General features: G+C 37.1%; 4 protein-coding genes across 10 annotated transcripts; 2 read left to right on the forward strand and 2 right to left on the reverse strand.

The window, feature by feature from the left end:
- Positions 1–30,005: 30,005 nt before the first annotated feature.
- On the forward strand, positions 30,006–61,665 carry AK3 (adenylate kinase 3). The gene is made up of 5 exons (XM_001365118.4): positions 30,006–30,560; positions 51,019–51,138; positions 53,152–53,324; positions 55,944–56,062; positions 57,918–61,665. Exons 1-5 carry the CDS (start codon positions 30,407–30,409, stop codon positions 58,036–58,038), a joined length of 687 nt encoding a protein of 228 aa, XP_001365155.1. The 5' UTR covers positions 30,006–30,406; the 3' UTR covers positions 58,039–61,665.
- Positions 61,666–69,718: 8,053 nt separating this feature from the next.
- Positions 69,719–109,293, reverse strand: CDC37L1 (cell division cycle 37 like 1, HSP90 cochaperone). Of its 2 annotated transcripts, none has more exons than XM_001365047.5 (7): positions 96,674–96,997; positions 91,977–92,258; positions 87,426–87,519; positions 77,622–77,737; positions 76,989–77,111; positions 72,393–72,557; positions 69,719–71,403 (listed from the first exon to the last, which is right to left on the reverse strand). In XM_001365047.5, exons 1-7 carry the CDS (start codon positions 96,803–96,805, stop codon positions 71,302–71,304), a joined length of 1,014 nt encoding a protein of 337 aa, XP_001365084.1. In that variant the 5' UTR covers positions 96,806–96,997; the 3' UTR covers positions 69,719–71,301. The 2 variants fall into 2 exon arrangements, with proteins under 2 accessions (XP_001365084.1, XP_007499594.1); XM_007499532.2 differs by lacking the exon at positions 96,674–96,997 and adding an exon at positions 109,183–109,293 and having other exon boundaries at positions 70,756–71,403.
- Positions 109,294–109,303: 10 nt separating this feature from the next.
- On the forward strand, positions 109,304–212,600 carry SPATA6L (spermatogenesis associated 6 like). Of its 6 annotated transcripts, XR_470384.3 has the most exons (14): positions 109,333–109,508; positions 118,918–119,055; positions 124,006–124,054; positions 129,506–129,547; positions 159,816–159,940; positions 167,185–167,259; positions 170,319–170,573; positions 184,809–184,914; positions 192,421–192,455; positions 195,463–195,653; positions 197,200–197,293; positions 200,827–200,944; positions 208,681–208,865; positions 212,425–212,600. XR_470384.3 is itself a non-coding variant. In XM_007499537.3 (13 exons), exons 1-12 carry the CDS (start codon positions 109,470–109,472, stop codon positions 200,923–200,925), a joined length of 1,200 nt encoding a protein of 399 aa, XP_007499599.2. In that variant the 5' UTR covers positions 109,304–109,469; the 3' UTR covers positions 200,926–200,944; positions 208,681–208,907. The 6 variants fall into 6 exon arrangements, 5 of the variants coding, with proteins under 5 accessions (XP_007499599.2, XP_007499597.2, XP_007499598.2 ...); XM_007499537.3 differs by lacking the exon at positions 212,425–212,600 and having other exon boundaries at positions 109,304–109,508; positions 197,200–197,245; positions 208,681–208,907; XM_007499535.3 differs by lacking the exon at positions 212,425–212,600 and having other exon boundaries at positions 109,319–109,508; positions 208,681–208,907.
- On the reverse strand, positions 110,662–117,482 carry PLPP6 (phospholipid phosphatase 6). Its single transcript, XM_007499534.3, has 2 exons — positions 117,373–117,482; positions 110,662–114,227 (listed from the first exon to the last, which is right to left on the reverse strand). Exons 1-2 carry the CDS (start codon positions 117,480–117,482, stop codon positions 113,147–113,149), a joined length of 1,191 nt encoding a protein of 396 aa, XP_007499596.2. The 3' UTR covers positions 110,662–113,146.
- Positions 212,601–214,950: the final 2,350 nt, after the last annotated feature.

Below are 214,950 nucleotides of genomic sequence, written 5' to 3' on the forward strand. Positions count from 1 at the left end.
AACTCTTCAGCTCATTTTACTTCCAACAGAATGATATCTATATTTCTTGATGATGTTCAAAACCCAAAATAAGTTTTACTTTGTTTAAAAATATGTTTACCAAGGTTGAAAGATTTGCTATGATTGTAAAAATTGTGACAAATATCCATCATTTCATAGGCTTTAAAAATGCCATACAGCAACTTGTGTAAAAATGATAGTGTGTTTGTTTGTTATTGTAATTAATTGGGCTATTGAGAATTTGGGGGATATTGATAACTACATATTTGTACTACTGTTCAATTCATTTGCTTGTACTCACAATGGATCATGGCCAGATATGAAGAGGAAATGGATCTCATTTTTGGTGAGAAAGTCTTGTATTCTATATTTTCTTAGTGGACACAGTGTGTCAATGATTATAAGCTACATTTTTGAATTTTTAAAACTCTTTTATTATATTTTTCTTGCATGTGCAATATACTATTTCAGGCTTTTATTTTTTCTCTCCCTTTTTATATTTGAAGCACATGTCACCAGTATTAAGATTTTCTTTAACCTTTTGATTTTGCAGTAATATAAGTTTAAAATACATATGCTAATGCATGCCCCAAAGCTTAAGACTATAAAAATGATACCACTAATTGTTTAAAAAAATTATGGGACTTTGCTTAATGATTCTGTCTGATTTCAGGACAAGATGTACACAAAAGAGCCATTGCATAGGGCCAAAGATAAACCAATCCAGGACGGATTGATGCACTTGTAAGCCAATACAAAGGACTTGAACCTTGTGTGAAGTCTCAAGGTTGCGATGCTTAACATATGTTAAGACATAGGCCTTCCTTGTATCCACACTCACTCTGAAAATACTTACAGATGAATATCCCTAACTTGGCTCCTACTTGGCTTCTATAATCTAGTCCCTTTTCTGTCTTTCATAGTGTGGCAAACTTTCTGTAGTCCTGACTACTGACTGGGTAAATGCATTATTGCTTGGATCATTTTAATTGGGCCCTGATTCAAGGACCTGTTATAGATTTACTTTTCCTTTACTTAGAATTTTTACACATAAGACTTTGATAGTCTATATTTTCATCCAGAAATTTTCTTTTTTATTTGGATTTTTCTGATGTCTTTAATTTCTCTTGCAAATTGATTCATATACTTCATAACTCAGCCATGCATCCCTAAATGATCCTGTGTTTTTCAATCACCCTCTTCATGGGGAAATATAAAAATATTATTATTTTAAATTGCAAAGTTTAAATTCCTTTTGAGAAGAATTTTAGGTTAAGAAACATGCTACCTCTCCAAATCCAGAAACTGAACTGTTTGGAGAAGACACAATGAAGATGCCTCCAAACCACAAGCTGCATGAGAAGATCAAGAATGAACTTTGGGTGTGGTTGATTGAACATCTATTTGTATGTTTACTTTCATGCCAAAGGGGACTTCCTCCTAACTGGTTTTTTGTCAATGTGTCTAGCAATTATTGGTTTTGTTCTTTTTTCCTCTTCTCCTCAAATTATTGTAATCTTTAAGTTGATTATGTTTTCATGATCCTTTTGGGGAAAACTTTTTCCCAAATGATCAAATGAAGAATTGTAAAAATGGAGATTTGAACCCCGGACTTCAATCCCCAGAAGTCTTTGGCAGTTCCCAGAATCCCACCTTGGTCGAGAACAGAAATTGTATTTAAGGTGACTCTCCGCCTACATGGGCTCTCTCTCTGTGCTTCTGCTTCTAGGGACATGCGGCTCTCTACCTAGCCAGCAAAATGTAGGTTGCACGTGCTTTCTTATTTTATATTTTCTTTATTTCTTAATCTTTAATAAACCTCTAAAAAATATAATACTTTTAGCAGAGAAACTAATTTTTAATCTTAACACAAGATTGCCTTGACCGAGTCCAGAGCTGGCAAACTTGCTTTTTGAAGGCCTACAAGGAAAGTGGCCAAAATTTTGCTAGTCTAAAGCAAGCTGTTCTTTAATTTCAATAAATGTTACTGAGAACTTCACATCTGATGAAAGGTAACAAAGAATGAAAATCTTTATTTATATTTCTTTAAAAACCTAGTACTGCTGTCTTACTTGTCTCTGTTATTGTCCCCTTTCAATGATTGTATCAATTTTATCAGTTGAATCATTCAATGACATGAGGAGGAAATAAATTGATCAGCAGTATCTTAATCAACAGCCTTCCTCCACTCCTCTCCCATATAAAGTGTACTTTTGTAGCTTCTTCTCTAAGAAAATCTAGTCACAACCCCTCTAATTTCAGTCAGATTTTGTGAGGGAAAGTTTTGTTGCCAGTTGTTTTTGAAAGTCATTTCCCTTTAATCCAAAGCACACTACCACTACTATGTAACAAAGAAAAACATTGTTGTAGTGGATTGGTTCCCTGGTATTGATCAGAATTCTTCATCTTTCTAAGACGATTGTCTTTGAAGTATCATTTTTGTTATACAAATTGTTCTCCTGAATCTACTGACTTCACTTTGGATAGGTTCATACCAGTCTACCCATGTTTTTCTAGAACCATCCTCATCATCATTTTTTACTTCACAATAGTATTCCACCACATACATAAACCATAAGTTGATAGTCATTCCCCACTTGATGGATACCCCTTTCAGGTTCCAGTTCTTTGTCAATATGAAAAGAGTTGCTTTAAATATATATATATATATAATATAAATATATATATATAATAAATATATTATATATATAATATATATATAATAAATATATATATAATAAAAAAACATATATATATATATATATAATTTGTGTATGAGGATCTTTTTCCTCTTTCTTTGACCTCTAGGGCATAGACCTAGTCATGGTATTATTGGGTCAAAGAACATGCATGAGGTAATAGTTTTTGTGACACAGTTCCAAATTGTTTTCTAGAATGACTATACTAGTTCACAGCTCCATACAGTGTGAGATTTTTAATAAAAACTTATCTAGTGTGAGTAAATGTCACAGTTTTTTAAAATCCTATGTAAGTCCATTTAGATATATTTTTTAAAAATATACTACGTATTTAGTGACACCTACTGACCAAAAAAAGTCTGATAACTGTTCCACATACTTATTTCCTCATTTAATACATTCACCAAATTTCCTACTCATATACTTCTTTTATATGTATATTTACCAGAAAAACATCTCCAGACTTTCAGCTTACTATTGAATAGGATCTCAAAACACTTGACTTCTTTCTTCTGATTTCAAGCATCATCATACCTATTTATAAAGTGTCATTTTTAGTCTGATAGAAAAATATAGAGATTAAGAAGGAAACTTCATGTTAAAAATTAGACAGCTACTCTCTAAATGACCCAGTATTACCACTCTAGATGGACCTGTTTTCTTCTTGAACTGGGATTGCTACATGGAAGCCACAAGAAATACTGAATACTCTGGAATCAATCACTAAGTTTTAGGTGACTATAGAGTTATATGCCCTTCAAAGATATGCTAAGTGACTTGACGAATCAATCACTAAGTTTTAGGTGACTATAGAGTTATATGCCCTTCAAAGATATGCTAAGTGACTTGACATGTACTTGTCTACTGTGAAGGTAGTGGCTCATGTTTCTCTTCTTTTTTGACCATCATTCCTTTTGAAGAAGGGCAGTGGGAAGACTTCAGTTATCTTTAACAATAGTCTGCCAACAGTATGACCACTTGACAAGAATTTTATAAAGGGGGATGCTTCCTAAGGTATGAGTTGAACTGGATGGTCTTTAAGATCCTTTTCAACTCTGAGATTTTGTGAACTATGTGAAGGAATAAGAATATTGGTTTCCAAAGAGGGGCCCTGAGGCTACCTGGTGGGCCAAGGTTTGAACTCAAGGAGATTGATGAATTCAACCCATGGAAGGGTGAGAAGATAGGAGACCTCCTTGTTGGGTCTGTCTCCAAAATAGCAATTTTTTTTCTTATCCTCCAACATTCCCCTACTCAGTGCCATCCTCTGCTGGGCAAACTCTCAATTGGCCTACTTTTGAAGATACTGATTTCTGAGAAGTTATAATTTAACCTCTACCTAGGCAATCACTGCAACAGCTTTGCAGGTGCCATTGGGGAAATTCTTTGCACTTACATCAAAGCGTACCCTCTCCCTATCTCCCAGATCAATTCATGGCTGGGGCATTACCCCTCAGAAAGTGGGCTTTGTGTTCTTGGGCAGTGAATTAGAGCCCTCTCCCTCCTCTCTTTTCATTTTAAGTCAGCTAGCGTTTTCTAGGTTGAACAATTAGGAATCCAGATGAAACACTTAGATCTGCATTGCAGATCTCATCATGTTATCTTTCTACTCAAACCCACAATTCTCCTAAACTTCTCTATTATTAAAGAAGGCACAATCACCTTTCTAGCCTTGGTTCAAAACCTTGGTGTCATTCTCAACTCCTTACTCTCTTTCACTCAACTTATTCAAATACTTGTCAAATCTTGCTGCTTCTATCTTCACAACATTTGGCGCATCTGTTCCCTTCTCTTAATTCACACAATCACCACTCTTCTTTAGACTCTCATTATTTCTCACTTGGACTATTACCCTTGAATTGCCTGGTTGGACTATAACCTCTGAATCAAGGTCTCAAGTCCCTCCCCTCTCCAATCCATTCTCCAAAGAGCTGTAAAGTGATTTTCCTAAAGAATAAGTCTAATCATATTATCCTCCTCCTCCTCAATAAACTCTCAGGACTCCCTGTTGACTCCAGTATCGATTATTATTTTGTCTTTACCTTTTTAATTTCTGTTTTTGGTAAATTTATAAAATAGATACAATTACTAGTACAACAATCTATAATTTACAAATGTTACTGAGGATACCTATTCAAAATTATTTACAGAAAGATATATGCAATCAAAAAAAGTTTGGAGAACAATGGATTAGACTTGTTTTGCTTGGCTCCAGAAAGAAGCACTGGATTTGGAAAAAAGAAAGTCTGTGTTCAAATACTGACCTCTCTGGGTGACTGGATAAATGATTAAACCTTTCTAGGCCCCAGTTTTTCATTTGTAAAAGGTGGGGGCTGGTATGTATATGTGCACATGTGACACATATATGTAGTAGTAGTCTCTCGATAACCGAGGATGATGATTGTCTTTGTGCGCTTTCATCTGTGATGTAGATGAGTGTGCACAAAGACACTTGTGCGTGAAGGAGATTTAAGTGGAAAAGTCAATGCACAGAGACAGTCCCACTCTCTCGGCGTTGGAAGCCTGGGTCCAGTGGTATGAAAAGTCGTTACACCTGGAGACTTCCTCAGCTGCATTGGGTGGCCGTGTTGTCCTTTGTGCTCCAACATGCCTTGCCGCATGCTAGCAGCTACTGGGAGCCACAAGTGAGAGCTGGGTGTCAGGTGGGGGTCAGAGGCTGGAGAGCTGCCCTAAAAGGGTACGACAAGCCCTCCATACCAGAGATACTACCCCTCCCTGAGCACCCCATATACCCCGACACATATATTTATAAAAATATATATACACACAGAGATATATGTATACATATTCTCTTCCTCTCTGTAGTTGTGGAATATATAGATTAAATCTGCTATATAGAACACTATGGTAGGCACTGAAGGAACTATAAAAAGGTAGAAAAAGACATTGTTTCTGTTCTCCAGAAACTTGTAATGGGGGGGAAGTGCCCACCAATTGGCAAATGGCTAAACAGATTATTAATGTAATGGAGTACGATTGTAACATAAGAAACATTGAAGGGGATAGTTTCAGAGAAATGTGGAAAGACTTGTATCAATGAATACAGAGTGAAGTGAGCAAAACCAAGAGAAATGTTTATATAGTAACAGCAAACTATAAAAATGAAGAACTTTTGAAAGACTTAAGAACTTTGATCAACATAAAGATAAAAAAATGATTCAGAGAATCAATAGTGAAGAATACTACCTGCCTTCTGACATGACAGAGAGGTAATGATCTGAATAAATACATAGATACATTTTTTGGATATGGTTAATACTGAGGATTTATTTTGCTTTATTATACATATTTGTTACAATAATTTTGCTTTTCTTTCCCCTCCCCCAGGCAAAGGGGGTAGCTGGAAAGAAAGGGAAATAAATCAATAAATGCTAATTAAAATAAAATTTAAAAGTGGAGTAAGTGAATAAATATTTTATATTGTCTTAAAAAAAGATAAAAGAGGGGAAGTTTCATACCGGAGGGAAGTTTGTACCCCAATGTGTTACTGACAAAAGAGTGGTTGCCATAAACTGTGACCGCGAAAATATGGGTTTAAGACTTTGAATTGCCAAAACTGCAAAGATAAAATTTTAGTGTCTTGATTTTATATTAAAAATAAAGTGGTTGCCATGGGAAAAATTCCCAAATATGAAATGCCCAAGTCAGCTGGGTTTTATGGAGATTTTAATTAATACAAATTAAGGAATTAAGGAAAGGGGGGGGAGAGAGAGAGAGAGAGAGAGAGAGAGAGAGAGAGAGAGAGAGAGAGAGAGAGAGAGAGAGAGAGAGAGAGAGAGAGAGAGAGAAAGTAAAGGAAATAGGGCCTAGGCCAATGGCCTAGGCCTTTCTCCTTTAGAGAGAAAACTAAATCAGTCTTTAATCACTCACCACAAGATCCTTCCAAGCAAAACTCTAGTGTTCAGAGAGACCCTCCAGTTCAGCTTCTGAGTTCAACTAAGTTCAGCCACCGAGAGAGAGCCAATTTAGCTTCCTAACCTGTACTCAGTCCAGAAGCCTCTGACCTCCTTTTAAACAGAATTTTCTCCTATATCACCTCTCCTAAATTTTCACATCTACAATCACAATAGACGTTTTCCAAAGGACTGATCATTCTTAATTCACATCTTGTTATCACCTTCTTAATTCACATCTTGTTATCACCTTCTCTGGGTAGACTAAAACTTCTGAGTATTTCATACCTCTTGGCTAAGGTTGTCCCTTGCAAGTTCTGACCTTTTAGTGATTAATTTGACCTTCATAGGTACTTAGCACCCTTTTGTATTGTGAGATTTAAAATGGTTGAGGTCTTAAACTGTAGTGAGTTAAAATGGTGGAAGATATAAATTGTGATAGATATAAGAGAGGGTAAGTAAATTTGACTGCAGAAATATGTTTCATTACAGTGTCTTGGGTTTTTAAATCAAATATAAGGTGGTCGCCAGGGAAATATTCCCAACTATTCAAATACCCAAGTCAATTAGGTTTTATAGAGATTTTAATTAACAATACAATGAGTAATCAAAGAAAGAGAGAGAGAGTAAGAAAGGAATAAGTATGAAGGGCCTCAAGCCAATATGGCCTAGACCTGAGTCTTAAGAGAGAAATCAGTCAGTTTTTTAACACTCACCACAAGGTCTGATTAAACAAGGATTCTAGTGACATCAGGCCAGCTCCATCTCAGCAGTCCTCATCAGAGATCCTCCAAAAGGATCTATCCAAAAGGCTGTCCATCAAGAGATTCTGCTTTTTCTTATATAGGGGTTTTTCTCCCATGTCATCTCCCCTAAGTCCCTACATCTACCAATCACTGTAGATGCTTCCCAAAGGACTGCCCATCTGAATTCCTGCTAAGTCGACCAAGATCCTCAGTAAGTCTGAATGAGAGAAAACACAGCTGAGTCAACTAATCTCATCAAGAGAAAACTTGCCCGACACTTTTAGGTACCTAGCATCCCATTGTATCAATTCTAAAAACAGGCCTGGCTCAAAGAACTCCTTGCCCTACCATAAGTATGGATCCAAGTACTTTCTTTGTTTAGCAATGAGTTTTCTCCCCTAAAGCAGTCTTAAGTACGGGTGGAGTAGAGGTCCTCCCATTTCTGATCCTGGTGAGTTCTCACATCAAAATGGGGAATGTTTCTCAGTAGGGAATTTGTTCCAATTAAGAATTCCCCGATGGGGAAATTTTTAACATTCACAAGTCTGAGAGATTTTAAGGTTCACAGATTTAGATTTAAAAATAGACCTAGCTTAAGGGAGTTTGGCCTCACTATAAGTATGAGTTAAGTATTTTTTCATTGTTCAGTAAGGAGTTTTACAACTTTATCTTCCCTTAAAGTATGCCTAAGTATGGGTGGAGTAGTGTTAGAAGTCCCCACATTCCTGATCAAGTACCTTCATTGTTTAAAATGGGGAATAGCCATAACCAAATGTTTTAAGGTAGAGTTTGAGAAATTTTGAGATTCACAAATGTATGAAGAGGGGGAAAAAGAGGAGAACCCCCTTCTCAAAGCAGGGTTCAGGGGAAGCAGCAGATGTAATGGGTTGGCTCAGAGAGAGGAGAGGGGGTTTGAAGATTTTTCCCCTTCTCCTTCCCTCCTTAGTTAACCCGTTATGTGGATGATCTGCTTCTGGCATCCCCTAATGCAAAAACATGCCTAGAAGACTCAAAGAGGCTGCTAATTGAATTGTACAAAAGAGGGCATAAGGTCTCAAAAACAAAGTTGCAATGAGTTCTCCCAAAATTTGAGTACTTAGGTTTTATCCTGGAAAAGGGCACCAGGAAAATATCCAATAAGAGAATAGTGGATATACAGAAACTAGGTATTCCATGTTCAAAAAGACAACTTAGGGCATTCCTGGGCACTACTGGGTTCTTACATTATTTTATCTCAGGATATTCACATATTTCCAAGTGTCTCACAGATCTGACAGAAGATGAGATTGAGGAGCCATTGAAGCTCACAAAAGAATATATACATGCTCTGTCCACTTTAAAACAAGCTATCCTAACAGGTCCAGCCCTTAGCATTGCAAATTATAATAAAGATTTTCATCTATATGTCCATGAGGCTAAGGGTATAGCTAGCCCAATATCTAGGATTGACTTTAAGACCTATTGCATATTACAGTGCAATTTTGGACCCGGTGGCAAAAGACTTGGTGCATTGTCTGCACAGCATTGCTGCCACTGCCCTCATGGTTAAAAAAGCTAATGAATTAGTGCTGGGATGCAAGCTCCATGTTTACTCTGCACACCAGCTAGAAAAATTGATCACGCCAAAAGACAACTTAATGGAAGCCCAAGAATCCATTCAAACACAGACACCCCAAGAACAACCCTTAATAAATAAACATAGAACCCATGAATCCAACAAAATCACCCAAGAAGAAATAGGGATACTGAACAGAGACAGTGAAACCAAAATAGAATAATGCCCAAGACAGATAGTATAATTTTGGGTTAGTTAGATCAAGGAGGATTAGTGTAGCCTGTGAAACACAGGAGAAGTGGTTCCTTGTGGGACCTGGGAGTTTATTTGGGTGGATGTAGAATCCCTTAGAATTATTAAATCTATATATGAATTTCAATCTCAAGCCTAGACTAAAATATCATTAACCTCTACAATCAACCACATAGGAATAGAATAATCCCCTTACAATCACACATTAAGAAAAATGGAGGGGGAACAAGAGGGACAAGAGCGAATTGGGGAGAGCAGCTTTAGCTAAGGAGGGAATGCAGAAGGGGGAAAATCTCAAACCCTCTCTCCTCTCTCTGACAGTCACATTCATTACATAAAAAAAAAAAAATCTCACTTGTACACATGAGGATGGAACAAACATCCTGTATGAAATTTCACTCATATGCATCAAAATATCCACTCTTACATGCACATAGATGTTAGTCTTACACACACACATGATCCTGTAGTTCCAGATACCTGAGATCATCTTTCAAGGTGAGACAACAGGCAAGTATGTATCCTGTAAAGGAGAAGGCACCCTGGACCTGTGACAAACTTCAAGCAATACCAAAGGATGGAAGATACATGGACAACTGGAAAGAACTTTGAATCAAAGAAGAATGCACTTCAGGAAAATGGGTCATATAAGATAATCATATTAACTTCACATATAGGGAAGTACATCCACATATTCATTGGAATAAATATGCCTCCACCATGACATATCTAGAACATGAACAAATTTCACATTGACATTAGGGGCTGTGCCATAAATAAGGACAACCCATAAATTATATATCTGTAAATAAATCTCTACTACCAGAGGATACATATTTAAATACATATGTATTTATATGTATGTATGTATGTATGTATGTATTTAAATACATATATGTGTATTTAAATAACATGTGACATATTATGAACATAGAGGCATGGAGAGAGAGAGAGGACTTGTAACCCAAGATGCAAGAAACAAGCTGGGTACCTAACCTGCCTGTCAATCAAGAGGAAGGTTCCAAATGGAATGTTCCCAGGAGTGTAAGTTGGGGGTTTCTGGCCACAGAGAGGAGAAGAAGCAGAAAGTTGGCTTTTGAGTTGGTTGTCTCTTTTGAGAGTTCAGCTGGCCAGGAGAAACTGAAAGACTTTGGACTCTGTTTTCTCTCTGGGGTTAAGCTGAGAGACCTTGCTGACTGTGAAGAAGAAGAAAGAAGATTTTAAACAGCTGTTGTCCTCCATCTCTCTAACTGTCTTAGAGTCACAGTTTATGACTGGACTTCTTTCTCAAACCCTCAAATTCTCCCTCATTTATATTAGGAACATCCCCATCCCTCTTACATCAGTTTCCTATCCTGTTATCCCAATAAACCCCTTGATTTGAAAAAGGAAAAGAGTATCTTTATAGTTTACTCAAGTGGGGAGGGAAGAAGCCAAAGGCTTCAAGAAGAACTGGGAGGAGGGAGGAGAGGGTTAGAGAAGGGAGGGAGTGAAAGGGAAGAGGAAGTTAGAAAGATATATTGATCCATCAGCCATCAGTAGGAATCAATAGGCAAACCCCAGAGCAGTTCCCTTGTGTAGCAGTTTCCCTGTGTGGCAGCATCCCTGTACTATTTCTCATTCCTACCTCCTCAGCATTTCTCATTCCTACCTCCATTACAAATAAGCAGTTTCAGATTCCCTTAGCCGCTCTCTCTAGTCACAAGCCAGAGTACAGCAGTCATTGCAAAAGAAACAGTTTCCTCAGTTTACATATTCTATTTCAATTGGCACCCCAGATGGGACATAAACATTTTGACAAATCAAAATAATAAAATCTAGTAGTTCTAAAATAAATACTAAAGATACTTTTGTACTTACAGAATTGTCATTTCTGAAAAACAGAAAATAAAAAAACCTTTCAGTTCACTCTAATAATAATAGCAGCATTTACAAAGAGTTAAGATTTAGTTTGTGTAAACACTCATGTCCACTATATCCAGTGGACATGCTGAGCTGCCCTTTAGAATCCTTTATTCATCCTTCCAATCCAGGACTGGCTTACAGGTCCTCTTTCTCTCTCCATGCCTCTACCACAATATGTAAATGTAAATGTGTACAAATAGAAGACATGTATATATATATATGTATATATATATATATATATATATATATATATTTATATTATAATGATCTAATCCAGTAATATAGATAGAAAGGAGAGGTAAAATACTAACTGTTAATAGGTAGGGACAGAGTAATTTAGGGTGGAAAAGGGAATATTGTAACTAGAGAGGTAACATAGGGACAGAATAAATCAGATTTCATTAGATACAAGTTAAAATGTATACATATATATAAATGTTATGAATTGTTACATTGGAATTAGCATTATATAAGGCATAGGATAGTTCAATTTTACTTCAGATTTAAATTTTATATTGATTGAAGTAGGAATGATTTTTGTATTAAGAAATTGTTATATTGTCAAAATTTTGTTGACACATAATCCTATTCATCTTTCCACAACTCAGTCTTAGCATAAGATAGAAACTTAGATTAGCAAATAGACATATTAGGATAAGATTTATTATTTTGTGAGGGGAGAGATTAGCTGGGAACAATGAGTAGCATAGATAGATTAGAATAGACATAGAAGATAAGTAACTGGCATGGGCCAGAGTGGCACCACACGAACAACAGGAAATGGAGGATTTGTGACAGAGGCTGGCACTAGAGAAAAAGTGCCAGACTGAAGAGTATGTGAAATTGATCACCTCAATGGGGGAGGGGCCCCAGGAGGGGAATCCTGAGGAGAGAAGACTCTGGCTGGGAGAGAAGTTTGTGGTCTCTTGATCTTGAGGAGCTGAAGAGAGAAGGTGGGGAAAAGACTTTCTCCTGAGGGTTACCCATTTTCCCTGGTGGTGACTGGAAATCTTTCCCCCCAACACTTCCCAATTGAAGGGACTTCTGAAGAGAAACCTGAGCTGACTTTACCTCAGCTCCTGTTGCCCGGGGGTGAGTCAACCTGACTTTCTCTCAGGGGGCTCAGGCTGCCAAGGCCTGAGTTCCCCCCAACTCAAGGAGAGAGGGGAAAGGGTTTAGATAGAGATAGGGACCCCCTTTCCCCACTTTACTTTTCCCATTCTTCCCTGCCCATTATTTCCTTTTGTATTATCTGATTGAGTTAATATTAAAAGTTATCTGTTCCCCAAGCTGAGTGTGAGTGAACAGATCAAGGGCAGACCTTTTGGTCTCAAGTAGTGGAGGGGGGACAAGAGGGACAAGAGCGAATTGAGGAGAGCAACTTTAGCTAAGGAGGGAAGGCAGAAGGGGGAAAATCTTCAAACCCCCTCTCCTCTCTCTGAGCCAACCCATTACATCTGCTATCTCCCCTGAACCCTGCTTTGAGAAGGGGGTTCTCCTCTCTTTCCCCTCTCCATACCAAAAGTTCAAACTTCTCTTGGGTACAAAACTTCCCTTTCTTTATCTTTTTTTAAGACAATATTTCCCTTAGTTCTCCACTGGTTATTGTCCTTTTTACTCGAAGATGACCAAAATGACATTACTATGTTAGGGTCAATGTACAATGTTTGTCCAACTGTCGCTGATCAGAACAATATAAGCTCAAAGACTCTAGCACATGTTGGGCACAAATAGTCCATATAAACATTTGGAATGGGAAATGTCTTTAAATTCATGCACCATATATATATATATATTTTTTTTTTTTGGAGCTACTGTTATTCTGCTTTGCTCATAGAGAGCAATTCCATATGTAGTAGGTAGTAATCTCTTTCTTTGTAAGTCTTCAGTAAGAGGTCAGATGATTCCTTAACTAGATATATTATAAAGTTGAGTTGGACTAGAAGACCTCTGAGATTCCTCCCACCTGTCCAGTTTCCAGGATTCTGTGACACTTTACTCACAATAACTTAACACAGTTCTCTTATAAGAGAATGTGAGGAGTCTTCTAGTCTAGCTTCACCTCTTCCCTTCTCCTGTAGGCAGGAACTCTTTTAAATTCCAGATTCCTAAAACCTCTTTCTTAGTCATTTGAATATTTGCAGTTCTTATGAGAAAGATTTATAATTCAACTCTTAATATCAGTAAATATTTTCTTTTATGCTATCTAATTTAAATTAAATGATGGAAAGAGGAGTGGATCTGGAGTCAGTAAATCGTCAAATCCCTCCTCTGACATTTATCTAGAATCCCTTATAATCTTTGAGCCTCAGTTTCCCATCTGTGAAATGGAGAATGATAATAATGCATCTTAAGAGCTTTGTGAACTTTAAAGTGATATGGGAATGCCAGTTAAGTTTATTTTTATTGTTTTAAATATTTTATTATATTATTACTTTTTAAATAATTTTCTTTTATTTCCCCAAATTACCTGCAAGACCAGTTTCCAACATTTTTCAAAGAACATTGTGTCTTGAATTCTCTCCCTTCTCATTGAGATGGTAGACGATCTCATATAGATTTTACATGTACAATCATGCAAAACAATTTCCCATGTTAATCCTTTTGTGGAAGGAAACTCAAATAGAAAATAAATTAAGAAAGTGAAAAAAAGTTCACTTTGGTCCAGATTTAGACTTTTATGACAAATCCTTTGGGATTGTTTTGAATCATTGTGTTGCTGAGAATAGCTGTTATTCACAGTTGTTCATTTTAAAGTGTTCCTGCCACTGTACAATGTTCTGCCCATTTCAAATTTTTTTTCTGTTTAAGAGGAAATACAAAACAGTTAGCTACTATTATTTTGGTTAGAGTCCTATGTTTACTTAGGGACTTGTTAAATTACCCCTGGCCCCTGGGTCTTATCTTCTCCCGAAGTAATAAACCTTCTTTCTTTCCAAATCCTTTAACTGCTCTTATGTTTCTTTTTTGAAATATCTCCAAAATCTCTACATTTCTTTTGAGTTTTGGAAACTCAAACCAGTCTGACCAGAGCTTTGTATAACTGAAAGATTATTCTCAGGGTAGCACTCAGAATCTGCCTTGAGCAAGAGGCTGTGTTTAAGCAGTCAGATTTCTCTGACTGAAGAATTAGCATTCTTTCCCCAGTACCAGGCTAACCTATGGGGTTATTGTATTGGATGTTTTTGCTTAATTGTTTTTCTTGGTCACAAGAGAGGGTTCCTTGGGAGGACAAATATAAAGGCAAAAGTTATCAATAAAATATATATTGTTTGGAAAAGATTGTATTTTCTCTTATGGGAACTGGTTGTGTCCTTAGATCACTGCTTCATTTGGGAGTGTCTACGTTAGGCTTATAGATGTTGTACAATTGAAAATCTGTTACCCTAAAAGAGAACTACATATCCTGAGAGCCCACTGACTTCCTGTCATTATGTACTTCCTATAGACAGAGGATAAAGGGGTGAGTTTTGAGGCTCCTCCTCTCTTATGTAGAATCAGCAGTGATGGTGGTGAGTGGGGATTTTTTAAATGGCTAGTCAGCCATGGGCACATGGTTTTAATTTTGTACCCTCTTTATTCCTTGATTTCTAATGATCTTTAACAAACCTCCGTAAAATATATTTCTATTATTAGAAATTTAATTTTACAGTTGGCAACCATGAAAAGATGAGAAACTCTCATTTTTTTAAGCTACCCTAAATAATTTTTTAAAGCCATGTTTCTCCTGCCAAGGCTTTTTGCCCACCCCACCCACCATCACAAACTCCAATTCTCTTTGGAGCTGCTGCATTTTTCTTTTCCTACTTTTTGCCCAGTTGCTTACTCTCCCTACTGGCCAGGCTATTTTTAGCTGGAGGACTCTTGGTGAAGAAGAGATAAACCACTTCTCTCACCCAACTACTTGAGTCCTTCATTCAACATTCCTTGCTGCTGACTCTGGCATTACTGATACTTCTTCCTCCAACCCCTGACCCCAATCGCTCATCTGGCTCCCAGTTCCAGGCCCCCAGCAACTCTGCTCCTAAAATCGGTCTCCAACCGGACCCTGACCCCTACTGCTATTGCTGATTGCTGCCACCAAGAAGCTAGGAGTCAGGGCAGATGGTAAAAAAAACTGGGGCATTCTTTCCTTAGGCAACAATTAGCCTCCACGTGGCAGGGTACCTCAGGGTGGAGGGGAACGAGGAGAAGGAAGAGACTCCTCCAAACAGGAAGTTGATTACAAGCATGTAGTATTCTATGAAAGAGCAGTGCATTGCCTATTTCAAACAGCTTCTACTATTCATGAGTGCACTGATCCTTTCACTTATCTTGCCTGAGATTCAGGGGAGAAATTCATTTCCCTGCAACTCTTTGCCATTTGGGCCTCCCTGGTTTGAGATTCCTAAAACCCATGTTCTCCCTCGATATGGGAGATCCAACAGTGCTGACAATAGGGATCTGAATTTTAGAAAAAGGAACTTTAAAGGGTCTGGAGTTGAAATTTTAAACCTTTGCAGACTCCAATTTTTAAATGAAAGTCTCTGTATCTTATTGTATTTACTGATTGCTTTAAGGTTTAATTTTTTTAAGTTTATCTGTTTTAATTTAATCAATATCTTTCTGTTATACTGAATCATTTTAAGCTACTATGTTTTGTCTATATTAATCTCTAATTTGTACCTTTACCTCTGCTGAAAAACAAAACATCACTGTATAAGCCCATTAACGTCTTGCCTAAAATCCTTGTCACTAGATCCTTTGGAGATCACATGTTGCCTTTGTTAATTGTCACATAGATGATGATGGATGGCTTTCAACAAAACTGGTTAAATTGTGTGCAACCTTTGGAGAATTTAATGAACTAAGAATTTAAATGGTAATTCTAAGGGGTGTTCAGAAATAATTTTAGAAGCTAGTAGTTCTGAATGGATGATTTAAAAAATATATATATACACATATATATTATAAAGAATGTTGCATTAAAGATAAACAAAGAAATGTTCCTATCAAAGTGTTTCTATGAATCAGGAAGCCAAAAAAAAAGAGCTCTTGCAAAACTCTTCAGTTTAATTTACTTCCAGCAGAACAATCTAGATTTCTTGGTGATGTTCTAGACCCAAATAAATTTTACTTTGTTTAAAAACATATTTGCCAAGGTTGAAAGATTTGCTATGTCTGTAAAAATTGTGACAAATATCCATCAGTTCATAGGTTTTTTAGGTCATACAGCAACTTATATGAAATATGATAGTGGATTTGTTTGCTATTGTAATTAACTGGGCTATTGTTAATTTTGGGGACTTTGATACTTTTTGAATGTTCATTACATGCTGTACTACTGTTCTTTATTAAAAAAAAAACTGTTACTTTATGAAAATCATTTGCTTTGTACTCATAGTGGATCATGGCCAGGTTTGAAGAGGAAATGAATCTCATATTTTGGTGAGAAACCTTTGTATTCTACATTTCCTTAACTGACACAGTGTGTCAATGATTATAAGCTATATTTTTTATTTTTAAAACTTTTTAATTATTGTTTTTGCTTGCATGTGCAATACACTATTTCAGTTTTATTTTTTCTTTCCTTTTTGTATTTGAAGCACATGTCACCAGTATTGAGATTTTCTTTAACTTTTTTTGATTTTGCAGTAATATAAATTTAAAATAGATTTGCTATAATGTCAATGCATACCCAAAAAGCTTGAGACTATAAAAATGATGCCACTGATTGTTTAAAAAAATATGGGACTTTGCTTAATGATTCTGTCTGATTCCAGGACAAGAGAATACAAAAGAACCATTGCACAGTACCAAAGAAGCATAAAGCTAAACTTCATAGTGCCAGTCAAACACAAGGTCAAAGAGACCAACCAATCATGATGGGATTGATGAAAATTTCGAGCCAAGACAAGAGGACTTGAACTTGTTTGGGGTTAGAAGTTGCGGCTATTTAACATGTATTAAAGGCAGGTCTTCCTTGTCCCACATTCTACCAAGCATCTCAAATTTGGCTCCTACCTGGCTCCTATATTCTAGTCCCTTTTATGTCTTTCATGATGTGGCAAACTTTCTATAATCCTGATTACTGATTGGGTAAATGCATAATTGCTTAAATCACTTTAATTGGTCCCTGATTCAAGGACCTTTTATAGGTTTATTTTCCTTTACTTAGAAATTTTTACACAAGATTTTGATAGTCTATATTTTATTCACAAATTATTTTTCTCTTTTATTTGGATTGTTTTTTGATGTTTTGATTTCTCTGCCAATTGATTCATATACCTTATAACTCAGTCATGTATCCCTAAGTGATCCCTGTGTTTTTCAATCACCTTCTTCAGGGGGTTAATTATTATTTTAATTGTATAATTATTATTATTTTAAATTGCAAAGTTTACATTCTTTTTGAGAGTAATTTTAGGTTAATAAACATGCTACCTCTCAAAATTCAGAAAATGAATTGTTTGGAGAAGGCCCCGTTAAGATGCCTGCACAGACCACACACTGCACCAGAAGATGCAGAGTGAACTTTGGGATGTGGTGATTTGAACTGTGTGGGGTTGCATGCATTTGTTTTGTATGTATATCCTTAAGCAGAAGGGAATTGCCTCTAACTGGCTTTTTGTAAATGTGCCTAGCAATCATTGGTTTTGTTGTCTTTTCCTCTTCTCCTCAAATTACTGTAATTTCAAAGTTGGTGTGTTTACAAGACTCATCGGAGTGACTAGTCTTCCTCAGCTCTTGGGGGGGGGGGATGTATAATTGAAAATCTGTTACCCTAAAAAGGAACTACATATCCTGAGAGCCCACTGACTTCCTGTTATTATATATTTCCTATAGACAGAGGATAAAGGGAGTGGGCTTTGAGGCTCCTCCTCTCTGATGTAGAATCAGCAGTGATGGTGATGAGTGGGGATTTTAAAAATGGCTAACCAGCCATGGGAACATGGTTTTAATTTTGTACCCTCTTTATTCCTTGACTTCTAATGATCTTTAATAAACCTGTGTAAAATATAATATTTCTATTATTAGAAATTTAATTTTTACAATATGTATCAGTTCTTTATAAATTCTAAGTATCAGACTTTTTTTTAACCCTTACCTTTCATCTTAGAGTCAATACTGTGTATTGGTTCCCAGCCAGAAGAGTGGTAAGGGACAGGCAACGGGGGTTTAGTGACTTAGCCAGGGTCACATAGCTAGGAAATGTCTGAGGTCAGATTTGAACCTAGGAACTTCCTTTGATAGACTTGGCTCTCAATCCACTAAACCACCCAGCTGCCCCCAGATGTCAGATCTTTATACGGTATAGTCATTGCCAAGATTTTGATCCTAATACAATTCTTTAACTGAGTAGTATGCAGTATGGTACCTGTAGAACAACATCTAATTTAGAGGCAGTCATGTTCAAATCCCAGCTTTGCCACTTACTATTGAAATAGAAAGGTGATCTGTGGAAACTATTTCTGGTTGCAATGACTGAATGCTCTGGCTTACTAGAGAGAGCTGCTACTAAGTATGGGGACACACCTGCCTAATTGCAATGGAGGAGAGATGAGAGACACTGTTGGTACAGGGGAATGCTCTGGGGTTTGCCTACTGATCCCTACTGATGGCTGATGGATCAATCTATTTCCTAACCTCCTCCTCCCCCTTCCTCCCTCACTCTCTCCCTTAACTGCCCACTTCTGGAAGCCTTTTGGCTTCCTCCCTCTCCCCTGAGTGGACTATAAAATACTCTAGTTTTCTTTCTCAGGTAAGGGGTTTATTGTGATAACAGGATGGGAAACTGCGGTAAGAGGGATGAGGGTGTCCCTAATCTAAAATGAAGATTATGAGGGCTTGAGAAGTCACAACTGTGACAGAGGGACATTCAGAGATGGAGGACCACAGTTAAAATTTTCTTTCTTCTTCACAAAGTCAGCAAGGTCTCTCAGCTTAACCCCATAAGCCCCCCTCAAGGGTCCTTCAGTTTGTGACAGAAGTTGATAAGATCAGTTCAGCTGCTTCCCCCAACAGTCAGCCACCAAGAAAAGTATCTCCTTCAGCTTGGCTTTCCTCCAACTCTTGGTCAGTCAAATCTCAGAGAGAGCAGAGGTTTCTCCCTTGGTCAGAGAGCCTCAAAAAAAAAAAAAAAAAAACCAAGCCAGCCCCACAAGGGTCCTCAGCCAGCCTCAACTTCCAGAGAGAGAGAGTGACTCCAAGTCCCCTCTCCTTGGTCATCTCAACTGTCAACTCCTGGGAACATTCCATTTAGAAACTACTTCTTCTTGATTGACAGCCTTGGTTCTTACATCTTGGCTTGTCCTGCAAAACCTCTCTCTCTTCATGTCTCTACTATACTATCTGTATGATCCTGAATATGTCATGACATCTTTTCTAGTCTTCACTTTCCTTATCTGTCAAATGAGAGAACCAGGTAACCTCTAAGGTATGTTAGACTTGAAATATGTTATTTATCTTCATTTTAAGTTTTTTTTTTTATTGTGCACAAATTTCTTATATGTTCAATATCAAATTCATTGATTTTGTTAAATAATTTTTTGTTTGGTTGATAAAACATCCTTCCTTCCTATAATTCACACAAATATAGTACTGTATCCCTTTTTCTTCCAGACATTTATAAGTCATTCCATTTGACTTTGTTTCACCACTTTTATCTACAATCATACTTTCTTCTTGTTTCTGTTTTTAACAAAAATTTCACAAAAATGATCTAAATTTAATTCAATTTGTCAAGTATTTATTAAGTGTCCACTAGGTACTGGCAAAAGGTAGCAGAGTGACTTATGAGCTATCCAAAACATTAGAAAGACCTGGATTCCAATCATAACTGTGACATCTACTGATTGACTCCTGATGAAAAACTAAATTGTAATTGTTGTTTTGTTTAAGTCATGCCTAACTCTTCATGACCCCATGAAGGGTTTTCTTGGCAAAAACATTGGAGTGGCTTGCCATTTCCATCTCTAGATCATTTTGCAGATGAGGAAACTGAGACAAGCAGGATGAAATTACTTGCTCAGGGGTGTAAAAAATAGACTTGAACTCTGGACTTCAATCCCCAGAAGTCCTTGCTCCACTTCCCCAGAATGCTTTGAATTCTCACGTGGGCCAAGATCAAGAAGGTATTTAACCTGATTGCAAGAGCTTTTGGGTCTCTTTTGGACTTCCATTTTGGAACAGACGCGTCTCTTCCATGATGTGAGGTTATCTTGTCTAGGCCTCTGGCCTAGGCATGTGTTTTTTCTTATTCTGTATTTTCTTTAATCTTTAACCTTTAATAAACCTCTAAAAATATAATACTCCTTGCAGAGAGAAACTAATTTCTACCTGCCTCAGTCTCCCCTAAATTTTAATCTTTACAGGGGTAGTGAGTAAGTGGGTAGCTCAGACACAGCTAGAATGTGCCTGAGGCCAGATTTGAACTCATGAAGATGTCTTCTTGATTCTAAGCCTGGTGTGCTATCCATTGCACCATCTACCTACCTAAAATCTTAAAGCATGTATCAAATGTATTGGTAGAGGGAACTTCCTTATGATAGTTCCTAATACCATTGAAGTTGAAGGTCTATTTTTTTATGCTAAAGGCTAGGTGTTGGGGCAAAGGCAACAATGGAACACTCTCTCTCTTTAAGGAGCTTACTTTCTACTAGACCAGAGAGATTCACCTTGTACACATGCTAGCAAACAGAATAATATTAATAAATATGTAAATGTATTTAATTTGAATTTTTCACTTATCAAGATAGAAAATTTATTTGAATGAATAAAAAAGCAAGACAGTTCCTGACCTTAAGGAGCTTCCATTCTAATTTTGTTATTCATTCATTTCAGTCATGTCTGACTCTTCATGTGACCCCATTTGGGATTTTCTTGGCAAAGATACTGGAGTGGTTTGCCAATTCCTTCTCTAGATCATTTCACAAATGAGGAAACTGAGGCCAACAAGGTTAAATGATATGCCCAGGGTCATGCACCTAGTAAATGTCTGAGGCTATATTTGAACTCAGGAAGAGGGGTTGACTGCAGGCCTGGCATTCTATCCACTGTGCCACCTTGCTGCCTCTATTCTAATAGGGAAGACAAAATATAAGAGGCCTCTGGAGTTGGAAAGATAGGATGGTGAAGAAGCATGGCTTGGAAATTGCCAGGAAGTGACTCAGTGATTCATTGGCTTGGTGCTAGGCATGAAAAGATTAAAGCTCACCTATTAGAGCTCAAGGTACCAGGCACAGAAACTGAGTTCTGGTGGGAAAAGCAAGAAATCCAAAGTGACTTCTTTCTTTCCTCTCAGAGTTTCTCTTCTTTCCCCTCTGTTTTTCTGGAATGACCTGAAATATTTGTTGATTTTTTAAGTGCAAAGCTCTATGGGCTCTCATGCCATGTAATTAGAATTTGAGAATTGTGAATTAAACTTAAAAATTTTAGTTATGAGGCTTGAATGTTGATGAATGAATGCAAATCAATATACATAGGGTCAACTGAGATAATATCTGTAAGGCAGTTTAGAATAGTGCACCATCCCCAGTAAATACTTAAGAAATGCTTATTCCCTTATCTGTAAAGCTCTTTGTCTATGTATTGGTTCCAAGGCAGAAGAGCAGTAAGGGCTAGACAATGGGTGTTAAGTGACTTGACCAGGGTCACACAGCTAGGAAGTGTCTGAGGCTAGATTTGAACCTAGGACCTCCCATCTCTAGGCCTGGCTCTTAGTCCATTTAGCTACCCAGCTACCCAGCTACCCCTAATTGTCTTTTGAATATCTGACTCTTGTTAGGACAACACAATGGGTTTTAGTATGGTCAGGCCCATCATCTCCCTTCATTACTCACCATTATGAGCTATATACAGGCTCCTTCATGAAAGTCCACTGATAATTGAGCTCATTGGAGTACAGAGATAATCCTGGGTCCTCAGATCCAATCAGAAAAGAGCAGAAACTGATTAATCATACTTGGTTACTGGGACAGAATCTTTGGAATTTAAGAAACAATTTGGAAAAAACTGTGGTGTATTATTAACAACTAAATAAGTGGGGAGTATTTCCTTGTGTATCCGTTACCTGAGGGAAAAGGACATAAAGAAATGTCGCAGAACCATGGAAGAGTTTGGAAGGGTCTTAGACAGCCACCTAGGCAGCTCATTCTATTTTGGGACAGCTATAATTTTGGGGAAGTTTGCCCTTGATGTCAGACCTAAATTGTTCTCCTTGCAATTCCACTCACTGCTCTTGTTTCCACTGGGGCTAAATAGAACAAGCACAATCCCAATTCCACATAACCCTTCAAACAGGGCTATCTACATTATAGATGTATGTATATATGTATGTATGTATGGGTATATATGGTGGTTAAGTGGCTCAGTGGATAGAACACTGAGGCTGGAGTCAGGAAGATCTGAAGTCAAATATGGGTTCAGGCACTAACTAGCCCTATGTCCCTGGGCAAATCATTTAAGCCCAGTTGTCTAAACTGTAATTGCCTTTCTGCCTTGGAACTGATATTTATTATCAATTTTAGGACAGAAGGCAAGGGTTAAAAAAAATAGCTAACCAATTTTTTTTTTTAAGTTCACAGACCACAGAATAAGAATCCCTACTCTATATAAACTTTGAGAGTTGTCCATTGAAGGGTGTCCTTTAGCAATGGTAGAATGACAGAGTAACACAGTAAATAACAGATAAAATCAAGCAATCAATTCTCAACCTCTCCCTGTCTTCTGTATATGAAAGGGCGTATTTCTCTTCTAGGCTATCTGGGAATCTCATACTGGTGACCACTCCTTTGCCTTGGTTTAAATAAATATTTGTTAGTTGATTGAAATTCTTTGAAAAGGGCTCATATATTTGGTTTATGTAAATGTTTAATTCACTTCCCTGGACTTATGTGGAAAGGGAAGGATCACCTGCTCCTATCACAGTCACCAATGGTAGGTTCCAGTGGATTTAGAATTTGGATGATTGGATTCCAAGAATGATTGCTAGTAGTTGGATAACATGCTAGACATTTTTTAGAAATTTTTTAAAACACAGCAAGAAGACTGTAAGAAATAAGGATGATTTCAGAAAGCACTAAAAAGAGCTGAAAGAACCAATGCAGAATGAAATAAACAGAACCAGAAGAACATTATACACAGGAATAGTAATACTGTGGGATGGTCAGTTGTGAAAAATTCAGCTACTCTTGGCAATATAATGATCCAGGACAATTCTGAAGGATTTGTGACAAAGAATGCTATCCATTTCCAGAGAAAGAACTGTTGGAATTAGAATGCAGATCAAGGCATACTATTTTTCACCTAAGTTTATTTGGGTTTTTATTTTGGGGTTTTGATTGTGTATGAGTATTCTCTTTCAACAATGAACACTATGAAAATAAATTTTGCTTGATAATACATGTGTAACTCAGATCAAATTGTGTTTCATCATTTAATTTCCAGCAGATGGGCTAATTCAGGTTGAGGATAACTGACAGGCTACCCTTTCCCACTGCTGCAGAATGGTCAGATAACAATTTGTTCCAGCAGCCATAAAGGTGTTTAACGCAGATGCTATGGAGTGCTTAGAGCTTGGGCAGACCTTGAAGATGCCAAGGTCATCTGCAACAACCCTAGCTACCACCAGTCATCTTGACTTTTATCCTGCCACTGGACTTCAATAACTCTGGAAGAGAGAGTGAGGCTGAGGACTTTGTATAACTCTGCCTCACTTAAATCCAATTCATGAGCAAGCCAAGACATCATCCAATGATATCATTGGACCTCTGAAATTAATGTATGAACAACAATATTGATTGATTGACTAATCATTGTTTCCTATACCATTCTCTTAATGTATTCTGTTGAATCTATGGAAATATTCCTTTTTGTGTGTATTTAAGTTCAAAACAATTTTTTGAAAACTACTCTTTCCTTGTTTTTCTATCCTCTGACTGCTCCTTCTCAGGCTTTGCCTATTAATCAACCATATTATTCCACTGAAGTATGGATGTTTCCCAGAGCTTTGTTGCTTTGTTCTGGCTTTCTTCTCTCAAAGAAATAAGGACTAATCTTTCCTCCAAATATACCAGGGGATCAGAAAGTTTCTGTCTCCCTGGCTTTTCCCATGCAACTCCTTAAGCCAGCAATTACTTTATTCTTTTATGTCATCAAATTCTACCCAGCCTTTTCCAGGTCCTCCAGGAAATTTTCCCTGATTCTTTTTGCTGGTAATGACCTCCACCAGCACTCAAATTGTTTTGTTTGCTTTTCTCTTATCAATCATTCATCCTACAGATATATATTTTAAAATTTTATTTTTATTATCATGCAAAACATCCTTCCATATTGGTCTTTGTTATGAGAGCACACTCACACATAACGGAAAACCCCCAAATAAAATCGTACATACCCTGATGTGAAAGATAGTATTCTCTGATCCACATCCATCTGACTCCAACAGTTCTTTCTCTGCAGGTGGAGAGCATTCCCAGTTATAAACCTTTCAGGATTGTCCCAGATCATTGCATTGCTGAGAGTCAAGTTTTCAGAGTTGATCATTATATAATATTACAGCTACTGTGTACAATGTTCTGCCAGTTCTGCTAATTTCACTCTGCATTGGTTCCTGTAGATCTTTCCAGCTTTTTCTGAAATCATCTTACTTAAAATTTCTTACAGCACAGTAGTATTCCATCACCAATACATACCACAATTTGTTCAGCCATTCCTCAATTGATGGACTTCCCCTCAATTTCCAATACTTTGCTGTTACAGAAAGTGCTGTTTTCCCCTTTATTATTGTTTTCTTGGGATACAGACCTAGAGTGGTATTACAGGATCAAAGGGTATGCATAGTTTTATAGTCCTTTGGGCATAGTTACAAATTGTCCTCTAGCACAGTTGGATCAATTCACAATTCTACCAACAATTCATATGTCTCATTTTGCCCCATCCCCTCCAACATTTATCACTTTCCTTTACTGCCATATTGGCCAATCTGATATGTCCCACAGATATTTTTATTAAGCATCTACCATGTGCCAGACACTGTGCTAGATGTTGAGGATAAAAATACAAAGAATAAAATAATGTCTTTTCTTAAGGCAGAGAATTATACCAAGGAAACAATAAGTAAATATGTAAACATGTACATGATAAAGATAAAGAGGTTAAATCCAAGAAAAATTAGTAGCATTGGGGGGGATTATAAAAGACTTTATGAAGTAGAGGTGAACAGAGCACCTTCTGGGCATATATGACAATCATCGCAAAAGCCTGGTGGCTGGAGATGAAGTTTCCTGTGTGATGAACAAAGAGAAATATTTGACTGGATAATACAGTGTAGGAAGGGGAGTAATGTGCAGTGAGAATGGAAATATAGATTTTTAGGTTCATCTGTGAAGGTCTTTACAAGATTTTAAAGAAAATCTATCCTCAAAGCAATAGGAAATCAAAGATATTTATTGATCAGAGAGGGGAGTAACATGGTCAGATCTGTACTTAAGGAAAATCTATTTGGTAGCTATGTAGAGGATAAACAGGAGTAGTGAGATAAGGCAGAGAGACCAATTAGGAGGCCACTGTAATAATCCGGGTAAAAGGTGAAGCACAGCAGTGGCCTTGTGGTTAGACAGAAGATAGGAGATGTACAAGATGACCTGGAGGTAGAAATAACAAAATTTAACAACTAATTCTATATGTGGGGTGAAGGAGAGAGAAAAAATCAAGGATAATGTTAAGGTTACAATCCTGTGAGATTGGAAGAATGCTGGTGCCTTTGATAGAAATAGGGATCTTTGGCAGAAGGGGCAGTTGGAGGAGAAAAATAATGAGTCCTGATTCAGACATGTTGAGTTTGAGATGTCTCTAGATCATTCAGTTGGGCAGTTGCCTATTCCAGACTAAAACTTGAGAGAAAGATAGGCTGGATATATAGGACACAAGACAAACAAGAAGTGCAACAAAAGATTAAAGGGATGCAAAATAAGCAGCAAGGAGTGACCAAAAAATAGGCAAGGGATGCTAGAGAAGCAAGAAGACATGCAACACTGGATGCAATGGTGCTGACAAGACATACAAGAGAAATTGAGCAAAAAATGGAAAACTTACCTAGAGAATTGAGCAGGGAGATATATAAGAAGTACACGAAGACAGTGTGATACATTTAAGTACTAAAGCAAAAGATACAAGAACTACAGTGAGAGAAATGAGAGATGAATGTAATTCAACAAAAGGTGAACCAAGAAAGAGAAAATATGAAACAATGTATGCAAGAGATGAAAGAGAAGCACCCAAACAAGCTACAATATATACAAGAGATTAAAAAGAAGCAACACATATAGAGAAATTTTAAAAAGAAACAGCTGTCTGGGTTTAGCAGTGAGAACTCCCATTCCAGAGGTGCTGACATACCAGAGGTTTGTGTTTTTATCCTCTGCACCTAACAAGCACAGTGCCTGACACATAACAGATACTTAATAAAATATCTATAGGATGAATGATTGATGAGAGAGACACACACACAAAAAAACAACCAAAACTCCACTCTGGGTGGTGGTATGAGAGGTCATTACCAGTAAAGAGAATCAGGGAAGGCTTGCTGGAGTACCTTGAAAAGGCTGGGTAGGATTTGATGACATAAAAGAGTTGAGAAAAGCAATTCCAGGCTTAGGGAGTTCCATGGGAAAATCCAGGGAAACGGGAACTTTCTGATTCCCTAGTATATTTGTAGGAAAAATTAGTCCTTATTCATTTATTCATTTTTTAACACATGGAGAGGAGACGTATGAGAAATCTGGAAAGTCGAGGTGGCAACATATTGTGGAGGCTTTTATTGTTGTATTATGAGAATTGAACTTGACATGAAATGGCATCGCATGATTTAGGTCTGACTAGGAAAGATTAGTCAGAAGTAAATTAGAAATAGAGAGACAGAGTCTTATTAAACTGTTACTCATTAAACTGTTCAGGACTGTACTACTGAATTGGTAGTAATAGAACAGTGTAGGTGGGAACAGAAAAGAGAGACATTGCAAGACATTGCAAGAGACATTGCAGAAATAGAAGCCATGGAGCTTGGCCACTGTTTCAGTCAGAAATTTATGACTTAAAAGGAGAAGGTGCCAAACTCATTCGTAGAGCTTTTCTTGCTTCTCTTGGCTTATAGCTAAAGAAATCAGGGGGAATGTAAACCCAGAGCACACCAACTTCACCTTGATATGCTGACACTTATTTCCTACTTGCAAGAAGACAAACTTCAGATGAAAAGATTCAGAGAGGAGGGAAACAAGCATTTATTAAGGACCTGGAATGTTCCAGGTATTATGAGAAATGCTCCTTTGAGCCTCACAAAAATCCTGGGAGATAGGTCCTATTATTATCCCTAAACTGAGGGAAAACAGTGGTTAAATGACTTCCCTGGGTCACACAGTTGGTCTAAGGTCAAATTTAAACTCAGGTTTTTCTGCTTTCAAGGCCAATACTCTACCACTGCACCACCCTAGCTGCCTATGCCTTCTCTTTATTAAAAGAAGGATAAACAAAGCAGAAACTCTTGAGTGAGCAGCTACTAGTCTCAAAGATATATGTAAATTTTCTGGCACAGCCCTGAATCTGACAATTTCTCTAATGGAGGAATCCCTATCTCTTTATCTAGGTTTTGCCTATTTTTTCTTTACTTGTTAAAGGTTGGGCATGGGTTTGCTTCCTCCTCTCACCTTTCTTTTTTTTCTTTTTCTCCCCCCCCCCAATTACCTGTTACAATTTTTGATAATCATTTTCTAACATTCTTTGAGCCAAGTTCTCTTCCTCCCTTCTATCCTCCCTCTCCCACCATTCCCCCTCCAAGAGAGAAGATAATATGATATAGGTTGTACATATGTTATTGCACATATTTCCATGCTCCCCTCTCTTTTCTCCTCTCCCATTTCCCTTCTAGATTCACCCAGGTCTGAGCAGCTTTCTGAATGCAAATGAAACTTTTGAGGTTTCAGAGTGAGGGCAAGTGTATATTAGTGGCAGTAGAACTCTTTCTCCTTTCCCTACTATACACTGTCTACTGCCCATAATCATATCTATAATCTTGGCAGTTATGAGTAGATCATCACTGGGTTGTGCAACTCAGTTCTTACTTCTCAACTTCTTCACAATATTTGGTCAGGGTGCTGACATCCAGTAAGTTCCTTCCCTTTCCTGGAATTCAATTTCCTTTTTGTAAAATAAAGGGGTCACGAAAAGGCAGAACTTGGTCTGACTTTGGAATCAGAAGGTCTTTATTCAAATCCTTCTCTGCCACTTACTAGCTATGTGACAGTGAGCAAATTTCTTAAGGTTTGTGGATCTCAGTTTCCTTATCCAAAAAAAATGAGAGGGTTGGACAAGATGACCTCTAAGACTTTTCTAACTTCAAATCAATGATCCTGTTATTAAATATTCTCTAAGGGCCCTTTCATGTCTGACATTCTGAGTTTGTGTTTGAGAAGAGGTTAAAATGGAGAAAAAAGAGAAAGGAAATAATATTTTTAAAAGAGTAGGTTAAAAAGACCAACAGAGAAATGCATAATGGGTAGAAGTAGACTGAAAAGAGTGCATTGTGTCATAAAAATATCATCCAAGAAATGTGTTTTTGTTACAAAGCAAGAGCACAGGGTTACACAGCCCAGGTGCTACACAAATACTTTGTAATGTTAAAACACATAGAGGAGGGAGAGCTAGGTGACAGTGGATAAAATGCAGGTCCCAGTTCAGGAGGACCTGGATTCAAATTTGACCTTAGATACTTCCTCCTTGTATGACTCTGGGCAAGTCACTTCATCCCATTTGCTTAGCTTTTGCCCTTCTTTCTGTCTTAGAGTTGTTACTAAGACAGAAAGTAAGGATTAAAAAAAAAAAAGAAAAGACACAGAGGAATGTGTTTCTCCTGTTGGATGGTCCACTGGTGGAACCATTTTTATGGAAGGTCATGAACAATAGTTCTATAGGATAAAACAGCATAGATAGGTTGCAGTCTGCACAATTAGAACAAGCATCCAAGTTTATAAATTTATTGAAGATTGGATTTATTGAAGACAATGGAAAAGAATCAGAGAATCACTTCATTTTCAGAGTTGGAAGGGACTGTAAAGGTAGTCTTAATAAATACTACTCCAACAATGAGATCTCTATAACATACACAAGAAGTGGATTTCAGGACTTTGCTTGAAAACCTCCATGGCTTTCTCCATTATCTCCAAAGGAGATAACATGTAAAAACCTCCAGTAAAGAGAACTCACTACCCTTTTAGGGAGTCCATTCTACTTCAGGATACCTCTGTTAAGAAGTTTTCTTTATTCCACCCCTCAGCAATTTTTGTTGGAATGTCCACCCTTTACTCCTCTTCATTCAGTCCTACTAGACCAAGAATAACAAGTCAATTCCTCTTCTAAATGATGTAGCCCTGGGGCAGCTAGGTGACTCAAATGGTTGAGAACCAGGCTTAAAAACTGGAGGTCCTATTTTCAAATCTTGCATCAGACACTTCCAACGAATTGACCCTGGGCAAGGCATTTAATCTCCATTATGTAGTTCTTATCACTCTTCTGCCTTGGAACCTATACACAGCATTAATTCTAAAATGGAAAGTAAGGGTTTTTAAGAAGCCCAATAGAGAAAGACACCAAGAAGAGGAAAGAAAGGAATCTGCCCTTCCCAAATTATGATTGATAATGAGTAGAGGAAAGGAAGTCTTTGGGCCCATTCTTACTCCAACAGTTTGGAAGTAGAAAGAGAATTAGATTTGGAGACTGAGGATCTGAGTTAGAATCCAGCCTCTGCTGCTCACTATCTGTTTGACAATGGACAAGTCAGCCCTCACCCGGGCTTAGTTTCCTCCCGTGTAAAACGAGAGAGGGGATTGGCTTTACTGAGTTTTAAAGTCCTTTTCAGGTTCTGAATCCTGGAAGTGTTTATACCTATTCATGGGGGAGGGGAGAAGAAAAGAAAGAATTAAGGGAAAGGCCATGATTAGGAGGATCTCAGTAATCAGAATGAAAACAGGCCATTTTTTGTTGGCAAATCCACAGCTGGAGTTGTAGTGGGGAAGGCGGGCAGCTGAGTGGGGCGGGCACTTGGCGGTGCGGTCTGCTCACTTCCGGGAGGCGGCCTCCTTAGCTTCGGAGCCGGACGAACTTCAGCTCGGCCTTGTTGCTGCCGCCGGCATTTTTCCTTTGCACCCTTGCCCTGCTAGAATCCCCTCTGCAGCCCTCCACTATACGCGATGCACGGGAGGGGCTGTTGAGCTAAGGGGACCCACGCACGGGCTGGCCGAAGAGACGTATCTAGTTCCTACTGGATTTAAGCTGAGGGTTCGGCGCGCAGGCTGGCTGACTGAGATGGGGTCGGCGGGGCGCGTTCTTCTGCGGGCGGTAATCATGGGGCCCCCAGGCTCTGGCAAGGGAACCGTGTCATCTCGCATCATCAAACACTTCGACTTGAAGCATCTCTCCAGCGGCGACCTTCTCCGAGACAACATGAATAAGGGAACAGGTGGGAGCCCCAGGAGGAGCAGATCCTCACCATTTCTACTACCCTCCCCAATTCCTGCCCCTTTGTTCACTGGGCCCCCTTCCCCAGCTTCCCAGGGAGAGAACTCCAACTGCAGCAGCCACACCTCGAGCCTGGAGGCTGGGGCTGGGGCATGAATCTGACCTGCTGTACTCTGGACCGAGTCCTCACTTCTCCTCTCCCTTGGAGAGGGATGACATATTGTTTTCTTCTCTGTTAAGTCACTTAGCTGTACTACAACATCACCCGGTATCTCTGTTTACACCTTATCTTTCCAATAGACTGCAAATTCTTTGAGGACAAAGACCAGTTCTTAATCTGAACCCCATTTCCCTTGCTATTCCGTTGCACCTAGCTTCAGGCTCAGAACTGAGTTGACTTGACTCTGGGCAATCACTTAACTCCACCAGTCTCGTTTCTTCCTCTTTAAAATGGACTAAGAAATCTCTAAGGTCAGCTCAAGTTCAAAATCTTTGGGTCGGAGGGCACACAGTCCCTTTGTTTAACATCCTGAAGATGAACGAACAACGGAGCTCTTTGAAGCAGAGACCGATTATGTCCCTTAGTCATTTATGCTGCCTTCCTGGGATGAGGATTGGCCCCCCAGGTAAAGGAGGACAGGGTGCAAAGCAGCTCTTTGCTTTCTTTTGAACCCATGGCTGGCCATTGCATCATGGAAATGGTTCTTTTTTATTCCCTTCGACTTCCATCGGCAAAACTCCCATTCCCTATATATTTGGGAAGGAGAGAAAGAAGTGGAAGGAAGAAATCTTTTGGAGTTCTAGAAGATGCTTTGTGCTCTCTGCAATACCTTCGAAACCATTTCCTTGCAGTCTTTTGAGAAAGTTGTTCAGCCATGATCACCACTCCAGAAGTGGTTAATCTTCCTTGTGCCCTCATTCCTGGAAATCCGGGTTATAAAAACATGCTAAACATGTTTTGTAGATATGTACAGACACCACACCCTCGTTCCCTCCCCCTTTTCATTTTTTTCCATTTATGTCCCTGGGAGAGAACTGGCCTGAATTTCCCTTGATTTTAGGATTGGGTGTTTTTGTTTGGGTTCACTTGGCTGTGGTTGGGTTTTGCCCCCCTCCAACTTGGTCTTTGCAGTTACAAACTTGCCTCTGGATTTCCTGGAGGCTTTTGATCAAGGGAAGATATTTTACTTGATGGTCTTCCAAAAAAATTGTTTTGTTCCTGTGGCCAAAATTATACAAACAGCTGAAAGTTGCTCTAAATGAGTTTTAACTGAGTGAGAACTGTAGTCCAAGATTTTTCAGCAGGGTTGCCACTTAAAGGCAGAATCAGATCAACTGGGTTTCAATTCCACTTTTGACACATTATCTTTACTGCCAGGATGTGGCTCAGTGGATAGGGTGCTGGGCCTGGAGTAAAAAAAATACCTGAGTTCAAATCCAGCCTCAGACATTGATGGATAGTTCCATGGTACCACATGAAACTGATGGAGGTGTTTATCTTGTTACTGAAGCTGGATATCACACTAGCATCTGGGAAAAGGGTCAGTCTTGGAAATTCTCATTCCCTAGGGTCACAAGGAATAAGATGTCTCAACAACATCAGAGGATAAGAATGTTGGATCTGGGAGTCAAGAAGATCTAGATTTAAATCCCATCTTCTATGCTAGCTGTGTAGTCCAAGTAAAGAAGTTAGTTGAGTTCTTTGTTCTTCTGACTATACCTAAGACTTAATCTCCTAAAATATAAATAAGATTTGTGTTTGTAGAGACTGTGCCCCACTCTGAAGCAATCTCAACTGAACAGAGAAAAGGACCAGCTTTCTTGATCTAATTGGTGTGCTCATGAGAGTATTCTGGCCAGTGACATATTGATATTCAATACATCAGAATTTTCAAAGCATTTCCTTTAAAAACTTTTTTTAATTGAAAACTTTTTGGTTTTTTATATCACCAAAATTTCTCCCAGCCCCTTGCAGAAAGTCATTTCATATAACAAATAACTTTTAAAAGAAAAAAATTTAAAAAAAGAGGAAGAGAAAAAACTCAGCAAAGCAGCTAATTAATACAATGAAAAAGTCTGGAAATACATTTAATGTACCATACCTATGGAATAGCTAGGTGACTCAGTGGATAGAGTACTGGGCTTGGAGTCAGGGAGTCCTGACTTCAAATCCAGCCTCAGACACATTAATTTTGTGATCCTGGGCAAGTCACTTAACCTGTTTGCTTTAATCTGCTAGAGAAGGAAATGGCAAGCCATTTCAGTATCTTTGCCAAGAAAATCTCATGGATGGTATTGGCTTGCTATGGTCCACAGGGTCACAGAGAGTTGGACATGACTCAAAAACAAAAACTATGCCTCTGGATGCCTGGTTTCTGTAAAGGAGTGGGGCAAGATATTGTCTCTATTTTTAATTTGAAGCTATACTTGTTCTTTGTAATTTTGCAACCTTCTCCTTTGGTTGTTTTGAGGTTGTCCTTCTCTAAAAATTGATGTTGTTGTCATCATGTATTATTGCTTTTTGTCTCTCCTTCAGTACATCAAAATCTGCATCAGATTATGTAAAATCTTCCCTTGCTACTCTGTATTCATCTTTTTCATAATTTCTTATGACATAGTAATATTCCATTCCATTCTTGTATCATAATTTGTTTCAAAGTATTTTCACATTTCCTGTCAGGCACTGGTGTTCTTTGACTTATCTGGCCTTTTATTTCTCCTTCTACAGAGTCCCAAAAGACTTAGTGCAGTTTTAAGCCAATAAAGCTTGAAATTGAGGTAAGAGTTTTGGGACATCTGTATTTTGCTTAAAAAAAAAAAGACTTCTGTTGTAGGGATTGGTTACTTTTTCAATTGTTAAGTCTGTTAACTGAAACTAACTCCTCAGAAAAATTTCCAATTAGTTGGGTGATTGGTTAGTAATGTTCCTTGCTTAATTTTTTAAAAATGTAATGATTTCAAATAGTTAAGTAACTGTTTAGCATACTCACTCCAATGAGCTGACATTGTGCTATAAAGAGCAGAGAAAGAGAGCAGAAAGGAAAGCTCTGAGGTGATTGGGGATATGTTGTTGTTGGGTTATATCCAACTCTTTGTGCCTCCATTTGGGGGTATTTGTGGTTATGTCTGACTCTTTTTGACCTTATTTGGGTTTTCTTGGCAAAGATAACTGGAATGGTTTGCCATTTCCTTTTCCAGCTTATTTTACAAATGAAGAAACTGAGTTATCCAGGTTTAAGGACTTTCCAAGGGTCACATAGTTCATAAGAGTCTGAGGCCAAATTTGAACTTAGAAAGGTGAGTCTCTTTGACTTCAGGCCCAGTGTTTGATCCACTGAGCCACTGTCTTGTCCTTTGGGGTTTTCTTGGCAAAGATACTAGAGTGGTTTGCCATTTCTGTCTAGCCCATTTTACAGATGAGGAAACTTAGGCAAACAGAGTTAGGAGATGTTTATCTTGTTACTGATGCTTAAAATCACACTGGGAAAGGAGTTAGTCTTGGAAATGTTCAAGCCATACCATGGATTTTAAATATTAGCCAACCTTGAAATAGCACCAAAGTAACTGAAGAGCAATTCCTTCCATTTGTTTTCCTCCTCGTGCTCTTTACTCTTTGGTTATATTTATTTGGTTATATTTATGTATGTTAAAATGTATATTTATATTTCCAGGTTACATTTATGCTTAGTTTATACTAACTAGACCATCTTAGCTTTTCTGAATTCTTATTTCTGAATCTATAAGGATGGTAATATTTGTCCTGCCTGCTTCATAGAGTTGATTTGATTCTGTCCTTTATAAATCCCAGGTTACCTTAGAAATATGAAGTGGCAAGTATTATTTATTCTATTCTTCCTCATTTCTTGCTTCTCTTTCTGCCCCAACCCTTTTTTTTCCCTTAGTCTCTGCTTTGCTTCAAAATTAACTAAGGGTAAGGTATGTGGCCTGCATTTTTCATGTGTAAATATATACTTGCAACATGGGCACTTATACATAACATAACAAACATTATTGAGTTCTTATGTAATGGGTACATAAAGTGGCTACTCCTATTGGTAGCATTTTATACCTTTGACCTGATCACATGGACAACTATTTACTCTTTGGGCTGGCTCAGTCATTTCAACTTATGCTCCCACTAGTAGGTCTGGGTTCCAAAAGAAGGACCACCATCAAATTGCTACACTCAAATTCACTCAAATTTCTAGGGGTAATCTTGTTGAAGGGATCTATATTTCTACCCAAACACTACCCATGAGCCCCTACTCATGAATTTCTTTTTATGTAACCAATAACTCAAAATAATGACAATTAGAGATTTTAAGTATAACTACTTAAAAATAAGACAAAATAACTGACAATATCACAAACTCACACATTCAAGCAGTGCATAATTATTATATACTTCACAATCTTCACATAGATCTGAATCTCCCTCTCCTACCAATGCAGTCAGTATCTGTGGGAATATATCGGCATGAACATATAGAAACCTGCCAAGGAAGTTAATGGGAAAACTCATGTACTCAGAGTAATCCACAACTCTGCTCACTCAAGTGTACTTGTTCTGTCTTGGGAACTTTCTGTAATAATACCTTGATAAATAACAGCTTCTGGGCTGAACAAGTGCTTCTACCTCTAAGATGAATCGCTCCACAATGTTTAGCTGTCTGACATTTGACTTGGTCTAATGCTTTGGCCAGAATAACTGATCCACTGAGTGACTGCTCTCATTCTCTGTTCCTCTGCTTAGGTAGATATATTCCTCACAGCAATTCTAGCAGCTATCACTCCAACTTCATATTTAGCTGGTACAATTCTGAAATCTGTCTTTTTCACCTTTATTATCTTTGAAAGTACCTCAAATGATCCATCTTAGCTCATGAATAATGATCAAATGTCTGTATTTCTAACTGGGTGTCCTTATAGACATTTCAAATATACTCAAAACAGATCTTAACGTCCTTCCCAATTAAACAACCACTCATATAAACTTCCCTTTTTCTGTCAAGGGCACCATCATTCTTCCAGTCATCCAAATTCACAAGTTTGGAACCTTCCTCAATTTTCCTTATATTCCATATCTCAAGTCTCGGAAGCATAGGTCTGATTATGTCACTCCAATATTCAGTAAAGGCCAGTGGCTTCTTATTGACTCTCAGACACAGTATAAACAGCTCTGTTTGGTTTATAAAGCCCTTTGCATCCTAGCTCCATTCTACCTTTCCAGTCTTATGTCTTGGATAGTCTTTTTTCTTCAGTAGTAAGGACCTTCTTTTGATTTTTATTGGCTGATGTCTGGTTTGAGGTACTGCTGAGGTAGGATTTCTCTTTTTGGAAATGAGGATAGATGATGGACCTGCTCTGTATTATTGTTGTTATCATTGTTATTATTATTGAATATAATTGGAAGAGGAAATTTTTAATATGGCTTTGTATCATCATTTTAAACTTTTCACCCTGTTCTTTGAAAGCATTGCTCTTTTAATGTTGTTTGGCAAAAATCATAACCAGTTTCCCTTTCTTCCAACTCTGCAAAAGATTTTCTTCACTTCTTTCCCTTTCTAAAATAACAATAACTCCTATTAGAATCATTCTTATGTACTTATTAGTATCCATACTGAGGAAACTAACTATCACCTCTTAATTGCATTGACTGTATACATCATCTTGAGATTTATTAGGGGAACCAATCCATCATTGTTTTCTACTCAGACAATGGGCACCTACATCTGAGGCTATTGAATTTCAGAGACTGTGATATGGAAAGGTCTACTAGCTCAGGCAAGTACCGCCTTGCTAATTAATACTTATAAGTCTTTAAGAACGCTTAAAGGTCAATTCAGAAGTGGAGACTTTAATTATACAAGCAGGAGTAATCCAGCCTCAGGTTACATTGCTTGTGAAGACATCATTTAACTATCATGCCAATATGAGTGCTCATATCAGTTTGGAGGAGACTGGCATGGGGCCATTAGAAAAACTCCCAAGCACAGGGGAAGGTATTCTTCTGGAAGTACCCAAGGGGGATGAAAGCAACATTCATACTTCAAGCATTCATTATCCACTTTATATTTGTCTGACTAGAATTCCTCTTTCAAGTTTCTTCTCTCCTTTAATAAATCTCACCAGAATTTGAGTTGGATTTTGCTTTTACCTCATAGTGCTTTGGTCTACATATGTCACATAGCTATTCATTCATTCATTTATTGGTTTTAAAACTTTTTTTTTCAAGCTTTGGAAATTTTTATTTAATTAATTTAGAATATTTTTCCATGGTTATAAGATTCATGTTCTTTCCCTCCCCTCCTCCCAACCCCTTCCTGTAGCTGATACACAATTCCATGGGGTTTTACATGTGTCATTAATCAAGCATCAAGACCTATCTCCATATTATTAACATTTGCTATACAGCTATCTATTAGAGAAGGTTTGTTGTTCAGTTGTATCTGACTCTGTGACCTTGTGGATCATACTGCCCATGGGGTTTTTTTGGCAAAGATACTGGAGTGGTTTACATTTCCTTCTCTGCTGGATTAGGGCAAACAGAGGTCAAATGAATTGTCCAGAGTCACCTTGCTGGGAAGTGTCTGAGGCTGGATTTGAACTCAAGTCTTCTTGACTCCAGGCCTAGTACTGTATCTACTGAGCACACCTACTTGCCTCTGGGAAATGGGTAGCAGACCCTTTTATCACTTCTCTGACTCTTGGAAATAGACCAAAGCCTTAGAATACTTTATAAGACATTAATCCCTTACTCTGTGATTAAACCTAATTGACCTTCCTACTCTTTCTCACACATAATAAATACTCTGTCTCCCAATTCCATGCACTCTGTCTTAACCTCTGCTACTTTAAATTCTCTAACTTCTCTCAAAGTTCAGTTTACATGATATTACTTTAATTTAGGGAGTTAAATGATCAAATTTAGCAAATCTAATCACCACATTTAGGGAGCCAGATTAAGGACTCCAAAATTAGGAAGCCCATTGTCAAATTCAAGGAGTCAAATTGTGTAATATAGGAGCCAAATGGGGTCCCTCATACTCTCATTGGGGAACTAGAGAGAGAGGTGTGAAGGAGCTAGAGAAATGGAGAGAGGGAAGAGATTGATCCTTCCCTATCCTCCCCTTGGGGAATGTATCGCAAACTGGCTTCCAGACGGACAGAATATGTCTCCTCAGAGATTGACTATGAAGGTTAAGGACTGAAGGAGAATGAATAAACCAGATGCCTCCCCTTTTGATCTTAGCTGTTATAGGAGAGCAAAATAATTCTCCTGTCCCAGGATTTCCTGATCTCCCAACTGCCCCCCTTTCTCCTTTTAGACTTGTGTCACTCTACATCTTGATTTGGAGCTAATTCTCCTTCTTGGGGAGAAAGGTGAGATTTTCCCCCAAAGCCTCAGTTTCTTTCAAGGATGTTAAGAAGCAGACCTGATCTAAAAAGTTAACTATTTATTCTAGGGGACACACAAGGCAGGGAGAATGGGGTTGTTGGATGAGGAAAGTGGGAAGTGGGAATCCCTATGATCTAACAACTGACCTCCCTCCAAATCCTGAGGGTTCAGGCTGTTTTGCCTGACCCTCTTTTGGTCAGTTGTAGGGGTTGTCCTTCCTCCTGATCTAATCTAGTTGTAAAGTGAAGCTCAAGGACAATTTTTTTGGGGGGATAGAGAGGATCTTCTTTAGTAGATGGCTTTTCCCAAAAGTTCCAATCTAATTTTATTGTCTTCAGCAAGAACCAGAGGAATTTGGGGTTCACTGGAAGGTGATCAATGTTCAGAGAAGCTCTCCGTCTCAGAGGCTTCCTCTCAGACCATCCACTCCAGGAGGACTCCCAAGAAGAAGTAAAGTAACTGTTTTTGAATCCTCACAGCTCATCCATTCTTTTTCCTGGAATCTTGGGTCTTCCTTGCCTTTCCCCTGCTTGGGTTGCTCCTTTCCTTGGTCATGCTGGATCTGATTTCCTCTCTTACAATTGTCCAATTCTAGGGAGCCAAATTGAGGGAGTTGTTTGTTTGTTTTTCTCATTTGAGATAGGTTAGCAGTGGAAGGACAGAGAAAAAATACTACTTAAAAAAATAAAATAAAATAAAACAAAACAAAACATTAAGATGTCCAGGCAGTGACTTATTAGAAGAGGTCAGGGTATGTGTATGATCCCGTCGTATTTGTTATACTTTTATGCTATGATGAGGCATTGCGAAAAGACTTCAGTAGAGAATAATTTCGATACAGAAGCATTTGTTAAATGTTAGAAGTCTAGTAGATTTTAAGAATCAATTTGAATTCAAAGGTTACAACCCCTAATATGATTGTTCTCATTCTAGTGAGTCACAGGCCAGATTGCCTGTCTTCTTATCATGGTTATTTGCTAGGAATCACATTTCCTAGTTCAGATAGGATTGCTCTGTAGGTTAGGGGTGAGATAGGAGGTTTAATTTCAGCTATAAGGGGTATAATAGGAGAGTGATTAAAAAGTCAAAAATATTTTGTGGTATTCAACTATTTCTTCTCTCCTTTTTTCTTGTAGCTATCATTCAAGGTCTGACCATGTCACTTCTGGGCAAAACTAGTGGCTCCCTATTGCCTATGGGATAAAAGGCAAATTCCTCAGCCTGGCATTGAAGATCTTTTATAATCTGGCTCCAATCTAACTTTCCAGTCTTTTCTCACTTAACTTTTTTTTCATATATTCTATGTTCTGGTCAAATGCAAAACCCTGGCTAGTCCCTAATCTCATCCTATCTTTGCCCATTCCCATACATGGCATAATGTTTTTGTCCGTAGGCATGTAATAAATTTATACTGAACTGAAATGAACTCTGAGCTCTGGGCCTTCTGGAACTATTGATAAGAATCAGGAAGGTGAGTTATATGAGGAGAAAATGAAAGATAATGGTCAGGGAGCTGAAAGGCAAAAACATTTCAGAGATTTATGCTTTTATCCTAGAAATTTGCATGGCAGCTAGGTGGAATTGTGGATAGAATATTGGATCTAGAGTTAATGAAGAATCGAGTTCAAATTTGACCTCAGATACTTACTAAATGTTTGACTTTGAACAAGTTACATAACCTATCTCTGCCTCAGTTTCCCCATCTGTAAAATGGTGATAATAATAGCACCTACTTCCCATGATTCTCTTAAGGTTAAAGTGAGGCAACATTTGTAAAGAATTTTGCAACCTTAAAGCCATATATAAATACTAACTATAATTATTAAAATAATTGTAGGTCTATATATGTATGTATGAGTATATTTGATGAATAGAATAAAATTTTAAAGAATTACTCGTCATTGAATAATTTTTGCATAGAGCCTGGAAGGAGATTTATGACCCTTCCTCAATTAAGGGTATGTATTTTAAAACATTCTTAAAAGTTTTTTTAATTTTTAATTTTTTATTATATATTTAGTAACCACCACCACAAAACATTTAATTAAACAAATGCATAAAAAGACTATGTATAAAACCACAAACTCCACATTGTTTGCAATGTGTTTAAAGATATGTAAATTATATGTATGCTAATATTCATATCCTCTGCTTTTGAGTTTCCTTTGGATTTGTCTTACTTGAATTTTTTTGTCATGATTTTGTGGCTGTTATTTTTTTAATATAATTATGGTATGAATTATTCTTATTCTCTTTTCTTTTTTTTCATTTCTTCATGTAGTTCCCTAATTTTCTTTATATTTCTGATATTCCATTATATCCATTTTAGCCCTGCCTCTGTCAGAGGTCAAAACTGCTACCCCTGTCTTCTCTGGATCCGCTGACTTACAGTCTGGCCCCTTACCTTCACTCTATGTTTGCCTCCATTTTCAGGGTTTCTTATAAACAACACATTGTCAGGTCCCGTTTTTTTATCCTTTCTGTTATACATTTTCTTCCCATATGTGAATTCATCTCATTACACTCAGTGTCATAGTTCCATCTACTCCATTCCACCTCACTGTCTCTTCCTTTCTTTCTGTCCTAAAACTTCTCAGATATCCAATTTCCTTTGACCAATACCTGCCAATTCATATCCCTTCCCAAAGATCCTCCTTTATCACCTTCTTAGTTCCAAATTGTCCCACCTTCTCAAAGGTTCCCATTACTTTTCAATTCTTATTCTATTCACCTTTCCCAAAATCCCTTCCTTATCCCCAAGCTGTGCCTTCCTATTTCTTGATTATCTTATCACCTAACCTTACTCTCATGTGTCTCCACCCTTTCTTCTCTTATTCCCTCAGTTTCCCAAGGAGACTCCTATTCCCTCTCTAACCCATTTCCCTCCTGTTTCTCTGTATGTCGAGGAAAATTTTACCCTTCTAATTGTTTGTATCTTTCTTTCTTTATCCCTGGTCTGATAACAATTGGTTCTAGTACTCTCAGCCCTCTACCCCCTTGTCTCCTTCTCCATGGCAGTTTCTCTATGCATTCCTTCTCCATATGAGATAGCCATTACACCCTGCCTTTTCCTGGTCTATTCCACTACCATTTCAACTCATTCCATTATATTTCTTTGACCTAGAGTCTTCCATCCATATATGCCCCCTTAAAATACCTAGGCAATGATGCCAAGCATCATGGCCATAGATGACATTTTCCCATACCAGAATCAAATAATTTGGCCTTTTGGGTTGCTCATGATTAGTCTTTCATTACCTTTGTATGTTTCTTATAGATCAAATTTACCGCTGAATTTGGGGTTTTTCTCCAGGAATAGTTGAAACTTCTTTAGTTCATTAAATATCTATTTTTTTATAATTATGCTCATTATTGCTGGATATGTTATTTTTGTTTAAGCCCAGTTTTTGCTGTGTTTCATGTTTGGTGTTCTTTTAGTATTGTGGCTGATAAATCTTTTGTTATTCTGATTGTAGCTCCACAATATTAAACAATTTTTTTTCTTATTGCTCATCATATTTTCTTCTTAACCTTGGGGGCTGTAGGACTTAGCAGTGATGTTCCTGTGCATTTTTATCTTTAGGTCTCTTTAAAGTGGTGATCAGTGGATTCTTTCAATTTCTATTTTACCCTCTTATTCTAAAAATTCTGGGCAGTTTTCCTTGGACACTTTTCCTTTTGACACCATAGTGTCTAACCTTTTTTTTATTGTAACTTTCTGGGAATCCAACTATTCTTATGTTGTCTCTCCTTGATATATTTTCCAGTTTGTGATAAAATGTTCCAAATTTTTTTCTTTTGAGTTTGCTTTATTATTTCTTGTTGGCTTAGGAGAGTTTTAACTTTTCTTGTCTAATTCTATTATTTATTTATTTAAAAACCTTTACCTTCCATCTTGGAATTAATACTGTGTGTTGGTTCCAAGGCAGAAGAGTGGTAAGGGCTAGCAATGGTGGTCAAGTAATTTGCCCAGGGTCACACATCTAGGAAATTTCTTAGGTCATATTTGAACCCAGGACTTCCCATCTCTAGGTCTGGCTATCAATCCACTGAGCTACCTAGCTGCCACCAAATTCTATTTTTTAATACATTATTTCCTTCCAAGAGTTTCTGGATCTCTTTTTCCATTTGAGTAATTTTTCTTTAATATTTTTTTTTAATTTTCTTGCATTGCTCTTCCCTCCCCCCCTAATTTTTCTTCAACCTTTCCCATTTGTTTTTTGAGATCTTTTAAAAGCTTTCCCCAAAGCTCTTTTGGTGCTTGTGGCCATTTATTGTATTTCTTTACTGTTTCTGAAGTAAGTGTTTTTACTTTATTGTCCTCTGAGTTTGAGCCAAGGTTTTTTCAGTCCCCATAATAGCTATCAATAGTTGGGTTCTTTCTCCTTTGCTTGATCATTTTTGTTTATTTATTTTCTAAATTTAGTGGCCAGACCACTAGACTTAATTACTGGCTTTTTTTCTGGCATCCCAGGGTTTCTATTTTGTTGATATATATTATCTCAGGTTTCAGGATTTTGTGTGTGTATTTGGTTTTTTCCATGATCTTATTTAGTTATTGCAGTTTTTATAGTCAACAGTCAGATGTCAGATTCTTGCTTTCCTCTCAAGCCCCAGGCTGTTACTCTCAGCCCTCCACCTCTTCATCCCCTTCTCTGTGGCAGTTTCTCTATTCATTCCTCCTCAATGTGAAATAGTCACTCCACCCTGCCTCCTCCTAGCCCAACTAACATTTCAGCTCATTCCATTCCATTTCCTCAATCTCAAGTCTTCCAAACATACACACCCCTTCAAAATACCCAGGCAATGAAGCCATTTCCAGGGGCCATAGACATCCCCCCTCCCAGTGATCGCAGGTGGTCCAACTGGAGACTGAGGGCCGCTCTGCTACTACTATTTCAAGTAGCCAGTCTGCCTTTCCTTGGAGCAACCACCTGGGACTCTACTCTCTTGGGAGTGACAGTAGCTGACAGGACCCCAAACCTTCAGCAAATAAACTCACTGGTGTGATGGTCCTTCCTCACTCCTACTCTCCCACTCCAGCGTCTCTGAAACAGAGTAGGTATCCAGGCTGTGTTCCTCGGGCCTCCAAATTCCCTTACCAGCTAGCAATGAAGTTTGAGTTCTTGCCTTTAGGGTCTGGTGGTAGCCATGGGCCAGTGGAGTCTCCTGAGCCAGGCTGTAGCAGACACAACTGCTCCCAGGACCCTCAGCCTGCCTTTTCTTTGATCACAGTGGTCTGGCTAGGGAGGGTAAGCTACCCAGCCTCCTTCAACTTGGTGAGGTTGCTAATCCTGCCCTCTGGAGCTGCTTTGTGGATTCTCTCCGTTTGGTCTCTTCCTGCCTCCAGGGCCTCTGGTGGGGGACTAAGGCCAAAGAAGTCAAGAACCTTCCTCCACCTTTGTCCTGGGGACTTGTGTAATTTCTAACCACAGAACACAAATGATAAACAAAGACTGAGAGGGCCTCCCAATAAAGCCGTATTTCTGGTCAAGACCAAAAGGCCCTGTGCACTGTGAGAGACCTTCCTTTATACCTCAAAGAATATCGCAACTTATGTACCAGAACAGAAATAATTGAAGACAGTGCTAAAAATAGAGAGATGTGGATTGGTTGAAGTAATCAGGAAATACTTCTCATTGGTAGAAGAAGTCACTTGAGAGACAAGGGGAGAGAGGGAGAGCCTGAACCCTACTTTCTAAGCCTGATTATATCAAGGATGATGTATACTGAGATGACCAGGGTAAGGAGGAGGTGTCTGGCCTTAAAGTGGGGCAAAAGCTTGATAATGTATAAGGGGTATAGTAGTAGTAGTAGTGGTAGTCTCTCGGTGATCAAGAATGACTATTGTCTTTGTGCAGTTTCATCTACGGTGTATCCTCATGTGGCTTTGGAGTCCAAAGGCTGAGGCACAAAGTTTGTGGCACATGGGGCATGGAACGCCAGTTGTTATGAGAGGTGCGGTTGTGGCCTGGTGTCGGCGTTCACACACAGTGGCAAGACGTCGACGTCGCTCATCTTCAAAGGTGGCGGCGGCATGGTTAATGTGGGTACACCAGCTGCTTCTGTCAGAGGCAGCGAGTTCTAGTTGCTTTGGTGTAATGCCAGCCCACTTCAAGTTGGACTTTAGCTGATCCTTGAATCTTTTCTTCGGCCGGCCTTGTTTCCTGAGTCCAGCTGACAGTTCGCCATAGAATCCCTGTCTTGGTATTCGCTGTGGGTCCATGCGGATGGCGTGTCCAGACCATCGTAGCTGGGCTTTGAGGACCAGGACTTCGATGCTGGTGGAGTTGGCTCTGTCGAGGACTTCCTGGTTGGTGATTCGGTCCTGCCATCAGATCCTCATGATTGACCGGAGGGAGCGTTGGAGGAATTGCTCCACCGGTTTCATGTGCTTCCGGTACAGTGTCCATGTCTCACAACCATACAGGAGCGACCTGAGGACCACTGTGTTGTACACTTTGAGCTTCGTCGTAGTGCTTCCACCTCTGTGTTGGAGGACTTTGCAGCGCAGCCGCCCAAGTGCCTGGCTGGCCTTTTGGATCCTGGCATTAATCTCGTGGTCTAGGGACCCGTCATTGGCGATAGTGCTGCCCAGGTACTTGAAAGTGTTGATGTTAGAAAGCTGCGTGCCGTCGATTGTAATATACGGCTGGTTCGTTGGCCTCCTGGTGCAGGTTGGAACAGCACCTCTGTTTTGCTGAGGCTGATAGTCAGGCCAAACAGTTTTGTTGCGGTGGAGAACCTGTCCACAATGGTTTGGAGATGATTTTCTTGGTGGGCCATGAGAGCACAGTCATCTGCAAAGAGAGCTTCCAGGATGAGTCTCTCTGTTGTCTTTGTTTTTGCAGTCAGGCGGCGAAGGTCGAAAAGTGAGCCATCCAGTCGGTATTTGATGTAGATGCCCAGGTCTAGATCCATCACAGCATGTCGTAATACTTGGGTGAAAAATAGGTTGAATAGTACTGGAGCGAGGACACAGCCTTGTTTCACGCCATTGGAGATGTTGAAGCGATCAGAAGTCTCTCCACCAGATAGGACTTCCCTTGTCATGTCGACATGAAAGAGCTGGATCAGTTTGACGAATTTTGCTGGGCAACCAAGCTTGCTGAGGATCACCCACAATGAGTCCCTGTTCACTGTGGCAAACGCCTTTGTCAGGTCTATGAAGACAATGTAGAGACTCAGGTTCTGCTCAAGGCATTTTTCCTCCATTTGCCTCACTGTGAAGACCATGTTGATAGTGCTGTGATCTGGTCGGAAGCCACATTGTGATTCAGGCAGGTTCTGCTCTGAAACAGATGACAGGAGTCTGTTGAGTATAACATGGGCAAGGATCTTTCCAGCAGTGGAGAGTAGTGAGATGCCTCTGTAGTTGTCACAGGCTGCTCATGAGCCTTTGTTCTTGTATAGGGCTACGATGGAGGCATCTCTGAGTTCTGGGGGCATGTCTTCCTCTTCCCATATGCTGGTCAGCACTATGTGGAATGCCTGGAGCGCCTTTCCATTTAAGGCCTTGTACACCTCGGTTGGGATCCTGTCTTTACCGGGTGCCTTGCCTGCACTCATTTGTTTAATGGCTTTTTGGACTTCCTCTATTGAAGGAGGGATGTCAAGTTGTTCAATGGTGTGGTTTTGGGGGATCTGGTCAAGGGCACTTTGGTCGACTGAAGAGGGTTGGTTGAGAAGCTGACTGAAGTGTTCTTTCCACCTATTGCTGATGCCTTTTTTATCTTTTATGAGAGTGTCACCGTCAGAGGATAGCAAGGGAGTGGTGGTGGGTTTTAATGGCCCATAGACAGTCTTGAGGGCACTGAAAAATTGTTTGTAGTTTTTCGTATCAGCAAAGTGCTGGATTTCTTCTGCCTTTTTTTCCCACCATCGATCTTGCATCTTCCTGATCTCACACTGTGCCGTGGCTTGGAGAGACTTGAATCTGTCCTTTTTAGGAGCAGAGTTTGGGTTATTTTGCCACTCCATAAAGGCTTTGTTCTTCTTGCTCAATAGGTCTTCAATAGCAGTGTTGTTCTCGTCAAACCAGTCCTGGTGGTTGTGTTGTTTGGGGCCTAGGACTGCCTTTGATGTTTCCTTCACTGCATCTCTGAATTGGTTCCATTTCTCAGTTGAGCTTCTAGTGAGTGGTCCCTTGGCAGACAGCTTGTTGTCCAGGCAGGACTGGAATGTTTGCAAATAAGATGGATCTCTAAGACGACTCACGTTGTAAAATGTGCGAACTGTCTGGGCACGTTTTGGATGTCAAGGCGCAATGAGCATTTGAAGAATCACTCTAACCAATTGGTGGTCTGTCCAGCATTCAGCTCCTCTCATGGCTCTGGTGATCTGTACATCCTAGATGTCTCGCCAGAGTACAATGATGTAGTCAATGAGATGCCACTGTTTTGATCTTGGGTGTATCCACGTTGTTTTATATTTGTTTGCCATTCTGAACACAGTGTTCGTGATGGTGAGTTCAAACTCTGAGCATTTGCTGAGTAGCAGTAGGCCATTGTTGTTCATTTTGCTCACACCGTGTTTGCCGAGCACTCCTTTCCATCTTTCATGGTCCTGGCCAATGCGGGCGTTGAAGTCTCCCAGTAGTATCAGCTTGTCATTTGTGGGCACTGAGTGCAGGATGGCACTCAGGTCAGAGTAGAACTGCTCGATGGTCTCCTCTGTGCTGGTCAGTGTTGGGGCATATGTGCTGATGATTGTGGCATACCGGTCTTTGCTGAGAGGCAAACGGATCTTCATGAGCCTCTCGCTGATGCCCACAGGCAAGTCTGGCAGCTGTTTGATCAAACTGGTCTTGATGGCCAGTCCAACACCGTGGATTCTGTCTTCATTTGAGGCTCTACCTTTCCAGAAGAAGGTGTATCCAGTGGTGGGTTTGCTGAGTGATCCCTCTTCTGGTAAGCGTGTTTCACTTAGGGCTGCGATGTCGATGTTATATCGCGCCAGTTCTTTACCGATTAGAGCTGTTCTTCTCTCAGGTCTTGGGGTATTCTCTCTATCAAGTAATGCCCTGATGTTCCATGCTCCTAGTAGGAGTTTCTTTGTATTTTTTCTTTTATTTTGACCGCTTAAAGGGGATGACCCGCCAGCCGCGGTATGCTGACCGGGTGTTTGTAGGGCAGGCAATGTTTGGGACACCTTTTCTAGTCCCCTCCCTTGATTAGGGTGAGCAGTGATGTCCTAGAGAGGGCTGCTCAGTTACCCAGGATGCTGCCAAACATCCCTGCTGCCCACAGGGCCGAGCAACCACTGGTCCGTGGGCCGCCTATGTGCAGGATCATGACTACAAGTGCCAGTGGTCACCTCCACCTGTTGCGTCGCCACTCCCCCATCGCCACAGGTCTTGAAGAGGATGGACGGGGTTAGGATAGATGAGTGTGCACAAAGATACTTGTGCGTGAAAGAGATTTAAGTGGAAAAGTCAATGCACAGAGACAGTCCCACTCTCTTGGCGTTGGAAGCCTGGGTCCAGTGGTACGAAAAGTCATTACACCTGGAGACTTCCTCAGCTGCATTGGATGGCCATGTTGTCTTTTGTGCTCCAACACGCCCTAAGCACTCCACAGTGCTTTGCTGCGTTGCCCTCTTTCTAGCCGTTGAACCTTCTTATTGGTTTCTTCCGTCTGTTCAGCCGAAGCAGTCTTCACATGCTGGGTGAGCAAAGCTCTGGTTCACCAGGGGTCAATGACCCGATGGCTACCCTCACAAGGTTTAGCCAGCCTGTCAAAGCCATTGCCTCGGGTGTGGCCGCTGCCGCATGCTAGCAGCTACTGGGAGCCACAAGTGAGAGCTGGGTGTCAGGTGGGGGTCAGAGGCTGGAGAGCTGCCCTAGGAGGGCACGACAAGCCCTCCATACCAGAGATACTCCCCCTCCCTGAGCACCCCATATACAAAGGTGAAGTAGTGTCAGCAGGCTTCTAACTGAGGCAAAAGCCTCTCTGCTAATGAAGAACCAGTCACAAGTTCAAGACCATGATTACTGAGGATGGATGATATAGCAATTTTGAAGGCTAAGGCTAAAACTGAAGCCTATGCTAACAATGATTAACTATACTCAAGCAGCTATCATACTTTAAAACTTATACTAAAATAATCATAAAAGACCTCCTAAAATCATATAACTTAATACAGTTACTAACATTAAAATCTAATCCTTGTATAAGGGAGTAGGGGATTTTTTATCTACAGGACTCATATGCTTTTGCTGCTTTTAATGTTGTTTTTATAGTTATTTTAGGTTGTTTGTGGAGGTTTAAGGAAGACAAGAGAGTTTCATGCCCTATTCTGCCATCTGCTCACAATGTTTCTCCCTTAAAAGGAATTTTTAAGCAAGTTAGCCCCAAACTTCCCAACTCCCCAGAGCAAGGTTAACAAACCACTATTTAAATGAGTGGGAGATTTTCTCAAGCAAAGTTTTCCATATTTGTAAATATGAAGGAAAACAACCAAAATGAAATATTGTATCTTTTTTTTTAAATTGCTTGATTATATACCCTGACATCTGAACGAATCCCTTGAAGCCCTAGCTGTAAAGGAAGAGGTGATGATGATGGTGTCTCTTTAAACTCATTTCAAAAAATTATCAAGGATCATAATATTTGGCTAATTAAAAACTTACTGTCATTTGGATACCAGCATATATATGCTTTTTCAGAATATCCTTCCATTCATCAGTGGAGCCCTCCTCCCACTGACAGAAATTACAATACCTTTTGTGCCTTGGTTTTATAAATTACCATGGCCATGTCATGATACAAATTTTGAGAGAAAAAGTTCCAAACCTGATCCATTTATTTGTAAGACTAGCAATTACCAATAAATGGGGTGAATGGCCTTTCTCAATGACCAAAGACCTTGAGTGAGGGCTTACAGTAAATGCTGTAAAAACAGCATTTAGCAAGATGATAGCAACATCTTCAGTTACACAAATATTTCTTCTTACTTACTGAACAACAATAGTTACTGATGACAGTCAGAATTGAGATTATACCATTTGGATCTTTCCTTATAAAATAACCAGAGTGATAGGATTACTCTACAAATAATGGGAGTTACTACAAATTGATGAGATTTGACCTTTTAAGTTAATAAATGTCCCAGTCATGTGTGGGAGTCTGGTGATGAGTGACTGGATATAAGGGCCATTGTGGCCAAGGAGAGTGAGAGTGAGAGCCAGCTTGCCAGGGAGACTAGCAACTAGAGAAAGAGAGTGAGATAAGAAGGACAGGAATGATTGGGGCCAGCCAGCATGCCCGAGAAGGACCAAGAGGAAGAATCATGGCATCATGACTGGGAGCTATGATCTTCGTTTATTATGACAAAGAGAAAGACTTATAGAGAGTGAAATATTAAGCATTACAACATTGGGGGGGATGTTACTTTCCCATAGGATAATGTTTATGAAAATTATTTCACACATGAATGTAACCAGAGTTGCTATTATAGACGTAAGCAAGTTGAGAAACAGTGATTGCTAATCTGCTCTTGGGGAAAGTCAGGTTTGGTGCTTTCAGTCATGATGTTACAAGAACTTCTTTGCTCTTCAGAGTGAGAGTTTAAACTCAGGGTTTAATGATGACCTTTGGCTGAGAGCAGCAGCGCCTTTGCGTGAGAAATTGGGACCTTGCCAGCAATCTCAGGCAAGCATGGCTACTTTCCTTAGTGGGCCTCACAAATTAAGTTTCTCTGAAAAGTGGGTGATAAGAGCCACTACTACCTCCAACAGAGATTAAATGACTTCTCCAAGGTGACACAGCTAAGCATCTGAGCCTGGGCCTGAGTTCATTTCCTATTGCTGACATATTCTGGATCTGTGATCCTAGACCTCTTGGATACTTCTTAGCTATATGATCCTGATCAAGTCACTTTACCCTGGTTGCCTAGCCTTTACCCTTTTGCCTTAGAATTGTTACTAGACTAAAGGTAAGGGTTTAAGAAAAAACTGGGTAAAACAAAAGCTTGACTTTTAGGCAAGTCTCTCGGATGTAGATGGTGGGTAAAGAGGGGGAATGAATTACTAACAAAGGAATATTAAATCTACCTTCATTAAATCTTTGCAAAATAGAATTGAAATCAATTTTCAATTTTACAACCAACAATGGAAGTCTTCATCTGGGGGCCAATCTTTCTGCTCCTTAACAAACTTAGTTCTCCTGATACCTTCATGACTGACCCATAGTCTGATTGCCCAGTTCATCTTTTAGAGCTTGGCTAGACCTTCCTGAGCTTTCATTATCATTTCACCAATTCTATATGCCACCTGGAAGCTTTGGAGGAAGATGTTCATGGACAACGGGATGATTACTAGTTACTCTGAAGTATATTATAGAAACTTGCATTTAGTGCTCTATGTGTATTGTGGACAGTAGTGTTTCTCTTTATCTGTTCCCTCCCTCTCAGAGACCTGTCAAGCTTTGGTTCCTGATTCCCCTCTAGTACAGTATAAAGCACTTTAGAAACATTATCTCATTTCATCTGTGTAACAATCTTGTGAAATAGATAGTATGAGTATCATTTATTTTTTTTTAAAAACCCTTACCTTCCGTCTTGGAGTCAATACTGTGTATTGGCTCCAAGGCAGAAGAGTGGTAAGGGCTAGGCAATGGGGGTCAAGTGACTTGCCCAGGGTCACACAGCTGGGAAGTGTCTGAGGCCAGATTTGAACCTAGGACCTCCCATCTCCAGACCTGGCTCTCAATCCACTGAGCTACCCAGCTGCCCCCTATGAGTATCATTTTAATTTTTTACAGATGAAGAAACTGAGACTCAGAAAAATCAGATACCTTGCTCAAGGAATCCCACTAGGATGTTGTGAACTCTGGTTTTCTGATTCTAGATTAAGTGTTCTTTCAGCTTTAGCAGGGATACTTCTTTCATTAGAGGGCTAGAATATCCTATACACATATTAAGTAGCACTGATTGCCAATTAGAAACAAGATTAGGACTGAAATTATTCTAACAAACTGAATCTTGTGGAGGTTGACAAAATTAGGCTTTCTGTCACGTTTGATGAATTTTAAACTTATTCTCTGGTTCTTTTCTCCTATAGAAATTGGTGTGCTTGCCAAGACCTTCATTGATCAGGGAAAACTCATACCAGATGATGTCATGACTCGGTTGGCCCTCCATGAACTGAAAAATCTAGCTCAGTATAGTTGGTTATTGGATGGTAAGCAAACTATTGACTAAATTTCACAGTTTCTGGTCAAGCTCAGATTTTGAAAGAATAAATTTTTCTGAGCAGGCTGTTTTGATGCCAATTTTTTTTTCATTTTTCCTGTTTCAGTGGGGAGATGCAGATGAATTGAGAGGGAGGAGGAAAGGCCCAGAAGAATCAAATTTGCTCATCTAAATGGGTTCCTACTGGAGTTAGTCAGCATTTTCATAGGTCCATGGCATGTTAGAGCTGGAAGGAATCTTAAGAGATGCTTTTCTCCAATTATTTTATTTTGGAGATGAGAAAAATCAAGGTCCAGAGAAATGAAAGGACTCATATAAGGATATACAATGAATTAGTCCTTTGTTCCATGTTGCTCCAGCCATTGAGTTAGTCAGTATTTAGGTACTGAAGAACATTGTGCCAGGCCCTGAGGGATATAGAGTTTAGACAAGACATAGTTCATGCCTTGATGTAACATGGGCACAAACACAGATATCTATAATATATAATATTGCCCGATAAATGCATGAATTGTATAAAGCAAATTATTGTGTAAAATGAGTCCCGTTCAGGATAGTCAAGCAGTTTTCCAAAGCAGGAAGCTACATGAGAACAACAGAGAAGCATGGAACCTATTTTCAAGAAGTTTCAAGGGAAGAGAAAATTTTGAAGTGATCAGCAGGGAGAGCGCCATGTTTATATATATTTAAAACCCTTACCTTCTGTCTTGGAACCAATTCCAAGGCAGAATAATGGTAAGGTCTAGGCAATGGGGGTCAAGTGACTTGCCTAGGGTTACACAGCTAGGAAGTATCTGAGGCCAGATTTGAACCCAGGACCTCCCATTTCTGGCTCTCAATCCACTGAGCTACCCAGCTGCCCCCCCATGTTTATATTTTATATATTATATTATATATAAATAATATTTATATTAAAGCCAAGTAATGCCCATACATGTACAAAATGTAAGTCAATCTCTAAAGTATAAGAGGTGAAAAGATTGGAGATATTCTTCTTTCTCTAACTCGTCAGGGACAATAAAGTATTCCAAAAAAAGAATGGGGGGACATACTTCAATAGGGAAACAAAGAAATGGAAGAGACTGAGGGATAGCTGATAAATTTTGAGACAGTAATCCATAAGAAATTTGAGGATTTTTCTCTATAATATTACAATTTCCATAAAAAGAATGAGTAGAAGGGCAATTAGGTGGCTCAGTGGATTGATTGGCTGGAGGTCCTGGGCTCAAATATGACCTCAGAAACTTCATAGCTATGACCCTGGGCAAGTCACTTAACCCCAGTTGCCCTTATTGCTCTTTGCCTTGGAACTGACACTTCGTATTAATTCAAAGACAGAAGGCAAGGGTTCCACAAAATAATATTCTTTCAGACTCATGGGGAAAGCTCTAAGGAAGAAGAAAGGGAGATAGAAGAATGATAGTCCTACATTATGATATAGTGGAAAGAAGGATGTATTTGTAATTAGGAGAGGATTCCAAATCCAACATTTGATAAGCTACAGTACTTATCAGCTATGTGACTGAGCAAATTAATCCCATGTTCTTTCTGATATACTTTGTTTATATACTAAATCAATAGCATACAAAGCCAGATTGCCTTTGTAGCTGATAATTAAGTAGGGATGAGTTCAGGGAAAATAGTGAGAACCTTTCCCATGAATGTATTATAATTTTTCAGTGTCATTGATCAGCATAATGATAAATAATCATTTATTGTGACTCATAGGATCATAGTTCTTCTAGCACTGAAAGTAACCTTGGAGGCAATCTGGGGGTCTACTGGCCCTCCCTCCATCTAAAGATGAGGAAAAGGAGTCTTAGAGGTAAGTGACTTGTTTATTATTGCACAGCTAAAAGTAGGAGAGGCAGGATTATGGGCCTTAGAGAAATCATCCAAAAACCTGTGGATAGCTTAAGTAGATTTCATTCAGTAGATTAATTTTTGGCAAAGAAAGTCTAATTCTTTTTCCTCTCCTTTACTTAAAAAATATTTTTTAAAGGTTTTCCCAGGACTGTCCCACAAGCTGAAGCTTTGGACAAAGTTCACCAGATAGATACAGTGATTGATCTGAATGTACCCTTTGAGATTATTAAGCAACGTCTTACCTCTCGCTGGATTCATCCAAGTTCTGGTCGAGTTTACAACACAGAATTCAACCCTCCCAAAAAAATTGTGAGTGCTTTTCTGTGGTAACTACCTGGTGTGGGTATGCTATTTGATGTTTCTGCCTTAAAGACATTTAACCTCCTACTATCTTTCTGGTTAGTATTTAGATGAGAAATTTCTTAGGAATATTGGATTTTATAGACCTTCCTTTTAAGTCTTATTTTAACGATGCCGATCATTAAAAAAAAAAAACCCTTACCTTCTGTCTTAGAATTGAAACTAAGTATTGGTTCCAAGGCAGAAGAATGGTAAGGACTATGCAATGGGGGTTAAGTGACTTGCCCAGGGTCACACAGCTAGGAAGTGTCTGAAGATCTCCCATCTCAAGACCTTTCTCTCTCTATCCATAGAGCCATTTAGTTACCCCCCTATCATTTTTTATCTTTTATTTTTTCTTTATTTTATTTCAATAACAAATTTACACATAGGTTTTCTAAAGTTACATGATTCTTGTTGTCTCCTTTCTCTCTTCCCTCAGAGTTGACAGGCAATTCCACTAGGTTATACATATATTCTCACTCAAAACATATTTCCATATTATTCATTTTTTTGTAAGTGAATAATCTTATAAAATCCAAACCTCTAAAACATATGCCCAGATAAAAAAAAGTGATAAATCATATGTGTTCTTCTGCATTTCTACTCCCACGGTTCTTTCTCTAGTTGTGGATAGCTTTTTTTCTTGTAAGTCCCTCAGAATTGTCCTGGATCATTGCTTTGCTATTAGTAGCAAAGTGTATTATGTTTGATCATCTGATAGCCTTCCCTTGCCACTAAGAAAAAGTTGATCAAAATCAACCTGTACAGAGAAAGGTTTGTCAGTGATCATAGCATTCAGGACTTATAGTCTGCTACCTCTCTACCCAGAGGAGGTACATGTATTTTATCATCTGTCCTTTGGAACCATTATTGGCCTTTAATTTAATTTACTTTTACATTTTTTATTTACATAATTTCAGTTACCATGAATTTTAGGTGGTATATCAGATCAAGGGCTGAAGTTAGGATGACCTGAGTTCAAATCCTGCCTCACATTTATTTGGTATCATTTAGCCTCTATTTGTCTCATTCCCTTATCTGTAAAATGGGAATAATAATAGCATCTAACCAGGATTGTTGTGAGGAACAAATGAGATCTTTATAAAAATACCATATAAATATTAGCATTAGGTATTATCCTGAGTGCTAGGGATACAAATGGAAGTAAAGAGCAACCAGGTGGCTCAGCAAAGAGCCAGGTTTGGATTAAAATCCAGCCATGGTTACTTCCTAGATGTGTGACTCTGGGCGAGTCATTTAGCCCCAATTGCCTAGCTCTATACTCTTCCTCTTTGGGACAGATATTTAGTACTGATTCTAAGACAGAAGGGTATAAAGGCTTAAAAAAAAGAGGGGGGAAGCTGAGTGACTCAGTAGATTGAGAGCCAGGTCTAGAGATGGGAGGTCCTGGGTTCAAATGTGGCCTCAGAAACTTCCTAGATGTTTGAGCCTGGGCATGTCACTTGACCCCCATTGCCTAGCCCTTACCACTCTTCTGCCTAGGAACATTGATTCTAAGATGGAAGGTAGGGGTTAAAAAAGAAAAGGCAAAAAATATTTCCTGCCCTCAAAGAACTTACATTCTAATGGTAAAAGACAATTTGTAATAATTAGAAATATGTAGGATGTAGACAGAGAAGATGGAAATCAGTCTGAGAGGGTAAGGCATTAGCACCTAGGGCAAGGGTGGGATTTGAGCTGAATCTTGAAGGAAGCCAGAGAAACTAGGAGCTGGAGGGGCAGAGCTTTACAGCTTAGGAAAGGGACCAGTATAAAAGATCAGAATGAAATATGGCGTGGCATGTGTGAGAAACAGCATATAGAGCAGGGCAACAGGAACATAGAAAGAAGGGGAATATTAGACGATTGTAAAGGCCTGAAGAGGCCAGATTATATAGAAAATTAAGTGCCCAACACAAAAGTTCATAATTGATTCTGGAGATAAAAGAGGGAAGGCCCTGGAGCATCTGAGTGGGGTTGGATATGGCCATACCTGTGCTTTCTAAAAATGCTGGCAACTGAATGAAGATGGCTTGGAGTAGGGAGAAACTTGAGGAAAGGAGTCTCATAGAAGGATATGGACCAGGTGATGGGTGATGAAGGCTTCAACTAGGGTGGTCATTGGATGAATACCCAAAAGGGTCATTGGTTTACCCTGCTTGTACTTTCAGAAGTTCCCTCTGGAGGCCAAGGGGTTCAATAGGGCATAGAGTTAGTATCAAAGGAGAAGAGTAATGTGCTTGTCTGGAAGGCAAGGTTCTCAGCCTTTAATTGAAACTGTCCCAACAGGGAGTCAAATGAGTAAGGTAGTTACTTAGACAGTTTTCCACCAGAACTATTATCTGCAATAAACTCTCTAAGGATTCAGATTTCTTTCTTTTACAATCACATCGGGCTTCTAGCGCCCTAATTCTCTCTTGTTGGGTCAATTCTGTTGTGAAGTGGTGGGTTTTTGTTTTCTTTTTGGCTCTAGTTTAAAATGCGTGGCATGTTTAACAGCTAAGAGCTTTACGTGTCAGGCTGATGAACAATAATTGTCTTTTTTAAAAGGTGATGGATCTTTTCCCTTCCTAACCCTCCTTTTAGGGCATTGATGATATTACTGGAGAGCCTCTTATACAGCGTGAAGATGATAAACCAGAAACTGTTACCAAGAGACTAAAGGCTTATGAAGCCCAAACAAAACCTGTGCTGGAGTATTACCGGTAAATTATTTATCCACGTGCCCCTTTGTTTAATTCAAGTATATTCACAATGAGTACAAGTATTGAGTTTTCATCTGTGTGCACAGATGAGAAGCTTGGCACAGGAAGTACAAAATGGCATTCATTAAACCCCACTCATTTGACTCTGGAATTAATTTTTTTTAATATGGAAAATTCCAATAATCTAATTGCTTATATTTGAACATAAGCATGTTTGGTGTTCTGAAAATTCATAATACTTTATACCAACACAAAATGAAGCAACACAGCTAACATTTGCTTTGGGAGGCTAGAAAGTTCTAGGCCTTTTCCATCTGCTCTTGTCTAATTTTTCAAGGCATGAATAGCATTACTTCTCAGTGCAATGCTGAGGCCCAACCTCAGGGACTTTCTGTATCCTTTAAATTCTCTCTTAGGTTTTTTGTCTTTAGGGTTTTGATTTTTAAAAAGGCTTGTGGATGCCTTTTGTCTGTTAAAAAAGAACATTGTAACAAATGATACAAATAATATAGCAACATTCTGACCTTGTCTTGCCCCCCACTCTTGCAGTGAATCTTTCTTTTCCTTGTAATAAAGAGAAAGCAAAACAAATGGATACATCAACCATGTCTGATAGCATGTGAAACATTGTACATTTGTAGTATCCCTCCTCTCAAGTGAGAGGAAGAAAATGTATTTGAGGCAAGAGGGAGCCAGTTGAGTTTGAGTTTGGGAGTGGTGTAGGCAGGTCTTCAGTCCACCAGAGTCAATACTGGCCTCATATTACTCTAAGTTCCAATTTCTTTTGGTGTTATCTTCATTTACAGTTCATTCAAGTTTCCTTATATTTCTTTGACTTTGACATTTGGTATCCAGCAATAATATCACTGGGGCAGCTTAAACAGGCACAGTGGATAGAATGCTGGGTCTGAGTCAAGAAGACTTCCTGAGTTCAAATCTAACCTCAGACATTTACTAGCTGCGTGATCCTGGGCAAGTCACTTAATCAAGCTTGTCTCAGTTTCTTCATCTATAAAATTAGCTGGAGAAGAACATGGCAAGCTACTCCAGTGTCTTTGCCAAGAAAACCCCAGCTGTGGTTAAGAAAAGTTGGACATATCAGAAAAATGACTGAACAACTGAATGTGGATTTAATGCACTGTTATTGCACCCCCAGAAGCAAGTATTATGAAGAATTCGGGGAAAATGGGAAGATTTATATGAAGCAATGCAGAGTAAAGTGATTAGAGTCAGGAGAACAATTTATACATTGACTACAATAATGTAAAGGAAATTATTGAAAGACTTGAGAACTCTGACAAATGATGACTACAAAAGATGATGGTGAGGCATGTTTCTCATCTCTCAGTGGAGAGATGGGCCATAACATGGCACTGTGTAGGAGTTGAAGTCAAGAACACCAGCGTTCAAATCCAGAATCAGACACATATTGCATGTGGGACTCTCGGTAAAATCACTTAACCTCTACTTAGTTCAGTTTCTGTATCTGTAAAATAAGGATGATAATAGCACCTACTTCCTATGTAATTTTGAGGATCAAATGAGATATTTATAACATGTTTTTCAAACCTGAAAGACTATGTGAATGCTAGTTGCTATTATTATATCATCATAGATGAGGAATGAGGCATGCATTGTCTGATGTAGTTAGTATACTGGTTCATTTTGCTTAACTGTATTAGTTTGTTCTAAGGGAAGGTTCTATTGGGTGAGAGCATCATTTGGAAGTGATGAAGATGTTTTAAAAAAATCAATAAAGCATTAAAAAAACCCAAATATAATAAAAACCAAGTTGGACTAACTGAATAGGAGAAATTGAAAAATGTTTGTTTATTGTCTTCTTTTGTCCTTTTAGGAACAAAGGTGTATTGGAAACTTTTTCTGGAACAGAAACCAATAAGATCTGGCCCCAAGTATATGCTTTCCTCCAAACAAAATTGCCAGATATAAGTGAGAAAGAAGCATCGACTCCATGAAGAATAATATATCATCAGAAGAGGAGCAGGAAACTGGTTTGCATTGTCAAGGAGCTTCTGAATGATGGTTTCCTGATATGTATATGAATTCTCCTAAGATCATGATCTACTCTCATTTTTGCTATTTTTCCTGGACACTAAGCAATGGTTTAAAGATGTTAGTTTCTTAAATTCTTATTGTCGTGACCTGGTTTTCATCTCCTGGTGGTTTATGTAGTTTTTTAAAAATCCTATTTATGGATCTAATCATACTTCATTTTGTAAAATGGCAAAGCCAAAAGGATAACTAGTCATTTAAAAAACAATACAATGTACTTTTAGTAAGTGAGTAGCTTTTAGTGTTTCTCTCTTTTTCAGAAAAAGAATCAATGTTTACATAGCACTAACTGAGGTAAAATGCATCATTCAGAGGCATTCTCTTCCCCTTTACCTTTTTAGATTAAAGCCATGACAAAATGCCTTCTTCTGACTTTCACTCAGAAGTTTCCAGGACTGTGTTCTTTAGCCACCTGGCGGATCTGTCTTAGAGAATCACTAATACAGTGTCACATTTAACTATGCCTTGAATAAGGCATGTATGAGTCAGCCTTAAGAGGCAGCTATGGCTAAGTGATTAAAAAGCACTAGTGCTCGTCATGAAGTTCTGATTTCAAATCCAGTCTTAGATACTTCCTTGCAGTATGACCCTGGGCAAGTCACTTAACCTCTGATTTCTAGGTAAAAGATTCTAGTGCAGAAGAAAATGGCAAGTCACTCCAGTATCCTTACCAAGAAAATTCATTGAATAGCTATGGTCCATGGGGTCATAAAGAGCCAGGCACACATGAACAACAAGAACAAATGAGTCAGCCTTATTAGATGACTAGACTGTGCTTATTTTATTGGTCAGGATCCTCTCTTTTAATTCTGCCTGTTCAAAAGTAACACAGGCAAACTATCAAGCAGAATGCTGGCTTTAGAGTCAAGAAACTTGAGTTCTAATCCTGACTCCTGCTACTTGATAATCTTGGGAAAGATCATTTAACTTCTCTAGGTTTCACAGTGACCTCATTTCTTAAAATAAGGAGATTGAACTAGATGACCCAGTAAAGTTTCCTCCCTTTCTAAATCAATTATGATGACATAAACTATTAGAAAATGCAGTGCTCATTAGCAAAACAGTCAGTCTTTCATTTGCAAAGGACTTTAGGGAGTACTATTATGTATATAATCTTATTTGATTGTGACAACAAATGTGTAAAAGAGATGCTAAAGAAATGAATAATTATTCTCATTTTGTGTTTAGTTGTGTCCCACTCTTCGTGACCCTATGGACCATCACACCTCCATTTTCTCCCAAGAAGCCTGTCCAAGCTCATGCTCATTGCCTCCATGATACTATCCGTCCATCTCATCCTTTGCCATTCCCTTTTACTTTTGCCTTCAGATTTCCCAACACCAGGCTCTTTTGCAATGATTCCTGTCGTCTCATTATATGGCCAAAGTATTTTGTCTTCAGTATTTGTCTTCTAATGAATAGTCTTGGAAGGTGAGACTCAGAAGTATTATCTTGTTCTAAGCCTCAAAACCACTTAGTGCCACTTTCTACAGATAACTTGGTCATCATGTCCATTGATCTTTTTTCTTTTGAAAGTATTTGCTTTCACTGGGGTATATGATACACCAGAGATTGACATAATGAATTTCCTTGATAATCAATGCAGGGGTATAATTTTCCTCCCAAATGGAAAGTTCTCAATTAGGATATTATAATCTCATTCTTTTCTAGTCAAGAAATATGGGCTTTAGGATATAATTTATGGGTTTCCCTCCCTTGTTCTTACTTATATTTCTGTCGGCAATCTATCCTTATGGATTCCATGCTAACATCCGAGAAAGAAGCAAAAGGTAATCTATGGTACTCTGCGGAGTAAATGTGTTTCCTGAAGTAAGCATGGGGCCTTGCATAGAATAGGCTCGGAATCATTAGTAATGGTGGTTGTTAGTTTTCTACTCCCTAATTTTTGGGCATCTTGATAGCAGTCGCTTTACTGTAGAAGTAGCAGGTAGAATAATGTGTAGCAAGGGTTGCCATTCCATATGAAGAAACAGACTTAGAAGGAGCAGACGATTGTATAGTTTGGGGAAGAATGTTATTATTTAAAAAAAAATTCTGACAAAAGAATGATACTGACCCCCTTATCTTAATTTTTGGAAAGGAAACATCCAGAATGTATGGGTGGTTATTAAGTCACTTCATGTCTCTGGGTCTCGGTTTCTTCATCCCCAAGATGGGGACAATAGTACCTACCTCAAAGGGTTAGTGTGAGGATCAAAGTAATGCATGTAATGTGCTTTGTGAACCTTAAAGTGCTTTACAAATGTGAATGATTATGAAATATTTTTAGTAGAGTAGGATAGCAGTAGTAGTCAAGGCTTACATTTCCATTGCATTTTCCTCATAACCCTATGAGAATCCATAGGTAGGATGAGTATTTGTCCTCCCACCCCAATCTGATAGATGAAATTGACTTGCCTAGGTCACACATCCAATAAGTGTCAGAGATAGGATTTAAACTCCAATTTCCTGATTCCTGGGTTTTTTTGCTTCACTTATTGTGGCCAGTTGAGAATACTGGTACAGCATAAATAGAATACTAGGCTTAGTTTAGCAATACCTGAGTTCAAATCTTGTCTCAGACACTTATTGTGTGATCTAGGCAAATCACTTTTCTTCTCTCAAGCCTCAGTTTCCTCATATGAAAAATGAGAGGGTTGAACTTTTGATGGCCTTCTAGTCCCTTCCAGCTCAAAATCTATATTCGTATGAATTGAAATTGTGCCATCAGAGTGGAACAAGAAATTGTCATGGTTTGGGTGACTTACCTGCCTTTCCTTCTCCACAGATTATATTTTGATAGCAGATCACTTAAGTGCTATATAAAGTTTGCCATTGTCTTTGAAAACTTGTTTTGTTGTTATTGTTCAGTTTGAGTCATGTCTGACTCATGAGCCCATTTGGGATTTTCTTGGCAAAGATAACTGGAGTTGTTTGCCATTTCTTTCTCCAGCTCATTTTACAGATGAGGAAACTGAGGCAAACAGCATTAAACTTGGCCTGCTTCCTTTCCTGAGATTTTCTTCCAGGCATAGTTAAGCATATGGAAGGGGGGCGGAAGCATTTCCTCCCCTACTTAGCACTTCTCACTCTCATACAGTTGTTCTTTTTCAAGAAAAATGGAATAGGGGCAGCTGGGTGTCTCAGTGGATTGAAAGTCAGGCCTAGAAACTAGAGTTCTAGGTTCAAATCTGACTTCAGACACTTCCTAACTATGTGGGCAAATCACTTAACCCCCATTGCCTAGCCCTTACCACTCTTCTGACTTAGAACCAATATACAGCATTGATTCTAAGATGGAAGGTAAAAGTTAAAAAAAAAAGGATGGAATGAATCATTTTGAAAGGATTACCACTATTACTTCCCTTTTTGATACATTTTTCTTTCACTTTGTATAAGACTTTCTGTAATGCCTTATGTGAGTATCACAGAATACCCATTTCTTACAAAATAATTGTGGAATATTAGACTGATGCAAAATAGCATTAGATTATAAAGCATGCTTTATAATAAAATCAATTATGTCAAAACCAATGTTCCCTTTTCCTTGGCACATGAGACTGCATATGGTAGACTGTTCCCTACATTGCTTTCCAAATCACATCCTACATTGACCATATCAATTATGTTGATGCACTGTTCTCTTGGTACTTACAACGGCCTCTGAATGAAATCCAAATTCTTAATTTGCTTGGTATCTTCTAGTTTACAAAATGCGTTTACTTGTATTATTTCATTTGTTCTTTCTTAGAATCAATGACAGACTCAAAAAGAATGAAAGGATGAAAGATTTCCCAATAATTAGCCTTCCCTATCTCCTGAAATGATTTTGTATTACTTTGTATATCACTTGTATTTACTTGGGAGCTTATTGTATCTCACCAAGCAGCAGGGAGTTTTTTACTTTTGTCTTTGTATTTCACTGTGCCTATGCTCGTGTGTGGCACATAGTAGTCTGTCAAATTGAATTCAGGGAGGTTGCCCCACAATACATAGTGAGGAAACTGGTAGGTAAAGATAATGTGTTGGATGACACTCAGCATCCAAAGAACTAATGAGAATCGTAGTTGGAGACATCAGTGGGATAGCAGAGTCATTTGATCCCACCGTTGCTTGAAGAAAGAACCCATTATTTCCTAAAGCAGCCCATGCCACTTTTGGATAACTAATCATTGTTTTTTTCCTTCTGTGCTAATACATTCCTACTACTGCTTTCTGGTGCAAAGTAGAACAAATCAAAACTGCTCTTCTCTATGATAGCCTGTCAAATACATGAAGACAATTATTATATCCATCTTTGTCTTCTCTTCCTAATAAACCATTTCCCTAACCCTCCAGCTCATTTAATCAGTTCTTATATGGTGTGGCCTCCAGTTCCCTTATCATCTTGGTTCAACTTTGGATCCATTTCTTTTTATTTTTTTCTTTCTTAGTTTTGACTCATTAAAGCCATAGAAATTTTGTTTTTAAATTAAAAAACAAATTTCCCCCAGATTATGTTGGTACAATTTTCGATAATTGTTTTCTGACATCCTGTACTCCATGTTTTCTTCTCTCCCACTCCTCCCTCCTCCCCAAGAAGGTCGACAACATGAGTTAGGTGGTACATGTGTATCATACAACATCCATCTCCATGTTCATTACATTGTAAAACAAGACATGCATTGCTTTACACTTTTTTCTCATAAATGCCTTAGAATTTTCTTAGACCCATGACTTGTTGATAATAGTAAGTTCATTCCCAGTTGGAACATCGTGCACTATTATTATTACTGTGTACAATGTTCTGGTTCTGCTCACTTCATTTTACATCACTTCATATGTCTTTCGAGTTTTTTGTGACCAACTTGTTTGTCATTTCTTATGGCACAATTGTTTCCATTACAATCATATACCATTTACCAACTGATGAGTATCCCTTCAGTTTCCAGTTCTTTGCTACCATAAAAAGAGCTGTTATAAATATTTTTGTACAAGTAGGTCCTTTCCCCCTATCTTTAATTTCTTTGGGATCCAGACCTAGGAGTGGTATTGCTGTGTCACAGGATAAGAACAGTTTTACAGTCCTTTGGGCATGGTTCCAGATTGTTCTCCAGGATTTTTGTATCAGTTCCCAGCTCTACCAACAGTGTATTAGTGTCCTAAATTTTCCATATGCCCTCCAACATTTATCATTTTCCTTTTTGTCATGTTAATGAGTCTGATAGGCAACTAGGCAAAGAGAACAAAGAATTCCAATAACCCCTGTGATTCTTTGGGAGACTAGTCTCCCCAGTGAATCATTATATAATCAGAAACTACAATAGTTAAAGATAAGAGGGAAATGAAAGAGAAAGAGAGAGCAAACCAATGTTTGCTAGGCGCATTGACAATTGCTAGGCAAAGCCAAGTAGGGGGCAGTCCCCTTTGGCATAAAAGTTTACATTCAGAATAAATGTGTTCCACCCTCCACAGTTCAATTAATCATGTTCCAAATTTCATGCTGGATTTTCTGATCTTTCTTCATGGCATCTTCTTCAAACAGTTTGGGATTTTTTTTTTTTTTACAATTATACAATCCCTATGACAATTACAAATCAACAGTGTAACATGGCAGCCAAAAAAGTTAGTCAATATTAAGTTGAATTATTAGAAATTGTCCATTGCACCTTATTCTGATTAGATCACATCTGACTACTTATCCCCAGTTTTGAAGAATGACACTGACAAGTGGAAATGTATACAACATAGAGAACTGAATCAAATTTATAAGAATTCAAAGCATTCCCCAATTGACAAATGGTCAAAGGATATGGACAGGAAATTTCCAGGTAAAGAAATTAAAACTATCTTTAGCTATATGAAAAAGTGCTCTAATCACCATTAATTAAACAAGTGAAAATTAAAACATCTCTGAGGTATCACCTCACACCTAGCAGATTGGCTAACATGACAGCTATGCAAAGTAATGAATGCTGGAGGGGATGTGGCAAAGTAGGGACACTAATTCATTGCTGGTGGAGTTGTGAACTGATCCAACCATTCTGGAGGACAATTTGGAACTATGCCCAAGGGTGATAAAAGACTGTCTGCCCTTTGATCCAGCCATAGCACTGCTGGGTTTGTACCCCAAAGAGATAAGGAAAACGACTTGAAGAAGAATATTCATAGCTGTACTCTTTGTGGTGGCCAAAAATTGGAAAAATGAGGGGATGCCCTTCAATTGGGGAATGGCTGAACAAATTGTGGTATATGTTGGTGATGGAATATTGTGCTCAAAGGAATAATAAAGTGGAGGAATTCCACGGAGACTGGAACAACCTCCAGGAAGTGATGCAGAGCGAAAGGAGCAGAACCAGGAAAACATTGTACACAGAGACATAGATACACTGTGGTACAATAGAAGGTAATGGACTTCTCCATTAGTGGCAATGCAATGTCCCTGAACAAACTGCAGGGATCTAAAAAACACTATCCACAAGCAGAGGATAAACTGTGGGAGTAAAAATACCAAGGAAAAGCAACTGCTTGACTACAGGGGTGGAGGGGATATGACTGAGGAGAGACTCTAAATGAACACTCTAATGCAAATACCAACAACATGGAAATGGGTTTGAATCAAGAACACATGTGATACCCAGTGGAATTGCACGTGGGCTAAGGGAGAGGTGGTGGGAGGGAGGGGAGGAAAGAAAAGAAAATGATCTTTGTTTCCAATGAATAATGTTTGGAAATGACCAAATAAAAAGAAAAAAAGGGAAAAAAAAGAAACTAGTTTTCATCTTGGAGGAGGCCAAGTGGTTACTCACCACCAGCTTTCCTGGTTGAGAGCTAATTAATCTCGGTCTGGATTAAGATAGGATAGATAACTTTTCTATCCCCTTCACATTTCTCCACTTTCTTGTTTCCTCTCTATTTTGTAAATAAATTTCTGACTTGAGATATAATAAATATTGGTGACCACATAATTTCACAAAATTATTGTCCAGCCATTAAATTTTACCTTTACATAAGGAAATGTCTGAATCCAGATTTGAACCTACTCCTCCTGTCTCCAGGCCTGGTGCTCTATCCACTGTACTATTTAGCTGTTCCTCCCCATGTCCTCCTGATAACTATTGTTTGACCATGTTTCTCCCATCCTTTATCCATTCATCTTATTTTTTGGATCGGAATGCAGGATTTGAGAATTGACCTCATTAAACTTCGTCTTAATCAATTTGGTCCATTCTTTATACCTACCAAGAATGTTTTGGATTCTGAATTTGTAATCCATTGTATTAACTATTCATTTCATTTTTATGATATGTGACTTTTCCAAGGTCATACAATAAGAACTAAGTATTGGTTCTTAGGCAAAAGAGTGATAAGGACTAGGCAATTGGGGGTCAGGTGACTTGCCCAGGGTCACACAGCTAGGCAGTGTCTGAGACCAAATTTGGATTTAGGAACTCCTGTCTCTAGGTCTGGGTCTCAATCCACTGATCCACCCAGCTGCCCCTAATAAAATTCTAATATTGTATATTTTAGATATTCCCTTAAAGTTTACAGTGACATAAAGTGGCCTGCACAGATTTGAAAATAATCTAAAAATAGATATACATTCTTCCATTTAAAATGATCACTCATGTCTGTAGCCACTTGCAAGAATAGTTTAGTTGCTTTTTATTCTTAAAAATGTTGAGGGAAGCAGAGGGCATAGAGTGCTAGTCTCGGAGTCGGAATTCAAATCCTCCCTTTGATCCTATCTCTGTATCATTTTCCTTCTCTCAGCCTCTTTCCTCATCTATAAAACAGGGATAATAATAGCACCTTCCTTACAAAGTTGTTGTGAAGACAAACGAGATAATATATGTAAAGCACTTTGAGAAACTTAGTTATTTTTCTAGTCTCATCACCCATAGGAAACATGCCCCAATACTTTGACAACTACATAATTACCTATATTCAGTCTACATAACTAAATGTTTAAAGGAAAAAAAAACTGTTGGACAAGCTAGTTTTATAATGACAATAACTCCTTTTTATATGGCACTATGTGCCAGGCACTGCGTATACAATCATCCCATATGATCGTCACAACATAAGGAAGCTTGTGCTATTATTTATTTTTCATTAGAGGAAATCGAGGCAAACACATTAAATGACTTGCCCAAGGTTACACAGCTAGTGTCTGAGGCTAGATTTGACCAACTCCAGGTCCAGCACTAGTATGTGTATGTTTGTGTATGTGTGTGTCCACACACACATTTCAGTACTTTTTCTAGCAGAGTAAATATTAAAAGATCCCTGGCACATCTCATCACATTACTTGGATTTCAGAAGATCTGTGTGTTCCTGTTTATTACACTTTGGATTTATCTTCCAAAGAATTCATCTCTTACTCTGATGTCTCATTGGAGTAAGCAGGTAACCCTGGGTTCTTGAAAGCTATGCTCAGGCAGGTACTACCAATCTGGAAAGGATTTAATTATAGGCTCAATGAGAAAGACTTTGTTGTTGAAGGACTAGCCAACTAAATTTGGAGAGGCTCAGCACCAGTTTAATTATAAGGTGATTAAAAAAAAATTATAGCAATTGTCAAAAGACCATCCACTAAAATGCAGAAAATTCTACCTTGGTTGAGGGAGTAAACACTGAAGAAATAAATCTGCAGTATTGAATAAATAACTCAAGGTATTTAATATGCAGCATATCACTTAGGATACATGGCTTTTCTTTCAGCAACCAGATAACTCATTGAAGAGACTGATCAAAAAAGGGATGGTGACTAGCTTAAATCAACACAAGGCATAATTTGGGAGATGATTTGTTGGTCAGATTTTCTAGTTTAGGCAAAGCTCCCCATGGATAACTACCAGAGTGCAATAGGAAGAACACTCACTTTCTCATTTATTTTTAGACACCATTGAAGGGTAAGTTTATACCATTCCAAATGCCTTTGGCAATCAGCAAAAATATGGGAGAATATCTATTTTATTCTTTAAAAAAAATATTACTTTTGGGGGAAGTTGAGTGGCTCAGTGGATTAAGAGCCAGGCCTAGAGACAGGAGTTCCTGGGTTCAAATCTGGCCTCAGACACGTCCTAGATATGTGACCCTGGGCAAGTCACTTAACCTCCATTGCCTAGCCCTTACCACTCTTCTGCCTTGGAACCAATATTTAGTACTGATTCTAAGACAGAAGGTAAGGGTTTAAAAAAAAAGTTACTTGAAAATACAAATTGGGATCTAACCTAGTTGTCCTGCCTTGCTGGCCAATATTTCACAGGACCATTGATAACCTTAGCTGTCTGATTTGATTGAAAACATTTCCAAGCTGATGTTGGCCCAATTTCTTTGCTTGCATCCCACTATTTATAGATATGCCAATTTGTTCCTCCTCATTATTTTTAAAAATGAGAAAAGAGAAACCCCATTGTAATCTTAAATGTTAGTGATTTCCTAGTGTAACTTTAGGTAGTTTAAATAATTTGCAAAAGCCACCACAGTCCTTTAACACCAATTACAGCTTAATAAATGATCCCTCATCTTCAATTTTGAATAAAAAAGGATCTTTTAATAAAATCATTATAAAAACTCCACAATCCCCTACATGAGGGTATTCATATTATTAATATTAATGACTATTACTGGATATAGAAAAAAAGATCTCTGGGCAATAATTCCACGGCCCAGAGATTTGTCTAACTGAATGGGCCCCCATCATTTTCTAATAAACTCAAAAGCTTGAAAAAATTCCTTTCAGACCTAAAACACAGTGACCAAATCTTAGAGCTTGACTTTGGCATCCAAACATAATAAAGTTCTTTAATTCAGAAGGACTTTTTCAGGCTGTTATACCAACCTTGACTTCTTTTCTCTCTTCTTACCAGACCGGTTATTCAAATCTGGTTGCTCAAAAGCAACTCTTATAAGGCAGTGAGTGAGGTGGGAGAAGTAAGGTGGGAGAAAGTTGAAAGCATTTTGTTAAAATGAAAGTTGGTGAGGCTTTGAGGATTTTAGACCTGTGTTTCATTTCTGTTTGTATTGGCTAGCCGAGAGCCGGTTTCTTTTGGAGTTCTAAAGGATAATTTTAGCGTTGTGACCTAAACTATATTATTTGGTCACCATGGATATCCCAAATATAAAAAAAAAATACCCAAGTCAGCTGGAAATTTATGATTTAGTTAATATAGTGGAAATTCAGAAGGAAAGGGTATAGGATTTCTCCCACCTGGCTTGTACCAGGAGGAAGACCAGAGGCTCTAGGAAGGTTTTGGAGAGTAAAGGAGGAAGGAATCAGCCTGAACTCCAAGATTCCTGAACCTAAATCAGCTCATGGGCAAACACTGCCAAAACCCAAATAGCTGCCACTACGCCAAGATGTCGGAATGCTTAGTGTGCTGCCAGCCAGAACTGCCTCTCTGGAGAAAGAGGGAGAAGAGAGGAAGTGACATGCCCTATATAGATGGTTTTACGTCACTTTCCTAAATCTCATCTGGTACCAATGATAGCTTAGCTTGACTTAGGACAGCCCAGGGGTCTGTCAGCTATTTCTGCACATGTATGTGGAAGGCCATCTTCTTAGATACTTAATCCTTGAGGATGGGTGCAGACATTCCTGACCTTGTTAATCTAAGTAGGGTGGAGCAATGTAGAACTTCCAAGGCCTGATTCTGTTAGACCAAGTATCTCCATTGTTACAAATCAGGAAATAGCTAAATCAAATCTTCTAAAGTACAGTCTGAATAGGGTGAAGTAGTTTTAAAATTCAGAGTCAAACTCTATTCTTTACAAAACCGAAGAATAAAAAGAACAAAAATCTGAGGGGCATTTCAGTAAGCATCATTTAAATTGGGATCTAAAGGAAATAGAGGCCAAGGATTCATCTAAATGTCAAAACGACAAAGCTCTGCAATTTACTTGATGCAAGCAATTCTATGCCTACAAAGCACTTCACTTTCATTAAGTTCCTATGGCCAGCACCGAACACCAACATATATATATATATATATATGCAAATGGCCTATGTGCATAAAGCAGCTTTTTTTCCTATCACAAAACTTTACTCTGAAATTGAGAGAACTGGAGAACTGAGATCCAAGAAAAGTATATGCTTCAGTCTCACTGCTGTCACTATTAACTCACTTAAAACTAATTGTATGATAGATCATTGCTAACTAACCTGGCACTAATAACAGGTTTCTTGGCTTTATTATGTTTCTCCAATATAGACTACAACTTTTAAGAGGCAGCTGGGTGGCTAAGTGGATAGAGTCCGGCCTATTAATTGAAGGTCCTGGCTTCAAATCTGATCCCAGCCACTTCCTAGCTGTGTGACCCTGGGCAAGTCACTTACCCCCTATTGTCTAGCCCTTTCCACTCTTCTGCCTTGGAACCAATACACTGAATTGATTCTAAGACAGAAGGTAAGGGTTTAAAAACAAAAAAGCAAGCAAATGCTGCTGGTTTCAGAGAAGCTTGTTTTCCTAATGAGCGGACTGGCGTTTCATCTTTACCAAAACAGCACTGATATTAACAATACTGATACGAATGCCAATGAAAACAAATCTTACAGCATTGGGAGGCAAGTATTGTAAGAAATAAAACTCAGAAATTTCCTGTGATTGGGCTAGAGTTTAATGAAATTTATCACTGTGACAAAGTAACCATATTTGTAAGAAAGAACTAGTTTTTATTGAGCAGTTTTAATTACTCAGCTTGTATGATGCCACTTATCCCTTAAAGCACTATATAAATGTGAATTATCCTTATTCACATGCCCAGGGGACTAAATTTTTGTAACAGAATAAACAATAAGTCCCATTTTAAAAAAATTGAATTATCCTATGACTTGAAGGTTACTGTACATGTAGTCTACAGGCCATTTTTATGACTCTTCCCTTTCCCATCTCCAACCCCCACCCACCCTTCTGCCTAATATTTTCAGGTCATCTTGTGGAACAAAGTTAAATGTGAATTAAGTTGTTCTTATCCTAAAGAAGGACCTGGATGGTTTTGTTTTTGTTTTTGTAATACCGATAATGAACAATATGTATTCTGGTTTGGTGGAAAGAGCACTGGATTTGGAGTGACCTCGGGGAAGTCATTTAACACTTATAGTTTCTTCATGTGCAAATGGGGAAAAAATAAGACCTGCACCACCTGCCTCACACAGGGCTGTTGTGAGGAAAGCATTTTGCCAATTTTTAAACGTGCTCTAGAGACGTGAAGTTTGTCTTTTGTCTTTAATGAAAGGTTACTGTGATAATCAAGTAAAATCACCTAAAAAGAATACCATTCATCAAGTGTAGCTTTGAATAGACATTGGGGAGAATTAAAAAAAAAAATCAACTGACATCCTGGTGTAATTGAAAGAGAAGACTTAGGTTCATATCCCCCCTTTGACCAATACTTCCTAGCTGTGTGACCACCAGAGGAGAAATTACATGACCTCTCAGAGCCCCAATTTCCTAATCTGTAAGATAAAAATACTTGCACCATTATCATGAGGAAAGTGATTTGTAAACTGTAACATCATAGAAAACATTAGTTGTTACATCCATTTAAAGGATAGAACTGACAGATATCTTGGAGATAAAAAAAAAATAATCCCCTTAATAAGGTAAGATATTCATTTAAATCGCTTACCACCCAGCTTTGTTAAGTGGATATCAGTTACTGATTTATTGCTTTTAATATGATGAAACACCAGATTTGACAGCTAAGTTAGCAATATGATACAAGTACATTTTATCTTTAATTGTCTTTGTAGAGTTGGACATGAATGTCTATATAAAAAGAGACTGTAGCAGATGCCTCCTAGAATCAACCAGTTCTTGTAAACATTGTATTTGTGCAGATTTTCATACTTTGATTCCAAAATTGAGAACAATAAGATTAAAGGCAAATTTAGTAGCCAAAAAAAAAAAAAGTCCAGTTTCACATCCTGCAACATATGGTGTACCTCTCCTCCAAGAAAAAAAAAAACCATCCCCCCAAAAAAGACAAAAACAAAACAAAAAACCTAGCAGCATATTTTCCAAAAAAAGAGAAAAAAAATTACAAGATGTTTCAGTACTCTTCCCCTCCCATCAAAAACCAAACAAAAATAAAGTGCAGCACCCATAAAAGTGTCAAGAAAATAGCCAAGTTCTTCCTTTCTTGTAACAAAATAGCACTTGGCCTCAGCAGTCTTAACCGAACTATACAGTGTCCATCATTTTTGGTTCATCATCTTCTTTATGAACCACCGAGTTTAAGCTGCAGAGCGCTGTATTTGTACAATACTGAAGATAATCTGGATTCTGGAACAGAGAAATGGAAAAAAACCCCCACAAGAAATCAGTTTTGTGAAAACTGGTACAATAAAATATTACAGTTCACATGGTTTCTTCCAAGAAAAATGGGGTTACAATGGTTTCAACTACTTAATGAGGATCAAGTTCTCTATATGCTGTATGTGATTTAATTCCACAACTTTCAAAAATACAAACTCAAAGAATTGACAATTTCAGCAATCAACCTTGAATGCTTACAATCAAATACCAAAGCATTCTTCCTTTCTTTTTTTTAAACCCTTACCTTCCATCTTAGAATCAATACTCTTTATTGGTTCCAAGCCAGAAGAGAGGTATGGGCTAATAAGTGGGGGTTAAATGACTTGCCCAGGGTCACATAGCTAGGAAGTCTCTGAGGCCAGATTAAACCCAGGACCTCCCATCTCTAGGCCTGGCTCTCAATTCCCTGAGCCACCCAGCTACCCTCAAAACATTCTTAAAAGAACTGGTTTAACATGGTAATGTTTTAGTTTAAAACTTAGTTTTAAACTTTAGTTTAGTTACTGTTCAAAGTTAAACCTTAAATTAAGATGATGTTATTTTCTTTCTACCAAGGGCCCTTGACCCACATTAAAATAAAAAGCAAAAAGCCATCTACCGAAGGTCAAGTAAAACTCCCTTTTGACTTTTAGAAATTATTTTTACAAAAGGAGAAATATAAAATATTTCACTTATCTGCATTTCAGAATGGAGAACATAACACTGTAGTCAATAAATAGAACTAATAAAGACAAGTTCCATTTCACTGATCATTTATTAAATGTCTATTGTATGTAAGATTCAGTTCTATACTATAGCCAGAGGGTATCAGGGAGGCAGAAAGAAAAGGCTAGAAAAGGGGGGAGGGTTGGGGAAAAGTGTCACAAAAAGACAGACAATACAATACACAGGGAAGTGTGTAGATGCTGTACAAATATATAACAAAAGACTGTAAATGATTGCATCTAGGCACCCACCTGTGGTAAGGATTCTAATACACCTATAGATCCAACACCGATGTGGGGAACATGATTCTGAACTGACATAGGTTGAAAACTTTGTGATTGAGAATAGAGTCTTACTCTTGACTTAAACGCTTCAAGTTCATTTTTGAAGGCTTCAAAATAACCCTCTTCCTCAGCCTGGAAAATAAAAAATGACAACCAAAGCCTGTATTTCAAGATTTTTTTTTATCAATGAAGAATGGAATAGATACTGAATTTGCGAGAGAGGAAGGGCATTGTTGTTATTTAATAATAGTAACTCCATAGCAATCCGTTAGCTTAAGTGTCATCCTGGCTCTAGATAGAATTTTTTTTATACATTTAATTACTTTCTCCTTTCTGTTCTACTTTGTAGCATGGTTATTTATGTATATTCTATCACAGCCATTAGATTATAAAGCTCTTTGAAGGCAGGGGGACTGTGTTTTCTCTGTTTCCCCAACACCCAGTAAAGTAATAACAAATTCACATTTAAATTGTGTTTCTGGGTTTACAAAGATCCTCTTCCCCAACAGCCCTTAATTTAGGGAGGCAGTTCAAGTACACATTTTAGAGATTTTACATTTTACTTACCCAGGGCCATGCTAATATGTTTCATATTTCTAACTCTTGCTGCATTAAGCTTCCCTGAAAAACTGAAGGCTAGAGACTGAAACCTGGCCTCCTGCAGAGAAGACCTAGACTCGGGGGACAATGCCTTGGTGGCAATTTGTAGCTTGAAGGTGGCTGGGAGCATGCATTCCTGCAATGGCCTTCCTACCAGGTTTCAAAGGAGCACAGGACCTCAGAAACTACTCCAAGCTCTTTATAACCAAGGTATGAGGGTTGAGAAGTCAGTGGATCTCAAAAGCTGGTATTTGGTGGCCCATTTCATCCCTGTCCCATACTACAAAAGCCACTCGGAACAGCCCTTCTCTGTCCTGAAACAATGGAGTAGATGTTTACTGTTTTTTTGAACTAAGTCTAATCTTCTTAATGTGGCAATGGCATAATCTACTCAGAAAGTTATCTTATTTCTTTGAAGCATGAAAAATTCAGCTACTTTTAATAGGCAGTGATGAAAATTTGCTCTCTTACCCAAATCAGCCCACTTTCAGCACATATATCCCCTCTAGATCCTAAAACTGATCCTTTGTATCCAAAATGATTTCACTCACAAACACCCCTTTGTTTTCTGATGGACTATTTTCATGTACAAACCTCTTACCAAAATCTCTTTCATGTCCTTTATATATTTCTTTAAGAATTGTACCAAAGCATTTTCTTTTCTTCTTTACATTGCTAACCCTTTTTCAACTCCACCCAAAAGAACCCTCCCTCGTATCAAGGACACACTGCCAACTTATACACTTTGAATCCTCCTCATTGTCTTTCAGATCCCAAGTATCCTCCCTCTGTCCCAAGGTTGGTGTATATTTTTTTCTTTCAACCCTTCAAAGTTACTTACACAAATTCTTGCAAATAAGTATCCCATACTTCTTAACTAGAGGCAGCTGGGCTTGGAGTCAGGAAGATGGGACTTCACATGTAGCCTCAGACACTTACTAGCTTGTGAGAGATCCTGGGCAAGTCACTTACCCTCTATTTGTCTTAAGCCACTGGAAAAGGACATGGCAAACTGCACCAGTGTGTTTGCCAAGAAAACTCCATGGACAGTATGGTCCACAGAGTCATGAATAATCAGATACAACTGAACGGCCAAACAACAACCTCCTAAGTCTTCTATAGACTAAATGACTGCTCTCCCTTTGTGATCTTCATATGGTATGGATGCAAGGCCCTTTCCTATCCTAGGCACCCTCTTCTATAGGCTCTCTAGAATGTTAATGTCCTTTCTAAATTGTAGAGTCCAGAACTATTAATAATACTCCAGATGCAGCCTGACCAGGGCAGACTACAGCAGAACTCTCACCTCTTTTTTTTTTTTTAAACCCTTACCTTCCGTCTTGGAGTCAATACTGTGTACTGGCTCCAAGGCAGAAGAGTGGTAAGGGCTAGGCAATGGGGGTCAAGTGACTTGCCCAGGGTCACACAGCTGGGATGTGTCTGAGGCCAGATTTGAACCTAGGACTTCCCATCTCTAGGCCTGGCTCTCAATCCACTGAGCTACCCAGCTGCCCCCTCACCTCATTTTTTAAAAAAGAAAACACAACCCTCACCTTCTGTCTTATTGGTTCTAAGGCAGAGGAGTAGTGAGGGCTAGGCAATGGGGGTTCAAGTGACTTACCCAGGGTCACACAGCTAGGAAGTATCTGAGGTCATATTTGAACCCAGGACCTCCTATATCTAGGCCTGGCTCTAATCCACTTAATTGCCCCATCATCTCCTTATTCTGGGAAGCTATGGCCTCTCTTAATGCCAAGATGCTGTTAGCTTTTTTGGTTGCCACAGTCAATGCTTAACATAGTGCCAGCCTGGTATATGGTAGAGGATGATGTTTTTTGAATGACACTATCTATACTCCTGACTCCTACTGAGCTTGAAGAGCACTGAAACTCTCAGAGCTTTTGTTGTCCATCTACCTTATCTGGATCCCGTATTTTTTTGAACTAAAGGGTAAGTCTGGTTTTCTATTAAATCCCTCTTTTTTTCTTTTTACATTTCAATGATTGAGCCCAATGTCCTATACAAAATTAAACAAACCTAAAAACAAATCCAGTAAAAGCAAAGTATGCTTCAATTTAAACTCGCAATCTTTCTGTGTTCTCCTACTGAAGAAATCATCTTCAGAACATTTGTTTCTTCCATGGTTTTTATCTACTTGTTCCTAGTTATTTTACTACCTTAAGCACCATACCCTATTGGGAGACCTCCAATATGAAACATGAAAAGCAAATGAAATGAGTATCTCAAAATTTGACTTTTTTACTGTAACGATGTACTGTTTTGGTTATCAAGGTTAACATACTTTTTAACTATTTGAGAAGGGGCTAAAATAGAATATGCACATTACATAAGATGTAAGCCAGATTCTAAACTTAAATCCCTCTTCACCAATAATGGGAAATGCTTGCTCTGTCATGGCCCTGACACCTCCACTGGGTGACCCTGGACAAATTATTAAACCTCTTTGGGCTTTCTTTTCCTCACCTACAAAATGGGGACAATACTTGCCACATTAATCTTATGAAATTTTTGTGAGGAAAGTATTTTTTAAATCTTGAGGTGACATAAAAATGGATTATTATTTACAAAACATATATTTTTTTCCACAAAAATTTCCTTGAGTACATGACACATTAAGGAATAATATAATTATGGCACCAAGCAGGGATCGCTGCCATACTGTTAGGTCTTTCCTGCCTTATAGCAATAAGTATGAGAATCTGGCTTATTGGTATCCACATCCATGCTCCTTCACCCCAGTCTGAGGAGCCTTGCCTAATTCCTCTGCCTTCTTCAAAGAATAAGGCTCTTCTCTCCATGCCCTCCTTAAAAATCCTATCTTGGGGTTCACATTACCTGCTTCAAATGACATGCTTTTCACTCCCATGATCAATAACTTGATCTCATCTAGTTGGTCAAGTCACCCCCCCTCAAGCCATATCTAATGCCCTATTTTAAAGTTAGTTTTCTAACATATAACTCTAGAACAAGGGTTCTTAACCCCTTCAGTAACAGGGAAAATTTAATACTAATGTGATTTGTTGCTTATATTCAAAACAAAACACTAAATTTCAGTTGGAAGTTAGTGAAAATAAGTATGGAATCTTTTCCCCTTGAAATCAACTCCCTTGTGGGTCCATAGTTCCTAGGCATGGGGGACAGATTCTTCCTTTTCCCCATCTGCTTCAAAGTCATAGGATCTATATTTCCACCTTGCCACTCTTTGGGTCTAGCCCCATCATTCTTCTTGCAGCACAGTATTCCGGTTGACCTTCCCTTCCTAGAGAAGACCGCTGAGACCTCTGTATCTATCCTGTTTCCCATTCTTTTGGGGCTTAAGTGTCGAGAAATAGAAAATGTATTCTGAGTCTGAACAGCAAGCAGTTATCCTCAGATTCTTTCCTTTCCCCAATAAATTCTCAGTTCCTGAGACATGTCTTGGTCATCTCCAGGGAATTGGGTTTCTAGACTACAATCTTCATCATAATAAAAAAGATCTTCGTTAAATTTCTTCTTCTTATAGTGATGTCAGAATTTTCATTTGGATGATAATTACAGATAAGCCATGAATTTCCTATCACCCATTGCTAGTCATATTGGCTAGTGTTTAAATCCAGAATACTGAGAAGATTAAGACTGGTCAAGATTTGAACCAGCCAGCTCTCAACTTGGTTTATGTTTCACAGCACAAACCTAGTGAGCTTCCCCTAAGTCTGTAGAATAGTAAGTACAAGATTCTGATGGTGCATTTCTCTTTACCTCTCCCTTCTTGCCCCCAACAAGAAGAATCCTTCTTGCACTGCCACAGAACCTACACTGATCATACTAGCAAATATCTCAAATGCCTAGGCTCCAAGAAGCCTTGGAAGCATGGCAGATGGTTCCAGTGAGAGCCTTTGATAGTGTTATCTCAGATACAGTAATACTAAAATTTCCATTTAACAATTTACTTCAGCTACTTACTTTGGCTTTCTGGAAAAATAAACGAAAACACCCTCGTGGATCCACGTTACAGTTTTTGGCCATTTCCATAATAAACTGCATTACGACGGCTTGATGTGCTACTTGTTCCATTAGAGCCCCTTTCTGGAAAAAACAAAGAAACAAAACTGACTGTACTTTTAAGCAGCTCTAACAAAAACAGTTAATGTGTTTACTAAAATGGCATGCTGCTGTGCATTTAGGTATTATAGTCTGTGCCCTTTGTTATCTGTAATGTAGTTAATATTGTATGATTTTTATGAAGGATCTTAGTTTTAATCAACAGAGCTATTATTAGCATGTGAACTAGTTTAACCAATCCAAGTAAGTGATATTGATTTAAATTAATATTTACTGCTTGGATATGAAAAAATTGTTTATTGCATAAATCATATTTTGGAGGTGATTTTGAAAAGCCATGATTCAAAGAATGTTTCTACTTATTGGCTGGAATATGAATAAACCAACCAACTCTTCTTTACAATTATGTATAAAAGAACTCTAGAAACACAAGTGGGATTTCCTATTTATTGACCATGAGAATGTCCTTCAATGTAGATGCCCAAACCCCCAAACTAAAGAAGTTTAGATAAACCAAAGTATTTCCTGTATTACCTGTTCAGCTTCTAGATGAAAACACCACAAGATGAGATATTTAGCGGTTTCTTCACACACAAGGTATGGCTGGTCAGACAAGAATCTTTGACTATCATCCCATCGACTTAGCATACCTGTAAAGAATTATAATGTAAATGGCAAACATTATGTATCTGGGAGACAAAATTACATTTAACACAGATTTTATTTTAAATGATACAAAATTCATTAGTGATTACTAGAGAAAAAGCAAACTATGTGCTGTGTAAAAAAAACCCGAGCCATTTCTAGTTGCTTATATTTTTGTTTGTATAGGTGAAGATAATATTTCAATATACATAAAACTCTACGAACTGATGCATATTGCTACAGAAATTCCACTTAAATGTTACAATGTTTTACATCTCAGAACATTAATCAAGCCAAAGTAAGTCTGATGGCATTAACATACATTTTGGAGTAGGAGATAGCACACTGGTCTTCTAGTTGAGAAGGAAGACCTGAGTTCAAGTCCTACCTCATGCTCATATTTTATTAGTTGTGTGGAAATGGAATTCACTCAAATGACTACAGAAGCCACTTTGCCTCTCTGTGCCTCAATTTCCTCAGTAAAATAAAGGGGTTGAACTCTATGGCTTCTAAAGTCCGTTTCAGATTAAAAGCCACAATTCTAAATTGTTTCTACCATGTGAAGAGATTAGGTTTTCCTAAATGTTCAAGTAATATAACTATGCACATTTGCAAAAAACAAATCAAAGCCTCATGAATCTAGGTTTGACACCACAATGCAAGCATCTTTACTTCCAAATGTTTCTTGTTATCATTTCAAACTTGAGATGTCCAATAATTACCTTCCCCATAAATCTATCTTTAAGTCACCAAATCTTCTATTTCTCTTGATGGCACAATCATAGAAAGCCTATTACTTAGGCTTTTAATGCTAGAATCATCCTTGACTCCTCCTTCTCTTCCCACATACAACCTAAGTTGCCAACTCCCATTAATTTTAGCCCTTAACTATCTCATATTCACTCTCTCCTATATACTATTACTGCAACTACCTTAGCTTATGCTTTCACCTCTTAGGATCATAGGATTTAGAACAGGAAGGACTTCTAGAGATCACATAGTCCAATCCCCTTATTTAATAGCTGAAGAAAAAGAAGCCTAGAGAATTTAAGTGATATATCCAAAATTACAAATGCATGACAGAAAGTGGATTAATAAACCCATGGCCTCTTAATATCTGTATTTTCCCCACTATACTAGGCTACCTAGACTATTTTAATATCCCTCTAATTGATCTTTTTTGTCTCTGGTCCATCCTCCATAATACTGAATGCCTAAGTAAATCATCCAATGTACCATTCTAATGCCACTCATTTGCAAAAAAATATTCAGTGGCTCACCACTTCCTGCAAAAATTCCTTATTCTACCCTTCTGGTCATATTCTTAGCAGCTACCCTGCCACTAGAACAAAAACTATGATGAAAGGTTTTATCTTCTGAACTCCAATTTAAAGTCCTGTAGGTCCCATTGGTGAGTATCTCTCAGGGATCCAGGCAATCTTCTATTTAAAAATGTTCAGTGATTCACCACTGGTAAAGAAATTAAAACTATCTTTAGCTATATGAAAAAGTGCTCCAATCACCATTAATTAAACAAATGCAAGTTAAAAAGCTTTTTATTCTATTCCCTGACTATCTTCTCGTCAGTTACGTGGTCAGATACCTTTAAGTATCTCCACATACCATCTCTACCTTTACCAGTTTTGGAGCTCTAATCAAGCCAAATAGCCTGCTGGTTGGCTTCCCTGCCTGAAGTCTGTCCCTGCTCCAGCCTATCCTCTACTCAGCCATCAAAATCTTCATTAAGTGTGGGCCATTTCACCTTGTTATTCTACTATGTCTTCCTATTATTTCCAGGATCAAATATAAGATTCTTAGTGCTTAGCTAGCACATAGTAGGCACCTAAATGCTTATTGATATGATCTCTCAGTACCTCAGGTAACTCTCTAAGCCTCTTACAGAGCAGGTGCCAATCTATAATGGTAAAGGGAGTTTCCTTACTGGGAGTTCCTTATGCCAATGACATCAATGGTTTAGTCCAAAAAACCTGGTGGAGTGTTGTAAGTGTATGTGCATGGTTTCTGCTCTATTTCCAGTTTAAAGTACTCTCATGAGACTTAAGTGAATTTAGAAAAATCTATTTCTATTCACTTATAAAGTATGCTCTACATCTCTACTTTAAGCCTACGCTCATTTTCTCATGAGATTTAAAATAATAAAACCATTTATTACTTTAAAAATAATATAATTGATAGTGAAGTGGAGTAGATAATTGATAGTGGGGGTGTTGGATAAAGAGGTGGTCAGCAAACTAACTGATGTGAGGTTAAGTATTCCCTTTGATGCACATTGGCTGTGTGACCCTGGCAAATCACTCAGACAATCAGTGCCTTAGGCAACTCTCTAAGATGATAAATTGCAGATAAGGTGCTGATCTACATTGGTTGAGAGAATTCCCTTGTCTGAGAGTTCACTATACCAATAAAATCACAGGTCCACTCTCTGACAGGTCTTTTCTAATGGGGCTTGTGGATCTACCAAATCCTCCTTCCTTGAGTTCAAAGAGCTTACTTCTTCCTCACAAGGTTTAGCTCTACTTCTACGAGAAGAATGTCATGCCTGCTGAATAGCTTATTAGTGTTCCTTTCTTGTCTTCTCTGTGCCACATTTATACTCCCTTCAGCTTTTGGCTGCATGCTATCCAGTTTTCTTGTTCTTTTCCTTTGATATTGTTCTTTCCAGTAAAATTTCATCTCTTTTACCTTTTTTTCTAGCAGGGAGATCAATTTGCATTTTGTTAGTTTTAGCTCAGACAGCACTGGTAGAAAGAAATGTAGTACATCATCTACATAGCTGCAAAGTTCTCCTTTCCCTACATATTTGCTGGACATTCCACAGTTCTCAAATGTTCTTGTGGTTAAATATTGTCACTAAATGTCTTTCTGCTATGCCTAATAGATGAACAGAGGCTCAGTTACTTCACACAATAATCTGTTTTGCGCTTCTCTAATGCACTATCACTGTAATACTAATCATCTCATTTCTTCATTAGATGAAGTTCCATGAGGACAAAGGACTATGTCTCCTGAATGTACCTTTATTTAGTTGCTTTTGATTTTTTCCAAAGCCTCATTGTTCTGTTGTATTCCCCCCATCTCTTCAGTTCCTTGATAGAAACAAAATTGATGATGATGGAAAAACTTGGGATGAATAACAGGTTCTTCTAACACTTATATTAAAAACATGTTCTAACTTGTGACACATTAAAATCAGAGACTAGAAGTATAACAGAGTTTCATTATGTAGACTGGTTCTCTAAGTTTCTGGGATGAACTGTTCTCAGATATAGACTAACTGAAAGTTGAGGGGAAAGGAAGACATATAGAAGTTGCAAACAATGTGGTAGGCACTACCAAATGTATCATCATCAGGAATTCAACTACTTCTATCCCAGAGTAAGATTTCTCATTCCAATACAAAAAACCACTAGACTGAACTTTATAAGTACATGAAACAGTAACAGAAAACACTTTAGTAGTTCAGAAATCAAGGAAAACCTGCTTTCAGAAATTCCATGTGTTAATTTTCTTCTTTTAATAATCTCATAATATGTGTACTCAAATATAAAGCAATTTGGTTATCTGCCAAGTTTTATTAATACTATTAAGGTCTTTTAAAATATTATTAAATATTTAGCCTTTTTGTTCTCATATCTTATTTGGGTCCTAAAATTCAGTTGCTAAATTAAATAGCATATATTTGTTATTTTTTTATATTTTTAAAAAATTAGACAAAAGAAATTTTAATCTTTTATGGAGTTAGTGAACTTATGTGAAGTATGGTTGACATTCTAATCACTCAATATCAAGTACTTTTCCCAAGAAAGGCTCATAGTGAAAAGATTTCAATTTCTAATCAAACAAAAAGTTTATCAACAGAACAGAAACAAAAGTAATTCCTAATATACCCAACGTTCATAAAAATATTCAGAGTCAAACTCACATCTTGAACTCTTTTTATAATGAAAGTAGAAGGGGTTTTTCCCGGGTTCTTTTCTTGATTCTAAATACAGTAAATAGCAACATGGTATTGAAAGGGAAAGAAGCTAAGGTGCTCCTCTAACATCAAAGACCAAACCCATAATCATAATTATTGTCAAAATCTTGAGGGAAAGATCACTGACATCTTCCAATTCAGGATGAAAATTCTTTGGATGCAAATTCGTTTTAAGACAACAAAAACATAAATAAAACCCACACCCTTTAGACAAGGACAACATTATGCCAATAACAGAATTCAATGTATTCATGATGCCAGAGAAGGTATTTTACTGATTCACATTACAAACCACTCATCTTTCAATAAATCCTCTACAGAAGTACTCAATATACAAGAGATCTTTTGGTTTTTAGACTTTTATGGGTACCAGTGAAGCACTTGGGTTTTCCATGTTTTATATAGGTTATTTTTTCTTCCAGGCAGAAATAAATGTGATGGGATGGAGGTGGCATAGTAGCGAGAAGGATGGGCCTGGAGTCAGGAAGATCTGAGTTCAAATATGACTTCAGACACTAGCTAGATGACTTTGTCATTTAACCTCTATTTATCTTAATCTCATCTATAAAATGGAGATAACAACAACAGAAACCTCCTTGAGTTGGAAGGATCAAATGTAATAAATTTTTTATTCAGACTTTTTTATTGTTTTTTTTAATTTAAATTAATTTATTTAGTCAATTTAGAACATTATTCCTTGTTACAAGAATCATATTATTTCCCTCCCTCCCCTCCCTAAAATGATAATATTTTTAAAGTGCTTAGCTCAGCGCCTGGCATAAATGCTTGTTTTCTTTTCTCTCATTACTTATAACCAAGTCACCTCTGGCAAAAGGCAATTTTAAGTCTGATCAACCAACAAGTATTTAATAAGAAATTGCTAGGTACAAGGTACTGGGCATATAGAGACCAAAAGATGAAAAGCTCTCTTCTCAAAGGGATTATATTCTACCAGAGGAGATACCACATACATTTGTAAGTATATACAGAACAGAAAATAAATACCAGTTAGGGAGGGATGGATCAGGAAAGGCTTTGTGTAGAAGACTGTGCTTTAGGTGTGTCTTGAAAGATATAAGGAGGAAGTACATTCCAAATATGAGTCAGCCACTGCAAAGTCATAGAAACAAGAGATGGCATGCTGAGTATGAGGAAAAAAAAAGAACAATCTGGCTAGAACATAAGAGTGCAAGGAGTAGAGTGAAATATAATAAAGTTGGAAAATGAAGGGCTTAAATGCCAAATAAAAGAGTTTATGTTTGATCTTAGGAGTAATAGGGAGTTACTAAGTAGAGAAGTGAATGGGACAAATCTTGGAATTAAAGAAAATCACTTTGGCAACTCAGTGGAAAAGACTGAAGTAGTGAGTCTTGAGTCAAGAAGACTAATTAGGAGGTCACTGCAATAGTGTAAAGGATAGGGGATAAAAAGTCTGTGGGAATGGGTTAAGAGGAAGAGATACTATGAAAGTAGAAATGACAATATTTAACAAATAAATGAGTATTTGGGATGAGGAGTCAAGGGCAAAGCTGAGGTTAAGAACCTGAGAGACTGGAAGAATGGTGTCTGGTACCTTTGACAGAAATGATGACATTCAGTAGAGAGATGAGACTGGAAGGGAAAGATAATCAGTTCTGGGGAATTTAAGATGTCTCCAGGACATTCAATTTGAAACATCCAATAGGCAAGTTAATGATATAGGACTAAAACTCAGGAAAAAGTCTTGGGCTGGACATCAAGATTTTGGAGTCATCTTTATAAAGATAAGAAAACCATTGTAGCTGATGAGGTCACCAAAAGAAAGGGTACAGAGAGCACAGAAAAGCTAACCTTAGACAAATCCATAGGAAACATCCATGATTAAAGAATATGGTATAGATAATAGATTGAAAAGGGTTGGTCAGTCAGTAGGCAAACCAGGAGATAGTATTATTGCTAAAACCTAGAGAGATGAAAGTATCCAAAGAAGGGGTAGTCAACAGCGTCACGTGTAGCCAAGAAGTCAAGAAGGTCGATGACTAAAAAATTTTATCAGATTTGGCAATTAAGAGATTGATGGTAACTTCAAAGAAAATAGTTTCAGTTGAATAAAGTTGGAAGCCAGATGGCAAAGAACTGTGGAGTAGAGAACTTGAAGATATTGAATGTAAAAAGTTAATATTTTTTGAAGTTTGGCTGAGAAAGGGAGGAGGAATCTAGTATAACAGCCAGAAGAGATGGTAACACACATACATATATATATACACATAAATATATATATATATATATACACATATATATATATATTTACGTTTGGGGTAGATTTGGGCATGAAGGAAGTAGACAGAGAACTAGTAGTAGGGAGAAATTAAAGATTAGGAATGAAAAGGTCAAGGTATGCTGAAGACAGAAGGGAAACATACCGAAGGTACACATAGAGGGGCTGGTTTTGGCCAGGAGAAGGGCCACATCATTATCAGTCTGGAAGGGGAAGAGAAGAATAATGGCAAAGGGTTTTAGATGCCGGGAAGAGGAAAAGAGGAAGCTTATAGTGGATGGGCTTAATTTTCTCAGGCAAATAAGCAGTCAAGTCCTTAGCTAAAAGGAGGTGGGGAGAGAGAAAAGGGGGAAGCCTGAAGAAAGAAGAGAACATTTGGGATAATTCTGTGGGGAGTGAGATAGAGAACCTAGTGGCAGCATGGGCTCAGTTGACCTTAGATAATAAATTTGGAGTGTACCTAGTCACCAAAATTGTGTAACGTCTTTTAGCTCTCTTCAACAGCATGTGAGAAGCAGAAAAGATGGATGATTAGAATAATCCAGAGGAAAATGAGAAACCATTTTTGAAGAAGCTAGCCTCCTGCTACTGCTACTGCTACTGCTACTACTACTTCTTCAACAACAACAACAATTTGTATATGGAATCTTTAGTGTCTCACTTTTCTTTTCAGCCAACTGTAAAGAACATAGATATATTTAATTATTAACTATTTAAACCTTTACTTTCTGTCTTAGAATTGATATTGTATATTGGTTCTAAGACAGAAAAAGAAAAACAGTAAGGGTGAGGCAATGGGAGTTAATTGACTTGCCCATGGTCACATAGCTAGGAAGTGTCTGAGGCCAGAGCTCAGCCAAAGACCTTCTGTCTCTAGGTCTGGCTCTCAATCCATTGAGCCACCTAATTGTCCCCAGTAAAGAATATTTTTAGATAAATATTTTTTTTAAATATGCAAGTCAAGCATGAATTTGTTTGCTCCCTTTCTATAGGTAGATGATGAATTGCTATGTAGTAATCCAGCACTATTAATCTAGAGAATTTATGATAAATGAAGGAATTGAAATGGGAAAGAAAAACTAATCAAATCATTTTTAAATTCTTCAAATTCAGAAAGGTGTCATTCCAACTACTAAATTGAGTGGTCCTTAATCAATGCTTCTCTCTCTCTGAAATCTTTAGTTTTTCCTAATCTACTGGCTTCTTTCCTGCTGCCTACCAAAAGGCCTGTATTTCTACTCATTTTCAAGAAAATTCACTTCAGCCTACCATTCCAAAGCTATTATTTTATCTCTCTCTACCCTTTGGCAGTGAAACTCCTAGAAAAAAAATAGGTGGCTCAGTGGATTGAGAACTCTTTTGCTTTGGAACCAATATACAGGACTGATTCTAAGACAAAAGGTAAGGGTTTTAAAAAAGAAGAAAAACAAGAAAAAGAAATCAATATAAGCATGGAATGAAGATTACATTTTCAGATTCAACCAAGAGATACATCAACAAGTCTTTGAAATTACTACTGATACTATACTGATCAGAGCTCTGTATTTTTCACATCAGTTATTTCTTATATAGTACAATTGTATTACATTATATCCATATACTACAAATCGCTTGGCCATTCTACAAAAAGTGCAGCTACATATTTTTTATCTGCATGGGACCTTTCTTTCTTTGTGTCTTTTAATCTCCATGAGGTTAAATGTCAACTGTGACTTTTTGGGTATGATTCCTAATTGTCTTTTAGAATTGCTGGACTAATTCATTAGTATGCCTGCCTTCTCATAATTCTGCCTACACTGATCTTTTTGTCTTTTTTCAATATTTTTCAATCTCATCCACTTCTCAATTTATTTCGATGTGGATTATGATTCCACCAATTAACTAAAAGTGTTCTCTCCAAGGATGTCAAAGATCTCAATTACTAAATGCAAGTTTTCTTATTTCTTCCTAATCTCTGCAGTATGACACTGTTGCTTACTCCCTTTTCCTAGATATTCTCTTCTCGGGCTTTTTGGGAAATTGCTCACTCCTTGTTCTCTAATCTGTATGGTCACCCTTTCTTAGCTAGGCTCCTTTCTGTATCATCTACATCTTGCCCTCTAACTACACTTACATGTCAACACATTGTGTCCTAGACTCTCTTTTCTACACTCTGGTAAGTTCAGCAGTCTCAATGGGTTCAATTATTTCTATGAAGATGACTTGCACATATACGTGTCTAGTTATGTTATAGCTCCTGAACTCACATCTCATACCACCATCTTTCTCTTGGATTTCTTACCTAGATATCATATAGGTATCTCAAACTCAGTGCAACCAATAAAGAACTTCACATTCATTATGGTCTAGCCATAAAGTGTGTAAGGGGAATAATAAATAAGACAACTAGGACCAGATTGTAAAGAGCTTTAAATGCCCCGAACAAGAGTTTGTTGTTGTTTTTATCCATGAGGCAATAAGGAGACACTGCAGTCTACTGTAGATTAGGGAATGACATGGTCAGATCCATGGTCTGATCTTTAGGAATATCACTTTAACAGTTTTGGAAAAGGAGAAACTAGTAGCAGAGACACAAATTAAGAAGTCATTGTAATAATTTCTTGCACAACTTCCAAACAAATCTTCACAAGCACAGATATATATATGCCACTGCCTTGATCAATAGATTCCAGTGACTCTCTTCAGCCTCTAGGACAAAAATAACATAAGCTCCTCTACTTGGCATTAAAAAAGCCATATCACAAAATGAGAGCTTCCAACCTGTCAATCCAGACAATTCCATATTACTCCACTGTAGGCCCTCTCTACATTCTAGCCAAATCAGCCTACTGCTACCCCCGTACCCAGCATTTCATCTCTCACTTTGGTGCCTTTGCAGGCTATTCAGTGGAGCCAGGAACCCCTAATTGTCAACTATATTCTTCAAAGCTGAACTTAAGCACTATCTTATAGGAGATCTTTCTGTTCCTTTCAAGTAGTCAGTGTCTTCTTTTACATCAAAATGATTTAGTATATATTTCTGTGATCTGGCTGATTATTTAAGTAATAAGAATCTGGAAAAAAAAAAGGAATACCTAGCCAAAACCCAGAAGATATTAGTGAGGAAAGGCAGAGCAAAGTGACTGGAGATTAGCAGGGAACTTATAAAACTGTATATAACAAAGAAATGGTTTTATCTTAAAGATTAGTACTACAAATAAATAAATTTGTTTTTGCTTCTATTAACTGGGTGGCTTTGCCTATCATCCTGCTATATCTTTGACAAATATTTTTTAAAAAACCACTTTGCAAACACAGCCATATAATTATGTCAGAAATATCCAGAACTAGTGCTAGTTTGGAATTTACCTTCTTTTGCACTCCATGTTTTATACTGACATTTTATACTGACATACGGTATCAAGAATACAAAAGAAGTAAATTTAAGTAAGGTACTTACCAAAATGTCTAATCTTTTGCTCATATTTCTGCATAAATGATTTGGATTTATCTTCATCTTCTATTTCTTTACTTTTATCTTGATTAATAAAACTCTGAGGAAAATAATTTACATAAAGTGATCAGAATATTTCTCTGTCTTATTTGAACAAAAATATCTGAGGAGGCCATTTCTGATATTCTTTCAAAGTTCACTGATTATACATGTCTAGACATCTTTCCTTTAAACAGAAAAAACTGTCAATCCAAGTCCAAGTCTTAGTGGACTGCCCTTAAAAGCAGCATTTTTTTTTCCTCCACGGCATTTTAGTTAAGAACATTTTCCCTGTGATTGTCTAAAGTCATGCAGAGAAAACTGAACTAAACTTGAGTTTTAAATTGCTAAAGCTGAAAAGTAAATACCCTTGAAATAAACCAGTCAATTCAATAAACACTTACTAAACACAAGCTATAAATATTGTGTGAGATACAAAGTTTCTATAAGACATGGTCCCAGACCCAGTGAGAATTTCCAGTTTTCTTTTTAATCCTTTTCCTTAGAGTACCACCCTCTCACTTCTAGCCTTATGATCACTTTAGTTGTTCTTTACATCTTTTATGTTTCCATCCTTTTTTATTAAGGTGTAGTGACTAGAAATGTACAGTATTCGACACACATCCAGAGATAAAATGGGTATATGCTTGTAACTGGGCTAATTTCCTATAAATATATCTGACTCTAGCTTGTTTCAATTGAAAAAGATCCCAGAGTTTCTGATCAAACTACGATAAGATATAGAATTACTTTTTAAAATTCTTTCATTCCAAACAAGATGGAAAAATGTCTAATAAACTTTATGGGACAGTTAAAAATTTTTTTTGTTGTTAAAACAACTTGAAATTGTATTAAAGGGAAGTTTCTTTCAGTTAAATAAACAGAAAAAAAGGACCTTAAATCAAGGGTTTTCTTAGTTAAATAAGAACTTGAAGAACAATTTTTTTCAGAACATTCTGTGACCACATTGATACGCTGAGATCATCACTGCCCCAAATAAAAATTGCAGGTTTTTTTGCCAGTCCTTAGAATTAGCAAGTATTCAAAAGCACACATAAAGTATGAATATTTCTTGTTAATCCTTTTTAGTAAATTCTGTCATTCATATTCCTTCTCCATGACTTAAAAAATGTTATAACATGTATAAAATTAAACTCCAATAAGACTATATGAAAAGACACTGCCATTATTAAAAGTCCTAATTAATTTCTGACAAATTCAGGTCAGGTAAGAAACTAGGTTTAAAAAGAAACAGTTGGTAAGAGTTGAATATTATAATATCCCAATTCTGCCACTTCCTAGCTGTGTGACATTGGGCAAATCACCTGCCCACTGTGGGCTTTAGTTTCTTCATGTGTAAAGTAAGGGGGCTGGATAGATGATCTCTAAGGTCCCTTCCAGCTCTAAATCTATAATCCTATAATTTTCTCCCTAGGCAAAACACTTGTGACATAACTGATTTTCTAAAGTTAAAGAAACCTTTTTTTTTTTAAAAGAAGCACTTAATAAACAATTTACAATTAAAAGACAAAACCGTTATTCACCCATTTTTGAGCATATTCTATCGTTATCTGGCATTTAGTTAAGCATATGCTGTTCTCCTTATCCTAAAATAGGTGTCCATTCTGGAATATTTTGGAAAAGATATAATGTAAATGAAGAAGGAAAAGAGTCAAAGAAGGGCAACTAAAGTGAATGGAGATAGAGAACAAGCTATCAATATAAAGAAAGATTAAAATGATCAAATGCAAAAAAAAGTAAAGACAATTATATATAAATGAGGGGGATAGAATTTGTAGCTTGATCAAGGATAAAAGTGCAATCTTTATATTCTATATAAGTAAAGTTCTTAAAAAATGTTTTTAAATCCATTTTCTCTTCCTTCTACTCATTGCCACCATTGGAAAACAAAAACAAAGCTTTTGCAAGAAATATGGACAGTCATGCAAAACAAACTTCCCCACTGGCCATGTCTAAAAAATTAGTCTCATTCTGTGATCTTGAATCCATCATCTCTGTTAGGTGAGGCAGCATTAAGCAAACTTCTAAAATACTCCCTTCCCCAAATTGATGATCCAGTCCAAAAATGGAAATTAAAAAAATGTTTAAGATTTACTCCTGAATGAATAAACATTTATTAAGCATTTTTGTGTGTGTGTGAAACACTGTGCTTAGCACTGGGACACAAAGAGGAAAAGCAACAGTGTTTAACCTTTGGAGCTCAGAAACACTGTGGAGACAATACTTAAAGAGTTCAGCTGCAGAGAGGATGATAAAGGTACAGCAGCATTTCAAATGGATGATATAGTTCATAATGAGCTACTAGAAGAAATTGGTGCCCTAACTTTTATCTCAAATGAGAACAGTTATGTAGGACAATTCATTATTATGTATTTTATCACATTCATCATAAACAATGATGTCATTTCCAGTCTGCCCATGATTGTAATCTAGTAAGGTAGTTCTTAGGGTATGTATTTGTTAATAGAGAATAGTAATATTTGTTCTAAAGCAAAAGGCCATTTATTTACTTAAAGCCTTACCTTCTGTCTTACAATTGAGACTAAGTTTCAGTTCTAAGGCAGAGGGGCTAGGTAATTAGGGTTAAGTGACTTTCCCCAGTCACATAACTAGGAAGTGTCTGAGGTAACATTTGAACCCAGAACCTCTCATCTCTAAGCCTGGCTGTCTATGCACTGAGACACCTACTAAAGCTAAGGTTTTTCATTTCCCAACAATCTATTCTTTATAGATATCTGACATAGTAAGCAGAACTCTCTTCTGTTGTTACACTTCATATTTAATTACTATGTTTCTATCAAAAAAGTTACTGCTGTAGCTTAATCTGCTAACAGAAGTACTCATTTGTTATCAGGTAGATAATTTTGCTACATCATTACTACATAAGAGAATGGTAATCTCAACAATACTTCAGTCTTATCATTTAAGTTTTGCTGATTACATTATTTAGCAAGCAGGCAGAAAGTAATAAAAAGTTTCCTATATAGCTCTGTCAATTACCTGAATTTCTTTTCATAATAAATGAAAATTTAGCTCCCAGGTTCTTCAATTCCTTAACTATTGCCCCCAGAGTCAACAAAATGCCAAATGATGCCTATTATAATGATGTTTCTTTAAATCTTATTTGTGAAAGACTGAAATTTATGGACTGACATATTATTATGAGAAAGTATTCCAAAATAATCTATGATGAAATGCAACAATTACTTCAATTTATGTGATAAAAAATGTCCAATTTTGGAAATGTTCAAATCATAGATTTCAGTCATGTAGCCATAGGATTTAGAGTTAAACTTTAAAAGACCTAGTTCAATCCTTTCATTTAACAAGAGAAAACGCCTTCAAAATATTTTAAGTGACTTGTCCAATGTTACACAGATAGCAGGCTTAGATATGAATCCATACAGTCTGAGTCCAAAACAAGCTCCTTTTCACAATGCTTGTTTATCACTTATCCTCCAACTTTGGCATTATCCATAAAAACTGACATTTATTCCATTACTGGTGATATTTAGGATAGGATATTCGACTACTTTTCTAGACTGACTAAGTTTAATTTTAGCTTCTGGAATCAGGAAATTTTCCCCTTGTCTTTAACTTACTAACAAGCTTTGTGAACTTTGGCACTTTATTTATTCTTTCTGTCTCAGTTTCTTCATCAGTAAAATAAGGGGGTTGAACTAGACCTCTAAGTAACTATCACGCTGAAAAGTTTGATGACTCTAGGATTAGAATTAAAACTCTTCTTGAATAAAGAACATAAAGGTTTGATCATGTACCCTGGTTCATACATGGCATCAGTCAATGGCACTATCAAGAAAAAAAAAAGCACCACTAGAAGTAATTGCCAACTTCCTAACTTATACTTTAGTCTTCATTTGTTTTTAAATTCTTAACTTTTGTCATGGAATCAATACAAAGTATTGGTTCCAAGGCAAAAGAACAGGCAGGACTTGGCAACTGGGGTCAAAAGACTTGCCCAGATTCATATAATAGGAGAAGTCTGAGGTCAAATTTGAATCCATAACCTTTCATCCCTAGGCCTGTCTCTCTATGCACTGAGTTATCTTACTGCCCTTAGCCTTGAGTTTTATATAGTCTCAGGTACAGTATTTTTAGAGAAAGAATAGAGGGCTAGATTATTTGAAATTTCCTTCAAACAGTGATTCTACCAGTAAGTAAAAGTAAAATAAATGGAAAAGTTTGTTTTATTCAACAAATTTGGTAGTTACAAATTAGTTTTATATAATCAACACTGTAACCTTTAGCGATCATCAAGAACTGGACACCTCAAATTCTACTGGGGAATATTTGTTACTGATAATGGCTGCTATAAATCTTTATTTAAAAATGGGAAAAAACACTGGTAGATAATGAATACCATTTTGTTAATATAGACTTTCTGATAGTAAGAGATGAAATATTCACAAACATACATATAAAAGTGTATCATTGATAGTTTTTGCTTTGTTTGTACTCCTCAATAAAAACTTGTACCTTATTAAAAACATCCTTGCTAATGGCATCCATGTTCCACAAACACATTCTCTCTCGCTGTACAAGAGCTTCTTCTTTTTGTCTCCACTCTTCTTCCCTTTGCCTCAGTTCTGACACTGCTGTTTGTGCTTTGGCATGTTCCTGATCCAGGGACTCAGAGTTATGCAGTGCTAAGCTACCAAGTTTTTGCTGAGCTTCAGCTAGATTCCATTTGCATGCTACAGAGCTTTTCACAAACTCTTTCTGCTTTTGGCAAGCCAGTTCGATCCCTTGGCTATACATCTGGATGGAAAACAAAACATTACTTATAACACTTGAAGGAAACAAAGCACATATTTCTGTAGTACAAACATAATTTCACTTTAGACTATTTCAAAATGGTAAGATATTTTCAATTTTCATTATAGAGATTACTCAAATTTCCAAGTCAGTTTAACTTTCTGAAGTTTGCCACAGATAATTATAGGAAAAAACCTCCAAATACTGCAGCTTTATCTTATGCACAATTCATTCAACATTCAGTACATATGACCTTAGAGTGTTCTCTTTGACATGTGTACTAGATGTGATGTATTCCCAAGTATTAAAATAAAACTGTTAAAGTGCAGGACTTTTTTGTAATCTGTACAGCAACACAGGGCTTCATATACAGTTTGGTCTCAAATATTTGCTTATTTTCTTATAAAAATTAAAAGTAATGGATAACAGAAGCCTATAATTTCTTTCTATAATGAAATATACCAAGAAATATAAAGAAATAATTCCTTCTATCTACATACACACATGCAATGCAATCAGTCATTAGTGACAAGTCTTTTATTCTAAAGTACAACAGCATACATGTATATATTTCTACTTTTGTTTGAAAAAGGTTTAAGTGATGCTTTCATTTAGTCCTATTAGAAGATTGAAACTGTAAAAGCAGTTTCTTTTTTTAAGAAGGTATGCTGAAGGAGTCAGTAATTGTTTGATCAGTAGTTGTCCTTCATTAATGGTAAATTACTTGACCAAATATGCTCCATCAACTGCAGATTATCTACATTTCAAATAATATGCACCTTGAAAAGGTAAGGGATTCTTCAAGAAAAGCCTCTAGCATTGCAGTTTCTGGCAACCTTGAAAGATAGTACTAACAAGAATGCCCTCAAGTCCAGATGTAGCACTCACTCACTACTTCAGGGTTTTGCGAATGTTCTCACTACATTTATATTCAACTACATAATACTTTACATATATGTAGCACTTTGCAAACTAAAAGCATTTTCTTCACAGCACTCCTATGTGAAGATAGTACAATATAATTCTCATTAAAAAGAAAGGTTAATGACTTGTTCACGCCAAGGCCAAACTATAATTGACATTTTCCAAGCATGTTACACTGGAGGAGAAAAAAATCTTTGTTCTTATTTAGTTATCATACCTTATAAAGAACTACTAATTATAGGTGAAATCTAAAAAAGGGAGGCTATTAGCATCAAAGTTTTAAATCAACTGTTCTTGGCTTGATTAAATTTCTATTCTATTTCTTTACATAACTGGAATTTGAAAACACCAACCCTCTTAGATACTTTGTATCTTCTTCATTGGTAAACAAAAAAACAAACAAACAACCCCCCCCAAAAGGAATTTTAAGACTAAAAATGTTTAAAAATATAGCAATTTTAAAAGTTGTAAAGCCAGAAAGGGAAACAAGCACCTTTAAATGTACTTATGTACATTTAAGTATGTACTTATACTTTAAATGTATAAAATAAATGAACCAAACTAACATTAATCAAGCTACTTTGTAAATTAAAGTATCATCAATAGGGCATTTCAACCAAATAGTCTGCTGTGACTTACAATTTCAATCTCAGTATTACCACCTCCCCCCACACCAAACAAAACAGATTTTCTTTTTTTTTTGGAGGGGGGGGTAGGGAAGGGACAGACTTTCATGAAAACAACCTCTTTGAACTGAAATTCCATTAAGAGACTTTAAAAGACCGATTCTTTTTTGTGCCTGCAAAACTAATTACAGAAGTTGCTGTGCAATCTTTTTTTCATGAGATATATATGTTACTTTTCATACACTGGATCATAATTAATTAGTAGAGTACTAATGAAACCCATCAATTTTTGGATACTGTCTTCATCTGAATAATGGCATAAATTTCTCAGCTGTTCAGTAACGTCTATGGTTGTAAAATAGAATTTTGGTTTGTTAGCTGGGGTGACTGGCTTCTTTGTAAGCACCATACTTTTAAATAATTTTTTTTATCATCATATTAAAATTAATTTGTGGAAAAGATACTGATTTTCTGTAAAGTATCTTTAAGGAATCTATTTCTTTTTGCAAAAATGATGGAAGGCAGAAGAACTACTTCATTTCACTGGAAATAATTACAATACTGCCTAGATTCTGGCCTGGAGAATGCTTCCCCAAACACTTCTAGGTAAGGACAAAAGCAGAATAAAATGTACTGGGACACAGAAAAGTATTTCACAGGGTAGGATTCAAGACATCTTGAAGGGTCTATTTCAGGTAGTGACTTGAATGGAATATGAGGCCAACATTGTAGACCTGCTGAGATTTTATATATGCTTTATATAAAAAACTGCAAAATGCTTTATATATATGCATAGATGTATTTACACATATTGTCTTATTTTATCCTTTTAACAATTCATTGTGGTAAATACTACAAAGGATTTATCAGTCCCTTTTACAGATGAGAAAATTGAGGCTCAGATAGAAAAAAGGGGCCGTGGCAAGATATTTTCATAGAATATCATGAAAACTATAGTCAAAAATGTTATGAAAATAAAATGACATTGGCCATTTAAATAATGGCATCATGTAGTCTGGTAAGATAATCAAAACCTGGGTCATAAAAATGAGTCAGATGTCAAAGAAGATTCTTGAAATTTTATTACAATTTTGATCAGAGAACCAGGAGACTAACATTTCCTTCCATTAGTATCAAGTTTCATTAAAGTGATCAGGGAACCATTCAAAAATGAAAAGACAATTCAATTTTAAAATCTATGCATGGGAGGGGACAGCTAGGTGGCTTAGTGGGTTGAGTGCCAGGCCTAGAGAGGGGAGGTTCTGGGTTCAAATGTGACCCTTGGGCAAGTCACTTGCCCCCCCCCCCCCAATTGCCTACCGCTCATAGCTCTTTGACCTTGAAACCATAGAAGGTATTGGTTGCAAGACAGAAGGTAAGGGTTTTTTAAAAATCTATGCAGGTTAATAAGAAAATAATGATAGCAATCTACTAAAAGCTTATATGGAATTATGAGGAAGGGTGCCTCAGCTTCTTTAAGAATGTGATTCACAGAATTTAGAACTGGAGGGGATGTCAGCAATTATCCAATCTAATTTTCTCATTTACAGATTTATTTGCCATTTTAATTGCTTGCCCATAATAATATATTCAAACTCAAGTTTTCTGACTTCAAATTCAGACCTGTTTCCATTATATATATAAAACTAAGAAAGGCTGCCATTAAACTGGCATATTGAACCTGACTTGGCTGGTTGTGCCTCACTGTAGAATCACCCTATCTTTATTTTTGAAAACAAAGCTACCAAATTCTTACCTCCCACTTTTCAGAGAAAGAGCAGCCAAAGTGAAAAGGCATGTATAGCATTGCCTAGCAGGGTGGTATGTGAGGGAAATTGGTACATGCAAACTGCCCACCTGACACAGGGGCATTAGTGATCACTTAGTAGTCCAAGAACCTCTAAGGTGTCTACAGATAGATTTCATTAGATATGTTAACTTAGTGGGGGGGAGGGGAAGGGGGGGATTACAACTTAGTATAAATGGTTTCCTTTGAAGTTCTATGTATTTTATTTTATTCATTTCAAAACATTAACCTGAGAAGGGGTCCACAGGTGAAATCCAATCTGCCAAAGGTGTCCATGACAAAAGAAAAATTAAGTACCCCTGATCTAATCTAATCCACCAAATTTAAGAGATGAGGAAACTAAGATTCAGATATTAGGTGACTTTCAGTCTAAGGTAATACATAGCATATTCGGACCCAAGGCAGGTCAAATCAACTTCTTTTCCTTATCTGACACTACTCAAAAAATCAAAACATGTTTGCTGCTGGGGATCCAGGTCACTAGTGCATTTTCCCCATTTCACTCGCAGTTTCTCAGTTTAAGATGAGAGAGGCAGTTCCCACCGCTCTTCAGAGGTGGATGAGTAGCCAAAGTGAAAAGGTGCTTATGTGGGCTCAGAAGTAGCGGAGAAGGGTAGGGGCCGTAAGCTTGTAGAATTTGGAGCTGAAAAGGTACCTACTGCAATTCTTTTATTGCATACATGAGGAAACTGAGGCCAAGGGAAAGGAGACGATTTAAAGGACTTAGAATGGAAAGGGACCTTGAGGGGTCTCCCAGTCCAAGTCGTCCACGCCCCCCCCCCCCCACCTCCATCCACCAACCGCTCCGGCACAGTCCCACAATTAGGAAGCCTTTCAGCTGATCCAGGTCCTCCATTAGATACCCACCCCTCCCCCCTCCCTCCAAGAGGGAGGGGGGGTGGAATGAGCAGAAACCTGATGCAGAGAAGAGCGATCGGGCGGGGACCAGGAACAGGGGGAAATGGTGGGGGGGAACAAGATGGGGGGCGGTGACCCTCCCGTCTCCTCCCCAACCGGGGGTCTAGCAGACCCTCTCCCTCCCCCCAAGCTCGCCCCTTTACCTGGGGGCTGTCGCTAGGCGGCTGCGGGAAGCGGGAGGAGCCAGGAGACACATCTAGCTCCGTCTCCTCGTCAGCCTCCTCGCCGTCCCGGGGGAGGTTCCAGGGTCCAGGCGGCGGCCACGGCCGCTCCATAGCCCCGCTCCCCCCCGCCCGGCAAACCGCCACCTTCAACGGCCTCCCGGCGGACCGGAACCGGCTGCCCTGCAGCCGCCGCCCCCGGTGGGGGGGCCGTTACCCAGAATCCCTCCGCTGCGCGCGGAGACGCCAGCACACGCCTAGCGCCTGGCCCCGACCCCCCGGCGGAAAGAGACGGCCAGAGTTTTAGTGGCGTCACTTCCGGCAGTCTACCTCGGGATGGTGGGGAGTACTGGGGGAAAAGGGAGACAAGCGAGGGAAAGGGGCGGGCGTGTAGGACGAGAGCTAGATCTGTGGTTGGCGAAGGGGGAGGAAGCGGGGGGGGGGGTAGGGGGGAGAGGGTGGCTGTTTTCCTCCAGTTGCAAGTCATATCACAGAGTGTCTTTATAACTATTCCTTGTTTACGTCTCTTAGGGTTTCTGCAGACCTTTTCAACTGCAATCTTAGACAAGGGCGACTCCGCATCATCATTATTCTTATTACTAATGATCTTGTCCACAAGGTCCAAAATATCTATAATAATAATATAAAGTAATCATTACAATAACTCTTACAAAATCCCTTTCTATCAATACTGTGAGATCTGGTATTTCCCCTCCCCTTTTGCAAGTATCATTCCAGTTTTACAAATGAGGAAACATACCCAGAAGTTAAACATTAACAATAACGACTTTATGCATTAATAAGATTAAAACAGATGACCTTTATGTAGGGTTTTAAGATTTACAGAGAGCTAGGCGTTTGACCCATGCAATCTTGTGAAGTAGCAAAATGGAGCGCAAAAGGTGCTTAAGAAACTGTTGCATCACTTTCTAAAAAGTTGCACAAAGGGGGCAACTCTTGATGCAGGGATTAGTGGCTTCCTAGGCTTTTAGTGCCACCAACTGGGGGAACAATAGTGAGTTTTCCAACGAGGTTAAGAAGGGAAGTAATAAAAGGAAGAAAGTAAGTGACTTGGTTAACAAAATAAGCGGTCAATTGGGGGGGTGGTAGTGGAGATTTTTGCAATAAAATTAAAATCAATAAACATTAAGCGCCTACTATGTGCAAGGTACTGTGGTAAGGGCTGAACATAGGGAAAAAAAGCAAAAGACAGTGCTTTCAAAGAGTTTACAATCTCTAAGAATCTGATAGTCAAGATATAAAAAAAAATTAACGCAAAAAAAGTCATTCCATAATCCCCCTTTAAAGGCTATGAACAAATAGTTCTCAAAAGAATTGTATATTATTAACAACTATATGAAAAATCACTCTAAATCACTAATTAAAATGCAAATAAAAATTCCTCAGGTGTCAAAGATGACAAAAGATGGAAAGTGTTGTAGCTCTGAATTCAATGATTTTGGAAAGCATTTTGTAATTTTTCTAAAAATGTTCATACTTTTGACCCATAGATCTCATTGATAGATGCATACTGTAAGGAATTCAAAGGCAGAAAGAAAAGTCATGTCTACCAAAATGCTTAAAAAAAAAAAACCAAACTAAAACAAAACAAAAAAAAAAAACCCAACTTACTCCTGTGTTAGAATTGATATTCCTATCCAAACCAGAGGAACTAGGATTTGAGCCCAGGATCTCCTACCTCCCCAGGCCTGGCCCACTATCCATTGAACTACTTAGCTGCCCCATCAAAATATTCTTAAGGACACTTTTTGTAGTAGCAAAGAACTGGAAACAATGTGCATACCCATCAATTGGGGAATGCCTAATGTATTTGTTTAATTTAATCAACTGTCACTGTGCTCTAAAAATTGCAAGTATAGGGGGCAGCTGGGTAGCTTAGTGGATTGAGGACTAGAGAAGGGAGGTTCTAGGTTTAAATCTGACCTCAGATACTTCCCAGCTGTGTGAGCCTGGGCAAGTCACTTAACCCCCATTGCCTAGCCTTTACCACCCTGCTGCCTTGGAAAACACAGTATTGATTCCAAGGCCGAAGGTAAGGGTTAAAAAAAATAAAAAATAAATAAAAATAGTAAGTATAATGAATTCAAAAAGACATGAGAAGATATGAAATGATGCATAGGAAAGTAAGCAGAATGAGAAAAATGATACACAATGACTATGAGAAATAAAAGTGGAAAGATTAAAAACATGAAACTGAATGTTGTATAATTATAATGACCAAGACTAGCTATGGAGAAAAATTGAGAAAGAGCATTTCCCTCACTTTGTATCAGTGAAACAATATGGATGTGGAATGTTGCATATATTGTCAAATGGATGTATGTATTGTTTAGTTTTGCTATATTTCTTTCCCCTCTCCTTTTTAAATCTTCATTTCAAGGGAACCTAGATTGATTGCTGAGTAGGAGTGAAGGGACAGATATATTCAGAAATAAATGTGACATAAAACCAAAAGATATCAGTAAAACATTTTAAAAAGAAAGTAAGTGGAAGATCAAGACTATAAGAATAGTAATACAAGAAAGAAGGTCAGAAATAAAAAATACATTTGATGAGGAAAATGGGGGAGAAGAATGTAAGAATTTCACTAAATAATTTCTTTAGTGGAACCATAATTCTCATATTTGAAGTCAAATAGTCATGTTCTCAATTTCCAGTGGCATTTTTTTCAGAAGTCATAGTACTTAATTATCAATTATGAAAAAATATGGTTATTGGCAGTTTCTTCTACCTTCTCATGTTCCATTAATTTCTCAAAAATAGTTTTGGGGGCAAAAACACAGTTTGCCAAAAGCAAGTTCCGTAGGTTTTTGTTGTTGTTGTTTATAGTTCCATGGGTTTCTGAAGCATACGCTAGCTACATTGCCTAGATAAATGAACAGATATATTCTTCAATATTTCAAGGGCTTGTGATTTTATCAGTGGAAATATTCCTTCCACTGCCACTGATTGAAACTCTCTACAACTTTGTAGATGGCCTTCAAGAGCTGTAATTAAAAACAAAAACACAACCACACTAGTGTGAGGATAGGATTAACTCTCCCCAGGTCCATTTTTAGCTAATCAAATTAAGAATTTAAAGCACCCTACTTAACCATTAGGTAAGGGATCACACTGCCAAAGGCCACAAGCACTGCCTCTCCTCCTTGGGCAGTACTAGGCAAATTGAAAGACTACAATTAGTTTCTATGGAGAGGGGGAGAGTCAGGAAATGATGTGGAAAAAGGGGTATAACAAGAGACCAACATGGTCTAGGACACCATTCCTTTCCTGATGAGAGATTGGCTGGGATTCCTGTCTTAGCTTTGGAGGAGATGCTTTCCCTTGTAAGAAAAAACTCTCCTTACAGATATACTCAGGGTAAAGGGGGGAGAGGCACAATTATCCCCACACCATGGATCCTGCCTTGGCTTGCTGGGTGAGTGGTTCAGGCTGTGGAGGAGGTTGCATTGGTGTACTTCTGGCTGAAGACTCCACATGGAGGTTAAGACCTGAAGAAGCCTCCTGCCAGGATGCTAAACTGGACTTTACTTCACTGGAGAAGCTCTTAGAGCTGGTAGGCTTATTAAGAATCTGTCTCTTTATCTGCATTTCCCACTTTCACTCTTTCCACCTCTTTAAAAGTCATTTTGACTTAAGCTGTAATATTTTAAAATTGGGTACCACAATATTACTTTATAACTCTCTTATTGAGTCAAAACCCCCAATTTTAATCCTTATACTAGTCAAACTGTTCATATCTATTCTGTTGCTAAGGCATGTTGATTTCACTACTGTATTTTTTAATATATTCCCTTCTCTCCTCTGATACTATCACCACCCTGATGCAAGTCTTCATCACCTCAAACTGCATTATTAGCCAGCTGGTTTGTCTGTCTGTCTCAAGTCCTTTCTCACTCTAGTCCATCTTCTATTCAGCTGCTAAGGTGATTTTCCTAGAGCACAGATCTAAGTCACCCCCATATTCAATATACTCTAGAGATTCTTCATTATTTCTTGGATTAAATAAAAAATCCTCTGGTGCTCAAGGCCTTTCAAAACCTAGGCTTTCTCTCCCTTTTCCATTCCTTTTATACACTTTATATCCCACAACACTATTTAATCTAGTGTCATGGGCTTCCTTGTTGTTCTATGGAAAAGATACTCCATCTCTCAGCTCCTGGCATTTTCTCTAGAAGTACCTTATTCTTGGAATGCTCTCTTTCCTGATGTCCATCTACTGACTTCCCTGGCTTCCTTCAAACTCCAGCTAAAAGTCCACTTTCTACATGAATCATTTCCTAATCTCTCTTAATTCTAGTGCCTTTCTTCTGTTTATTTCCTGTTTATTATGGATCTAGCTTGTTTGTAAATATTTGGTTGTTTCTTATCTCCCCCATTAGATTGATATCTCCTTGAGGGTAGGCACTGTCTTTTCCATCACTGTATCCCTAGCACTTAGCAGTGTCTGACACATAGTAGGTACTCAGTAAAATGCCTATTGATCAGCTGATTAAAAGTCTTCTAGATCCCATATTCAGGGCCACCTTCATGTCTTTATGAAGATAGGGACTTTAGTTACTATATTACCTATGAGTAATAATATCTGACATTTATGTGGCACTTTACAGTTTACAAAGCATTTTCCTAACAACCCTATGAGATAGTATATAATAAACTTGCCATATGAATATGGGTGTATATATATGTTAACATGAATATAAATAGTTCCATAACTGGAAAACACAATTTTTCCCACAAGATAAATGAGTTGATTTATTTTGGGGTACTTATTTATTAATTCATTTGTTCATTCATTTATCTATTTTGGGACTAGGTCTTTCTATCTCGTATAGGCTAGAAGTGAAGCTGCCACCTCTAGGTCTTGTTGGCATAGAAGCTTTGATGTAATAGAATTGTGATCAGGTGGCTTATTATATTGGAGCCAGAATCAGTTCTGAAATTAGATAGCTGGATAGTTGACAAATGAAAGCAAGTCATTCAAATTTGGAATAATGTTACTAAATCTGTAACTGGTATGCTTGTTGTTTTATCAGTTCAGCATGTAAGCACAGAGCCTTCAGATGCCAGTGAGTCAAGGGACACAGTAAAAAGTGTCATATGTCTCCTGACAGTTGGATAAATAAAAAAACTATAACATATTTCCTATCTCTGAATTCAGACTCCAAATAGTTTGAAGACAGCTAAAAAGTATTTACCTGAAAATTAATTCCTGTCTTGGGAATAAGTCCTTATTAAGGATACTTGAGAAGTTGGTTTTGCTAAAGAAATATTCAGGTTACTTCTCCCTTTTGGTATAATCCAGGAAGAAAAGTAGAAGACTACTGTTTTTATAACAATAGGCTTCTTTTTCCCTTCTACCTTTGAATGACAGGTACATAACACAGCAGTTTTCTCTATTCATATATTGGGCTTAGCAGGCATTTTGTACTACTTTAGCACATTCAAGGGTTTTCTTTGGAGGAGTTTTCACATTTAGGGAATCTGCCAAGAATCCTCTTTTTAGATTTATTATTTTGTAATGGGAAGAAACTGGATTATTCCAAGTATATATATTTTGGATATGGTCTTGCATAGCCATATTTTAACCTAGGAATTTCACCCAAACATTGATGTAATCTAGTTTCTAAGAATCCTATCATCATAGGATTTTGAGTTAGGAGGGACTTTGGAGATCATCTAGTATAATTTTCTTAATTTGCAGATGAGGAAACTGAGACCCATTGATATTAGATCAAGAAAAGCAGCTGGGCACAGGCCAATGAGCTCTTCATCATATCCAGTTATAGTACTTGACTAAGTTTAGTGTTTAGCTTTATTCTATTCTTTTTCTTGAGGCTACAATTAATTGTCATGGAAACTATTTCAGGAAGACTAGACATATTCTTTTTTTTTTTTTTTAACCCTTACCTTCCATCTTAGAATCAATACTGTGTATTGGTTCCAAGGCAGAATAGTGGTAAGGGCTAGGCAATGGGGGTCAAGTGACTTGCCCAGGGTCACACAGCTGGGAAGTGTCTGAGGTCAGATTTGAACCTAGGCGTTCCCGTCTCCAGGCCTGACTCTCAATCCACTGAGCCACCCAGCTGCCCCCTAGACATATTCTTTAATTACCATTAAAGTTTTGAGCCAAGGACCAAGCTAAAGAAAATCAATTCAAGACATAGGAAAGTGAATTAATTTATCCCAAATAATGGTAGTGGTAAGGAGGTTTCAGTTATGCTAATACTAATAAATCCTCAAAATAAAATCAGGTGGTATTATTTTATTAAATTGAATGGAATGAAAAATATTTATTATGATACATTAAACAACAATTTCAAGAACCTGGATGCAAGTGTGGGTAGAAATGGAATAAGACAAATCTGGGCTTAATGTAATAAAAGCTTTTTAATAATTACAGGTATCCAAAAGGATTGTTATTAGACTAGACTACCTCAGGAGGTAGCAGGTTCCTTCTCACTGAAGGTCTTCTATAAAAAGCTAAATGACTACATGTTTGGTATGCTTCTTTTTCAGATTGTGGTTGGACTAAATGCCCTCTATGTTCCTGTCCAATTCTACACTTCTGAGATGCTGGTTTAGAACAGAACTTTGGAGCTGTTTTAACCATTGTTACCACATAGAATTAACTTTGTATAGGAACCAAGATCTAACAAGTGAAACCAGTGGGATAAATGAAAAAGAGAGGGCCCATTCTTATGTTGCCCACTAAACAACATGGAGGGTGGGGAGGTTTTCCATTTCCTATAGTTCATGTAGTATTTCTGATATTTACTAGAGATAACTGGCATTTTTTAATGGATTTCTTATTACATGGTAGATAGGATGAGAGAAGATAGTCAACTATGATGTCACTGGTATGAGTTTAAAAAAAAAAACCCTTTACTTTCTGTCTTAATAACAACTCTAAGACAGAAGGACAAGGGCTAGGCAATTGGGGTTAAGTGGACTTGCCCAGGGTCACAAAATCAGGAAGTGTCTGAGACCAAATTTGAATCCTGGTCCTCTTGACTCCAGGTTTGACATTTTTCCACTGAGTAACCCTGGTATAAATTACTTCTATATGAGGAAATTCCCTATATCAGTGCAGGTTGGTACTTTTACTGCAACAAGAGTCCTAAAGGTTAAATGATTTGATCAGGGTCATACAACTTTTTATCCATTAAGCCACATGTTGGGGGATGGGGTAAGTGGAGGAATAATCACAACAACAAATAGTGAAGCTCAGATGAATTTGTTTTTGCTTATTTTTGGATTTGATTTGTCTTTCCTTTTTTTTGGTTCTTTCTTTTTTCATCCCAATTATTTCCTTTTAGTATTATTTGAAAAAAAGCTATACGAATTTTTCAGGGGAAGGTGCTATATTAACTTAAATTGATGATCCTATGAAGGCTGAAGTTCAAGTTCTGCCTTGGATATATTCTGGTTCTGTGACCATTGGTAAGTCACTTGATTTGTCAGTACTCTTAAGGGACTTTCTGAGACTATAACTTGCAGAGAAGATGTTGGCCTGTATTGGCAGATGGTGTTTCCTCACCTGGAAGTTTCCTGTGAACCGGAGGTTCAGGCTCTATTGCCATAACATTCATATTTCACTGGATAACTATTTGGAAAATTTCCACCATTTAAAGTTGACTCTTTTTAATTAATTTCCTAAATGAAAATGGAGAATCAGGATATGTGAGCAAGAAACAGGTAGATGTCACATCCAAGTTACTGTTTACAATGAGGGAGTTTATTCAGTGCTGCAAAAGGGACCCCAGGGACAGAGGGTTAAGCCATCCTAGAGAGGGTGAAAAGTTAAACACTGGGGCTGCTTCTACATTTATTTACATGACAGTGATAGCTACCATGGTGCATTGACTGCTTTGTAAAACTGGGCAGAAAGCAGGGTGATTCTACCCCTTATGTTGGTAGTTTGTCTTTGTCAAGATCTTTGATTTTGTTGGCATGTGGAATTTTCAGTGAAAAAACTCTACCAGTACAGATCAGCACTGATTTCCTGATTTATTTAAAAGAGTTGCCTAGTGCTATTGGAAGATTAAGTAACATTCCTCCAATATGGTGAGAGTCAGAACTTCTTCCTTCCTTCCTCCCTCCCTCTTTCCTTCCTTCTCTTCCTTTCCTTTCCTTCTCTTCTTCTTTCCTTTCTTTTCTTTCCTTCTCTTTTCCTTCTTTCTTTCTCTTTCTTCCCTTTTTGTATTAGAATCAATACTAAGGCAGTAAGGGTTTTTACAATTGAAGTTAACCTGGGTCATACAGATAATAAAGTATCTGAATTTTTTAACTCTTTTGAATTTGAACCCAGGACCTTCCGACTCCAGGCCTAGCATTCTCCTGTGCTACCTACCTCCCACTGAACTCAGGGCCTCTTGATTCCACGGTCAGCTTTTTCTCCACTACCCTAGACTGCTTTAATAAATGAAACCTAGAGAGCTTAAGTGAATTGTTGGAATTCACAAAGGTTGTAACAGTGTCAGGACTTGAATTAAGGTCCTGTAGACTTTAAAGTAAGACTTTTCAAGGTTCTATGTTGTCTTGGCAAAAATGGAGAAATAAAGATACAAAAGAAAAGAAAAATTGCAGCCCAGAAAGGTTTGTGACTTATCTAGGTCACAGAGCTAAACTATCTAAGGTAGAATTTGAACCTAGGTCTTCCTGTCTCCAAGTTCAGGCCTTAACTACTGTCCAATAATTCTAACCCCACCCCACCCCATGTTATAGTAGATAGGGAACTGTACTTTTAGGCACTAAAATCCAAGTTTAAATCTTATCTCAGTCACTTGCTAGCATGATTCTGGGCAAGTCACTTAGGTGAGTTCTTGAAACCTGTTTTCTCAATTGTTAGATGGTTATGATTATAATAGCACATGTCAAAGGATTGGTGTAAGGATCAAATGAAATGATGTATACACATATCTACAATTTCATGTACATATACATATATACATCAGTGATCTGGAGAGTATAATGACTATCACTCTCAGTCGTGATTATGCTCAGAATCGTGGCTTTGTTTACATGGTTATGTGTGAGAGGTCAGGGCATGGAAAACTCTTTAATAGGCTATCATCTGGGTGAATAGGAGAACCTTAAGTGTTTGGCCCCTTACTATTTTGTGAAATTAGCTTGAGATGCCAGGTTGCCTTTTCTCTTGTGTGAATTGGCTTCTGCAGAATGGCTTAAACCTGTTCTCAAATAGCCTCTGGTGCAGCTATAGATTTCATCATCTCTTCAATGTAAGCAATGCAGCAGTCAAGATTCTGCATCTGTGTCTCTTCCTTCTTTCCAAACGTCTTAGTTGTTTTGAGCTGCTTGTAGCTCCCTTTAGATTTTGGCCATGTATTTCATCTCCTGCTCTGGAATATGATCTCCTCTGTTTCACAAAGGTTTCTGGCTACTTTTAGAATCAGTGCTCATTGCTAGCCATTATGTGATAGTAATCTTAGAATTAACAAATGCCTTCTTTGTCCCTTAGGGCTGTCCCTTCAGCCTGCATTCTCAGCAAGTAATAAACAGGGTGTCCCAACAATCTTAGGGCAGTTTTAAGCTTTTAGTAGCTGTTCTGTATTGGTAGAAAATTTCTTTTTAAGCTTTTGGTAGCTTAAAACTGCCCTAAAACTATTGGGACACCTTGAAAGGGGTTTGATTCTACAGTTGTCCTTCTTAAGACTTTTAATACATAGTACCATTTAAGCCTTTGGGACAAAAGATCCTTCCCATGAACCTTCTATTTGCTTCTCCCTGTTGTAGAACTGACCTGAAGTCACTTTCCAGGGATCCTACCTCTTACCTTCTTATCTGGTAAGCAGTAACTGTCCAGAAGACAGCAGTATGGCGAATAAGAGCAAGGGACTAGAAGTCCGGAGATCTCGACTATAACCCTGACTCTATTGATAGGTAGTGGTGTGCATAACCAAATCATTTTACCTTTTTAAGCCTCAATTTCCTTTTCTGTAAAATGAGTTGGCTAGGCTGGATGATCTACAATGACTCTTCCGTAAACTTCCATGGTTCCAAGTTCTTTTTCACATTCCTAATGGCCCTCCAAATGTTTTATTAAAACAGCATTTCTGATTATTCATGTTTCCTATACATATACACATAATAAATATTTTTGTTTATATTTCAGTGTCAGGGACCCTTTCCAGGCGCTATTACTTGCTGTTCTGCCAGACATTCTTAGACCCCTTTTATTATCACCAACTGCAGTGAATGGAGGAATGCTATTTACCTACCCTTTAAAACACAAATCCTTGGCTTATTCTAATTAGGGCTGGAATCTCAGCACTGGCTATTTTAAAAGTGTAACCATGGCACTAAAGAATATATTAACTACTGTGAGATAAAGAGAAATCTTGTAAGACTTTGCAAGCTAAATTTTTTTGCCTTGGACTGTGAAAGCTCAGTTAACAGTTCTCCCTGAAATACCTTGGGGAAAAAGATTAGGAAATACTTTGAATGTTTTTGCATATAACCCATGTGTCTAATATTTAACCACTTTTGTAATCATCCTGGCATTATTTGTATTATTCACACACACACACACACACACACACACACACACCATTCCAGCTTTCAAGGGGCTCACGGAAGACCTAAGCTTCAATCTGTGTCTGAAGAAGAACAAAGCACAAGAAGGTCCTAGAATCACTAAGATCTGGGCTTTCTTTTAAAAAGGTTTTAAATTTTTACTTATTTAAAAGTATACTTTCTATTGTTTTCTTCAGTTCCAAATTCTTTCCTTCCCCATCCAATCAGAAGGCAAGAAAAATAAAACCTATTACAAATACATATCATTATCATCCAAAACAAATTTTTGTATTAGCCTGTTCCAAATACTTTTTTTTTTTAAAGAAAAAAAGGTATGTTTTAGTTTACATTGAAAATAATTTCTTTATTTGGGTGGATAGCATACTCCATTCTTAGTCCTTAGAATTGTGTTGATCAGTTACTAAGTCTTTCAAAATTGATTATCTTTATAATATTGCTGTTATTGTATGGATTGTTTTCCTGGTAATAATGCTCACTTCAATTTTCATCAATTCAAACAGGTTTTCCCAGGCTATACTAAAAACATTCCCATCGGTTTTTTTTTTTAATTGCACTTTACAAAAGACATTGTAGATCATCCATCATATTCATATACCACAACTTGTTCAGCCATTTCCCAACTAATGGCTATCCTCTCAGTTTCCAATTCTTTGCACCACAAAAAGGATGGCTATAAATATTTTAAAGACTTTTTCAAATTGACCATCTTTTGTCGAGGCCATGTGTGGGATCTGGTGATGAGTGTCTGGATCTGAGGGCCCTTGTAGCAGGGGAGAGTGAGAGCTAGCCTGCCAGGGAGAAGGGGGAGGGGGAGAGGGAGGGAGAGAGAAAGAGAGAGGGAGTGTGAGAGAGTGAGAGTGGGGGGGCCAGCATACCTGAGATTGAGTAGAAAAGTCACAGCACCATGGTGGGGAAGGAGGGGAACTATGATCTTCATTTATTAGGACAAAGAGAAAGACTTTTATAGAGTATTAAGCATTACAACATTCTTGGTGTGTGTGTGTGTGTGTGTGTGTGTGTGTGTGTGTGTGTGTGTGTGTGTGACTTTCCCACAGGATAAGGTTTATGAAAATGACTTCACACATGAACATTAGAGTTGCTATTACAGCTGTAAGCAAGTTGGGAAACAGTGATTGCTAATCTGTTCTTAGGGAAAGGCAGGCTTGGTACTTTCAGTCATGGTGTCACAAGGACTTCTTTGCTCTTCAGAGTGAGGAGGCCCTCAGGGTTTAATGATGACCTTTGGCTGAATCTGGCCAGCAATCTCAGGCAAGCATGGCTGCTTTTCCTCAGTGGGCTTAATCTGCCCTGAGCTCCTCCTATAGTCTTTTTTTCCACAACTCTTGTTACCTCTCAAACGACCCCCTGTTCCAACCCTTCCTTGCAACAAATAAGTTAAAGCAAAACCAATCAACGCATAGCCAAAGTTTGCAAACGTATACCCGATCCTGTACCTTAGCCTACCACCTATCTCTGTCCTCAAAAGTCCTTGCAAAGACCGCTACTACTAGTAGCTCTGAGGCTGGGAATTGAACCTCTCTAAACTTCAGATTTTACACTGATAAAATGAGGATAATAAAACCTTCTGGTGCCTACCTCAGGGGATTGTTGTGAGTCTCAAATGAGAAAGCTGCTACGATAGTTGTAACCACTACTACCGCTACTACCCTTGCGGGTTTGCACAGATCACTTCCTTTTCCTGGGCCTCCGTTTTCGCACATATAAAATCGGATTATATATCCTCAAAAATCCCATTCCGCTCTGAATCCTGTGATCATTACCGTTCTGTTATAACAGACCGAGGGTTATTACAGGTTCTGAAAAAAAGCCATAAGTGGGGCGGATGGGACATGAAGTAAAGAAGCCGAGAAGCGAAGGGTTCAAGCAACTCCATGCAAGCAGAGAGCACTTACTCCGATCCCGAACCAGGGTCACGTTCTTCGTTCTTCCGTATGCAGCGCGGGCCGAAAGACTTACGCATGCACGTCCCCGGCCTCACGCGTTCCAGCGGTGGAAGTTTGGAAGCTTCGGTTTCCATAGCAACGAGACGCTTTTCCCTGGTGGGAAACAGCGGCGGCAGAAGTTCCAGCTCTCAACAAGGGAGAGGAGTCGGGGCGGGAGGGCTGAGGGGAAAAAACCCGGCTCCTCTGCCCAGCGCAGCAGTGTCCTTTTCCAACCTTTCCCGCCCCAGCTGGGAAAGATGCCCCTGGAAGTTGTGGTGGAGCTGCACATTCACGCGGTAAGGGAGACCAACCCATCTTTGTCCCACAACTCTTAATTTCACCATAAATTCTGTGTCTGTTCTTCTCAACCCTATGTTGATTTTCATGTAGTTTTTTTAGCCAGATTTGTCATCTTCTTCCTCAACAGAGTTCACCCAGGTCTTTTTTTTTTTTAATTTAATTATTTCTCCAATTACACATAAAGAATTTCCAACATTTTCCACCCACTTTTAATAATAAACACACCTCCCTGTCTAGATTAACAATCTCTGTCCTCAGCCTTATCACTTATAAGATTAGTTCTTCATTGAAACTGTAGTCTTTTTATCCTCTTCTCTAAAACCTTGTCTGCTCTTTCTGTCCCATTTTTAGGAGACCACTGGCTTCATTCTCTATGCCTGCTTCCCTCTACTCCTAACTTCTGCTCATCCATTTAAAATAACCCTAGACTCAGTAAAATTGCACCTTCTTAAAGAAGAAATCAAAGTTTGGGTAGGGTTTGTATTCTCTTTAGTCCTAATATGAACACTAGACAACATGTATAATTAGCACAATCACCACTTTAAAAAGTGCCATTGACATATATATATGTGTGTGTGTATGTATATATATATACCATCTGATTTCCTTCTGCCCTAGTTCCCTCTAGGGCCACTTCTGGCTTGCCCTGCCCTATGAAAATTAATCAAGTATTTACAAGACATTGCACTGGATGCTGTAAACACAGTGAGCCTTTTCTCTCTGGGTCCTTGGCTCCCCTCTCCAATCTGTGACTCCAAGTACTGAGAATTTTAGAACTAAACATCTTTAAAGCTGGTATGTTCCCTCTTTTAGTGTCAGGCTGATGAAAAGTTCTGGTGTCAAGCTAATATGGCCATCCTCCCTAAGGGCAGGTCTTACAGTATTATGTAAGACAGGGAAATTTAGCCCCCACCAGCAGTGGCCATACATAGATAGCAAAATTGGTGACTGTGGGCAGTAGGATCATATGTGTACTGCTTGATGGGGCTTTAAATCTCATTTTACAGAAAGCTTACCTGATTTGCATGAAAGAGCAAAGATATAAACCCAGAACTTTACACACACAGTTCAACACATAGGTTCAGAGGAAGTATATGCTGCATCAACTAATTGTGAGATCTCAAAATAATCAAAGAATGAAGACACTCATTTGAATCAGTAAACTTTGGTGCTATTTAATTAAGTGAATCTCAGTGGCATAAACATTCAACAAAATTATCTTGCCTTAAAGCCCCTAAGAGTTAATTTGGAGGGCCATGAACAGGAGTCTCATAACTTTAAACATCTGGCAATAGCATTGCTGTAATGATAGGAAATCTTTAGAAGTAAAATGGAACAAAATAATTTTAGAACTTCACAAATTTAGGTAGTTCACCATGTGGACTCTGGAAGTGAAGAGGTAGTCAGTGTTGGGTTAAAATGAAATGAAAATGATTCCATTTACCCACAGGGAGTAGTTGGAATTCCTAAGTGCTTTCTACCCAGTAAGAGTTTGTCTTCTACTCAGACTTAGTTACATTTGCCTTAGTTGATTCCAGTTACCCAATATAACATCTGCAAAAGGGTACTGTAGATCACAATGTTTTCTATTTATAAATGCTGATAACATTCTTATGTTGAATTTTATAGTGTTTGACTCCCTGCATCACTTAAAGGTTCTTTGTGGCTTCAGCATCATTTAAAAATAGGAATGGTTTTGGTAAAATGATTTGTGGAGGCATCCTGGATGAAATTCTCTCAATGACATAAGTCAAAATAAAGAAATTCAGTAATTATATATTGTGCCTGGTACAACAGCAATCTCACAGTGAAGAGTGTCAATATTTGAGAATCTGTTTGTTCCATCACACTAAAATCATTACAGGAAAAAACATCTCCCAAATATAACAAGAAATTACAAAATACACAGGTCCTTTTTATTGTACATGAGAAAGCTTGCATTGTCACCTTTAAAATTGGTACTATTTCCCACCCCTCAGCAAAGTTTTATCCTTTTTTTTGAGTAGAAATGATAGATGACAAAACACCACAGTGGTCCATTCAGGTAATATATGGCTAATCTATAGTTTTCTGCTTCTAGATGAAATATTCACTCATAGTGACTTTCTAACTGACCTTTCCCAACAAATAGCTTTTTAATGAATGAATTCTTTTCAAAGAGATTATTTCTACCTTCTATCACAAAATTGGAGAATTTGATTTAGCCAAGTCACCATAAATAACCAGCAAAACTGCCACAGAATTAACTAAAAGACAACCCACTCCCACATTCTTTTTTTTTTTTTTAATTGTTACCTTCTGGTTCTAAGGCAGAAGAAAAGCAAGGGGGTAGGCAACTGGGGCAAGTGACTTGTCCAGGGTCACACAGCTAGGAAGTGTCTGAGGTCAAATTTGAATCTAGGAACTCCTGGTTCTGACTCTGGCCATTGAGTCACCTAGCTGTGTGTCCTCCTTTCCATTCTTCTAATTGACATCTTTCAGCTCCCCATTTCCCCCCTCTTTTATATTGTGTGCTCCTCTACTTAAGTCCTCCAGTACCTCACCATGGTGTGGATGGAACCTTGGGTTCTTCAAGATTATGTCAAAGAAGTGCAAGCTCTCCAAGACTGATGTCACCAAGCTGGAAAGACTTCACATACAGCCCTGGTGACTGAATGCAAATCTCTGGTCCAAGGACCCTCTTGGCTAAGATGGAGAAGTTTATGACCAAAGGACTAGCCACCAGGTGATGACTTTTTTTTAATCCACAGAAAGTAATGAAACCATCTGGTAGGCATGGAGGGGGAGCCATCTGCATTGGTGGAAGATGCATTCACTTTGATGAAATAGCCAGTTCTTGAAGTATATTCTGTATTTGTATTTTCTCTCAGCCATTGGGTTCTCTTTTGAATGCTAACAGGTAGTGTTAGATAGGAATGTAAAATATTTACATCCATCTTTTTTTTAACAGGATAGGGAAGATTGTCCTAATTTGTTGTATCGCCAAAGATGGAAATGTACTTTCCCGTAGCTATCAAAAAACAAAACATGTGTTCTTAAAAGTGAATAAATAAAAATGTAAAAATCTACATATCTATAGCACCAGTCTTTCATAGTAGAATTTGTTTTATATTTTCAAAATTGTGTTTGAAATCTACTCTATAGCAAACTAATGAATTGTTCACTTTAATACATATTAATAATTCAAAATATAATTCTAGTTAACATTTCTTTTCCCCCTTTTCCCCTTTAAAAAGAGGTATCATGTATGGGAGATAATTAGAATTATATTATCCACTGACTGTAAACTTTCAAAGAAATTAGTCATCAACAGCAAAACTGCTTGATTTCTTTGCTATTTACTTACTGACATAGTTGTTAATGAAGACCTATATATGTCTAATTCTGTCTATATAAATATCTTATTTACCTAACATGACTGTGTTCACCTTATAGCTGGCACATGCTTCAATCTAGCAAATATCAAGATGGTAGGGGGTTACTTTTTTTTCCTTTGAGACTCAAATTCCAAGGCAGGTCCTAATTTGTCTACAAGAGCATGATGGATGCTGGTGTATATGTTTGGTCCTTTTTCTCTTGGAAGCTTTGGAAGCTTTTGTTTCTTTTCTTCTGGTCCCATAAACAATAAAATAATTTACTCGTGACTCCAGAGAGCAAAAAGTGCAGGGACATTGAAGGGAGACAGCCAAAAATAGTTCACTATACTGTACTGTATGTAACCTAAGAAAAAACCAAAAGCTACATCTGTGACATTGTGCCTTCCCAGCATGACCCTAGAGAGGCCCAAGATGAAGGCCCACAGCACTATCAACACCCTCAAAGGAATGGCCAGCACCAGGTGGTGCAAGATGAATCGAGACACCAGGGCAGCTCTGGTGGCATGACCGGAGGGGAAGGAATACTTGTCCACCGAGAACGTGAAAAACATGTCCATTTGGTTGTGCGAGGGCCTTCGCCGTCTAACAAGCCCTTTGAGCAGCGACACCAAGATCAAGTCCAAGAGCAGAGCGAAAAGCAGATTGACTAGGACCTCGCGACCGGCCCAGCTGTCACTCCGATACAGACAGTAGGCGGTGCCGGCCAGCCAAAGGATCCCGTGGCCTGATATCTCGAGCAGCTTCATGAGGGGCCTGGCGCTGCCCCAGGACGAATTTTCCCCGGCGCACACGCCCAGCCTCTTGGACATCCACAAGTCAATAGCCAACAAGGAGCGGAGAGCGATGCCCAGGAAGGAAGGGTTCAGCTTCATAGAGTCCTCCTCTGGCAGAGGGGGCTGGGCGGATTGCGGCGCGGCCAACCCGATCGAGGGGAAGGAGCCGCGACGATGCACCGGGCTCTCAGAGGCGCGGAGCCGCGCCGTGCTCGATTCGGAGCCCGGGTTGCGGCTGCTCATCAGAGACTGGAACTCAAACCTGCTGGCGCCTGCGCCGCTGCTGTGGTTCACATGAGCTGGGCTGCCGGGGCGGCTGCCACTGCCGCCACCGCCACTGCCCGCGCCTGCCCCAGTCCCCGAGGCACCCGGGCAGCTATCGGCGTTTCTCCGGGGGCTGGACATGTTGGGAGCAAATGCACGACCGGCCCCAAAAGCCCCAGATTGACTGTAGTGGCGGAGGCGTGCCCGAACCTTAAACCTCTTCCGCTTCCGCGTAGGAGGGGCGGGGCGAGCCAGGGGTGGGTCAACAAAGGGGATGGGGAGGAGCCAGAAGGTGAAAATGCTGCGGGATCAGAGAGGGAAAGTATAGGCAATTCCTTTCATATCTCAGTGGTTATAGGCGTGGCACCCCCGCGATCTGTAAAATTAAAAAAAAAATTTTGACCGTCCTTTCATACCAGAAAAGAAGTCTGAATTTTTTCTTTTTCTTTTATGGTCGGTGTTTACAGTACCTTTTTGTAAAATGCTGGGTTTAAGTATTTGGTCATGAGTTGCCTATAGGGCAATGCCTTTTGTATCTTCTGCAACCTTTGAGGTTCTTTCCCCAAACTTTAACTTTTTTTACTAATTTTAACTTTAAAAGGGAAATTGTATATATTTATTATATTAAAAGATAAAATGTGTTGATATAGAAAGCTATACAATATATTTTATGCTTTTCTAAGTTTTTAAACTTTTTTCTGTGTTGACTTTCCGGGGTCGTCTGCAGTTTCCATAAAACTCTCTCCAAATTCCCATTTTATTTCTTATGCCAACTCCCGCCAGTCCTTTAAAAAAAAAAAAAGATTTATTACAAACAGGTTTAAATATCAACAAAAACAAGTGAATACAGTAGAAAAGATTGTCAAAATATCTTTTTTTATAGCAGTCAGTACCCAGGAACCCCACATGTTAATTTAATCAAGCAATAGATTCAAATATTACATGTGAATAAAGTAAGTGTATTTACCCTTATATGGGCAGCTACATGGCAAAGTAGATTGACCTTGGGGTATTCAGTTCAGAATACTCATCTTTCTGAGTTAAAATCTAGCCTTAAACCTGTACTAGCTGTATGATCCTGGGCAAGTCATATAACCCCACTTGTCTCAGTTTCCTCATCTATAAAATGAGCTGGAGAAGGAAATGGCAAACCACTCAGGTATCTTTAAAAAAACAAAATAAAACCCAAATGGGGTTGGAATAGGACTCAACAAATTTACATTTATAAAATGTCTATGCCAATTTATCACTTGTTTCTCCTCTTTCTTTAACTTCCATTTTTTCTCTTCATTTTTTACTTATATCTGTTTTTGCTTTTTGATATTTTTAATTAATAAGTAAATTTGACATAATTGAGATCTGGCTTTAGGTAGGATGACTTGAGTTCAAATCCCAATTCTGAGCAATTCTGGCTGGATAAATATGAATGGGCAAATCACTTAGCTTCTCTCTGTCCCAGACAACTCTACTAGAGTGAGAGAGTAGAGCAATTTGCTTGCTGTTGGTGAAGAAAATGCCCTCATGGGGAATTTTCCTTTACCTGTGAAATCACAGGTCCTGACAAAATAGTCATTGTTAGTGTATACTCTGTTCTTCTAGTTAGACTTTCTTTCTTTAGAATTATCTCGATACATTTTTCCATATTTCTTTATATTCTATATATTTGTCTTAATCACATTATGGTATTACATTTCAAGGTTACATTATAATTTAGAGAGCCATTCCTTAATTACTGAACTTCTTTCACAAATAAATTCTGCTGCTATTGGATGTCTTTAGACCAATTTCTCTTTCCCACCCTTTTGGACAATATTCTTGGGATATATTTCTAGTAATAATAATTATTAACAACCAGCATAGGATAATTTTTTAATATTTGCCTTGCTCTGACAGAATTTGTCCAAAATTTTATATGACATTGCAATTCTATCAGCAATATATATTTCTAGTTTTTCATGACTTAGCTAATATTGAGTGTTGTTATGGATGTGAGGTGGACTTTATTTGCATTTCTTGAGCATACAAAGAAATTAAGATCTTTTCATGGACAGGAACTGTTATTTCTGTCTAGTACCCAGAACTTGCAAATAGATACTTACTCTATATTCATTGCATTGAATGTATTCGTTATTGAAATTGATAATTTTTTTAAATTAAAAAATTTTTCTGTTTATTACATTAACATTCCCAAGTATCTTCCCTCTCCCCCTATTCAAGAAGGCATCATTTGACAAAAAGATATATGTATATATAAAACTATATCTTGCTTATTCCTATTTATTTATTTTCTATTATTTTTCTTATTTCACTCTCTGGAGGTGGAAATATACATGTTATTCTCTAAACAATATTTCTGTTGCTTTATATAATCTTTTGGTTTCTGCTCATTTTATTGTTTATAATTTCATGTCTTTCCATTTTTAAAAAACTAAGCTGCTTGTTATTTTTTCAATTTGTATTGTCATGCAAAACATTTGTTGTAAGAGCAAATCCATACATAAACAAACCCCCCAAATAAAACTAAAAATACACTGATGTAAAAGACAACTCCAGCAGTTCTTTCTCTGGAGGCAGATAGCATTCCACATCATAAATCTTTCAGGATTATCCCAGATCTTTGCATTGCTGAGAGTGGCCAAATTTTCACAGATCATCATCATCCAGTATTGATGTTATTGTGTACAATGTTCTCCTAGTTCTGCTTATTTTGTTCCATTATCAACATGTACCACAATTTGTTCAGCCATTCCCCAGTTGATAGACATCCCCTCAATTTCCAATTCTTTGCCACTACAAAAAGAGAAGATATAAATATTTTTGTACAAGTGGGTCCTTTCCCCTTTTTCATTATCTCTTTGGGATACAGACTCAGTAGTGGCATTACCAGATCAAAGGGTATGCCCAGTTTTAAAGCCCTTTGGGTACTGTTACAAATTGCTCTCTTGAATGGTTGGATTGGTTTACAACTTCACCAACAATACATTGATATCTCAATTTGTGTCTCCATATCCCCTCCAACATTTACCACTTTCCTTTACTGCCATATTGGCCAATCTGATAGATGAGAAGTAGTACCTCAGCATTCTTTTAATTTGCATTTCTCTAATCAAGAGTGATTTAGAATTTTTTCATATGATTATTGATGGTTTGGTTTTTTCATCTGAAAATTGCTTGTTCTTTTGACCATTTGTCAATTGGGGATGCTTGTTATTTCTTATGGAGAAGTAACATTCCATCACAGTCATATACCACAACTTAGCTGGCCACTCCCCAATGGATGAATATTTCCTCAGTTTCTATTTTTTTTTTTTTGCCACCACAAAGAGAACTGCTACAAATATTTTTGGATATATAGGTTCTTTTTCTATTTTTTTTTTCTGATCACCTTAGGAAACAAATCTCTAATGGTGCTATTGTTGGGTAAAAAAGTATATACAGTTTTATACTGTTTGGGCACAATTCCCAATTGCTCTCCAAAATGGTGGAATAAGTTCACAATTTCATCAAGAGTGTATTCGTGTCTCCATCTTTTTATATCCCCCTCAGTGTTTCTCATTTTGCCTTTTTATCAGTTTAGACAATCTTACAGATATGAGATAATATTCCAGAGTTGTTTTGATTTGCATTTCTTACATCAGTAATTATTTAGAGCATTTTTCTCCTATGACTAATATAGCTTTGATTTTCTTCATCCAAAAACCATCTGTTCATATCTTTTGACCATCAGTTGGGGAATGATTCATATTCTTATTAAATTGAAAGTTCTATATTTTATACATGAGACCTCTGTTCAAGAAATTATCTATAATCATTCCCCCAATTTTTTCTTTCCTTTTAATCTTGACTACATTAGTTTTATTTGTATAAAATCTCTTAAAGTAATCAAAATTATGCATTCTACATCTCACAGTGCTTTCTTTCTCTTGTTTATTCATCAATTCTTCTGTCCATAAATCTGACAGGTAATTAAGTTACCTGTTCTACTTTGCTTTATAATATCTGCCTTTATGTCTACATCATGTATCTATTTTGATCATATCTCAAAAAATGGTGTAAGATATAGCTATATCTGGTTTCTGCTAGACTGCTTTCCAATTTTCCCAACAATTTTTACCAATAATGAATTTTTATCTCAATAGCTTGAATCTTTACTTTTGTCAAACAGAAGGTTACTATAATCTTTTTCTATGGTTTGTTGTATGTCTCTTCTAGTCTTCTGATCTTCTTTTCTATTTCTTAGCCAATCCCAGATAGTTTTGATAACTACTTCTTTATGTTACATTTTAAAATTTGCAACTGCTAGATCTCCTTCCTTTACATTTTAAATTAATTTCTTTGATAATCTTGACCTTTTGTTCTTCCAAACAAATTTTAAAGCTATTTTTTCTAGTCCAATAAAATACTTTTTTGGTAATTTGATTGGGATGGCATTGAAGAGATAGATTGGTTTGGGTAGAATTGTCATTTTAATTATATTGGTTCTCCCTACCTTTAAATAATTAATATTAATTAAAATTAAGAATTTTCAAGTTGAATATGTGTTAACATGTATTCAAGTGTGAATATGTGTTAGGTATAGAAGGAAGAAAACTGGATTTGAAGTCAAAAGATTTTGGTTTGAATCCTTACTCTATGATATGATATTCTCACCTTACAATACTGAGAAAGTCACTTATATTATTTTGTTATTGGTTTCTTCATCTGAAAAAATGAGGGGATCAAGCTAGTGCATGGGATCATAGATTTAGAGTTAGAAGGACTTTAGAAGCCCTTTAGACCAACCCCCTTACTTTATAATTTCTAAAGTTTCTTCTATTTCTTAATGCTATGACAATTTTGTTTTCCTCTTATATACATTTTATATTTTCGTTGACCTTGGTAGTCCTTTCTAGTAAGTCTTTTAGGAAAAATGTATTTTTTTTTCTGATAAGTGAATCTTAGCAGAAACATTAATTCTTTGATCTTTATGATTGTTTTTCTTTCCTTTTAAGATCACTTGCCCAGGTGTGTTTCTCCCAGAGAAGAAAGGACTTGTACTTGGTGTTTGCATCTTTGGTCAATATAGGGAGACACAATGCTTTCCTGCTGTGTTCCCCCTGATGATTCACGAGGTTATGAAATTTGACAAGGTAAACTTAATTTTATTAGCTTGTCTTCTCTTTGAGATATCCAAATAGGCCATAGTTCACATAAATTAATTATTTTGTAACTATGGTTGGGGGATTGGGAGAAGGTCTAGTTTTGTATCCCAAGCCTTAAGTTATGTGCATTTGTTACTATTTTCTGGAATTTCTATTACGTATTTTAATGAGAATATGCCTTGTTTTTCTTAATCACACAAAAGCATCCTAGGTAAGTAAATGATTGTTATAGAGGCAGTTATCCTTAAAAGAACTTTTTTAAGCCTGGAAAAAATTTTGACATGGTGGGGAAAGAATATAAACATGAATTATCAACCATCTTGATGAAAATTGAGAGAGCCTGGACTACGAAAGACAAGACTTCTCATGTAGACAGTTGAAGTTCTCATTTATATAAAACTAAAGGAGGCAAATCTGATTCTATCACAACATTGACTTATATTACTGAATTCCAACTAATAACTTACAGATATCTAGCAGGAGTTGGCAGAATCTTCCAATAAAGTTCTACTCCAGTGGTGCATCGTGGTGTGGAGATGACCATGCATGCTCAAAGACTATGCCACTCCAGTTGCAAGCTTTGGCTTGACATGCTTGAACTTTGGGTCCATAAAGGCTCACCTCTGAAGGGCAGCTGCCCATCAGATGATAGCTTGGTGGCCAAGAGTACTGAAATCACAGACTCTTACAGTACTGAAACATTATTTCACAGAATAAATCTTCTGGTACAGTAGCAAAGGAATGCATAGTTTTCTCCAATTAGTTCTAATGGTTTTAAGGATGTACTAAATGTTGGCTTTGGCAAAGTCTTTAATTTTGTTTTATGTAATACGTTTTTTGGTGGGGGAGGAAGGGTCTAGACTTCATAATTCTTAAATGGATGCCCACTTAATATCACAGAGAGTGATAATCATTGAAGCTTTTTTTGTTCTGAAGCAAAAAATATTATTTTCTTCAGGAGGGATAGCCATTATATTTGATATTTTCACAGTGACATAATTGTTAAATTAAAGAAGTGGATAGAAAAAAATATTGAAAGGGCAGGTATAGTCTATTTGGACTCAGAATCTCAGGAGGAGGGACTTGATCAAGAACATCAAATTAAGTGGAGAGGAAATCATAAATACCTTCGAAAAATATTGATGTTCAAATTAATATATTATGTCAAAGTGGCTCCATGAACAAACAAGGGCCTACCATTGTGGGGGAATAATTCTGGGACTTCTCTGTTCCATTGAACTCTATTCTGTTGGCTTTTTGGTCTGGTAGATTCCCCCGCCCCCCACCCCCCACCAGCCCCCTTCCTATTTAGACTCTGTATTTGTCTATATTTAGCTTTTTTTAAGTTGCCTTTGGTCCTTTATTGAATTCTTTTTTTTAAAGGTCATTGTATTTCTCTTTGTCTTCTCATTCTGTTGGGTTCTTTCTCTTTTTTTTTATTTGTAAGTAGGCTTTAGTATATTTAATTCTCATTCTTATTGGATCATTTCCTCTTCATCTGTTTGAGTACTGAATTTGGAGTCAGAGAACTGGGTTTTAAGTCCTCCCTATACTTCTTACTGGTCATGTGACTATAGACTAATTATTTTATGTCCAGAGGCATTTCCCTATCTGTAAAATAGGGATAATATCCCTTGAACTATCCGTCACAAAGGGTTGTTGTAAGATTTAGAAAATAATGATGCATTTAAAATAGTATGTAAAAAACTTAAAGCACTATATAAATATCAGCTATTATTATTTTCTGCGTTCCCTATAATAATATTTTGTTTACTTACTCCATGATCTTTTATATGCTTTCATTTCTTTCTTTCTCTTTTTTGGGTTGATGATTATTTTACTTTTAAATAATCAGAAGTAAGTTCCCACTTCTGAAAGAGGATTGGATTTCCAGGGTCCTACAAATGTGGAGACACCGACAAAAAGAATCCTTGACTAAATTAATTTTGGCCCAGATTTCTATGACTATAACTTCAGTCTTTGTTTTTGAACTAAAAAATAAGTTCTTTTTACGATAGAAGCAAAAACTCTTTAAAGGGGAAGACTCAGAAACATTCAGGATATGTCTTTGAGCCTTTTATCTAAAATACAGAATTATTATTTTTTTCCATTATCAGAGATTGAGTATTAAGTAGCTGCTTTGATCCATTATCTTGTTTTGAACTGGTTCCTTTTTAGGTCAGTTAGTAGGGTACAGTGAATGAAGTGCCATATTGATATTTTGCACATAATCCCCACTCCCCCACCCTATTTAGTTTGCATAAAATTTGAAAGTAACCTACAATTATTGTTATTTTTCAGCATGTCAATATTTTTTTCAGAGAGATTTTCTTTTAGGAGTTTAGCTTATGTTTAGTAATAGTCTCTATTCACACCAATATTTTCTGAGATAAAGGCATTTAATTAGGTCTTTAAATAGATATTTTTAGAACATTCAGTTACTCATTAATAAATTAATTTTTTTCTAACTACTTGGTGGAAGAATTTATCCAGTATGAGTGGGAACATAATAACTCATTTGCCTCTTCTCAACACAGTTATGCAAAATAATCCTTGTGAAGATTAAGGGATTCTCTTACACAACACTTATGGGTAGGCTTATAAAATGTTATCTTGGACACTTAGATACATTTCTTTTTATTTACTTTGATGTTAGTCACCTTGATTGTGTTGCTGAACTACTGAGAGGTGGGTTTAAAGAACAACATGCATATAATTAAATCAATTATGATTTAAAGAATAAGGAGTGGTGGGATGGATTAAATCTGGGATGGGTGATATCAAATAATGATTTTCATTTAAACACAGGATATAGTATCGCACTTCAGAACCCAGTAGTAGATTTTGAAATTCTTCCTTGTTTTGGATCCATTTGTTGCATGATAGTTATTGCAGGCCCAAAAGTGAATGGAACTTTTAAAAATCATCTCTTAACTAGAGGGTATGCTATGTAGCTGATGTATGTGTATGATTACTCCCCCCCACCCCCACCCCCAAATAATTTGATAAGCTTCGGATTTTTTAAAACAGAAAACTTTTTAGTCTTTTTACAAGAATTCTTAGAGACATGAAGAGTCAGTGGTTGAACTCACTATATAAGGAATGGGAAATGCCTTTTAAATTTTAATCAAATAAATATATTGACTTTATTTTGAAATTCTGAAAAAGTTCTCTAGAATAAAAGGCTATTTTAGGAGACAGCTGTGCCTCAGTTTTTTTTCAAGGCAAAGCTTCAATCTACCTTTTTCTTTCATAGTTTAGGTCCTTTTCATCAATAGTCTCATAAAAATATTTTCTCCTTCAATTTTTAAAATAAGCAGAAGAAACTGTTCCATAGCATTGGATCTTTTATAGAAAAATTCTTCATCTTTTCTGCTTTATGAGTAAGTAAACCTCTGTGTTGGGCAAGACATGGTAACAGCATGTTCTCAGGAACATTTATAGAGAACATTTGGGCTGTATTTATATTTGTTTTTAAATTTTTTATTTTAAAGCCTTTACCTTCTGTGTTAGAATTACTATTAAGAATCAGTTCCAAGGCAGAAGAGTGGAAAGGGGGTAGGTAGTTGGGGTTAAGTGACTTGCTCAGGGTTACACAGCTAGGAAGTATTTGAGGCCAAATTTGAACTGAGCACCTCCCATCTCCAGGCCTGGCTCTATATCCACTGAGCCACTTGGCTGCTTAAATCTATATTTGTAAAGGGACAGCACGCAGTTTCCCAGATCATGTAGAAGAAAAAACTCATCATCTACTTTTTCTTAAACTTTAAGTTCATTAAGGCAGAGTTGAATTTGGAGAATTGAATAATAAGTTTATTACTTTAACCTATATCTCACTTTGCATATGTGGCAAATTTATAATGGCAGCATTAAATAATACTCTTTGGCTGTTCTCTTTCTGAAATAGATGATGAAGTTAAGGGATGAGATGCCTACCAGCCAAGCACCAAACCCTTCTCATTGGGCAGATCAGGCAATAATAACAATAAATAATTTTATAATTGCTTTTTTTCATACAAAAAGATGTGTCTTTTCTTCCCTGGAGATATTGTATTATATGGGAACTGTGCAGGTAGAAAATTTGCCACACCTGAGATACATTCTCAGCATCCTTTTAAGCAACATCCTCATTTTACGTAAGGATGCTTGGGAGATAAATTTGACTGAGACCCATACTGCGGGGCTCTTTTTTGCAAGCTTGTGCTTTTGGTAAAATGTTGCAGGTGTGAGTTTATGGCTTTCTTTGCTATGCTCACTTGACTGAAAGAATAATTTTTCTTTTCCCTCTCTTTTGATTTATTATTAAAATCCTATATATTTTTAAATACTAGGAATATTTATTCATTTTTGCTCCTACAGAACAAATTCATAGGGTTATTGTGATGGTCAAATGAAATTATGTCTATACAAAACTTTGCAAACTTTAAATGTCAATTATTATTATTGTTAACCTGATTTTGTGGCTGTAGGAAATACTAGTAGTGGGCACAAGGAAGACTTTTAAAAAAGTTTCTTTTCCTTTGTTTTTAAGTATACTGAGTTGTATGGAAAAACAGTCATAGGAATCAGGAATATTTAATGAATACTTATTGTAAGCTGAACACTTTTTTAGATACTCTAATGAGGCTTTTGATTGGGCAAATTGTTATATTTTTGTCTGATCTGAGCTGGATCTGCTTTATCAAAAAAGTAAGATTGGGTGGAGTTGAATTTTTAAAAGTGTATATTAGACTTAGTTTTCTAGTTCAGGCTTTCTTGACTGGGTTCAAGGTGATGATTCTTATAAAAAAGTGAAAGTTTAAAAAAAAGACACAGCTTGCTCACAGGGATCTATTACTGTTTTTTTGAATGATAAAGCCTACAGTTCCATAATGCAGCTTTTACTTATTTGCAAAAATACAATTTGTTATTTCAACTACATTCTGTTTCTCTTTTTAGATATTTGTAACTGCACTTGATCCAGCCGCTGTAGCGGAGCTTCTAGAAAGTATGTACTATTAAAAATTTATCAAGAAAATATGTCAATTTACTAAAGTGAAATTTTGTAAACATATGAGTGACTTCTATCTAAAAGGAGATTCAACTGGGAACAAAATCTGGCTTTTATTCCTGGGTTTCTTTTATGGAATCCCTTGTAAAAGATGAACTGTTAATTCCCTGGAATAAGGAGATATTTCATTACATTCTTAGGCTATTTTTGTCTTAACTCTTTGGTGGTAGAGCTACTTATTGGTCTTTTTCCTCCTCCTATGTATGCCTAGAGAAGCACTCTAGAATTTTTGATAGATTCTTTTTGCTTTTGGAAAGTGGGGCACAGGAGAATATAGGCATAGGCAAGAAGTGGACAAGGAGGACTAAGGCTAGGCAGAGGGGGAAGCACAGCATAGGAATGATCTGCTTAGAAGTTCCCAGGAACTTGTGAGAAAGGTGGAGTTTGGAATTTGGAGTCAGATGAGAAGTGAAAAGGAGGGGCATACACAGATGATAGAGGTTGGAACCAGTTTATGGTATGAAACCATGGGATTAGTAAGGAAACAGAAATTCAGCTGAGGAAGGGTAAGGCCAAAGGGGGGCAAGAATCAAAAAGTCCAGAGAAGAGAACAAATCAGGTTCAGATGCCCAGATATACAGTCCAACAATTTCAGAACCTGGAGGACAGACAAAGGACACCAAGGGTGAAGAGTCTGTGATCTTTTCCAGTCACAAGTTTCTCAGGAATTTCCTCAGAAACCATTCCTAGGGCTTGGCCAAGCAGAGATCTGCAAGGAAAAAAGTTGCATTTGACTAGAGGAAAATGTCTGACTGAAAAAATAAGGGCTGATTCTTACAAATAGTGTAGTGACAGCTGAAAATAGTGGGCTGATATTAATGAATCAAGTTATTTTTCTAAACATTATCTAAAATATAAAATCTCCAATTAATTATTGTCCTCTTTTGGGCTTCCTGAAAGTCTTCAAACTTGGGACAAGTATTCAATAAATCTTTTGCAGCTATGTTTTTTAAAAAAAAACCAATATACTGTATGTTTTGAAAAATATAATTCTTTTCCCTTACCCTCAAAGTCTGACCACTAAAAGAAATGGCCTTGGAGCCTCTCTGGATTAAGATGAGAAAAAAGGAGATTGGGATGGTTCCTGGAGGAAGAGGAAAAATCACAAGTACTCTAATGGAGCTTTTCCTCCTTTCTCCATATTCCAGAAAAACAAGAGGCTGTTAGGACATAGGGAACTTAGATTCTGCCTGGATTTAGGTTGGACCCCAGTTCTGAGATATAAGTTGAGTCAATGACAATTCAAAAAAGTGCTTAATAATTTCTTGTTGAGTTGAATTAAAGAGACCCAATAGCCCCATTATACTTGGGGATTTTAGAATAAAAATTTGAGAGTTGGAAGAAATCTCAAAGACCATCTAGTCTAATTCATGCCTTAATATGCACTTGACAAATGTTTACCCAGAAACACAGGAAGATTTCCAGTAATGGGGACCCTATAGGATGCTCAGAGCTGGAAAAGTCTTTTAAAGATTACTTCACCTGACCCCCTCATTTTGAAGTTTAGGTTCTCTGCATTATACCTCCTCCAACCTACCTTACCAATTTTCTTTTGCATCACTTCTCTTCATTTATTCTAAGTTCTAGCTAAATTAGATGATTGCCTATTCCTGGAGAATCAGTATCGTATACTAAACTTGGAACCACTGGATCTGTGTTTGAAGTCTTAACTCTGCTACATAAACTTGTGTGACTTTGGACAAGTCAATCTAAAATCTCCAGGCCTTAGTTTTTCCATTTGTAAAACAAAGGGCTTGGAATAGATGACCTATGAGATTCCTTCTAGCTCTAGATCTGTAATCAAACCCCTGACCATTTCCATAGATAATGCCCCATTCCTGAAACAAGCCATCCTCATCTCTAGATGTAATTTTCTTTTGAGGTAAGCTTTAAGCCACCTCCCTCATGAAACTTATTCTCCTAAGTGGCACACTTAGTTTTACAGATTTGATGTTCCTCCTTTTAGACTGTAAGCTTCTTTCAGGGAGGGCTAGTGGTAGTGGTGGTGGTGATGGCAGTGAATAGTGGGGTTAATTCCAGTTGTTTCTTCTTCAGTATATCCTCAAGACCTTGAAAAATAACATTTCTCAAAATATTAATCTAATAAATGTTTTTTGAATTGAATTAGGTTGTGAATTGACTTGCAGAAAGTTACATAGCTAGTTAATGGCAGAAGCAAGATTAAAATTCAACTTTCTGGGTTCTTTTGAACCTTATTTCTTTACTCTCTTAACCACATCTTATTTATTACATCAAGAATTTGATCTGGAAAAGTCCCTTTCTTTCAATTACTGTCACAAAAGATATTGTTGACTGTCAGTTAGGTGGCAAATCGACAAATACTTATTGAGCCCAAGTTTATTATGGACTAGGTGTCCTGGAAGAAACAGAGACGACAAGATAGCTTCCTTGAAGAAGTTTAGAATTTTGTTGGGGGAGATAGTAGCTGTGCTCTTAGAATCATGATTTAGAGCTGAGGAGACCTTGGAGATTATCTAGTGAACTAGAAGTGTTTAACCTAGATTTCTTTAAGTTAAAAAAATTACATTTTAACATGTTTTTCTCTAGGGCTTACAGATTTTATTATTTTGAGAAGAGATCTAGAGCCTTCACTAGACTTTTTTTTTTAACCTATACCTTCCATCTTGGAATCAAGGTAGAAGAGTGAGTGGTATGGGCTAGGCAAATGGGGGTCAAGTGATTTGTCCAGGGCCACACAGCTAGGAAGTGTCTGAGGCCAGATTTGAACCTAGGCCCTTCAAAGTCTCTAGGCCTGGCTCTCAATCCACTGAGCCACCCAGAATTCTAAAGGAGTCTGTGCCACACAAAAAGATTAAGCTCTCTTCATTCTAGTAAATAAATAATAATAATAGCTAGCAAATTACATATGTTATCTCATTTGATCCTTACAATAACCCTGTGAGGCAAATGATATTATTATCTTCATCTTACAGATGAGGAAATGAAGGCAGAGGTGAAATGACTTGCTCAAGGTCATAACAGCTAGTAAGTGACTGAGATAAGAGTTGAATTCAAGGATTCCCTTGACTAAGGCCAACATTGTCCTCCATATCACTTGGCCCCCTCCAATCCCATCATTTTACATCAAATGCAACTGAGACTTAGAGAGGAAAAGAACCCATCCAAGACTGCCAAATGGTTCAGGTGTAAGGAAGAAAGCTTAGATTCAAACCAAGGTATGAGGGCTATAAATACAATGGACTTTTACCATCTCATTCTGCTACTTCTTGTAGAAGTGCCAATGAGGCATCTAGAGTGGAAGCGCCAAGTTCTGATGAGGAAGAGATCACTTTCATTGGCTAGAGGGAAGTCTTCCTGGAAAAGATGGTGCTCCTTTGAACCTGGAAGTTATTGGAAGCATAAGCTTGTCCCTCAAGCATCTCCCTCGTCTTTTGTCAGTGTAATGGAGCAATACAGGAGAGTATAAGATAGTAGGAAGAGCCTGGGACTTGGATTCGGAGCCGGATTTTGAACTATGGCTCTATTACTAATTACTTGTGAGCTCTTGGGCAGGTTACTTAACCTCCATTGGCCTCAGTTTTCTCATCTGGAAAATAAGAAGGTTGGACGAGGCCATGAGTTCTTGACCTGGTGTCTAGTCTATTTTATGCAGTTATAGACATTATTCTGAGAAGGGGTACATGGGCTTCACCAGACTGTCAAAGGGTTTCAGGACACAAAACCAACTAAGAATGCCTTAGATGATCTCTGTACTCTTTTTTAGTTCTAAATATAGGATCAAATGATTTTAAAATATATAATTATATAAATTGCTTTTATTGACTTTTAATGAGACAACTTCTCTATTCTATTTTTAAAAATCTTTGTCAAAAGTCCATCATTTGGGGGGCCAATAGGTGGATCAGTAGATTGAGAGCCAGGCCCTGGGTTCAGATTTGATCTCAGATACTCCCTAGCTGTGTGACCCTGGGCAAGTCACTTTATTCCCCCCCCCCCCCCATTGCCTAGCTCTTACCATTCTTCTCCCTTAGAACCAATACAAAGTACAAAATCTAAGGGGGAAGGTAAGGGCTTAAAAAAAGTCCATTGTTTGCAAATACAATTTTATATCTAGTTTGTGTATTTAGACTGGTAGCAATGCTTTTCGAAAGCCAAAATCACCCCGTGGTAATGGAAAAAAGCTTGTGAATAGAAATTTTAAGAGGAATTCAATTCAACCAACATTTCTTAAGTGTCTGCTCAGTGCTAGGCCACCCTAGTTAAAAGGGGATTGGAAGTCAGAAAAATCTGGATTTAAGTCTGCCTCTGATACATACTGTCGGTGTGACCTGGGCAAGCCATTTAAACTTTCAGTCGTCCACACAATTCCCGAAAATTACAAGTTGAAAATGACCAGCAGCCGTAGAGTGTGTTTCCATGCTGGGACTTTCCCATGGGAATGAAATCACAGATTTGAATCTTGCCATTGTCCCTTATAACTTCTGTGACCTTGAGTAAGTGGTTTTCACCCGTGTGACTTTGGGCACGTCACTGTTCCTGGGCCTCAGAGTCCTCCTATGTATAATGAATGAAACCGGATGGCCTCTGAGGTCTCTTCTTATTAGCTTGAGATCTGATCTTCTGATTGATGGATTCACGTTTCCTCTCGAGTCCCAGTTTCCTCACCTGTAAAACGAGGCGGCTGGGACAATTTTTACTCTAATCCTATGAACCCCCTATAAGTTATGTGACATAAAAACGTCGATCATGGAGGACTTTAAATGTCAGGCTGAGGAGTGTGCAGTTAACCCAAAAAGACAAGAGGGAGCTTTTCACGAGAGGCTGTCTCAAACACATGTCTTAGAACGGTTCCTTGGGTACCTTTATGAAGGATGGCCTGGGGAGGAGAGAGACTGCAGATAAGAAGACCAATCAGGATACTGTAATAGCCCAAAGGGAGATGATGAGGGTCCCAAGTCTGATAGCGGTGGGGCTGAGGGGCTGAGGAAGGGAATGAGGTACAGAGTTGAGATTCATCTGAGGGACACATGAAGGAAAAGGTGATATTTAAATGTCCTATAATTACGATTTGAAGAGGTGAAATTTGCCTGCATTTAATTACATCAATTAGTGCTTTTTGAAAAACTAGAACACTGCTTTCTAATATTTTGTCTATTTGTGCCCCTTGGTTTATTGGATTCTGCAAGTTTACAAAGCCTGCCAGCATTTCAAAAACAATGTCTGATCCAGTGGGGTGGGATATTGGGGAGGGGTGCAGAAGGAACCTTTTTTGTTAGTGTTATAATTTTAAATATTGAAAGGATGATAAATGTTCTGAGATTTGAACATAGCAGTTGCTGAACTATCCCCTTTCTGACTGATAGTAATTGTCTAAAGTATTGTGATGTTATATTTTTTTTCTTTCAGCTTACAGGATCAGGTTTGAACTAATACAGCTAATATATCCAGGTAATGTGATAAACATTTTCTAAATATGCTCATTTTATATTTAGAAGGATTTTTTTGGCTTGAATATGAATCATTATTTTAAAATTGTCATTAGCTACCCATATGTGTAGATAGATGTATTTCCATGTTCAACCTTTTTGTTTTTTAATACCCCTCTTATTCTAATCCTTCTCAGTCTTAAGGGGTTGCTGGCATAAGCACACTAGTCTAATGTGTGGACTAGATTTTAGCTATTTGTATTTTTAATCAGAATTTTATCTGCCTGGTTTCTAATTTTTTTTTTAGCCTTACTTAATTGTTTTCAGGTCCTTCCCAATAAATTATAAACTTGAGGACTGTTTTATTTTTGTATATCTGTTGCCAAATAAAGTACCTTAAACATAGAAGGTAATTTGTGCTTATTGTATTGAATTCTTGGGTTTACTCATGTGTTTATTTGTATTCCTAGGACTGTATTTGCCTACATGTGCTTAACTTGAAAGGAAACAAAGAACCCTACCTCTTTGGTCAGATACTTAGACTGGTGAAGAATTTTTGAGTTAGAAGGTACCATAGAAGTCACCATTTCCAACTCTCTGATTTTACAGATAAGGTCACTGAAGTCCAAATTGCTGAAGTGACTTGTCCAAGGTCACTTAATAAATAAAGTGACAGAGGAAAGACAAGAAACCAGATTTCTGGACTCTAGGTTTCGAGTCTATAACCGCTATGCCTATTCATTTAGATTTCTCTTCATTGAGAAGTGATGGCTTTCTATCAGCTAACCAGTCAACCAGGCACTAAGCTAGGTGATGGTCACACAAACACAAAAATAAAACAGCCTCTGCCCTTTATATTTTTCTTTTAACAATTATACTTTATTTTAATGTTCATTTAACATTTTTTTTAGTTCCAAATTCTCTCCTTATTACCCCTCCCTTACCAGTGAGAAGGCAAGCAATACAATATAAATTATACATATCAAGTAATGCAAAACATGTACATATTAGCCATATTGCAAGAAAAATAAAGTTTAAAAATTATGTTTCAATATACACTCATATTCAATCTACACTCATTAGTTCTCTCTCAACATGAATAGCATGTTTCATCATGAGCTCTTTGGAAATGTTTTGGTTCATTGTTTTGATCAGAGTAGTTGTCATTTGCAATAAATCATTACAATACTGCTGTTATTGAGTACAATTTGCTGGCTTTGCTTACTTCATTTTACATTCGTTAATGCAAATCTCAGGTTTTCCTGAACTCTTATTCCTCTTATCATTTCTTATAACACAATGGTATTCCGTCACTATCTTATACCATAACTTGTTCAGCTATTCTCCACATGATGGGTTGACCCTCTATGATTCTCTAAGTATAACATCATATCTGCCAGGAGTGATAGTTTTGTTTCCTTCTAGCTGATTCTCATTCCTTCAACTTCTTTTTCTTATCTTACAGAAATAACTGGATATCCTTGCCTCACCCCTGATTTTATTGAGAAGGCTTCTAGTTTAATTTCCATTACAGATAATGCTTGCTATTGGTTTTACAGAGATACTACTTATTTTAAGAAAGGCTCTATTTATTTCTGTGCTTTTTAGTGTATTTAATAGGAGTGGGTGTTGTATTTTATCAAAAGCTTTTTCTGCATCTATTGATATGATATCAATATATTTTTGTTTTTAATATGGTTAATTATGTTTATATTTTTCCTAATATTAACCTGGCTTTGCATTTCTCATGTAAATCCCACTTAGTCATAGTGTATTACCTTTATGATATATTGCTATAATTGCCTTGCTAGCATTAAAAACATTTTTTATCAATATTCATTAGAGAACTTGGTCTATAGTTTTCTTTCTTCATTTTTACTTACCCTGGTTTAGGTATCAAGGCAATATTTATGACCTAGAAGGTATTAAGTAGGTTTCCTTTTTTTTTTAATCTATTTTTATGTATCAAACTTTCTAAACTACATCTATATATAACTCTTCAATTTTCCTCCTAATTTTAATGAATGTGCATATTTGGCTTTATATACACCAAATATACTTTTGTGCTCTTCAGTTACAATGACTTTATATACATATTTCCATGCATTGATACATTGGATGTGTTTTTCTTTTAAAAATAGTTTATTTAATTAATTTAGAATATTTTTCCATGGTTACATGATTCATGTTCTCTTCCCCTCCTCCCCCATAGCCAACAAGCAATTCCCCCCCTCCCCCATAGCCAACAAGCAATTCCCCTGGGTTTTACATGTGTCATTGATTAAGACCTATTTCCATATTATAATATTTGTACTAGGGTGATCATTTAGAGTCTACATCCCCAATCATATTCTAATCGACCCATGTGATCAAACAGTTGTTTTTCTTCTGTGTTTCTACTCCTACAGTTCTTTCTCTGGGTGTGGATGGCATTCTTTCTCTTAAGTCCCTCAGAATTGTCCTGGATCCTTGCATTGCTGCTAGTAGAGAAGTCCATTACATTTGATTGTGCCATAGTGATTCTTTCTGTGACCAATGTTCTATTCTGCTCCTTTCACTCTGCATCAGTTCCTGGAAGTTGTTCTAGTTCATGTGGAATTCCTCCAGTTCATTGTTTCTTTGAGCACAATAGTATTCCATCACCAACAGATACCACAATTTGTTCAGCCATTCCCCAATTGGAGGGCATCTCCTCATTTTCCAAATTTTTGCCACCACAAAGAGAATGGCTATAAATATTTTTGTATAAGTCTTTTTCCTTATCTCTTTGGGGTAGAAACCTAGAAGTGGTATGGCTAGATCAAAGGGCAATCAGTTGTATAGTGCCCTTTGGGCATAGTTTGAAATTGCTTTCCAGAATGGTTGATCAATTCAAAACTACACCAGCAGTGTATTAATATCCCAATTTTGCCACATCCCCTCCAACATTTATTACTTTCCTTTGCTGTTATATTAACCAATCTGCCAGGTGTGAGGTCGTACCTCAGAGTTGTTTAATTTGCATTTCTCTAATCAGGAGGATTTAGAACACTTTTTCAAGTGCTTATTGATAGTTTTGATTTCTTTACCTGAAAACTGCCCATTCATGTCCCTTGTCCATTTATCTGTATATCCTCTTCTGCTATTTCCTCTGTAGTCTGGATTTTTCTTCCATAAAAATTATCCAGGGTCAATTCCTTTTTCTTGTTTTTCTTGGTATTGGGAAGTTCTTTTTCCTGTTTTTTTTTTTTTTTTTTTTGCCACCACTATGGTGGTTTTTCCTTCCCTTTCCAGTCAGAAGTCTGAGTAAGGAGGGCAGGCTCTCTAAGTATGGAGCTAAGGAGAGAGGTTTTTGCCTGAGATCAACTCTTGAGTCTCTGGAGCTTCTATGGTTTGCAGCCCTTCCCTGTGCTATCTCCTTAAAGGTCTGCACTCCTCCACCTGTTGGGGTCTCAAGTTTAGCTGCTCTCAGGGGTAGGTCTTTGGTGGTCTTAGTCAGCTCTCAATGACTTTAGAGGTACCCCTCACTCGCTCACTAATTCTAGCACATGCTGGCTCTGAGTCTAGCGCACTGGCTCTGTAGGTCCCATAGGGGAGGGTAGATCAGCTTGCTATTTCACCCCCTTATAAGTGTGGAAATGCCCAAATCCCACATACCTTCAATACTGCGCCCTACTGTGGAGTCCCTTCGTTCATATTAATTCTTTTTTTTTTTTTTGGCCTTTTGAGGTAGTCTATATTGGTAGGCATTGAGGAGAGGTAGATTCCTGCCTCTAACTGCAGCCATGTTTACCTGGAAGTCACTACTATGGTCGCTGACAGGAAGCAAAAAAACAACAAAAACAAAAACAAAAACAAAAAACCCTTGCCCATTTATCAATTGGGGAATGACGGTTTTTTGTTTTTTTTTTGGTACAATTGATTTAGCTCCTTATAAATTTGAGTAACTAGACCTTTGTCAGAGGTTTTTGTTATAAAGATTTTTTCCCCAATTTGTTGCTTCCCTTCTAATTTTGGTTGCATTGGTTTTGTTTGCATAAACCCTTTTTAATTTAATGTAATCAAAATTATTCATTTTACATTTTGTAATATTCTCTATTTCTTGCGTGGTCTTAAAATCTTTCCTTTCTCATAGATCTGAAAGGTAAACTATTCTGTTCCCCTAATTTACTTATAGTTTCCTTCTTTATATTTAAGTCATTCACCCATTCTGAATTTGTCTTGGTATAGGATGTGAGATGTTGATCTAAACCTAATATCTCCCATACCGTTTTTCAATTTTTCTAGCAGCTTTTGTCAATTAGTGGGTTTTTGTCCCAAAAGCTAGGATCTTTGGATCCTATCTCTGAGGGCATTTATCCCAAGTCTACTCCACTGATCCTCCTTTCTGTCTCTCAGCCAGTACCATATTGTTTTGATGACCACTGCTTTATAGTATAGTTTAAGATCTGATACTGCTAGGCCACCTTCATTTGCATTTTTTCATCATTTCCCTTGCTATTCTTGATCTTTTGTTCTTCCAAATAAACTTTGTTATTGTTTTTTTTTAAATTCAGTAAAAAAGTTTTTTGGGAGTTTAATGGGTATGGCACTAAATAAGTAAATTAATTTGGGTAGGATTGTAATTTTTATTATGTTAGCTCATCCTACCCATGAGCAATTAATGTTTTTCCAATTATTTACATCTAGTCTTAATTGTGTGGAGAGTGTTTTGTAGTTGTGTTCATATAGTTCCTGTGTTTGTTTTTGCAAATAGATTCCTAAGTATTTTATATTGTCTAGGGTGATTTTAGATGGAATTTCTCTTTCTAATTCTTGCTGCTGAGATGTGTTGGAAATATATAGAAATGCTGATGATTTATGTGGGTTTATTTTGTATCCTGCAACTTTGCTAAAGTTGCTGATTATTTCCAGTAGCTTTTTGATTGATTCTCTAGGATTCTTTAAGTAGACCATCATCTCATCTGTAAAGAGTAGAAGGTTAGTCTCCTCATTTCCTATTTTAATACCTTCAATTTCTTTTTTTTCCCTCTGATCATTAATGCTAGTGTTTCTAGTACAATGTTAAATAATAGAAGTGATAATGGGCATCCTTGTTTCACTCCTGATCTTATTGGGAAGGCTTCTAATTTATCCCCATTGCAGATGATGCTTGCTGATGGTTTAAATATATAGTTTATTATTTTTAGGAAAGGCCCTTCTATTCCTATACTTTCTAGTGTTTTCAATAGGAATGGGTGTTGTATTTTTTCAAAGGCTTTTTCTGCATCTATTGAGATAATCATGTGATTTCTGTTGGTTTAGTTGTTGATATATGGTCAGTTATATGGATGGTTTTCCTAATATTAAACTGCCCTTGCATTCTTGGTATAAATCTCACCTGATCATAGTGAATAACCCTCATGATCACTTGCTCTGGAATCTTTTTGCTAGTATTCTATTTAAGATTTTTAACATCTATGTTCATTAAGGAGATTGGTCTGTAGTTTTCTTTCTCTGTTTTTGATCTATCTGGCTTTGGAATCAGTACCATATTTGTGTCATAAAAGGAATTTGGTAGAACTTCTTTGCTTATTTTGTCGAATAATATTGTATAAATAAATAAACAAATAAATAATAATAAAATAAGAAATAAATAATAAAACAATAATAAATAAATAATAAATAACAAATAAATAAATAAATAATAAATAAATAAATCAAATAAAATGTATAATATTGGGATTAGCTATTCTTTAAATGTTTGATAGAATTCACTTGTGAATCCATCTGGCCCTGGGGGTTTTTTTCCTTAGGGAGTTCTTTGATGGCTTGTTCAATTTCTTTTTCTGATATGGGATTATTTAATTATTCTATTTCTTCTTCTGTTAATCTAGGCAATTTATATTTTTGTAAGTAATCATCCATATCATGTAGATTGACATATTTATTGCCATATAATTGGGCAAAACAGTTCTTAATAATTACCTTAGTTTCCTCTTCATTAGAGGTGAGGTCACCCTTTTCATCTTTGATACTGTTAATTTGGTTTTCTTCTTTCCTTTTTTTATTAGATTAACCAGTACTTTATCTATTTTATTTTTTTAAAATACTAGCTTCTAGTTTTATTTATTAATTAATAGTTCTTTCACTTTCAATTTTATTTTCTCCTTTGATTTTTAGGATTTCTAATTTAGTTTTTATCTGGGGATTTTTAATTTTTTCTAGTTTTTTAATTGCAAGCAATTAAATTCACTGACCTCTTCCCTCTCTGATGCTAATATATATATTCATACACACACTCAGGGATATAAATTTTCCCTTGAGTTCTGCTTTGGCTGTATCACATAGATTTTGATATAACATCATTTTCATTCTCTTCAATGAAATTATTAATTGTTTCTATAATTTGTTCTTTAACCAACCAATTTTGGAGAATCATATTATTTAATTTCCAATTAATTTTTAATTTTCCTTTCCATGTACCCTTACCAATTATTATTTTTATTGCATTGTGATCTGAAAAGTTTGCATTTGTTATTTCTGCTTTTTTGCATTTGTTTGTAGTGTTTTTATGCCTTAGTACATGGTCAATTTTTGTGAATGTACCATGTGATGCTGAAAAGAAGGTGTATTCCTTTTTGTCCTTATTAATTTTTCTCCATATATTTATTAACTCTAATTTTTCCAAGATTTCATTCACATCTCTTACCTCTTTATTATTTATTTTTTGTTTTGGTTTATCTAGATGTGAGAGAAGAAGGTTCAGGTTTCCCACTAGTATAGTTTTACTATCTATTTCCTTCTTAAGCTCCAATAGTTTCTCCTTTAAAAATTTGGATGCTATGCCATTTGGTGCATACATGTTGAGTACTGATATTTCTTTATGGTCTATACTGCCTTTTAGCAGGATATAATTACTTTCTCTATCTCTTTTAATCAGATCTATTTTTACTTTGACTTTATCAGATATCATGATGGCAACTCCTGCTTTCTTTTTCTCAGTTGATGCCCAATAGATTTTTCTCCAGCCTCTTACCTTTACACTGTGTGTGTCTACCTGCCTCATGTGTGTTTCTTATAGACAACATATGGTAGGAATTTGGTTTCTAATCCACTCTGCTATTTGCTTCCTTTTTATGGGTGAGTCCATCCCATTCACATTCAGAGTTATGATTACCACTTGTGTATTCCACATTATTTTGATTTCCTTTCTGAGTCTTACCCTTTCTTCTTTCACCATTTCCTTCTACACCAGTGTTTTGCTTTTAATCAGTCTCTCTAATCCCCACCCTTATTTTACTTCCCTTCCTACCCCACTCCCTTCTTATTCCCCTCTTATTTTTCATTAGGGTTTATTAAATTCCCTATCCCCTCTCTTTCCCTCCCTTTTGGTCTCAGCACCCCTCTCCCCCCAGTTTTTCCCCTCTCAATTTTCCAGTAGGGTAAAATAGAATTTGATACCCCAATGGATCTAGATGTTCTTCCCTCTCAGAATTGATTCTACTGAGAGTAAGACTTAAGTATTACCTATTAGTCCTCTTTTCTTCTCCTTCTTATAATAGTATTCTTTCCCTCCCCCTCCCATGCACCTATTTATATCATATAATTTATTCTATTTTCTTATTCCCTCAGTTTTCTCTTGGTGCCATCTTCTATTTCTCACTGCCCTTTTCTTTTTTTACATATCATCTTAAACCACTTAGTACCCCAACCTCTACCAATGAATACTTCTTCTAACTACTACAATAGAGAATTCAATTTTTGAATTTTTTCCATATAGGAATATAAATAATTTGACCTTACTGAAGCATTTAAAATTTTTTACCCCTCTCTCTCTTGCTTACCTATTCATGTTTCTCTTGAATTTGTATTTGGACATCAAATTTTCTGTTTAGTTCTAGTCTTTTCTTTATAAATACTTGGAAATCTTTATTTTGTTAAATGCCCATACTTCCCCCTGGAAGTATATAGTCAGTTTTGATGGATAGATGATACTTGGTTGTAGACCCAGTTCTCTTGCCTTTCTGAATATCATATTCCAAGTCTTATGGTCCTTTAGTGTGGAGGCTGCCAGATCCTGTGTAATCTTGGTTGGTCCTCCTTGATATAAGTATTGTCTTTTTCTGGCTTCTTGTAATATTTTCTCCTTAGCTTTGAAGTTCTTGAATTTAGCAATTATATTCCTTGGGGTTGTCTTTTGAGGATTTAATGTAGAGGGTGGGTGATCTATGGACTCTTTCAATGTCTATTTTGCCCTCTTTTTCAAGAATATTAGGGCAGTTTTCTTGGATAATGTCTTGTGGTATGATGTCAAGGTTTCTGTTTATTTCTAGGTTTTCAGGTAGACCTATGATTCTCAAATTGGCTCTCCTGGACTTGTTTTTCAAGATCATTTGTCTTTTCAATGAAATATATTTCATGTTTCCTTCTATTTTTTTCATTCCTTTGACATTGCTTTATTAATTCTTACTGTCTTGTGAGATCATTAGCTTCTATTTACCCAATTTTATTCTTGAAAGACTGTTTTTCAGCTATCATCTTTTCATTTTCCTTTTTCTGTTTGGTTTATCCTGCTTTTCATGGCTGCAGGTGATTTCTGGTCTTCAATTTGCTTATCATTTCATGTGATTTCTGGGCTTCTTTTTCCAAGTGGGAGATTCTATTTTTTAAAGTGTTATTTTCTTTTTGAACTATTTTCCACTTTTCTTCCCAGTGTTCCTCCATCTTTCTTACTTGGTTCTTAAACTCCAATTTGTGTTCCTCAAGAGCTTGTGACCAATTTCCATTTTTTGGGGAATGTTTGGATGTGTTTTCTTGTTTGTCACCCTCTGCTATTTACTCTGTAGTCTGTTGTTTTTCATGATAGAAGTTGTCCAGGGTGAAAGTCTTTTTCTTAATTTTTTTGGTAGTTGTAGATTTTAGTTCTTGGGTGTTAGCTCTTTCTTCCCTTTCCAGACAGAAGTCTAAGTGAGGAGGGTAAGTGGCTCTCTGTATAACGAGCTACAGAGTGGTTTCCCCCCCCCCCCCCATTTGTAATAGCTACTGGTATTCATTCATTTGGGGCAGTTAGGTTGTGCAGAGGATAGAGTGCCAGGTCTGAAGTCAGGAAGATCTGATTTTATATCTGGCTTCAGACATTTACTAGCTGTGTGACCATAGACAGGTCACTTAAACATGTTTGCCTCAGTTTCCTCATTTATAAAATGAACTAGAGAAGGAACTGGCAAAACAGTCCAGTACCTTTGCCAAGAAGATCTTAAATGGGATCACAGAAAGTTGGACATGATTGAAATGATTTAATAACAACAAAATTCATTTATTTATTCAACAGTATTTATTAAGGACTTATTGTATGCCTTTGCTAGTCCCTGGAGGAGGAAGTCCAGAGTTTAGATGAAACAAAGTCCCTAGCCTTATTTATATTATAGTCTTAGATATAGTTTAAAAAAACATTCCTTAGTTTCTCGTGTGAGTATGTTCCTGAAAGTGAAATTAGTGGATCAAATGGTTTGAATGGTTTTATAGTTCTAGTTGAATCGTTCATGTTGCTCTCCAGAAAAACTGAACAATTTAGATTGCCACCAGCAAAACATAAGTTTCCATTTCCTTACAAGTATTCCAATACTGGGTTCTACTGTTTGCCTTTATTTTAACTAAGTTGATGCTCCCTTATGATTTGGAAGTAACTCAGTTCTTCAAATCTCTGGCAACAGAACACAAGATCTGGCAAGTCTTACTAAGATGAAAAGACCAAATAAGTTTTAATAAGTCATCTTGCTAAGTCATTATCAGGTGATAATTTTTAATTTGTGTGCAAATTTTTTGTGTGCAGAGTGACTCATGAAACTAATTACTAAGACATATATATCTCTGATCTACAGGCTTTGGAGGCATGACATGTATTAGTGAAATTTCAGACTGAAGCACTGTAGTAATAGTTATATAATGACACATTTCTTTAAAGGCTATTGAAATAATACAGGCTTCTCTATGACAATTTCCCATTTTCTCATGTGTAAAATTGCTAATTAATCTCATTTGATCACTTGCCAAATAGAATTTGGGTAATTTCTAACTGATAAGTTTTGTTTAAACAGACATATAACATGGGTTCTAGTTAATTCAAGCTCTCCTTCCCACTCCACATTCAGTGTGAGGCATTTTTGGTAATTAAAATTATATACAGATAAGATCTGTGTGAAGATTGGATTTATCTATCTCCTGATTGTAACAATGAAGATACTTAGTTCTTTCTTTATTGTGAAGATAAAATTGTAATCTCCTGATTGTAACAATGAAGGTACTTAGCTCTTCCTTTATAGTGAAGCTAGAATTGTAACCTACAATCTATTTTTAGATTTTTAACTACAAAAAGATGTTAAGTAACTACAAAAGGTGAATTAACCACAAAATGGTGTTAAGTAACTAGAAAAGGTGAATTTACCAAAAGAGGTGTTGAATAACCCCAAAAGATGTAATCTAACCAGAGAAGGTGAGAACTAAAGAGTGGGCAGTCCTGGAGAAAAGTGTCTGCTGTGATTGGTAGATGTGAAAATTAGGGAAGGTGACACAAGAGAAAAAGATCTTTAGAAAGAGGACCAAAAGGCAGAAGGAGAGCATTCATTCAGGCACTGACTTGGAGGAGGAAGACAGATCCTTGAGGAACGACCAGAATATAGACACCCAGATTTCTTTTAGACTGTCACTGTTGGTGAATGAAAAGCTGACTTGGTGACCCCACCTTTCTGGAGGCATGAAGCCTCCAGGAAAAGCCTATCTTCTTGATAGGCCTTTCTTCCCCTGGCTGGAGCTTAGAACTTCTAACTGATATCAGAAGAAACCAGAGTTTTTTTTTTTCTCTCTCTCTCATTCCTTAATATCTTCCTTCTATTGTAAATAAAGTATCATAAATTCCATTTACTTTAGTAATTCATTTTGGGATTTAGAAATTAAATCCCTGGTGACCACATATATAATATATTATTCAAAGTCCAACCACAAATAAATTTAACATCTGTGATATATAAGTGGCCTGAGATTCAAGAGAAGACAGTGTAAAGTTGAAACATGGTTTACCAAAGAGTCAGCATAGGAAAGTAGGAGAAACTAGACAATCATCAATGAACATGTTCATTTCTATATGCAAAAAGGCCAGAATATGATGGTGATGCTACTATTATCTCACTTATCTGTGAACCCTTCTCTGTTCTTTTCTGTGTTTAAATGTTTAATTGATTCCCTTCTCTCTGTCTCTTGTCTCTGTCTCTCATTGCTGCCTCCCTACTCTTCCCCAATCTATCTCCCTATTCCCACACCCAAATAAAAGCTCTCTCATAACAAAAATATAATTAAATCAAATTTGGGTTCTCATGGATTTGTCTGGTTATTAATTTCTCCTTTTGCAGGTCTCTCTACCAAGAGATGGGAAATATGCTTCATTATCAGTCATCTTGAGTTGATAACAATCATTTTGTTAGAGTATTTCCTAGTTGTTAAGATGGCTTCTTTTTCTTTACAGAGATACTGCCATATGCTAGAGCTATCTTTAGCTCTTTAGGCTTCCTCAACGTGATTGAAGGTCAAACAATATATTTTCTTTTGTTAATCAGACTAATAGTCACTCTTGGGCAATGCACAAAAGGACCAAGGTAGCAACTTTTTCTTTTCTTTTTGTGAAACTTTTCTAGATATTCCTCTCCTCCCTTCTGGTTGGGTTAAGAGGAATGAATTCTTTTCAATTCCTGTCTTGCACCTGGTAGCTAGATCTTAGTCCTTACAACTTTCCTTGACATTTCTATAAGCCTCTCTGATCCACCTAATATTAGTAGATGGGGACCTGGAAGAGCTGGTGCACTTTGCTCCCTTTTTCTGCTTCTAAAGTAAAATTCCCTGCTTTTCTTATACAGATAAACACTGCTCTACAGTGAAGCAAAACAATGGAAGAAAATGATAACAGATGATTACACATCTCTTCCTTGTCTTGTGCTTTAGCTTGAACATGATATTATCTAGTCTATTGTAGTTAACCTTAGTATTTTTGTTATGTATTGTTGTCTTTATTTCTGGTACATTGTTGAATTAATGCATGCATTGTTCTTTTGGATAGGCTTTCTTTACTCTGTATCACTTCATATTTTTTTATATTGCTTTGAATTTTGTTCTAGAATTTATATAGAATTTTAAGGTTTGCAGAGTATTTTGTAAATATTATTTCATCTTCATAACAACCATGAGAGGTAGGTGCTATTATTACCCCCATTTTTATATGTGAAAAAACTGAAGCATATCAAAGTTCAATGACTTGACCAGAATCATACAGATAAGTGTCTGAGGCATGATTTGAACTTGAGTCTTCTGAACTTCAGATTCAGTGCTCTATCCACTGTGATACCTAGCTTTCATATTTTCTAATTCCTTAAGGTACAAGAGTGTTTATTTCTATATATTTACATATCACAATTTATTCAGTCATTTTCTCGTTTAGAACATGTAGCTTGTTCCTAGTTCTTCACTATTTCAAATGATATTACAATGAATATTTTTGAATAGATAATTTATTTTCCTGTTCAAAACCTCTTTTGTAAGTATAGTTAATAGTATAGTTAAACTTAATAGTATAGTTAAACTATGGAAATAAGGATATGAATATGGAATGTGGCTTTTGACATGTGAATTGTCTTAAATATATTTTGGATAGTCAGTTTTTTTTCAGTGATGGTTGTCACACCCATACCTATTCCCCACATCTGTCTCTGTCCCTTGTGTCTTGTCCTGTGCGTTAGCTTGAACATGATATTATCTGTGTAGTCTATTGTAGTTTTGTTGCCTTTTTCTTGCTATTTAATGTATTATATTTTACTTTGCAAAAGTTTTTATTTTTGCCTATTCAAACATTTATTTCATCTCTGACAAAGTGATGGAATATCCTTTGTGTCTTTAATAGAATCTTCATAGATTCACTGAATCTCAGAACAAGAAGGGATTTAAGGGGACAAGTTTAACTTACACATGAACAAGAAAATCAGCTTTTATTAAAGGTCTTTTAGTGAAGAGAAACACAAATATCTTCTAAGGCAGTTGATTCCACTTTTGGATGGTTCTATTAGGAAGTTTTTCAATAAATATGATATTAATCTGTGATTCTGTGGAACTTCCACATATTGTTCCTAATTCTGCCTTCTGGAATTCTTACTCCCTATTGGGACTCTTACTCCCTAGTGCTTGGCATTTGACCTCAAGGATTAAAGGATGTATTATCATTTTTTGCTATCCTGTCCCACCAATTCATATTGTGTTCAAAGTCTACTTAAAATTCCTCCATGGTTTGGAAAAACTGATTTAATTTTCCTCTCTCTTCTCACGTGTGATGAGGTAGCTATTTAATTTTCTTCCAGTTTGAAAAGATTGGTTTAAAAAAATGTTTAGCTCTAACCTGTCCAACTTTTTTTTGCCTTTTTGGTTTGCTGTGTATTATATAATGTATGATTCAATTATTAATCAGTTTACTTGTTTCTAAAGCTTTTATTAATTAGCAGATCCTTTCTTCATTGTGTTTATATCATTTGTTAAATTTGAAGTCATTAAAATAATTTGAATCTATATATTGGGTACAACATATATTGGTACAGCTTTGTTTTAGTGAACCACTTTTTGGGTATAATTATCTTCTTGTAATGATGTTTTAAATTTTGAGCAGACATACCCACTAATAGTTTAGTACTTCAATAGATTATTTTTTTTTCTTTCTTAAAAACCCTGACCTTCTGTCATAGAATCAATACTGTGTATTGGTTCCAAGGCAGGAGAGCAGTAAGGGATAGACAATGGGGGTTATGTGATTTGCCCAGGGTCACACAGCTGGGAAATGTCTGAGGCCAGAACTGAATCCAGAATTTCCCATCTCCAGGCCTGGCTCTCAATCTATTGAGGCATCTAGCTATCTCTTCTTCAATGGATTCTTGATCTCATTGACATGGCTATTTCTTCCTTTCAGTGCAATCATTATTACCCGTCCATGCCTTTCCATCCTGTGCAATTCTCCTTCACTGAAGATGCACCCATCATGTTGGAGGCTCTCCTCCAGGTTTTTTTTTTTTATGTTTTATTGTTTACAGTGCAGTTCTTAGAGTACTCATCTATTATCTCTTGTTCTTGTCATATGACCAGGACAAACTTTATAATTACTTCAAAAAACATACACTCAAATACTTAGATACATACATACATACATACATACATACATATATACATACACACATATATATGGTGTTCTTTGATCATTCATTGCTCCAGGTTCTCTATCTCCCTTTCTCCCATTCTCTCTCTCTTCCTTCCTTCCTTCCTTCCTTCCTTCCTTCCTTCCTTCCTTCCTTCCTTCCTTCCTTCCTTCCTTCCTTCCTTCCTTCCTTCCTTCCTTCCTTCCTTCCTTCCTTCCTTCCTTCCTTCCTTCCTTCCTTCCTTCCATCTTATAATTAATACTAAGTATTGTTTCCAAGATAGAAGAGTGGTAAGAGTGAGGCATTTGGGGTTAAGTGATTTGTCTAGGGTCACACAACTAGGAAGTGTCTGAGGTCAGATCTGAACCCAGGGCTCATTGTTTTGAGGCCTAGTTCTCTATCCACTGAGTCACCTAGCTGCTCTTCAAGTGACTTTTCAATATCTTGCAGATAATTTAATTCAAATTGTATTAAACCTGTTTTAACTGAGGTAGTATTATCATTAGTACTACATCTGGGCTAAAAGGAAGCAGTGCCATGCAGTGGAAAGAGCTGGATATGGTGTCAAAAATCAGGTCATCTTCTGACTTATTCTCTGTGTAGTCATGAGTAAATCCCTCAACCTCTCTGGGCCTTGGTTTCCTCACTTTCAAAATGAAGAGGATTAGATTATATGACTTCCAATGTCCTTTTCAGCTCTAAATGGGCAATCCTGTGAATAACATAATTTGAATTTACATGCTACCTTGCTAGTGGGGAAAGTTAAAATTGTGCTCAAAGTTCTATGTTGATATACAGAATTTTCAAATCTTTAAAGATAGAAAAATAAATGGACACTGGGTGGCAGAATAAGCCTGTTGTTGAGGTTGATAATCATGTGATTTCATTTTGTTTGTTCCTTAGAATCTTTGGATTGATTTCCTCTGTCTTGGAGGAAAACATGCAAAGAACACTTAATGTATGTTATATTTTTTTAGTAGGTACCTGTAAATTAGTAAGTTGTTTCTCTCAAAATTCTATCTCCTCTTCCCACCTCATACTCTCCCTTTTTAATGACATTCAGTGTCCTTGATAAAAATCCCTGTTTGGACAATTACCTTCTCACAATCATTAGATGCTCTCAAAGTACAGATAGTTCAGGTATCCTTTAAAGATTGTTAATAATGTGAATAGAACACTTGAACCCTCTCATGGCCAACATGGGGGGGGGGGTCCAATAGGAAGAGTGAGATTTGGAGGCAGAGGACTGGATTTACATGCTGGTTCTGCCGCTAGTTGGCTCTTTTGTCCTGGGGAAAGTCATTTCAGATTCCTGGGCCTCAGTTTTCTCATTTGTAAAATGAAGGGTTTAGAGTAGATGATCTCTAAGGCTTCCTCTAGATCTAAATCTTATGAACATATCAAGAAACTATGGAATGCTCCTCTTTGGTTGACACCATTTCAACCAATGTTGGTTTCCTGAGATACTGAAGAAAAGCCCTGTTCCAATTCTTTGCAAAAAATGAACTAGAGGAGGGAAAGCTAGATGGATCAAGAGCCAGGCATAGAGATGGTGGGTTTTGGTTCAAATCTGTCTTCAGATACTTTTTTTAAAAATTAATTTTTTATTTTAAAAATATTTTTCCATGTTTACATATTTAATTTTCTTTTCTTCCCCTCAACTCACCCCCCACCCCCACTCCAGGATCCAATAAGTACTTCCAATGGGTTAAACAAATGTTATCACTTATACCTATTTCCATATTATTCTTTTTTGCAGTAGAACAATCTTTTAAAACCAACCCCCTAAATCATATATCCATATAAACAAATGGTAAGTCACTTGTTTTTCTTCTGTGTTTCTACTCCCACAGTTTTTCCTCGATGTGGATAACATTCTTTCTCATAAGTTCCTTGGGTTTGTCTTGTATTAGCAAAATCCATTACATTTTATTGTTTGGCAATGTTTCACTTTCTGTGTATAATGTTCTGTTGGTTGTGTCTTTTTTTTTAAACATTTATTTGTAATTTAAAATTTACTTATTTATTTATTTTCAAGATTATTTTTCTATGTTTACACAATTTATTTTCTTCCCCTCCCCTCTTCCCTTCCTGCTCCCAGAGCCAACAAGCAATTCCACTGGGTTGTACAAATGTTGTCCCTTGATACTCATTTCCATATTATTCATTTTTGCTATAGAGCGATTTTTTAAAAGCCTAGACCTCAAATTATATACTCATATAATACATGTGATAAGTGATGTCATAAGTTCTGCTTTTGCATTTCTATTCCTATAGTTCTTTCTGTCAATGTGGAGAGCATTCTTTTACATAAGTTCTTCAGGAGTGTCTTGGCTTATTAGCATTGCCACTAGTAGCAAGGCCTATTACATTGGATTTTCCCCCAATGTTTTTACTTTCTGTGTACAATGTTCTTCTGGTTCTGCTTATTTCACTCTGTATCAGTTCCTGGAGGTTCTTCCAGTTCATATAGAAGTCCCTCAGTTCCTCATTCCTTATAACACAAATAGTATTCCATCACCATTGTATGCCATTCCTTAATTGAGGAACACTCCCTCATTTTCCAATTTTTTTTTTTGCCATCATAAAGAGTGTGGCTATGAATATTTTTGTACAAACATATCATTATTATTATATCTTTGGCGTACAAACCCAGCAGTGCTATGGCTGAATCAAAGGGTAGGCAGTCTTTTAAAGCCCTTTGGGCATAATTCCAAATTGCTTTCCAAAATGGTCAGATCAATTCACAACTCCACTAACCACGTATTAGTATCCCAATTTTGCCACAACCCCTCCAAAATTTATTATTTTCCTTTACTGTCTGTTATATTGGTCAATCTGCTAGGTATAAGGTGGTACCTCAGCATTGCTTTGATTTGCATTTCTCTAATTATGAGAGATTTAGAACACTTTTTCATGTGTTTTTATTGATATCTTTGATTTCTTTATCTGAAAATTGCCTATTATTAATGTCCCTTGACCATTTGTCAACTGGGGATTGGCTTGTTTTGGTTTTTTTTTTTTTGTACAATTGACTTAGCTCCTTATAAATTTGAGAAATTAGACCTTTTTTTCAGAGGTTTTTCTTATAAAGATTTCCCCCCCAATTTGTTGCTTCCCTTCTAATTTTGGGTACATTGGTTTTGTTTGTACAAAACCTTTTAAATTTAATGTAATCTAAATTATTAATTTTACATTTTGTTATGTTCTCTATCTCTTGCTTGGTCTGAAGTTCTTTAAGCCTAATCCTTATTGCTTTTTTATCTTGGAACCAATACACAGTATTGAGTCTAAGACAAAGAAATGGTTTTTTAAAAAATGAGGGGGAGAAGGAAATGGCAAACCACTCCAGTATCTTTGCCAAGAAAATACCAAATAGGGTTATGAGGAGTTGGACACAAATGAAACAACTGAACAGCAAAAAATTTCATCATAGCTCTTGTCAAATATACTTAAGTAGCCAGTCAACAAATATTTATGTCAGGCATTGTGCTGTGGTGCGAATATATGTACAATGTATTATGTACATGCACAAATGAAACATTCCCTACTGCAACTATATTCTTTCTGGAGCCATTTACTAAGTAACTAGCATGTCAGACACTGTGCTAAGTGGTAGAGATACAAAAAAGACAAAAGAAGGTCCGTGCTCTTGAAAAGCTCATGTGCTATAGTGAGCTTGCATTTTAATAGGGGGGATAGCAAGTACATATACAAATATAGACTGCATAAATATAAAGTTAATACACACACTCACAAAATAGTTAAATATAAGGTCTTTTGGGAGGGAGGATGTTGGCAAGTGGGGAACAGGAAAGACTTTGGGCTGAAGTTCTGGGTGAGCTCTAACTTGAAGGGATAGAGGAGCTCTCTGCACCTAGGATAAGAAAGGAATGCATTCCAGCGAGTACAAGGTACAGAGATGAATTTGAAGAGCAGAGGGGGGCCAGGTTTTTGTCTAGATAACAGAGCATGATGGTGGGGGTAATATCTAGGTAATATCTCACAGCTATGTTATGAGTTAAATTTATTAAATGCTAGGATTACTAGGAGTGTACTGTAATGATTAAAAAAAAAGGGGGGGTTGCCAAATTATAATAATTACGATTAAATTAAAAATTAAATTATGAGACTGTTATTAGCTTTGGTAGCTTTATTACAGCAAAGTAGAGATAGTAAAGAGAGGGAAATGTAGGAAAGAGGTAGGGAGCAGTTTAGCTAAATACCCTAATTGCTGATCCAAGGAGATCCAGCTCAGCCCCACCCCCTTCCCAAAAGGGCTTCAATCTCCAGCCAGAAGAGCAGGAGATTCCCTTCAGCAAGAGTATCCAGAGTAAGAGTCTTCTCAGCAAGAGTCTTCAGTCAGTGCTTGAGTCCAAATCTGAGAGAGCAAGTGCGAATCCAAATGACCCACTTTGTGCTGGGTCTCCCCTTATAAACATTTTTCTCCACCTACTAGTTCTCCCAGGTCTCATCTCAGGAACCAATAGTTCCTTAATTTGTCCCGCACTGCTGGGACTGCTGGGACTACTGGGAGGGGGGTGGGGCAGTACTTGTGGGATCAATTTCCTGTCTCATTGGTTTCAACTTCCTTTCTCTGAGTATGTGCTTGTACTTGTAATCAATGCTAAAGGATCTTCACGTTTCTGACTGATTGCATTAAAGATTGCGGATTGATTACAGCTCAGGTGTTAGAATAATTGTTTTACAACCTTGGGGTTTGATTAATTTAACTCTTTCTTGAATCCCATCCTTTAAAGATGTTATATTATCATAGGAAAAACTCCATACTTTGGCATGAAGGGACTTGGGATCTCATTCTGGAGAGCAACTAATGTGGCCACAACAGAGGAAATAACAGTTGTAGTATCTTAGGATTTAAATGGGCTCTCCTCAGTGGGGAGTAAGGAATACAAGAATCATCATCTTCATTTTTCTCCAAGCGGAGAAAACTCATCAAGTACCACAAGGGCATTTGTATCCCTAACAGAGAAAACAGGTACTGTGCAGTTGACCCTCTTTAGTGGACCAGCCTAAACTGGACTGACCCAGGTAGTACCCCAGTATTCTGGAGGTATGTGGTAATAAAGAAGTAAAAACATCATAAAGCACAGTCTTGGTATCAGAAGACCTGGGTTCAATTCTTGACCTTGCCTCTTACTAGTCATGTGACCTAAGTAAGACCAATCACTTTCTTTCTATGAGCTTCATTTCCTTACCTGCAAAATCTACAAAAGTCTTGAAAAATCTCCCAAATGAGGGGTTGAAACTATCTAATTGATAAATGCCTTTTATCTCTACCTGTTTTTTTGAATGCTAAATAGTAACAACCATTTTTAATAAGCACAATAAAATTAAACACAGAATGTGACAAGAATTGCAGCTTTAAAAATATAACCCAGCCAAGTGGCTTAATAGGTTGAGAGCAAGGCCTAGAGATGAGACATCCTAGGTTCAAATCTGGCCTCTGACACTTTCTAGCTATGTGACTTTGGGCAAGTCACTTAACCCTCATTGCCTAATCCTTACTAATCTTTTATCTCTACCTGTTTTTTTGAATGCTAAATAGCCTTGGATCTACTACACACATTGATTCTAAAATGGAAAGTAAGGGTTTAAAAAAATACAACCAAATTTGCATTTAAAAATATCTGAATTAAAATAAAATTTTTATGGCACATTTAAAAAACCTTTCCCTTCTGGCTTAATAATCAATATTGTGTATCAGATCCAAGGCAGAAGAATGGTAAGGGCTGGGCAATGGAAGTTAAATGACTTGCCCAGGGTCACACAGGTGGAAGTGTTTGAGATTGGATTTGAACCTGGGACCTCCCATCTTTAGGCCTGGCTCTCTATCCACTATGCCATCTCACTTCCCTCTACAGTAAATTTTTCATACTGTTCATTTGGCATTAACTCATACTTGGACAACAACACCTTCAAATGATTTTACAGACATGCCAAGAATATTACTTCCATTGGGTACTTGTTTAAACTACCACTTTCATAATGGTCTTATATACATGCCTACAAATACAAACTAGTGAACATGCAGTAGTAAAATAGTTAATTTAAAAAAAATGAGTGAGAAATTCATCACAGACTATGTTCCTCACTGCAATCTGAAAGGTATTATTTCAATCCACTCAGTTATTCCCAACTCTTTAGTGTTTGAATGGCCAGGGGATGAGATTTTCACCCTATGGTTCTGTCTTCTAGTGGCAGATAACACCTCTGTTCTGGATCACATAAAATGGTCCATCACTGGTGGTTTTGATTCACCACATTCGGAGGAAGTACATACTCCTCTGGGTGACTGATTGACCACTTTTCCCATCTTTGCTTCTGTCTGAGATCTGGCATCAGTAGGGAATTCTGTACTCTAGAGAAATGGTTTAAAGTAAGCACACATGATGGCAACAAACTGCTCCCACTGCCCAAGGTGAGGAACATCCTTTACAGGACGTGGGGTTGATAACCAGTACCGCCACTTTGGAAATGGTCATTTCTTTCACTTGAGTAAAGGAACAAGCCCAACATTTGCAGGTTACCTGGCCTCAAGGTAGTCTTGTCCTTTTTTTCCCCAACACCATGAACTCTGTATTCCACTTCCTTTAACTTTCCTGCCTTCCTTTCCCAGAAGCTTAATCAAACACAGAATGAGTCAAGACCACAAACTTCTCAAAGCAGAGACAGTGGCAGCTTAAGGTGTTGGAAATTTCTATTGCATTACACCTCAATTTAGGAGTAGGAAAAGCCCTATTGCCCCCTTCTTTTTACCTGTCTGATGAGTCCTTTTTCCTAACACAATAGCTCTATATTTTGATCATATCTCTTTGAAGCTGGAATAGCCTGGTTTGATATCTAACTTCCCCAAATTGCAGGGGAATTTTAGAGTCCTGGCCTTCTCTGAATATATACCTTTTTAGATTTGGTTGAATGTTAACGTAAAACCCAATGTACTTTTTCCCTAAATGCTAAACATTTGACAGTAACCCCTTTGAGTTTATCTAGGACATTGGTTCAAGTTAAATTCTGACTTTGTGATTTTACCAAGATCTTTCAAAATTATTTTTGTCAATGTGTCAGGGAACATTAAAACATAATGGTCAACAGTATGAAAGTGCAGCCATAAAAAATGCTGGAATTTTGTGCTGCATTAACAAAAGCAGAACGAGGCAGACATTTGCCCTGTTGTCCTCTACCCTGGTAATACCTCATCTGGTTTATGGTGTTGTAATGGAGAAATGGTTTGGGGATGGTAAAGGAAACAGTATCTAGGAGAGGACAGCTGATGATTTATTCAGAGAGAGAGGAGAGGAGAGGGGGTTTGAAGATTTCCCCTGTTTACCTTTCTTCCTTAGCTATGGCTGCTCTCTCAGATTTGCTCTCGTCCCCCCTCCACTACTTGAGACCAAAGGGTTTCTTCTTAGAAAGATGTTTCTCTCCTTGATCTGTTCACTCACACTTGATTCACAGCTTGGGAAAAAGATAAACTACTTTAATGTCAATTAACTCTATCAGTGAAATGCAAAGGAATAATTGACAGGGAAAGAATGGGAGAGGAAAGTGGGAAAAAGGAGTCCCTTTCTCTAGCTAAAGTCCTTTTCCTTCCTCCTCGAGTTTGGGAGGGAACTCAGGTGTTGGCATCCTGAGCCCCCTGAGAGAAAGTCAGGTTGACTGACCCTGGGTTTGGCCCCTTGGCCACAGTTCAGACCCAGGGCAACAGGAGCTGAAGTAAAGTCTAACAGAAATTCAAAATGCCTTTCTCAGGTTTCTCTTCAATAGTCTTTTTCAATTGGGAAATGTTGGGGGGAAGAATTTCCAGTCATAAGCAGGAAAAAGGGGGTAATCCTCAGGAGAAAGTCCTATTCAACCTTCTCTCTCTAGCTTCTCCAAACTGAGAGCCCAACTGCTCCTCTGAGGGAACTTTTCTCTCCTCAAGATTCCAGCCTCCTGGGGCCCCTCCCCCATCGAGGTGATCAGATCCATACACTCTTCAGCCTGGCATTTTTCTTATGTGCCAGCCTCTGTCTGTCACAGTGTCCAGTTCTGAGAATCATATTTTAAGAAGAATAATAATATTTTAAGAAGAATAATTTAAGAAGAATAAAGAATAATAATAATAAAGAACTAACTAGAGAACATAGTGACAGTGGCCAAAATAGTAAAGGGATTCAAATCCATGCTCTATTAGAATCAGTTAACAGAACTGAGCATGATAAGCCTGAAGAAGAGAAGATTTAGGGATAGGTGGACAGGATGACTGTATCCAAGTATTTGAAGGATCCTTAAGTGAAAGAGGACTAGCTCTTATATGACTTGGTTCTATGAGACAAAATAGGCAGTATGGATAGAGGTTGTAGAGAGGCAGATTTCAGCTTAACATGAAGACATTGACTATCACCAATTTCTGGATAAACTTCATCACTAATAACAGGAAGGTTAAAATTTCCCAGAAACTCTGTTGGAAAACATTTGATCTCCTTGGAGAGATATGACAAAGGTGGTATTGATTGAAAGTGAAGGCTTCCACATACATGTGATAGCATAATGTTGAAGTCTTATGGTATTAGGTGGGGTACTATGCTTGCCCATCTGATAATTTCACATCTAATGTTCCAGCAGCTATATTATGTGGAAAATATGAAAAGCTTTGTAAAGACCATTAAGTAATGTGGAGCTAAAAGGAAAGCCTATGCAATTTGGTCTTTTTAAAAAGCATGTGTTGGTAGGAAAGGCCTGTTAACTCAATGCAAGAAAGAATGTATATCCTTATATTAAAAATGGAAATAGTTGGAAAATGAAAAAGAAAAGAAACATAGCACATTTATTAGATAAAACTATTGGTGAAGAAGCTGTGTCTAGTGACCCAATTAGAAATTATAGATTATGATTTGGAGGATGAAAATAAAGTTGATAAATGATGAGAAGTAGATCCAACAAGATAGTAAGTTACTAAATCGATATTAATTTGCAACAGAGGTAGTTTGAGTTATATATGATATGTACTAGTTAGAAAAATGAAATGGAAAAATCCAAGGCAGGAGCTTAAAATAGAATTGTCTAGTGTCAAATAAATTTTGAAAGCATATTATGAAAATTAGGGGAGCATGGAATAGTTTACTTGTCAGGTATATAGATAAGGGAAGAATTTAGGGACAAATAAGAGATAGAGAGCATTATAAAATGTACAATGGATAATTTTGATTATGTTAAATTAAATTATTTTGTATAAACAAAATAAAGGCAACAAAAATTAGAAAAAAAGCTGGGAACATTTTTTTATAGCAAGTATCTCTGATAAAGGTTTCATTTCTCAAATACACACCGAACTAAGTCAAATTTATAAAAATAAAAGTCATTCTCTCTCTCTGTATCCCAAAGAGATAAAAACAAGATTTGTACAAAAATATTTATTGCAGCTCTTTTTGTGAAAGCAAAGATTTGGAAATTGAGGAGTTGTCCATCAGTTGGGGAATGGCTGAAAAAGTTGTGGTATATAATTGTGATGAAATACTATTGAGTTATAAGAAATGACAAACAGAATGATTTTGGAAGTCTGGAAAGACTTCCATGAACTGGTGCAAAGTGCAGTAAGCAGAACCAGAAGAATATTGTACCCAATCGTAGCAATATATATTTTTAAAACAACTGTGAATGACCTAGTTATTTTTAACAATTCTGTCCAAGACAATCCTAGGGATTCATGGTCAAAAATGCTGTTTGCCCTCCAAGAAAGAACTGATAGAATCTGATTGTAGCCTGAAACACACTATATTTCACTTTCTGCTTCTTTTTTTAAATTTGAGATCTCTTCCACAAAATTACTGTTACAAAAATGTTTTACATAATTGCATATGTAAAATCTGTATTAGATTGCTTACTATCTTAGCCAGAAGGGAGAAGTAGGAATGAATGAGGGCCACAAGGAAGGAATTTGGAACTCAAAAAAATAAAAAGAAAATGCTAAAAAAATGTTTTTACATGCAAATGGGGAAAATAAAATATTTTTTTAAGAAGAGCATATGCTAGACTGGAACCTTAAGAATTAAAAGCAAAGAAAGGGGATTAGAAGATGCAATAAATGTAAGAGAAAGAGACACCCTTCCAGCTCTAGAGTTTATGAACCTAAAACTTGTGTGTGAGAATTGGCAACCTTCAAGGACACTTTTGACAGCATGCTAACCTTAGTGAGAGTAAGGACATCCAGAAGACTACTTCCAACAATACTCAGAAACCCTGATCAAGGCCTTTAGTGTGTTTGGCAGGTCATCTGTGAAAGATTTATGGAAGAAATATAGAAAATAATTGCACAAGATGAGAAGACACAGTTGATTTCCATTAGTAGAATGCCAATGAGATAATATATACTTCACACATTTAAATGATGTTTATTTGTATGTTTTTATGTGTTTAGGGTTTTAGTTATAGGTTTTATCATTAATAATATACCTTGATTAAAGGATCGTAGTCAGAGTTATTTTAGAACTAAGGTAGTTTCATCCTCAAGCATAATTTCTTGGGACCTAAAATATTCATGATTCACATTCACATAGTTATTTTAAAGAGTAAAAAACCTTCGCCTTGGAACTAGTGAAGTGATTCGTCCAGAATCACACACACAGTCAGTGCCAGAGCCAGGATTCAAATGAAGGTCTGTTGACTTCATTGTTCTTTTTAGGACGGTGTGTTTCTTCTTCATGTAGCAAGTTCTTTTATCCAGCACTGAACTCTATTGTCTGGCATTGTTCATAGTGAGGGGCAATGGGGAAATGCAGTATTTCAGGTAATAGAGGTTGAATGGTACGGTGGAAACAGTACCATAATACAACTGTGTGATTTCCTAAGTCTCAGGTTCCTTCTCTGTCGAATGAGAATAGATAACTACACTACCTACCCCATAGGGCCATTGTAAGGAAAACTCTTTGTGAACCTTAAACCACTAAAAAGCTGTGATCTTGTAATGGTGTAGATGTATGACTAATTCTTAAAGCATCAAAGCCCTATTGATTTAATCTTCCTTTTGTTGCTTCAGAAGGCACTTCCAGAGAGTGTAATGTCTGAGAGAAGTCATTAAGAACATCCATTATCATGGTACATTGAAGTTTGCTATCTCAGCTTGTGTTCCCCTCTCCCCCACTCCAGAGAGTGTTGATAGAGTGCCAGAAGAGGTAGTTTTTATTGAATTAAAACTTTACTGGGATATTTTACAGTACTCTGCAAAATGGCTGTAGTTGAGGTTTGACATTTTATGTACTAAAAGATATACATGTACATATATATATTATACATATCTGTGTGTATTTTGTTGACGGTTATTTTTATATCACAGTCATTTTTTGGAAGTACCACTTTCCTGTCACTTTCCTCAAATCAAACTCTCCCTTGTAACAAAAACAATTGAATGAAAACACTAAATACTATGGCCATGTCTAACAATGTATGCAAGATTCAATCACACACACACACACACACATATTTAAATCCTTACCTTTTAGGGGCAGCTAGGTGGATATTTCCTATCTGTGTGACCTTGGACAAGTCACTTAATCCCACTGCCTTAACCCCTATTGGTTCTGCCTTGGAACCAATACATAGTATTGATTCCAAGATGGAAAGTAAGCATCTAAAAAACAAATCAAACAACCCTTGCTTTCTGTAATGGAATTGATACTGAGAATCAGTTCCAAAGCAGAAGAAGGGTAAAGGGCTAAGCCACTGGGGTCAAGTGACTTTTACAGGGCCACCCAGCCTGGAAGTGTGTGAGGCCAAATTTGAACCCAGGACCTCCCATTTCTGGATCTGACTCTCTAGCCACTGAACCACCTGGCTGCTCCTAATGACCAATATTTTTAAAATTGTCCCTCCCCATTAGAAATATGGTTTACTTTATTCAATTCCATCTAAGAACATTGAACTTAGATCAGGTTGGGGGTCTTAGAGATTATTAAATCTAGGGTTATCTCACAGGTGAGGAAATGGAGACCTAGAGAGATGCAGGACTTACTTTCCTAAGGTTTCTAGGCAGTAAGGGATTAAGGGAAATTTTGAAGACCCAGGCCTCCCTTCTTCATTGCCTTTCCACCCTGGCTCAGTCTGTAAGTGGCATGAGGTGAATGCCGGTGTTGAGGGTATTCTTCCTCCCCAGAGGACAGACTTTTGTCTGAGCCAACCGTACAGCCCCTGCCTTTCCCTGGGAGGGGTGCAGATGCCCCTGTGGCACTTGGTGGTGAATGAGCCTCCTCCTCCTGGAAACTGTATATAAGGGGGATGACTCTGGGTCACTGCACCCACCCTGCCCCTCTTGGATTATCTTTGTGCCAATGACACGTTTTGTCCCTTTGCCACTCTTCCCACAACATAATAATTGCAAAGGAATTAAGTTCTGATTGTTGCCATACTCTTTCTATAGCATCTTCTCCCTGTCCCCCAAACCCTTACCTCCTGTCTTAGAATCAATACTAGATATCAGTTCCAAGGTAAGACTGGTAAGAGCTACACAATTGAGGTTAAATGACTTATCCAGGGTCACACAGCAAAGATATATCTGAGGCCACATTTGAACCCAGGACCTCCTGTCTCCAGGCTTGAGACTCTATCCACTGAGCCACCTATCTGTCCCACTTTCTATAGCATCTTGAAGAGCTCATCTCAGTGATGTGATCAAAAAGTTAGGCTAAAATTGAGAGAAGAGCAATCATTTTTTTTTAATCTAATGATTTGTGCATACTCTTGAAATATCACCTGAGTGATAAAGTTATGTCTAATCTCAGTCTTCCTTTATTAAGCTAAGCCTTTAATTACATATTATTCTACAATTCAATTAAATTCAACAAGTATTTTAAAGCACTTCCTGTGTACAAGACCTTATGTCTTGGGCGCTGGAGATTAAAAGGTCATAAAATTGTAGCCTTCAGTCTGGAAGGGATCTTACAGGCCATTGAGTCCATAGGTGACTTGTGCAGGGTCACACAACTGAAAAGTGTCTTGAGTCAGGATTTGATCTCATGTCTTCCTGATTCCAAATCCAGAGCCCTGTGAAACTAACACCACAAAAAGCAGCAACCTGATTTGGTGGTGGAAAGAAGTGGGATGTAGTAGAAAGAATGCTAGTCTTACATTCAAAAGACATGGGTTTGAATTCTGGCTTCACTGCATAATAGCTTCCCACCCTGGTCAAGTTATCTAATTCTTCCTAAACTTTAACTTTCTCATTTACAGATGAGGATGGTTAATTTCTGTACTTTAGGCAACTAATGTTATGAAGAATGCTTTGTGCAAACCTAAAAAAGTTCCATGTAAATATGAATTATAACTATATTTGAGAATTGGTTATGAAATAATATATATAAGTATGGTACAAATTAGAATGTGATAGGGCAGGGGCAACTAGGTGGATCAGTGGATAGATAGCCAGATGTAGAAAGGGAAGGTCCTGGGTTCAAATATGGCCTCAGACACTTCCCAGCTGTGTGACCCTGGACAAGTCACTTAACCCCCATTGCCTAGCCCTTACCACTCTTCTGCCTTGGAACCAATACACAGTATTGATTCTAAGATGGATGGTAAGAGTTTAAAAAAAAAAAGATTGTGATAGGACAAAGGAGAGATCTAGATGGTCTTGGAGAGATCCAGTTTCCCTAGGAAAATGTGAGGAGGTAGAGCTCAGTTATCAAGAGAGGGTTCAAAGAGGAGGGAGTAGGATAGGGCTTACTATCATACAGAGATTAGTTGATGGTAAGGTAATGTGAAATGTGACTGGCAAGAATAAATTAAGAATATCTTACTGTGGTCCCTCCCTTCCCTGTCATTTTGTTCCTTTTACTCTTGGAATAAAAACATTAATCAGAATCAGAGAAAGAAGAGGAAAGAGAATAAGACCCACATGTCATTTAATTCAAAGCTATTTATTTTCTTAGCTCAATGTGCTGAAAATAAATGCTTTCTAGAATTCTCATAAATAAATATCACCCTCCACACACCAAAAAACACCTCTAACCCTCACAGCTGTAAGCCCGAATCTTTCTCCTTCCTTTTTTTTTTTTAATTAAAAAATTTTAAGGACATTCAGGGTTAAGTGACTTGCCTAGGGTCAGATTTAAACCTTGGACCTCCCATCTTTAGTCCTGGCTGTCCATCCACTGAGCTGTCTAGTTGCCCCTGACCCTGACTACATTACATTTGTAATGTAGTTTCCTTTTCCATAGATTAAGCAAGTTTGAATAGATAATCTCAGGTATTTTGCATTTAGAAAATTCTGTAATTATTGTGATTCTTTGTTCTTCTCTGACCTGGAAGGTCTCTTTTGACTGACTTTCCAGGACAGAGTGACTCCTTATTTAAAGAGATGATATTAGCTTATTTAGATAATATTTAAAGGTTTATAAAACCATTTTATTACAGTAAACCCTGTAATTGTCCTTCATGAACTCTGTGTTGCAATCAAACTGGCCCCCTGGCTGTTCCCTGAGCTCCACCTTCCATCTCCTGCCCCTTGTCTGTGTACAGGCTGGTCTTCTACGATGTCTCCTCTCTTAGAATCCTTAGATTAATTCAAGGCTTGTCTCATGGGCCATTCGGTCTCTCCGGATCCCCTCATTGTTCGTGTTCTCCCCTTCACATTATGAATGTACTTTCCAGTGTAAGTAACTGTGTATACGTACTCGTTCCCATATGGAATATTAGTTCCTTGACAAGAGAGAATGTTTTTGATTTTGCCTTCGTATTCACTCAAAGCCCAGTAGTAATAACATAGTAATGCTTACTGGATTGGACTAGATTGGAGCTATGGGATATAGTGCGTATATTATCACCCCCACTTTGCAGATGCAGAAATTAAGTCACAAAGTGGGTAAGTGATTTTCCCAGCAAAGGTTTGGAAAGTGAGGGGATGCCCACCAATTGGGGAATGGTTGAGACAGTTACAGTCTATGATCGTAATGGGATAATATTGTGCTGTAAGAAATGACAAGTAGGAGGAGCTTAGAAAACTCTGGAAAGACTTACACGAACTGAAGCAGGGTGAAAAAAGGCAGAACCAAGAGAACATTGTACATAGTTTACAATAAACAACTGGCAATACAATGATCCAAAACTACCGCAAAGGACTCATGATAAAAAAAATATTCCATCTACTCTTAGGGAAAAAGAACTGAGGCTGACCAGACCAAAGCAAACTTTTTCCCCTTTCTTTTTTTTTCCTGTTTGTTTCCTTCCACAAAAGGATTAATGTGGAACAATGTTTTCCATGATTGCACATGAAAATCTATATGAGATTGCTTACCATTTCAAGGAGGGGATAGTTGGGAGGCAGAGGCAGAGAATTCAAGACTTGACATCCTTTGAAAAATGTTAGAAATTGTTTATACATGTAATTGGGGAAAAATAAATTAAATAAAAAAAATGACTTGCCCAGTTAGGATTTTGAACCTGTGATTCTTGACTTCTATTCTAGTACTGTTTCTTCTAAGCCACACTTCTGTGCCTAAATATATTTGTTGCTGTTCAGTTGTTTTCAGTTGTGTCTGACTTTGTACCCCATTTGAGGTTTTCTTGGCAAGGACTCTGCAATGGTTTTCCATTTCTTTCTCTAGCTCATTTTACAAATGGGGAAACTATGGGTAAGTGACTTGCCCAGGGTCACACAGCTAGGGTCTGAAGCTAGATTTGAACTCACCAGGTTGAGTATTCTGACTCCAGGTCTAGTGCTGTATCCAATGTGCCACGTAACTGCCCTCCTTAAATACATATGGATCCCTAAATAATTCCACGGAATAGGGGGAATCAGGGAGGTATTTTTAATGATACAAAAAAAAAGAATTACATAAGCTAATAGGCTCATAATAATTAGACTTGGGAATTTTCTTTGTTTTAAACATGACATTCTAGAAGGTTCTAGACTGCCAACACTTGGAATTTGTAAAATGAGACACTTGAATCATTCTTTAATTGAATTACTCATTCCATGAACTGAATGATTTCAGCCCATTCTGAGAGCCATCACTGCCATGCCTTCATGATTCTAGAGTTATATAGACTCACACATACTTTTCAAGCCCTGGATCTATTATTCTGTGCATTTCCCCCCCTTTTTTCTGTCTTTGTTTTTAGATGGGGAATTGTTGGCCTACTATGAAGAAAACACCCGGGACTTTCTGTTCCCTGAACCCAGGCTGACTCCTCTTTATCCTGGAAAAGATCGAGAACTGCTAATGAAGACACCTCTAGGCTTCCCAGTAAGTTATCTGCGCCCAGAGACCCCTCTGGGTAGGTAAAACTCAGGATCTGTCCATTTTCATTCCCACTCTGATAATGCTTTGCTGCAGGACCTTGGGGAAGCCGCTTCACATTGAGGAGCAGAACTAGTTATTCTTTAGCGGTATTGATGAACTCAGTGAATATCAGGCACCTACGATACCAAACCGCATCCGTGCCCACTGTGGAGCTGAGATTGGAAACTTTGGGTGTTCTGAGCCATGCTCATAGCCACATTTTCCCTGGAATGGGGGGAAGTTTTGCTTTTTCATTTCATTTCATTTTTATTCATTCATTTCATTTATAAATCAATAGATTTATAAAAGAGCATGGCAAGAGTCTGAAGCCTTCAGTAGAAGGCATTTAATTTAGTACGAACTGTAATACAAATGCCACTTTACATTTGTTGCTTTTTTAGCTTTTCAAAGTGCTTTCATGTCTATGATGTCATTTCAACATCATAGTAACTTTCTGAGATAGGCAAGGGAGGTATTTATTAGCTTATTTAAAAGTAGGAAGCACTAAGGAGAATTTTCTTTTCTATGAAGCTGTCTCTGATTTATCTGGCTAAAAACAATCTTAGTTTTTCAAAAAATTTTGTCTGTATCTCTATTTTGCCCTTACCTCAGTCTCCCTTCTTTTGTACCTGTAGTATGCTTTCTTGTATTATACTGTGTACTTGGAAGATTAATCTGTATAAGCTCATCGAGGACAGAGAGTATAATTTTTTAAAAACCCTTACCTTCTGTCTTAGAATCAGTACTGTGTATTGTTTCCAAGGCAGAAGAGCGGTAAGGGCTAGGTAATGAGAGTCAAGTGACTTACCCAGGATCACACAGTTAGGAAGTGTCTAAGACCTAATTTAGACCAAGGACTTCCCATTTTCAGGCCTGGCTGCCCATCTACTGAGCCACCTTGGTACCCTAAGGACCATATAGTGCTTAATAAATATTTGTTGAGTGGAATGGAATTAAAAGTTTGCAAGTGATGCTTTTGTGCCTTAGGTTGTTGCATCAGATCTTTGGGTAAAAATATAAATGTTTGGAGTCTAGATTCTGATTTTTTATCCACTGTGGTGGTTCTAATCATTGTGATGCCATTGTTAATTTCTTATAGTTAGTGGATTTTACTATAGTTAGCTCTATTAAAGGACTTCTCCATTGCCTCAGTGTAGTGTGGTAGGGACCTCGAGCTGTGTGGTGTCAGTGGAGAACAAGTTTTCATAGCATCAAAGGCCTCAAAGGTCACCCCAGAGATAGATTGTGCTCTACCATTCAGACTATCCCAGCCAAATATCAAGAGGCTCATTACAGCTAGATTGACCTAATGTATGTAGATGAATTTTTTTGACCACAGTGACCCTGTAAAAAGAGAAAAATAGGAAATGTTCTGCAGTCTTATATGGTTGCTTTCCAAAGCGATGATTGCTAAGTAGTGGGAAAGTGGGCAGAGAGTTCTCCAATAGATGTTAATTTAAGCATCAGTGCTTTAAATGTGAGATCTTTGCAAGGGACTAGCAATCAAGTTGATGTACTTATTGGGGAAATTGAACTACATTAATTTTGACCTTCTCACTATAAATCAAACCAGATACCATAAAGAAGGTACAGCAAAATAAAAAAATAAAAAAGATAGATTATAGTTTGTCCTCAAGAAGCTGATAAAGGAGTTGGCTGATTTTGTTTCATTGCATATGCAAAAGCAATAGTTATGGCAAGGAACAATTTTTTCCTGATAAGCATAAATAAAAAAACCTCTGTGAAGCTGATTATGATTTTTTATTCCAATATATGTGACAGAGGATAAAGAAAAGAAATCCTACAAAGAACCCATTAATATCTTCCCAAATATGTCAGAATATAATATTGATGACTTCAATGTATTTTTCTATATATACACATTTTGGATCCCTTCAGTGTAAAGGCAAGTACATAGGAGAATAGCAAAAACCATGTTGGGAAATGCAATTTGGAATTTAAAATATTAAAGTGACAAAAAGCTTACAGGTACTTAGAAATTGTCAGCATATTATAAATACTTGCAGAGAAGTTGGAAAGCACTAAACAGTATGAGCATCAAACACTGTAATAAGAAATGGAATTGACTTTAAATAGAAAATGAACAATTACTGATATGATGTGAGTCTTTCCAAATTAGCTATCTGCATGCAATTAGACCAATTAAAAAAAGACAATTTCAAAGTTAAAACCAAATTAGAAGATGGAACAACTATCAGAAAAAAAAACAGTGTCCAATTATAGCAGTTCCAATTTGACTGATTTAATCAAATGATTGATTTTGAAAAATAGGAAATGGACAAAGGTAAGGCAATAAGTCAATAAACATTTATTAAGATCTGTTTATATCAATTTCTTAGAGCAGATTGGCAAATATAAAGGAATTGCCCCCAAAAGAGACCAAAAGGACCCAGAAACCATAGGAGCAAGCCAACATTTGAGCTCTTTATCATGCAAATAAACATGTTAGCCTGAGGAAACATCAGTTTGGAATACAAACTCATTTGCAAAACATTATGAAAAAGAATGGTAAATGATCATCTCAAAAAACCATGAAAGGCTGTGGAAGGGGAAATGAAATTGCAGAAAGTTTTGTGAGAGACTAATTAAGCAGCATTAATCAAGAACATATAGATGGACATAGAAGCAGAAAACAAAACATGAGATGGTTTTGATTTTCCAGGGTTTCTGTAGCAGTCTAGTGTGAAGTATGACAAAAGAAAAATAGCGCACACATATAGATGAAGTTGAGAAGAGTAGCTCGATTTACCCAAGCATACAGCATAAATTTATATTGGCAGTGACACAGTTTTGAACATAATCAGGCAACTATTTAGAAGATTCCCAAAGAGAGAAGGATAACAAAAGAGAAAAAAATAAATCGTACCAGTATTTTTATTTTCCTTTCTCCCCATCCCGTCAAAAAAAGGAGCAAAAAAAGATTTCAGCAACTACTGAGTCATCTACCTCCATTTTCATTCATATGAAACCTTTTTTGAGAATGGTCTATTTAATCATTTAGGATATCTTGGAAGAAGATATGAAAAGCAAATGAGGTAGACTGTAGATGATTTTCTATAACAAATTATAATTTTATATGTATAGAGAATACAAGATTCCATATGGTATTTTTTTTGTCTGCAGATTTAAAAAAAAGCAACAATAAAATGAAATATTTGACTTGGTAAGGTGAGCTTAAAAACGCCTAAAAGGCTCTCTTCTCCAAAAATGTGTCTTCCATTATTAAGTGAAGCTCTTGAAAGATCTCTTGATGTCACTGAAAAGACAGCTTTGGTTAGTGGTCCTCTCGTTATCAATACCTAGTAATATAGAAATAGAGAGAGATGAAGGTGCTTCAAAGTTGTTCATTATCTTAAAGGATATCCTGTGCAAGGTTTGATTGGAAGAAGGACCTCTTATAGATAGTGAGATCCTCCAGTTAGAGCCATTTGGAAATGACCTTGTGCTGCTTGAATTTAGAATATTCTAAGACCTCTTTAGTGAGAGCACTTATGTTCACTCAAAATAATCAATCGGATAATTCACATGGGAAAAACCAAATATGTGAAGAACGTGTATTGCCCAAGTTGTAACATACAGTTAAATAGGTAGCCTATTGAGTTTGTCGGGGACATTGTAGAAATAGACATAATGGATTTATTTTTTTAAAATAGCTTTAACCATAGATCCTAGACCATGATTAGCATATCCTGAGTTAGGCTTCACTTCACAATTTAATTTTTAGAATGAGTTCTAAGGCCCATTTGTTTTTTTTTTAAATATTAATGATTTAATTCTCAAGTTTTTTCATCATACATTTTTATCTATTACATTGAATAGTCTACATAGTAAAGTGGACGTAAAGTAACGTGTTTTATAAACCTCAAACTGGCGTAAGAATGTGGGTTTAATACTTTGGTACTTATTAGCTCTGTGACCTTGAATAGTCACCAACTTCCTGAGCTTTCAAGTTTCCTCATTATTATCTTCATCCTCTTACACTGAGGATAAAGAAACTCATGAAAATACAATTGCCTCCTCAGTGTTGATGACATTTATTCTATTCAATTAAACAAACATATGTTACTACCCTGCCATGAGAAAGATGCCATCATTTTAGTGATTCATCATTCCAATCAGACTCGACAATTAGGATCATAGAATTTAGAACTGGAAGGGACCTCAGAGATCATCTTTAAGTACTTTAGCTCATTTAATTGTTTTGGCTAACTCATTATTACAACTTGTTGATTTTTTCATGTAAAAATTTCTCACTTTATTCATCTTCTCAGAGTTCTTTCCTTTTCTGAAAATTTACAGTGCAGAATATTATATTGTAATTATGATGGTATTTGTTACCCAAGCCTTGGTTTTTAGGATTATCCTAATGACAGAGTGGCCCATCACTTAGCTTCAGGGGCCTCTGCTTATTACTATTTATAGTTATAACCATGATTTGTTGGGTTTCTATATCGTGAGAGGACATGATTTCTATCCAGGCATATGTATTTTTCATTTTTTTATTTCTTTAAGAAACTTAGCAACCTGAATTGTTCCTAGAGCATCAGCTTTGTAGTTAGAGGCTATGTGGTATAGAATATCTAAGTTAAAATTCTGGCCCTGCCATTTAATAACAACCTCTTTGAATCTGTTTCCTTATCTGCAAATGGCAATAATAACAATTGTACAACTTATTATTGTTGTTTTTTTTGAGTTGTGTCCCATTTGGGGTTTTCTTGGTAAAGATCTTGGAATGGTTTGCCATTTCATTTTCCAGATGGGGAAACTGAGGCAAGCAAAGTTAAATGATTTTGTCCAGTGTCATACAGCTATTAAATATCTGAGGCCAGTTTTGAACTCAGGCATATGACTCCAGGTCCAGCATTCTATCTACTGTGCCACCTAGCTGCCCTTTGTACTACCTTTATTGTAGGATTATTGAGAGGAATGTGCTTAAAGATCTGTGTTAATGTGACTTATTATTACATAAATGTAAAATGGGAGAATATTACTTACATTACACTGAGGTTGTTTGCCTTGCCTGGACTTTATTCCTCGTCCTTCTTTGTCCCCGTTTATACCTTTGCTTCAGGACTGCTTTATGCTGTCACTGGACATTCCCATCTGCCTCTGGGCCTTTTGGGAACCTTTGAACTGATCTCTTGCTCATTTCTTTGTAATAGACATTCCCTCTCACTTGTCCCTCCCCGAGCCTTCCACCAGTTGGTTGGCCTCAGACCCACAGGACCACATCTCAGTTCAGCTCAGTCTGAAGACTCTGGGTGGTGCCATGTTGATTTCCCAGTTCACAAGCCAAACCCTGGTAATGGAGAATGTCTGAGGACATTGAAACATGTTGGGCTAGTGTCCGCACACTTCATCTTCCTCGCCGGAATAATGACTCTACAGAACACCAGCTAACCTCATGCTCCTAAATGGGAGGAAGCTGTGTTAAAGTTAATGGCTGACGATGCGTTCTTTGATGGAAGATACGACTTTAGAGAACGTGTGTGTTTTAGTTTGCTTCCTTCTCCTTCTTCTCCTTCTGCCAAGGCAATGAATCTAAGGCCCTGGAGTAGATGTCCTGAGCAGGGGCCAAAGACAATAACTGGACCCAGCTTTGAAAGCTGAAAATTGGAAGAGAAGCCCATGAAAAGTTTAGTGGAGAGACTTTCACATAGAAGGGAATAAAGTTAAAGTATGCTTGGAAGGAACGTGTACAAATAGCAATATATCTATATAGATACACAGGTGATGTTATTCACATTTCGGGAGATAGGATTTTTAATTTTATTAACATAATTTAATTTAAAATTTATTATTATTATTTTTTAAGGAGGTAGACCTCTTCTATTTACATCACAGCAGGTTGTTTTGGCAAAAAGGTTGGCCACTCTATTAAATAATTTGTTATGGGCTCTTCTAGCCCTTGACATCTATGAAACATGAGTGAATAGATAAATATATGCATATGTATGTAAATATGCACAAAATACACATTTTTTCTTTAAAAGATAACGAGGGGCAGCTAGTGGCTTCGTGGATAGAATGACAAGCCTGGAATTGAGAGGATCCAGGTTCAGATCTGCTTTCAGATGTTTCCTTGCTCTTACTGCTTTTCTGTCTTGGAAATGATACTTAGTAATGATTCTAAGACAGAAGGTAAGGGTTTTAAAAAAAAGATAGTGAGGATAGAGGAATCTCCCTACCAGAACTCATAGATATTTCCATTTGGCAGAAATACTGGCACACAAATCAAGTGAATATATTCTCTTAAACATCATCTTGAATCACTCTAATAATTAAGTGGTTGATTGTTTTACATGAAAGCAAAATCCCTTGTGTTTGCCTCTCACCCCAGATCTTAGAGAGGGAAAGTGTCTGTGATTTACATTGCCCTGGAAGGCCAGTGAAGAATGGTTGAAGTATGATATAATCTAAGAGGAGTCACAAAGCTGAGATAAGTCACTTTTTCTAGCCTTGAGGAATTCACAATCTAGTAAGAAAAAGATACAGATAACTATAGTACTCAAGATTACAGGATGAGGCATTAGAGAGTTTTTAAAAAAAGCATCAATATTTATGAGGTTTGAAGACAAAGGTTGTTATTAACTGGAAGGAATAAGAGCTAGACTTAAAGGATGAGATGAAAGGATGTTCAACAGGACAACTACATGGCACAGTGGATGGAGTGCCAGCCCTGGAGTCAGGAAGATTCATTTTCTCTGAGTTCAGATCTGGCCCTATTAGTTGTTTGACCCTGGGCAAGTCACTTAACCCTGTTTACCTCAGTTTATTTATCTATAATATGAGCCAGAGAAGGAAATGGAAAACCACTCCAGTATCTATGCCAAGAAAACCTCAAACAGGGTCACAAAGAATCGGACACACCTGAAAAATGTCTGAAGTACAGAGTTCAATAAGGGAAGGTGGAAGTTCCATGCACAGGGAATAATGTGAGCAAAGGCAGATGTATGAGAATGCGGGCCATGTTCAGGGAATAGAGCTAGGTTAGAGTTGTGATTAGGTTAGAGTGTAGAAAACACATTTTGAGGCTATATGTGGGTTTTTAGATAATGATAATGCCATGGAGTATGATAGTGAGACAGGATGCATCTTCTGTTGTTTTACCATTTTAGGATGAGAGCTAGTTGGATAGAGAACACATGTGTCCAGTGGTTTCATTTGTTCCTTTTATGTATTTTAAGGGCATCTCTCCAAAAATAGAGTTTTCTACGATGACAGCCATCAAAGAACTTTCTTGTCCATTAAAGAGACTTTTTGTGAGTATAATTAAGAAAATTCAGTACAACAAAAATGCTTTAAATCTTTTTGTCACTAGTATTTGTTTGAATTTTTTAGAATTAAATTTAAAGTATTTTTAGTCAAGTTTCAGTTTTGGATTGACAAAGTTTTATGAGATTTAGATTTTTATTTAAACTGGCCAATCTGGATATCAAAACAATAGTGAGGCTTCCTTCGGAAGCATTCTGTAATTTTTGTTTGGTTCACTTGGCTAGAACAAAGTGTCAATGAGGTCAAAGTTATTTGATCCTCAAATAGATAACCATTTGTGTTTTATTCCTAACCACAAGTGCTAACCAGCTAACCAGCTAAGAAGCTTGTAAGTCTTCACCACTGGTTATAAGGCAAACTGTGTGAAGAGAGTGGCAGAGCACAGATTTATCACCATTCCAGTAAAAGAGTTTATTTCAGCTAATAGTTATACTAACTAGTCATCTATGTGTGCACAAGGCAACCAGTTAATAATTTTAAGGTATTAATTAAGCCTCAGGGAATTATAAGCAATTAGTACTTTGAAAACATAAATGACTGCTTTTATTATCTAGTTTTAGTGCTTGAAAAGGTATAGAAAACTGATAATGATTTTACTTCATTCATTCAATGCTAAGAAAAATAAAAATAAAATGTTTGAAGATAAGTTAATTTGATTACTCATGACAATAATAAATCTTTCCATTAAAATAAAAAGCATTACAAAGTAGATTGAGAAGCAAAACTCACCCATATCTTGCTTATAGGAAAACACATTTAATGTGAATATTTAGTGCTAAATTAAAATGAAAAGATGATTCTAAACTATAATGTTACCTACAAGTTCAGAAATGATATTAGATAAAATAGGATTCAAAACAGAAAAAACAGGCAAGGAAAATGAGTAACATATGCAAATATGTAAGAAATTATACTTTGCATGTACCAAACAATTTGACAATTAAACTAATAAAAGAAAGACTAATAGCAATAGGAGAAGAAATTGAAAATAGTGTAATGGTGGTGGGAAACTTCATTTCCTCATGATCAGATTGTGATAAATTAGATAAAAAGATGAACAATAAAGAAATCAGCTCGAATTTGCTAATTTAATAAAATAAAATAAAAAATCTGGAAAGAACTAAATGGAATACCTAGTTAATACACTTAAAAATTGATCATATATAGGCCATAGAGATGTGCTACAAATTAAAAAACAACTTTAGAGGGCAGCTGGGTAGCTCAGTGGATTGAGAGCCAGGCCTAGATATGGGAGATCCTAAGTTCAAATCTGGCCTTAGACACTTCCCAACTGTGTGTCTCTGGACAAGTCACTTTGCCCTCATTGCCTAGACCTTTATCACTCTTCTGCCTTGGAACCAATACAGAATATTGATTCCAAGATGGGAAGGTAAGGGTTAAAAAAAAAACCAAGCAAACTTTATCTTCTGGCTTAGAACAAATACTGCCTATTGGGTCTGAGGCGGAAGAGTGGCAAGGGCTAAGCAATGGGAATATTTTGACTTGCCTGTGATCACACAGTTAGGATGTGTCAAGGCCATATTTGAACCCAGGTCTTCAGACCTGGCTCAACTCACTGAGCCACCTTTGGTTCTCCCTCCTACATAAATTTTAAAAGACAGTACATATAGAGGATGTATTGTCAGACCATAATGAAATAGAATTAGGAACAATAACAGTTTTAAAATCAAAAGAAAAATGAAAAACAATCTCTTAAGACACTTTTGGGTTAAAGATGAATTTTAGAAACTTGATGACAATAATACCACATTATGTTTCAAAATCTTTCATTTTCTTTCTAAAGCTGTACTTTTAAATTACAGTCCTATTTGAAAAGTGTCTCAGTTGTTAGATTGAACTTCTCTAGGGTTTTGTTAGACTTATGATTTCTTCTTTCAAAGCTCTCATTTCTGTCCCCTTTGTGATGTCTAATTCTTTTATTGTTCACGTGAAACATTCTTATATTTTTGAAACTCTGTCATTGTCTTTTGTGGGACTTCTTAAATTTTATTATGATGTTCTCACCTTTCTTAGAGGATTTCTTTCCCCATCAAGTATTTGTTCATTGTGGTAGTTCTTTGTCTAGAGTCAGTGTGATGTGGTGGCTAGAGAATTGACCAGAAAGAACTGAGATCAAAATCTGCAAAGAACTGAGATCAAAATCTGCCTTTGCCACACACAGGCTGACTCTGTGATGTAGGGCAAGCCATTTACCTTTTCAATGCTTTAAGCAAAATTTTAAGATTATAAATTCCAGAGGAGGGGCTGACACACATTGGTAGAAGGAATTTTCTTATTCAAGAGTTCTAATACCAATAAAATCACAGGTCCTGTCCTATTTTATCTGTCACTTTGAGGCTGAGCTTGGTGGCAAATGACTATAATCCCTGCTACTGGAGAGGCTGAAGGTACAGGGTGTCCCAATAGTCTTATTACAATTTTAAGCTTTAATAGATTTTTGGGATACCCTATAAATTGCAAATATTGGTGATATTAGAATTTGAAATAAATTGTCCTCGAAAACATGAATTGGGTTATAAATACCCTCCTTAATAATAGGATTAGTGCATCAAGAATTTTTAGAGGTCATCTAACCCAACCTTTTGCCTCCACCCATTTTATTTTTATTTTTTAAATTCAGTTTTATGTTATTTTCAGTTCCGGATTCTTTCCTCCCCCGCCTTCCCCATTCATTGAGAAGGTGAGAAGTATAAAACCCATTACAAAGATGTAGTCATGTATAACTAAACTAAACATTAAAGTAAATTTAAATAAAATAAAATAAATAAAATTTGAAGAGTAAACTAAAGATTAGAGAGAAGAAATGACTTGCCTTAGACCACATAGATAGTAAGAGGAAATAACCAGGCTTCAAACTTGACTTCAAATGAATTTATTAAGTAGAAAATGCCTAGTAGAAAATATTCCAAACTTCTTAACTTGGAGGTAAAGAGAGTATAGTTAAACATACTTGTATTTTAGATTGTGGTTTCTCTCCTATTTTGTTTTTATCCTTCTTTACATGATTATTATTTTTTTTTTACAGGAAGAAAGGTTGAGACAATTGAGGCCTTCCTCTGCATCATGTTTTAAGGGAGGGTTCAGTCCTCAGCTAAATGCTTTAAGAGCCAGGACAAAGGAGGATACTTGTGAGAGGATGAGCAAAAGCTTACGATCTCGTTCTCCATCACCACATGTGATACGGCGCCTTTGCCAGGAGGAGAGGCCAGTGCATTCAAGCCTTGTATCTCGTGGTTTAAAATCCTTACCAGAAAACAAACCTCCATTTGTAGTTAGACATGTAAGACTTAATACCACTCTTCACAGACCTTTGGAATCGGGTGGGAGAGGGAAACTTGTTGCAAAAAAAATTAAAAGGCCAAATTAATCCCCAAACGGAGAATTAAAGAGAGGCCTGAAAGTGCCTCATCTATCCATCCATGTCTTTGTGCAGACATTTTACAGAGGCAAAGTGTTTAGATGCATCGTTCCTTGAATAGTTCATTTTTCTTCTAAGTATCCCATAGTAGGCAAACTTGACTTCCTTTGAGGTTTTATTCCCAAGCTGTAGAATGGGGGCAGTCAATGTAGTTTGTCACAGAACCTGTCTAGCTAAGCTCAGAAAGCTGGGTCACTCGGAGTTTGGCTTTTTCAGTGGAAAGTCACAAAGGTGGTTCTCGTCTGCTGTGCTGGAGAGAGCCCCCACGACTACAAAATCACACACCGCGAGCTAAGCATGCTTATTTCTGTGAAATCTGGGTTGCTTAGTTTGTTTAGTTCAAAGCTCACATTTTACAGATCAGGAAACCCAGGTGGGTAAAGTGACATGGGGGAAGTCACACTAGTTGTAAGAAGCAGAGCCATGATGGTCTATTTTTTTTAACCCTTACCTTCTGTCTTACTATTCATTCAAAGACAGAGGAGCGTCAAGGTGTAGGAGACTGGGGCTAAGGGACTTTCCCAGAGTCACACAGCTATGAAGCGCCTGAGGTCAGATTTGAACTTAGGTCCTGCCAACCCCAGATCTGGCACTCTATCCACGGACCTACCTTGCTGTCCCTTTGTAATCAACTCTTGATGTCCTTTCCAGAAAACTGTGACCAGATCTGTAGAGCATTCAGTGATCCCCAACCATATTTTTCAGTTTGATTTAATAAACATTTATTATGTGCAAGCTAAGAGTCTGCATGAGGTAATGAACAAAGGAAGAAGCCTTGAAGTCAGAAAGACTTGGGTTCAAATCAGAGCTTTCATACATCCTAGTTGGGCGACCCCCCAGGCAAGTCCCTTAGCCTCATAGTGATCCAGGCGTCAATCCACAATCACAAGTTTTAAATGAGTTGTTAATCTGTTTCAGTGGAGGAATTTCCCCACCAAGAGCCCCCCAAACCAATGAAATCAATAGTTAAGACCAAACAATGTACAAGACTGTGCTGGTCTTTGGGGATTCCCAGAAGGGAGAGGAATGACAAGATTCCTTGCCTCAAGGAGCTGACATTCTTTGTTTTTAAGTTTTAGTGTTGTCTTCTACAGCCTGGTAACTTCCCATGACCACCCTACATTGAATACTTCCTTATAACAAATGAAATTCAGTGCTAAAACTATACGTTCTGACCCTGCTATCCCTCCCTGAGTCACCCCACAATCTATTTCTCTCATTATCAAGTCATGGTGCTTATATATTCTACAAGTGAATTTTAGAATCTTAAATACACCCTATTGGTGTACATATAATCATTAGGAGTTATTCTGTAGGTCATGAATTAAACCCCCCCAACAAAAATGGAAAATGTCAGTGAGAGCAAACTACCATGCAACGGTAATGACCCATCCTGAAGCACTTTGTGATCTACCAGTGTAGTTAAATATATTTTCCCTGTTAAATGTAGTTAAGCAATAATGGCCAAATCTTAGCCTCTTCCTTAAGCTCCATTTTCTTACCTGTAAAATGGATGGTAGGTCAGCTAGTTGGCATAGAGCGCTGGATTCAAATCTGATTTCAGATACTGACTAGCCATGTGACCCTGGGCAAATTACTTAACTTTGTTTGCCTCGGTTTCCTCATCTGCAAAATGAGCTGGAGAAGGAAATGGCAAACTGATTTAGTATCTTTGCCAAGAAAACCCCGAAAAGGGGTCAAGAAGAATCAGACATGACTAGAAACCAACTGAACAACAACAAAAAAGGATGGTAATAAGTTAACTACAGCTTACTAATACTACTGATATTTTATGGTACTTTTTAGATTTTTCAAGGCATGTTAGATATATATCATTTGAAGTAACTATTATAAGTGTATCATTTTATGGATTAAGAAACTAAGACTTAAGTTAAAGACTTGCTTATGATCAAACAGTTAGCAAGTGCCAGAAGTAAAACATGAGCCCAGGTTTTCTGGCTCAAAATCTAGCACTCTATCTACCATGCCATGCTTCCAAAGAAAAACATTTTTTAAAAATCTTAAAACATCACATAAATGTGAATTATTATATACATCTTATTTATTCTGAATTTTTGAGAATAAATTATCTGGGTATTGAGTTTAGATCTGGTAACTATTTTATCCAGAATATTTGGAAGACTGACAGATGACCTTGAAATAAACAAACAAAAACAGACTATTCATGGGGTAGAGGAAATGTTTCAATTAGAAATGGAAGCTCTGTCAGTTTCAAAGGAGCTCCCTTCAAATGATTGCTCCCCAAGTATTCTGCAGTTACAGAGTTGAGCCCTGAAAATGAGGAAACAATGAATTGGGCATAATCATAACATCTTGAATCCATTTCCTCTTTGCTAAAGAATGATTTCATTGTACAAGATAATTCTGGGTTATTTAATGATTCATTATTTCAGTTATTTTTATACTTTAAAAATTGTTTTAGAATAACATGGTACTTAATTTTTTTTATATCATCATGATCCCCGCTTATATTTCTTCCTCTCCTCCTTCCAGAAAGTCATCCCAAACCAGGAGAACATTGTACACAGAGACTGATACACTGTGGTACAATCAAATGTAATGGACTTCTCCATTAGTGGCAATGCAGTGATCCTGAACAACCTGGAGGGATATAGGAGAAATAACACTATCCACATTCAGAGGATAAACTGTGGGAGTAGAAACATGGAAGAAAAACAATTGCTTGATTACATGGGTCGAGGGGGATATGATTGGGGATGTAGACTCTAAATGAACATCCTAGTGCTAACACCAATAGCATGGAAATAGGGTCTGATCAAGGACACATGTAATACCCACTGGAATTGTGCATTGGCTACAGGAAGGGTGGGGTGAGGGGAGGGAGGAATAGAATATGATTTTTGTAACCAAGGAATAATGTTTTAAATTAACCAAATAAAATAAAAAAAGTCATTCCAAATGAAATATTTTTAAAAATCAATCAATCAATTAATTTTTCAGTATTTTCCCATGGTCACATGATTTGTTTTCTTTCTCTCCCCTTTTACCTTCCCCCTCCTGGAGCCAACAGGCATTTCCACTGAGTTATACATGTATTATCACTCAATATCTATTTCCATATTATTCATTTTTGAATGGAGTAATCTTTAAAAAACTAAAACCCCATATCCTATACCCATATAAATGAGTGATAAATCATATGTTTTTCTACTGTGTTTCTACTCCCACAGTCCTTTCTCTTGATATGGATAGCATTCTTTCCCATAAATCCCTGAGGATTGTCCTATATCATTGCATTGCTATTAGTAGCAAAGTTGATTACATTTGATCATTCTGCAATGTTTCACTTTCTGTGTACAATGTTCTCCTGGTTTTGCTTATTTCTCTCCCCTTCAGTTCATGGAGGTCTTTCCAGTTCATATAGAAATCAAGTAGTTCATCATTCCTTACAGCACAATAGTATTCCATCACCATCATATCCCACAATTTGTTCAGCCCCAATTGAGGGACATCCCTTCATTTTCCAATTTTTTGCTATCCCCAAAAGTATGGCTATGCATGTTTTTGTACAAACATTTTCCCTTATTATCTCTTTGGGGTACAAAAACATTCTTTTAAAGCCCTTTGGGAATAATTCCAAATTACCTTCTAGAATGGTTGGATGAATTCAGCTCTACCAGCAATGCATTAGTTAGTTTTTGTTATAAAAATCCCCCCCCCCAGTTTGTTGCTTTCCTTCTAATTTTGGTCCCATTGGTTTTGCTTGTACAAACCCTTTTTAATTTAATCAAAATTATTCATTTTGCATCTTATAATGTCTTCTCTATCTCTTGCTTGGCCTTAAATTCTTTACTTATCTGTACACCTGACAGTTATAGTATTCTATGTTCACCTAATTTATTTATAATTTCCCTCTTTATATTTAAGATTACCCATTTTGAATTTATATTGGTATAGGGTGTGAAATGTTGATTCCTTACTGTTTTCTAATTTTCCCAGCAGTTTTTGTCAAATAATGGGTTCTTATCCTCAAAGTTGGGATCTTTGGGTTTATCAAACACTAGCTTGCTGAGGTCATTTACCCCAAGCCTATTCCACTGATCCTCCCTTCTGTCTCTTAGCCAGTATCATATAGTTTTGATGACCACTGCTTTATAGTACATTTTAAGATCTGGTACTGCTAGACCACCTTCCTTCACATTTTTTTCATTATTTCCCTTGATATTCTTTGACCTTTTGTTCTTGCAAATGAACTTTGTTATGATTTTTTCTAATTCAATAAAAACATTTTTTGGTAGTTGGATGGGTATGGAACTAAATAAGTAAATTGGTAGATTGTCATTTTTATTATGTTAGCTCATCCTACCCATGACCAATTAATGTTTTTCCAATTATTTAGATCTAGTTTTAATTGTGTGGAAAGTGTTTTGTAATTGTGTTCATATAGTTCCTGTGTTTGTCTTGGCAGATAGATTCCTAAGTATTTTATATTGTCTAGGGTGATTTTAAATGGAATTTTTCTTTCTAATTCTTGCTGCTGAGATGTGTTGGAAATATATAGAAATGCTGATGATTTATGTGGGCTTATTTTGTATTTTGCAACTTTGTTAAAGTTGATTTTTCCACTATTTTTTTAGTTGATTTTCTAAGATTCTTTAAGTAGACCATCATATCATCTGCAAAGAGTGCTAGTTTAGTCTTCTCATTACCTATTTTAATACTTTCCATTTCTTTTTCTTCTCTAATTCCTATTGCTAGTGTTTCTAGTACAATGTTAAATAATAGAGGTGATAATAAACATCCTTGTTTCACTCCTGATCCTATTGGGAAGGCTTCTAATTTATCCCCATTGCAGATGATGCTTGTTGATGGTTTTAGATATATACTGTTTATTATTTTTAGGAAAGGCCCTTCTATTCCTATTCTTTCTAGTGTTTTCAATAGGAATGAATGTTGTATTTTTTAAAAGGCTTTTTCTGCATTTCTTGAGATAATCATGTGATTTTTGTAAGTTTGGCTGTTGGTATGGTCAATTATGTGGATCGTTTTCCCAATATTGAACCAGCCTTGCATTCCTAGTTTAAACCCCACTTGGTCATAATGAATAATCCTTGTGATAACTTGCTGGAGTCTCTTTGCTAATATTTTATTCAAGATTTTTACATCTATGTTCATTAGGGAGATTTGTCTTTAATCTTCTTTCTCTAGTTTTGGTCTTCCTTACTTGGGAGTTAGCACTATTTGTGTCATAAAAGGAATTTGGTAAGACTCTGTATTTGCTTATTTTGTCAAATAATTTGTATAGTATTGGGATTAGTTGTTCTTTAAAATGTTTGATAGAATTCGCTTGTGAATCCATATGGCCCTGGGGATTTTTTCTTAGGGAGTTCTTTAATGGCTTGTTCAATTTCTTTTTATGATATGGGATTATTTAAGTATTCTATTTCATCTTTTTTCCATTTTTGATATTTTTAATTTGATTCTCTCTTTTTAAAAATTAGATTAACCAATGCATTATCTATTTTATCAGTTTTCTCAAAGAACCAACCTTATTCATTAAATAGTTCTTTTTACCTTCAGTTTTATTAATTTCTCCTTTGATTTTTATGATTTTCAATTTAATTTCTATTTGGGGTTTTATAATTTGTTCATTTTCTAGTTTTTTTTTTTAGTTTAATGCTCAATGAATTAATCTCCTCCCTCTTTATTTTGTTGATTTATTGAATTTGTAAATTTTCCCAAGTACTGCTTTGGCTGTGTCCCATAGATTTTGATATGTTGTCTTCTCATTGTCATTCTCTTCAATGAAATCAGTAATTGTTTCTTTGATTTGTTATTTGACCCACCAGTTTTGAAGAATTAGATTATTTAATTTCCAATTGATTTTAAATTTGCCTCTCCATGCCTCTCCTTTTTAATTATGATTTATATTACATTATGATCTGAGAAAGTTGCATTTATTATTTCTGCTTTTCTGCATTTTTATGATGCTTTTATGTCTTTGTACATGGTCAGTTTTGTATATATTCCATGTGCTGCAGAAAAGAAGGTATATTCCTTTTTATCCCTATTCATTTTTCTCCAGATGTCTATTAGCATGAAGTTTTCTAATATTTCATTCACTTCCCTTCTTTCTTATTTATTTTTTGGTTCAATTTGCCTAGTTATGACAGGGGAATTTTGTAGTACCCCACTAGTATGGGTTTACTATCTATTTCCTCCTTATGCTCCTTTAATTTCTTCTTTTAAAATCTGGAAGCTATACCATTTGGTGCATTTATGGTTGAGTACTGATATTTCTTCATTATTTATATTACCTTTTATCAAGATGAAGTTTCCTTCCTTGTCTCTCTTAATTGAATCTATTTTTACTTTTAGCTTTGTCTGATATCATGATTGCTATTCCTGCTTTCTTTGTCTTAGTTGCAGCCCAATAGATTCTGCTCTAGCCTCTCACCTTTATCTATATGCTAGGATTCTGGCATTTAATCTACTCTGCTAACTACTTAGGTTTTATGGGTGAGTTCATCCCATTCACATTCATAGTTATGATTACCATCTGTGTATTCCCCTACATTTAGACTTCGTTCTTTAATCTTGACCTTTATTCTTTTATTCTTTCCCTTCCCTCTGGTGTTTTGCTTTTAGACAGTCTCCCCCCTTTCCCTTCCCTTATATTACCCCCCCTTACCCCACCCCCACCCCTTCTTACTTCCCTCCTACTATAGGACCTTTTGGTCACATACACACTTCCCCCCTGCCTTTCCCTCCCTTTTCCTCCACTCCGTTTCTTATTCCTCTTCTACTTTTCTAGAGGGTAAGATACCATTCTATATCCAAATGAGTCTGGCTGTTCCTCTCTTTTGGAGCCAATTCCAATGAGAGTATGGTTTAAGAATTACCTGTTACCAATCTCTTCCTCTCTTCCATTATATTGGTCCTCTCCCCCACTCCCCCCACTCTTCTTTATGTGATCTATTTTGCCCCATTTTGCTTCTTTTCCCATTTCTTTTAGTATTATTCTCTTCTTCCCCCTGCCCCTATTTTATTTATTTATTTAAAATATCATCCTAATCAGCATACTACCATCCCCTTGATATATACTTCTTCTCACTACTATGACAATAAAAACAATTTTTAAGAGTTACAGATATTGTTGTTCCATATAGGAATATAAACCATTTGACCTTATTGAAGCCCTTAAATTTTTCCTCTTTCTTTAACTTTTTCTGCTTCTCTTGTATTTTGTATTTTGGCCTCAAATTTTCTGTTTAAGTATGGTTTTTTCTTTGGGAATGCTTAGAAGTCTTCTATTTTATTAAATGACCATACTTTCCCCTGACAGAGTATAGTCAGTTTTGCAGGGTAGTTGATTCTTGATTGCAGACCCAGTTCCCTTTCTTTCTGGAATATTATATTCCAAGCTTTGTGGTCCTTCAATGTGGAGGTTACCAGGTCCTGATGGGGGCTCCATGATATCTGAATTGTTCTTTTCTAGCTGCTTATAATATTTTTACCTTGCTTTGGATGCTCTTGAACTTGGCTATAACATTCCTAGGAGTTGTCATGTGATGATTTAATGCATGAAATGATCTGTGGATTCTTACAATCTTTATTTTAGTCTCTCATTCAAGGACATATGGGAAGTTTTCTTGGATAATTTCCTATAGTATTATGTCTAGACTTTTTTTTTTTGGTCATGGCATTTGGGTAGTTCAATAATTCTTAAATCACCTCTCTTAGACCTATTTTCCACTTTAGTTGTTTTTTTCAATGAGGTGTTTCATATTTTTCTTCTATTTTTCCATTCTTTTGATTTTGTTTTATAGATTCTTGATACATTGTTTTAATTTTAATTATTCAATTCTAATTTTTAAAGACTAAATTTCATCCATGACTTTTCATCCTTCTTTTCAAACTTTTGATTTATTTTTCTTTTTAAGTAATTCTTTTCATCTTTTAATTTTTTTTTTGCCTTGTTTTCTAACTGGTCAATTCTGGCTTAAAAAAAAACCCCTTACCTTCCATTTTAGAATCAATACCATGTATTGATTTCAAAGCAGAAGAGCAATAAGCACTAGGCAATGGGTGTTAAGTGACTTGCTTAGTCACAGAGCTAGGAAGTGTCTGAGGCTAGATTTGAACCTAGGACTTCCCATTTGTAGGCCTGAAATTCTGTCTTTAAAGAAACGATTTTCTTGTTTAATTTATGTGCCTCTGTTTCTGTATGACCTATTTTGCTTTTTAAGTGCTTCTTTCCCCAAATTTATTCAACCTGTCTTATTTGTATTTTGAATTCTTTTTGAGCTTTTCCAGATCCTGAGTCCAATTTGCTGGATTTTTTGAGATTTTGCTTGATATTCCTTGTTCCTTCTCTATTCCATCTGTTCTTTGTTTTTTTATTTGAATGGAAGCTTTCAATCATAATTTCCTTTTTTTCTTCTGTTGTTTACTCATATTTTTTCTTCTTTCCCCCTCTTTTCAGGTTGTGTACTTGCTCCTCTGTTTGTTTGCTTGATCTGTAAGTTTGAACTTTTCTTCCTGGAAGGAGATTCTTTTCTGCTCTGATGGTTTACTGGATTAGATGGGTTGAGCTGACTTTCTGAACTAATCTGCCCTAAGGCAAAATCTTCCCCAGTGGCTTGCAGAGGCTGAAGTTGAAGGTTTGGAGGTTAAAAGTTTGGACATAATCTTCCCTCTGCTCCACTCTGCCAGCTGCCTCCCTGCCAGCTGCAGTCAGAGTCTTGAGTTTTGTGTGGTGGCACCAAGGTACTACATCATGGTTGTAGTCCTTGCCCTGGAATCTCAGTCAGCCCAAGTCACACATTGCAGGTCTCAGCACAGTAGGTGGGGGAGGGGCATTGGGTCTCTCTCCTATACCCCAGAACTCAACTTTATCTGTGTATCATTCAACTTGTGTGGAGTAGGAGAGTCCAGAGACTCAGTCTTGTTGTTGGGTTTGGATTTCTGTCTTTTTTGAAGAGTTTCTTTTTGATTGGTATGGAAGGATAGCCAAACAGAGGATTTGGCTTCTGCTGCTTCTAAACTGCCATCTTGACTTTGCCTCCCCCACCAATATTTTTTAAAGACAAAAAAGGAAGAGGATAAATCAGCAGTGCATTGATAGTGCCTGAAAATATGTGCTATGTGTTATACTTATGAACTTTCTACTTATGTAGAGGAGGATGAGGGTGTTTTCTTATATCTCTTTGAATTTGTGCGTTTTCTTTGAATTTCGCAATACTCCTTTTTGATTTTGTGTGTTTTCCTTTCCATTTATGCTACTGTAGTGTTGTGATTCTTGTTTTCTTGACTCTGACTACTATACTCTACATCCTTCATGTATATCCTTCAATACTTCTTAATAGTCAACATATTTATAATTTCTTAAAGCACAGTAATATTCTATTACATTCATGTATCACAATATTGCTTTAGCAGATTTTGGTATGTTGTCTCTTTGTTTTCATTTAAAAAATGACATTCTCTGTTGTTTCTTTGACTTGTTCATTGACTCACCTATTCTTTAGGGTTCCATTATTTAATTTCCATTGGAATTTTTTCAAATGTCCTCTGTTGATTATAATTTTGTGGTCTATAAACGATATGTTTAATATTTCTGCTTCAAGATTTTCATTTATGAAGTTTTTATTTTCAGTATATGATCAATTTTTGTGAAGATGTTTTATACCCTTGAGAAATATATGTATATATAGCATTTTATATATACATGTATATTAATTTCTTTTCTTGTTCATTAATCACCAGACATCCTCTATCTAACTTTTCTAAAATTCTATTTAAGTTCTTAACTTCTTTCTTCCATATCTTTTTTAGATTTGTCTAGATCTGAAAGGGTTACATGATGTCTCCAACTACAGAATATATATATTATACTGGGGAAGTAAACCTAATAAGGCATACATAGAACTATATGAATATAACTACATAATAATCTTTATGTTAATAAAGGCTGAAAAAAATAAATACTTATTCATAGTTAGACCAAATCATTATAATGCAAAAGATAATGTGTTTACACATACCCATAAACACACACAGAGCTAGAACATTGGATAGAGTTCTGGGCCTCAGGCACATATTAGCTGGGTAACCCTGAGCAAGTCACTTAACCTTGTTTGTCTCCATTTCCTGATTTGTAAAGGGTACAGGAGAAGGAAATGGCAAACTACTCTAGTATCTCTGCCAAGATAGCCCCAAGGTCATGAAGAGTCAGACATGACTGAAATGGCTAAACAACAGCCATACCACAGATATACACACATATATACTCATATTATATGTGTATATATATATATGTGTGTGTATATATATATATATACTATCAATGACAATGTTATATATAAACTTTGGATCTGACACAATCAACACAAAAGGGGGTATCAGGATGAACTTAAAATCTATAGAAAACATTGTCCATTTAGGCTCTAGTAGAGAACATCCTTCAAGAAAATGTCAAAAACCTTCTACAGGCATACATTTCCCCGTTTTATGTCTTCCTTGAGGTAAATAACCAGTAGATTGCTGAACAGAATTGTTTCTATAATTTTGTTGAAGAAGATGTATTTTTTATGATTTTGGCATCACATGAGTGATTCCTTGGAGGAGAACCTGTAAAACCATATTTTGTTCTATAGAGTCAAATTCTTCTTTGTCTTTTTGGTTGTTGTTGCACACAATAAATAGTAAACACAATGGGATTTTGTCTTTTTGTTCTTTTCAGTTAACTGTATGATTATAAAAGTGTAGCCTGCTGAAAAAATTGTTTTACAAAAGTTTACCTGTTTTCCTCTCACATTTTCTACAATGATAGATACTTTTATACAGTGTAGAAGATTCTTATAAAGAATGTATACAGCTCAGAAAGTAGACATAAGAGTCAGTAGTAATTAATGCCTATTAGGGTGGTTCCACCATAGATGTCTAAAAACAATGTGATTCTTAGTATTCTGTGAACCCTTTCCAACCATATTATTACCCAGGCAGCAAATAAAAATATCAGTACAGGACCAAGGACCATTTTGTATTTTGATTTGTTTCATGGGATGCTATGGCCAAGGAATACATCACCTGATGTATTCTAAATTTTCTCCCAATTATTTTGGATGTGGTCTCTTGAATTATCTTGTAAAAATAATCTTTTAGTGCTTTCAAGGTTGAATGACCTCCAGCTGATTTCTACACTAGTATCTAGTCATTTCATCATCTGCTAGAATAAAGTTGATTCCATTCTGGAGATGCTGTTCTGTATCATATCTAACACCTTCCAACTTTAGTCATAATAAGTAGCAGTGTTTAGTGTAGTCTCTATGAGACTTTGCTGCTTTTATTTCCTCTAAAACTGATTTGATTTTCCAAAAAAAAAATTTTATGAATTCTTCCCAATATCCCCCATTTTGAAGTTACTAGGTTTTCAGGCATAGGTTGACTTCTTTTGGAGGATCTTAACAAGTTCTATATTTATTCCCTCCATATTTATGCTGTTTATTTTGATATATGTACTCTTCTTCATCTTCATGTAAGCTCCTTGAGAGCAGAGATTGTTCCATTCTTTGAACTTATACTCCCAGGGCCTGGGACATAGTAGATACATATTATGCATACATGAAAATTGATTGATTCATTCATAAAATTTCTCTTCCTCTTCATTTTTGGCAACTTATGTTGGTGTAGATAAATGAATCAATCAATAAACATTAAATGCTTGTTATGTGGCAGGCACTATGGTAGGCACTGGAGTTGTAATTTTTTTCATGAAGATTTTTGTTTTTTCTCATCATAAACTTATAAAAGAAATGACCAAGCAAGATAACTCAATAAACGCCAGTGGCTTTCTATTGCCTCTAGGAACAAATGAAAAATCCTTCTTAGTGTTGAAAGCCTTTTATTACCTTGCCCTACCCTATTTACTCTTCTAGTCTTCTTACACTTTGCTTTTCACCATGTGTACTTTTGATTCCAGTAATACTGGTTTAATTGGTCCACAAATAAGACATGTCATTTCTAGGTCCCATACCTGAAATCCTCTTTCCTCATTTCTGCTTAATGCCTTCTTTGTCTTTCTTTAAGTCCCAATTAAAAACTTATCTTCTACAGGAAGCCTTTTATAACCTCTTTAATTCTAGTGCTTTCCTTCTCTTCATTATTTCCTATTTACCTTGTATATTGCTTGTTTGTACATATTTGTTCACTTGTGTTGTCCTCCTTATTATATTATGAGCTTCTTGAAAGCAGGGACTGTCTTTTGTTGTTTTTTTTGGATCAGACCCTAGCACATAGTAGGCACTCAATAAATGTTTAATGACTGCCTGATTGACTGACTGAAGCATCCCTTGAAACTATATATATATATATATTTTTATTTTAAAATCCTTACCTTCCATCTTGGAGTCAATACTGTGTATTGGCTCCAAGGCAGAAGAGTGGTAAGGGCTAGGCAATGGGGGTCAAGTGACTTACCCAGGGTCACACAGCTGGGAAGTGTCTGAGGCCATATTTGAACCCAGGACCTTCCCTTTCTACATCTGGCTATCTATCCACTGATCCACCTAGTTGCCCCAAACTATATTTTTTATTGCCTTTGAATACTTGAAAAAGACCAACTCTTCTTTAAGGAGAACATGAGTCATCCTATTTGGCTGCAACTTCTTTTTTTGTCTTTCTCCTATCATAATATCAATATTATTGTGACTTGGTTCTTCTAATAGTACATCATATTTGTTGTTCACTGGATAGAGCTCTCATTTATTAGAATGACTGTAATTAGGTAAAAATAGTACCCTGTGACCCTTTTCCTGTCATGTTATCACCTGGACTGCAAAAATAGAAAGTAGCAGTATAGAAGCAAGGACCATTTTGTATTTTGATTTGTTTCATGGGATGCTCTGGCAAAGAATGCATCCTGTCCAACCTACAGATAGTGAACCTTTCATACTTAGCTAGGTTCATCTTTGGACAACAGACTCAGTCTTTCACCGGGAATGTGCTTGAAGCCTTTCTGGCGTGGTTTAACTTTTTTACTTGCTTGAATATGGAATGGAATATGGAAAATGGACAATGCTTAAACTTTTACTAGCATGATTTAACGTACCTTACACTCCTTTGGCATAGTTTTGGCTAATCCAAGCTTACCACTCTATGACAAGTTATCACAGTAAGAATACATTGTTGTTGTTTTTTGTTTAATCATTTTTGTCATGTCTGATACTTTGTGACCCCTTTTGGGGTTTTATTGAGAAAGATACTGGAGTAGTTTGTTATTTCCATCTCCAGCTCACTTTATAGATGAAGAAACTGAGACAAAGAGTTAAGTGACTTGCCCACTGTCACACAGCTAGTCTGAGGCCAATCTTACTGACTCCAGATCAGGCACACTATCCACTGCACCACTTAGATGCCCTAGGATTATATTATATATCCTTTAATGTACTAAAAATAGTGTTATCTAAATTGTTTTACAACCTTTTCCTCTTTAGCCTACAGGACTCCGGATTGAGAGAAATGCAATAAATGAAACAAGCAAAAAGGTTAAATAAGTTCTGGTGGATGGGGCTACCTAGGCACACAGATACTGTGGTAATACTTTTGCACTTCTGGGCTGAGAGGTAGGAAGGGCTTAAGGTTTAGCTTTGTTCCAGGGGGAGAGACAGGGCCTAAAAACCTGGGCATATCAAGGACCCGACTGGGCTTCCTGGATGGAGATTAGGATTTTGCATCCTTTGACAGAAAAACAATTATTATTGGTATAGTCATTGAAAATCATCTAGCTATGTTTTCCTCTCTTCCTTGAAGGATGCTGCACCTCCTTCAGCTGTTATTGTGAAATTAACATTTGCAAATACAAAAGAAATTTGCCTAGGAAATAGCTTTCTTGGCCTTCAAAATATCTTTTTTACTTGTATCTTTTCTGGTGTGGATTTTCATACCAGTGAACAAGAGAGAAGGAGGAAGCCTTAGTTTTCAAGTTTGGAAAAGGAGTATGTGTTAGTCTTATCTTTGAAGAACAATATTTTGTAGCCTATTCTCTGATATTGGCATCATATAAAATTTTTGTGGAAAACTAAATTTTATTTTATGTCATTCCTTTACTTTTAGGTAGACAGTTCAAAGCCATTTGGTGAACAAATTCCTTTTAAACCAAACACTCCAAAGTCCAGGAAAAAAATCGACTTTACATGCTTTGATTTTCCCCTGAAAAGAGGTACTTCAGTTTTTTCTCTTTTCCTCCTATAGTTTGTCTGGTGGGATTCATTCTTCATATTGCTATGTGGGCTTTCATGCTGTGGAAGTTACTTTATGAAATATGGGCTTAGTTCTTACCTAGGGAAACTTTATGGAGCTCATGGGAAAGAATTTCCCTAGATAAATGACAAATAACAATCCACATTATTCATATTATTCAAATAACAATTTCATAAGGTATATGTGTGTATCTATATGAGATAACTCTATCTGCATATTTCGCCTAAATAGGACTTGTAGAAGGCATTGATGTATTTGATCTGAGGTCTGGACTTCCCTTGAGGAGAAGAGGGAAGTGGACAGCTGGGGACAAGGAAGGGAGGAAAGAAGGGACTAGTAAGTTCCCAGAGTACCAACAGGCTAGGTGTTCTTTTCTCCCGTTGATCAAACTAGAATTCTATTTATCTTCCCCCTAAATACAACTGGTCTAGGAGTAAAGTTTAAGAGATTTGGTATAAAAAGCTACTTTCCTGGTTGCTCTCAATAGGAAGGGTTACCTCAACCTTGTACTTGCAGAGACATCTTACAAAACTATTTATACAAAAAAAAAATCACAAATGGTGAATAGCAAATAAATCCATTTATCCAAACAGATACAGCAGAAATTGGAGAAATTATGCAGATCCAATAGAAAATATGCAGAATATGTGAGCTCTTTATATGGGAGCAAGATGAGTTTTCAATTCAACCAAGAGAGAAGTCCTGATCTCACTCAAGGGGAAATTCCTATCCTAGAAGTTTCTATGGAGACAACCTGGAAATCATGGATATTTTGAGTAACCAGCTACCACAGCTTGTTTACAGATTCCAGTCTGTCTATTTCTCTGCACCTCTCTAGAGTTGGTCCCCAAAAAAGTCTGCAGCTATCTACATCTCCTCTCAAAGAAGAAATGGATGTCTTCCTCTCTAATACTTTTGAACCAATTCTGCACCTTTTGCCAACACACTGTTATATCAGCATCCTCTCCAGCAATCTATAGCCATGGTTTACAGCTTGTGTACACCCTAATAGGACTGTCCTTCCCTTATCCAGATTTGGTGGGAGTCAGGCTACATTCCTTTAGCCCTTTAAATTGTACAAAGACTATCCTGCTTAATGCCTGTGAAATTCACTTCTCCTTTTTAAGCCTCAGTTTTCTTATATATGTAGGTGTTGGGGTTGTACTGGATGATCTCTGATGCTCTTTCCTGCTCTAGATTTATGATCCATTAATTCAATATCCTAATAAGGGGCAATATTGTTATTCCCAGTTTAGAAATAAAGAAATATGGCACAGGGAGTTTAAGTGACTTGCCTATTCTCATACAATAAATTTCAATGGTAAGATTTGAATATGTATTTTCTGACTTCAAAACCAGAGCTTTAGAGAAATCAACTGAGGCATGGCCCTCCTGAGAACTTTTCCAGGTAGGAAAGAAGCATATACAAAGCAATTCAGTGGACTTGTAATTATATTTACCTCTTCTTTGGGATAAAGAATAAAAATACATATTTTTTTCATTGATGTGAAGTCTTTGAGAAGGCACTGGCTTTTAAAATTGTAACAAATCAGTAGATGGCAAACTTTTAATATAAAGGACAGGTGACTGGTGAGGAGAAGGAAAATTGGTCTGCTTCTCCCCAAAATTCTTTATGAGCAGAAAGTAAAGGTCCGTTTTAGTATCAAAGTTATATTATGGTCCTTTGGCTGGGTATGTTTTCCTTCTGATTTGAATCCTGATGAATCTTGAAAGAAGTTAAGAGACTTTTAGGGGTACCAGTGAAGAAGGGAGTTGATTTCTAGTATGGGAAATAAGCAGAGCAAAGGCACAGAGATACAAGCTGGACAGCTTGTGTGAAGAACAGCAGGCAGTCAAGCTTGACTGTCCATAGAGTGTAGGAAGGGGAGTGATGCAGTGAAATGGAAATAGAGGTTGGGGCCAGGATGCAAAGACCTTTAAATGCCAAACAGAGGCGTTACTCTTTTGTAGAAGAGGTAATAGGGAATCATTGGAGTTTATTGAGTGGGGGGAATGACATGGCCATTCTCAATTTAAGGGAAAAGCATTTTGGCATTGTGTGGAGGAGAACCAGAAGAGGAAAAGAGGCTTGAAATTAGGAGGCCAGTTAGGCTACTCTGATAATCTAGGTAAGAGACTGAATGAAGGTTATGTAAATATGATAAGAGGTTGGCTACAAGAAATGTAGAAGTACTGACTTGTCTCAAGATTGTTGTTTCCCGTGTGACCCTGGTCAAGTCACTTAACCCCAATTGCCTAGTCCTTGCCACATTTCTGTCTTACAATTGATATTAAGTCATTAAAGACTTAAGAAAAAAGAAGATTGAAGTGTTCCATATAATGTGAGTTATGCTGTTGCTGACAAGGCATGGCCTAGGAGTCAGGAAGATTTGAGTTCAAATTTGACTTCTGTTACATACTGAGTGACTTTCAGAGTTGCCTAACTTCTCATTGTTCCAGGAAACTGAACCAGCTGCTAATCTTCTTTGGTAGAGGGAGCTTCCTCATTGGGAGTTCCCTACAACAATGAAGTCACAGCCTTGGCCATCCTCCTTCCTATTCTCCCCCAAACGTCATTATTGTTTCCTCTGGAAATCACCTCAGTCAACAAATGCTTGATATCTTTGCCAAGTAGAGAGATATGGCAGACAAGCATCACCAACATATACATACATATATATATGTATATATACACACAAACATAATATGATGACATGGAAGATTAAGAATGAATGAAAAAGGCATTTATTAAATATTTGTTATGGGCAAAGTCCTGTGCTAAGCATTAAGGAGACAAAGAGAAAATGTAATAAAGTCTTGGCTCTCAAGGAGCTTGTGTTCTAACGGGGGAGACAACATAGAGATGTTTCAGCTACAAGATGGAAAGGCACCATGGTCCTTGGGGAAAACAGCAAAGCAGATAGTAATGCCTCCTCTTTCAGATCATTTCCACTGATAAAATCCTATTAATTTCATGTGTTCACCATTTAACAATGCCAAGGGCTTTGGGGATAAGAACTTTATTTTCTGGGTCTTTAATCATAGTATAGGAGTAATATAGGAGTACTTGCAAGGCTATACCTCTACAGGAGTAGCTTGCCACAGGAGGCATTCCAGTGATGATGAAAGTACTGCTATTCCCAAGGCTCTCAGGTTCTGGTCTGTTTCCACTGGGGTCTGAGGGAAGATGGTGATCAAGGTGGTTATACCTGGCTTGTCTGGCACATACTGCCTCTTGTCTCTCCCTTAGGGTGCCTTGCTGCTCTAGCTAGGTTGACTTGCCTCTCTGATGGGTGGCAATTGGTTGGGAGTTAGTGGGACTGGATAACCCCTTATCCACAGAAGATACTTCCATAGATCATGGCTTCAAGGGTTGGCATGGAAGTACCATTAGCAGTGCCACCATTTCCAGGCCACTAGAATGGAAGATGTGAATTTACATATGGTACTCTATATTTTTCAAAGCTTTTTTATCCTATCATTTGACCTCAATAAAATGACATAATATCATAGGTAGGATATAATACACATGAATATCTTTCTAGGAAGGTCAATAAATTAGTTCCCTGGTAAGGTTCCAAGGAAGAGTCAATAATCATTTATCAAATATTTATCATGTCCCAAGAATTGTACAAGTGGGAAAAAGGGGTAAGACAGGAGAAACTTGTGAAATGCCCACACAGCACATCCTGTGGTCTTCTAGCTTCTAGGAGCAATGCAAGTACTTTCTTCCCTTTGCTGGACTAAATTGGATACTTCTCCTTTAAAGTGCTTTACCCTCACCATAACCACAGTATTTTGTCCTAAGGATGACAGTTACTGCTAGTTCCAAGAGACCTGAAAGTGGGGGAGGAACCAAGATGGTGGAGAAGGCACACAGACTTGCCAGATCTCTATCAAATTAGCCTCCAAACAACTTTGATATAATGCCTCAAAATAAGCAGCAGAACCCACAAAAGAATGATGTGAAATAAATTTTCAGTAAGAGATAACTTAAAAGATTGGCACTGGGGTGGGTGTAGAGAGTAGATCAACATGGCAAGGCAAGCCTTTACCTCAGCAGGCCTTGGGAGAAGCTGAATCATTAGCTTTCAGAGTTCTTAGCCATAGGCAGTAAGGGGATTGGACAGTTGGTCAGAAGGAGATTACAGGGGTCCCTTTGCTTGTTCTGTCTACAGGGTTGTGTTGCATTGCCTATACACAGATCAAGTTTGCAGTCTAGGGTCCTCATCCCAGTCTAAGGAGAAGCACCTGCACACACCAGTGTTTATGACTGCAGGGAAGCAGAGGATCTGATCACAGTTCCAAAGTACATAAAATGCTTGTCATCACCTAAAGACCTTAGCACAGACTGGGAGAATATTAAATATACCTCTCCTTAGATCATATCATTTTGGAAGAACTGAAAAGATCTCCAAAAGTAACTCAGAAGACAGTTGTAAAAAGAAACTGAAGCTTGGGACAGTGCCTCTTTCATTCACCACAGGAACAGAGTCCACCTATAATAGCTTTTTTAAGTTAAAAGACAAGAAAAAATGCTGGAAAATGAGTAAAACAAAATAGAAACTCATCATAAAAAGCACTACATAGAAAGCCTCCAAAGAAAAATATGAATTGGTCTCAAAGTCAGAAAGAATTAGCACAGGAGCACAAAAAGGATTTTAAAAATCAAATAAGAGAGGGTAAAAATTAATTGGGGGAAAGAAATTAGAGTGATGCAGGAAAATCATGGAAAAAATAAAAAAGTAAAAAGCTTGGGGAAAAAGCCACAAAAAATATGGAAGAAAATATCTTAAAAAATGGAATAGGCCAATTCATAAAAGAAGCATAAAAAATCCACTGAATGGAATTTCTTAAAAAGAATTGGTCAAATAGATAAAAGTTATGTAAAAATTCACTGAAAACTCTTTAAAGTGGCCACATGGCCACATGGAAAAAGATGTACAAAAATTCCTGGTGGAAACGAATTTCTTAAAAAGTAGAATTGATTAAATGGAAAAGGATATGTAAAAACTCACTGAGGAAAATAATTCCTCAAAAGTTAGAATTGGATAAGTGGAAGCTAATGACTTTATGAGACCTCAAGAAACTAAAACAAAAAAATGAAAAACAATAGAAATGTGGGTTTATATCATTGGAAAAACAATGGATAATAGATCCAGGAAAGATAATCCAAGAATAATTGGACTGCTTGAAATCCATGATAAAAAAAAGTCTTGACATTATATTTCAAGAAATTCTCAGAGAAAACTGCTCTGATACTCTAGACAGAAGGTAAAATAGAAATTGAAAGAATGCACTGATCACCTCCAGAAAGATCTCAAAATGAAAACTCTCAGGAATATTGTAGCCAAATTCCAGAGCACTCACATCAAGAAGAAAATATTACAAGCAGCCAAAAAGAAACAATTCAAATATTGTGGAGTCACAGTAAGGATAACACAAGACTTAGCAACTTCTCCATTAAAGGATGAATCACATACTGAGTGAAACTGCATAAAATCCTTCAAGTGAAAAATGAGCATTGAATGAAATAGAGGACTTTCAAACTTTCCTGATGAAGAGACCAGAGCTGAATAGAAAGTATTTGACTCTCAAATACAAGACTCAAATGATAAACAGGAATAAACAGGATAAAACAGGATAAACAGGAAAGAGAAGTCATAAGGGATTCAATAAGGTTAAAATGTTTAGATGATACTTGTAATTCCTAAGAACTTTATTATTATTAGGGCAGTTAGAAGAAATATATATGGATAGAGGGCAAACGTGACTTTAATAAAATGGGATGACAGCTGAAAATAAAAAAGTCTGATAAAGAGGAATGCATTGTGAAAAGGGAGAAGGTAGAGGTAGAAAGGGAAGAAATTATCACATAAAAGAGGCAAGAAAGAGCTTTCACAATGGAAGATGGGGGAGGTCGGAAAGGAATCACTTGAACCTTACTGACATCAGAATTGGGTCAAAGAAAGAAGAACACATATACTCATTTGGGTATAGAAATCTTACCCTCCAAGGTAAGGAATAAGGTAAGGAAAGAATAAAAGGAAAGGAAAATTGGGGGAGGTGGTTGTCAGAAGCAAAACACTTTTGAGGAGAGAAGATAAACAGGAGGAAAAGTAGGATAGTGGGTACTACATAGCAATCATAATAGTAAAAAATTTGTTTACAAATTTCTCTAATAAGGGCCTCACTTCTCAAATACATGGAAAAATCAAGTCAAATGTACACAAGTCATTACCCAATTGATAAATGGTCAAAGAATATGAACAGACAATTTTCAGACAAGGTAATTAAAGTTATTTATAGTTATGTGAAAATGCCCTAAGTCACTATTCATTAGAGAAATGTAAATTAAAACAACTTTGAGGTACTACCTATTAGATTGGCTATTATGACAGAAAAGGAAAATGATGAAAGTTGGAGGGAAAATTGGAACACAAATTCCCTATTTAGGAAGTTGTGAACTGATTCAGTCATTCTGGAGAGCAATTTGAATTTATGCTCCAAAGACTATAAAACCATACATACCCCTTGACCTAGTAATACCGTTACTAGGTCTATATCTGAAAGAGATAAAAAACAAAAAGGAAAAGGTTCTATATAGAAAAAATATTTATAGTAGCTTCTTATGTGGTAGCAAAGATGCAGAAAGTGAAAGAATACCTATCATTGGGCAATGGTTGAATAAGTTGTGGTATATGATTGTAAAGGAATACTATTATGCTGTAAGAAATGACAAGCATCAGGATTTCAGAAAAACTTGGAAAGACTTACACAAACTGATGCCGAGTGAAGTAAGCAGAACCAGGAGAACACTGGTCACACTAATAGCACTATTGTACCATGAACAGCTGTGAATAACTTAGTAGTTCTCAGCAATTCAGTGATCTAAGACAAATCCCAAAGAACTCATGATGAAAAATGCCAGCTACTTCCAGAGAAAGAACTGATAGAGTCTAAATCCAGACCAAAACATATTATATTTCCCTTTATTTTTTTCTGTTCATATTTGCTTCCACAAAAAGATTAATAAGGAAAAATATTTTACATGATTTCACATGTAAAATCCATACCAGATTGCCTACTGTCTCAGTCAGGAGGGGAGGAAAGTGAGAAAGAGAATTAAAAAAAAAACACTGCTAAATAAACCTCAGTCTAACTAATGTTAAAAATTGTTTTTACATGTAACTGGGTGGAAAATAAAATATTTTAAACAGAGAGACATGAAGGTCCATCATTTAAATGTCTGTATCTTAAGGAAGACTTCACCCAAATCAGGACCTAAGGTAGTAGTAAGCTCTGAAAATGACAGCTGAAATGGACAGGTGAGCCTTTAAGTGTAGTAATTAATTACATCACATATTTTTATATCTGTGCTCCAATTTAGGAATTGAGCAACAGAATTTAAAAGAAATTTGAAATGATGAATCATTGAATTCTATTCCTTTTTTTTTTCTCCCAGCTTCTTCTCTTGACAGCATGGCAGCTGATTTAAAGGTAACTAAAATATCTTGTGGATGCCTTTTGCTTTTACATCACATTGATTTCCAAATATCAGAATAGTTCTCCTTATCTTTCTTATCTTCTCTTCCCCTTGCTAGTGATTTAAAAAAAGTTCAACCATACCAATACTTTGGTAACATCTGACAGCATATATAACATTCCATACCCATGAAGACCATTTAAAAAGTAACATGTCTAAAGTGACACTTTTTCAACCCTGATCTTTTGGTAACAGTTATGTTTCTTTAGTGAGTGGTTGAAGGGTCTCTCTCAGTCTTTCTATAACTCCACATTGTTTGCTTCACCTATCTCCGAAGAAGGGGAGAGTCCTTGCCTGGGCTAGCTATTCCATTGCCCTCCAGGGATCTGACCCTTTCCACCATAGCCTCTTTGAATTGTAACTCCCTGCCTATTGCCCATTTCCCTTTACCTCCTTCCCCTGTCCATCCCCACTCCATTCTAGTTGCACATTGATGTCTGTGACTCCATCTAAGGTCGACTTCTAAGGTTCTAGGTAAGACCTAGAACCTCTATATTGTTCAAAGATCTAGTCTTACTGCTCATTCTTTACCCGCAGACTGTTCCATATCTATCTCTGGCTCCCTAGAGGGTGATTATAACCTGAACTCATTCCTCCATGATTACTGTACTCTCACTCTTCATACTCTATCCATATCAGTGATTTTGAACTCTCCAGTTCTCATTGTACAAAGCCATTCTGTATCTGCAATTGCTTGGTTCCTGTATCCATATCTCCCTGCAATATCGTGCTTTAAAACTACCCACCCCTCCTACTATGCCCTCTTTAATAAATGCCTCCTCCACAGAGAACAATATAATTTTAAACTTTTTTCCTTTTTCAGTCTATACATCTTCTTGTACTCACCGAGACCTAACTCTTCCCTGGTGACATAGCTTATTTGGCCACCCTCTTTAGCATTGGTGGTACTTTCACTCATACCCTCTTTGGAAGGGGATTTGGAATTTTCCTTTCTCCCTCTTGTCAGGTCCACATTATCAATACTTAGTAACTTCTCTTCCTTTGAGGTTCAACTGATCCAAATTTATTGCCCAACCAACATTCTGGTAGTTGTTACCTACAATCTATAGGATACTCTTCTTCCTTTATGGATTTAGTGGCTTGCTCATGGTCTTTCTTTTCTTCGAAATTCCTGTCCCCATACAAGGTTCTACAACTCATTGATACACCTTCAAACGCTCTACCTTCCTAGTGTCTCAACTTAACCCATTTCCTGTGACCTAGTTCTCTACTGCTCCTCAGCTACAAGTAGAGTTCCTGAAATTAAAGTTGTTTCCAATTAACTCTCTCTTGCATTCCCCTTCATTTTCAGTTATCTTTGGATAGATTTTCATTGGAAGTAGGATATATTATACTTATTCTTATCTTCAGTCAAACTTATTGTTTGTACAAAGTAGAAAAAGAATGGACATGTTCAATTCTGTTTGTGTTTACATATTTCTGGTCTTATTTAGGAAAATTGGCAGCACTGGGTCCTTTTTGTAAAAATGAGTGAAAATCAGCACTGTTTCATGTTTACATTTTTGTTATTTATTTTAATCCATATGGTTTAACTTAAATTTGTATAGCTTTTCAATGTACGTTGACTTGGAAGGCCTTTTTAATGGGCCTATTTGGGTGCTAAAATGGTGCTTCTACCTGATATTTTGTTTACACTGTGTCAAATAAATTTTGGTTTTCCTCCTCAAAAAAATATTTTTGACATCCCCTCTAATTGTGACATTTTTTGTGTTCATGAATTATGAAATTCTGTTCTGATCATAATCTGTATTCTTTCCACATTTCTTTCTGCCTGGTAATCCCTAACCCTGTTCTTCCCTGTGATTTCCAATCCTTCAACCCTCTTTTTCTTAGGCTCTTACCCCTGCACTGATTATATGCTCATCCACCTTAGCAAATCAGTTCAACTCTATCTGCTTTCCTTTCTCTAGTTCCTTGCCCCCTTGTCTATTATCCATCTTGCCTTGCCAAGCCCCAGCATTTCAGAAAGCACAATTAGAGTTCTCTCACTGAAAGAGTTAAAAAAGTCAATAGTTATTTGTTAAGTATTTAATAATGATTTCTAAGTTACCAAACACATTGGCCTTTTTTTTCTGTCCTCTTCTTGCAGTCTTTGACACTGTTGTCCATTCTCTTCTTGAGACTTTCTTCTCTCTCAGCTTTCATGGTATTTTTCTTTTCTAGTTCTCTTTTCTTGCTAAAGAAAATTCAATGGCCACCTCAATCTCTGGATCGGGACTGATCTGATTCTCAGATCTATTTATCTAATCCTATCTTGGACTGGCTGAAGTGCTGATGAGATAAAGGCAAAAGCATGGCACTTGGCCCCAAGGAACGCAGATTCTAATATCTATATTATAGCATTAGAATCCATGGATAGTCAAACAATTGAAGAAAGCCCATTGTGGAAAGACTCAGCATGTGAAAGCTGACCCCAGTGAATAAATAAGTTTTGGTCATATACACCCATGAGGATATTTTGTTAGGGCATGGAAGGGTGGAGATTCTCACTGTCAAAGGGAATACTAATACTGATGAATTCACAGACTTCTGGAATTGTTGAAAGGAAACAGGATCTTTCCATCTACCCAAGATTCTGCTCCATCATCACAGACACAGATGCTATTTTTTTACTTTGAGAGGTTACCATTATCTTTCTGACATGTTTTGCATGATAATACATGTATAACCCAGATCAAATTGCTTGCCAGCTCTTGAAAGGGAGGGAGAGAGACAATTTGGATCATATAACTGGAAAATGTTATGTAGAAATTTGTTATTACATATAATTGGTAAAATAAAATATCTTTGCAAATACAAAACAAAAACATCTTTCCAATTCTCTTCTTCTCTCCCACCCCCTCCTGAGGACTGTGTATACTCAGATTTCTTCCTTTTCCTGATTTTCTTGTTTTCCCTCAATTAAAAAAAAATCAAGTAATAATGTAAACTTTCTTACAGATTGAAAGGGATCAAGATGAATGGAATATTCGCAAGCATAAATTATTATCTACATATTCAGATAGATGTGGAAGTATCTTGTGTGGTCATAGTAATCAAGGGGATTCCAGTTTTCATGAGACAAGTTCACATGCTGCTCGTTACCACCGATCGCTTAGTCCACTTCAGCATTGGTACCCTCAACAAGACAGGTTTGCATTCTAGAATAACTCTACCCTTCTCGTTTGAGAGCATATCATTAGGAAATCGGAAGGAGCTCAGAAACAGTTAACTTCCTTAGGAATGTTCTGCTCATAATTATTTGGAAAGGGCAGATAATCATTCCTTTAAGGGCCTATTATCAAGGTAGAACTTTTGCTTAATAGTGAATAGTATAGCTGAGAACCTATTGTTCACAATAGGGCATGGTTGGATTTGGTAAGATTCTTTTGGAAGTTGTGTGGAAGATAGATGGGATCAAATTCAAGAAGGGAGACCATTTAGGAGGATGTTGTTTAAGGAAGAGGTGGTATGGGGCATCTAGGTAGCACAGTGGAGAGAGAGTCAAACCTGTAGTAATGGGGAGGACCTGGTTTCTAATCCGATCTCAGACATTTCCTTGCTGTGTGACCCTGAGCAAGTCACCTAATCCTAATTACCTTCTCCTTACCTTTCTTCTGACTTAGAAGCAATACTTAGTATAGATTCTAAGAGATAAGATAAGGTTTAAAAAAAGTAGTGATGAACAAAAACTTGCTTTTTACAGGCGAATTATTTAGAAATTTAGTGGTTTAAAAAACTTTCTAGTGATCAGAAAGAAGTGTATGGAAACAAGATCTAGTATGGAGCTAGAATTGATAAGACTTGGCAACTGATTGGATATGAATGGTGGTAATTGGGAGACATTTTGAATCCCAAGTGACTGAGGGGATGGTGATGCTAACAACAGTGTAGTAATTGAAATGTGGGCTAATTTTAGTGGGTTTTAGTTTAAGTAGGGAAGATGATGAGTTCAGTTTTGAGTATGTTAAGCTTGAGGTGCCAGTGGGAAGTTCAGGTGAAAATATCTTGTAGATAGTTGGAGATATGGTACTAGAATTCAGCTTAAAGATTAGAAATGGATTCATAAATTTGAGGAAGGAATGGAAGATATTCATGGGCAAAGCCTTGGTGGATACCTTCATTCAGAACGTAGGGGATAGATGATATAGCAAAGGAGAGAGAGAAGGAGTAGCAAAAGGACAGGAAGGGAACTTAGAGTGTGTTATAGAGGTCAAGGGAGGAAAGAATAGTTTGTGAAGGAATAGCTTAATAGACTCAACATTTGCAAAGTGGCTATTTAGACTCAGGGATACAGTTAATGATCCTGGATTGGAACAAAGATCTGAGGGGTCAAACTGCAGTTTCAGTTTTATCAGCTTCATGTCCTAACCCACTGACTCACCACTAATGCAAGAAAATAATAAATTATTTAAATGCTTTTAGTGCTAGCATAAATTCTTTAGGCTTTGCTCAAGAACATTAACTGAGATTTCTATTATATGGAAAATAATTATGACTTTGGGGAAGTCACATATATATTCATGGTCATGCTTTAGAGTTTTGGATTCCCATCTTCCTCCCAATTTTATTTATTGACTGAAATTAAGATGTCTAGGATTCTTGTTAAGGATAAGTAGGGTTTGTCACATATACATAAGGATGTATAGCTCTTCGATGGAAGGGCTCTGAAGTTTGACAGTTTAATCTATTTGACAGATCATGCTGCAGCCCTCGCTTCACTTGGGAGAAGATTCATGACAGGGTACGGGATCTTCTGACCTCTCGAAAAGCCCGACAACGACTCTGCCTGGTCAGTTAAAACTAGAGAGTTGTTGGCAAAAGAACAATGGACTTTTCTGAGATAACTGACTTTCTTCTTGTGATCAAAGGTCCCTGTGTTTATTTCATTTTCATATTCTTTGTTGTTGCTTTTTAAAAAAAAATCACAGTCTTGAAATGACTTTTCTTCCATAATGCCAAATTGTTTCCCAAAACAGTGGAATTAATTCATAATTTCACTGAGTATCTACTAGTATCCTTTTATTCCTGTTCTTGATCCATTATTGATCATTTTAATGTGGTTGTTGATCATTTGCATTTCTTCTTCTGATAATTACTCACTATGTGTATGACCCTGAATAAGTCGATTCAGTTTTTCATTTATAAATTGAGACAGTTGGAATCAATGGACTATAAGGTTCCTTCTCACTCTATGATCTTGTGAAACTGTTAATACCCTTTGACTAGTTCGATTGAGCTTGGTCTTATATTTTTGTGTCAGTCAACCCTGTATTTATTTTCCAGTATATTCAAGTCTTTTCACTAAGATTGAAATGGAATTGTACTTTGCCTACTTGGCCCCTGGCCCCTTCTTTCAAGGTCCCAAACCTACAGTCTGACATGCAACAGATTTGTGTTTGCCATCTTTAAAGGAGCACAATTGGGGAAAGCAAGGATGGGAGAAAAAAGAGAATTCTTAGACTTTAATTCATGGAGTTATCTTTTGCCACTCACCACTTGATTTACTGTAAGATGATGTAACTCAGAGAAAGAAATTTCTGATACTCTTTATCTTTTGCACAGTAACTATCCAAATGACCTTCCAAAATGCAAGTAATTTACTTATTTATGGCCGTTAATATACAGCCTCATATAATAGAACTATGTAGTTAAATTTATCTTCTGACTTTTGCACTTGTTTATTCATCTTTGGAGTGCTATCTTATGAATATTTTTAATGAACTTAGTCCATTGATGGATCCATAATTTCATTGCTGTAGGTACTCCTTATACCTAAATAGAATGAATTCCCTCATATCTTCTCATCTTGTGCAATTATTTTCCATGTTTTTTCTGCAAATCCTTTGCAAAGCATTTCTACACTGGAGTTCTTTTTTTTCTTTTCTTTTTTTCTTTTTTTCTTTTCACTATCTTAGGGGTAGGATGTGCCAATGACTCAAGCTCTCTAGCTATTGCCTTTTATTTTTGCTTCTTGACTTGTCTGCTTCCTTTTCTGGTTATGTGTCTTTGATGTCTCTTCCATGTATTTTTTTCATATATGTCATTACTAGTAATAGGCCTTCTTAAGTCCAATGTATCTTTTCCATTGTCTTTTGGATAATTTGTAATTATGAATTTTCTCAGATCATGATGCCCTCTGATTCACAGCCACATGGCATCATTGAAAGAATGCTGATCTTAAAAAAGTAAACCTTTGTGGCAATACAATGTTAGGATTAACTGAAAGTACAACATAGTCTCCCAAATGCAATGCAGGCCAATTTTAACTTGTTATACAATTTAGGTTTAGCTCCTTGTCAAGCCACAGTACCTATCTAAGGGATAAATACCAATGGATAGATTGATTTAATGGGTGGCCTGTCATAATCAGGACAATATGCATTTCTCTTATACTTTTGTTTTTCTTATGTGGATACTTAGACTGATTTGATTTGCAATACTATGCATTTCACTGAGGAAGTTTTCTATGTTCTAGAGTTCAATGTAATTAATACAATGTTTTCTATGTTTAAGAATTGTTGGAGAATTCTTTTGTTTTGACTTCAGGCAGCACACTTCTGTGATACTAACAAAAATCTAGAGAATGTGTATTCTGTTTTTTAATGTCATTACTCAAAAATCATTGAACAAAGTTATTTTCATATTTTCACTTGTCATAAACACTTAAGTAGGTGAGGGGGATATTAAGGCTGCATTTTATTCTAGTGAGAGAAATGCATTTAAGAAAATCATTAAACAGTGAACAGTGGTTTTACATATGTAAATATATATAGTGCATATATATGCATTATAGTTAATGAAATAATATTTTATTTTAGTTTTTAAATTTTAATTAATGTATTTTTTTGGAAAATGTTATTTAAATAGTTAATTTAGAATATTTTTCCATGATTACAAGATTCATGTTCTTTCCCTCCCCTCCCCCTGTACCTGATGTGCAATTCCACTGGATTTTACATGTGCCATTGATCAAGACCTATTTCCATCTTATTGATATTTGTACTAAGGTGATCATTTAGAGTCTCCATCTCCAATCATATCCCCATCAACCCATGTGATCAAGCAGTTGTTTTTCTTCTGTATTTCTACTCCCACAGTTCCTTCTCTGGATGTGGATAAAGTTTTTTCTCATAGGTCCCTCAGAAATGTCTTGGATCATTGCATTGCTGCTAGCAGAGAAGTTCATTACAGTTGATTGTGCCACAGTGTATCAGTCTCTGTGTACAATGTTCTCCTGGTTCTGCTCCTTTCGCTCTGCATCAGTTCCTGGAGATTGTTCTAGTTCACATGTAATTCCTCCAGTTCATTATTCTTTTCAGCACAATAGTGTTCCATCACCAACATATACCACAATTTGTTCAACCATTCCCCAATTGAAGGGCATCCCCTCATTTTCCATTTTTTTGCCACCACAAAGAGTGTGACTATGAATATTCTTGTACAAATCTTTGAAATAATATTTTAAAGGACTGTGCTTATACAAAATGGAAAAAGTACTTTACTTCTATCATTAAAGATGTTGGAATTCATATCCCTCAATATTAATATTCTTTTATATGTACCTACCCTCTATTCTTTCCCTCCATTATTTTCATTTTTTCATTCTTTCTTTGGTCAAAAAAACTCTTTTTATACTTTTTATAATCATGTTATCTTGAATCACTTTCTCTTGTCTGCTTACTGCATATCGTGTCCCTTTCCTTCTTTCCAGTCTTAAGCTTCCATAAGTTGACTCTCTGGTGTTGCTTCTTAGATATTTTAAGGCACCTATGTACACTTCTCCGATGGGCTGCCTGTCTCTCACAAATGCTTCAACTTCTTAGTGACTGGATCCTGGGTCCTGGAGTTAGATGATTGGATTTAGAGCTGGTATAATAACAACTCACATCTATGCAAAATCTTTAAAGTTTAAAAATTCTATCCTTCTCAACACTTCTTGAGGTAGGCAGTATAGATTTTAAAGTTGAGGAAATTCAGGAATAGAGAGGATAGATGACTTGTCCAAGGTTAATTTGGGTGAGAGATAGTACCTGAACCCACATCTTTTCTGTATCTAAATCTGATATTCTGACCACTGTATCACAGTGGAAAGGGACCTTAAAACCATCTAGTTTTAGACATAAAGAGACTGATGCTCAATAATCTATTCAAAACAGATGATGATAGAGATACCCTACAACTATGATAGGGCAATATTTTATTTCTTCTCTGTAAAGTTCATGTGGGATTTTTTTGGTTTTATTTTGTTTTGAATGAACCAGCTATCTTGATAATACGATGTGAATGAATGATATGGCTAACCAGCTCCTGTATCTTTTGTAGGGAGTAACTGACCCTGAAGTTGATGAAATCCTTGAAAGAAGAAACCCCTGTTTGAGGCACTCTCCACTACACGAACCTTTTGAGTACAAATACTACTAAGTAATTGTCACTTGTATAGGTAATCAGCTTAAGTGATCCTTTTTACTCTTTAATTTACTGGTTTAATGTTGATTGCCAAATATAAAAGCAAAAATTTGCAAATTTATAGGACCTACTTATAGGGAGAAATTAGAGGTGAAATGAGGATGATGACCTTTTTTTTGTGGTGGGATACTTATTACTTACAGTTAGCCCAATAAATTTTCTCCTTTGTCTTTCAGTGTTGCCATTTTAAAAGCATTTATTCTTCTAACCTCAGACCACTGCCTTTTTGATCTGTACTTTGCTGTACAACAGAAACCAGAGATTTCAATTAATGTTACTGCAAAGAGATTCAATTCAATTCAGTTCAATGAGAGAACAAGTATTTATTAAGTGTCTGTAATGTTCAGGGCAGTATGTTCTGTATTGTAGGGGAAGGAGGATACAGGGATGACTGAGGGAAAATTTCTATAACACTACACTAGTCAGACCACATCTGGAGGAGAATGACATTTTGGATGCCACATTTTGAGATGCATATAAGAAGTTCACTCAGAGAAGTGCAGTAAGACTCTTCAAGGCACTAGAAACCATGCCCCATTTTGGGTTTTCTTGGCAGAGATATTGTAGTGGTTTTCTATTTCCTTTTCTAGCTCATTTTACAAATGAGGGAACTGTGGCAGAGAGTTAAGTGACTTGCTTAGGCTCACATAACTAGTAAGTATCTGAGGCCAGATTTGAACTTGGGAAGATGAGTCTTCCTGACTCTTCTCTGATGCCCTGTCACTTTGCCCTCTAGGAGCTGGCCTGGCACTTAATAATAATCAATAAATGCGTGTGGACTGACTTCCCACACCTTGGAGACTTATCTGGGTCTCACTTTTGCTTTATGTCTAACCTAGACTTCTTAATGGCACAGAAATTGGTTAGTTCAGTTAAATACATGCCCATGATAATAGCTCTTCCTCTTCCCTAAATATCATTGCTAATTATGGCATATGAAAATTCTTCTTGACTAATCAAGATAGTGTACCCTTCCCATGTCTGGGATGCTCACCCAGCTATGACTCTTCCTCTGTCAGCAATCCAAACTGCATAAAGCTTAAAATTAGCCAGTTCAGTTAAATTAACCCTTCCTATTCGAAGTCTGTTGAGAATACTATATTTGTAGTTTGCTTGTTATCTAGCAAGGCTTTTGTAAAAGTATTATAGTCTTACGGAGAAGATAGAGGGATGAAAAGTAGGCTATTGTGCAATTAGTTTGTTTGGATGACCAGACTGAAAGAGTAGTTGTTAGTGGTTTGATGTCAGTATGGCAGAGGGTCTCTAGGAGTAATTCAGAAATTTGTGCATGGCCTCTATTGTTTAACATTTTGCCAATGATTTAGAAAAAGGCATAGATGGCATTCTTTTTTATTTTTAAAACCCTTACCTTCTGTCTTGGAACCAATACTTTGTAGTCGATTGAAGAAGAAAAGAATCGGGGCCATGAACTTTGTATTGGTTCCAAGACAGAAGAGTGGTAAGGGCTAGGCAATGGGGGTTAAGTGACTTGCCCAGGGTCACACAGCTGGGAAATGTCTGAGGCCCGATTTGAACCCAGGACCTCCCGTCTCTAGGCCTGGCTCTCAATCCATTGAAACCACCCAGCTGCCTCCTCATAGATGGCATTGTCATCTGATTTGCACATCACACAAAATGAAAAGAGAGTTAACACACTGGATTATAGGATTCAAAAAGATCAATAGTTTACAACACTGGACTGAATCAAATAAAATGAAATTCAATAAGAAAGATATAACATTTAGGTACAAAAATGTAACTTTACAAGATGGGAGTGGCATGGTTAGAGAGCTGTTATTTGAAAAAAATATTTTTGAAGTGGAGTTGCTGCAGGCTCATTATGGGATTATGGGTCTGATGTATGTGATATGGCTGCCAAAAATAAGCTATTGATCTTGGGCTTCATTAAGAGAGCTATAACTTTTAGAAATAAGGAATTAATAGTCCAATTGCACTCTGCCATTGTCAGACTTCGTTTGGAGTAGTGCTTTCAGTTTTAGATGCCACAGCTCTTAAGAAGACATTGATAAGTTGGAGAGCACCCAAAGGAGAGCATTCAAGATGGCATAAGGCATCTATTTCATGTTATATGATGTTTGGCTAAAGGAACTGGGCAAGATTTGATTGAAGAAGAAAAGAATCGGGGCCATGAACCAGGAAAAATGGGTAGAAGTTGCAAAAAGGCAAATTTAGGCTTGACATCAGAAAAAAAAAAAACCAAATGACTTCCTACCAATCAGAGTTGTCCAAAAATTGCTCAGAGAGGTGGTGAGGAATCCTTTGGACGTTTTCAAGCAGAGTCTGAAGGACCACTTTGACAAGACATCAAAGTGAGGTTTCCTTTAGTCTGCTGAAATGCCTTTCGGATCCCAAATATGTGAATTGTGAGATTATAATGGTGGTACAAATGCAGCCCAAAGTACTGCTAACTTCTGTGCTGAACCAGCCAGCTACTATTAATTGCCCCAGCAGCAGGCCTTGGTGCTGGCCTTGGTGCTGACCACTACTAAAACATTGCCAAACATACCCCAACTTCTACAAAGTCAAGGTGATTGTTGCATCCGTTATTATTAGATTGTTATTCTACTCTTCTAGTCTTTTTTCTTTGAAACCCTTAAAATCAATACTCTGTTTTGGTCCCAAGGCAGCTAAGGGATAGGCTACAAAGGTTAAATGACTTGCTCAAGGTTACATAGCTAGGAAGTGTCTGAGGACAAATACGAACCCAGGATTTCCAATATCTAGACCTGACTCTCTATCCAGAGTCACCTAATTTCTCCTTCAATGAGAAAGCCATCATTTTGGGAATTTCATTCAATTCATTGAATACCTATTAATATATTCTCTGTTGGCATTGGGGATGCAGAGATACAATACACAGTTCCTACTCTCAAGGAGATTATAACAAAATAGGCAAAGACAAATACATAAATAACTACAATGTAAGCTATAATTTGATAGTTGTCCAGAGTAGTATCAGAGATAGCAAGGGATTGGTTCTTATGGCTTTGGTGTGGGCAAACAGGGAAGAATTAATGGAGATATGGACCTTAAAGGAAAAGAAACATTTCAGCAGGTGGATTTGTCAGGGGAGACTATTCCATGCATAAGAGCAGTAATTCTAAAGGCACAAAAGTGGGAAAATGTAGGATAAGATTAGGCCAAGGGAAAATGGTTGGTTTAATTGGAGTACAGTATAACATGCTTGAAGGAGGATATTGGAAAAGAAGTCTAAAATCAAATCATGAAGGACTTTCAGGGCCTGGTTAAAGAGTTTATACTTTTTTTGGGGTAAACAATGAGGATCTCCTAAAGGTTTTGGAGCAGAGCATGGATATCATTGGTCATGCATTTTAAGACTATTAATTTGACAGTGATATGAGGATTATATTGGGAAGGACAGACAGGAGGCTAAGAGGCACAGAGACCAATGAAGAAGATACTTTAGTACTCCAGGTAAAAGGTAAGAATTAGAAATGGATTCTTTTATGCTGGCAGCTAGGTAGCTCAGGTGATAGAGACCTGAGCCTGCAGTCAGGAAGGCTTCATTTCAACTCTATCTTCAGACACTTACTATTTCTGTAACCCTGGGAAAAACACTTAACCTTTGTCTGCCTCAGTTTCCTTAACTGGAAAATGGAGATGAAAATAATAGCACCTACCTCAAAGGTTTGCTGTGGCACAAATGAGATAGTATTTGTGAAGTGACTAGCACCGTGTTTGGCACATAGTAGATACTATTATAAATTCTTGTTCCCCTTCTCCATTTTCTTTCTTCTCCTCTCCCCACTGCTATGTTGTAATACCACTGGAGAAGGGTAGTGTTAATAATATCCTTTGAGTTGAGGGGGAAAATATCTTCAGTAAAATCCCCCTTTGGGTAGAATTTGTTCAGGAGTTTATTGACCCCATAATTCACCTTGACAACAACTTGTACCACAAAATTAGTTAATATTCTTGAACTGCTATACAAAGGGATTATTACTTCTCCAACCTCCTTTTGAATTCCAAATCTGGATGAAACCACCAGCAGAAATAGGGAAATTAGGAGGATGGGCAGTTTTATAGGAAATATGATTTTGGTTATAATCAAATTGACTTTGATATACCAGTGAGACATTCAGGAAATTGAAGGAATGGAAATTGAGCTTGCAGAACAGGTTGATTTTGGAAATATTAATTTGGAGACCATATATATATATATATATATATGTATGGTTTTAACCAAAGTCCAAGGAGTTATTGATTCGATTGTTAATGGAGTGATTATAGAGAGAAAAATGGTGATTGTGGATGGAATGTTAGGGTCTACCCATCTTTAAGGGATGAGGACAAAGAGGTTCTGTGGAAGAAAGTAGAAAAAGAAAGCAAAGGATAGAAAACAAATTAAGATTGGAGCATCATAAAATGCCTTCAATGTCGAAGCATAAAAGTTGGAGTATGCTTATTGGATTGCAAATCCCTTTTATATCTGTCTTTATACCCTCAGCACTGAGCAAAGGGGTCCTTGCACACAGTAGGCACTAGATGCATGCATTTCAAACCAGAAAAATGAGCATTATAATTATGAGAGTGTTTTTTTTTTCATCCTTTTATATGTTTGTGAAGTCATTTTGACTTTATGGAGCACCAAGGTAGTTGTCCTTTGCAAATCTCATTCCCCTACATATGTTAATCACTTCTCTTTCAGAGAGATGCATAGATTTTACTTTCTCTTTGTCTGAGTTGATCTTCATGAACAATCTAGCTTCTCACTGCTATTTTGGCACTTTCCTTATAGTCAAAAAACATTTACTGAATATTCACAGTGCGTAGAACAGGTATACCAAACCACCTTTAAGCTCAGCTAGAAAATGGTTCCCTTTAGTCTTGCCATTTCTATCTGCCACTCATATGTATTTACTTATAAAGAACATAAGAAAGATCAGACTGGACCTTCTTTTTCTAGATTTAAACTTCTTAAAGGGCAGAGAGGGCTTCACAAATTATGTGAACAATTCTGAAATAATTTTTGCCCTAAAATTTGCCATTGACACAATGGATTCTGTGGGTGTTTAAAGTTTTCTCTTAACTATCTTATTTTCCACCATCTGTCTCTGGTTCAGATTCCCAACTACCTAAATCATGACAGAGAAGTAGGGGAAGCAAGGCTACTAGAAAATATTACAATTTGCAACACAGAAAGGTGCAGGTCACAGTAAACTGTCCTTAACAATTTAGAAAGTCATGAAGCACCCAAAATGCTGAATGTAGAGGCAGAAGACCACTCCAATCCCAGTTCTGCCATTTATTCCCTGTATGACCTTGGGAAAATTACTCAACATCTCCAGTCCTCAGCTTCCTCACCTGTAATGTGATGAGATGACCTCTAAGGTGAAATAACATCAACAAACATTTAGTAAGCTCCTATTATATGCAAGGTACTATGCTATGCATTGTGGATACAGAAGAAGGCAAAGCAATCTCTTTTCTAAGGAGCTCCCTTTCTAAAGAGGGAGACAACATGCAAATGACATTGTATAGACAAGCTCTATATAGGATAATTAGAGATAGTCTGAGAAGAAAGAAACCAGAATTTATAGGGACAAAGAGTCTTCTTGTAGAATGGAGGACTTCAACTGAGACTTGAAAGAATTCAGGGAAACGAGGGGGTAGAGATGAGAAAGGAGAGCATTCTAGGCATGGGGAATAGCCATTGCAAATCTCTGAAACTATGAAAGTCATAATAAATTATATAGATTAGAGCCTAGAAAGATGAGAGTGAGGGCCACTCGCAACCATCCTAGACTCTAATTCTGAAAACACTATGCCAGATGCCTATTGCAACTAGAGAGACCTCAAAGAAAAATTTAATCAGTGCCATCTTTTTATAAATGAGGAAACTGAGCTCCAAAGACATTAAGCTGCCCAAGGACACATAGCTAGTAAGGTCACCAGTTATGTTCAACATATGGTTCAGGGTCGCTCCTCTGTCAACATTAAATTGTTGCAATAATTTTAATGTAGTTTAAATAATGGAATAAAGCCTGATGACTGTGAGAATGGGGATATGGAAGAGATAAAGCAGTGCCTCATATGTAATTCTGATGCAACTCCGGAATGTCTAGCCCTAGTGTCATTCATGCTTCAAGGCACAGTTAACTTTCTCAGTTACTGTACAAGGCACATGGTGTCCATCAGTTTGGTGCATAGAAGACAGCAAGATAGTTCTATGTTCTGCAGCTTTCCTGATTAGAATGTTCCACTTGAAAGATTAAAGGACAAATGCTGGGTAACTAAATCTCTTGTTTCAAAAATAACCATCCAGGGATTTATTAGGTAGTTATCTAGAACATATCTTGTAATTACCAAGTTAAGTAGCTGGGACTTGCCAAATCACAGCACATATCAAGTAATAATGGACTACTGTTATAACCCATGAAGTTGGCACATAATACTCTGTGCTTGGTGTATACCTAATCAGGACGTGGGGATGGAGAGGAAGAGTTTGCCATATGGTGCCTTGTGATACTTTAGAAAAAAATTAGATTAAAATAATAAAATAAAAATAAAAATCCCAACTCTTAAAAATTGGTATTCTAATAATTAGTAAAGAATGCCTTGAACATATCAAGTGCTTAGTCTTTGTTGAATGAATCTGAATTGGAGTCATCAGCCAAATTGAAGATTTATTGGTAGAGAAGAAAAAGTAAACATACCAGGAGAAGGGGGGCTGAGAGGGTATAGCCCAATTGCTTACTTTGCTTTTTAAAAATACAGGATAGTACAAGACCCTGGTAGTATTCCTTTTCTTTCTTTTTAGAAAGATTTATTTATTTGTTTGTTACATTAAAATTCCTAGGTATCTCCCTCCCTTCCTTCCCTGCACCAGAGAAGGTGTTATCTATAAAATTATATATATATATATATATATATATATATATATATATATATATATAAGCAAGTGACAGTGATTAAAATTGAGGAAAGAATAAATTAGAGCAAGAAAATGAATTTTTTTCTTTCCATTTATTATCAGTCCCTATAAAACAATCCAAATCCCATCACTTTATTAAATCATTTGGTCATTAATTCCATGGAAACAACCAAACCAGATATTGTTTTCCAAGAAGAAAACAATGGAAGATGAGAGTATCCCCTATATGTAAGAGATATTGAATTTAGTTTAATTAAATCCCACTTTTGTCCTTGTGAAGATACCCTAAAACTTTCTTCTTATGTCCCCTTATGACATGGAAGTGACCCTGGGTTCTTGAAGAATATGCCAGCAGAATGCTAACTTTGATCACACCAAGTCAGAAAGGCTTGTGTTAGGACCCATTAGTGTTCTGTCTGTCTGTTGGCCCAGAAGCGCGGTGACTATATCTGCTTGTCAACCAAAGGCTAGCCTAGCTAAACAAGAAGAGGATACTGGGAGAAGAAATTTTTTAAACCTTTGCCAATACACAGTAGTGTGTATTGGTTCCAAGGAAGAAGAGTAGTAAGGGCTAGGCAGTGGGGGTTAAGTAACTTGCCCAAGGTCACACAGCTTGGAAGAATTTATTTATTTTTTTGAGGGGATGAGGAACACAACTGTCTTAGGCATAGGCAGGGAATTTTTTTGGCATCTATAGAGGGAATGTTCACATTAGTGATTTCATGGATCTCTGAAGCTTTGATGTAAGGATGTAAATATTCTGTTGTCTTAGTAATTTTTTTTTCCCTTCACAGGATTCTGTATTATGGTCTTCCTAATTTTACAATGAGAGCAATCAGGGGAAGTTTGAAGAACTCATTTAAAGTAACAGTACATGCACTCATTTAGAGCTGAACAGCCTTTCATGTTATCTCTAAGAAGCCATCTTGTTCTGTCTCTTTCTCTTTGAATGAAATCCTGTACTGTGTATTTTTACCAGGTAAGAGTTATTGATTAAAGTGACCAGAGTTTGGGGCTCACATTTTCAGTGTCAAATTAGAAATTTTATTTTATTTTTGTGAGGAACAATGAAATAAGAACTAAGCATGATAAGGTGGTGGGATAGATCTCGACTTTGGGAAAAAGAGCTTTTTTTTGAATAAAGTGGTCAGAATGGTTAAGACCCCAGTCCAGGTGTACCTCTCTTTAGGTAACAGATACATATTTTTTTCAAATGGCAATCAAAGTCAGTGCCTCATAGCAGAAAGAACCCAAGACTTGGAACCAGGAGCTACAAGTTCCCTCTCTCCCTGACACAGGCTATATAACCATGGGCAAGTGGCCACCATTTTGAACCTTAGCTTCCTCCTCTTTATAAGGGGAATAAAAAGATCTGTACTATGTTTTACAGGATTATGAGAAGGCATTTGGTTCACTTAGAAGTACTATATGCATGGGCCTTTGTCAATATCCTTATACTCACTTTACAGATAAGGAAACTGAGGTTTAAGTGAACTGACTGGCTCACGGTCTTGGAAGCTGAAATCTGATCTAGAAGGGAAGTTGGGGATCATGTAATGAGACCCCCCCCACATTTGACAGAGAAGTAAACTGGGAGGCACTGACTTTGTGCCACCTACCTCACAGGGTTGTTGTGGGGAAAGTACTTTGTGAACCTTAAAACAATATGTAAATATGAATGAATAATAATAATAACAGTCTTTTGGATTTGCATTATGCTTAAAGGGAGGTACACCTGTATTAAAATGGAAAAACTGCAAGAATTCCAGGAGTCCATCGTAACTATAGAGTCCGGTTATTTCTTTGAAATAAGAATTTCCTCTTGATGCCTTTATAAAATGAGGGAAAACAATTCTGTTTTCTATATGAGAGTCTAAGTTGAGACAGATGGTTGGGCCCCCCTGACATTCATCATTTTTCCACATGAGCAGTTGCAAGTTCTTCAGAGCAGAGTTTTCAGAGAGTGGTTGGGGCATCCTTTCCTGAATGCCATTCAGTAGCTCAGAGGTGAGGCGTAGGTGTGCATCTCCCTAGCATCAGCGTGTATGAAGGGAAATCATGTTCTTCACTTCCCTCCATGATACATGGAGCTCCCTCCTAGCAATTTCATTGACTGAGCAGCAAATCCCTTTTCCGATCAATGGATCTGCACTTAATGAGGGGAATTAGGAAAATGCACCTCTTCCAATCTCTTCCCCCAGACGCATTCCTCTTCTCCTTGAAATTTAGCATCAAAATGAGATGACATTTATTTGGGTAGCTAGGTCTTTAGAGTTTGCAAATGCCTTTATATCCATTTCCCCATATGATCCTCACAGCAATCCAGTGAGTTATGGGGGAGAGGGGAACACTGGAAATTAAGATAACTCACTTTACAGATGAGCAAACTGAACCTCAGAGAAGTTAATTTCATAGAATCACAGGATTATAGATTCGAAGCTGAAAAGGACCACAGAAGCCATCAAATCCAGCTCCTTATTTTGTAGATTAGGAAACTGAGTCCCAGGAAAATGGAATAATTTGCCCAAGGCCATCCAGCTAGTGAGTGATGGATTTGAAATTGAAACCCACATCTTTCCTGAATCTAAGAATTCATTTTTTTTACTACACTGTACTCATTCTTTACTAGTCTAGATTAAATTACTAGAATAAAGTTTATTTCTACATTCTTTAGAAGTCCTCTAATTCATTTGGGTTTCAATTTATTATTTTGCAATGATCCTCTAAATATGGTTGAAATGAAGAATAATGTATCAAGTAAGAATTACAGAAAAATCTGAGCATAGGGCTGAGTTGCCTAGAAATGGGATTAACCCTAGAGAACCAGGTGAAAATAATGGACAGATTCTCATCTCACCTATAAGCATATTTACACCATGTAACTGTAACATCTAATTTTCTTTGTTGTCTAAGCATAATACCCACATTCCATATTATATATTTTAAGCACCAAATGAGTCCCAAATCTTTTGCTTTGAGATCTTGTAACTTTCTCATTTAAGTAGTCCTCTCTTTTAAATTTCTTCTTAAAATAATTCCTAATAAGTATTCATGGTCATGTTTTCTTTTTGGGGGAGCAATATCAGGTTCCATTGTTTCTATGTAATGTAATAACCAAATGATTTAATGAGATTTGGATTGTCTTGTGAGAATTAATGATTAATAAATGGAAAGAAAAAACCCTCATTTTCTTGCTTTAATTTATTGATTCTTTCCTTCAAATTTACATCAATGTCACTTGCTTATCAGTGTCTGGTACATTGTAAATGATTAATAAATGCTTGTTGCTTGCCTGACTGTCAGGTAGTTACATGTAAATAAATATATACTTAAACACACACATTCATATAAATATATACTATATGACAGTCCAAGCTGGTACAGATGATGGTTGGACCACACTTTCTTTTTTTTTTTTGTCTTAGAATCAATACTAAATAATCAGTTCCAAGGCAGAAAAGAGCAGTAAGAGGTAACCAGCAAGTGAGATTAAGTGTCTAAGGCTAGATTTGGACCCAGGACCTCCCATTTCTAGGTCTGGCGCTCTATCCATTTAGCCACTTAACTCCCTATGGACCACTCTTACATTGTTCAGAAATTCAGACATTTCTCCATACAAACAGTTGCAGTTTGGAGGTTCTTCAGACCTACCAGTCAGAGCAGAGCTTTTGGAGACATATGTGTATACACTCACACATACACATACATTTAATGTCCAGCCCTTCTCTTAGAAGCATACATTTTGGGGGATTGTATAAAGACACAAAGTTTTTCATGGGTGTAACTGCATTTTTTCTCCTGAAATTTCATTTCTTCTCAACAGAATAAGGAACAGCTATCTGACCTCAGAGGGAATAATTTCCACCTGTGTTCAGTTGTGAGCTCCGTGCAGGCACATATGCTGTCTAAACTATCTTTATTTTTTGCCTCTCTCCCCCCTGACTTTTGGTATAGTGCTTTGAAATATGAATAAAGTATTGATGAAGAAATAAGTGGATTTTGTACTCAAAATGATGCTTCTTAGCCCTAATAGTAGCTGACCTTTATGGACTGCTGTGAAGTCTGTGCATTGCTGTCTGAACATCAGATTCTGTTTTTTAAGAGGCAGCAGGATACAACATTTAAAGTGAAGATGGGAATGGAATGCATTTCAGCATGGGAGCTGGATGAGTCTTCAGCAATTTACAAGGATGAGACATGAAATCCAAAGTATGGGGCATCTCGGTGGACTTGGAGCCAGCAACACCTGAGTTCAGTTCCTATCAGAGATGCTTATTCACTGCAACTTTAGGCAAATCACCTCATCTCCCTAAGCCCCAGTTTCCTCATCTGTAAAATGGGAATAATAATAGTAGAATAGATCAAATGATATAATATTTATAAAGGGCTTTACAAATCTTTAGGCAATAAATAAATGCTAGCTATTATTATTATGGGGAACATCTGGGCCAGTTTGATTGGAAGGCAGGGTTTGTGAAGGGTAACAATGTGTAATTGGGCTGGAAAGATACATTATCTTCTCTGCTGTATCAATACAGGATGGTCCCGCCTGAGATGATACTGAAATACTGAAGGAGGAGGGACAGTACATTCCAACATGGAAGTATTCGGGTTTTATTTGGAAGATCTTGCTCATCAGGCCAGTCTTTGATGGCAAGAGGACAATGGTGGATCTCCATAGTACAATAAAGCTCAGTGGCAGGCTCATGTGCAAGTTTCTCCTTGGGATAGAGCTGCTTTTGATGTTTACTTTAGCCATAATACTTGAGGTCACATTCTTACACCTCTTGCTTCCACCATACAACTCTCTCTCTCTCTCTTAAAAAAAATAAAAACAAAAACAAAAAAAACCAAAACCCTTACCTTCCATCTTGGAGTCAATACTGTGTATTCGCTCCAAGGCAGAAGGGTGGTAAGGGATAGGTAATGGGGGTCAAGTGACTTGCTCAGGGTCACATAGCTGGGAAGTGTCTGAGGCCAGATTTAAACCCAGGACCTCCTGTCTCTGGGTCTGGCTCTCAATCCACTGAGCTACCCAGCTGCCCCCCACCATACAACTCTCTTTAAAAAAATTTATTTTATTCCAGAAACAAATTTACACATGTTTTCCATAGTTACATGTAGCCCCCAGTAGCACTACAATAGGACTAGAGTTACATGATTTATGTTCTCTCCCTCCCTTCTTCCCTCCCCACTTCCTGGAGCTGACAAAGCAATTCCACTAGGTTATACATCATACAACTCCTTGAGGGAGGAAGTGTAAGTATTATAACTATTTTGCAGATAATGAAACCTAGGCTCATAGGAGGGGCAGCTAGCTTTGCCATAGCACAAGATCTGGAGTCAGGAAGACTCATTTTCCCGAGTTCAGATCTGACCTCAGACACTAGCTGTGTGACTCTGGGCAACTCACTTCATGCTGGCTGCTTCAGTTTCCTCATCTGTAAAATGAGCTGGAGAAGAAAATGGCAAACCACCTCAGGATCTTTGCCAAGAAAACCCTCAATGAGGTCATGAGGAGTTAAACACAATTAAAATGACTGAACATCATCTGAAAAATCTGAGCAGAAGCTTGAATTGCTTTTGTCAGGAGGTTTGGATTAGAGTTCTGGATTTTTTACACACTCTTTGGGTGACTTCAGGCAATTTGCTTCACTTTGTGTGCTTTCATTTTCTTATCAATAAAATGAAGGAATTCATATTCAACCAACAGCCTTTCCTGATTTCAGTCTGGGGTTTATGGGTAGATATTAAAGGATATTTCCAACCTCCTGAGGGCCCTTGGCTATGATCTCTCTCTCTCCCCCCATTCATCTATATGTCTGTCTCTGTCTCTGTCTGCCTCTCTCTCTCTCTCTCTCTCTCTCTCTCTCTCTCTCTCTCTCTCTCTCTCTCTCTCTCTCTCTCTCTCTCTCTCTGTCAATCTATCCATTCATCTATCTGTTTGAATACCCATCCATCTATTTCTCCTCTCTCTATCTCTCCATTCATCTATCTGTCTGTCTGTCTCTGTCTGTCTGCCTAACTATCAGTCAATCTATCCATTCATCTATCTGTCTGCCTATCCATGTATCTATCTATTATCTATCTGTCAATATATCCATTCATCTATCTGTCTGAATATCTATCCATACATCTATTTCTCCTCTTTCTCCTCTATCCTCTGTCTATCTATCTATCTATGTATCTATGTATCTATGTATCTATCTATCTATCTATCTATCTATCTATCTATCTATCTAGTCTATGTCTGTCTGGATGGTATAATGCATTGAATATAATAGATAGTATAATGGATAGATAAATGCTCTTACAGTTCAAATCTGGCCTTGATGTGTGACTAACTGTGTGATCCTGGGCAAGTCACTTTAACCTGTCTGCCTCAATTTCCTCAACTTCCTCAACTGTAAAATGGAGATAATAATTGCCTGTACCTTAGGACAATTGTGAGGATCAAATAAGAATATTTGTAAAGCCTTCAGCATAGTGCTTATCACATAAATGCTTATTTCCTTTCTTCTTAATTCTTAAGTCATTTTACAAAATCACTGGATATAAACCTAGCGGGGTAGCGAGATGGTTCAATAGATAAAGCACTGGGCCTAGAATCAGGGAGATCCATCTTCCCGAGATGAAATCTGACCTCAGACAATAGCTAACTGTGTGACCCTGGGCAGGTCACTTAATCCTATATCTGTTTCCTTGTCTGTAAAAGGAGATGAAGAAGGAAATAACAAATTGCTCGAGTATCTTTGTTAAGAAAACCCCCAAAGGGATCATGAAGTGTTGGACATGACTGAAAAGACTGAACAATGACAAACTTCTAGTGGCAATACTAACAGTAAAAATAGTCACGGGATTTTTTGTTTTAGGCCAAGGTTAAAAATGTTTTTATATCTTTTGTATACGCCTACTAAGGGAATCTGTGGGTAAAGGGTATGGACATTTTAGCTACTTAAGTTGCTTCTTGGTGTGGTTGGACTAATTTGTAATCCCACCAATAGTGTTATTTGAATGTATATTTTTTCTCTACTTTTTAAAAACTATTTACATTTTTGGGGAGC

This window comes from Monodelphis domestica, chromosome 7 (genome assembly GCF_027887165.1).
Source record: "Monodelphis domestica isolate mMonDom1 chromosome 7, mMonDom1.pri, whole genome shotgun sequence".
Taxonomy (NCBI): Eukaryota; Metazoa; Chordata; class Mammalia; order Didelphimorphia; family Didelphidae; genus Monodelphis; species Monodelphis domestica.

Coding starts and splice junctions, on each gene's coding strand:
- AK3 (XM_001365118.4), top strand. CDS start 30,407: ATGGGGTCGGCGGGGCGCGTTCTTCTGCGGGCGGTAATCATGGGGCCC. Junction 30,561..51,018: donor CAACATGAATAAGGGAACAG/GTGGGAGCCCCA, acceptor TTTCTCCTATAG/AAATTGGTGTGCTTGCCAAG. Junction 53,325..55,943: donor TCAACCCTCCCAAAAAAATT/GTGAGTGCTTTT, acceptor CCCTCCTTTTAG/GGCATTGATGATATTACTGG.
- CDC37L1 (XM_001365047.5), bottom strand. CDS start 96,805: ATGGAGCGGCCGTGGCCGCCGCCTGGACCCTGGAACCTCCCCCGGGAC. Junction 92,259..96,673: donor CGCCTAGCGACAGCCCCCAG/GTAAAGGGGCGA, acceptor TTTTCCATCCAG/ATGTATAGCCAAGGGATCGA. Junction 77,738..87,425: donor GCAAAAGATTAGACATTTTG/GTAAGTACCTTA, acceptor AATTCTTTACAG/GTATGCTAAGTCGATGGGAT.
- SPATA6L (XM_007499535.3), top strand. CDS start 109,470: ATGCCCCTGGAAGTTGTGGTGGAGCTGCACATTCACGCG. Junction 192,456..195,462: donor GCATGGCAGCTGATTTAAAG/GTAACTAAAATA, acceptor ACTTTCTTACAG/ATTGAAAGGGATCAAGATGA. Junction 197,294..200,826: donor CCCGACAACGACTCTGCCTG/GTCAGTTAAAAC, acceptor TATCTTTTGTAG/GGAGTAACTGACCCTGAAGT.
- PLPP6 (XM_007499534.3), bottom strand. CDS start 117,482: ATGAGAAACACTGAGGGGGATATAAAAAGATGGAGACACGAATACACT. Junction 114,228..117,372: donor TTGGGAATTGTGCCCAAACA/GTATAAAACTGT, acceptor CTGATCCCGCAG/CATTTTCACCTTCTGGCTCC.